The sequence below is a fragment of the Symphalangus syndactylus genome, chromosome 18, assembly GCF_028878055.3.
Source record: "Symphalangus syndactylus isolate Jambi chromosome 18, NHGRI_mSymSyn1-v2.1_pri, whole genome shotgun sequence".
Taxonomy (NCBI): domain Eukaryota; kingdom Metazoa; phylum Chordata; class Mammalia; order Primates; family Hylobatidae; genus Symphalangus; species Symphalangus syndactylus.
In genome coordinates, this window is record NC_072440.2 from 81,484,349 (window position 1) to 81,772,706 (window position 288,358).

Here is a 288,358-nt window from a genome sequence, read left to right on the forward strand (position 1 = left end):
ACTGATCTGTGTGGAGGCAATGACTGAATAATTCAGATGGACCAATTGTTGATGAGATTGTCCAGACACAGCTATGGAGAACCCTTAGGTTCCCAAATAACCCCTGATGTGGATGGGCAAGGCTGCTCAGCCTCTTGATGCCTCTCACTGCACAGGAAATCACAGTCATTTGCTCCAGCCTCCCTCCACTGGGAGGTTGGGAAATTTGATAGTTGTGGTGGACATTTGTGGTAATTTGGCCATCCAGCGTCAGTTCATCCTGTTCTTGATAACAACTGTTTGATTTTTGTCTTAAAATTCATCCCTCCTCCATCCATGCTGTCCAGGTTACTCAACAGGCTCCGCAAGTAACCCAGGGCTGTAACACACGTCATGTATCTGGGCAATTGACTGGTTCAGGAATGGGTACTGAAACCCAATACTGGGTTGCTGTTGCGCCACAGGGACAGCAGTCTCTCTTGTTCTTTCCCCCTGGACTTGAACCTGAGAGGATGCAGGGCTGAAGTGGCTGCAGGCACCATGCCACCCCACATGGATCCTGCAAGCCAAGGACAGCACAGTTGTCTCTTTAGTAATTTAGTTTAAAAATATTTCAGTATGAAGAGTGCACTGTATATGTGTGGATTAGTATCTTATGTCCCTCTCAGGACATACTAGCTGGAATTTGAAGCTCTCACTAGAAATCCACCCTCCAGAGAGGGTTGCTTAAGCCTTTTATATAATTTATCAGTGAAATGAATAATGCTGAAGGTAAGTAGGTGGTGAGAAACAAAGCCCTCCTATTCCTTTTGCTTAGATGGAGGACAGAAGTCCCACAAGCCCAATGTCCCAGTCTGTGGGACTGGCGCTCTTGGGGCTGGGTCTGGCGCTCTTGGGGCTGGGTCTGTGCTCTTCTGGTCCTGCATTCCCCTTTCCCAGGGAACAACATTGTGGACTCCCCTCCACATGACTCTTATCACACAAAATGCTCACTTGAGAAGACAGAGGGGGGCATTGCAGAAGGCCCCATTACAAGAGGCTCCATGATTCTCATGTGTTGTCTGTTTGCTAAGCACATTTTTATACATTTGTCAGATTTTGGTCCAAGATTTGCTTTTATATACTCCCCAACGTGAGGTCAGGGACCGGGGCACAGAGTCCCACTTATCTTAACTAAGAGGTGGTCATGCTCATATTTATATAAGATCCCACATTTGTGGAACAACCAAATTGTTCTCAATAGCAAGGCTGTGCTAAGAGATGGAGGAAAATCAAGTTCTGATGACATTCGTTGAGTCCGTAATTCAATAGTGGCGCCTGGACTTTTTCAATTATGGAGGCAGTACATTGTTTTCTTGATTAGGCCACTTTTCTTAACATCTGTGGAAAAAAGAGACCTAACTGGCCAGCTTTTTCCTTAACACTAGACACTGCAACGCAAGGCATTGTGGGGGAAAAAGTAGCACCTTAACCTGCAGTTACTTGTCATTCCTGCAAAAACAGAACGTAACACACATGTAAACTATTTAATTCACTCCTTTATTCTGGGATGTATATTACAGATAACACAACTCACAAATATACCATTAGACATTGAAAACTGAGGCCATTTTGTGAGTTATTTTTAAAACTTGTTGTTTTGCACATAATGATCTTAAAAAAAACATGAATTACCAAAACCAAGATTCTCTTCTGAAATGAAAATTTAATGTAGGTACAGGATAACTTTAGGGCTATATCTAATCTGAAGCTTATCAGGTAGCAAAACCATTTTCGTTTTCTACAGCATAAATAACAGCTCTAAGGCAACCACTACCTCAGCATGAAGCTCACTTTTCCACGTTAGAGTAGTGTTTACCTGCTACAGTGACCAGTGTTTAGAGACCATTTCCCTTTCGGTAGCAAAAAGAGACTTTACCTAAGAACACACTACATACTACAGAATCCTTGGAACAAGAAAAAGAAAGGGAGCTGTAACTAAGGCACTGAAAGCACATTATTTGTATAAAGAAATGTAAACAATTTAACACCAACAGGCTCCCTCCGTTGGAGTCTTTATTGTAAATGCACACCGGGGCATCATAGTCAGGGCTAGAGTTTGAAGTCTGGGTGAAACAAATGTTTCTGCAGAGTTCAGAGTCTTGCTGCCAATATATGATTTTTAACATGGTGCTGTTGAATTAACTAATTTCAAAGTGACTCAAGTGGAAGCTGGTATTTCCCTTGAATCTGAGTTTTAATAGCATTAACAAACAAGGAAGAATTTTATAGAAGTCCTAAAATTACGGGCTCTTTCTAACATTTATGAGTCTTTTATCAAGTTCTTCTAATGAATTTTAGGATTATTTTGGCTTATTTCATCAAGGAAGTTTGGTGTAAGAACTTGTTACCTAATGGGTGCCCCTCCTTGTAAGTTCATATTTCAAGTTGCATGGTTCATGTCATAAATAAACCACACTTGCTTTAACATCGTTCAGAATGGTACATTTAACAATTGGACATATAGCACTGTAAACAATTCAAAGTCCATTGAGCTTACCATGAAAGAACTGAAAGTGCGTATGTGTCCTGCTGCAGACGAACAGCTGCTCTGGCTCTGGTGCGGTGCGGTGCAGTGAGGTGAGGTGAGGTGAGGTGGGCAGGTGTGGAAGGGAGAATTCCTGAGGCCAGTCACAATTATTGAAGCTAAATTAATTTCTTCCTGACACTTTAGTATTAATTCTAAGTAGTTCTAAGTTCTAAACCATTAACTGTATAGTTCTTTAATTTTTTTAAATCAAAGAAGAAAAAGGCTTTCACACAGATGAATGTATAGGAAAACACAAATAATGACAATTTTCAAGAGGCTTATTGCAAAAAAAAAAAGAAAAAAGGACAATTATTTTTGGAGTTACTGTCTCTAATTCTTAAAAAGCAAGTACAGTGTCTATATCTCTAAGTTTTAGTGCTATACAGCACTAAATGTACTTTATGAATTTGGGGTAGCTAAAGTTTGTATTTTATCTTAAACGTTTTCTATGATGAAAAGGAACAAAAGTGTAAAAAACGAGGATTTTCCCTTCTAAAGGTTTCAAAGCGTTAGAGGACATGCAATTAAATGTTGTTACACCTTGAACAATGAGCCTCTTGAGTCTGTAGGAAGGGCAGACAGGCTCCATTACCAACTTTGGGGTAGAAAGCACAGCTCGCCTCTTTTACCCAGTACAAATGCAATCCTGATTATAAAACTATTTGTGTTTCTAAATACAACCAAAGGAAATCTTAGAGAAACATAAATTAGGAACCTCTTTTATTAAGGGGAAACAACAAAAAAAGGTGCTTTTTAAAAGAAAAAAGAAAATAAAGAAAAAAAACAAGCCATAAAACCATGAAGTTAAAGAGCTGGGTCTGGAGCAGATGTGCGTAACTAGTTAGTTGCTCCCAGCAGGATCAGAAACAGCTTTGGGGGAGCAGAGGAATATGGGTTGGTGTGTTTCAGAAGATGCACCAGTTAATACTCTTTCAATAAAAATGATGTGTCAACAGTGTTCAGCCTCCACCAGTGCTTTCTCACAGAATCTGCTTGGTAAGATCAGTTCACGATGTGTTTACCTTTCATGGCAATTTACAATGCAATTATTGGGTAGGTCACTGTCAAGCAAAAACGAGATATAATTACAGAGAAGGCATTCATGCCCAAAGAGTACATAAAGCAGTAAGTAGCTTCTGAGGCTGGTTCAATGCAGAAGTAAAACTGACAGGTTTGCTAACAGCTAGACTTTTAATTGCCTCATATTTTCTGCAGCTCTGACCAGCATCCCTCTTACATGACAAAAAAAAAAAAAAGTGTGCAGCTCCAACAGAGTGAAAATGACAACACTTTTCTTTTGCCTCAGAAGGAGACTGGTGCTTGGTGTGCTGGATTTTCCACTGACTCCAAATGACAAGAATATTTGGGCAAACAACTGGTCAAAAGTGGGTTTAAATATTACTATTGAAAAAGGAAGGCTAAAACTAAAAAGAAAGATCACTTGCTATCATTATTAAGGATTAATTTTTGTGTTTTATTTTGGTTTTAAGGTAAAATTTGTCAAGGCTACAAGGGGTTGAGTAATTTAGGATAAACCATTACCTCCCTGTCTGCAAGCCATTTGTTGGTTTAATGGTAGATGTTAGATACCCATGCACATGTAGAAAAAACAACCTTCCTTTTTTGGTAGGTTGTAAAGAAATATTTCAAAAGACAGTTTCTGACTGGAATAACAGAATGTTCTGAGTGTTCCTTTAAAAAAGTTTGTGACTTCATGTATACCATTTTTAACAGAAAAAGCTACACCTGCCAAAATGTTGTAAGGAAACCAGCACTATGCATGCAATACTGAGTGTGAGAAAGGAACTTAAACTGTATTACTTCCTATCTTTTAAAATTCAAACTACAGTTTCAAAGTGGAGAGCCTGTGGTTGCTCCCTGAGTCCAGGTTTTATCTTCCACGAGAGAAAAGGGCACAGGTGGTCTTTTGACATCTTGGTCAGCACACGATGTTACGAATAATGAAGGGCTTCCTGTCAAAATGCTTGATCGGTTTCACGACAAGGGGGTTCCGTTTTCTGATCTTAAGGATGAGATGGGTTTGGCGCAGGAAGAAGTATGCCAAGGGAGGGAGCCTGGGCACCACCTGCCTGAGTACCTGGAGGGACAGCGTTCACCTCAGTGAGGTGACCTAGGCAGTCCAGTAACAGCATGTGATCCGGGCCGTTGTTGACGTGTTACAGATCTGCCTCTGGTATGGGGAGTCTGTTAGGATTGGGCCTTTAAGAAAAATGTGTGTGTTCCTTGTCGCTAAAAGCCTGACGATTGTTGTTTAATAATATTCTGGCCCAAGTTATTTCACCCCGATCACTCCCTGCTATGTACACAGTATTGAAATTACATTCAGAGATTAAAAAAAAATTGTAGCAACATTTTTCCCACAAAATTAAGTGCAAAATATCTTTAACAAATAATGATGGCAGTAAGAAATATTTGACATAGTCATGCAAAAATGCATCTGAGCTTACAAAGGTTTAGAACATTTCCAAAATATGCCCTAGGTTTTCACATGGTAAACCTTATAATCTTACTCATTTTTCTTTGAATTTAAATGTGGCTGTTTGTGTAAAAGTCGGTAACATGCAAGTTCTATGATCTCCAGTCCACCAAATATTCTCTCTTGCAGCACAAAGATTACAATGGTGATTATAAAATACCACTTAACAAGACTGTACAAATATATGAGTAGGCACATTGCAGGGCTGAACAGGGTCCAGTACAGTATAGAGAGCAATCTGACCACAAGGACCCTGAGTTCAGACTTGCACGGTGGAATGACACTCTGTCCGGTAAAATAAAAATTCTTCTCCCCTTGATAGAAGGAACGCAGCCTCTCTTCTTTCTCTTCCCACCGTTTGTGGCACCAGAGTTGAAGGTCCTCCTTGGATGTGGGGAGGGTGTCTATTGGATACCGGTGGACATGGAAGTGGATTTCCCTGGGAAAGTCTCCTTGGAGGAGGTGCTTCTCTGATTGAGGAATGTTGTGAGGATACGCCACAGTGATATCATGGACAGCATCAAGGTTTTTACCTAGGTTTTGAAAAGATGAAAACACAGATGAAGCAGTGCTCAATTTGGGTGATAATGATGATTCACACTGCAGGGCAGCACCAGAAACCGAAAAATCAGGACAGTGTGAACCACAATGAACAAACAAGGGTTAGAGATACTGGTGTTCGTGGACACCTGGGTCAGTATTTACCAGTCATCTTTAGTTTTATTTCCTGCTTGCTAATTACCACAAAAATCTTTTAGAAAGAAAATATCTTCATTTGCAGAAACAGTAATCTGCCATTCTAAAACTATTAAGCACATTAACTCGAATTTGAGATGGGAATTAAACATTACAGGGCTAGCTCCTTAAACACCAACAGAATTCAGTTTTGATACCTCCTATTAATATAACCATCTCTCCAAATAAAAGTAGACTTTCTCACCTTTAACCCAATGTTACCACGATAGCTACTGAAAAGAAAAACTTAAAATCAGACTTAAGTGGTGAGAAACATGTGAAAACTACCATATACTTTTTTATTTTAAAAAACATCAACTTGAGCTACAGGGGCACACACCTGTAGCCCAGGTACTTGGGAGGCTGAGGTGGGAGAATCACTATTGCCCAGGAGTTCAGCCTGGACAATACAGTGAGACTCAGTCTTTAAAAATAAATAGATAAATAAACTTGAACTCCAATTAAGACCCTGATCCTGTATCCTGTCATCCTGAATTTAACTTAGGGGGTAAAGTGTTTTCACTGAAGTGTTTTCAGCAGTCACAGGCCAGATTGCTAGATGCTGGAGATAGACAGTCAAGTAAGACATGGTCCTAAACCTCACTCAAGATGTTCTCAACGTAACTGGCGAGGCAGGCATGCATAAAGGCCTAAATAGACCTTATGGGAACACATAAGGTGTTAGTAAAGGAGAGGAATGAGTTGGGGTAGTGGCAGAGCAAATGTTCCAGCAGAAAAGCACAGTGGGGATGGGAACACTAAAAGTGGGCAGGAGCCATGTGGTCCAAGACCTCATGTTATTCTTCAGAATTTAAACTCAATTCTGTAGGTGGCAGAGAAGCATTTTAAATGGTGAACTACTTAAGGATTTCAGACAGAAGGGACCCATATATTTCATTTTAGCAAAGATTACTCTCTGGGGGCAGTGACCAGAATGGTTTGGAGAGGACCAGGGGCAAAAGAGGTAGAGCAGTTTGATGGCTATTGCAATACAGCAGGCAAGAAATGGAGAGGAGGTAGGGGCCAAAAAAGACATGTCCAAAAAAGTTACAAGGAAGAACTGATGTGATACTGTACAGTGGTCAACTGGATGTGGCAGAATGGGGAGGAGGAGCAGGGAGGAGTGAATCCAGGTTTGTCTTTGGCTCAGGGTAGCGAGTAGATGGTGGGGCCATAGAGATTAGAAATGTAGGTGGAGTGTTGGACCTGTAAGGGACCTTGGGGATCACTTAATCCAATTCTTTATAAGAGGCCGAGAAGTTTGGAATTTTGCCCAAGGGCACACCGCTTGTTGGTGCCGAGTCTCTGAATGTTACTTTCTCCTGAACCATGTTACCTTCAGTGAGAAACTTTTGATGAGGACTTTGATTACTTACAGAACCATATGATGCAGACAAAACTAATGTATGCTGACAGAAATCAGAACAGTCGTTGCCTGTGGGGGTGGGAAACAATGAGAAGGGAGCATAAGGAAATTTTCTGGGTGACACATTTTTAGATTCGGGTGTGGATTACATGGTGCTTACATATGTCAGAATAATCAGATTGCACATTTAAGACATGCGCATTTCACTCTTTACATTTTACCTCAATAGCAGTAGTAAAGACAGGAAGCAATTCCCCCACCTTATCCCACATTTACCCTTACCACTGAACAGGTTAGGTTGTATTCACGTTTTAAAAAATGATTATTCAAGTTTTCTGCAAATGTTTGTTAGTCTCCATTACTCTGTGATTTACTTTAGGGTAAGAACCAGGCTTCAATTTGGTTTCATAACTGAATTATAAAATAATCAGCACTTAATGAGAGCTACTTTATAAATGAAAATACCTACATCAACAGGCTTAGATTCAAAGTTGAAAGGACAGCCCTTCAGGAGTGCTGTATATTGTTCGTAGCGGGTAGAGGAAGTGCAAATGAAAGGCTGACTGAAGAAAGCTTCAGTGGAGGCCAGGCGCGGTGGCTCACGCTTGTAATCCCAGCACTTTGGGAGGCCGAGGCGGGCGGATCACGAGGTCAGGAGATCGAGACCACGGTGAAACCCCGTCTCTACTAAAAATACAAAAAAATTAGCCGGGCGTGGTGGCGGGTGCCTGTAGTCCCAGCTACTCAGAGAGGCTGAGGCAGGAGAATGGCGTGAACCCGGGAGGCGGAGCTTGCAGTGAGCCGAGATCGCGCCACTGCACTCCAGCCTGGGTGACAGAGCAAGACTCCATCTCAAAAAAAAAAAAAAAAAAAAAGCTTCAGTGGAGCTGTATTTGAAGACAGACTAGGCCAGCCCTGCTTGGCTCCAAAGAAGAGAACTGGGGGCTGGGTGCGGTGGCTCACACCTGTAATCCCAGCACTTTGGGAGGCTGAGGCAGGCGGATCACCTGAGGTCAGGAGTTCGAGACCAGCCTGACCAACATGGTGAAACCCCATCTCTACTAAAAATAAAAAAATTAGCCGGGCATGGTGGCACACATTTGTAATCCCAGCTACTTGGGAGGCTGAGGCAGGAGAATTGCTTGAATCTGGGAGGCAGAGGTTGCAGTGAGCTGAGATCGTGCCAATGCACTCCAGCCTGGGCAACAAGAGTGAAACTCTGTCTCAAAAAAAAAAGAACTGGGCCAATAGTCAGAAGCCCATGGGAAAAGCTTTGTGACTGAGCTATCAAGAGGTGATCTATTTACCATTTGAGAAAGGGCTGGCGCTGACCACTTGCCTTGTATGCTATAGTGGGAATTTACATGCTGAAAGGTGGGCTGTCCGATCAAGCATCCAAAAAAGACCCTATTTCATCGCTGATAGACTGAGTATGATACATTCCTTAAGATGTTAATATGTTTACCTGTTAACTCACTTGCATTAAAAAAAAAACAACAGGCAATCTTTCATCTCTATTACTTCATGAGAGATGAAGCTTTTCCTTGACTAGACAGTACAAGCTAGTTTAATATTTTAGAGCATTCTCTATCTGCAGACCTCAGAGGCCATTCATTCTGCCCGCCAACCACAACCATAATCCTTGTTTTAGTTGCCTTTCCTCAATGCCACTCACCCTTTTCTTTCTCTCACATGGAGGTAAATAAGACATCTTTACCTCCTGTAACTTGTCATGCCAATTAGCCAGATTCAGGACTATGTTCACATTTCATTTACTTTCAAAACTCCTCTGCAATCAATACTTCTGCTTCTACCATCCGTGTAAATACTTCTCTCCTCAATCAGGATTACAGGTCTTCATCAATATCACCTTTCACAACAGCCTTGACCGATCTCCTTTCCCCATGTAGCTCCTTCTACCTCTCTACTCAGTCATTCTACATGACTGTCACAGTCAATCTTAAAATCTTAGGAACAGCTCATTCACATGGCCCAGCCTTTCTCATACAGGTGGTTCCTAATGCTTATGGATCAAATACAGTCATGTGTTTTTACAAATTGGTATCAAAATGGTGAGAAGAATGACTCTTTCTTCCTTCTTCTTGACGATCAATAGTAAAGGTGTGTGTGTACCACGTGTGTCTGTGGGATTATAATGTTCAGTATAGAAATGGCAAGTTTTGAGATGACAAGTTTGATGGCACCACTGAGAAATTTTCCTTGATGAAAGATTCTAGATTCATGGCAGCACCAAATGTGGAGGGCTGTGGACACAGACTGCCTAGGATCCTGGCTCTGCCTCTTGCTGAGTTACTCGATCTCTCTATGGCTTACTTAGTTCCTATATCTATAAATTACCTAAGAAGGTTGTTGTGAGGCTTAAATAGCAAATTCTCAATAAAGGCTGTTTACTAGGCTGTACCCTTTTTCTCTAACTTTACCTCCTGGAGTCCACTGATACCAACATAGTATGCAAGGTAAATCACATTTCAGTACTATCTCCATACCACTGTCAACAGCACTATTCACTTGGGCCCTGAGAATGCCAGTTAGAGACCTCTTAATTTAACTTTCCTACTCAACACAAATATTCTAACAAGTATTTCACAAAATTGCCAAAAATACTCCCTCTGCCTCAAATATTCAGCCTTTTTTCCTGAAGTATTTCATCTCAAATCCTTTCAATGTCTAGTTCAAATGCCAAGCGTTCTAAGAAGAAGCTTGTTCAAGTACCAAGGCCCAAAGTGGCCTTGCCTCCTGTGAATGCTTAAAGCACATACACTGATAACCTCATTTGGGTACCTGGTTGCCATCCTGTGCCCTTACTAGATGCTCAAGTACATTAAGGGCAAGGACCATGTCTTTGCTTTTTTAGACTTATTACCAGCACAATGCCCTCCACTAAAAAGGCTCTAGAAATGAGTAGTTGACCAATATTTGTATGGTCTGCTATCTTCTCATCTAAAAATATAGAAAATAATTATAATGCTCTCTCCATTGAGTTGTGTTAACAATTTGGTGAACTAATGTACAGTGAGCTCTTTGAACAGTACTTGGCATATAGTAAATTCTTGGATGTTAGCATCTACTACAATTTCTATGACTTGTTCCATGGTATGTTTTTTTTTTTTCAACTTGGGTTCTATGAAGTCTTGGTTCTGAAAGAATTATAACAATCTTGTGAAGGGGGAAAGGGTTCACTTTACAAAAAGGTAATATTCCAAAAGTTTTTTTAAAATTGCTTGTTTAAAATCTAGAACTTTAGAATGATATTATAATTTAATTAAAATGTCATCTATATTATAAGCAAGTAAAGAGTAACACTGTAATGTTAGAAACTAAAAAAGACAAAGTGATGAACGGAACTAGGTGTGGAGAGAAGAAAGATAGCTTATACTTTGACACTCATTTCCCTGAGCAGTGCTGGCAGCCTAGGCTTTCCTTAAGCATCATAGAGACTCGAAAATGTGTTAACTCCAAAAGCAAGAGAGGAGGAAATGGAGAATGGCTTTTATACATGGAGAGTTGACTATCTTGATACTTTTATTATATATATATATATATATATATATATATATATATATATATATATATAGAGAGAGAGAGAGAGAGAGAGAGAGATGGGTTTTACCATGTTGGCCAGGATGGTCTTGATCTCTTGACCTCGTGATCCGCCCACGTCGGCCTCCCAAAGTGCTGAGATTACGGGCGTGAGCCATTGTGCCCGGCCACATGTAACTTATTTAAGATTACATTTTAACACCTGCTTTAAAAAAATTAAAATAAAAATCTATTTTCTATTTTCCAGAACTAAATTCATAAATCTAACTGCATGGATTAGAGTTTTGAGTTAAGTAGCTTGTCATCTAAGATGCATTTGAGTTAAAAGGAAATGCTGAGGCTGCTGATTTTGTACATTGTTTTTCAAATTAAAAAGAAAAATTACTCCAAGAAGATAAAATTTGGATTTAGTAACTCAGCAATCATTCACTGTGCCACATTGACATGGACATGTAACAGTACATAGCTAGTAATAAAGCACGACAGATTGGCACTAGTCAGTACATTTTGAAGAACAGTCTTCAATGGACTGATTCAGATATATTTAGACTAAAAATACCAATAAATAATATACCTTTCAGCTTCAAAATAAAAGGGTATGCATGAAGCACTTAAAACCAACTGGTATTATGGTTCAAACAGTACCATTTTCTTTGAGTATTAAAATACTACTGTTTCCTACTAGGAACATTATTAATTCCTCCTTCTACATAAGTTGAATACTTAGGCAACAGAAGGTGCAGTCAGGCAGCTCTCAGCCCTGCCTTTTACCAGCTCTACGACTTTGGCATGCTCACTATAAGCCTTGGCTGTAAATGGACACAACAGTCCCTACCCTCATAGGGTTTTGTGAAGAGCAAATGGGATATGGACTTTACAGTGCTTAGAGAAGTGCCTGGCACATACTCTTCACAGGTTGTTCTTGGTGTATCATCATTATTCTTCCTCTAGGTGGGATAATCACCATTACCACTTGATGTGAATTTAGATTTAGGTTGCTATCCTTTACTTTCCTTTTTTCTCTAGATTTCCTTGTCCTTTGAGAGAGATGAAGTCTGTTATATGGCATGATGTGGTTTATTCTCAACATGCAGTCCACTCCTCTCCCATAGCATAGAGGGAGAAGCAAAGCTGTTTAGAGGACTGACTCTGGCTCCGAGCCCTATTATGTCTGGCATATATTCCTCTCCATCCCTACTAACTCACTCCTTAGACATTTTAAGTGAAGCATAGACATTAAATTGTCCCATGGCATTCAGAATTAGAAGCTGATGATCTGTGCTCTAGGATCACTGGCCATCTGTCCCATCTTTTGTTGTTGTTGTTTTTTATTAAGTCAAGGATAGTACTCAATCTTTTTCTAAATAAGAACCATCTTGAGCTTCAAAGTTAACCTTCAGCTGGAAAGTTAAAACTAAAAATGGTATACTTGTGAACAGTCTTGCTTATTCAACTTCAATTTGATTCTTTACAGATATTTTTAGAGACACCTATTTTCACATTTCTATCCTAAATCTGTTGTACTGTTTGTGTTTTGTATAAATGGTGAATCTTTTCAGTGCTGTTTATCTCTCCTAATGAATACTGGTTCTCTGGATCTTCAAAACAAGTTTAATTTTCCAGATGGAATAAAAATATGTCAACATGTTCCAAAATTTGACTTTAATACATTAATAGATCACTGAAAATCTGAATAACAGTATGCACTTGCTGAGGCTGGACTTAAAAAAGCAATGTGAAATTTAAATCACAGCTCTTGGAACTCTCATATATAAAAAAATGAATAGCCCCAAGTGCCTAGCTATTAACAGTACTTATCTACTATGTCTATATTTTACTGATAATTTCTACAACTTAAAACCGTGGAAAGTCAAGGCTGAGTACCTGTTAATTTCAAGCTTCTTCAGTGAAAACATCTGAAATTTGTAAGGAATATTTTTCACATAATGCATTAAAAATAAAAGGAAAAGTAACTTTGCTATTATATTGAGCTTCCTGGCAAGAGTGATAAACATTGACCTCTACTGGATCTGGCAACATCTTGATACTTCAAGGACATCATATAAATTATAATCACACTGGCCCTTCAGCACCCTGAATATTTCCTTTGTGAGAGATGCCAAGTGTGGTGTAGGGCATGCTGTGGTTTATTCTCTAACATTCAGTCTACTCCTCTCCCATAGCACAGAAACAGAGCCTTTAGGATACTGACCTGAGCTAATCATGGCAACCCTATATCCCTTACTGGGGACTGGTTCAGGAATAAGTTCACCACTCAATTCGGGACAATAAGATATGAGAGGAGTATGTCTAGGGCTTCTAGAGAAAGTTGTCTTGCTCCCAAGAGAAAGCCCTACGAAAACCACGTACAGAAAGCCACAAGAAAACCACATACAGCTGACACCATAGAAGTCAGAATGGAGATAGAAGGTACCAGGACCTAGCTCAGATGGCTGGGTGCCAAAATTTAACCTTTAAACATACCCTATTGCTAAAGTTGTGGCTGTGTCAATGCATTTCCTTACCTTTCAACCTGGTTTGAATCAGGTTTTTGGCTATAAGCAGTTAAAGTACTCTAACTGATACAGTATCAACTGGTGGGAGTTAATCATCAATTACAACTTACAGGAGAAACTGTTGCATTTTCTGTTTTTGAACAGGCTATTTCTTTTGAGTGTTCTATTTACCTTCTACTGTTACCCTAACAGCATGCAAATCTCTGACTGATATATATGTGGACCCTAAGGAAGCATTTCTCCAGTATCACCTTAAAGATTCATACTTTATTTCAAAGTACATTTTGGCTCATATGAGGTCAAGTCCCTTTTAGGTGACTCAATGCCATTCATCCTAAAAAGCCAATGCTGAGAAATGGACTTCTCTCAAGTGAAGAGTCAGGGTTCATAACAAACTACAGATAGTCCTACATGTGGGCCTTCAAGATAATTTGAAAAAAGTAGAAGGCTGTTTTCTCTGTGCTTCATATTTAGATATAAAAGTAATTTTATATTAGCATTATCACTTACTTTTTTCATGTGATACTTTATTTCTCTGAATTTGAAAAAATATTTCCCTTATTACAAAAGGTAATAGAAGTTACTATAGATAAATGAAGAAAACGCAAGTTAAGTCTATAGAAGAAAAAAACTGGAATCATACCAACTGATTTCCTTTAGGTATATATCCTTCCATTTGTTTTTTCCTCCCCAAAGTTCAGGTGATACTTATACACATAAAACACCTATGGAAATGGATTGTTATAGACAATTGTATCCTCAAAATTCATATGTTGATGCCCCAACCTCCAATGTGACTATACTTGGAGATAAGCCTTTAAAGAGGTAATTAAGATTAAATCAGGCAAAAAAGGTGAGGCCCTGATCCAGTATGACTGGAGTCCTCATAAGAAGAGGAGGGCACACCAGGAATTTCATGTCCAAAGAATATCACGTGAGGACATAGTGAGAAAGTGGCCATCTGCGAGCCATGAAGGAGAGTCTTCAGGAAAAACTGACCTTGCCAACACATGATCTTGGTCTTCTGGCCTCCAGAACAGTGAGGAAACAAATTACTTTTGTTTAAGTCACTCAGTCTCAGTCTGTGTTATCTTGTTATGGCCTCTCTAGCAGACAAATACATACATAACATATACCTTGAAAAAAAAAAAAAGATCTAGAAATGGAACCATACTGTAATACTGTTGTATAATTTATTTTTCGTGCATCTTTCCATCGATGCTGTTAAAGACTTTCTAAAACACGTTATAGATGCACAATATTTGATTATATAGATATCACATTTAAAAAAGTTTTCATATTTCTAAGTTGTTTCCACAAAAATCACGTTTAAATAGATATCTTCAGAACCTTAACTAAAAAGGATATGAACACCTTAATAGGCTTTAGCTACATATTGGAAACTGACCAGAAACATCAATTTAAATGTACACCAAAAATGTATAATAGTGCTTTCCTTTTCACACTTTTACTAATGCTTGGTATTGTAATTTTATGAAAATTGCCCAGGTATATAATTTTGTATATTTCTTTTTTTTTTTTTTGAGATGGAGTTTTGCTCTTGTTGCCCAGGCTGGAGTGCAATGGCGCAATCTCAGCTCACTGCAACCTCCACTTCCCGGGTTCAAGCAATTCTCCTGCCTCAGCCTCCCGAGTGGCTGGGATTACAGGCGTGTACCACCACGCCCGGCTAATTTTTGTATTTTTAGTAGAGACAGGGTTTCACCACGTTGGCCAGGCTGGTCTCGAACTCTGGACCTCAGGTGATCCACCTGCTTCAGCCTCCCAAGGTGCTGGGATTACAGGGGTGAGCCACCATGCTCAGCTTCATTTTGTATTTTTATGTCTTTGATGAGAAAAAATAAGTTTATTGGAAAAACACAGTGGTAATATAATTTATTTGTCATCTTCTTATGACTTTGCAAGAGTTCTTTACTCTCTACCATATACATAGTAAATGTTTTCTACATACTAATTTTGCCATATAGCCACTCTTGAGTTTACTTTGTTGGATTTGCTCCTCTGAAATGCAGCTTCATTTTCTTTATCCATTTTCTATAAGTTGTTTGTCTCTAGCCAATTTGCAAAGTCCCTTCTTTATCACAGATTATTAGTCCTCTGTACACCGTGTTGCAAGTATTTTTATAAATCCATTATCTATCTATTGACTTCATGGCATCTTTTCCAACCCGTGTGTGTGTCTAGTCAAGAAAATTTGTTATAGCTTCTGGATTCCTAGTTTTGTCTGTCAGTCCCTAATATACATGTATCCCATATTTCTCTGAAAGATGAAATACGTTTTTTTCTTTTAGCTTTATAATCCAGCTTTACTTTCTTTCAAATAGATATCAGTTTTTCAAGCAAAACAACTCCTGGTTTCACCTTGTATTGAAATACCAACTTGATATTTCAATTATGGCACCGATCTCCTTTCCTCTTGTATTAAAATACCAACTTGGTCATTTATTAAATTCTCACATATATAGATATCTAGTTTCCCTTCTCTTTTCTGCTCCACTGATCTGTGAGTATTCCTGCTTCAAGACCACACTGTTTTCCTTAGTGACTCAGTATCTGGTAAAGCAAGTGTGCCTCTGTATTCTTTTTTTTTTTTTTTTTTTTTTTTTTTTTTTTTTTTTTTTTTTGAGACGGAGTCTCGCTCTGTCACCCAGGCTGGAGTGCAGTGGCGCGATCTCGGCTCACTGCAAGCTCTGTCTCCCGGGTTCACGCCATTCTCCTGCCTCAGCCTCTCCGAGTAGCTGGGATTACAGGCGCCCGCCACCGCGCCTGGCTAATTTTTTGTATTTTTAGTAGAGACGGGGTTTCACTGTGGTCTCGATCTCCTGACCTCGTGATCCGCCCGCCTCGGCCTCCCAAAGTGCTGGGATTACAGGCGTGAGCCACCGCGCCCGGCGCCTCTGTATTCTTTTTCAAACTATACTTGGCTTCTCCTGGAACAACTATTTTGCAATACAAACTTGAAGAGCATTTAATTCAATGCCAAAACAAATACCTTATATCCCTCCCAAAAAACCTGTCCTGCAATTGCATTTGCATTATATTTACATAACAATTTTGGAAGAATTGGCAATTTTATATCCTCTTCTCATCCAAGAAAATGGTATGCTTTTTCTTTCCTTTTGCTCAAATCTTATTTTATGTCTTCTAATAAATTTCAGTTTTCTTCACATAGCTTGTGATGTTTTTAAAAAAATTTATTCCTAAACTATTTCATAGTTTTTATCACATAACTGTGAATAGAACATAATTGTGAATACAACATGTGTTTCTATTTCTGTTTCTAGGTAATCACTGCTAGAATAGGGACAATTCTTTTGTTGTATATTTATATATAGCCAACTTACAAATTTTTTTTTATTGTAATTGAACTTTTACTAGACTTTTTGACCTTATAGATTGCAGCAAAAACAGTTCTATGGTCAATTTTCCAGTCTTTTGGTAGTTTTATTGCTTTCATTAACATTTACTTAAAGTTTTGAATTTAAAATGTGAGTTTTAAAATGAGATCTTTAGCATATAAGATGCTGACTGCTGAGTTTTGGTAAAAATCATATTAAAGTAGTTAACTTCTATTTTATTTTCCTAGTGTTTATTAGGAATGGCTTGACTTTATCAAATATCTTTTCAGCATCTAAGAGTAGAATTTTTTTTTAAAGAAAATATTAGTCAAAGACCTGTATGAACCAAAGTCTTTGTAGTTAAAAGGAAAAAAGAAATCCAAAGAGAAATTGAAAAATAATAAAATTATAGTGTAGGCTTCACTACTTCTACCATAACTGAACAACTCCAGTAGATAAAAACTAGTTAAAGGAACTGAATAGCTATTGATAAATGTGGCTTAATAGATTTGTAAAGACCTGTGAAAAAACATTTTAAATGGGCCATTTTCAAGGCATAGTAAGTCTAAGTACTGGCAGCCAGCCTGCGAACATAACAAACTGCATGGCTCATGCACCTAGAAGGTCACAAAATAAGCAAACAGAATGTAGAAGAGGGGTCAGCCTATAAAAGGGAAGAAAGTTTTGTTATTGGGAAATCGAAACTTAAGTGGGGAAGGACCAGGGTATAACCTTATAAGGCGGATAATGAGACTTAGGTGACATCAGAGAAGATTCTAACCCCAGAGTACTCGACCAATAGGGAACTAGGGGAGGGACTTGTGTGCCAGGAGATAAATTATCTGTTGTAGCTGGCCTGGGTGTGCCTGCCCACCAGACACTCGATCTTGCAAGACCGCTATTAAAAAGTCTCACTTTTGCTGTTCTTTATGACTCTAAGTCCATTCTTTGGGTTTGGATGGGTGAGTGTGTTTCTCACAGACCCATTTGATACTCAAAAATATTTTAAAGGTATTAGTAACCATGAGCATTTATAAAAATCTGATTACTTACCTAGTGGCAAGACAAATTAAACACATTTTGTAAAAACTGAGACTTTATGATGCACATGCTCACATCAAGATTCCATAAAAACAAATAATAAAATATTCCTCTTTTTAAAAAAAGTTTAGCTAACCCATGGATAAAAGATAAAATCAAAAGGAAAATTATGAATTATCTAAAAAGGAATGAAAAAGAGAATCTATAGGATACAATGAAGACTGCAATAAAAAGAAAAATTTATGACCTTACTAGCTTCATTACTAAAGAGGAAAACTGAAAAAGAGAAACTACTCATATTGAAAATTAGAGGGAGAAAAAAAAGAATACAAATGGAAAGAGAAAGAGAAAATTACTAAAGATAAAAAGCAGTACTTAATATAATAAAACTAAAAAATACATGCAGAAGTTAGTTATTTGATAAGATGAATAAGATACTTAAACTCTATGGATCTGACTGAGGGGAAAAAGCATAAATATTTAAGATTATATACAGTAAACTAAAATCATAAATACAGAAGAGCTTAAAGGATTATGAAAACATGAATCTACACACGTGATAAAATCACAAAGACTTGTATACAACATATATACATCTGTAAATTCATGTACTCATAATCCTTTACATTCATATACCTTCTTTGTTTTCATTATCATTTTTGAGAAAGGGCATTCAAAATTCAATCTGAAAACAAGAGCAGTAACAAAGTATATTTTATCTTACTGTTGGGACCAACAGATTTGTTTACAAGTTGCCAAAACCCCTGCAAATGAAACAACAAAAGCCTAAAAGAAGCATGAGCATGTGCATAATCTACTAATTTGCTGGTCTTTGAAATAAATGAGACCAGAGACAGTATATTATTATAGTTTCTATGCTCTGATGTTAGGATTGAAGATGATTAATGATGCATGTGGCTATTACTATTTATTGAGTGCCTCTGATGTGTCAGGCATTATTCATGCCACAAATTATCTACAGAGCACTCACGGTGCAGTCATAGCTGTAGTCATCTGGGGTACATGGGCGAACAGAAAAAAAAATGCTTGCCCTTACAGTTTATCAGTGCACACAGTCACTTTTAAGTATCGTAAGAGCCCATGAGAGATTCTTTCTTTTATACTTGCAGAAACTGAGCCACAGACAAGTCACTTGTTGAAGATCAGTTAGTGGTCAGTTATGTATGACTCTAAAGCCTTTCCACTATGCTACTTTACTTTCTAAAAATGGCATATTAAGAACAGGAGCTACAGAGTCAGACTGACCTGGTTTTGTACCCATCAAAACTATAGCAGACTGTTTAAATTACATTCTTGTAAATCTACAAAATATATAACAATACAGATTAACCCTGTAAAACTATGCCCCAATATAAAGTCTAATGTTATTAATCTCCCTACCATCTTCTGTGTGATTTTGCATATAACACAGTTTACTACAATTTCTCTTTTCTCCATTGAGAGGAAAAGTAAATTTGGCTGAAGATGGGATATTATCAGTAAGGTAGGGGGCAAGCTGCTGTCTTCAGGAGTAAGACAACTAGAGAGTAGAAGGTGAATGTCTCTGGTAAGTTACAGATAGCAGTTTTGTCTTTTCCATGGCCCTGGTTGTAATAGCTCTCATTTCGTTTCTAACTGAGCTTATTTGGATCTTCTCTCTTCATTTTTTGGTTAATCTCACTAATGGTCTATCAATTTTATTTAACTTTGCAAATAGCCAGCTTTTTGTTTCATTTATCTTTTGTATTTGTTTCAATTTCATTTAGTTCTGCTCTGATCTCGGTTCTTTTCTTCTGCTGGGTTTGGGTTTGGTTCTTGTTTCTCTAGTTCTTGGAGGTGTGACCTTAGATTGTCTGTGCTCTTTCAGATTTTGTGATATAGGCATTCAATGCTATGAACTTTCCTCTTAGCACTGCTTTTGTTGTATCCCAGAGGTTTTGATAGATTCTATCACTGTTATCATTCAGTTCAAATAATTTTCTAATTTCCATCTTCATTTCATTATTGACCTGACGATCATTCTGGAGCAGGTTATTTAATGTCCATGTATTTGCATGGTTTTAAGGGTTCCTTTTGGAGTTGATTTCCAGTTTTATTCTGTTGTGGTCGGAGAGAGTACTTGATATAATTTCGATTTTCTCAAATGTATTGGGACTTGTTTTGTGGCCTATCATACGGTCTATCTTGGAGAATGTTCCAGGTACTGATGAATAGAATGTATATTCTGCAGTTATTGGGTAGAATGTTCTGTAAATATCTGTTAAGTCCATTTGTTCTAGGGTATAATTTAAGTCCACTGTTTCTTTGTTAACTTTCTGTCTTGATGACCTGTCTAGTGCGGTCAGTGGAGTACAGAAGTCCCCCACTATTACTGTGTTGCCATCTATCTCATTCTTAGGTCTAGTAGTAATTGTTTTACAAATTTGGGAGCTCCAGTGTTAGATGCATACCTATTTAGGATTGCGATAGTTTAATGTTGGACCAGTCCTTTTGTCATCATATAATGTCCCTCACTGTCTTTTTTAACTGCTATTGCTTTAAAGTTTCTTTTGTCTGATATAGGAATAGCTACTCCTGCTCATTTTTGGTGTCCATTTGCATGGAATATCTTTCCCACCCCTTTACCTTAAGTTTATGTGAGTCCTTATTTGTTAGGTGAGTCTCTTGAAGACAGCGGATACTTGGTTGGTGAATTGTTATCCATTCTGCCATTCTGTATTTTTTAAGTGGAGCATTTAGGTTATTTACATTCAATGTTAGTACTGAGATGTGAAGTACTATTCTATTGATGGTGCTAGTTGTTGCCTGAATACCTATTTTGTTTTCTTCATTGTGTTATTGTTTTATAGGTCCTGTGAGATTATGCTTTAAGGAGGTTCTATTTTGGTGTATTTTGAGGATTTTTTTCAAGATTTAGAGCTCCTTTTAGCAGTTCTTGTAGTGCTGGCTTGGTAATGGCAAATTCTCTCAGCATTTGTTTGTCTGAAAAAGACTGTATTTTTCCTTCAGTTATGAAGCTTCTTAGTTTTGCTGGATACAAAATTCTTGGCTGGTAATTGTTTTAAGAAGGCTAAAGATGGGACCCTAATCCCTTTTAGCTTGCTGGGTTTCTGGTGAGAAATCTGCTGTTAATCTGATAGGTTTTCTTTTACAGGTTGGTTTCCTGATGCATTTGCCTTACAGCTCTTAAGATTCTTTCCTTCATCTTGACTTTAGATAACCTGATGACTATGTGCCTAGGCGATGATCTTTTTGCAATGAATTTCCCGAGTGTTCTTTGAGCTTTTTGTATTTGGATGTCTGGATCTCTAGCAAGGCCAGGGAAATTTTCCTTGATTATTCCCTCAAATATGTTTTCCAAACTTTTAGATTTCCCTTCCTTGGGAACAGCAATTTTTCTTAGATTTTGTTGTTTAACATAATCCCAAACTTCTGGGATGCTTTTTTTCCCCCCATTCTTTTTCCTTTGTCTTTGTTGGACTGGGTTATTTCGAAAGCCTTGTCTGAGCTCTGAAGTTCTTTCTTCTACCTGTTTGATTCCATTGCTGAGACTTTCCAGTGTATTATGCATTTCTCTAAGCGTGTCCATTTTCAGAAGTTGATTGTTTTTTATCTATGCTATCTATTTCTGTGGATGGTTTTCTGTCCATATCCTGTAACATTTAAAAAGTTTCTTAGGGCCAGGCGTGGTGGCTCATGCCTGTAATCCCAGCACTTTGGGAGGCCAAGGCGGGTGGATCACAAGGTCAGGAGATCGAGACCATCCTGGCTAATATGGTGAAACCCCGTCTCTACTAAAAAATACAAAAAATTAGCTGGGTGTGGTGGGGGCGCGCCTGTAGTCCCAGCTACTTGGGAGGCTGAGGCAGGAGAATGGCGTGAACCCAGGAGGTGGAGCTTGCAGTGAGCAGACGGCGCGCCACTGCACTCTAGCCTGGGAGACAGAGTGAGACGTTGTCTCAAAAAAAAAAAAAAAAAAAAAAAAAATTCTTTGAATTGGTATTCACCTTTCTCTGGTGCCTCCTTGAATAGCTTAATAGTCGACCTTCTAATTATTTTACGGGTAATTCAGAGATTTTGCCTTGGTTCTGATCCATTACTGGTGAGCTAAAGTGATCTTTTGGGGCTCTTAAAGAACCTTCTTTTGTCATATTACCAGAATAGTTTTTCTGGCTCCTTCTCATTTGGATAGACTATGCCAGAGGAAAGATTGGGGGCTCAAGAGCTGCTGTTCAGATTCTTTTGTCCCATGGGGTGCTCCCTTGATGTGGTGCTCTCCCCCTTCCCCTAGAGATGAGGCTTCCTGAGAGCTGAACTGCAGTGACTGTTACTTCTTTTCTGGGTCTAGCCACCTAGCGGAGCTACCAGCCTTCTGGCTGGTTACTGGGGAGTGTTTGCAGAGACTTGTGTGATGTAATCCATTTTCAGGTGTCTCAGTCGTGGATACCAGCACCTGCTCTGGTGGAGGTATTGAGGGTGTGAAGTGGACTCTGCGAGGGTCCTTGGTTGTAGTTTTGTTTAGTGTGCTGTTTTTTGTGTTGGTTGACCTCCAGCCAGGAGGTGGCACTTTCCAGAAAGCATCAGCTGTGGTAGCATAGGGAGGATATAAGTTTGCCCTAGGGCTGTCTGGATAACCATTTGGGTTTCTCAGGTGGTAGGAGGGACAATAGAGCTCCCAAGAAATTTATGTCCTTTGTCTTCAGCTATCAGGGCAGGTCTCAGAGAAAGGCCATCAAGTGAAGCCAGGGTTAGGCTGGTCTAAGCTCAGGCTCTACTTGGGCTGGGCTTGCTGTGGCTGCTGTGGGGGATGAGGGTGTGGTTCTCAGGCCAATGGACTTATGTTCTCAGGTGGATTATGGCTGCCTCTGCTGTGTCACACAGGTCACCAGGGAACAGTGACAGGCCTCACCCAGTTCCCATGCAGCCTGAAAGGCTGGTCTCACTCTTGCTGTGTCCCCTCAATAGCTCCAAGTTTATTTCCAGGCAGCCGGTGAGCAGGGCTGAGAACCTGCCCCAGGCTACAACCCCCCTCACTGAGAAAGCAAGCAGGGCTTTCAGGTTTTGTACCTCCCAGCCTGCCACATCTTCTGTGATCATATCGACACTCCCTGTTCACCACCTTCACCAGATTCTGTCCAGGAAATTTGACATTCCATCAAAGTTTTTACAAAGTTCAGCTGGAAGATTCCTTCTCCCTGTGGTCTTTCCCCAATTCCACTGGCAGTCCTCCCCAAGGACCCCTGTGAGACAAAGTCAGAAATGGCTTCCCTGGGAACGAGAGTGCCCACAGGGCTCTCCCTACTGCTTCCTCTACCCCTGTATTTTGCTTGGCTCTCTTAAATTCATCTCAGCTCCAGGTAAGGTCAAATCCATCTCACAAGATCTGGACCTTCAGGTTCCTTCTCACACTTTGGTCACTCACAGTTTTTTGGCTGTCTCACGGAGCCTGCAGTGGCAAGCTGCTTCCATCAAAGGGTCTGTGGATTCTCTCAGCTTTTATGTTTCTGCAGTATTTCTTGGATCAAAAGCCCACGATGTGAGTCTCTACAGGCTGCTCTGTCCATCCAAGTTGGAGCTGTGAGTCAGTTCTGCCTCCTACCTGTCATTTTTTCCCCATCCCTTCTTATAAGGGCACTAATCTCTTTCATGAGGGGCTCCATTCTTATAAGCTAATTTCCTCCAAAGGCCCCACCTTCTAATAAATATGTCACATGGGAGATTAAGGCTTCAATATATGAATTTTGGGGGAACACAAACATTCACTCCACAGCAACATCAAAACATTCATTGTAGTAGTAACTTTTTGTTTAAATTCAATTAGAACATGAGAGTCAACATCTGGATGAGTAGTTACTGATCCTAAAATTTAAGCAGGGAGAATAACAATACATGAGGGGTAAATAAGGACTTTTGGTGGGTTGAATAGTGTCCTATCAAGATACCTGGCCACCGGGACTTCAGAATGTAACCTTACTTGGAAATAGGAACATAGCAGATTTAAGGTAAGGATTGAGATGAGATCATCATGGATTCAGGTGTCCTCTAAATCCAAAAAAACGTCTTTACATATAGAAATATAGTGAAGACAGAGGCAAAGGTTGGAGTTATGCAGTGACAAGCTAAGGTATCCCAGGAGTTGCTAGAAGCTGGAAAAGGCAAGGAAAGATTCTCCCCTAGAGCCATGGGAGGGGTTCATGGACCTGTCAGCATCTTAATTTTGAATTTCTAGTCTCCTGAACTATAAGAAAATGAATTTTTTATTGTTTTAAGCCACGAAGTTTGTGGTAATATTTTATGGCAGTCTAGAAAACTAATACAGTATTAAGAAATATCTAATGACAAGCATTGCTTTTCTCGTAGTCTTGATCTTGGGGAAGAAAATTTCTTCTGAAGTTTTATTGTAGTTTTGAGTTATAAAGTGGCATATTTTGAGAAGAAGGAAGCATGATCACCCAACTATTAGAAATAGCTATATGCAAAATGGAGACTTTTAATTTTCTAAATCTGTCTGAACAGGTGAACTGCAGGTTCCTATGGAAAATAGGTTCCTATGGAGCTGCCATTTTACAGCAGTTACTACAAACTATAGAGATCTGTTCCTTAGTTGAAGAAGAGAGGCTATATGACAGTAGTTCTCAAACTCTAGTGGCCTAAAAATACTTGGGGAATTGAAAATGAAGAGTTCTGGGCTTCATTCCCAAAGACTCTCCCTTAGTTTGTAAGGCTGGGATGAGGCAATCTGTATTTTAGCAAGCACTCCAAGAGATTATGATCACATACAGGGGCTGGAAAGGCCACACTGGGGAAATAAATACTGGGTTATGGGGATAGTTCTAAGCAGAGAGGACCATGGGAAGTTGTATTCAAGAGCCGGGTTCTGGAATCAGATAAAACCGTAGGTTTTTTTGCTTAATTCCACTCCTTGCTGATGTATGGCCCTGAGAAACACACATAACCTTGGGGAGGATTAATTAGGATTATCCTTAGTAAGTGATCAATGAATGTTGCCTATTAAAATTATTTTAAAATTTATTTAAGGCAACAACAATTTTAACTTACATGACAGTGAATTACTCAGTAATAACAGTTAACTACCATAATTTGTGCTCATATAGTAGGAGATTTGTTTAGGGCATTGAAAATAGTTTATTCCCACTTCGGAACCTGGGAGATAAATCTTGCTAGATATGATTCTGGATAACTCTGGGACACGAAATGACTAAGCATTGGGGGAAAAAATTAAAGGGAAGAAGGCAAAGATAAGCTCTGCCGATACTGCAATTTTGCCTGAAGATCCTGGTGGCTTCTAAATTTAGCACTCAAAATGAATTCTTGCTGCATTTGGCATGCTCAGCTTATTAACGACAAAGTTATATACCTGGGCTGGGTTGAATAGTGGCCTTCATGACCTCTAATTCAGCCCAGTTTTTCAGTTAATCCCAATCCTTTATTCACAAGGAAAACAACCAGAAATTCTTTTAAAAATAGGTGCATGAGTAAAGTATCTTTTTTATTAGCACTAGAATATCTTGTAAAGTTTCATATTTGTAAAAACCTTTATTGGTGGGATAAAATGGAAAGTGCAGGTGGCAAGGAATGCAGACACCTTATAGAGGTTTACGGACTAATGCCAAGGTGAGCTGGAAAGCAGATCTGGTGGTCTGGAGCCTGAATCCAAAAGAGAATGCTATGATTTTGGTGTTAGAGCCATGTGGGGAAGTAAGTTTCATATTACCATCTTTTCAACACCAGTATTCACTCAGCTAGGGCTGTAATTACTAGCGAAATTTCTGTCTAGTTCTAGTGTCTATAAGTAGTATATAAAGATACAAGGTTAATGTATAATCAAAACCAGTGGTTCTCAACCTTTTTCCTACTCCTAGCAGCTCACTAGGGCAGAGATGCTCAACCAGGGATTACACAGGAAGATGTGTTTGAAAAATTACCCAAGTCATTAGGTGGACTATTCTTGGTCTTCTAAATTCCTCATGTCTAAAATAACATTAAGAAGCCATATAGTTCTTTTTTTTTTAATTTTTTTTTTAATTTTTTTATTATTATACTTTAGGGTTTTAGGGTACATGTGCACAATGTGCAGGTTTGTTACATATGTATCCATGTGCCATGTTGATTTCCTGCACCCATTAACTCGTCATTTAGCATTAGGTGTATCTCCTAATGCTGTCCCTCCCCCCTACCCCCACCCCACAACAGTCCCCGGAGTGTGATGTTCCCCTTGCTGTGTCCATGAGTTCTCATTGTTCAATTCCCACCTATGAGCGAGAACATGCGGTGTTTGGTTTTTTGTCCTTGCGATAGTTTACTGAGAATGATGTTTTCCAGTTTCATCCATGTCCCTAAAAAGGACACGAACTCATCATTTTTTATGGCTGCATAGTATTCCATGGTGTATATGTGCCACATTTTCTTAATCCAGTCTATCATTGTTGGACATTTGGGTTGGTTCCAACTCTTTGCTATTGTGAATAGTGCCGCAATAAACATACGTGTGCATGTGTCTTTATAGCAGCATGATTTATAGTCCTTTGGGTATATACCCAGTAATGGGATGGCTGGGTCAAATGGTATCTCTAGTTCGAGATCCCTGAGGAATCGCCACACTGACTTCCACAATGGTTGAACTAGTTTACAGTCCCACCAACAGTGTAAAAGTGTTCCTATTTCTCCACATCCTCTCCAGCACCTTTGTTTCCTGATTTTTTAATGATGGCCATTCTAACTGGTGTGAGATGGTATCTCACTGTGGTTTTGATTTGCATTTCTCTGATGGCCAGTGATGAGGAGCATTTCTTCATGTGTTTTTTGGCTGCATAAATGTCTTCTTTTGAGAAGTGTCTGTTCATGTCCTCTGCCCACTTTTTGATGGGGTTGTTTGTTTTTTTCTTGTAAATTTGTTTGAGTTCATTGTAGATTCTGGATATTAGCCCTTTGTCAGATGAGTAGGTTGCAAAAATTTTCTCCCATTCTGTAGGTTGCCTGTTCACTCTGATGGTAGTTTCTTTTGCTGTGCAGAAGCTCTTTAGTTTAATGAGATCCCATTTGTTGATTTTGGCTTTTGTTGCCATTGCTTTTGGTGTTTTAGACATGAAGTCCTTGCCCACGCCTATGTCCTGAATGGTATTGCCTAGGTTTTCTTGTAGGATGTTAATGGTTTTAGGTCTAACATATAAGTCTTTAATCCATCTTGAATTAATTTTTGTATAAGGTGTAAGGAAGGGATCCAGTTGCAGCTTTCTACATATGGCTAGCCAATTTTCCCAGCACCATTTATTAAATAGGGAATCCTTTCCCCATTTCTTGTTTTTTGTCAGGTTTGTCAAAGATCAGATAGTTGTAGATATGTGGCATCATTTCTGAGGGCTCTGTTCTGTTCCATTGATCTATGTCTCTGTTGTGGTACCAGTACCATGCTGTTTTGGTTACTGTAGCCTTGTAGTATAGTTTAAAGTCAGGTAGCGTGATGCCTCCAGCTTTGTTCTTTTGGCTTAGGATTGACTTGGCAATGCGGGCTCTTTTTTGGTTCCATATGAACTTTAAAGTAGTTTTTTCCAATTCTGTGAAGAAACTCATTGGTAGCTTGATGGGGATGGCATTGAATCTATAAATTACCTTGGGCAGTATGGCCACTTTCACGATATTGATTCTTCCAACCCATGAGCACGGAATGTTCTTCCATTTGTTTGTATCCTCTTTTATTTCATTGAGCAGTGGCTTGTAGTTCTCCTTGAAGAGGTCCTTCACATCCCTTGTAAGTTGGATTCCTAGGTATTTTATTCTCTTTGAAGCAATTGTGAATGGGAGTTCACTCATGATTTGGCTCTCTGTTTGTCTGTGATTGGTGTACAAGAATGCTTGTGATTTTTGTACATTAATTTTGTATCCTGAGACTTTGCTGAAGTTGCTAATCAGCTTAAGGAGATTTTGGGCTGAGACAATGGGGTTTTCTAGATATACAATCATGTCATCTGCAAACAGGGACAATTTGACCTCCTCTTTTCCTAATTGAATACCCTTTATTTCCTTCTCCTGCCTGATTGCTCTGGCCAGAACTTCCAGCACTATGTTGAATAGGAGTGGTGAGAGAGGGCATCCCTGTCTTGTGCCAGTTTTCAGAGGGAATGCTTCCAGTTTTTGCCCATTCAGTATGATATTGGCTGTGGGTTTGTCGTAGATAGCTCTTATTATTTTGAGATACATCCCATCAATACCTAATTTATTGAGAGTTTTTAGCATGAAGGGTTGTTGAATTTTGTCAAAGGCCTTTTCTGCATCTATTGAGATAATCATGTGGTTTTTGTCTTTGGTTCTGTTTATATGCTGGATTACATTTATTGATTTGCGTATGTTGAACCAGCCTTGCATCCCAGGGATGAAGCCCACTTGATCATGGTGGATAAGCTTTTTGATGTGCTGCTGGATTCGGTTTGCCAGTATTTTATTGAGGATTTTTGCATCAATGTTCATCAAGGATATTGGTCTGAAATTCTCTTTTGTGGTTATGTCTCTGCCAGGCTTTGGTATCAGGACGATGCTGGCTTCATAAAATGTGTTAGGGAGGATTCCCTCTTTTTCTATCGATTGGAATAGTTTCAGAAGGAATGGTACCAGTTCCTCCTTGTACCTCTGGTAGAATTCAGCTGTGAATCCATCAGGTCCTGGACTCTTTTTGGTTGGTAGGCTATTGATTATTGCCACAATTTCAGAACCTGTTATTGGTCTATTCAGAGATTCAACTTCTTCCTGGTTTAGTCTTGGGAGGGTGTATTTGTCGAGGAATTTATCCATTTCTTCTAGATTTTCTAGTTTATTTGCATAGAGGTGTTTGTAGTATTCTCTGATGGTAGATTGTATTTCTGTGGGATTGGTGGTGATACCCCTTTTTCGTTTTTTATTGCATCTATTTGATTCTTCTCTCTTTTCTTCTTTATTAGTCTTGCTAGTGGTCCATCAATTTTGTTGATCTTTTCAAAAAACTAGCTCCTGGATTCATTAATTTTTTGAAGGGTTTTTTGTGTCTCTATTTCCTTCAGTTCTGCTCTGATTTTAGTTATTTCTAGCCTTCTGCTAGCTTTTGAATGTGTTTGCTCTTGCTTTTCTAGTTCTTTTAATTGTGATGTTAAGGTGTCAATTTTGGATCTTTCCTACTTTCTCTTGTGGGCATTTAGTGCTATAAATTTCCCTCTACACACTGCTTTGAAAGTGTCCCAGAGATTCTGGTATGTTGTGTCTTTGTTCTCGTTGGTTTCAAAGAACATCTTTATTTCTGCCTTCATTTCATTATGTACCCAATAGTCATTCAGGAGCAGGTTGTTCAGTTTCCATGTAGTTGAGCAGTTTTGAGTGAGTTTCTTAATCCTGAGTTCTAGTTTGATTGCACTGTGGTCTGAGAGACAGTTTGTTATAATTTCTGTTCTTTTACATTTGCTGAGGAGAGCTTTACTTCCAACTATGTGGTCAATTTTGGAATAGGTGTGGTGTGGTGCTGAAAAAAATGTATATTCTGTTGACTTGGGGTGGAGAGTTCTGTAGATGTCTATTAGGTCCATTTTACGTAGAGCTGAGTTCAATTCCTGGATATCCTTGTTAACTTTCTGTCTCGTTGATCTGTCTAATGCTGACCGTGGGGTGTTAAAATCTCCCATTATTATTGTGTGGGAGTTTAAGTCCCTTTGTAGGTCACTCAGGACTTGCTTTATGAATCTGGGTGCTCCTGTGTTGGGTGCATATATATTTAGGATAGTTAGCTCTTCTTGTTGAATTGATCCCTTTACCATTATGTAATGGCCTTCTTTGTCTCTTTTGATCTTTGTTAGTTTAAAGTCTATTTTATCAGAGACTAGGATTGCAACCCCTGCCTTTTTTTGTTTTCCAGTTGCTTGATAGATCTTCCTCCATCCCTTTATTTTGAGTCTATGTGTGTCTCTGCACGTGAGATGGGTTTCCTGAATACAGCACACTGATGGGTCCTGACTCCTTATCCAGTTTGCCAGTCTGTGTTTTTTGATTGGAGCATTTAGCCCATTTACATTTAACGTGAATATTGTTATGTGTGAATCTGATCCTGTCATTATGATGTTAGTTGGTTATTTTGCTCGTTAGTTGCTATAGTTTCTTCCTAGCCTCGATGGTCTTTACAATTTGGCATGTTTTTGCAGTGGCTGGTACCAGTTGTTCCTTTCCATGTTTAGTGCTTCCTTCAGGAGCTCTTTTAGGGCAGGCCTGGTGGTGACAAAATCACTCAGCGTTTGCTTGTCTGTAAAGTATTTTATTTCTCCTTCACTTATGAAGCTTAGTTTGGCGGGATAGGAAATTCTGGGTTGAAAATTCTTTTCTTTAAGAATGTTGAATATCGGCCCCCACTCTCTTCTGGCTTGTAGAGTTTCTGCTGAGAGATCAGCTGTTAGTCTGATGGGATTCCCTTTGTGGGTAACCCGACCTTTCTCTCTGGCTGCCCTTAACATTTTTTCCTTCATTTCAACTTTGGTGAATCTGACAATTATGTGTCTTGGAGTTGCCCTTCTCGAGGAGTATCTTTGTGGCGTTCTCTGTATTTCCTGAATCTGAATGCTGGCCTGCCTTGCTAGATTGGGGAAGTTCTCCTGGATAATATCTTGCAGAGTGTTTTCCAACTTGGTTCCATTCTCCCCATCATTTTCAGGTATACCAATCAGACGTAGGTTTGGTCTTTTCACATAGTCCCAAATTTCTTGGAGGCTTTGTTCATTTCTTTTTATTCTTTTTTCTCTAAACTTCCCTTCTCTCTTCATTTCATTCATTTCATCTTCCATCAGCGATACCCTTTCTTCCAGTTGATCACATCTGCTACTGAGGCTTCTGCAATCTTCGCGTAGTTCTCGAAACTTGGCTTTCAGCTCCATCAGCTCCTTTAAGCCCTTCTCTCCATTGGTTATTCTAGTTATCCATTCTTCTAATTTTTTTTCAAAGTTTTTAACTTCTTTGCTATTGTTTTGAATTTCCTCTCATAGCTCAGAGTAGTTTGATCGTCTGAAGCCTTCTTCTCTCAACTCATGAAAGTCATCCTCCATCCAGCTTTGTTCCGTTGCTGGTGAGGAACTGCGTTCCTTTGGAGGAGGAGAGGTGCTCTGTTTTTTGGAGTTTCCAGTTTTTTTGCTCTGTTTTTTCCCCATCTTTGTGGTTTTATCTACTTTTTGTCTTTGATGATGGTGATGTACAGATGGGTTTTTGGTGTGGATGTCCTTTCTGTTTGTTAGTTTTCCTTCTACCAGACAGGACCCTCAGCTGCAGGTCTGTTGGAGTTTACTAGAGGTCCACTCCAGACCCTGTTTGGCTGGGTGTCAGCAGTGGTGGCTGAAGAACAGCGGATTTTCGTGAGACCACAAATTCAGCTGTCTGATAGTTCCTCTGAAATTTTTGTCTCAGAGGAGTACCCGGTTGAATGAGGTGTCAGTCTGTCCCTACTGGGGGGGTGCCTCCCAGTTAGGCTGCTCAGGGGTGAGGGACCCACTTTAGGACGCAGTCTGTCCGTTCTCAGATCTCCAGCTGCGTGCTGGGAGAACCACTACTCTCTTCAAAGCTGTCAGTCAGACAGGGACATTTAAGTCTGTGGAGGTTCTTAGAAGCCATATAGTTCTACTATAGCACTTGTTACCAGACTTGTTACCATCTACATGATAGCAGTTGTTACCAGACACCTGGCACTAGAGATTCTAATCACTGCAATAAGGCAAAAACAAAAAAGGGCATACAGATCAAAAAGGAAAAGTAAAACTCTTTATTCACAAACTATGATGTAGAGAATTCTTAGGGGTCTACAAAACTACTAGAACTGGTAAGTAGATTTAGCAAGGTTACAGGATACAAGTTCATTATTAAATCTATTTCTGGATACTAGCAATGAATAACTGAACACTGAAATTTTATTTTTTTAACTTTTAGGTTTGGGTATACATGTGAAGGTTTGTTACATAGGTAAACACATGTCACGAGGGTTTGTTGTACATATTATTTCATCACCCAGGTATTAAGTCCAGTACCCAATAGTTATCTCTTCTGCTCTTCTCCCTCCTCCCACCCTCCCTTGTCAAGTAGACCCCAGTGTCTGCTGTTTCCTTCTTTGGAACACTGAAATTTTAAAACCACCATTTACAATATCAAATTTATGAAACACTTGTAGTAAATTTTATTAAAATATGTGCAAGAATGCAAACTATAAAACATGACTGAGAGAAAGACCCATATAAGACTGAGAGATATACTATGTTCATAGACTGGAAAATTCAATATTATTAAGATGAAATTTCTCTAAAATGCTCTACAGATTCAAAGCAATCCTAATAAAAACTAGTCTGCTTCTGTGTATAAATTAACAAACTGATTCTAACTTTTATATAGATGTGCAAAGGAACTAGAATAAGAAAACAATTTTGAAAAAGAAAAAGGTGGAGGCTTGGCATTAGCTGCTCATTTCAGGACTTACTATAAAGGTTCAGTAATCAAGACAATATTGTACTGGAGGAAAGTTAGACATACAGATCAACGAAATAGAACAGAGTCTAGAAACAGACGAACACAGAAAATCTTTGTGACCTGGACTAGGCAACAGTTTCTTACATAGGACACTGAAGAGCACAAAATCATAAAGAAAAACTGAAAAATTGTACTTTGTCAAAATTAAACAAATCTACTCTTCATAAGACAGTATTAAGGAAATGAAAATGCAAGCCACAGATTGGAAGATAATGTTTGCAAACCAAATATATTATAAATAACTTGTATCTAAGATATATAAAACATTCTTACAAGTCCATAGTAAAGCAACCCAATGTTTTAAATTGGATAAAAAATTGGAATTAACATATCACCAGTGAAGGTATATGAAAGACAAGCCCAGGAAAAGATGCTTAAATTAACACTTTAGTTACTTTAGTTACTATTAGGGAAACATAAACCAAAACCACAATAAGATACTAATATACATTTACTAGAATGGCTAGGTTAAAAAGGCTAACAATATCAGGTTTTGGTCAGGATGGTGAACAACTGGAACCCTCAAATACTACTAATGGAAATGTAAAACAGTCTACACACTCTGGAAAACCAGAGAATGACAGCATAGGTATGTGCCCAAGAAAATATATGCCCATACAAATTCTTGTATTAATACACAAATGTCTGTAGCAATTTTATACATAATATCCTAAAATTGTAAATAACCCAGGTGTCTATCAGTCCATGAATGGTTAAAGAAATTGTGGAATATTCCACACAATGCAATATCAGTCAGCAATAAAAAGGAATAAACTACAGATCATGCAGCAATATGGATGAAACTTAACAGCATTATTCTAACTTAAACCAGACACAGATGACCACATACTTATAATTCCATTTATATGGAAATCTAGAAAAGGCAAAACTATGGTGACAGAAAGCAGATCAGTGGGTAATAGGGACCAACGTTCAGGGAAGGGGCCTGACTGCAGAGGTACATAGAAAACCTTTGGGGGGTGATGGACATGTTTCATATTTTGACTGTGGGTAGATATGTGGCTCTATGCATTTAACAAAACACATCTAACTGTACACTTAAAATGATTACATTTTACAGCAAGTAAATTCTACCTCTAAAAGCTGTTTTTTTAAGGCGTCTCAAATATTCCCCCTAAAAAAATTTAAGTGATACAATATCACAAATCTGTAATATGTGCTATAGTCTAAACAGAGCTTTCTAAAAGGCTGCGTGGATTCTTGTCAAATCAAAATGTTAGAAAACATTATTTAGAGTTTGAAACAAATTTATTCACATGTATGATTTCAATTTTTTTTGGTATTAGCATTTTATTTGAAACAGGATGTTTTCCTATTCATTCAAATAAGCATTAACATATCCCAAAAGCTTTTCATTATTATTTTGCATCCTTTTTCCTTTCCTGGTTAATGCAAGATATAATTCCCTAATTAAGGGATCACTTTAAGTGCAAGCTGACATTTAAAAATTTCTAGGACGTTAATTTCCTTCAGGGTCACAAATAATAACTACCATATTTTCTTGCTACTATCTAGAAAAGAAAAAGGTTGCATCGACATATTTCTGAAGCAGTTACAAATAGTTCAATTAGAATTCACAGAGAAAAGAACAAAAATATTAGAAGAAAAGTGAGAGACAATGTGTCTTGCAATCAATATCTTAGAAGCACAAAGCTCTAATTTATTAGATTACTACAGTAGTAGCAGGGCTTAGGTGTATCAAACAAAACAAACACATACACACACTCTTGCACCCTTCAATTCCTCCTGTAAAACTCAGAGCAAATATTACAATGACAGTGTGGCATCTTATCTGTTTGGTTCAGATTTGAAGGATGTATTTTTGCTTTTAATCAATACTATGATTCAGAAACTCAACACATTTGGAAACTGGTTTAAACATCCATTTCAACTTTCTCCTGTTAAGTACTCCCTCCACCAGCAACCAAAATACAACAACAAAAAAACCCTTCACTTATCATTGCAATTCAACAGCAACATCAGCTGTGCACATGGTGTGACAACTTGTGTCAAAATCACCTTTGAGTAGCTTCTAATTACTCATGCACAGTTCTTATAGATGAAACTGGCCTGGGTAAACTGTGAAGACTAACTCAGTGGAGACCACAACTCTCCCTCTGTCTAGTGCCCTCTACCCATTTCCAAGGTAGGGAAGGGTCTCATTTCAATCCCTTACACAAGCTGATCAATTCACTGATTATACTCCAATGTGAATAGATGTCATAAGTCTTGATCATTCAATCAGTCTTAAGATGTAACCAGCAAGTAATCTGATTTAGTACTCTTGATGTATTTTTTGCAGTATATAATGTACCTTTCCTAGATAAATTCCTTACCACAGACTCAGAAAGTGGATAAGCCAAACTAGATTTGAATGCCCAGTTCCTAAGGTTTTATTTCCTTTCACTTTACATATTTACATAAGTCTTATGGCGAAAGACTTTTTGATGTGTGGTGTCTCTTTTCTCCCAGAAACTTATTTGAGCCTATTAGGCACATGTTTTGGTGGAAGTATTTAAGTTTTTTCGGCAGGGAATGAAGGCTAGTGGGAGTCCTTGGTAAATTCCTGATCACTGGCCAAAAGCAGCTCCTTAGTACTGCTCAACATACATATTTCCTTAGTCCATTCTGTGTCCCAATTGCTTGGATTTGAGGACTTCATGACTTTGCTTTTCTAAAAAAACTTCCAATAACTTCCTCACTATCCTTCATTCTCATCCTATTTCACTGAGAAAATCAATCAAAAGAAATCTGCACAAACTCGTATCACCCTATCTACTCTCCTCCTACTGTGTGAGTTCATACACTTTGCCTTCTTTTTTTTTTATAAGGAGGATCTGTCCACGCACGTATTTAGGGCCAATCCCTCCACCTATGTCCTCTATCTCACCTGCTCTTGCCTACTCAGGAACAGAGCCCCAGCAATTCCCCTTTAATCAGTCATTCTATGTTGACCATCAACATATTAAAACTTCTCCCATCATTCCCTCTTGGCTCACCTCTCCTTCTAGTGACCACTCATCTCTGTGCTCACTTACACAGCCAAACTTCCTGAGCTGTCTATATTCACTGTCTTCAATCCTCTTTCATTTCTCTCTTGAACCCATGCCAATTAAGCTTCTGCCCTCATCACTCCACCAGAACTGTCCTCGGTGACCTTTACGTACCAAATCCAATGCCTCCCTCCCTCTTGGCTTCCTGGTCACCTTACTCTCTTGGCTTTTCCCCAACTTCACAGGCCACTCTGAAGTCTTCTTTGTGGATGGCCTGGTTCTCCTATCCCTAATATTGCACTGCCTACTATTAACTAGGCTGGAATCTTACTCTTCTCCACCCACACTCGTTCCCTTGGTGATCTCTTTCAGTCTTGCAGCTTTAAATATCATATGTGGTCATGCCTACCAAATGTGTATCTCCTGCCTCTCTCCTTTCTAGACTCACATATTTACTAATTTCATAACTCCCTATGGATGTCTAATAAGTAGCTCAAACTTAAAATGGCTTAAATGGAACTGCTTTTTGGCCTTTCCCCCAAAACCTGTACTTACCACAGTCTCTGTTGCAGTTAAAAGGCAAAACTGCCTTTCCTTCAATTCAGGCCAAGAACGTTGCAGTCACACTAGTTCCCTCTCATTTTCTTATACTCCACACCCAACCCATCAAAAAATCCTATTGCTTCCACCTTAAAATATATCTAGAATCCAGCCATTTTTTACAACCTCACTAATTTTACCTCACTCTCCACTTCTCTTTCCTGGATTATTACAAATACCTTTCTAATTGGTTTCTCTGTTTGCCCACCTCCCCGACCTACAGATTTTTCTTAACATTATAGCCAGAGTAATCCTTTAATAATGTTAGTCACAATCTTATAACCCCTCCCCCTTCACCCCTTCTCCCCAGTGGCTGCCCATCTCAGAGAGAACACCAAATTCCCATGGTGGCCTATCTGGCAAACATTTACCTTTCTGCCCTCATTCTCTGCTACTGCTCATGTGACTTGATCTGGTCTAGCCACACTGCGTTTCTTGTTCTTCTTTGAACACACTAGGCATATTCTCATCTCAGGTACGTTATTTTTCCTTCTACTAGGGATCCTCTTCTCCCAAATTCCTCTTTTCAGGGGGGCCCTGACTACCCTACTTCAGTCTTCCCTCTTCCCTCTTCTTTATTTTCTCTGTAAGCCCCATCATCTGACATACTATAAATTTTACTTACTGTCTGAATTTTTGTTTATTTTATTCATTGGTATATTCCTGTGCTGCTTCAGTGAGCTCAGGAAATACATAAATTGAATAAGCAGAGAAGGGGAAACTGAGCTGAGCTTCTCTCTCTGGGGTACTTCTTGGCAGAGAGCCTAAGAATACAGCCTTCCCTAACAGCCTGCAGTAGAAAGGTGCATTATGAGAGACTGTCGCTGGAAAGTAATTGTGATTAATGATCCCTCAGACCATAGCAGAGAAGGCAGACAGGAATTTATGCTTCTGTTCTGGACATGAGACATTCTTTGCTAAGCCTTAGATACTCTGTAGTTCTGCTACTCGCTATCTGTGCAATCACTGTATTATTGTTAAAGCACTGGGGTTCTTCATGAGTTGTCAGGCAAGCTGAGATAATAATGTTTCAGAGGATATACTGGGAAGTCAAGGTCACATGTGTGTGGTGTTCACAGTAGGTCAAGGGCACTAACTGACCAACATCTGAATAGGCACAGGATGCCACAAGGACAGGAAGCTAGAGACCTCTTCAATGATAGGTGCCTTTCATAGGTTTAAAGAGCTTAAGTTAGTTTGATATGCTCCTCTCTCCCTCTCCCTTCAAACCCTGAGATAAATACTCTTTAGTTTATGGCATATTTGACGATGTTAAACATATAGTGTTTTTAAACTGAAATTCTTTCCTGACATTCTGGAATGCAATCCTCCGTGCTTGCTTCATTTTCTCTATGATAACAACAGAAACTTCATTAAGCATTCCCGAATATAGCCTCTTCATTAATTGAGGTATTACTGTAGAAGTATTTGTTTCCTAATCAACTCTCAAGACTATGTCTTTAAATAGAAACACCAATCTTCTCACAGAAAGTCTTCTCCTCACAGAAAAGAAAGCTTCATTTTCTACGGTGCTATTTTTTTTCTTTCTATCCATAGGACACATGGGAGTCCCACCAGCTTGAAAAAAATTTCACAGAGCTGGCATTTCCATCAGTGCAGACACGGCTCTGAAAACAGTAATTGCTGCCTTATGGGTATGATACTCCCATTTCTACTCTGACCTCCTCCCAGGAGAAACTCTTCTGCAAATGACCACAGTACTTCACTTGAGTTCTGCGTCATCCTCCTCCTATTAATTCAAGTGGTCTGCTAAGTGGTTCATGAACCACTTCCCTCAGCTGACCCAGATGAAGTAAGCTCTTCTTTGCTGCTATGCCCAGAGCTCAGACCAGTTAAGAATCTCAGCCTGACTTGGCCCGTTATCCCTCAGCTTCCAGTCCTGACTCCAAGGTACCTTCTTTCTGTAAGTCTTCACCCTACTGACTCAGGGTCCTACCATACACACCATGTCTTCTGAGAACAGCACACATGGGGCAGAGCAGAGTCAGGGGGAGAGAGAAAGAACAGTTAACAATTCTCAGAAACCTGAAAATAAAGAGGATATGGCTAGAAATGGGACCTCAGAAAGTTCCACATGCTAGAATGCCTTTCCTTTTGCTTTCATGGCACTCTCTTTCACCCTCAACTGAAAGTGTGAGTGTATACACACACACTCTCTGTTCTCTGGGATTTCCTAAAACTGGAGCTAAATTAGGACAAATTATATAGTTTATTTTCAGGAATTTTTGGTTGCAGCAAATTAGAATATATGCTTTGGTTTCATAGAATTAATTCATGTAGCTTTATCATGTTCACATACAGCAATGCAAACTTTCTCATGCACATATAATAAAGGAGGAAAGACTATAAAAGGACCAAAAAGAAAAAAAAATGGACAAAATGGTCAGAAGAAAAATGCTAATGAGTCTGTCGACTACTGATAGGAAAAAAAAAAAAAAAAGCTAAAAGTAGAAGAGCAGGTGGTGAAGCCAGAATTTAACAAATTAAGGGAGGAATATTGGGGGAAAGATGATCAAGAAGAAGTGAAAAAAAAAAACAAAATTAAACTCAGTATTTGGTATCTATTACATGGCCAGCATTAAAAGAATTGAAGAAAAGCACAAGGATGGTAACAGGTGAGGAAATAATAACAGTTAAGTCCAAGAAATTTTTTAAAAAGTTATATTCATGTCCGTGGAGGCCCTTAATTCAGAATATATATCTATGATTTACTTGTTTTTAATAACACTGAACTTCTGGTGAAACAGAAAAGACATTAAATGTGTTGGACCAACCAGTTGGAATGAAAATTGATTCCCAAACCCAAGTAACACAAGAATGTACTAACTCTAAGCTCCAACATTATAATATAAAACAGAATCCGTATTGTTTTTAATGACAGCCTGTTACAGCACTTGCGATACTCTTGAATTTAGCAGAGTGACATCAGACCTAGGCTTATGTAACTATTCAAACAACAAGTTCTTAAATACCTGAGAGATCTGTGAATATAAAGATGATCTTAATATTCATAATCCTCTAGTGTTAAAAACAATTTCCACCAGACCTTGATACACAAATGGATAAATCATATTAAATTAAATCAGTCTGTACTTATGGAGCTATCTTAATCAGAAGGAGATTTAATGAAAAGCGTTAGCTTAGATGAATACTTTAATTATTATAGGCTAATATTTGTCCACAAAAAGAATTTGTTTCAGGATTAGACAGAGACCATGAGAAGCCAGAGGCATCAATTCAATAATGGAATGCCTAATTAAATGATAATGAAATCCTAATTATAATGTATTGCTTTGCCCTGCATATAATTTATTTAGCACATTGCTTTTCACAGGGTTTATTAAGGAAACCTAAAAAAAAGAATGCAATTACTAAAGAAAGAAAGAAAAAATTAGTAAACGAAAACCTTTTAAGAAATAGAGGAAGTAATATGTGACAAAGTCTAGTTATTAAAAAAATGCAGGGGGTATGGCTATGTTCAATTTGTACATGTAGAAACTGCATATTTGTCCTATATCCTTCAAAAATCGGTCATTGCCCTTATGTGCTTAAAATTATGTTAAGACATGCATTCATCACATCAAAAGTATTGATAAAGCGTTTAGTAATTGCTCACTAAATCATGCTTATCATAATGATTTTAAGTCCTGTGCTAGCTACAGCTACCATGGGAGATTTAAAGACATGGAAGCAATCCTTGCCTTTTAGAAGTTTATAATCTAGTTGAAGTACAAGATATAAACATGTGAAAAGTTAAGTAATAACACAGGAAACGAAAACAAGTTAATATAAAATTTTAAGAGAAGTGAGGTGAGTGTAGTAGAGAATGAACACTATGAGTTCAAAGGAGGACAGGATCACTGTGGGCTGAAATGCCTAAACAGTTATGCACACAAAAAGGCTATCCTGGTATAACACATGCATAAACTAGGTCCTTGAGATTTAGAAGAAACTGGGTCTTCACTATGGAAAATACATTCTAAAAGAATCAAGTGGTTGTGGAAAAAGAAGTATCAGAATAGAGTTCAAAGTCATTCTCATGAATATATGGGGACTTAATATATGATAAAGGTAACATCACAAATCAATGGAGAATAACAGATTAAGTACACAGTGTTGGAGAAAAATAAAACCAGGTCCTCACACCAAACAACACATGTAAAGGACTCCAGATGGATAAAGCTGAAATGTAAAAAATAATTATACAATTAACAAAAGAAAATGAAGACGAAGTAACAAGGAAGGTTTTTAAAAACCAGACTTCAAGAGCATAGATCGTAAGACAAAAACTTTTAAATTTGATTATACCAGGAATTTCCGTTCAATGAATATGTAATAAAATAGAACATACCTGCAATGTCTAAAATTGAACAAGGGATTATATCTAAAACATAAGAACTAGTGCGAATTAACAAGTCACTATAGTAATCCCAACAGAAATACAGACGAGATATAAACAGGCAATGAATAGATGAGGAAACCCAGAAAATATCAGGCATGTGAAAATTCTTTGTAATCAGACAAAACCAAATTAAAATATACCTATTTGACTGGCAAAGAGTAGAAAGCTGGATAATACCAAGTGTTCATAGGAATGAGAGGAAACAGGCACCCTTGTGCATTGCCAGTGGGTGTTTAGAGGGGAGTATCTATTATGTAGTATAATTTGGAGCTGGTCAAATTAAGGTTACCAAACCCTATGACTCAGCAGTTCTACTCTTGGACATACAACTGTGTGTCACTTGACAGTGATATGTTCTGAGAGATGTGTCTTTAGGCAATTTTTTTGTCATGGGAACATCATCGAGCATACTCACACAAACCTAGACAGTATATAGTCTATGACACACCTAGGCTATATGGTATGGCCTATTGCTCCTAGGCTACAAACCTGTACAGCATGTTACTGTACTGAATATTGTTGGCAATTGTAACATAATGCTAAGTATTTGTGTGTCTAAACACAGAAAAGGTATGGTAAAAATACAGTATAAAAGATAAAAAATAGTATACCTCTAAAGGGCACTTACCATGAATGGAGTCTGCAGGACTGGAAGTTGCTCTGGGTGAGTCAGTGAGTGAGGGTGAGTGAATGTGAAGGCCTTGGACATCACTGTACACTACTGTAGACTTTATAAACACTGTACACTTAAGGCTACACTAAATTTATAAAAAAACTTTCATCAATAATAAATCAACCTTAGCTTACTATAACTTTTTTACTCTAAACTTCTAAATTTTTTTTTTTGAGATGGAGTCTCACTCTGTCACCCAGGCTGGAGTGCAACGGCGTGATCTCGGCTCACTGCAACATCCGCCTCCCAGGTTCAAGCTATTCTCCTGCCTCAGCCTCCCAAGTAGATGGGAATACAGGCGCCTGCCACCACGCCCAGCTGATTTTTGTATTTTTAGTAGAGACAAGGTTTCAACTTGTTGGCCAGGCTAGTCTTGAACTCCCGACCTCAGGTGAAACACCTGCCTCGGGCTCCCAAAGTGCTGGGATTACAGGTGTGAGTAAACTTCTAAATGTTTAAAACTTGACTCTTACAACACTTCGCTTAAAACACAAACCTATTGTACAGTTGTACAAAAAGATTTTCTTTCTATCCTGATTCCATAACCTTTAATTATAAAAACTTTTTAAAAAAAATTTTTGTTAAAAACTAAGACACACACACACACACACACACACACACAAGCCTAGGCCTACACAGGGTCAGGATCATCAATATCACTGTCTTCACCTCCACATCTTGTCCCACTGCAAGGTCTTCAGAGGTAATAACAAGCATGGAGCTGTCATGTCCTATGAGAGCAATGCCTTCTTCTGGAATACTTCCTGAAGGACCTGCCTGGGGCTGTTTCACTGCTTTTACTATAAGCAGAAGGAATACACTCAAATAACAATAAAAAGTATAGTACAGTAATTATGTAAATCAGTATCATAGTCATTTATTATCATTACGGTATATAATTTTATGTGCTACTGTTTTACACAACTGGCAGCATAGTGGTTTACATCAGCGTCATCACAAACATGTGATGATGTCACTAGGTGATAGGAATTTTCTAGCTCCATTATGATCTTATGAGACTGCCATCATATATGTGGTTTGCCACTAACTAGAACATCATTATGCATTGCATGACTGTATATCCGAAAGGAATTCTTACACAGGTACACAAGAAGACATCTATAAGGATATTTCCTTGACCGGGCGCAGTGGCTCATGCCTGTAATCCCAGCACTTTGGGGGGCTGAGACAGGTGGATCATGAGGTCAGGAGATCGAGACCATCCTGGCTAACATGGTGAAACCCCGTCTCTACTAAAAATACAAAAAAATTGGCCGGGTGTGGTAGCAGACGCCTGTAGTCCCAGCTACACAATGGTTGAACTAATTTACATTCCCACCAACAATGTAAAAGTATTCCTGTTGCTCCAGCCTTGCCAGCATCTGTTGTTTCATGATTTTTAAATAATTGCCATTTGGACTGGTGTGAGATGGTATCTCATTGTGGTTTTGATTTGCATTTCTCTGATGATCAGGGATGTTGCTTTTTTTCATAAGTTTGTTAGCCATATAAATGTCTTCTTTTGAGAAGTGTCTGTTCATATCCCTTGCCCACTTTTTTAATGTTTTTTTTTCTTGTAAATTTAAGTTTCTTGTCGACTCTGAATATTAGATCTTTGTCAGATGGATAGATTGCAAAAATTTTCTCCCATTCTGTAGATTGTCTGTTTGCTCTGATGATAGTTTCTTTTGCTGTGCAGAAGCCCTTTAGTTTAATCAGATCCCATTTGTCAATTTTTGCTTTTGTTGCAATTGCTTTTGTCATCTTCATCATGAAATCTTTGCCCATGCTTATGTCCTGAATGGTATTGCCTAGATTTTTTTCTAGGGTTTTTATAGTTTTGGGTTTTTCATTTGAGTCTTTAATCCATCTTGAGTTATTTTTTGTATAAGGTGTAAGGAAGGGGTCCAGTTTCAGTTTTCTGCATATGGCTAGCCAGTTCTCCCAGCACCATTTATTAAATAGGAAATCCTTTCCCCATTGCTTGTTTTTGTCAGGTTTGTCAAAGATCAGATGGCTGTAGTTGCGCGGACTTATTTCTGAGTTCTCTATTCTTTTCCATTGGTCTATATGTCTGTTTTTGTAACAGTACCATGCTATTTTGGTTACTGTAGCCCTGTAGTATAGTTTGAAGTCAGGCATTGTGATGCCTCCAGCTTTATTCTTTTTGCTTAAGATTGTCTTGGCTATATGGGCTCTTTGTTGGTTCCATATGAATTTTAAAAGAGTTTTTTCTAATTCTATGAAGAATGTCAATGGCAGTTTAATGGGAATAGCATTGAATCTGTAAATTGCTTTGGGCAGTATGGCCATTTTCATGATATTGATTCTTCCAATCCATGAGCATGGAATGTTTTTCCATTTGTTTGTATCCTCTCTGATTTCCTTGAGCAGTGATTTATAGTTCTCCTTGAAGTGGTCCTTTACTTCCCTCGCTCTGCCTCCTGCCTGATCAACAGAGTGGGGAGTGGGGAGCATTAGATTCTCATGGTAGCAAGAACCCTCTTGTGAACTGTGCAAGTGAGGGATCTAGGTTGCACGCTCCTTATGAGAATCTAACTAATGCCTGATGATCTGAGGTGGAACAGTTTCATTCCGAAACCATCCCCTCACTCCCTCCGTGATCCGTGGAAAAATGGTCTTCTGCAAAACCAGTCCCTGGTGCCAAAAAGTTGGGGACCACTGACATAAAAGATTTGCTCATCCATTTCTCTATTAGGTGCTAGATTCATTCTGATCATTTGCTAAAACTGCTATTATACCTTTCTTTCTTTAAAGGTTCAGCTTCAGAGTTGTAGGAGGGGAAATGTATATTTCACTCTTAGTGAGAATTATGTCACTGATGAAGAAATTAAGCTTTCTCAGAATTCTTTTAAAATTCATTTTAGGCTGAAATTGCCTTACATATCTAAATGTTTGAACACTTTCTTAAACACTAAAGCAGTTCTTAACAGCAATACAAAGAGAAAGTCTGAATAAACTAAAAACAATATGCAAATTGGTCTGCTTTAGAATAAATCTGCATACAGTGTCCTGCATTGGTACATTTTACAAAGGGAATTAAAGCCATGAAATTAACATTTTAATGAAGCAGACAGACTACTGACGTCAAGACTACTCACGATTGCAGCTTCCAGGTGGCCTAATGAGATGAAAATGAAGTTTATACCTTTAGCTGGTCTAAGCAAGGGCTGTTTGGATATTATGATTGAATTTAAATTAGAAAATACGGCTGTGTGCAAACACATTTAGGTTAGCAAGTAGTCTCTGTAAATCTCCGCGCTATAAATGCTTAATTTAAAATAGTTAAGGCAATACACACAAACATTTTGATCTTTTTTCTAAAGCACTGTCCTGAAACTGGTGGGAAGTTACTGTACTTTGGAAAACACTACAATGGTTTTATCAGAATGACCCATGTTAACTGTGTTACAGGTCCATGTAATGTAACCATTAAAAGGGAGCATAGAGGTCATCTAGTGCAACCTCCCACCTGTGTGTGAGGGCGGCAAGGACAGAGACGCCTTGAGGCAGGCTTTTTCCTGGCAGGCAGCTCTAATTTGTAGAAATGCTCTTATTACCCAAGGAAATTTGAGGCTGAAGTTTATCCCTCTGGGACTCCCACTCCTTAGTTTGTCCTCTAAAAACAAACAGTATGATGCTTTTAACTTTTGTGGATAACAATCCTTCAAATATTAAAGCACGGATCAGCAAAGTACAGCCCATGGACCAATTCCACCTGTGTTTGTACAACTTGAGAGCTATGAATGATTTTTACATTTTTTTTTTTTTTTTGAGACGGAGTCTCGCTCTTATTGCCCAGGCTGTAGTGCAGTGGCACGATCTCGGCTCACTGGATTTTTACATTTTTTAAATGGCCAGGGAAAAAAAGCAAAAGTTTAATTTTATTTTATACACCTGAAAGTCCTATGAAATTTAAATTTCAATGTCCATAAATAAAGTTTTATTGGAACACATACTCATTCATTCATTTCCAGTACAACAGAATTAAGTAGTTTGGAAAGTGACTATATGGCCTGCACAGCCTAAAATATTTACTACCTGGCCCTCTACAGAAAAAGCTTACCAATGCTGATTAAAAGACAGCTAGACAGCTGTCAAATCTTCTCTTAGTCGTCTTTTCTCTAAGAAGTCACAGTCCTAAAGAACATAGAAGAGATATCCAGACTACTGGATGCATTCCAATTATCTCTGTCCCTTGCAAGTTGCTGAGGCATGGGAAGAGGGGGCTGAAGGGTCACACTGTTGTAGCCCCAAAATGACACTCATTACATCTGCTCTCTGGCCAGAGTTAGTTGTGCCCTAATCTAAAGGGCACTTGGGGACATGTGCTTCTGCTGTCCCCAGCAAAGAGAGAAGAACTATGTTCTTCCACGGTCCAAATATAGTTACATCATAATTCTTGGTAAGTTCAATACTTAGTGTTTATATTATACAGCCAGGTAAATATTCACAGTATAATTATGTAGTAGCAATTACATTTCTTATTCCACAAATCATTTTTCCCTGGTTAATAACTACCTTATTTTTCTCTTTGCTTAATTTTCTAGAGACCTGTCACTAATTTATCCCCAAACTCTCTGCTAGAAGTACAAATCTCCTTCCCATACATTCAAATATGTCAGATGATCTATCACTTTCATCTTCTTGGGGCCATTCTTCCTGGAACCCTTCATGTCCCTACTCTGATCAGGACCACAATCTTACATGCATGTTGCACAGCTGTCATCCTTGGATCCTCCTTCAACATAATAATCCTGGAGATTCTATTCATATATTGTTTTCCTTGTTTCCTAAATTCTCTATCACCCTTTTTGCTTTACTCTTTTGTTACAATACATCCTTCAACAGTTCCCCAAGAAAGGTGCAAAGGACATCTTGAATGTTTGAAAATGCCTATTTTGTCCTCTCATTTGATTGAGAATTTGAGTATGCTCAGAATTCTCAGTTGGAAACCATTTTCCTTCCAAAAAAAAAAAAAAAAAAAGCAAAAATTGAAGGTTTCTTCCACTTTTTCTACCAGTGTTGCCTTGGACAATGTGACGTCATTCTAGGTTTTGATCTCTTTAGAAGCTTTTAGGATCCTTGCTTTGTTGCTGGTCTGAAATTTAATGATGATTATGATCTGTGATAGGCCTTTTTCTTTCACTGTATTGTATCTCTAGACACTCTAGGTTTTTTTTAAATTCTAAAATTATTCATTGAATAATTTCTTGCTAATTCTCTGTGGCAAAGAGAAAACAATTCTCTGAGTGTTTATTCTGTGCCAGATACTGTGCCACATATATTTTAAATTTCTTACATATGTTGCATTATGTATTAATGCTAAATTTCTTAGATATATTATTTCACTGAAGCAGCACAATAAGAATGTTAGGTAAAGCTTTATTATCCTCATTTACCAAGGGGATGTTAAATATACCACCCTAGGTCACACAGCTAATAAGATATAGAATTATGATTCTAACTCAGTTCTTTCCAGTTCTCAAATCCATGCTGTAAATTACTGTTCCACTGTTCCTGGAAGAAAGTTGTACAATCCCCATTTCTAGACATCTTATCTTTGTCTAAATGTATATGTATTCAATCAAAAGACAGGGATGGGAAGCCAGGGCTGAGCTAATACTGAGCTAGTGTGAAGAGCAGCACTCCAGGATCAACCTGCTGTCAAAGTAAATGGTCATGATGCTTAAACTTTCCACTATTAGAAACACTCCTTTATTTCACACCATTAAAATAAAAGCTGATATTAAATGTGCATAATATAGAGAGAGGAAGAAAAGAAGTCATTAGGAAGGAACTGATTAATCTGTTTGTGAAAAACTTTAAAGAAATGAGACAGAGAAGTGATGATTTTGGATGGGACAGAGTACAAAACAATTCCCAGTGCAGGTGTGTCTAGGCAGAAGTCTAAGACGGCCAAACAGCAGCAGGATCTCAGTCAATGATGGGAATTACTGAAAGGGTATGGTGGGGACCTCTGAAACAAAATTCACATTGTAGCCATTTTACCAAAGGCTGGCTTCCTGAAAATTTCTCAAAGTTCTCTATAACTCTTAGAGTTAAAATACTTTGGATATGGTATTCTGCTGCAGAAAGAATGAACTATAACTCCTCCTAGTGTGCTTCTTCCAATTTGCTGGAAAGATCTAGTAAGATACACAGTGCAGAAAATGTCTAGTTTTAAAAGCTCAGCAATCTATCTGCTACACTGTTAACACAGCTACAAGCAGCATCTTTCTCAAACACACTTATTACCCCATTATTTGCCAATGAAAGCCCTACAGGTCTTTCATCCATTTGTCTATTTGATTAAATCTAACTATTGCCTGCCACCTGAAATCCTATTGAGAAAGAAGCTGGGTTAAAAAAAAGCCAAGTCTCCTACCTAACAAAAGGAAAGACTGTCAAATGCCTCTTCCCCTCATCATATCTAGGCAGCCCACTGTTGGAGTTGGTCCCAAATGTGATTTGTTCTCAATTTTATACTATTTCTTTATTGGACTGTTTTGAAGTTTTTATAGTTTAACAATCTATATATATCTATGGATATCGATAGATATCCATAGATATATATCTATAGGATCCTTGCTTTGTTGTAGATATATATATCTATCTATAGATACATATGACATGCCAATTAAATTATACTATTTATGGAGAACTTATATACAACATTTATGTCACTTGGTTGGTATGTCTCTGGCATTGCATTAAAGAAAGTAAACCTGCCAAAAAAGTGCTTTCATTAAAACATATTGTTTTCTACATCTATTAATCTTGGGATATGAAGCTTGCACTGCTGACCATGAGTCTGTACTAAATTAGTCATATTCATGTGAATACTGGAAATATTTGTCGGTGGGATATTAACTGGCCCACATGGGATTAAACCCACAATCTTGGTCTTATTGGTCCTTAACCAAAATAAATAATACACCGAAGTGAAGTTAGTGTTCTGCTTCGTTGTTTTACCACTTTAACAATTATGTTCACTTACAAAGCAACGTAGTGTTGAAAAATGGCCTAGAAATATTACAACAGCTCTTGGCATGTAGAAAAGTAGTAACATACAGTATTCAAATTTAGAATCCCAAAATTCAGGAGCTCTTTTGCAAAACTATACAGATTATTTGAAACCCTTGTTATAAATATCACCTTGTTATATGGGTAATAATGAACTTCACTGAGTTAAAGGAGTATGTTCTAACCCAATGCAAAGAAGCTAAGAACCATGATAAAATATTACAGGAGCTGTTAACCAGAATAACCAGTTTAGAGATGAACATAAATGATCTGATGGAGCTGAAAAGCACAACACACAAACTTCACAATGCAACCACAAGTATCAATAGCTGAACAGACCAAACAGAGGAAAGGATCTCAGAGCTTGAAGACTATGTTGCTGAAATAAGACAGGCATTTAAGGTTAGAGAAAAAAGAATGAAAATAAATGAACAAAACCTCCAAGAACTATGGGATTATATAAAAAGACCAAACCTACGACTGACTAAGATATCTGAAAGACACAGGGAGAATGGAACCAAGTTGGAAAACATACTTCAAGATATAATCCAGGAGAACTTCCCCGACCTAGCAAGATGGAACATTCAAATCTCAGGAAATCCAGAGAACCCCAGTAAGATACTCCATGAGAAGTACATCACAGACCAAGACACATAATCATCAGATTCTCTAAGGTCAAAATGAAGGAAAAAGTGGTAAGGGCAGCCAGAGAGAAAGGCCAGGCCACCTACTAAGGGGAAGACCATCAGATTCTCAGTGGAAACCCTACAAGCCAGAAGAGACTTGGGGCCAGTATTCAACATTCTTAAAGAAAAGAATTTCCAACCCAGAATTTCATATCCGACCAAACTTAAGCTTCATAAGCAAAGGAGAAATAAAATCCTTTACAGACAAGCAGATGCTAAGGGAATCTGTCACAACCAGGCCTGCCTTGCAAGAACTCCTGAAGGAAGTACTAAACATGGAAAGGAAGAACCGTTATCGACCACTACAAAAACACACTGAAGTACACAGACCAACGACACTATGAAACAACTACATTAACAAGTCTGCAAAATAACCAGCCAGCATTATGATGACAGGGTCGAATTCAAACATATTACCTTAAATGTAAATGGGTTAAATGCCCCAATTAAAAGACACAAAATGGCAAGCTAGATAAAAAGACAAGACCCATCTCACATGCAAAGACATACATAGGCTCAAAATAAAGGGATGGAGGAAAATTTACCAAGCAAATAGAAAGCAGAAAAAAGCAGGGCTTGTAATACTAGTTGCTGCAAAACAGACTTTAAACCAACAAAGATCAAAAAAGACAAAGAAGGGCATTATATAATGATAAAGGGTTCAGTTTAACAAGAACAGCTAACTATCCTAAATATATATGCACCCAATACAGGAGCACCCAGTTTCATAAAACAAGGTTTTAGAGACCTACAAAGAGACTTAGACTCTCAACACAGTAATACTGGGAGACTTTAACACCCCTGACAGATCAAGACAGAAAATTAACAAAGATATTTAGGACTTGAACTCAGCTCTAGATCAAGTGGATCTGATAGATATCTACAGAACTCTCTACCACAAAACAACAGAATATACATTCTTCTCAGCGCCACATGGCACTTGCTCTAAAATAGACCACATAATTGGAAGTAAAACACTCCTCAGCAAGTGCAAAAGTACTGAAATCATAACAGTCTCACAGACCACAGCACAATCAAATTAGAACTCAGATTAAGAAACTCACTTAAAGGCCGGGTGCAGTGGCTCATGTCTGTAATCCCAGCGCTTTAGGAGGCTAAGGTGGGCAGATCACTTGAGGTCAGGAGTTTGAGACCAGCCTGGCCAACATGGTGAAACTCCATCTCTACTAAAAATACAAAAATTAGCCTGGCATGCTGATGCATGTCTGTAATCCCACCTACTTGGGAGGCTGAGGCAGGAGAATAGCTTGAATCGGGAGGCGGAGGTTGCAGTGAGCTGAGATCATGCCACTGCACTCTAGCCTGGGCCTCAGAGAGAGACTCTATCTCAAAAAAAGAAAAAAGAAAAAAAAAGAAACTCACTCAAAACCATATAACTACATGGAAACTGAACAACTTGCTCCTGAATGACTCCTGGGTAAATAATGAAATTAAGGCAGAAATCAAGAAGTTCTTTGAAATCAATAAGAACAAAGAGATAATGTACTAGAATCTCGAACACAGCTAAAGCAGTGTTAAGAGGGAAATTTATAGCACCAAATGCCCACATTAAGCTAGAAAGATCTCAAATCGACATCCTAACATCACAACTAAAGAACTAGAGAACCAACAGCAAACAAACTCCAAAGCTAGCAGAAGACAAGAAATAGCCAAGATCAGAGCAGAAGTGAAGGACACAGAGATATGAAAAACACTTCAAAAATAAAAACAAATCAATGAATCCACAAGCTGGTTTTTTAAAAAAGTCAATAAAATAGACTGCTAGCTAGACTAATCAAGAAGAAAAAAGAGAAGAATCAAATAGACACAATACAAAATGATAAGGGGATATTACCACTGACCCCACTGAAATACAAACAACCATCAGAGAATACTATTAACACCTCTGCAAATAAAAAAAGAAAATCTAGAAGAAATGGATAAATTCTTGGACACATACACCCTTCCAAGACTGAACCAAGAAGAAGCTGAATCCCTGAATAGACCAATAACGAGTTCTGAAATTGAGGCAGTAATAAATAACCTACCAACCAAAAAAAGCCCAGGACCAGACAGATTTACAGCCGAATTCTACCAGAGATACAAAGAGGAGCTGGTACCATTTCTTCCAAAACTATTCCAAACAATTGAAAAGGAGGGACCCCTCCCTAACTCATTTTATGAGGTCAGTATTATCCTGATACCAAAACCTGGCAGAGATATATCAAAAAAAGAAAACTTCAGGCCAATATCCCTGATGAACATCGATGCAGAAATCCTCAATAAAATACTGGCAAACTGAAACCAGCAGCCTATCAAAAAACTTATCCACCATGATCAAGTTGGCTTCATCCCCGGGATGCAAGGCTGGTTCAACATAATGCAAATCAACAAATGTAATTCATCACATAAACAGAACTAAGGACAAATAGTTATCTCAATAGATGCAGAAAAGGCCTTTGATAAAATTCAACATTCCTTCATGGTCAAAACTCTCAATAAACTAGATACTGAAGGAACATACCTCAAAATATTAATAATAGCTGTTTATGACAAACTCACAGCCAGTATTACACTGAATGGGCAAAAGCTGGAAGCATTCCCCTTGAAAAACCAGCATAAACAAGGATGCCCTCTCTCACCACTCCTATTCAATCTAGTAATGGAAGTTCTGGCCAAGGCAATCAGGCAAGAGAAAGAAACAACGGGTATCTACATAGGAAGAGAGGAAGTCAAATTGTCTTTGTTTGCAGATGACATGATCCTGTATCTAGAAAACCCCATCGCCTCAGCCCAAAAGCTTCTTAAGCTGATAAGCAACTTCAGCAAAGTCTCAGGATACAAAATCAATGTGCAAAAGTCACAAGCATTCCTATACACCAACAATAGACAAGCAGAGAGCCAAATCATAAATGAATTCCCATTCACAACTGATACAAAGAGAATAAAATATCTAGGAATACAGCTAGCGAGGGAAGTAAAGGATCACTTCAAGGAGAACTACAAATCACTGCTCAAGGAAATCAGAGAGGATACAAACAAATGGAAAAACATTCCAGGTTCATGGATTGGAAGAATCAATATCGTGAAAATGGCCATACTGCTCAAAGCAATTTACAGATTCAATGCTATTCCCATTAAACTGCCATTGACATTCTTCATAGAATTAGAAAAAACTCTTTTAAAATTCATATGGAACCAACAAAGAGCCCATATAGCCAAGACAATCTTAAGCAAAAAGAATAAAGCTGGAGGCATCACATTACCTGACTTCAAACTATACTACAGGGCTACAGTAACCAAAATAGCATGGTACTGTTACAAAAACAGACATATAGACCAATGGAAAAGAATAGAGAACTCAGAAATAAGTCCGCGCAACTACAGCCATCTGATCTTTGACAAACCTGACAAAAACAAGCAATGGGGAAAGGATTTCCTATTTAATAAATGGTGCTGGGAGAACTGGCTAGCCATATGCAGAAAACTGAAACTGGACGCCTTCCTTACACCTTATACAAAAATTAACTCAAGATGGATTAAAGACTCAAATGAAAAACCCAAAACTATAAAAACCCTAGAAAAAAATCTAGGCAATACCATTCAGGACATAAGCATGGGCAAAGATTTCATGATGAAGATGACAAAAGCAATTGCAACAAAAGCAAAAATTGACAAATAGGATCTGATTAAACTAAAGGGCTTCTGCACAGCAAAAGAAACTATCATCAGAGCAAACAGACAATCTACAGAATGGGAGAAAATTTTTGCAATCTATCCATCTGACAAAGGTCTAATATTCAGAGTCGACAAGAAACTTAAACAAATTTACAAGAAAAAAAAACAACCCCATTAAAAAAGTGGGCAAGGGATATGAACAGACACTTCTCAAAAGAAGACATTTATATGGCTAACAAACTTATGAAAAAAAGCTCAACATCCCTGATCATCAGAGAAATGCAAATCAAAACCACAATGAGATACCATCTCACACCAGTCCAAATGGCAATTATTTAAAAGTCATGAAACAACAGATGCTGGCAAGGCTGTGGAGCGACAGGAATGCTTTTACATTGTTGGTGGGAATGTAAATTAATTCAACCATCATGGAAGGCAGTGCGGCGATTCCTCAAAGACCTAGAACCAGAAATGCCATTTGACCCAGCAATCCCACTACTCGGTATATACCCAACGGAACATAAATCATTCTATTATAAAGATACATGCATGCATATATTTACTGCAGCACTAGTCACAATAGCAAAGACACAGAATCAACCTAAATTCCCATCAATGACAGACTAAAGAAAATGTGGTACATATACACCATGGAATACTATGTTGTCATAAATAGGAGTGAGATCATGTCCTTTGCAAGGACATGGATACAGCTGGAAGCCATTATCCTCAGCAAACTAACACAGGAACAGAAAATACTACATGTTCTCACTTATAAGTGGGAGCTGAACAACAAGAATGTATGGATACAGTTAGGGGAACAACACACAACACACACTGGGGCCTGTCGTGGGTGGGAGTGGGGAAAGCATCAGGAAAAACAGCTAATGCATGCTGGGCTTAATACGTAGGTGATGGGTTGATAGGTGCAGCAAACCACCATGGCACACATTTTCCTATGTAACAAACCTGCACACCCTGCACATGTACCCTGGAACTTAAAATAAAATTACCTTGATATATAGAAACCTCACATTTTCAATGTACCTATTAAGTTCAGCAAAAGCTCAAAGCAGCTAGGTGCTGAAGGATACTGGTTAAGAATGAAATAGGAAGGAATGGGTGAGAAAGGCATTGCAAACCAGGGCACAGGTTCTGGTTGGGAATGGCCATAATGTGTTCAGGAGGCACTAGGAATCCAAGTTGAGCAGAACAGGAATAAGGTGGAGGCGTCTTGATAGCTCAATAATGCTTGGCACATAATTACACTCAAGACATTAGTGATTTGAATGAATTACTGAAGCCTAAGAGAAGAAAACGTCTGGGTCCACTATAAAAATCAAAAAGAGGGGAGACCTAAGAGAAAGACATGGAATGGGGAAAAAAAAAAAAACCCACAAAGGATAGTGGTCAGGAGGGCTGCTGTAACCCAGTAATAACATATTACAGAGCAGTCCCTAGAAAGAAAAGAGGTAAGAGACTGGAGTTTCAGTGATAAAAAAAAGGGGAATGTACCAGACAACACAGAGAAAACTGATTCAAGTTTCAACGAATAAAGGATACATAATAAATCTCTTATTCACAAAAAGGCTATGATTAAAATTAATGTTTAAAAAACATAAATGAGAAGGAAAAGAGGTAAAGACAAAACCAATAAAGTCAATAGGCAATTATTTCTGGAGACCAGCATAACTGAATGGGATAGGCTTTAGGCATATGATTTATTGGGAAAATATAGGTATATATTAAAATAATGCTTATTTTATACTTGAGTAAAATATTTAAGGGTTATATAGCAAGATTCAAATGTAGCATAAACTTTGTAGATGCCTTTAAAAACATCCAATAAAATCTGCTTGGTTGTTTCCTAGAGAAGTATTAATTATGCATTGTTTCATTTAAATTAATGTGGAACTCCTGAGAGGAGAAGAGAAAAAAAGATTACAATTTTATACATTGCGCTGAGATATAAGAGTCCCTCCCACATAATAGTTAATCCAATAGTGGTAACTGGTCACTTTGGTGTAAACACCTGGAAACTCTGGTTGTGAAGATGTGTGTATACACATGTACACATGCACATACACACAATTAAAGGAATCTTAGTCACACAGAACTAAATGAAACAGCAATAAAACTTAATGCAAATTAAGAAAACAAGCTAAAAAAGAAGGAATTCATAAAAGACCTCTAATCAAGGCTCACACTCATCTAATCAATTCTCTAACAGAAACAGATACTTGATAAAGGAAGTAGAATAAATGCTTGGAGGAGACTCTAGGTGGCGGGTGTATGGGTGTTCGCTGTAAGCCTCTTTGAACTTTGCTGTATGTTTGAAAATTTTGCCATTAAAGTATCGGAAAAAACTATATGAATCGGTAGGATTGAATACGGAGAAAAACACGTATTCTGGCAGGAACAAGTTTATGAAACTTGATTTTTTAAAAATTTTTATTAGAATAAGATATAGACTAAAAATAACATAGATTAAAAGGTCAAATAGCACAAGAAAGCTTATAATGAAAAAAAAAAGGCTCCTAGCACATCTCTGAGTTTCCAGGCCCTAAAAACAAGTGTGAAACTATGAAAACTTTATTAAAACATAAAACCTGTATTACATTTCTTATGTAATTTTCTTAGTGTATAGGTGGAATAAAATGAATTGGGGAGTCAGTGGAATGATAAAATTTTAGAATTAGAATTTTACATGTCTTTATTTATTTCTTTTTTTTTGAGACAGGATCTCCCTCTCTGTTGCTCAAGGTGGAGCGCAGTGGCGCAATCACAGCTCACTGCAGCCTCCACCTCCTGGGCTCAAGCAATCCTCCTGCTTCAGCCTCCCAAGTAGTAGGGACTACTAATTAAACCTTTAATCTATGGCCATTCAATACTAAGAATAGAAGATTTAAAAGCTCTTTAAATGGATTAATTAGAAAGAAGAGAAACTATCTTCCAGTTCATACTTTTACAAGAATCTTTGTTACTTCAAGTATAGTTTATTAAAGAAAAGTGCTAGTAGTATTACCCAAAGCAATTTGCAGGTTAATATAATCCCTATCAAAATACAAATAACATTCCTCACAGAAATAGAAAACACAATACTAAAATTTGTATGGAACACAAAAGACCCTGCAAAGCTAAAGCAATCCTAAGCAAAAAGAACAAAGCTGGAGGCACCACACTGCTTGATTTCAAATTATGCTGCAAAGCTAGAGTAACCCAAACAACACGGTACTGGTAGAAAAACAGATGCATAGATCAATCAGTATGTCAAAGAGATGACTGCACTCTCATGTTTATTGCAGCACTATTCGCAACAGCCAAGATATGGACTCAACCTGTCTATCAACAGATGAATGGGTAAAGAAAATGTATTCCATATATATAATGAAATATTATTCAGCCATAGAATTCTGTCATTTGCAGCAACATAGATGGAACTGGAAGTAATCATATTAAAATAAGTCAAGCACAGATAGACAAAATATCTCACATTCTTACTTGTATGTGGGTGCTAAAAAAGTGGATCTCATGGAGGCAGAGAGCAGAATTATGGTTACCAGAGGCTGGCAAGGGAATGGGAAGGTCGGGAGGGATGTAGAGAAGTTGGTTAAGAAGTACAAAAAAAGTTAGAAGGAGTAAGTTCTAGTATGGTAGGGAAATTATAGTTAATAATGTATTGCACATATTTAAAATAGCTAGAAGGCAAGAATTATTAATAAATGTTTCTAATGTGAAAAGATGTTTGAGGTGACAGTCCAATTATTCTGAGTTGATTGTTACACACTGTATACAGTTATCAAAATATCACATACACCCCCAAAAATACATACAACTGTTACATATCAATAACAATTTTTAAAAAGTGTTAGTAGCAGATTGGTAAATAATAGGTCCTATTGGACCTACTTTAATAAGTAGATGATTATTTGTAAACAATGTATAACTAAATATATTTAAATAGATGCTACTAAAATGTATGTAATGGATTAAACAATCTTCAGCAGTTTTAATCAAATTGTTACTCTGCTTAGCAACTCTGTCTTTGAAATAATGATATGATATCTCAGTTCAGTTTTACAAACAACATAATTCATTTTCAATCGAGAAACTGACATTAATAGGACTTTACTATACATTAATATATCTCTTTTTTTTCTTTAGACAGGGTCTTGCTCTGCCACCCAGGCTGGAGTATGGTGGTGCAATTGCGGCTCACTGCAGCCTCGACCTCCTGAGCAAGCTCAAGCTATCCTCTCACCTCAACCTCCCATGTAGCTGGGATTACAGGCATGTGCCACCATGCCTGGCTAATATTTAATTATTTGTAGAGACCGGGTCTCCCTATGTTGCCCGGTTTGGTCTATGAATATAAGTTAGGAAAGAAAAATAATGCTTTCCTATCAATTGAATTGATTTTTCAATTTTCCTTTCCATGCTCGAGTTTTGGTTCATTTCTTTGATGTTCTGTCAGTGTCTTTCAAAGGTGCATGTTGGAATATGGAAAACAGATTGAAGAGGGCAAAAAGGTTGACAGTATCCATTAATCCACATTTATGGAGTGCTTAGTAAGTACCAAGTCCTGCGCTAGGGCTGGGATCACAAAGATGAACGATACCTCTCATGACATTAACAGTCTGGTAGGGGAGGTAAGCTTGTAAATAAACAAATTATTATACTATGTCATGAGGACAACAATGTAAAAATGTAGAAGATATAGGAATATTCAAAGGAAGGAGTGACTAACTATGGTAGAAGGGGTGAGGCAAGAAAGTTTCTAAGAAGGGCAATAACCAAGCCAGTTTTCAAGGTGTATAGGTATTCAGGTCTGGACTAGATAGTATTTGAGGCAAAGGGATAAGCAAAGAAAGCTGAAATAGTGTGCAGGGTGTTATTCACTGTTCACATGTCTGTCTCCCTTAATAGACTATGGGCTCTAGTCTATTAGGGAAGACATGTCTATGTTTTATTAACTTTGGTTTTTTCAGAGCCTAGTTACAGCAGGTGGTCAACAAAACTTTGTAGGAATGATTATTCTATCAGTAATGTAACACACATAACATGAATGTATAGAACAGTTGTTTCTAAGAGTTGGAAACAATAATTTAAAAATTAAACGTACTACTTTATTTAAAGTTAAAAAAAAAATTCTAAAAGCACTCTTTGATTTGTTGACCTTAAAGGACGCAACATAAATACTGTACTTAAGGCCAATGCTAAACTCAAAGCTCAGCAGCTGAAAATTATCCTTAAACAGTTCATTAGTAATAATTTTGGTGATGTATGGAACACTACTAGGGTGGTCTCGGTACTGAGCTAAGCTCTTTACACAGAAGTCATTTGTTCCTGACAGTAATCCCGAAGCAGGTATTTTCATGTGACAGATGTGATGGGGTAGTTTAGCAAGTTGATCACTATACTCTAGTTTGGAAAGTAACATTATTTTCCTCAATAGCTATAATATTTAGTTCCAATTTCAGTTGTACAAACTGTTTTTCTAATGCCCTAAACTGCAAAAGTCACAATACATGTATCAGCTCTCCAATTTTACCTCAAAGTTGAAGGACTGAAAAGAGGGAACATTTAGGACATCAGAGCAGCTTTGATGTTACAAGTCATGCAGTGTATTTCATTTGTGGTATCTAGTCTTGGCTAGGCATTTCTTTGCTGGTTATTAGTACTTAGTATTTATTTTAATGATATTTAGCACCTTTGAACTTTGTTTTATTTGTGGAAAAATAAAGTAACCTGGCCCTTTTCCATGCTCAAGTATCAGAGTTTTCTATGTATATTTAATATATTTCCATGCCACTACCTGCTGCTAAATAATTAGTTTCTGAAACTCTTACTGAGTTTCAAACAGTGAAACATAAGATGAACTGTTGTAATGTCAAGTTTCCATTCCAAAGTAAACATGTAAATGCTTCTTCATTTCCGTCCTCCCTGTAAAAGCCATGCCTCATCACTCCCAGAATATAATAATATATTAGGTCCACCTTCACATAAGAATGGGTAATAAATAGGTTTACTGCCTTTTGGTAGGGTAAATAAAATCTTTTATTCCTTCTAATTAATTCTTCACTTCTTTTTATAAATCAAGTGATTTCCCTGCCATCTATGAAGTTGTTTCAGCTAGGGAATAACTAATCAGCTATTGTTTCCTATTTCAAAAAAAAAATCTATCAAAAGCCCTAGTTAGAGTATTTTAATAAAGTCAATGATGGAAGTTTAAATAGCTGGCAAAAATTATTTTTAAGTGATATTTCAAGACACATCTTCACTCACAAATGTTCTCAAATCACTAGGCGTTTATTTAAATGAAGGCCTTTCCTAAGCAGAAGGATCCAGAATTCTTATGGACATAACAGATTCTAAAAAACTTCTCTAGATAAAGTCTGAGTAGAATGATTATGTAAATGAAATGAAATGAAAATGAAATGTACCAGAAAGGCAACACTGAAGGCAGACAGATGTCCTTGAGTAAGGAGACATGATTATCACTACTCTCTTTCAAAACAAAATTCCATAAAATAGAATTTAAAATGCCATACAGAAGGAAGAAAAACTTGGTCTAAATCACCTGTTGGATGCTTTGATTTACCCTTTTCAAATACTGGATGAATGGAAAAAGAATCCTGGCCTATTACTAACCACTGGTCAAAGACATGAGTAGGAGCAGCAGCAGACCCAAAGAAAACGAACTAAAAGATTAGTAGGTAAAAGTTCACCACTCATAATTGGATACTTTAATATGCTTTGAATATCAAAGATAAAATAGACACCATTATAAATAAAAGCTATCTGTGTGTATACACATTTGTGTTTTTCATTTGCTTTTCAAGAAGATACCCCATGTACTAAGTACATTCAATTCACTCCAATAACACTAGTGCTTAAAGACACCTCATCAACAGTTTTACAACTTAGGAATTAGATGAACAGGAGAAAGACATTCTTAATCTGTTGTACGTCTAATTACATTTTCAGTAGGCAAGTGTCCCTCTGGATGACAGCAATACACTGTCCTGTTTCTCTCCTTTTTTTTTCCCCCTCAACATGACATCCTTCAGTCACTCTCCTGATTTAGGATAAACATACTCGTTATCCACCTTTTTCTCAATTCATCCAACTGAAAATAAAGTCAGCATCCAGCTATGTTGGACAGTACTCTAACACAACATCCTAGAGGAACTATTGTAATTGTGTTGTATACAGCTCCCCTACCAAAGAGGACACATTTTGTTCTCAATAAAACTAAACATGGAACAATATTTCAATTGGAAGACATTATTTAATATTTAAAAAAATGTTTTTGTGAAGTTTACTGTCATGAAAGAACTATGGCTGTAGGAAGTCCCAAGTGAACCTAACTGGAATTTAATATCTGATGAACTGGAAAGCAGGCCAATTTGCTAATGGGTCAATGCCAAATAACCAATTTGCAGAATTTACAAAATGTAGTCTTTACCAAAATCTTGTCTATCAAGTTTATAGCAATTCATAATGTTAAGGTTTTTTTCAATAACCTTTGAAGATTTCTGCAATTTTATTTGACTGGATTTCATTGTGTCTTTTATTAATTCATTACAGCTGAACAAAACTAGGGCAGAAAGTGGCCAGGCGCTGTTGCTCACACCTGTAATCCCAGCACTCTAGGAGGCCGAGATGTGTGGATGACCTGAAGTAAGGAGTTCAAGATCAGCCTGACCAACATGAAGAAACCCTGTCTTGACTAAAAATACAAAATTAGCCAGGTGTGGTGGCACATGCCTGTAATCCCAGCTACTCAGGAGGCTGAGGTAGGAGAATTGTTCGAACCCGGGAGACGGAGATTGCAGTGAGCTGAGATCGTGCCATTGTACTCCAGCCTGGGCAACAATACTGAAATTCTGTCTCAAAAAAACAAAAAAAAACAAAACAACAACAACAAAAAATAACAAAAACAAAACTAAGGCACAAAGAGAAGAGGAGAGTTTGAGGCCTCAGAGTCTGGTTAGGAGTTCTGGCTCCTAACTGCTCTAACGATATCTGCCGTATAAATTTTCATCCACTCTCCTCATTCCCATGTATGTGCATGAATGATACGGCAGTGAGGAAGAGGCCTCTGAAGAGGATGTTTGGGGGCACAGCCACATGAGCAGAAACTGGCAAAAAGGACAGGAGAGGAGAGCAAAGTGTTTATCCCCAAAGATATGGTCTGAGTCCTAGAGAAAGAAGATTTGAATTAAAAGCTGAAGGAGATGAAGAAGTGCTTCCCAGGAGGGATCTCCTTCAGGACAGAGAGAGGCCAGAACCACTTGGCCCTTGGAGAGTTGAAAATGTCAGGAGCACAGAGTCATGCCCTAAGCAGCAAAGCAATGTTTCTGGCCTATACAGCCAGCTATGAGGTGACCTGATCAAGGTGGCTTCCTCACATGGATTTTGCAAGGAAGGCTTCTACCACAGGGCCAGAGCTCAGGAGACAGAAATACTTGGAAATTATTGTTGGACATTTGGGGAGAGATGCTGAAGTTTGGCAGCTAGGCTGAAGAAGGCTTCCAGACAGGACTTTTTGGTATTATTATAATCTCATCTGTATCTTTAGGCTAGGAAGACTTGGGGACATTTGGAATTACTACAACACTTAAAGACTGGTCAATTATCTTTTAATCATTGATCTTGGATAAAAATCAAATTGTTCTACTTCCAATAAAGTTCAATTATATGTCTAAGAGGAGAACTCTTAAAAAAAAGTTACCATAAACAAATGAGTTATTCATACTAAAGATATTGTTAGGAAAGAGGAAATTATAAACAATTCAAGTTTTGCTTAACTTTTACAATGTTCAGTTTCTTCTTTCTCTTGTATTACAACTTCACCATCCTGTTGTCTTTGAAAAATCAAATTAGATAATAAGCCTATTTTTATAAATATAAAAACGTTATAATGTTACAAGAGGACTTCTCAGACTTCAGAACTTCAAAAGACTAATTTAATGCATCAAAGTCTGTATCTTCAGATCTTAGGATTTTAAATTCAGTAGAGCCCATGTCTATTTAAAGTTTCCCTAGAGTGCTTTTCTATTTCTGAGAAATTTAACAATAACAAATAGTTACCAAAAATAATCCCTTTGAAATTACAGTAACTGCATGAGAAAGATGTTGCATCCCTTAGTTTCAACATCATAAAAAAAATTACCATGTTTAAATAACCACAAATTGCCTAGAAGTTCTATTAAAAAAGAGAACAGAAGATTCTTGAAATCTCAGAAAATGATTAAATATTAGAATTAAAAGAGATCTCAGAAGTCTTCTAGTTCTGTCCTCTTCACTAGTTCTCCCTAAGCTGGTCTCAAGGCAGAGAATGTTTCTAGAGGAAGGGGGTGTCCATTAGGATCAAGTGTTAGTGACAGAGCAAGAAAGGACAAGGTCTGGGATTTACCACAAGGTGGTCACTTGAGAGTGTTCGGGTTTAGTGGAATCTAAGAGGTAGAAGACTGATCACAAAAAGTTTTGAAGTTATTAGGGAATAAAGGTGTGGTGACAGTTCATCAACAGCTCTTCCAAGAAGCTTATATCTGAAGCAAAGAAAGATGTAGTGTAGAAGCTTGGAGTAGGGATGCATGGTGAGGGGGTTATAAAAAGTGTCCGTGTAGTTGCATAGGTTTTTTTTTTTTTTAAGTCTTTTTTTTCCTTTTTAAAGACTAAAGACATTTGAACAACATTAAATGCTGACGATAAGAAAGGATTGGTAAGTTAGAGCTTAAAGACAAGAGACGCAGGGGCAAGAATGTTGAGGATGGGCAGAGGAGGCTTGAAATTGCTACTGCAGAGAATGGAATGGTTGGCTAGGGAAACAGAAAAATGGTCAGCCAGCATTGAAGTCAGCAACCGTACTGTGATGAAGAGTGTCCCCCAATTTAATGTTTACTGGAACCCCAGAATGTGACTTTACATCTGCAAAGAACCTATTTCTAAATAATTAGTTAAGTCACAATGATGTTATAGTGGATTATGGTGGGTATGATGAGTGGTATCCTTAAAAGAAGTGGGAAGTCACAGAGCAGAGGGCCATACAAAGATGGAGGCCATATAAAGACTGGAATCATGCTGCCATAAATCAAGGAATGCCAAAGACTGATGGCAACCAAGAAGAGGCAAGGAAGGACTCTTCCCCAAAGCCTTCAGAGGGAGCGTGGCTCTGCCAATACCTTGATTTCAGGTTTCTAGCTTACAGACTGTGAGAGAATAAATTCCTACTGGTTTTTTTTTGTTTTGTTTTGTTTTGAGACGGAGTCTTGCTCTGTCACCCAGGCTGCAGTGCAGTGGCGCGATCTCGGCTCACTGCAAGCTCCGCCTCCCGGGTTGATGCCATTCCCCTGCCTCAGCCTCCCGAGTAGCTGGGACTACAGGCGCACACCATCACGTCTGGCTAATTTTTTTGTATTTTTTTTAGTAGAGATGGGGTTTCACCGTGTTAGCCAGGATGGTCTTGATCTCCTGACCTCGTGATCCGCCTGCCTCAGCCTCCCAAACTACAGGCGTGAGCCACCACGCCCGGCCATTCCTACTGTTTTAAGCAACCTAGTTTGTGATAATTTGTTACAGCAGCCCTAGAAAATTAATACAGCAACCAAGAGTTTATTTTGGCAGTAATCTGCATGGTTTAGGGGATTTTCTCCAGCAGAGCTAAAAGCCAGTACAGGTATAGAGAAGGCAAGCAGCAGGCAAGACCCAGGAATGCACTTCTGCCGACTGTGTGCCACCCAAGAGCAACAGGGCTAAGGTGTTCAAATACTAGCAAGAGTTTTGTTTAAACAATGGACCACAGAGTATAACCGAGAAGAGAGAAAAGCATGAACACAGAAGGATGATTATGGATAAGGAAAAAGCATAAGGGCATTAAGGGAAGAGAGATCTTAATGAGAGTAAAAACAGCCTAGAGAGAGGTTGCAACTTAATGTTTAACAGGTGGAGCAATTCCTGAAGACAAGATCCAAAGTATGAAGTAGTGTGAATAATGAGGAGATCATGGAACTGGCATGAGTTATCATGCAGATGGTGAACTTACCTAAGAGTGTGGCTAGACTAGGGAGGGAATGGAAGACTGAGCCAGGTGCTAAGTCTCCCCTCTCCAGTGAAATGAAGGCTGAGGCAGAGGATGTAGTGAACGGTTGACTGATATCTGAGAAAGGTAAAAGTTGCTATATTTAGATGACAAAAGGCTCAAAAAAATGTTTTTTGACTCAGGGTATTTTTTTTTTTAATTCCAGGATGGATAATCAGAGGTAAATTAAGCATATTATATGGTAGTGAGATATGAGAAAATGAACAGCTCTTACTTGAGAGGGAAACAAGGAAGAGGCACGGAGTCAGGAGACAGCCATGTTTTAATGAAGGCAATAAGGCAGATAGCATGGTCAACGAAGAGGTAGTTTGAAAAATGAGCCCATCATCCTGATGATCAAGATTATTTCTCATTTACCCCATAGAGACTGTAATTTGGCTACAACATCACTCTGATATATAAAATCTTACCTCTACTCATGTCCTTTAAGTAAGCCTAGAGGGTTTTTTTTTTTTTTTTTTTTGAAATATAGTAATATTGGTTCCTTATCAGGGCAGCAAGTGGTTCTTCCACTGGCAAACTTTTCTGATCACCCAAATCACCGGCACAAAGGAACATTGTTGGAAAGATCACTGATGCTTTATGGTGTGCTTGAGACATCACTGAAGAACATAAAACTTTTATATTAGTCTAGAATATAGCCAGTTTTTATGGATTCTAATTATTACAGAGGCCTGATGGTCCTGAAGAAGATAAAAGTTGGACTAACTGCCATCATAGAACATTTTTTGCTAAGCTGCATCAGTATCTACAACCAAGTTTTGCTACTTAGAAAGCACTGTCTAATTATACACAGACAATAAACTAGAAAGAATTACAGCAAGAAATCCAGAGAACCTTCCAGGATATTGTCAGAGTGTGGCCATAAACCATATACAAAGCAGTGATATTCTTTAACCCTCTTTAAGACTGTGACATCTATACCTACCATACACATTATATCTTGAATGAATTCATTAGAGTCAACAAGAAGCCTTCCTTATTATTAAAGCCATTCTAAATGTGATTCAGCCAGCCAGAACAGTTAATAACAAGAACAACTGCAACAACAACAAAGCTATTTTTGGCTAGATGCATTGAGTGAGGGTAAAAAAAGGAAGCAAGAACAGGGTAGTCAACAGGCTAACAGGGTAGAGAAGAGAGGTTCATGCATGTAACTACAACACTGAGGAATCTTAATAGATGTACAGTTAAACTGCTACAGGGATTCAGAAAAAGAAAAGACCAGTTTGGCTGACAGGATCCAAGAAAGTTTCACGGAGTAGATGGCCACAAATAGAAATAAAAACAAACACTGCATGTTCTCACTCATAGGTGGGAGTTGAACAATGAAAACACATGGACACAGGGAGGGGAACAACACACACCAAGGCCTGCTGAGAGGTGGGGGGCGAGGGGAGGGAACTTAAGAGGAAGGGTCAACAGGTGCAGCAAACCACCTTGGCACACGTATCCCTAAGTAACAAACCTGCACGTTCTGCATATGTATCCTGGAACTTGAAAGAAAAGAGCCCTTCCCTATCTTCTTGTTTATTTCAAACATTCCCACCTAATTCAACAGGAAAAAAACCAAACCAAAGCAAATTTAAAATCCTGAGTGGCTATACAAACACCACATATAATATACATACCAATAATTAGGAGCCTGAAAAATCCAATGGGTAGAAATTTAACAGTACTGGTAAAGACTGCCACAGAAATGATGGCAGCTCACTCGTCAAGATTCATTTTCTTCTTTTCTCTCCATTTGCTATCACTTGATATAATACACTGGCCAAATTCGGACAATTTCAGCAGATGGACCTGGAAGCTAAGGGTTTTATCTTTTACAACCACCCTTCCCCAAGGTGAGAGTATAATGTTTCAGCATTATCTTGCCAGACAGAAACTGCATTGGGGGTTGTGGTGGGAAATCTGTTTACAAGTGGATGGACTAAAATACTGAAACAGAAAAAAAGATCAAGTATGTGCTTTTTAGGCCTTGGGTAAGGACAATGGCAGCCAGAGGACAACACTGCTATTGTGGTGATGCAGAACACTATTTTTGGATGGCACTTTAATGAAACAATGAAACCCATGATCTTAAAGTTTACAGAAATGAAATTTGAGTTGTAATTGCTATCTATCTCTATTCCCAAGATAGCAAAAGAGGCAATAGATGCATCTGAGAAACTTCTGGTTTAGCTCCTCAAATTGCAAATTAAGATCTAAATACTGAGTTTTATTTTAACAATAAGCCATACTATCATCCTTTAGATTAATACTCAATAGCTAGTTATATCTGTTGGCTAATTTAGCTTATCTTAAACTTGTGTGCCAACACTTTAAATAAAAACACTTTAAATAAAGAGCTAATTAGAGTATAAAATAAAATGAACTGCTTTATAGTGCAGAAGAATGGTCAGCAGAATACAAAGATCTGAATTATTAAAAGTTCTGAAGTCATAAAAAAGGATGACCTTTATAAAAGAATAGCAATCTGCTTCAATTTATGTAAATGTTACAAGCTATTATCCAATGGAACTTAAGACTGCATAAAAGGTGAGAATTCTCAGGCATATTCCATCATACTCTGTGACATCTAACATTCCCATTTTCTGTAATTGCTGCCTCTTTGATGTTTTCATCCTGAGTTTTCCTCTCCTAGCCAAACCTTGTAGGGCCAATAGACTATGATGTTGCATTTGGTACGCAAAGTTCCTTCAACATAGCACAGTGAGTCAGTGAGTGAGAAATAAACTAAAATAAAATTTAAAAGGAAGGCTATGAGGATGAAATTTTTAAAAGGAATCTGAGCTTATGATATACATTATGGCATTTACATCCAAACTATTAGAAAAGTTGCTGTAAAAGCTGCATAATAAGCAAAGTTGGACAACAGAGATTGTGCTTGGCATAAGCTCCTTACAGCTAGGAGAGAGCAAATAAGCCAAATACAAAATATCCTGAGCCACCAAGTTAGGATAATCACCTACAAATACAATATCTTTCACTGCCATTGTGAAGAGGAGTTATATATCCTCATCAAATAATATTCTTCAAGGTGGTGCCTGTGGGTTATTAGCCTCATAAAGAATTCTGACAAACATATTCCTATAGAAGTTCACTGATCTCATATACAATTTGATTGTAGTATATCTGTCACATTCATTAATGTATTCATTCAATATTTATTGAACGATTTAGCACCACTGCCCTGGGAGGGGGGCAGGGGCAGGGGTGAGGAGAGGGGGAAAGGGGGAAAAGGAGAAACAGAGGCTGACTGATTCAATGCTTTTACTTTGGTTTTAGAAGCTCCTTGACCCAAAGGAGCTTACACTCTAGTAAAGAGGAAAAAACATATTTTCTAATTACGTGATTATTCTTGCTTTTTAGTATTTTTAATTGACAAATAATTGTACTTATTTATGAGGTAGTGTGCTATTTTAAGATATGTATGCAATGTGTAATGATCAGATCAGTAACTGGCATATCCATTACCTCAAACACTTAATTCCTGTGTTGAGAACACTGAAAAGCTGCTCTTTTGGCTATTTACAAGTATACAATCAATTACTGTTAATTATAGTCACCCCACAGTGTCATAGAACACTATAATTTATTCTTCCTATCTAGCTGTGCTGTTGTATCCATTAACCAACCTTTGGCTATTTCCCTTCACTTTTCCAGCCTCTAGTAACCACTATTCTACTCACTACTCCTATGAGATCAACTTTTAAAGCTTCCACATATAAGTGAGACCATGCAGAATTTATCTTTCTATGCCTGGTTTATTTTACTCAACATTATGTGCTCCTGGGTCATCCATGTTGCTGGGAATGATGAGATTTCATTCTTTTTTATGGCTGAATAGAACACCATTGTATATATTTACACACCACATTTTCTTTATCCATTCATCTGATTAAGAACACTTAGGTGGATTGCATATCCTGGCTATTATTAATAGGGCTGCAATTAACATGGAAGTGCAGATGTCTCTTCAACATACTAATTTCCTAATCACCCAGAAACTGTGTGAGTCTTAAGATGGGTTCAACTGTTGTAGAAGACTGGAGGGGGACTGATAGGACTTCCAGCTGAAGAGATCAAGAAATGATCTTCTTGAGATAGGCATAAACGAACAGGGGTATCTGATCAAAGGCAGAAGAGATGGGAGTACTGCAGGTGGTGGGAAAGAGTGGGCCACTGTGAGGCATGTGAAGTCACCACTTTGGATGGAACTTAAGTAGAGGCAAGAGCCCAGACTGGCTCTGTAGCCTGAGGTCTGAGAGCTCAGCAATGCTCTTAACTTGGGTTTTGGTCAGCTTCCTTTTCTCATTTACCACAACAACTATTCCAAACTCTCATTAATCACCTCCATCCCCTTGTACCCCACCATCATCAGATTACCTAACCTCTGATCTGACAGAGAGCACACGGCCTTCCAGCAAAGCATCCCTCACCTTCTCACCACCTGCTCCCAACCATAAGATACGATTTTGGAGTAACTATGATGATGCTGCTAAAGCCAACAGGTCTTATTTTGTCTTAGAACAAGCAGTAAACTGCTTAGGAAGATAATGAACTCTCTTAGAATACTAAGAAGGGAACAATTTACTCAACAGGCTTGGAGTATTTATAAAGTCAAACAAAAATATATATTCATGCTGAACCTTGCCTCCTGCCTTACAAAATGAGGAGTCCCTCTTAACCTGATTTCTGCTCCTATCCTCTCCTGATTTCTCAGAAAACTGCTCCATTGTTAACCCTTTCACATTCAGCTGTTCTTCTACATAATCTTCTCAGCATTTAAAAATGCTAAACTCTTCTATTCATCCTTGATGCAGCTTCCCCTTTCTGTTGTCTACACCCCAGCCCTCTCCGCTTCATCAGGAAACTCCCTGTAGCAGTCATCTAAACTAGCTATCTCCACTTACATCACTCTTCACTTACATCTGGCTCCTGTTGCCTCCATTCCTGTGAAACTATCCCCTCTTTAAGGTCACCAAATACATTATAGTTGCTGCACCCAAAGGATACTTCTCAGATTTTACGTTCAAAGATGTTACTAGTACCTAAAATCCAGATAAATCGCTGATATCTTAGACAGCATATATCCATTTCAGCCTGTGGATATCCAACCTTACAAATAGGCCAACTACGCTGGAAAAGTTTGATTCAGATCAAATTGATATTTGCAAGTATAAAATTATGACCATTTATAACCATACACAGACAAGACAAGATTTATTTGTTTAAGTCTCAAACCCATTAGTAAAGACAGACATTTCTCCAGAGTTTCTTTCCTAGGAAACATCTTTGTAATTGAGATGAATCATAGTCTTTTCTTACTATATGCCATCATATAGTCTGTAAATACCTCACTCATGGATCAAAGGAGATGTCAAAAACATGAGGTATAATTACTTTTATTGAGTCTCTTTTAACTGAACATAATTCATGCAGAAGTCTCAAAATAAGATACTATTTTGGGATAGCTATGATGATGCTAAAGCCTTATTCTAAAGGTCTTATTTTATCTTAGAACAAGTAGTAAACTGCTTAGGAAGATAATAAACTGTCTTAGAAAACTAAGAAGGGAACAATGTACTCACCAGGTTTGGAGTATTTATAAAGTCATAAATACTAGAACTTTCACAGTTCCCACTCTAATTCCCTTTCTTTTCTATACAGTTTGTTAGAAGTGAGACTTCATGACAACTAAGACTACTTCTCTAACTTAGTTCTTGACACATAAAAAGGCTGGTCTCCACTGCTGAGTATCTAACCCTGACTATACTCTCCCAATTTCTTTACCAATTCAAATCCTGCCATTCCTCCAGATCAAATTCAAAGTCCTATTCCCTAAATTCTCTTACTCTGCCAGCCACCACAACTGTTTTCTACTCTGCACTTGTATGCTGTTTCTGTGGCACTGGATCATATACTAACCTCCTAAATTTATGCATAAGGATGTGTTCATTATACATTTTTATTCTGATACTGTCACTAGTATGCCTTAATCACATGATATTAACTACAACACATAGGACTTACCTAAGATTCAGATTATATGCATTTACAACAAAGACATTTTCTTTAAAATACTTAAATATAAACAACTTTAATGTATACAGCTTTAAAGATAATAGGTACAGGGCAAGCTTCTTGTAACATGTTTCTCCTTTGCCTAAACTCTATTCATCTATCAAGTCTAAACAAAAGTCACAGTATTTCCTGTCAAGTCTTTCTTAATTTCAGTTCTTACCAATGTCCATCCCTAAAGTTTCAAAATATAAGCCTTCATTAAAACTAATCTAGGCACATAAGAATGGCTACTGTCTCCTTGAATTACAAAAGGAACAGGCCAGGTGCCGTGGCAACAGAGACCCTTTCTAATGAATTTAAATAAATAAAAAATAAATATGAATGAATGAATAATGGAACCAACATGGTAAAGATGCTTTTTACTGATCCAAAAGGTTATTAATAATTTCCATAACTGAAATTAATTGGTAAATTATCTGGTAACTTCATTTGGATTTAACATTATGAACCTGTTGTAGTCATTAAGACACTAATGTGAATGAAAACAAGTAAATCTTATGAGCTAGAAAAAAAGTGTTCAATTCTTTTTAGGCACTATGGATTACAGATTATGAGTAATTTCCATGTACTCACATAAGGAACAGTATGAAGTTCCTCTCCTGAAACATATCATGGTCAAGTTGATAGATCTTCTATAATAATGACATCTAAGATCAGTCCGCAAAAATAGAAATGTTTGTTTTTTAGCTTTGAGAGGTGCTGGTTAACTGAACATAGATCTGCTACCAATGAGTGATAACTGTGCCTAGAAAAGGCACTAACACTTCTTCTACTGTAAGTTAGCTCATTACCACTGTAAGTCACCAAGAACTTAATGCAAGAAGAAAAATACAGGAAAGACCATTTTGCCTTGACATCTAAGGAGATCAGTGCTAAGGCTCATGTTTGACTAGGAGCAGCTTTCCTTAGCTTGGATAACATGCCTTTCCTTTGAGCCCTATGCACACACATACTTTATTACCTGACTTTGGCACACTGGGCCACATTTCACTTATTTATCTTCTGCTAAAGGCCATTTAAAATTCTATGATGAAACAAGGAAGATCTAAGTCATAAATAAACTATGAATATACAATAGGAATTTAAAACTTTGGTACTGCAGTCTCACAAGTTATCAGAATTTCTACATGGAACCCCAAATTACTTTCAGACTACATTTATACAATGCAAAATTAATCCAAAGCATTCAAAGTTTTTGGAGAGGAAATCTGTCACTTCAAAGAAAGTGGCTGTGAACCTAGAGATAAGACAAACGACTATCAACATAAATTTCTCACATTTAATGTCTAAGAAATTGTGTGGCAGCCTCACACTTTCAAAGGCAAAGTGTTTAAAAGTTTACAAATACCCATGTAGTGTATGTAGATTATTTAAAAATGTTATATATAGTAAATAATAAGGAATCAGAGACAGATGTTTACTTAACAATACTCAGATATTTCTTAGTGAAAAATATTTCGGCCATCAAAATCAGGCAGGTAGCATGAACGACAGAGATAATGGCCATGGTCAAAGACAAAGAAGAAGAAGAAGAATAGCACAAATATGAAGCTAGCTGTCAAGAGAGTAAAGACAGTGATTTTTTCCCCAAGGAAAAATATTAAAATGAAAAGATGCAACATATTGTAGATTACTGTCTGTTAGTGTATTATAATCAAATGAGACTATCACTGGAAAAGGTACTTCATAAAACAAAAATTGAGAAACAAATGTAAATCAGTGGTTTCATTTTAATTTCCCTTTCAAGTACCACTTCCTATGAAAAAGAGATGAGTGAACCACAATGAAATTATGTGGATTAAGTTATTAATTATCACAAAATAAAACACTTAAAAATATGCATTTTGTGTACATATGCACTTCTGATAGATTCTCAACATCAGTAATCTTACCAAGTAGGATAATCCTTGGAATTTACCCCATGTGGCCAAATGCAATACTCTTGTGTGGAGGGAGTGAAAGCCACTGAGAACACTTAAGCTTTACTCTCCTACATAACTTCATTAGCGGAAGGCTGCTGATTTAGAAGTTACTGACGTTCTTTCAACGTCTTACACTTTATGCAGTGCCGAGTAGCCAACTTATGATAAATGAACCTGGACTAGTTTTGCTCAGCCCAGATTCTATGACAAGGTGAGTTTGCGTGCTTTTTAGCAATCAGATATGTATAGGGGGCCTATGTGACAAAATATATATAATAAGATATTGTTACATGATATATTAATATCATTTTATATAACATATAAAAATATAATCTATGCAAAATAAAATGGAGAAACTACTTTTATTTAGAGAGCTGTGCAAATAATTTTCAACATTAATAAGTAAACAATTTCTGTATTTAGTTTCATATTTTTACAAGTGAGGTATATGAATTTGGTTTTGCATGTGTACACCCATATATTCCAGCAGGTGAGTATTGTTTTAATATTACTTTGCAATACTCAACACAAATATCAACTATGAAAAAATGCAACAAAAGGTTCTAATAATTAGAAAAATGCAAACAGAATATTTTGAATAAGGAAGAAAAAATCTATAAAGCTAAAAGAAAAGGCACAGACTTTATCAATAATGAAATGGACATATGTGAACAATAAAGAAGAAATAAGGTAAATCTTTTTTGGACAAACCCAAAAAAGCAGCATATACATTCACAAGGAAACTGCATACTACATAAAACCAAAAGGCAGGCATAAGCTCCTGTTAAGATGAATTTCTGGATTCAAAGGTCCACAGGGTTTAGACTCAGGTCAAAATCTCACCTTTGCTGAGAATTTTGATTTTCATATGAACAGGAAGCTAAAGTATATTGTTACATACATTTTGCATACTCACTGAAACTTCTCTATTTTACTGCAAACGAGATTCTAAGTACATAAACATGTAGTGCCCATCTGCCACACAGTGAGTAAATAGTATTGACACAGCTACTCACACCTTTAGAAGTTGTTTTCTATCTCTCACTTTTGCCCTCCAATGGGAAACCGACAAACATATTTCAATGTATGTAACAATATTCTTTATGGTCAGTGTAAAGTCTACAGAAAGTCATCACTCAAAGGCAATTCCACAAATTTTACTCACAAAAGTTGCTTCCAAAATTCTGAATTTTGAAATAAACACATTTTGTAAAGGTCACAGTTATCAGCATTTTTCAGTGTGTCATTCTTAAAAAATATATTAAACATTATACAGGACACCAATATTTAGGCACAGACATGCCTTATGAATGAGTAAAATACAACTGTATATCATTTTCACTCATCTATGAAAATGATAATCATCTAATAAAGTATATTTTCAAAATTTTTTATTAATGGTGCCATAAGACACACAGTAATTATAACCCGGACCTACCTTTCACAATAGTAGGCATTTTTATAGCTGGCTAATGCTTTAGAGAAATAGTATATAATAAACCCAGGGCAAAATTTTTCTCCTATTGAAGTCAAGTGGTACAGAGAGACACAAGGTTGCAATAACTATCTGTTTAACACCATATTAGAATCTGAAACTCATTGAGATACAAATAAAAGAAGCAATTAAGACCCGCATTTCCGGCCGGGCGCGGTGGCTCACGCTTGTAATCCCAGCACTTTGGGAGGCCGAGGCGGGCGGATCACGAGGTCAGGAGATGGAGCCCACGGTGAAACCCTGTCTTCACTAAAAATACAAAAAATTAGCTGGGCGTGGTGGCGGGCACCTGTAGTCCCAGCTACTCAGAGAGGCTGAGGCAGGAGAATGGCATGAACCCGGGAGGCAGAGCTTGCAGTGAGCCGAGATCGTGCCACTGCACTCCAGCCTGGGTGACAGAGAGAGACTCCGTCTCAAAAAAAAAAAAAAAAGAACCGCATTTCCATATTGAATTTTACATGATCACATGCCAAGACCTTATTCATTTAAGTTACCAATAACGTGTTTCTGTAATTCTCTTCTAACAGTATACATAATCTAGAAAAAAAATGTACTCTTTTATCCTCTGGTAGTTAAAAAAAGAAGAGAGTGTCTTAAGATAGTTATTATCTGCTGTGCATCTGCCTCAGGTGGCCCTCTGGCACTGCCATAAATCTCATCTCTGTTGCAATGAAAGGACTCCATATAAATTAAAATCTGTAAGTGTCTGATCACTAGACTGAAGGGGGTGGGAAGAATTGCTAATCAGATGTGCATATGTGTATATGACAGAGATGCTAAAATTAGGTCATCTTTAAAAATTTGTACCAAACTATAAATTTATAGAGTACCTATAATATTCCTGGCATGGTATTAGGACCTCAGATATAAAAACAAATAGGGCACAGTATCTCTATCCTAAAGGAGCTCAAGTCCAATGAGAGAGATGGACAAAAAAAAAAAAAGGCCACCAAAAAACTATTGGTTATTAACAGAAATGTATAGAGTATGATGAGAGTAAGAAGAGGGAACTCCAATAACCTGGAGAGGTCAGAAAACTGTTTAAAGTGGAAAAGACACTTAAGCTGTCTGGAGGAACCAATGGGAGCTAGCCAGATGAATGGGAACAGTTTGGGAGAAGACACAGTCATGTGTCCCACATGACTGGAGTGAAGAGAGGGCATGTCACAGCAATAAACAAGACCAAAACAGCCACACAGACCAGGACCTGAGCTTTCAACAATGGTCCACTTACTATGTGCAAGCACTGCAAAGGACACGAAAAACACATACTCCTCATTGTTTTCTAAGGACATGCTGGCAGACCTCAGTTTGGAAGGAGGCCTTCAATTCATGTGTGAAATCTCAGTAAGCTCTTTAATTTCCCTTAGTCCAACTCCTAGATCCACTTACTACTATAGCTCTTGACTCTGCAGTGCTTCATGACACAAAGTATCCGTAGAACAGATGCCTTACAAAGAATAATCAAACTCAGTGTGAACTAATTGTCATCCAATCCTCAGTGAGTGACAGACTTTTTATGGAGAATCGTCTGAAGGACATGCAGTCTATCCATACCTTTAGAGTTGAGACACTCTAAATCCATATAGTCTGAGTGTTTTGAGCTTCTATGAGACTGCTCTTTCTCATGTAATGGAATGTGTTTATTCCATTAGCCAACATGGACAACCATGATAAGGCTATGTGGAGCAGTTCTAAAAATTTCATTGTATTTCCCATAAGGATGCTGTTCAGGATCTTGGTCATGAAATGTACAATGTGCTCTTTGTGAAGAGCCATGGGAGATATTTCAAGTCTTTCAAAAATGCTTCTTCTAATCATCTGGCTTGTTTTGATCTTATAAACATTGTCAATGATACTTCGGTTTCCTTGTATGAAAGGTATAGAAAGCTCGGGGCCAATGTTTGGACTCATATTATACAGGAATGTAGAAACTTATAACATGTTTTGTAATGTAACTTCACATCTAGTTTTTAAAAAATTTACCCCTATTTTCCCTTACCTTGATTTCTTCTCTTACTTTTGGTGCTGCTATTATTTTTTTTTTTTTTTTGAGACAGAGTCTTGGCTCTGTCACCCATACTGGAGTATAGTGGTGCAATCTCAGCTCACTGCAACCTCCACCTCCCAGGTTCAAGCGATTCCCATGCCTCAGCCTCCTGAATATCTGGGATTAAGAGGTGTGTGCCACAATGCTTGGCTAATTTTTGTATTTTTAGTAGAGATGGGGTTTTGCCATTTTGACCAGGCTGGGGCACTGCTATTATTATATGATACAAATTTATGTTAGCCATTTTTAATCTTTATTGGAACACAGGGTATAAAATTACATTGACCAATTAGTTGATTGGCTCAAAAAATGTGAAGGGTATCTATTATATGCCAGGCCCTGTGCTGAAGGCTTGAGAAAAAACAGTGAAGAAGATAAACGACTAAACAAGTGATACTATAGTAAGAAAAATTTACATATAGCTAGTAGAAAAAGCATTCATATAGGGAATATAAAGCAAGGTACCTGACCAAGCCAAAGAAAATCAGGAAGGCTTCCTGGATGAACTGTTATCTCAGGTGACATCTTAAGAGGATACCGTGGGGAAGGCTCAGCACACTGTGCACTCTGGGAAAGAAGTGTGGTTCAGTACGGCTAGAACAAATGGTACAACTAGGGAGACAGGAGACAGGAGATACAAGTCATAGAAGGCCTGGGTAAATCATGTTAGAGTAGATTTAACCTTGGAATTCTGTGAGACCTGACTCCAGTGCCTGGACACCTACCTCAGTGTGCTGCCACCCTCATTTAGAAAAAGGCTTGACTCTCTGGCTACAAAGTGGAGAAAGGACTGGTTAAGTCAAGACCAGAGCTAGAAAGACCAGCTGAGCAGCTGTATGATAATTCAGGGAACATACAATGAAGGCCCAGATCAGTATGGCACTGCGAATGAAAAGAATTAATTTGAGAGATCCTTAAGGGGTAGAATCAAAAGGCCTTGTTTGGGATTTCACAGCATGTGAAAAGCAGAGGGGGGCGAGCCAAGAATGACTCCCAGGTTTCTGGCTTGTGCAACAGTTTCTTCTTTATTAATTTTCCAATTTTTAACAGTAAGTACGTTCTGTTTTTACAATTAAAAAACTATTATCTATTTTTAATAAAAAATGAACCAGTGTTGAGAAAATCAAGTCATCAAGCTATTTCTGCAACTTGATGGCAAAAAGAAAGAAAATGACTGAACCACAATTTTTTTTCTCCTCTTTCAACCCAGGCTTTGCCAGAGAATGAAATCACAATTTGAAAGGACAGATAGTTTGAATGTCATTTTTTTTTTTTTTTTTTTTTTTAAAGATTAGAGAAATGGAGGAGGAACTGGTAAAGGCAGGAATCAGAAAAATAAAAGAGGCTTACAAAAAGAAAATCTTTTATATATATTTTTTCATTTAAACAGAACTCACAGTAGAGCCAAGGATATCAGGGAGAAATCTTGGAAATAGAAAAAGAAACCTACAAAGAATAATTTCTTTTAGCATTTGAAAAACTGTAAGCTTATTATACAGTGGAAAGAACATGAGCACTGGAATCAAAAAGACTTGAGTTTAAAGTTCCTCTGCTCAGCAGCAGTATGACCCTGTGAAAGTTGCTCAACGGAGCCAGGCTCCACAGGTGCAGCACAAAGCAAACTACCACCTAGCTTAGGTAGGGGAATTAGGGGATACGTACGAACGGTGAAAGAAGTAGCTATAAGTCTAGGTCCCCATCACCAGATTGATTCAATAGGTCTGAGCTTGGACCTCAGTATCTGTATTTTTAAAAAGCTCTATGGTTGATTCTACTGCATGGGCAAGGTAAAGAAACGTGCACAACTCAATACCTGGCACATAGGAAGAACTTGATAAGTGTTAGATGGTTGTTTTTAAGTATATAGTTAGGGCTTCTATCCTTTTTCATTAAGGCTATCATGACTTTTTTCACTAAACATAAGAAGATCTGTCCTAAATGAGCAGCTCAGATTTTTCGCTGGAGGGAAAGGGGGCGAGGTGGGCAGTGACTAAAAGGAACAAAGAAACAATATGAATTCCCTTTATGGTCTAAAGCGATACCATGGCATTTGAAAATTCAACATGAAGAGACATCAAAGGTCTCTGACATGCGGTCATGTATACTTCTCCTGAGGCAAATTTGAATAATTTCTGCTTCATGATGTGCAGGTCACCAGGTCACTTAGGTGATCCAGGTGCTTATCCACTCATCAGTGTACAAATCTCATTTAGGTTTTGTTGCACTCTATCACGTTCCTTATAAAACGGCCTCAAAAGAAAGTCAGCTACTAATCTACAAAAATATTTCCAAAATTGAGGAAATGGAAATTGTCTCAGAAAATATTCTAGCAAATGTCAAAAGTCTACTGTACAACCACATCTTATTTAACATAACGGAAGGTCTTATCCAATTTCATAGTTTCCAGCAATAAAAGGCTGTATGAAAAGGTCAGAGTGCATGATATATAATGTGCCCAATATTTCAATAATTTGTCTTTCTTCCTTGCCTCCTAAAACATGCTGGCTGTTCAAAAGGGTAACTGAAATGCCATCCTGGGAGAGGCTTGCTGACTATTATAAATGCAATGTGAGCCAGAGATGGGTTTCTGTTGGTCACCTTTAGTCCTCCAATGTAGGCAAGAGATAGACTGGACTGTTAGCTAGTTGTGCATTAAGCAAAAATCTAAGAAATTAAAATAGTCAAACAATGCTACTGAAGACTGAGCTGTCTATGATTGGTATACTGCTTTTATTTCCTAGGTAGCTATCAACTTTCTCAGAGCACATGAGAACTGTTGTAGACAACATGAGAGTCCCACAAACAGGACTATTGACACTATATATGTAACCTGCATGTTAAGTCAGCAATTCTCTCTCCCTGAATACAAACTGAAGAATTTGGTTCAGGTGTGCTGATCCAAATTACCTAGTGGGAATTTAATTTCTATTTTGTGGTTAACCCTGTATCCCCCTAGAGTAATAGTGGAAAGATTACATCCTTCATTCCTTTATATTTAGAATTTAAGCATATAAGCTAAGTATGGATTGAAATATAAACTGCTTTCTTTGAATTCAAAAACAAGTATTTCAAACCTAAAACTCAAATAAATCTATATGATGATCTCAAGTCTTAATAACACATGAGCTTAAAAATCAGAAAGCCAGGCTGGGTCTTAGATTCCCATTCTAAAAGGAACTCTGGACTAGATGACCTCTAAGATCCTCCTCACCTCTGATCACTAATGAAACTTTTTCTCTCTTTATTCACTTGAACCCCCAGAAATGAGAGTTGCCCTCAACTCCCCACCTGATGCTTCCTTAGCCTCTGCCTGCTCTGCTCCCCCCGTTATCTCAGGCAGCATCACAACCACCTGCCTGGTGACTACCATCTCTCCGTGTTCTGGCCATTTAGCCTCTTTTTAAATTCTTTTCCTATTTAACTCTTTCTTAAAGAAAATATTCCAGCTCTCTAGTGTTAGAAAGGTGCTTAATGATCTGGAGATTTTGTTAACTAAAATCATACTACAAATACAAGCAGCAACTAGTTACAGTAGAAAGAACATGAGCTATTCAGTTAGACAAACTGTATTCTAATAATTTTGATGAGGTTCTTTACCTCAATTTCTGCTTCAGTTTTGCACAATGAGATAAATATTTATAAGGATAACTACCATGTACAGTTGTTGTGAAGATGAATTGATCATGGGCACATAAAACACATAGCATAATGCCAGGTACCTAGTAAATGCTCAGTTAACGTTAGCTGCTATACTATTACAGTTATCCTCATCATATTTTTTATTTTTATTATTATAGTATACAAGTCCCATTTTATGTTTCTAACAAATAAATAAAATCATCTAACTGTTGTTTTCTAACTGAAATAAATGGAATCATCTATGTTTCTTTTTACTGACACAGGAGGGATGTTGGGGAGACCAGCTGTCACAACTGGCAGGAAAAATTACATATTGTGGTTGTTGACTAGTGCTTGGAGTGATGACTAATACACATTCACCAAAGTTATAAATCAGTTTGATACTAAAATATTTTCCAGATTTCAAAAGAGAGCTCTATAGATTGTTCTATGATGTCAGAAATATCTTTAAAGAAATCATTAAATACTGTAAAATAGAAAAACACTGTTGAATGAGAAGGGTGAGTCTAAGTTACATGCCATAGTAAATGGTATCAAATTAAAAAAAAAAAAAAAAGCATCACTGCTTGAATGTCTTTGTGCCTCTCCACCCCATTCCACAGGCATGAAGAACTGTATTCTCCATGAACTTCTATGGGTAAATGGGCACTCACTAATCACATACAACATGAATGTCAAGTCCACAAGTCCATGTTATATTAGTTGTAATCACAGAATTGCAAAAGCAAACCAAAGAAATATGAATAACATTTTTGGTTTACCATACCATGTGATTTTGAATTGATTGTGAACCTTTCTTTAAATCATGGGTACTTGGTTATAAATATGCTTCATCTTGGCAGGTTATACTTTTTATCTTAAAGTATATTAAATCCGAAATCAATGATGCCATTTAGGGAAGAAGAACTTCATACCTTTTCTTACATAACGGTGCAAGACTTTTCATGTTATGCACAGCAGTTTTATGAAAATACATCAGTTACCAGATGAAGGTGATAGTTTGTCACAGAGATCAACATTACACAATATGGCTTACTGGAAACCAGAGTGAAGAGCAGAAATGTGCAAACACACTTCTGTTAGGTGACTGTGGGCTTTGAACTGTTATAAAATTAACACTTCAGTATGTTTCTGAATAGTTACCTTTTCTTCATATGTGTGTTATTTGTATGTACAAATCTGTATAAATATATAAACTTGCAAATATGCAGAACTATAATTAAAAAGTACAATTGGTTTTTATTTACATCAAAACTTAAGCATTTAAATGGGTGTGATATCATCAACGGAATCACTTTCTGCTCATATATGCCCCTGAATAGACACAGTTTGAAAGAAGTGTGATATGAGCCACAAATTAGGAAGCAGAAGAAGAAGATTCTATCCCTGACTCAAGTAACCTGTGAAAATGTACTTACCGCACCGGATGCCAGTTCTACTTAACTATACAATAGTAGAGGTAGTGGCACTTGCCTTCCTACCAACCAGTTACTTGGTGGACTGAGTGAAATAATTAAAGTAAAATTATTTTTCAGATTGTTATATTTCTCTATAGCTTAAAATAGTAAGAGAATGATATATTCTCAAACCCTAAGAGCCAAACATATGGTTAGTTTAAGTGATAAGATTTTCTTTCTCTTTTTTTTTTTGCTTTTCATGAGTACTGGAGAAATGGATTAAGTGATAAGATACTCTTAAGACATTTTTGGCTGGGTGCAGTGGCTCACGCCTGTAATTCCAGCAGTTTGGGAGGCCGAGGCTGGTGGATCACGAGGTCAGGAGATCGAGACCATCCTGGCTAACATGTTGAAACCCCGTCTCTACTGAAAATACAAAAAATTAGCCGGGCGTGGTGGTGGGCACATGTAGTCCCAGCTACTCGGGAGGCTGAGGCAGGGGAATGGCAGGAACCTGGGAGGCGGAGCTTGCAGTGAGCCGAGATAGCACCACTGCACTCCAGCCTGGGCGACAGAGCAAGACTCCATCTCAAAAAAAAAAAAAAAAAGACATTTTTGCCACTTGGAGAAATATCCTAAAATGGAATTATAGCCTAACTCTATATATACAAAAATATATATATGTAATATAGAGTTATGTCTGTTCCAAAAAAAGGGAAAGAATTTTTTACAGAGATCTCTTCTGTATCTCTAACGAATACACGGCAAAACATTTTAGTACATAGGTCAACTTGGAATAAAAATACAGTATCTCATTTCTTGAGATAAAGTAGTAAAAAAATCCTTTATAAACTCTAAAGGGCTATATATAAAGCTTAGCAATTTTTGCCACTTTTATTAAAAAGTACATTTTGAAATGGGTGCTTACCTTCTCTTAGACGGTCTACCACAAAAGTAAAGCCTGTAGTTCTTGGATGTAAAACATATTCATATTTCTGAAGTCCATTTTTTTCAGCAAATGCATTACTTCGAGACTTGCTGTTTTCTAAACAAAACAATGGACCATTATAAATCATAAACTAAAGGGAAATAAACGAGGTAAGAAAAGAAGTGCACAATTTTTTTGATAAAAATAGCAGTTAATTATTCTATAATTACTGAATACTGAGTCAAATGAGAAGATACAAACATTGCAGATGGTCCGTTATCAAGATCCCAGACCTACTTATGTAACCAGACCCAGGTTTGGCTATTTGCTGCTCAAAAGCCAAACACAAGAGGCCAAGTTTGGTGGGAGGGAAAGCAGGTTTTAAACAGAGAGCTAGCAAACTGAGAAGATAGTGAACTAGTGTTCTAAAGTCCCATCTTAAGTTTTAAAATTTATCATAGTGTTTTTAAAAGGAAACTTGCTATGGGAGATGTGTGAATGGCACGGGGTCTGTGTGTCTTGTTCTAATGGCTATCTTGGGTAACTGGCCATCCGGAGGTCCACTTGGCATTACTTTGACTTCAGCCTGATGGTAGTGGACTAATTGTTCACGACTCCCCCAAGTGGGAGGATTCGACAGGGCCTCCATGCCTGGTTTGTCTCAAAATTAGCCCCTGGAATTTCTAAGCAAGCATATAGTAGATAAGCATACATGGTGCAAGGAAGTGTCTAGTGGAAACAGAAGGAAAACAGAGTTTCAAAGTACATTTCGAGGCTATATTCTAAGACTAAAGAAAAAAAGTGTTAAAATGCATTTCAAAGCTGAGATGCTCGGTTATACTTACTGGAATTAAAAAAAATTATAACAAAGGCATAAATAGATTTTTATACATTTTCTGAAATTCATATTCAAATCTTTTAATTTCTTTAAAAGATTTCATAAAAGTCAACATTCAATGAAAATTAAAATGCTAATAACTAATTTTTTTATAAAACAATCCCTATATAACAAAATTGAAATATTAAAATATAAAATGCTAATAAAACAAAACTAAGACACTAACAAAATATAATGACCTAGATATCCAGAAGAAATAACTAGCAATCAAATATATCAGATCAACATTCTTTAAAACCCAATAATTTAGGCCTTCAATGTAAACTGAAATATCTGCCTTGCTCAGGCATAGAGTATGCTAATATTACTAACCCAAACCGCTCCATAACAAAATGGGCACATGATTAGCACATCATGTACAAATATCTGAACATGGTTTGGCTGAATATAGTTACGGAGTCAAGTACATGTTCCAGTTGTTGGCAAAACCTTCTTTTTCCATTCCATGAAGTAACTTTACAAGTTCCAAGAAGAACCAAACCCATTATTCAGCAAATACATTTGGAAAAAGTAAAGTGTTCAGAAATTTGGCCTCAACTGCTGGGAGAGATCATGAAATACTTTCTGATGACAGCAGATGTTAGAACCCGCAATCCTCAGCTGCATTCCGAAATTTATAAACTATTATTCCAAGTCACAAGAAAAATACCTATGTTGACACAACTTTACTAGGAGTAAATTTAAGATCACTGAGTCCTCAAAGTCTCCAAAAACTATAGACGCCTTCCACAACACTGAAATATTCAAAGAACACTCCTATAGAAGGTGTTACATCATTTTATGATAGAGGAATTGAGCCAGGCAAGTCAAAAGTAAAGGCCCTACACATGAAGAGTAGTAAGTTCCTCTCATATTCATTTGAAGATACCCTGGGCATGGGGCTACAAAACAGTATTTATATTATAGACAGCTGACAGGACCTTAAATGGGATTAGGAATCCCAGAGACACCACAAAGATGAGTAGTAACTACCCTTTAGTTTGGTCTTTCAGTTTATAAAACTCTGGGGATTCTGAAAGCAAAACTGAACTGTTGTAGAATGTGAGTACAAATATAAACAGCTCTAAAACAAACAGTCACAGACTGGGACGGTAAAAATGATCAGAAATACAGAGATTAGAGATGCAGACTTTTCCATCTACCCCCTACTTCATCTACCCATCCCCAGACTCTGTTATTGCACTAGCATCCCACTTTCTGACCACAGCCTCCTGTCTTGTCACGTTACTCCCTGTAACTCTCCCACTCCTGCACTCCTTCCACCCATGGGACTACTAGCAGCTATTCTCAAACCAGCTGGGCATGTTCCCACCTCAGGATCCGTGCAGTTGCTGCTCCTCCCTTCACCCAGAATGCCTTTCACCCATACAGCTGCATGGTTTTCTGCTTTGTTCATTTAGTCCCTACTTAAATAGAAACTTAACAGAGAGGCTTTCCCTGACCACCTTAAACAAAACAGCACCCTACACCCCTCTATGACTCTCTATCTCCTTATCCTGCCTTATTTTTCTGCATAGCACTTATGACTGACATATTTTTATTAACTTATTAGTTTATCATCTGTCTTTCCTCATAGAACATAAACTTCATGAAAGTAGGGATAAAGATCCAGGCACTCATATACGTATTAAAAAGAATAAGTTTTATGTATATAGGTGTTATGTTATATGCAATAATATAATTGTTAGAATCTTTCCAAATCAGGGAAATGGAACTCAAAATTATCATATACTAATTGTGATGGCTAATTTTATATGTCAACTTGAATAGGCCATGATACTCAGGTATCTTGTCAAATATTATTCTAGATGTTTCTGGGAAGGTATTTTTTAGAAGAGACTAATATTTAAATTAGTAGACTGAGTACAGCAGATGACCCTCCACAGTGGGAGTGGGCCCCATCAAATCAGGTGAATGAAGGCCTTAACAGAAAAAGACAGAGGTGCCCTCCTCTCCCCAACAAGGAAGAAAGAATTCTGCCTCTAGACTGCCTTTGGCCTTGAACTTCAACTACTTCCTGGGATCTCCACTCTGCCACCCTACCCTACAGATCGTGGACTTACCAAGCCTCCACAACTATAAGAGCCAATTCCTTAAAATAAATCTCAACCTCTTTCTACATATACACATCCTACTGGTTCTCTTTCTCTAGAGAACCCTAATATGCCAATACAATACAGAACTCCCTAACCCAAGAATAAAGAATACATACGTATGGGTGCACATATGTCTGTGTGTGACCAAATGACTCAAAAGAAATGGACCAAAATTAAAATAGTGTTTACTTATGGGCAGTGGGATTATAGCAAGTTTTGTGCATACTTCTATGTTTCCAAATTTTCCCAAATTAACATATATTTCTTCCATTAAAAAGTTATAACAATAAAATATGAAGATAGAATATATCTAATATGTAAAGTTAGATTTAAATGCACTAATTTAAATGTACACGCAAGCTAGATTCAGAACTTAAATTATAAAACAGTCTCACTGGGCTGAAAAACCCAGTTTAAGGTTAAGTATGGTAGTAACTAAACACCTTTTAATTAACAGATACTTTTTCCAAACTGGAGATATTTTGTTAGCCTATTTTTAAAAATGATTTTTTACCAACTCAATAAAATTATCTGTATTATACTGTTAAAAAAATGTTTAAAAGCTTCAGGATCAGTCTGTTTTTTCTCCTTGGCAAAGTCTAGCTTCAAAGGTAAGTATCATTTGCATTTAAAATATATATGCAACTACATCATGTAATGGTGAGCACTATGGACTCCAAAATTATGCAACTAGATGTAGAGTTCATCACCTATAAAAAGAAACCCGAGAATATAGAATGAAAAAAGTTTTACATATACATTTTATGACTCTGAAGGTCTAATGTATGAACATATTAACACTAATGTAGCAGTAACATACGACCTTTCATTAGTTTTTATTTACCAAATAACTTTCAAAGTTGCCATTCTTTGGAGTACATTTTCGCATTCATAAATGTAAATCTATCATTTCAGTGAATGGCTTTCTATACTCTATATTTATTAAATAAAGCTGATATTTCAATATCAAAATTTAGGTATTATACATTCTAAATATTATAAAATTTAAATATGGCCACCTGTCCCTTATAATTTCCTAATGATAATTTAGTTCTGGAAATCAACTTACAACTTCCAATAATATATTTTCAAGCTTCAACAAGCAGCCATTATTATCCTCAGTATTATCCTCTGTGATCCAACCACTTTTAGAATCTCAACTGTAAAAAATCAAAAATATACTACACAGTTGGCATACATTTTAGAGATCTGACTAGTACAAAAAAAGTGCCACCGTTCATTTAGCTCAGTTCCATCTGCAATAGATGTGTCAAAGATCTCTTCATTGCTACCTATAGTAAATCCCAAAATACCTTAATTTCCCTTAACAACCTATTATGGCTCAGTCACCTATTCACTTGCTTAAATATTATATAATGTCTATTTTTCATCTTGAACTCTCTTTTGTAATAATGAGTTCCATAAATTATTATGTGCACAGTGTGAATAGTATGTTCATTTACCTGTTCTCCTCTCTTAAATTCTAAGGGTTGCCCTTTTTAATCTATTACCAAAAATTTGAAAGTTAAGTTCATGTTCAACCTCCCCATACTACTTCAGATTTTAGACTTCAGTTCTCTCCTGCTTCATCCTGTCTTCCCTTATACAGCAGAGCTGTTAAGATCCACTGAATCCTTCTCAAATTCTGCTGTATTTCTCTTGAAGTTATCGGGACAATCAAAGGTAAATTTTAGTCTTTTGAGTCCAAAGATTCTACAGAAGTACTTTCTGTCTAAGCTATGCCCCCACCGTCACCCCTCCCAGTATCAACCAGAGCAGTTCTGCTTTTATCCATCTTATCATCTAACATCCTTGATAGAAGGCTTCATCTGCAAAAATAATCCATGGTTTAAAAAGTGTGAAAACTACTGATTTAGTAAGGATGACAGACTGTTGAGTATTTTGTTTACAGTCTTTGTAAGACTTTCTTGAAATCCATTGGCAATTCCTGGCCTATATGGTTTAAAATCTGGTAGCCAAGTGTGGTGGTAGTATCTGGTGTAGTCCCAGATACTATAAGCTTGAGCCCAGGAGTTCAAGGCTGTAGTGAACCATGATCATGCCACTGCACTCCAGCCTAGGCAACAGGCTCAAAAAAGAAAAAAAAAAAAGTTTAATATTTAGGAAGGCTGAAAAGTTATACATATGTCTTCCTGTGTCCTCGCTACAACTCAATGATGGCTGAGTTTTCTTGAAGAAGGGCAAAGCTATTCCTGCTTGTAGCAAGGATAGGGCTTAAATATCAGGAGAAAGGTAACCTATTAACGTAAATCAACAATAACTGAAATTAGTTACTATCAGATCTTTTTCTTATGAGGAAGATGCTGAGGAGTAGGAAGGGTCTAATGGATAAACAAATACCTTAGAAGAGGATAAGTGAATATAAACAACAGGTAGGGGAGGATGAACATTACCTAAAACATGATTTTAAAATTACACTTACATAAAGATAAAAGCCTGATATTTTAAAATATATTCTGAGGCTTAAAATATAAAGTTCAAAGATGGCAAGTATGAATAATATGACCTCTTGGAGTTGCCTACTATAAATTCAGTGGGCTAGAAACCAAGAGTTCTGAGTCCTGACATGCTATTGATTAACTGAGTGACCTTACGGATGAGCCATTAATTCTTTTGTTTTGTTTTGTTGAGATGAAGTCTCGCTATGTAGCTCAGGCTGGTCTCAAACTCCTGGACTCAATCCATCTTCCAGTCTCAGCCTCCTGAGTAGCTAGGATTCCAGGCATGGACCACCACACCTGGAAGAGCCCTTATTCTTGTTGGTGTTCAGTTACTTCATCTGAGAAATGAGAAGTTTAGACTACATGATTTCTAACTTTCCCAAACCCAGGCTACCTTACCTGTGAGATCAGTCCCTTCTGGGAATATGAGGAGTTGAAGTGGTTCGTGAATATCACAAAAGTAATCAATCATGTCTTCAAAATGGCTCTTGTCATCCTTCCATTTCCTATGAATGAAGATATAGGCAGCAGCCTGCATGGCCCAACCTAGAATCAATTTAACAATAAAATTTACCTATAATTTTATGGCCAATATCCACATATTATTGAATACAATATTTCAGTTTTCTGGTTTTACTATAAATTATTTATTATCATAAACATTTCATGATATACCATAAATTCAGCACTGATATGGGTTAAATAACTAACATATATGTAAGAGAATATCCTAAAAGAGATTTGGTAATCCTGAGGTTTGCAAAATTCTCAAAATTATCTTTTCAAGCAAAAACTAGCTATTAAAATATTAAGGAAAGAATTTTTCCTTAGTATTTATCACTAACTTATCCAAAATTTTAACAATCCTAACTAAACAGATTTTTTAACCAAGATATCTACAGGAGATAAAAGAATGTGTGCTGACAGCTTACAGAGCAGTAAACAAAAGACTGTCGTCAAGTATATAAGCATTCTCTTTAATATTTCCCTTCTGATACTACTCAAGTCTCTAAATCCAACTGCTATTTTCAATGTTAGCCACTTTCTATGTCATTGAAAAGGGAAATTGTGCAATGGTACTAAACACATTAATCAGAGTGTACACTGTGACTACATTCCTCTTCTCTAGGGCAAATCACCTTTGCTCTTTGAAGATGGAGCCCTAGATGTGCCATGTTTTAGATGACCAGCCATCTCCCCCGGCCACAATGACCAGTACTACTACAGTAGATACCTGAGGCAGTCAATCCAATAGTCTGTCCAATAGCCCACAAAGTATGAAGAGCTTGGACAAACACAGTAAATACCTAGGCCAACCAAATGTTCCCCCTCAGAAATTTCACCTAGGACCACAGAGAAACCAGACAAGTTGGTAGGATACATCAAATGGACAGACCAAAGAGCAGAGAGGCTGAGGCAGGATAAAAATAGCATACAAGAGGCCGTGTGCGGTGGCTCATGCCTGTAATCCCAGCACTTTGGAGGCTGAGGCGGGTGAATCACCTGAGGTCAGGAGTTTGAGACCAGCCTGGCCAACATGGTGAAACTCTATCTCTACAAAAATACAAAAATTAGGCAGGCATGATGGCGGCTGCCTATAATCCCAGCTACTCGGGAGGCTGAGCGGGGAGAACTGCTTGAACCTGGGAGGCAGAGGTTGCAGTGAGCTGAGATCGTACCATTGCACTCCAGCCACACAACAACATAGTTTGGCAATGGAGCAAGACTCCATGTCAAAATAAATAATACACACACACACACACACACACACACACACACACACACCCCACACTTTATTTGGCCTGGGTAAGTCCAAACTAGAATACTGTATTTTGCATATATAAATAAGCACGTACAAAAAAATTCACTTCAATGTATAGGTCTTGCTGATAAGCATCCCGTTACTAGTCACTATAATGTCAGTCTCATCCACCAATATTGGACATGACCCCACACTGCCCACTCCTACACATCTGTCCTTCATCTGAGGACACATAGGCCCACAGAGCAGTGTGTGTAAGTAGTATAGCTCTGGAGTGAAACCACTACAAGCCAGCTGTTCACCCTTCAGACCCAAATATAAAATGAGCACAATGCAACAGTATTTACCTGAGGGGGATTGATGAGAGAAGCAAATAAAATTATTTAGCACAGAGTATTCAACGGGTAGCTATTATTGTTATAATTAACAGGTTACAATAATATCAAGAATATTACATCAAGGATTGTAAAATGTAACAAAAGAGTTCCTATTCACAACAGCAAAACCAAAATGTGCAGAAATAAACCTAATTAACTTGCAAGAGCCACATGAAAACAATTACTTAACTAGAAAGAGATGGAGAGATTATATAACGTTTTTGAACTCAACCAGTGATGCCAATGATCTCCAGCGAAAATTGCAATAGCATGAGGGTGTGTGAGAATTTGGCTGACAAAGCCAAAAATTAAATAAAGCTATAGATTATCTATAATAATAAAAAGGTGAGAATATTCAAGATAACTTTGCAATAGAATAAGCAGGAAAGACATGAACCATTAAACAAGTGTATTATGAAGCAACAACGATTAAATCAAAAGTACACCTGCAAAAATAGGTGAATAGAAATGAATGCAAGACTTAGATAAAAGTCCTTGAATATGTTAAGGATTTGGTATATAATAATGACAGAATTTCAGATAAGTGGGTAATGACTGAGTTGGTGTTTTTTAAACATTTTTATAGAGGTATAACTTACAGTGAAGTGTGCAGACAGTAAGTATATATAGGTATAGAGCTTAATAAATTGTCACATATGCACATATGCCTGGCTATCACCCAATTAAGATATTGAACATTTCTAAAATACTCAAATGCTTCCATATGTCCCATTCCCAGTCAATACTTCACCTCCCAAAAGAAAACCAACACTCCAACTTCTAACACCACAAATCATATAAGTAGAATCACACAGTATATATTCTTATGTATTTTGCTTCTTATGCTCAATATTTTGTCTATTAGATTCATCCATGTTGTGTGGCAGTATTTTCTTCTTTGCAATGCCAGTGTCGATACAATTGCTGGTGTCAATTACATAAATATACCACTGTAGACCAATATACAGTTTATTTATACTTCTTATGAAGATTCCTTGTCTATTAGGAATAAAGTTAATACAGATAATCTTGTACCTGTCTTTCATTGAACATGAGCACCCAATTCTGTAGAGTAGATAACCAGCAGTGAAACTGCTGCCTCATAGGGTTTATGTCTGTTCAGCTTCAGTAGATAGCACCAGTTCTTCAAAGTGATTATACCAACTGACGCTCCCACTGGAAATGTATGATCGTTCCGATTGCTCTATCTATATTTTCCCCAGCACTTAATCTTAGAAGTTCTTTTCATTTTAGCCATTAGAATTCATGTGTAGTAGTTCTGATTCACATTTCCTATACTATAACGCTGAACACTTTTTTTTTTTTTTTTTTTTGAGACGAAGTCTCGCTCTGTCACCCAAGCTGGAGTGCAGTGGCGTGATCTCGGCTCACTGCAACCTCCGTCTCCTGGGTTCAAGCAATTCTCCAGCCTCAGCCTCCCGAGTAACTGGGACTGCAGGCATGTGCCACCATGCCCGGCTAATTTTTGTATTTTTAGTAGAGACGGGGTTTTGCCATGTTGGACAGGCTGGTCTCAAACTCCTGACTCCAGGTAATCCACCTGCTTAGGCCTCCCAAAGTGTTGGGATAACAGGCATGAGCCACCACGCCTGGCCAAATGAGCACCTTTTCATATTCAAATTAATCATTCAGATTTCTTCATTGTAAAGTACCTCTTCAAACCTTTTGTTTATTTTTTTAATTGATTTGTCTTTTTCTTAGTTTTTAGGATATAAAGTCCATCAGGTGTAAACACAGACACACACACACATATACAGAATATAAATATATAATCTTCTCCACGTACTTGCTGTTTTCTGTGTCCCCCTTAAGGAATCTCTGCCTATCCCAAACTCAATAGGACATTATTCCATGTGTTCTTCTATTAGCTTTACTGTTTTAACTTTCACTAGTTTATGACTGATCCATTTCAAATGAATTTTTGTGGATTATGTGAAGCAGAGGTTAAAATTGTTTGTTTTCTGAATGGATATTCAATTGACCAGTGGCAATTATTTAAAACGCCAAGAGATTATTAATTTAAATAAAACATTTTAAAAGCATTATAAAAGAAATACATGTACTGTAAAAAAAAAAACAAAGTCAAATAATACAAATTTAAGTAGACTAAAACATAAAAATACTCCTTTATCACCACTTCCCTCAATCCTACTCTACCAGTCATAATCTCTTATTTGTAATCATGATTAAAAATTTGATGTGGGCAGGGCACAGTGGCTCATGCCTGTAATCCCAGCACTTTGGGAGGCCGAGGTAGGGGGATCACCTGAGATCAGGAGTTCGAGACCAGCCTGGCCAACATGGTGAAACCCCATCTCTACTAAAAATATAAAAATTAGCTAGGCATGGTGGTGCACGCCTGTAATCCCAGCTTCTCAGGAGGCTGAGGCAGGAGAATCGCTTGAACCTGGGAGGCAGAGGTTGCAGTGAGCCGAGATTGTGCCATTGCACTCCAGGCTGGGCGACAAAAGTGAAACTTCGCCTCAAAAAAAAAAAAAAATTGATGTGAATTTTTCCACTCCTTGAAAATTTGTTACATATATGATTGGTGCTTTTAAAAAACATGTTAGTTCCAGTTAAGACTGGTCATACATACACACACACACACACACACACACACACACACAGATCATACCTTCTACACTGTCCTACAATGTGTTTATTTCACTGACCATGTCTATACATAGGGAATTACTTCATTTTATAAATAACTGCATTGTATTCTCTAATAGCAATTCTCAAACCAGTTTTCTCTTTTTAATTTTCCAAACTTGTATGAACTGAGTTTTGTGAAATACAGTGAGTTAGTAGAAAAATAATCTCACACATGGATGTTGTAACAATGTCACATTATTATAAGAGTTTCTAGGCCAGGCATGGTGGCTCACGCCTGTAATCCCAGCACTTTGCGAGGCCGAGGCAGGCAGATCACGTGAGGTTGGGAGTTCGAGACCAGCCTGACCAATATGGAGAAACCCCGTCTCTACTAAAAATACAAAATTAGCCAGGCGTGGTGGGGCATGCCTGTAATCCCAGCTATTTGGGAGGCTGAGGCAGGAGATCACTTGAACCCAGGAGGCGGAGGTTGCAGTGAGCCGAGATCGCGCCACTGCACTCCAGCCTGGGCAACAAGAGCGAAACTGCGTCTCAAAAAAAAAAAAAAGACTTACTAAATACTTACTCTATTTCTGTTCTTATCTTATTGTGGAATATTAACAGTTTGCTGACTGGTATTGTTATACAAATCATACTTTAATAGCACTGCTCTATAGTAGAGATACACCCTGATTATCTAATACCCTGTTATCATTTAGGCTACACCCTGAGAATTTCTTGTCTTTATGATAAAAGTTTATGCTGTTCACATTTATTGGTTTTTTTTTTTTCTTTTCGTGATATCTCATTTTATGTTTCCTGTTTGTTATACTCCCTTGTGGTTTTTTTGCTCCCCCTACCCTGGTCCATTTTTCTCCCATTTTCTGTCTTAATTGAAATTAATTTCCTTTGTTCCCTCCCTTTGTTCTCTAATGTGGAAAGGAGCAAGCTATGGCCTATGGACCAAATCCACTCTGCTGAATGTCTCTGTATATATGGCCCACAAGAAGAATGTTTTATGATATGAAAAAATTACATGAAATTAAAATTTCAGTGTTTATTTATAAATAAGGTTTTACTGGCACTCAGCCATACTCATTTGTTTATGTATATTGCCTATGGCTGCTTCACTGTTACAATGACAGAGGAAATAGGTACAACAGAGATAGTATGGACCACAACCTAAAATATTTATTACCTAGTTCCTTACAGAAATAGTTTGTTGCCGGTCACAGTGGCTCACGCCTATAATCCCAGCACTTTGGGAGGCTGAGATGGGCGGATCACAAGGTCAGGAGATGGAGACCATCCTGGCTAACACCGTGAAACCCCGTCTCTATCGCCCCAGCTATTCAGGAGGCTGAGGCAGGAGAATGGCGTGAAACCAGGAGGCGGAGCTTGCCATGAGCCCAGATCGCGCCACTGCACTCCAGCAAGGGCAACAGAGCGAGACTCCATCTCAAAAGAAAAAAAAAAGAAATAGTTTGTTGACCCCTATTGTAGTGGTTTGGAAATTGTATACCCCATTTTCTTCTTTTAGAATTCGCCCTTAAAATTTTTTCACCCTTCCATTTTTGACAAATGTATTTAAACATCTAATTCTATCAACATTGGGTTAATAAATAATAACCCCCAAACAAAAAAGCATGCCCTCAATTCTATCACTAATTAAATAAAAAGAGTTTAGTTTACATTTAAACTCTTAAAATAGTAATAGATTAAAAAGGATATGCTTTCCTCTTGCCTTTCTTACAAGATCTGTAGAAATCACCCAACAGTTGCAAAAAATACTATTTTACTGCAACAGCAATTATATAATAATTACTGTAAGTATTATTATAACCAACACATTCCTTAAACTTGATGGAAACATTTATTATTATTTAGATTTGACCATAAGTTTGCGGGCTTCTTTGCTCATCATTTCTTCTTGTTGCCTATGTCTTTCTGTTAGTTCTCCTCAAAATAATTTCTTTTAAAAAATGTTTGAGTCTTTGCATTCCTGAAATGTATTTGTTTTGTTCTCAATTTTAGAGGCTAGTTTGGCTAAAAACAGCATTTTGCGGTTCCAAATCGCTTTCCACTGAGAATATCAAAGCTATTTTCTGTAGTTTTCTATCATTGAATATGGCTAGTAAGAAATCTAGCTATACAAATTTGTACAGATAACTAAGTTTTCCTAATCAGATAATTTATTTCTTTCCTCTGGAAGCTTTTACTTCTCTTCACCCATAGTTTTATAGAAATTCATCAGTGTTAGTCTAGGTATGGAACTTTTTTCATTAATTCTGCTCAGCAGTTGATAAACTCTTCCAATATTTGAATCTTTCTTTAATATAAAAAACATTCCTTCCATTTAAGAAAATATATATATTTTTTCTCTTCATTCATATTTTCAGCTGGAAGTTCTGTTAGATGTTAAAACTTCTGGATCTCTCTTCTCATACTTTTCATTTCTTTGCCATTTGACAACTTTAAGGATAATCCCTTGGCTTGATCATCTAACTGATCTGTCATCTACACCTGTTCTACTAATTTAGTTTATTTCAAAAATCATCTTTTTTTTTTTTTTGAGACGTAGTCTCGCTCTGTCGCCCAGGCTGGAGTGCAGTGGCGCAATCTCAGCTCACTGCAAGCTCCGCCTCCCGGGTTCAGGCCATTCTCCTGCCTCAGCCTCTCAGAGTAGCTGGGACTACAGGCGCCTGCCACCACGCCCGGCTAATTTTTTGTATTTTTAGTAGAGACAGGGTTTCACCGTGGTCTCGATCTCCTGACCTCGGGATCCGCCCGCCTCGGCCTCCCAAAGTGCTGGGATTACAAGCGTGAGCCACCGCGCCTGGCCAAAAATCATATTCTTAATCTTCAAGATTTGCAAATGGTCTTTTTCATAGCAGCCATTTTTAGGAACAAATTGTGTAATTATAATAAAAAGGTTTACTGTGTGCTTACTATATGTCCAATATTGTTCCAAGCGTTTTTCATTAATTCAATTAATTCTCAAGACAACCTTATGAATTAAGTAAAATTATTATCCCTATTTTATGGATGAGGAAACTGAGAGACATGAGGGCTAAAGACATGGTAAATGGTAAAACCAGATTTTAAACACAGGCAGTCTAACACCAGACTTGATATTTTTAAATCACTATACTAAACAGCCTCTCTGCATAGATACTTGAATTTTTCCACAGGTATTAATTACAAACAGTTTATATTCTCCTCAGAGAATTATTTATTCGTCAAAGATTAGATTTTCCATTTTTTAGTACTAGATACTGTTTAACATTTTCCTTAAATGTTTACTAATTCTGCAGAGTCTCATATTTGTAAAGGATGTTCTAGACTGAACAATACTGACAGGTCGAATGTATTTCTGCATTGCAAGTGAGAATACCTCTTGCTCCCCATGTGGGATGGAAGTGGTAGCAATATTCATGAGGTTTTGCTATAAAACTTTTCTAATATATTGTCATATATCTTCTAGAAACTCCAAGCCAATGTTTCTAAATCTTTTTTACTTCCTTTAGCTTCAATGTTTTTCTTTTTTTCCCCATAAAAAAAATCACAGGAATACTTGGCAAGGGTTTTGGGTTTTTTTCCATTTCGTTGTCATCAATGCAAATTGTATCCATGTTTAAAGTGTTACTCAGATTTTTCTTAATGTTAAGATCCTCAAAAAACACATTTTTACGACATTTCATATTTCTATGAGCTAATGATAGTGCAACCTGTATCTTTAAAATTAGTGTATATAATTTGTCTTTTTCATACTTTTCCACTGCAGGATATTCTGTCTTTAACCTGAATTTCTCAGACAATGGCTGGGAGTCTGGCAGGTTTATAAAGACAGAATCTATATATACTGGCATAGCTCCACTACCACTATCTTCTTTCTAAAACCTCATTTACGTTATCAGCATTGCCTTCTCAAAGCAGTTGTAAGTAATCCCTCGGCATACTCTATTGTCCAAACCTATATCATCATTTTAGAACCTAGTTTTGACTTACATTCCGTTTTACCAAGTTTTAGAGTTGCCTAGGGGGAGAAAAAAATAACCATTTACTTGAATGTGTATTTTGGCACTATGCATTCTTAATAAAAAGTAAGCCTTTTCACAACTTTTTTTTTCATTTCAGTGTAGATGAATATAGTTAACGGAGTAATGAAAACATCAGCACTACTCACCTAATGCCCTAATAATTGAATCTCAACAATAGGGTAAAATTTATCACTGTTGTCCTCGTAGTAACTCAATATGGCATCTACTATGGCACTATGGATATGACACCAGAAGCAAAAAGCAAGGCGGAAGAAAGATAGACAACTGCTCCTTCGACATTATTTTCAATCCTGAATAAAGGATGTGGATGCAACCACGGAAATGCTACCCATAGGCTTCTATTAAATGAGAATGAACAATAGGAACAGATGCAAATTTTATATAAACTTTTATCACAAAGATCATAAGAAAACACTGTATTTACTGAGTGTGGATCTGTCCATAATTAATAGTAGTTATACAAATAAATCAGGGAGTTAAGTAACAAGTAGTTATATTTTTCAGAATTTCAACTTTTATTAGGGTGCTAAATGCTGGATAGATAAAGTTAAGGAAGATCTATCTTTTCTGAACTCACATTACAAACTGGGTAATGCTCTCCACATCCCTCTTCTAAGATGATTAATTTCCACGAAGGCTTTTAAAAACTCTGATGACAGGTAATTTTATGACATTTTTGCAGCAACAATCCTGTTGTAGTGTGCCTGTATCATTAGGTTTCAAATGTGACTGTGCTGAAAATACAAGATAGAAATCAAAGTATAAAATATCAGCAAGTAATAACTACATAATATTCTAACAAACTTAATTCTAAATATAATTTCAAACTTGAAATACCAAAAAGTGGAGAAAAATGGAGAAACCACTTGTACTACAAATTTCACTAGACTCCACAAACATAATCATATATACATGCAGACAGTAAAAATTCTTGCTTCACACTGAGGCTTCTTGGTCGTGTTACAATTTTGGGGTTCATGTTAACAGAGAGAGACCAAACTCATCTTTCATATTATATGAGATTGGAAATTTCACCAATTTTCTAACTGAGCTACTATCTGAGATATTTCTTCCTGTTGCAAAACTGATTCCTAAGTACATTCCTAGCTTTGCACACTGAGAGGACCTATAATCAAAGACATCCCAGTAGCAATTAACATATGGTAGGCAGAATAATCATCCCCCAAAAGATGTCCACATCTTAATTCCTGAAACTGTGAATGCACCGTGTTACATAGCTAAGGGGAATTAAGATTGCTAAGCAGACGAATTTAAGGTAGTGAGATTAGCCTAGATTATTCTGGTGGGCCCAATGTAATCATAAGTGTCATTAAAAGTGGGAGAGAAACCCCATAAATATATACCTACTATGTACCTATGAAAATTAAAAATAAATTTTTTTTAAGTGGAAGAGGGAGGCACAAGATGACTTAGTACTGATGTGAGAAGGACTCAACCAGGCAATACTGGCTTTGAAGATGTAAGAAGGGGCCACAAGCCAAGGAATGCAGGCATCCATTAGAAGCTAGAAAAGGCTAGGAAACAGATCCCATACCAATCCTACAGAAAGAAACCAGTCCTGCCAATGCCTTGATTTCAGCCCAGTAGAACCCACATCAAACCTCTAAAACTGTTATATAATAAATTTGTGTCCTTTAAACCACTCTATATTTGTAGTATAAGCAGCAATAGGAAACTCATAAAGAGCATAGTAAGTGCCTAGATTTTAGTTTCTCACATCATTCTTCAAAAAAAAGGGGGGGTCTAGGGCTCCTCAGAGAAATGCTGAGTCTAGGGATGGGGCAAGGAAAAATACAAGATGAACCTGGAGAATTTAAAGTGCCAAAAAAATAAGTGGTTAAAAGAAAAAAGATGGTAGTATGTCAAAAGGACATAAGAGCCAACCTTCAGGAACTCCCAGGCTGGGCACAGTGGTTCATGCCTATAATCTCAGCACTTTGGGAAGCCAAGGCAGGAGGATGGCTTGAGCCCAGGAGTTCAAGACCAACCTGGGCAACATAGCAAGACCCCCCACTTCTCTACAAAAAAAAAAGTTGTTGTTTTTTTAAATTTATTTTAAATTAGCCAGGCAAGGTGGCATGTACCTATAGTCCCAGCTATTAAGGAGACTGAGGCGGAAGGATTGCTTGAGCCCAGGAGGTCAAGGATGCAGTGAGCTGTGAACGCACCACCGCATACCAACCTGGATGACAGAGCAAGACCCTGTCTGAAGAAAAGAAAACTCCCAATGGCCAAAGCTGGCCATTACTTTCAGCAGCAAAATAATGATAGTACCAGATTATAATCTAAAAAATAAAATAAATATCAGTGAGTCCATATTGATATAATTAAATTACTAATTAAATAAATGGGGAGTAGGGGCAAATTTTTTCCACAGAAGTATGAATAATATATATAAATACTCTGCACTCCAGGAGGTGGAGCTTCATTCCTTTCCCCCAACAGCTAGCCTTTGAATGTGGGCCGTGCTTAGTGGATTGAGTATGTAAATGTAAAGGGGAAAATAGCATCTTTGCAGTAAAGAAACCTGACAGATACCACCTTAACTAAGTGATTAAGATTAACATCACTAGTGATAAGTCATGCTGATATCATGAACCTCTGATATGAGAAGGGTACTCCACCTCTGCAGTATTCTTCCCCCAAGCCTACATACAGCTCTAGTCTAATCACGAGAAAACATCAGACAAACTGAAACTGAGGAACATTCTACAAAATGTCCAACCAGTACTTTTCAAAGGCACCATGAAAAGCAAGAAAAGACTATCACAAAATGAAGGAAGACTACGAAGATACAATGACTAAAAAGCAAGGTGGTATTCTCAATTGGATCCTAGAACCACAAAAGGACATTAGTAGAAAAACTGGTGAAGTCTGAATAAAGTCCATTGTTAATAGTATTGTACCAAAATTAACCTCTTGTTTTGACAGATATACCATATAAGATGTTAACATCAGAGAAGCTGGGTGAAAAAGATAGGAAAATTCTCTGTACTGTTATTACAAATTTTCAATAAATCTAAAATGATTCCATATAAAAAGTTTACTTTAGAACATCTATTTGTTGATGTAAACTTCTGTTTGACTAAAAAAATACACAAATAATGGCCATTTTCCATTCAAAATCAAGATCTAAATAATCTTACTTGGAATTCGCTTACTATACCATATTACTTGGTTGCAATAATTGAAGATTATCAGTAACAGCATTTCCAAAGATACAGTTTTGACATTATTTTCATTGTGGAAGAACATTTTTAATTCTTGGCTACATAATATGTCCCTGCCTGGTATTCATTACACAACAGTGTAACACTCAGAAACATCTGACTTCAAGCATAAGGAAAATATTTTCTGTAAGATTTGTTATAAGAAATAAATGGGGAAAAGCCATATTTTTTTAAATGACATATATAATAAATACAGCAGCTAATTCACTCTTCCCCCAGGTCTTACAATGTTGCCTTTCTCTTTTAAAACACCTGCACAATTTACAGATACTTAGCCCCAAGACAAAGAACAACTGAAGGCACGGAAGTCAAATTATCTATTAAAGTTACCAACTATGAGATACAGAGGGTTCATCTTGCATATCTTTTCTATTATTACTGCAAAGTACCATTTCAAAGTTGGTTCAAAACTGATTATTATATGATTTATTTCATTTGTGCTTTTCCACCAAATACAAAGCAGATTCAAAACCCTAAAGCTCCCTCCAAATTCTGTATTTCTTTCTACTGAAGTTACCGTTATAAAAGCATATCTTTTAGATAATTTTAGAATGTAATTATTAATTTAAGCAAAGGAATTCCTCAATTTTCAGCAGACCTGAGAGTACTAAAAGTACTAGAGGTGAAATTCGCTTCCTAGCTCACATCTGGGGTATCTAGCAGCCTAACGCAATGTAAATTTGCTGAGGTATTAGAAATAGTACACATCAACAGGATATCCAATCTAGGTAACCAATTGCATTAATGTCAGTAAGTGATTGATTAGATAAACTTAAAGCTCCCAGCCATTTCTCCTGGCTAAAGAAACTGTCAACTTCACACAGCTCAGGGCTTGAGCTCTGTTCAGAAGTCAGCTAACACATTCAAAACAAAAGCTTCATTTAAGTTACTTAGATTTCAATGCCATCCTAAAAAATTACTTAGTTCTCAATGTCATTCTAGAAAGAAGGGTAATCTTGGTAAACTGCCTGGCAGATGATTTAAATGAATTGAACCTTTCTTTTCTTCCCAATGGAAGAAAGTGAAGACTAAGTTCTAATTTTTTATCTTGCCCAAATTCCTTTCTAAGGGATCTAGGGAGTCATGCCCTACAAACCATAAATTCTCATCACATGAGCTTTGTTTAACCCTGTATATTGTAACTTACTTTCCAGTCCTACTCAGGCATAACAAGGGAAAAAATCAAAATGTTTTACGCCAAAATATATTACCTTGCCATACTTTGAAATTGCCTTGCAAAGTCTTCTGTGGGAAAAATCCACATTCTATAGAGAATCCCCTTCTCCCGTTGTTTTCCTTCTTTTTTTTTTTTTGGTTTTTTTTGTTTGTTTGTTTTCCTTCCTTTCTTTCCAGATCTAGGAGACAATCAACTAAGAGCCAGGCACCCTTTTAAATCCGATAAGAAACATTTTACAACCTGCTCTCTCTCTCTGAAGTTTGCTATCTGAGAGATTCCTCTACACAAAAAAACTTGGTCTCCGCAATCCTTTACCTTAACTAACCTAAACAATCCTTTCCATTAATCCCAGGTCTTCACATAAACTCGGCCAATTGTAAACCAGTAAATGTTTAAATTTACCTACAGCCTGGAAGCCCCTGCTTTAAGTTGTCCCGCCTTTCTGAACCAAACCAATGTATTTCTTAAATGTATTTGATTGATGTCCCGTGGCTCCCTAAAATATATAAACCCAAGCTGTACCCCGACCACTTTGCGCACATGTTCCCAGGATTTCTTGAGGGCTGTGTTACGGGCCACGGTCAATCACATTTGGCTCAGAATAAATCTCTTCAAATATTTTATAGAGTTGGACTCTTTTCGTCAACAAAAGTATATCCCCACTACTTACCACCCTCCCAGCCATGCATCAAAACTCAGCTCGACCAAGCAATGCTTCCAACCAAAACTACAAAATCAACAATTACCAAAACTTATGTTTCAAATACCAGTAGAATTGCTAAAATGAAATAATTTGTTATATATCTACAAATAAGCAGAGATGTATGTGTGTCTTCCAGGCAACAGAACTAAAATATGCTTAATATATTCTACTTTCTTTGATGGTTTTCATAAAAATTTTCATTCATGACTAGCATTAATAAATTTACTGAATGAGTAAATCAAACAATGGATACATTTCTTACGGCCTGGTGAAATAGGGGAAAGCAAGTTACATCAGTATGCTTTTGGCTATAAATAACAGAATACCAATCTAAAAGTCATATAAACAATTTGTGTTTATGCTTCTCATATAAAATAAAGTCTGGCCCCAATGCTAGTTCAGGAGCCAGGATCTCTCACTCTAGTATGCCATCTTCCTGATGTCTGAGGACCTCCCCCTCTTTGAGGGAATGTCTGCAAAAGTTCCAAGCCTCATGTGCTAACACAAAACTGTCCACAAGCAGAAAAGAGTGGCACTGGACCTTCATTGACTTCTTTCATCTTATTAAGGAGGAGTATCTTTCCCAGAGACTCCAACAGACTCCCATAAGACCCTTTGGTTAGACTGGCTCAAACAACCATCCCTGCTGACAGGAGAGTGAGAAAGCCAATATCTGGTATTTTCATTCTCTGTCATAGGATGTGTGCATCACAGTGGTTCACTGTTAAGATTAGTAAAATACTACTTCTGGCCTTTAGTTATTAAGTAATGTGGTATAACACAGGGGAAGAAGGCTGTTGTGAAGCTTTATATGATTAGTTAATAGGATACCATAATCTAATCAATGTAATAAAGAAGGCCAGGACATCAGAAAGTCTGCTGTGACAGTAATAGCTATAGCATAGTTAATAAGTAGCCAGGAATCCTTGACTAGAAGCCCTCTTTGAAGAAAGAGTCACAGGTGGAGCTTCAAACACACTAGCTGCGGAGATTCATTCCAGGAAGGCTCGAGCTGTTCTTACTTTTGGGTAATAAGGCACCTTTACCTAATGTAGGTAGCATAACTAATGCCTATGATTGTACTAAAGGAACTGGCAGGAGTGGAATGTTACTGAGTCCTGTGGGGCGTCTTCTACAGTTTAGGAAGGGACAACTAGCATGTGAGTTTCTTGGCACAAAATCACCAATAAGATGAATCTATTCATCTTAATAGATTCATCAATAAGATGAATCCATTCATCTTATTCTTGTTATGAACAGGAGGGCAGCATGAAATTGTATTGAATTAAAAAAAGAACCCACCAAACTGGATAGAGTCAAAAATATTCATGACTTTGTTCTTTTTTTTTTATACCAAAAAGCATTTTATTATTTTTATTATATATTTAAGGGGTACATGTGTAGATTTGTAAAACAGGTATACTACATGATGTTGAGGTTTGGATACTTAATAATTCCATTGCCTAAGTAGTGTACATCATACCTAAGCAGATTTTCAATGCTTGACTTTGTTCTAATTTTAGTGAATGTCTGTTTTAAGTAGGAGGAAGCTGAGTAAGAAAGGGGGAGTTTTCCTTCTCACAGGAGGTAAAGTTAGGCATTATAAATTCTAAATATGTCAAATAGACATCTATTCTTTGTGGTTAACATGCAATAGTAAATAAAATTAAGGTGACTTCAATAAATGTAGTAATTTTTAAAACTGTGTTAGCAATGGCACATTTATTTACACAAATTTATTGTAATGTTTATAAATACATCAATAAACTACAGATCAAACTGACAATCTGACCACATGAGTCTTTCCAATTCCCATATCACTGTACTGAACCACTTTCATGTTAACAGCGGCATGCATTATCATCATGTTCCTATAGTGTACTAAAAAGGTAAACAACACATTGTAACTGAGTTGTTTTTCTTCATGATCTTTAAAAAGAAAAATTCATATGTAAAAATACCAACAGCATGTAAAATAAAATTCTAATCATTTCATCAGATTTGACTAAAAAAATTATTTAATATTTTGGCAGTTTATATTCTGGGAGGCTGAACTTCTGAACAGCTTCCTATCCAGTTTCCATTATCCTCTGAAAGCAGACCACTACAGGAATTTCTACGTATCCAATAACAGTCTTCGTATGTCTTGAAAAACTGAGAATGGCTGAAAGCATTCATCAGCGGCCATGCTGTTCCTGCTGGCTTCTCTCTGATCTCACTCTGAATTATCTAGATATATCACAATGTGTGCCTTTCCTAGTTTTCACCACTACACTACATTGCAGAATGTAATGCTTTAGAATTCCAGAATTATATAACAATTTAATATGAAATCATGAGGTCATATCAGGAAAATTTCTGGCTTAATCCATGACTTGGCCAGGTTTTAAATCACTATCTCTTTAATATTACTCTCCTTTTCATGCTTTCTAAAAGGCTCAAACTCTTTTCTCACACTAGAGTGATTAATAATCCAGAGAAACCAAGAAGCCATGAGTTGGGTATGTACAATTGGCACATGCATTTCCTGGCACAAAATCACTAGGCAAATGGACTTTTTATGACAGTTTTAAGTTTAATATTTCATTTCACTAGTTAAGTGGTCATAAAACTGGCTAGAAGTAAAAATCTACATATGTACCACCATCAGAGACAGCTGAACTCTACGAAACATTTTTTCTTAAAATCTATTCTGTACATCTTAATAAATTCTAAACAGTTTAGTTAATTTAACAAAACTCTTTATAACTTGACCTGAAATCTAAATACTTATAATGATTTATTTCCTACCCTGTTACATAGGTCTGTTGCTTTTATACTTTAAGAAAAGAACTTTCTATTCTAAACTCTCATCCGTTTCCCAACCTGGCATTACAGATACAGTGTTTTCCTTTAGTCATTTGCACAAGAATTAAATAGACCAGATAATTATATTCTAAACATCTGGTAAGCAAACATTTATTTGAAAAAAAAAATGTGCATAGCAATCTTAAATACTCCCTAAAATTACACCAAATTGTCAACAAGCTAAAACTGGTATAGTCTCAAACAGTATATAGTTGACCACTACCAAGCATCCATTCTTTTCCCTATCATTTCCTCCAGCAAACTCCAACTTTAATTCCCTTTTTAACTCTCATTGGCAAACATGCTGTTTTGTTTGCTGCTTACACTTACACCTGGCTTAAATTACTCTGTATTTGTTTGCTTTCGAGGTTCTAAAATCTTTTTTTCTCCAATCCAAAATATGTTCCCATTAGTAGTTCGCATTTTCATGAAATCCTATCAAGCTTACAAATAGTTAAGAGCCTACAATGGGTAAGATACTCTGTAAACAGCTTATAACTCAGGAAGCAAAAGAAAATAAACAAATGGAAAAGTTAAGAATGAAATACTTAAATAGGGGCTCAAGATGAATTTTCCTCTTGTCTTGCAGAAGGACAGGTTTGGAATGATAAAAATGACTATACCAGTACAGACTAGGAGAAATAAACACTCAGTGGTGAAGGAAAAAGATTATGGACCATAAGTCTAATGGATTTCTGTAAGGTAAGGGGTAGGAGGGTGTATCCACCTTCATAAACCAATATCTAAAGTGGGCCTCAGGATAAACAAGAATAATCCCTTAGGAATACCCACACATCGGGTATTCAAAGCTGATGGAAGTAACACACAGAGGGGAAGTTGAGAAGGACTCTAGCCCTACTGGGTATTTAAGGGTGGGACTAAAGGAAGGGAAGGATAATCCAAAGGACCAAGCGATCAGGAGCTCAGCTACAACCTGCAAGCTACTAACAGCATAATTGGACACAGAATATTTTTATATTTTGAGAAAAACTAGGATTTGGTAACTAATTGAAGAAAGAATGAGTCAGGGATGATTCCTGTATTGCATAAAGAGAAACTAAGTAATCTCTCAATTCTATGCCAATTCTAAAATTCTATGCTTCAGGAATCTTTCTCCTAATAGTTAAAAAGGAAAAAAAGTCCTTAAGCAGTTTCCATTTTCTAGCATGATGGAGTTAAGACCCTATCGGTCAAATCATCCCTGTAGAAAACAATGACAAAATCTGGACATAAGATAAAGGTAATCATCAGAAGGTACTAGAGAGGGAGCAGAAGCTGACAGACTGGTGGGAGCTCATGTTCACTTGCGGGAAGGGAGATGGAAAGCTCTAAGAGTATGTTCCCTTCTCCAAAGCTTTCAGCCTCGGGCTAAAGGCAGTCCACAGAAAAATATGTGAATACAACACACAACTACAGCAGTGCTGAAAGAAAATGTGTAGTCCTAAACACCTGTGTTAAAAAAGGAACATGGTATTAGATCAATGGCTTAAGCTTCTATGTTAAGAAACTAAAAAATTTTTTAAAAAGCAAATTAAGCCCAAAGAACATAAAAGTTAGGAAATAATAAAGATTAGAAATCAGTAAAACTAAAAACACAGATTGATGAGGGGAGGGGAAGAAATCAATGAAACCAAAAGCTGATTCTTTAAGGGGAGAGGGGCAAATCAATAAAACTGACAAAACTCCAGCCAGACTGAACAAGAAAAGTGAGAAATAAAAGAAGGGATTAACTACAGACTCTTTAAGCATTAAAAAATTAACAAAATATTATTAACAACTTGATTCCTTAGTTTGACACTTTAGTTTGAAAACTTAGATAACAATTTCTTGAAAAATTACAAGAAACAGATGAACTAAAGAATTCAATATCAACTCAAAAAATTGAGTTTGTAATTAAAAAGACACCTACTAAAGAAAACTCCATGCTTAGCTGGCTTCACTGGTGAATTCCTTTAATCATTTAAAGAGGAAATAACATCAGTCCTATACAAACTCTTAACAGAAAACATGCAAGGAGAGAACACTGACCATCTCATTTTATGAGGTCACAAACAGATAAATATCTCACAAGAAAAAAGAACAAAATCCCTAATGAACACAGATGTGAAAACCCTTTAAAGCTATTAGCATACTGAATCCAAAAATATATAAAAAGGTTAAGTGGAAATAATCCTAGAAATGTAAGGTTAGTTTACCATCAGAGATTAACCAATGCAATTTAACATATTAACAGAATAAGGGAGAAAATTCATCTTATCATTTTAATAGGTACAGAAAAAGCATTAAAACCAAATTTGACACCATTTTATGATAAAAGTCACAGCAAATCAGGAATAGAAGGGAACTCCTCAACCTATTTAAGAGCATCTGTGAAAAATCTACAGTTAGCATTATACTCAACAGTGAAAGGCTCAAGGCTTTCTACCTAACATCAGGAACACGGCAAGGATGTCTGCCCTCAACACTTCTACTTAACATTATACTAAAAGAATAGCCACTGCAATAAGACAAAAAAAAAAAAGGCATAAAAGTTTAATATTAAAATTAAAATAATATTTACATACAAGCAATGTGATTATGTATATAGAAATCCTAAGGAACCCACAAAGCATGTAGAATAGTTGAATTTAGAAAAGCTGCAAGATACAAATATCAACTGCATTTCTATAAACTGGCAGCAAACAATTGGAAAGTAAAAATTTAAAACAACTCCACAATAGCGTCAATCAAAAATACTCAGAAACAAATCAAATCCAAGTTGTGAAAGACCTTTATAGGAAAAACTACAAGTACTGCAAAGGGAAATTAGATTCAATGAAATCACAATAAAAATCTTGAGGATTTTTTGAAGAAATTACCAAGCTTATTTTAAAATTTTAATGGAGAGGAAAAATACTCAAATAGTTGAAAAAAATTTAAAAGAACTGCTGATTTCAATTCTCGCTATAAAATTACAGTATCATGACAGAGTGACATTGATGAAATAACACTTACCGGACAAATAATTTTCAAAAATGCGTTAAGTTAGTTGAGTGGATAGTGGGTAGACTTTTTAATAAAAGCTGCTGGAAAACTGGAAAGCTGTATAGTAAAAAAATAATCACTGACCCTGCCTCACAATAAAAATTGAATCAAAATGGGTCATACATAAAGTTAAGAAGTAAGACCATTAAACTTCTTGGGAGGGGAAAATATTTGTGACACAAGGTTAGACAAAGAAAGAACAATAAGAAGAAATGGTTTAAAAAGACCTAATGAAGATAAAGTTTGCTCTTTGAAAGACAGGTTTAAAAAAAGTAGAAAGGTAAACCACAGTCTGGGGTAAAAAACTGCAAAAATCTTATCTATCAAGAGCCTATATCCAGAATTTTTGAAGAACTCTTATACAGCAATAGAGAAGAAACAACCCATAAATAAAGGAGAAAAGATATGACTAGAAACATCACAAAACAAGCTATATGAATGGCCAATGAGCACAGGAGAAGAGGATCAAAATCCCTAATCTTAAGAGAAATGAAAATTGAAATCACACTAAGTTGCCACAACAAAGCCACAAAAATAGCTGAAGTCAGAAAGACTGATAATACCTAATGCTAAGAAGGATATGGGACACCTGGAATTCTCTCTTACATTACTGGTAAAAATGTAAAAGGAGAAAAATTGTATGGAACTAAGTTATAAAGTTAAACACACATTTACCATATTATCCAGGGGTTTGGGTGCAAAAGGGCACAAGGATACAATTAACTTGACTGTTGTGAGTTACATGACAGTATGCAATTTAAAACTGGTTAATTTTATTGAATGTAAGTAATATATTAAAAGTAATATAAAGGTATGGTAAATAAAACAGCATGGTACTTATGCATAATTAGATCAACAGAAGAGAACAGAAAGTCTGGAAACAGACCCTATAACAAATGGAAATTCAGAATAAAATAAATCCTGATAAAATGCGACATTTCAAACTAATCAAGAAAAGATTAATTATTCAGAAAAGAGTACTGGGCTTAGTAGCTATTTGGGGGGATAAACAAGAAGTCCCTTTCTCCTAGGTTTTTTATTTAATAACTTTTTTTTTTTCTTTTTTAAGAGACAGGGTCTCACTCTGCCACCCAGGCTGGAGTGCAGTGGTGCAGTCATAGCTCAATGTAGTCTTAAACTCCTGGGCTCAACTCCTCAGCCAACCAAAAAGCTGGAATTACCATGCCCAGCTCTCCTAGCTTAGACCAGAATAAGCATGACAAGCGAAACCATAAAAGCATGATGGAAAAGCTAAGTTTGCTACAAAATTCAGATGACATAAAAGATTAATCAGTTTGACTGCATAAAAACAGTAGTTCCACTAGAAAAAAAAATAACCTAAACAAAGAAAATGGACAAAAGACAGAGAAAATATTAGCAACTCACCCCAGACAAAATGTTAATATTTCTACTAAGAATTTGTATAGCCCAAAAGGATAAAAACTAACATTCCAACAGAAAAATGTCCAGCCTCATCACCTTTAAGAAAAATAAATATGGCCAGGCGTGGTGGCTCACACCTGTAATCTCAGCACTTTGGGAGGCTAAGGTGGGTGAATCACGAGGTCAGGAGTTCAAGACCAGCTTGGCCAACACAGTGAAACCCCGTCTCTACTTAAAATACAAAAATTAGCCAGGCATGGTGGCAGGCGCCTGTAATCCCAGCTACTCGGGAGGCTAAAGCAGGAGAATTGCTTGAACCTGGGAGGCGGATGTTGCAGTGAGCCGAGATTGCACTACTGCACTCTAGCCTGGGGGACAAGAGGGAGACTTCGTCTCAAAAAAAAAAAAAAAAAAGAAAGGAAAATAAAGAAAAATAAATATAAACCTACATTGAAATATCTTCTTTATCTAAGTTTGACAAAGACCAGGTATTTCATAGCACCATATTTTTGAGAGTGTAATGAAACAGCATATATACTGTTGTTTGAAATATAAATTGATTTAATTCCTATGGATGGATATGGACAATATCTCTCAAACTCTGATCTAGGTTTCAACTCTTACTGATAAATTCAATTTTATGTGAAATACGGCACAGACAAAGAAAATCACTGCAACATTATTAGTAAGTGCTGAAGACTGGAAAAATTTAAACAGTGGATGAGTTAAAAATATGTATCCTTAAATACTGTGATATCATTTAAAAATAATGCAGCAATAGATACACTGACATGGAATAATCTCCAACATATATTGCTAAATACTTTTTTAAAAATATGAAGAACAGTGTATATATTTTGTTACACCCATTTCTATTTAACAAAATTGAGTGTAAGAAAACAATCTGCTTATACATGCATGGAATAGCTCTGAAAACAACTGTTAATGACTGTTTTGGGGAAACCAAGTGACTACAGAGCCAGGATGAGACAAAAATGTATTTTCAGTATACAACTCTTTGTAGCTTTTGATTTTGTACAATGTACCTGTTAGTTATAATACATAAAAATTTAAGTAATTAAACATTTTATTTAAAATTAAATATTTTTATGCCTTGACTCTAGAACTAAACAGACCCGGTTTCATAATTTATTGCTACCCCATAGTATCTATGTGGAACAAGGCAAATTATTTAACATTCTTAAACTCCATTTTCTTTAAGAGGATTATGTTATGATATGCAGTTGTGACCTTTAAATAAGATAATGTATATAAAGTCCCTTACACAGTATTCTGTACACAGCACATAATAACAAATTATTAGAGATTCTTTTACCTTTTCCTCCTCCTGAAATTATACCCAAATTGAAAATTTTTTTGACATCTAATTTAAGATGGACCATGATTAAGAAGTACAAACCATTTATCCAAGAGAAGATTCTTTAAAATGATTAGCGGACAGTTTACTTTAGCATGATCCATACATGGTAATCTAAGGTTTTTGTTTATATAGTTTTGTAATACATGTTATTAAATAAATTGAAGGTAGACCAGCCAAGCCTGTTTTTTTTTTTTTTTTTTGAGACGGAGTCTTGCTTTTTTCACCCAGGCTGGAGTGCAGTGACTCCAAGCCTGTTAAAACAGTATATATAACATTAAAAGAGAACATTTAGTGGTGTCTAGATCCTGACTAAACATGCTTGGCTCTAAAGTTTTATTTTTAAAAAAATTAGCCAGGCATCATTGTGTGAGCTTGGATTAATAGTTTTAGCTACTCATGAGGAGGGTGAGGTGGAAGGACCATTTGAGCCCAGTTCAAGATTACAGTGAGTTATGATCATGCCACTGTACTCTAGCATGTGTGAGAGTGAGACCCTGTTAAAAAAAAAAAAAAAAAAAAAGGCTGGGCACGGTGGCTCAAGCTTGTAATCCCAGCACTCTGGGAGGCCAAGGTGGGCAGATCATGAGGTCAAGAGATCCTGGCCAAAATGGTGAAACCCCATCTCCACTAAAAATACAAAAATTAGCTGGGCGTGGTGGCGTGCGCCTGTAGTCCCAGCTACTCAGGAGGCTGAGGCAGGAGAATCGCTTGAACCAGGTAGGTGGAGGTTGGAGTGAGCCAAGATCACACCACTGCACTCCAGCCTGGGTGACAGAGCCAGATTCCATCTCAAAAAAAAAAAAATGTTGGGGGAGGTTGGTAGAATTCAGTAGTGAAGCCATCTGGTCCTGAGCTTTTCTTTGCTGGGAGATTTTTTAAATTATTGATTTAATCTAATTACTTGTTACTGGTCTGTTCGGGTTTTCTATTTTTCCCTATTTCAATCTTGACAGTTTATATGTTCAGGAATTTATCAATTTCTGCTATGTTTTCCAATTGGCTGGCATATAGTAATTCATAATATTCTCTAATAATCTTCTGTATTTCTGTGGTATCAGCTGTAATATCTCATATTACATTTCTAATTTTTTTATTACAGTTCTAATTTTTTTTTTATTTTTTTTTTGAGATGGAGTCTGGCTGTGTCACCCACGCTGCAGTGCAGTGGTGCAATCTCGGCTCACTGCAACCTCCACCTCCTGGGTTCAAACGATCCTCCTGTCTCAGCCTCCCAAGGAGCTGGGATTACAGGTGCCCACCACCACACCCGCCTAATTTTTGTATTTTAGTAGAGATGGGGTTTCATCTTGTTGGCCAGGCTGGTCTCCAACTCCTGACTCAGGTGATCGACCCCCCTTGGCCTCCCAAAGTGCTAAAGCCATGAGCTACTGCATGTGGCCTAATATTTTTTTTTTCATCTTCTCTCTTTGTTACTTAGTCTAACTAATGGTTTATCAGTTTTATCTATCTTTCCAAAAAAAATCAACATTCCATTTCATTGACTCTTTGTATTTTTTAGTCTCTATTTTGTTTAGTTCTGCTCTAATCTTTCTTATATCTTTCCTTTTGCTAATTTTCAGTTTGGTTTGTTCTTGCTTTCCTAGTTCATAGAGGTGCATTAGGTTATTTATTTGAAATCTTTTTACTTTTTTGATGTAGGCATTTACTGCTGTAAGCTGCACTCTTACTACTGCTTTTGCTGTATCCTATAGGTTTCAGTATGTTATGTTTCTATTTTCATTTGCTTCAAATTTTTTTTTATTTCCTTCTTAATTTCTTTACTGACCCACTGGTCATTCAGAAATATGTTTAATTTCCAAGTATTGGTACAGTTTCCAAATTTCCTCTTGTTATTAATTTCTAACTTTATTTCATTGTGGTCTGACAGGATACTTAACATGATTTCGATTTTTTAAAATTTGCTGAAACTTGTTTTGTGGCCTAACACATGATCTGTCCTGGAGAATGTTCCATGAACTGATGAAAATAATGTATATTCTGTGGCTGTTAAATGAAATATTATTTAAATATCTGTTAGGTCCACTTGGTTTATAATGCAGTTTAAATCCAGTATATGTCTTGGTTGATTTTCTGTCTGGATCATCTATCTGTTGCTGAGAGTGAGGTGCTGAAGTCCTCAACTATTACTATATTGGGGTCTAGTCTAACGCTCCCTTTAGATCTAACAGTATTTGCTTTATATATCTGGGTGTTCCGGTGTTTGGTGTGCGTGTGTGTGTGTGTATATATAGATATATTTATAATTGTTATATCCTCTTGCTGAATTGATCCCTTTATCACTATATATTAATAATTGCCTTCCTTGTCACTTTTTATGTTGTGGGTTTTTTTCTTTTTTTAACTTGAAGTCTATTTTATCTGATACACCATACCTACTCCTGCTCATGTTTGGTTTCCACGTGCATAGACTTTCTTTCTCAATTCCTTCATTTTCAGTCTATGTGTATCTTCACGGGTGAAGTCAGCTTCTTGCAGACAACATATAGTTGGGTCCTGCTTTGTCTTTTTTAAAAAATTCATTCAGCCAGTCTATATTTTTTAATAGGGGAATTTAAATGCTTTACATTCAACGTTATTAATAGGTGAGGACTTATACCCACTACTTTTAAACTGATTTCCAGTTATTTTGTATATCTTTTGTATCTTTCTTCCTGTCTTATTGTTTATCTATGCAATTTGGTGATTTTTCTGTAGTGTTAATGTTTGACTCCCTTCTCTTTTTCATCTATATATCTGTTCTATTAGTGTGTTTTATCTGCATGTTTTTATAATGCTTGGATATCAGTTTTTTACTGCAGATACAGAAGTAATTAATCATTTCTTTTAGGGCCAGTCTAGTGATGATGAATTCCCTCATTTTCACTTGTCTGGGAAAGACTATTTCTCCTTTATTTCTAAAGAATAGCATTGCCAGTTATAGTACCCTCGGCTGACAGTTTTTTCTTTCAGCACGTTGAATATATTATCCCATTCTCTCCTGGCCTGTAAAGTTTCTGCTAAGAAATCTGCCATTAGTCTGATGGGGATTCTCTTTTATGTGATTTGACACCTTTCTCTAGCTGTTTATAGAATTCTCTCTTGACTTTTGAGAGTTTGACCATAAAGTGCCTTGGAGAAGGCCTTTTCAGGTTCAACCTATTTGAAGATCATTGGGCTTGCTGTGTCTGGATGTCCATATTACTCCCAAGACTTGGAAAGTTTTCAGCTATTATTTCATTAAGTAGGTTTCAATGCCTTTGTTCACCTCTTCTTCTCCAACTCCCATAATGCAAAAATTGATCACCTGATGATGTTCCACATGTTCTGTAAGCTTTCTTCATTCTTTCTTTTGATTTGGCTGGGTTATTTGAAAACATGTGTTTTCAGGTTCAGAAATTCTTTCTTCTGCTTGATCTAGTTTATTGTTGAAGCTCTTGATTTTATTTTTATTTCATTTACTGTATTTTTGTTTTGAGATTTGATTCTTTTTTATGATATCTACCATTTTCCTGAATTTCTCATTGAGATCATGAATTGTTTCCTGATGGTGTTGAATCCTTTATCTGTGTTCTCTTGTATTTTGCTGAGTTTCCTTAAGACCTTTATTTTGAATTCCTTTTCAGGCATTTGATAGGTTTCCTTTACTTTGGGGTATATTAACTAGAGAATTCTTGTGTTCCTTTGGAGGCATCAAGTTTCCTTGCCTTTTCACTTTTCCTGTGTCCCTAACACTGGTATCTGTGCATACAATGGAACAGCCACTTTTTCCAATTTTATGATATAGCTTTCATAGGGAAAAACTTTTTCCTGTAGATATGTCGTATAGTCTCAGTTGGGTAGGGTGCCTTGACTTTGGTTCCGTGTAAGAACAGTAATATAGACTCCATATGATTTCTTCAGCTTTCATCAACATCAGTGGTGTCTACTGAGTGCCTCACTGGCCTAGGCTGCAGCTGTTTGTGGATGCTGTGGTGTGGCTTTACTGGAAGCAAGAATGCTGGGAAGGCAAGTCTTTTTTGACCCTGGGGGTGAACACACACATGCACACAATGCTCTACCACTAGAAGGGACAGAACTGCTGCCAAGCCTCAGGTGCATGTCATTCTACTCTTATTCTTCTTCTCCCCACTCTTAGTACTCTTAAATTTGTAAGGACGAGAGGGCAGAAGGAAATGTTATGGAATTTATTTCTCTTCATAAATCAATTGAACGCTTATCGCATTATTTGTCTTCTCATACTAAAAGAGATGGGTGATACATGGTTTTCTTTCCTCTCCTGCTTGATTTCATAATTTTTTTTTAAATTAGGGTGAAGAAAAATACACAGCTGCCATTGTCCTACAAAAACCTCTGTAAGAAGACTTTTAACTATGGATTCAATCTCTATTAGACACATAACTGTGGCTTTTTCATTTTCTGTTAATGAAAGATTTTGTCCGTTGTATTTTTCTGTATTTTTTAAATCTCATATACACTTTTAAAGTCATTGGTATAATGTTATTCTTAATATCCTGTTAGTATATCTCATGTAGAATCAATCTTGCTACTGGTAATATGTGCCTTCTCTTTTATTTATCAGTCCTCTTAGGGATGTGGCAGTTTTTTAAATACTGAGATCTTAGACGCATCTTCAATCTGTGGGGTCTATGCTCCCTCCTCTAGAATCTTTGAGGATGGTAACTGCTTCCACCAATAACATATGGTAGGAGTGATCCTGTTTGAATTGTAAGGCTAGGTCATAAAATACCTTGCAGCTTCTTGCTGGTTCTCAAGTGAAAGTGTTCTCTAAGGAAAGCCAGCTGCCATGTAAGAAATGTGACTACCCTGAGATCACTATATTGGAAAAGTGGCAAAGACCTCTAAGTACAAAGGCAATTAAAACACAAACAGTTGGCCGGGCGCAGTGGCTCACACCTGTTCCAGCACTTTGGGAGGTCAAGGCAGGCGGCTTACGAGCTCAGGAGATGGAGACCATCCTGGCTAACATGGTGAAACCCCGTCTTTACTAAAAATATAAAAAAAATAGCCGGGTGTGGTGGCTGGTGCCTGTGGTCCCAGCTACTTGGGAGGCTAAGCCAGGAGAATAGCGTGAACCTGCGAGGTGGAGCTTGCAGAGAGCCGGAGCTTGCAGTGAGCCCAGACTGCGCCACTGCACTCCAGGCTGGGGAACAGAGCGAGACTCCGTCTCCCAAATAAAAAAAAAAAAAACCACACACACAAACAGTAAATCAACTACAAACACCCTTGCTAGTCTATCCTTACTAGTCTATCCTGTGAAGGCCTGCCCTTTGCCCTCAGAAATCATAAACCATGTCAGTACACTAATAGAGGAATGGTTTAAGAGGGTACACAGTTTAAGTAAGAAATGTTACCTACGTAAACCATAGAAGTATAAATGTAATTAATGAGGCTGTCAGGAGGATATAGTGGGTACTTCATATACCCATGTGAATAAGTGGTTTGAATATATTTATAATCTTTCCCCTCCCTTATTTCACATTAAGTAGCAAGTTGAGAAAGGAGGCCATTTATTTTTAACATGCAGTGCTGAAATATCCCTACTTCTCCAACACACAATGAACATACTGTATTCCTAGCCATTTAAAATAAACATTTCCAGGAACTTTAATATTATATTATACAAGCACGATAAAAAGATTTTTTTAAAAAATTTATAGATTGGGGAAGTTCAGAAAGTACCAGCACCTAGCATAATGAATGCTTCGAACCTAGGTATTCAATTAATATTTACTACATGAATATGAATGAATCAGTCAATGTCAAGTACTTTATCAGCACGGACCAGTTTCTGGCTGAAATCACAAGTGCTACCTGCAATAAAAAGTTACTAAACTATTAATTCATATCCTTCAATGTTGTGGTCCTCAGATACTATATATCCATTTCCTTGAGAACAGTTTATTTTCTCTTTCAGAGTAATATTTTTTAAAAAGAGATTAAAACAAAGTCATCTGCCATAGCAGATCCACTAAAGACAGAAGAACCAGAGATTGTTTTTAGCCCAATGAGGAAAAAAATGTAATCGCTTTAATGCTTAAGTCAGTTTTACAGTGGGTGCATTACATCAAAAAGGAATGAACCATTTAAAATAATGTGTGAATAACCTACCAAATCCAGGAACACTTTTGAGACTGGCTTTGAGGCAAATTTTCTCCAATCTGAGGTAGCTATATCGCATCAGACAATTCCACAGGAACATCCAGTCCATTCTTGTCCGATGGTTCATGATAATGACACTTCTTTCTCCAGGAACAAATGCATCCCCAGTTATAATCACTTTTACACCAAACATGGTCTCCAATAATGCCTAAGAAAACAATACAGATATAGAGCAAATTAAAGTTATGATTTTCCATAGGTAAATTTTATCATGCCCTATAAATAAATCTTATGATTTCTAACATGTAAAAGTTAGTATTTCCCATGATCTTTGCTTCTATAGTAAAAAATTGGGTGATGAGGTTATCTAGAAGAATGAGAATATCAAGCACTATTTCTATTTTAAGCTTCTGTGATTTCCTAATTAAAAAATGCTAATTGTCGTTGAAATCAAGATATCTTATTAAGTAAAAAGTATAAAAGGTGAATATCAATATTCTACTGTGTAATATTTTAAGGATATAGATATGTAACATTATTACCTTTTTTTCTAGAAAGAACAGTCAAAGAATTAGCACTGGGTACAGGGGAAAAAAAAAATCCCATAAAGTTAAACTGTTCACTTTATAGCTTCCTGTACTATGATGTTTTAAAAACAAAAACATAGATCTTATTTATTTTGACACTATGTAAAGAATAAATTAACTATACATCTACTAAAATACTACAAGCCTTACTACCTAGAACATAGTAATGTTCAAATATTTGCTGAATTTCCTTAATTCACTTTTCTGATGGGCCAGGTATACAATACATATGAAGTATTTAGAAAAACAATATATTATAGACTTATGAGTTCTTGAAAGTAAAATAACAGATTATAATAAAAGCTGATTATTGATTTCAAACTCTTCTTTGAATTCTCAATTTACATGTAACAAATTTACTAGTTAATATTTGACTTATTACTAAAGAGAGAAATTGATCTAAAGGCAAATATACGATACAGAATCAAAAGTTCTCTTGGCAAATATCATGATAATCTTGAACAAGGTATAGCCAACAAACTGTGGTACACTCATATAATGGAAAAATGATACAGCAATGAAAGTAGATGAACTACAAGTACCTACAGCAACATGAAAGATACACAGAAGCATACTTTTGAGAGACAGCAAAACAAAAATATATACAATAAATGTCAATATACGACTTTCTAAAAGATTAAGATATTTTCAAGATGATTATATAGATGCTAAAATTATAAAGAACAAGAAGAAAATAACTATCTTAAAAGTCAGATTAATGACTACTTCTACCAAAAGGAGGGTGTTTGATTGGAAGTCTAGGTAGCCTGCCGGAGAACTAACAATGCTGTATTTCTTGACCTGGTTGACAGTTACACTCAAAATTTTTCATTAAATTGTACATTTGTGTTTTAGTAACTTTTTGGTACGTTTGCTATACTTCACAACAAAAAAGCATTTTTTAAAAAATGCAATACGAAACAGTAAGACTTTGAAAAACATAACAGGATCAATAAAACATAGGTTCAAAATAATATTAGCTAAAGAAATATACTAGAAAGTAAAAACAAGTTAGAAAAGTTATATGTCCAAATTGTTACAGAGTCAAAGTGTTAACATCCTGATACAAAATCATTTGGGCTAAGTAGCTACAGATATCCCATAGGTCCTCATTAAGCTACTTTCCCACAGCTGAGGTTCACTTTCAGCATGGGTATTTAATCCAGTACCTATTACGTCCTAGAACGATGGCCTCCAAGAGGTCAGTAAAAATGTATTCCTCTTAAGCTGTATATAAAGATATGTCAATGTGTACACATACTTTGCTAGGTAAAATGCTTGCAGTTTTCGTTAAATTTTCAAAAGGGTCTATAACTGCTCAACTAATTATAACTCCTACTCCAAAAAGTCCCTTGAAAGTGAAATACCTACATGGAAGACCTCCTGGTAAAAAGGATCATGGCAGAGTCCTACAGGCTTGGATCCACAGCAAAAAATGTCCCTTTTTCTTTTGAGACGGAGTCTCACTCTGTCACCCAGGCTGGAGTGTAGTGGCACGATCTCAGCTCACTGCAACCTCCACCTCCTGGGTTCAAGTGATTCTCTTGCCTCAGCCTCCCGAGTAGCTGGAATTACAGGTGCCCGCCACCACACCCAGCTAATATTTTGTATTTTTAGTAGAGACAGGATTTCACCACGTTGGCCAGGCTGGTCTTGAACTCCTGAACTTGTGACTCGCCTGCCTCGGCCTCCCAAAGTGCTGGGATTACAGGCATGAGCCACCGTGCCCAGCCAAGAGTCAAAAATCTTAAGCCTATAAATCCCAAACCTCAAATCTAACCCTATATATGCAGTCTCTAATATATGATACCTATGGATCCCAAACAATCCTTTGCTTTTCATTATGAAAAATAGCAAAATAAAAAATCCAAGACTGGGATGGGTGTGGTGGCTCACATATGTAATCCCAGCACTTTGGGAGGCTAAGGCAGGAAGATCGCTTGAGGCCAGGAGTTCAAAACTAGCCTAGGCAACATAGCAAGACTTCAGCTCTACAAAAAATTTTTAAAAGCTGGGCATTGTGGCACATGCCCAGAGCCTTAGCTATGCAGAAGGATTGCTTGAGTCCAGGAATTTCAGGTTACAGTGAGATCTGACTGCACCACTGCACTCCAGCTGGGCAAGAGAGTGTCGTCTCCAAAACAACAACAACAACAACAACAACAAAGACCATGTGTCCAGGAACATCTCATGTAACATGACATCCTCTCCCTTGACATCCAGCATTCTACCAGAATATGCCTGAAAGTTATAAATAACCTTTGGGCAGCCAAGATCTCAAGTCCACATTAATCGGCTGTAATACCAGATGAGACATATCCAGTCAACCTTATTTACAGCTTCTGCAAAGGCAGAAAAACAAATATACTACACAGAAATAAAGCTATAATATCTATACAGAACTCCAGAATTCAATTAATCCAGACTAAAAGACTGGGAAAAAAGACGCTATTCTCACATTTCTCATGTTTATTCCATTTCTAGTATAGTAGATAATCGTGTCAACAGTAATAAATCTTACAAAATTTTATAATGCATTGTTTCTTATATTGAAGAGTAACAATTCTGATAATTTTTACCTAATTGGTCAAAGATTTCTCTATGTATTATTTAACAGAAATATGGAAGCATTTTCCAAGGATCTTTTATATACCACTACTTACTATGTCCAAGTGTTCCATCGTGTATAAAAACACAAAGATGAGAGAGGTTCCTCTCAAGATCACAGAGAAAGTTTTACCATCATGCCCGCTGCTCTCACTCTCATTTATCATTCTGATGGATCTTTATTTAGTCTGAGGTAGTAACAACTCATCTCCAGGTCTGCTTTTGCTTTTCAGGCTCAGATTAGGTCTGGTTCTCCAAATCCCTAGCTACTTGAGGCTTTGCAATCCCAACTCATTCTTCAAAACCCTGAGCACCCACTTTGTTAAGAGCAACAGTGTAGACAAAAATCACATTCAGCAATCTATGTTTATTCAACACCTGTTTTGTGCTAGGACTGGAATGGTATCAGAAGGCTGTGGAAGAAACTTGTGCCCTGGGTAGACAGTTAGAAAATGACCTCTAAATTCCTAAGGCATGATTTATGGTGAAAGGACAGAACTCCAAGTAATTTTCATAATCCTAGGTAGTAATCAGACTGTTGGTTAGAGTTCGAATTTTGAGAAGCAAAAACTGCTCTGAGCACATACTGAGTTTGACCCTTACAATATTGATTATGTTAAACAGAATGGTCCAAAAATAAAAGGCACAAAGACATGCACTCCAAATTATAGAAACATTCAAAGAAAGACTGAATGGTCACCCTGCAGATTGTTCTAGAATGGATTCTTGCCCACAGACTTAGGTTAGACAAAGTGACCTCTAAGTCTCATCTAAGATTCTAAAACATTTCACTGCTATGCCTCTTTTAGCATAGAAAATGCGCCCCTTAAAAATAGTAAGACAAGAAAAATCTTGCCAACAAAATCATTTTAATCCACAAGAGAAACTTAATGAAAGAGAAGATCATTTTGTGACTATTTCTGTGAAGCAATAATTAGTTTAAGTGCATTTATCCTAATTTATTTTTAGTGGAAAATTATTTTTAACTGTTTGGGATTGCTTAAAATAAAATACATCAATAAGGGATAGAAGAATAAATTTTAGATTAAATTCACTCTGAATTTAAAAGGAATATATTTTATTATTGCTTAAAACTAAAAACTCCTTTAGCTCCTTGTAAAAGTATGAGATAAAAGGCAATTAAAGACACCCTTGAGAGTTCTTCTCTGTTTCTTTCAACAGAGATGTCCACTGTCTCAAAACTGGAATATCAATTTTTCTGTAACCTAGCTATAAGGAATTCAACATCCATACATTTTTTAACTAAAAAAACCTTCTCTGCCTGATATGCTGTAACTAGTAAACTAAACAGCTGAGTGACAGCAGTTTTCCAAATACTAATTTTTTACTAGTACTGTGGTAGTTAAATCTCACCTATGTGTTAAACTGTCCAAACAGCTAATAAGACAAAAGTTAGGAATAGGTGAAATTATCTTTGAAAATCTCATAGGATGGTGCATCTCAAAAGATCACACTATCAGTAAGTCCAGCTCGGCCAATCTTCTCCCAAAATTGTACTATATTGATATTACCCTACCTGACCATCAGACAAAGTGATTGGTTTGTATATTGTTTAAAAATATCTATCTTTAAACACAAGAATCACACTCAGCAGAGAACCACTCATATTTCCCATTTCATCTCACATGAAGCAGAAAAAAATTCATTCTCTTCTCTGCCCACTCTTCCCTTACCTATCCTAGTGCATGTAATTGAAACTATACAAATACTGTAGGTATATAATGTAATTCTGCAGTAACAGTAATGCTACTAGCAGTAATAATACCAGAAATAGCTATTGCAGAATTTGTTTGATAACTTGTCCTATAAATATCAGCATTTCTTCCAGAGTAAGAATTTTAACTGTGCACATGGCTGCCCAGAAAAAAAGACATTTCCCAGGTTCTGTTACAGCTTTTAGCTGCTCTTACCAAAAGAGTAAGCAAAAGTGATATGTGCAACTTGCTATATACTAGACATGTGAGTCACTGGTATAGAAAGAAAGCATTTGCTCTGGACTTCCTCCAGAGTGGGGCAAAGAAGTGGCAGTGACCCAGTCTTGGCCAAATCCAAGAGGACATTATACCAGGCTGGAGGCCAAGCTAGGTGGATTAACAGGATAGAAGACATCTGAACCCTTTGATGACATCAGAGACCATAGGGACCTTGCCAGACTGGACCTGTAAGTCAGTATAGTTCTACCGTATTTGAGCTACTATATTTTGAATTTTCTTCAAAACACCAGTTTAGCCTAAAATTAATATAAAAGCAAAACTAAAACTAAAACTAAAATTAATATAATACCAAATATTTACTGTGTACTTACCAAATGGCAAGCCTTATACTAAAAAGGCTATATATTTATTATCTCATTTAGTCACTACAATGACTCTCTGATGTAGGTAGGTAGTATTAAGACTCCTTTTTATAGAGATGAAGAAACAAAAGCTTACAGAGAGGCTAAGGAGCTTAGCCAAGTTCAAATGACTAGAAAGTGGGAAGGCCAATAGTGAAACCAAATATCTGTCTGCAATGTCTGTGAAAATAAGCACTCTGCTTATGCTCGCTCTCCAAAAATTAGAGTGACCGGACACTGTAAAGCATTACAATTGTGGTAATTTTTACCTATTCTCAGAACTCTCAAGGTTTTGGCAGAAAGATTCAGCAAAAATATGTGGTTCATAATTAAAAGATTATATACTATAGAAAACTGATGACATTTAGAAAATGAAGTACAGTAACAATACATGACTGTTACAAAAAATCATTTACCTCTGAATGTTTGCTTTGCAATCAGATATACAATTCTGAATCCAGAATAGATCTCAAAGATCATTTACTCCAATTTCTTTTTTACAGATGATGAAACAAACACTAAAAATAGTTATATAAATGACATGAAAACAGTCAAATGTTTCAATAGGAAATGTCTCTGTATGATGACAGTAAAATTACTTAACATACAGTTTGTAGATGACGTTTTAGAAGTATCTACTTGTGATGATTAATATTATGTAAACTGAACAGTATTCTTATTTTACTTATGTATATACAGAAATACTCACCTTGTAAATAGAGAGTGATAGTGGTTAAGCAACAACAAAAAATGAGTATTTTATGGTAAATGGTATGTTTAAGGTTGCAATGAAACACTGGGCTTCATATCTTTAAAGCTAATTTAAAAATGTAACTCTAAAAATTAATGGTCTGGGAAGTCAACTTCTGTCCTCTAAAAAAAGAAAAAGACTTTCAGTCAAATGAAAGCCAGAAAAGAAATTAGTCAAGCTCTGTAAATCTACAATTAGGATAAGATATTTTAGGTAGAGGACTATTATCTCCTCAAGGACAGAGATCATTATCTGTCCTGTTCATCACTGCATCCAGCAAAATGCTAGGTAAATAGCAGACAATAAAAAATTGCTAGATGAACATTAAGAGATCCTGCCAACTACTCTTGCAATCCAATCACAAAACGAAGCATAAAAGCAAGAAATTTTGCCTAAAAGACTGGCCCTGACAGAGTAAAAGGTACTAGACATCATCCAGCTGACTTAAAGGAAAATATGGCTATAATTAATAAATAGATGAGAAATCTCAAGAAAGTAACAGAACCAATAAAGAACCCAAAATAAATTCCAGAACTTACAGTATTTTAAATAAAAATTCACTAGATGAACAAAACAGCAGATTAAAGATGATAGAAGAAAGGGTCATTGAGCTTGAAAACAGATAGATAGAAATCATTCAATATGAAAAATACAGGGAAAAAAATACAGGGGAAGAAAAAAGGAAGAGAGCCTTTGTGACATACGTGAAAAGATAATCAATCTAACATACATATAATTGTAGTCCCAAAATGAGGAGAGAGAGAATAAGGCAGAAAAAAAATGTGAAAAAAATAATGGTCTAAAATATCCCAGTTAAAACAATACAAAAACCAATCAACCTATATATCTAAGAAGCCCAATGGAACACAGCAAAATACATTCAACCCTCCACATTCCTGTGTTTTGCATTTGTGAATTCAACCAATCATGGATCAAATATATATTCATGGGAAAAAAGGATGGTTGAGCCTGTACTGAGGATGCACAGACTTTTTTTTCTTGTCATTATTCCCTAAGCAATACGATTCTCTAACAATAACAACTATTTACATAGCATTTACGTTGTATTCAGTATTATAAGCAATCTAGAGATTATTTAAAGCATATAGAAGGATGTGCATAGGATATGTGCAAATACTGTAGGGACTTGAACATCCATGGATTTAGGTATCTATCAGGGGTGGGGGGCACTCTAGTACAAGCAGACAGTCTCCTCTGGTGTGTAACTTACCACAGGTAGGGTGAGCCATGTTGCCACAAGGCGGTTGTTGATCCAGCGATACCAAGATGGGTTTACAAACATCAAAGGTAAAAAGGGACCCAGCATGAAAATGCTTCCAAAAAAGCTTCCCCAAAACAGAGTCAGTATAAAGTAAATCCCTTTCCATGACACCATGATTCTGAAAGATATAAAAAAGGATATATTTTGTTACTATACATTTAACTGCTCGAATTCAATTTCAGGATGATGGAGCATAAAATGATCACTAATTTTAGGGCTACAGAAAGGCTGTAATAAACAATATAAGAGCCTGAATTTCAAAAAGGTGACCCTCCTACATGCTCTACTGGTCTAACAAGTTGCCAGTACATTAGAAATTGATACTCTCTAGTCGGGTGCGGCGACTCACGCCTGTAATCCCAGCACTTTAGGAGGCTGAGAGGGGCAGATCACTTGAGGCCAGGAGTTCGAGACCAGCCTGGCCAACATGGTGAAACCCCATCTCTACTAAAAATACAAAATTAGCCAGCTGTGGTACTGTGCCTGTAATCCCAGCTACGTGGGAGGCTGAGGTAGATGTTACAGTGAGCCAAGATCGCACCACTGCACTCTAGCTGGGATGACAGAGTGAGACTGTTTCAAAAAAAAGAAACGGATACTCTCAACACAGCAAATATCTGACCACCAAAAAGAGTTATCTAGTTTAAGAAACTTTTTTTTTTAACATAAAACCATGTATTTTCTTTTCTAAGGTGTTATCTAACACAAACTCACAAAATATTGCAGAGTTTTTCCTACCCAGAAGTAGAAGCAATTGACTAAAAACTACAGATGAGTTTCCTAAGTTGAGTACAACGGTCCCCACTTTGGATCCATTCCAAGACCCCCAGTAGATGCCTGAATCACAGATAGTACTAAACCCTACATATACATTACATACACATCATGACGAAGTTTAATGTACAAATTAGGCGTGGTGAGAGATTAATAATAACTATTATTAATAAAGTATTATTAAGTAAAATAAAGGTTCCTTGAACACAAGCACTGCTATACCTCGACAGTCAATCTGATCACCAAAACGGCTATTAAGGGACTAACAGGCAGGTAGCATAGCATATATTGCATCAACGCACTGGAAAAAGGGATAATTCACGTCCTGGTTGCGATGAGAGAGGCATGGCATCAGATTTCATCCCGCTACTCAGAATGGCACACAAATTTAAAACCCATCGGTTGTTTATTTCTGGAATTTTCCATATAACATTCAGACCACAGTTGACTTTGGGTAACTCAAACCGCGGAAAGCAAAACTGTGGGTAAGGAGGGGACTACTATATACCTAAAAACAATGGCAAGTTAGCAAAGTACACTGAAATTTTTTAAAATCCAGAAATATTAATTATTTATATTAGAATCTGAAAATAACATCTTGGGTACTTGGTCTTTAATTGACTCTTTATGAGTTGAAGGGTTAAGTAGAACTTAGACTCTTCACTGGCTATTTCCAAAGGATTACTGTAGGGGGTCCTCATAACCAGAACATCATACTGATGTTTTAAAATAAATGCTTGTTGGAAACACAGTCTAAAATGAATAAACATTTGATTTTACAACCTAAACTATGTTAGAGAAAAACTGTGTTTTGCCTCAGAATAAAATTGTTAGAAACATTAAAACGATGAAAAAAATAGCCTTAAAATCTATACAGCAAAAGGGTATCCGAGAGATCAAGACCTCTGAATATTTTAAAAGAATCACAACAGGAAACAGAATACATTTTCAAATGTCATGGTGCTTTTGAAAAATGTCAGACAAACAACAAAACAGGTCAAATCCCTTAAAACACACAATCAAGATTGACTACTAAGTTTTTGTTTGTTTGTTTTGAGATGGCGTCTCACTCTGTCGCCAGGCTGAAGTACAGTGGTGTGATCTCGGCTCACTGCAAGCTCTGCCTCCCAGGTTCAAGCAATTCTCCTGCCTCAGCCTCCAGAGTAGCCAGGATTATAGACACGCGCCACCACGCTCATCTGATTTTTGTATTTTTAGTAGAAACAGGGTTTCACCATGTTGGCCAGGGTGGTCTGGATCTCTTGACCTCATGATCCGCTCGCCTCAGCCTCCCAAAATGCTGGGATTACAGGCGTGAGCCACTGTGCCCAGCCGACTACTATTTTTAAATTTCTACTGATACTTGACAGTATGTGTACAAAATCCTTCAAAGTACAAACTGAATAAATATCAACTAAGAGCTGGCTTTTTGCTAAACTCTAGATCTAAACTTTTAAGAAGTGGGCTAACGGAGTAATAATGGTAGAGAAAAAGGCTACTGGAAAGCAGCAGGCTGAACAATTCCCAGAGCTCACACATGGGGCCTGGAGTGGTCTGTGTTACCACCTATCCTCAACTTTGCTTTCTCTGAGGCTCAGGTCCTCCTCTTTGTGTTGATGACACTATACCTAGATTCTCCCCAGAAAAAAATAAAAATAAAAATAACCTACAAACATCTAAATTTGGTATTCTCAATGCCTACTTCCATTTATACACCCACCCCGCCCCCGCGTCCTGCAATGCTGCTGCTCTATTTGAAACCCTGTAACTACCTTTTTCTATCTAGTGTTTTTTCTGCCAGCTAGGGATTAGCTAGCTCTATGTTTAACACTCACCCCTCAACTCCCTGCAGAGCTACACTTCACGTTGTATCCATATATAATGCTTCCCCTATCAGGGCTTTGGCATGCTTCTTCCTCACCAATTTCTGATTTGATGTGATTAATAGAAAAAAAAATAAAGTAACTTAGCTATCATATAATAAAATATTTTCATTATGCAGTGATGAAGCTGAGGCTCAGGAGAGTTAAGAAGACTTTCCTAAATCCACACAACAAATTAGTAGCATCAAATCTTTTCTGCTTACTGCTTCTTCTGCTATATCATGCTCTCTTTCTCCTGCAAAGGGGCCAGAAATTAGCCCTGAAATATGTCTCTAAACTCAGACTTAAAACAGGTAGAAAGGTGTGTGTCACATGAATATACTGGGATTACTCAGACCAAATCTAATCTAAAATTACTTCCATCCTACTTCTATTCCTTCCCTTTCAATCATTGGTTGATTTTCAATGATTCAATAAACATACAAAGATATCCCAATTACTGTGTGCCAGACACTATGTTAATCATCTGGGGATTACAACAGTGAATGTGACAGAAATTGCAAAGCTCTCACAAATTTAATGGTCTCTCCATCTCTTCCTTATGAGCTCCTATGTGGCTCTGCATTTAATCTAGCCCTATTCTGTATCTTCTTTCAAGTCTCAAGAGTTTGATGGACAAACTTGGTTCCAAATTATGCTAGCTATATACTTACTTGGAATACCTAAAAAAAATTTTTAAAAACAATAAAACCACTGACAATACCAGGAGCTGACAAGGATATGCAGCAACCAGAACTTGCAAACATTGCTGGTGGGAATGCAAAATGGGATGGCCACTTTGGAAAAGTTTGGTAGTTTCTTAAAATGCTAAATATACACTTACAATAAAACCCAGAAATTCTACTGAATATCCAAGACAAATGAAAATGCATGTTCACACAAAAACCTGTACATAATTATTTACAGCAGCATTATTCATAATTACCAAAAACTGGAAACCACCCAAATGTCAGTTGGGGAGAATGGATAAACAAAATCGTAGTACATCCACACAATGACATACTACTCAGAATAACGACAAACTATTGATCCATGCAACATGTTGAGTTAATCTCAAATGCATTATGCTGAATGAAAGAGGCCAGACTCAAAAGATACGATTTTAAAATCTTTTACTGGATTATTTCATTTATATGACATTCCAGACAAGGCAAACCCAAAGGCTAGGGAAACAGATCAGTGGTTGGCAAAGATTAGAAGTAGGGAGATGGTTTGACTGCAAAGAAACAACACAATGTAAGTTTAGGGGGTTGGTCGGGCGTGGTGGCTCATGCCTGTAATCCCAGCACTTTGGGAGGCCAAGGGGAGCAGATCACGAGGTCAGGAGATCAAGACCATCCTGGCCAACATGATGAAACCCCGTCTACTAAAAATACAAAAATTAGCTGGGCGTGGTGGCGCGTGCCTGTAATTCCAGCTACTAGGGAGGGTGAGGTAGGAGAATCACTCGAACCTGGAGTCGGAGGTTGCAGTGAGCCAAGATCATGCCACTGCACTCCAGCCTGGTGACAGAGTGAGACTCCCTCTCAAAAAAAAAAGAAGAAGAAGTTGTTTAGGGGGTTGAGGAAACTGTTCTATTTGCTAGTTAGGTCACGTTACAGGAAAGCTGTCCTGATCCAGACCCCAAGAGAGTTCTTGGATCTCGCCCAAGAAAGAATTCAGGGTGAGTCCACGGTGCAAACTGAAACCAAGCTTATTAAGAAAGTAAAGGAATAAAAGAATGGCTACTCCACAGACAGAGTAGCCCTGAGGGCTGCTGGTTGCCCATTTTTATGGTTGTTTCTTGATGATATGCTAAACAAAGGATGGATTATTCATGCATTCCCTTTTTAGACCTTATAGGGTAACTTCTTGACGTTGCCCTGGCATTTGTAAACTATCATGGTGCTGGTGGGAGTGTAGCAGTGAGGACCACCAAAGGTCACTCTTGTTGCCATCTTGGTTTTGGTGGGTTTTGGCCAGCTCCTTAACTGCAACCTGTTTTATCAGCAAGGTCTTTATGACCTGTATTTTGTGGTGACCTCCTATCTCATCCTGTGACTTAGAATGCCTTAACTGTCTGAAAATGCAGTTTTGTCTGCATTAACTGCATTTTGTCTGCATTAACTGTCTGAAAAAGCCCAGTAGGTTTCAGCCTCATTTTACCCAGCTCCTATTTAAGATGGATTTGTTCCAGTTCACACATCTGACAGTCACAAGACTATACACATTTGTGAAAATCCAGAGTATATTTTTTAAAAAGTGAAATTTACTGTTTGTAGATTTTTAAATAAATTTTTAAAAAATTATGTTATGTGATACAAAAATCTGACAATATTTCCTATTCTCTTATAATATGGGGAATTCTAATTTTCTGGATTATTTCAATTATAGTAACACCTAAAATGTATCTAGCTTTTAAAATATGCCAGGCACTGTTTCATATATTTTACATGCCGACCTGTTCACCAGTCACAGCAATCTCATAATGTAGGCATTTTCATTACCTTAATTTTACATATAACGATACTGAGGCAGCAAGGGGTTAAGGAACTTACTTAAGGCTACACAGCTAGTAAATAACAAAACTGGAACTTTAAGCCAGGTAACTTGGTGTCAGAGTCCACACTCAGTCTAAAACGTTACACTATGCTTCCTTTTCAAGAATGTATTACATCTGTAGTTAAATATACACCTATTTTTAAATAGGCTATAAAATAAATATGTTATAATTATAAGCCAAATTTTTAATACTTCATATAAAACTTATTGTGAATTTTAGAATTTATACAAACTTAGTGAGAAAGCCTTATGTCTTTCTTATCTTACTGTTAACGGCAGGTCTTTGTTCTTAGAGCTCCCAAGATGGTGGTGGGCCACTCCCAAGATGGCAGCAAGCCTTTTGCTCTCTGACCTGGGGGGTTCTTGGCCTCACGGATTCCAAGGAATGGAACTTTGGGCCATGCGGTGAGTGTTACAACACCATTAGAAACCATGGGTCCTGGAAGAGAACTGTGGAACCTAGAGACAAGTGTTCAGCTTGATTAGGACCAACTCGCGCACTTAGCCACACAGAAACAATGGCGAGCCTCTACCTGATCGGGAGCGGCAATGGGCACCTCCCTGGATCAGAAGCACAGCGGACACCGTGCCAGATCCAGAGGGGTGAAAGTCAATGGTGGGTCTGCGAAGGTGGCATTCAGCAGTGGTAGATGGTGAGCAAAAGCTCAGCTCGAGCAGTAACAAACATGGACCAGAAGAGTGTGTGGTTGCAAGATATAACAGAGTGAAAACAAAGCTCCCACACAATGGGAGGGGACCCAAAGGGGGTTGCCACTGCTGGTTCGAATGCCTGCGTTTATATCCTGATCATTGTCCCTCCCCGGGTGCTCTCAGGTGATAGATGATTGACTATTTCTTTACCTCCTGCTTTTAGCCTAATGGGTATTTCAGTGAGCTCTCTTTACTACCTGACTGGTCAGGTATGAGCTGAGTTACAAGCCCCGTGTTTAAAGGTGGGTGAGGTCACCTTCCCCAGCTAGGCTTAGGAATTCTTAGTCAGCCAAGGAAATCCAGCTAGTCCTGTCTCTCAGTGCCCCCTCTCAACAGGAAAACCCAAGTGCTGTTGCGGAGGTTGGCTGACAACCGCTCTAACTGCTTCCTGCTGAACTGGGGCATAGTAGGGGTTGTGCAGTTGAGATTTCCTTGGTAGGGGAGCCTTTGATGCCATCAACATCAGAGCATGGGCTAGCAGGCTGGTCCAGGGGTCCACGGTAGATCTTAGTCATGGACTGCATCTGGGGCTCCATTTAAAGAACGATTTGTAGTTTTACACCATCAATTCTGGAAGAGACAAACTTAAAAAGGAGGTTAAAGATACAGGGATTGAAATGTATGGCCTGAAGTGCAGGGTGAGGCACATCCAACAGTTAGTAGGGTTTTGGGATGAGCATAAGCCAGTATAAGCTGGATGTGTTCCTCGCTGAGGGCCCAGGTGCCTTTGGATCATTTTAGCCCTAAGTATTTAACCTGTTGTGAGTAGAGGTGAGCCTTTGGTTTGGAAACCTTGCAGCCACAGGTGGCGAGGAACTTTAAGAGTGTTTGGGTGGCTTAATGGCACAAGGTTTCTGAATGGGCAGCTAAAAGTAAATCATCCACATACCAAAGGACAAGAGTGTCCAAGTATGAGAACTGGCTCAAGTCTTGGGCTAATGCCTGGCCAAATAGATGGGGGCTAGCCCTGAACCCTTGGGGTAAAACAGTCCAGGTGAGTTGAGACGTTGGTTCGAAGGATCATCAAAGGCAAACAGGAATTGAGAGTCAAGATGTACAGGGATACAGAAAAAGGCATCCTTAAGGTCCAGGACTATAAACCACTCCGCTTCCTCTAGTATTTGGGAAAGTAGAGTATAAGGGTTAGGTACAGCTGAGTATAGAGGGACAACGGCCTCATTGATAATCCTGAGATCTTGCACTAACCTCCACTGTCCGCTGGGCTTCTGTACTCCTAAAATTGGAGTACTGCAGGGGCTACTGCATGGCCTTGGGCTTTTAGGTCCTTAATAATCTTCTGGAGTCTTTGTTGGGCCTCAGGTCTAAGGGCGTACTGCCTTTGGTAGGCAAAGGAGGCAGAATCCTTTAGTTTAATTTGAACGGGATGGGCATTCTTCACTCGTCCATATTGTCCTTCTGTTGCCCAGACTTCAGGATTAATTCCTTCCTCAAGTAGGAGAACAAAGGGGTGTTCCTTCTCCTATGTTCAGGTGTATAATGGCCCCTGCTTTTGCTAGGATGTTTCTCCCTCACAAGGAAGTGGGGCTTTCAGGCATAATTAGAAAGGCATGTGAAAAGGGTAAGGTTACCCAGTCCCAACTCAGTGGCTGGGAGAAGTATCTAGTGACTGTCTGTCCTAGGACCCCTCAGATAGTGACAGGTCTGGAGGACAGTTGTCCGGGACAAGAGAGTAAGAATGAGAAGGCCGCGCCAGTGTCAGGAGACAGTTAACCTCCTGGCCCTCAACGGTCAAGCATACCTGGGGCTGTGTGAGGGTGATGGCATAGGCTGGCGCTTGCCCAGGCACCCTCAGTCCTGCTGCTGGATCATCTGGTTAGTGGCTTCTGACTCAGAGGACCTTCGTCCCCTGGGGTAGGGGGCCTTCCAGTGATTCCCTTGACATAAGGGGCATGGACAAGGAGGCAGCTTATTTCTATTCAGACAATCTTTTTTAAAGTGTCCTTGTAGACCACACTGGAAGCAAGCCCTGTTAGGCATTCCATTTGCCCAGGCTTTCCCTTTTCCAGAGCCTCCAAAGTCCACTTGCCTGAGGGCCATGACTAAACCGGTGGCCTTTTTTAATCCCGTTTGCCCCGTTCTGCCTGCTCTTCCTCATCACTATTATAAAAAAACTGAGGTCGCAAAATTCAATAGGGTTTCTAAGTTTTGCTCCGGGCCTAAGGCAGACTTTTGAAGTTTTTTTCTAATGTCTGCAGCTAACTGAGTGATAAACTTATCCTTTAAGATTAGTTGGCCTTCAACAGAGTCAGGTGACAGAGAGGTATGCTACTTCAATGCCTCCCTTAGTCTCTCCAGAAAGGGAGCAGGATTTTCTTCCTTTCCCTGTGTTATAGTGGACATCATTGAATAATTTGTAGGCTTCTTCCTAGTTTTCCTTGCTAACGCAAGTTAGCAAATGTCTGTGGCACCAATCTCCATGTTCTGATTCCGTGTCCCAGTGAGGGTCTACACTGGAAACTGCCTGCTGGCCTGTGGGGAATTGTTCTTTCCTCTGTTGTCATCCTATCATTGACCTGACTGAGATACCAAAGATTGCCAAACTCCCGGGCTGCAGTTATGGCAGCACTTCTCTCATTTGGGGTTAGTGTCTGATCTAGCAGTAACATTGTATCTCTCCATGTCAGATCAAAGGATTGTCCTAACCCTTGTAAAATGTCAATATAGCCATCAGGGTTATCTGAGAATTTACCTAGGTCTATTTTAATTTGCTTCAAGTCTGAGAGGGAAAAAGGTACATGCATGCTGGCTGGGCTGAATTCTCCTCCTCCCACTGCTTGGAGGGGGCGTAATCAGGGAATACTGGCACTCTTTGGTTCATTGTTTACCCCTTTGTCTATCTCCTTTTGGACCGTTTGGGTTGAAGGGAGGTCCTTATTAGTTGAGGAAGGAGCCAGGGGGACACCGGAGTAGAGAGGTAGACTCTGGGGGCTTCCTGTAGGGCATAAATTACACTTTTTACATAACTGCGAGTTGTCTCTTAATGAAAAGAAAGTTTGCACATATGGCACTTCACTCCATTTGCTCTCTTTTCTACAAAAGAGGTCTAGCTGTAAGATGGTGTTATAATTTATGCTTCCCTGAGGAGGCCAGGTTTCTCCCCCTTCAAGAGGATATTGTGGCCAGGCAATGCAGAAGAATATAAGTCATTTCTCTCTTAGTATTTAAGGGTCAAATTGGTCCCAATTCTCCAGAATACATCTTAGGGACGTTTTTGCATTGGGGGGAACGTTTCCCATCTGGAAAAAGAACACAGGGATGCCAGCACCCCTAGTCATTTTCCGATAAGCATTAGTGTTACAGTGTCCTCTATGGTCCTAATGCATAACCACCCATGGACCTCTGCTTATTGGATTAGTTACGCTCACAGATGTAGCAGTCCTGCACCTGTTTTCCCACCTTTCTTGACCACAAAGACAGGGGTCCGGGCTGCTGGATTCCAATGGTCCTTTACCAGCTTGCCCAACATTGCCTTTGTGCTCAGGGGCGAGTTCTAGAGCTGGGGTGGGTTCCTGAGTATTTCATAACAAACCAGTTGCCCCATTAAAGTGCATTCCCATAAACAACAGTTCCTATGCAAATTTCATTTCAGAGAGGGTGTAGATAACCTTTTGAGTCAGCATTGAGATAGAGTTTTTTTTTTTATGGTGATAACCATTTTTCTCCAAAGCAAACTTCCCTCATGTCTGTGGACTAGACTGTCTAAGGCCACAAGATTAGAAGTTAGGATAATATGTGTTACACTGTTAACTTTTAGCAACTTTACTTTTGTTGAAAACCTTGTAAGTCTGGAATTTCAATTATCCTTTGCTATTAATAAGACTTTGTTTAGTCTAAATTAACTTAGAATTGGTACAGATGGTTCCTTCCTGGTTCTGTAAGTACTTTAAGGCTTGGCTGAGTGCAAACAGCTCGTGCGTTTGAGCAGACCAATTATTAGACAATTTTTCTAACTCTGCTTCTACATGAGTTTCCCTATCAATTACTGAATACCCATTGTGTTTTTTTCCCTCAATCACCCAGGAGGAACCATTTATCATCCTCAAGGAAGTTCCTCCTACGTCTGGTTGGAACTTTGTATAGTAATTAAGATTTAAATCCCGTTAGGAAATCTGCTGGGTTAAGGGAATTTTCAGTGGTTAATGTTAAATCATCTTTTTCTAAAGAATAGCCCCATACTTTAAGATTTTTGAGTTAGTAAGCTACCTTTTTGCCTTTTTTACTTAGGATATTTCGGAACTGGTGAGGTATGCTCATAATGAGGTTTCCTCTAAAGTTATTCTTCCACTTTCTTCTGCTAGCAAAGCAGTTGCTGCTACAGATTGAATGCATTTGAGCCATCTGCAGGTTATTGGGTTAAGGATTTTTGATAGGAAGGCTACGGGTTGTCAGTGGCCTCAGCACTTTTGGCTACGCCCTTGTTTACACAAACAACAAGGTGGTAATGGAGTATTATGGGGTCACGGAGAAGATCTTCAATTATCAATTATAGGTTTTAAATTTACCCTGGCTTTTAAAGGAATAGGGTACACATTTTTCCTTACTACTTCTCTTTCTCTCTCTTTGACTTTCTGTCTCTCTCTCTCTGACTCCCTTTGTCTCTCTGCCTCTTTCTCTCTTTTTCCCCTCTCTTTCTCCCTCCCCTTTGGTAGATGAATTTTGGGAACACAGCGGAAGGACATTCATTCGTTGCCCCCATTTGCCACTATAGGAATATGCTCCTCCCTTTAATTTATTCAATTCGCTTTCATCCTGATCTATTATGTTGTCGTAGACCCAGTTCCAGTTGTTAAAGTACTGGATTATCAGTTCTAAGGCCCTGGCCAAGGAGCCGAGGCTTGGAGATTGTATTGTAGGCAGGTGTAAGCTGGGTGGAAACTGGGGGAGGAGAGCATCTTACACAATGGGAGAGCAATCCTCCTAGCCATTTACAAATTTGGGGCCCTGGCAAGGGTGGTGGGGAACAGGTCCCACATAACTGCCCATGTCGAGGGCTGTATACCTAAATTGGGAGAGACACCAGGGGCAAGACTCCCTGGGTTCATAGCCTAGGTGCCTAAGGACACAGTGTAGAGCTTCCCTAGATCCCTTTGGAGATACAACTTGCTCTAATACTTGGGACAGGGAGTGAAAGTCTGAAGCATTAGTACCTAGGAGGCAGGGACTGGAGGAAGTAGATTCAGAGGTAAGGAGAATTTTGGGGCTACACTTTCAAGAAAGTGGTGGTCAGGACCCAGGAGGTATGGGTCAGAAGGAGAGGTAGGGGTGCATGCATGGGCGACTGTGGATTACAGACTTCTGGCTGCACCATGATCTCGACTGGCCAGTGTCGGGAGTTCAGGATGACAGCTTTCTGCCTCTAGTCGGCCCTCAGCTTCCCCAGGAAAATTGTAAAAGCGGAAGCTGGTTCCAGGCAGACCAATGCTCCCAATCAAGATAGGGGCTGTTAGCTTTTTCCCAGAAAGCCTCACACCTGAGTCTTAAGTCCAGCAGCCACGCTAATCATTTTTAAATGGCCAACAGATGCCCAGTATTTTCTTCGATTCTAAGGAAGGATAGGATAGAATAGCAAGTGAAAGTGGTCCAATATGACTCAGGGCTTTGGAGAATCCCTGTACATGCCACCAGATGTTACCAGTGGGTCTTTGTTCTTAGAGCTCCCATGATGATGGCGGGCTGCTCCCAAGATGGCAGCAAGCCTTTTGCTCTCTTACCTGGGGTTCTTGGCCTCATGGATTCCAAGGAATGGAACCTTGGGCCATGAGGTGAGTGTTATAGCTCTGTTAGAAGCTGTGGGTCACAGAAGAGAACCGTGGAACCCAGCGACTAGTGTTCACCTCAGTTAGGATGAATGTGTGCACTTAGCCACGCAGAAACAATGGCGAGCCTCTAGCCTGATCAGGAGCAGCAATGGGCTCCTTGCTGGATCAGAAGCACAGCGGACACCCTGCCGGATCCAGAGGGGTGAAAGTCAATGGCGGGTCTGCGATGGCGACGTTCAGCAGTGATGGATGGAGAGTGAAAGCTCAGCTTGAGCCCTAACACACATGGACCAGAAGAGTGTGCAGTTGCAAGATTTAACAGAGTGAAAACAAAGCTCCCATACAACAGGAGGGGACCCAAAGGGGGTTGCCACTGCCGGTTCGAATACCTAGGTTTATATCCTGATCGTTGTCCCTCCCCCCCTGTACTCCCAGGCGATAGATGACTATTTCTTTACCTCCTGCTTGAGCCCTCTTAGTTAACTGATTGGTCAGGTGTAAGCTGAGTTACAAACCCCATATTTAAAGGTGGATGCAGTCACCTTCCCCAGCTAGGGTTAGGAATTCTTTTTTTTTTTTTTTTTTTTTTTTGAGATGGAGTCTCGCTCTGTCGCCCAGGCTGGAGTGCTGGAGTGCAGTGGCGCAATCTCAGCTCACTGCAAGCTCCACCTCCCGGGTTCACGCCATTCTCCTGCCTCAGCCTCTCCGAGTAGCTGGGACTACAGGCGCCCGCCACCATGCCCGGCTAATTTTTTTTTTTGTATTTTTAGTAGAGACGGGGTTTCACCATAGTCTCGATCTCCTGACCTCGTGATCCGCCCGCCTCGGCCTCCCAAAGTGCTGGGATTACAAGCGTGAGCCACCGCGCCAGGCAGGGTTAGGAATTCTTAGTCGGCCTAGGAAATCCAGCTAGTCCTGTCTCTCATTACTATCCCTCAATACCTAACGTAATGTAAAGCACATCAAAACTTGGGGAGGGGCAAGGAATGGGAGTTGCCAGCTTCTGCTGGAATAAAATTGGGTTAAATAACTGACAAATTAAATATTTAATCTTTAAAAACCCTTTAAAATAAAAAAGGCCACATGATTGAAAAGTAATTAAAAACACTGCAATTTAGTATCATGTTTTGTGCATTCCTTGTATAATACCAATATCATTTTTAAATAAAAAGACATTTGAAAACTAAGTGCAGTTTTAAAAGGGCATATGACATTTTATTGACAAATAACAGAGATAGATATAACAGAGATAGAGAAGTGAACTGTAGATAATCCTGAAAAACTATGCCTACTTCAAGTGTAACCTAACAAGTTTTCCCAAATGACCACTTTCCTTTCAGTGAATTAACAACAATCTTAATAACCTCACTAATTTCCTACCTCATAATGTGATTATGATGCTTGCCCATGGTATCTAACCACCTATGCTTCAAACCATTGCATCACCAAACAAAAGATAAAACAGAACACATGAACCAAAACACAGCCCACCTAGACTTCTTACTCAGTTGCGTATGTTATTCCTAGAGCATGACAATGTGGGAGGACACTCCCTGACAAAGATTAATGGACTCCATTAATGATACCTATAGTTCCTTGCTCAGGAAGGAAACATTTTCATAGAATCTCCTTAGTTATTTTATTCACATAACAAGTCAAGTTTTAGCAACTAGCATTACTCTCAGAGTCTAATGGGGAAGCTAAGTACGAAAATAAATTATTGCAATTCACTGTGATACATGCTGTAATAGAGGGATAGGAGGTCTGCAACAGGTGTTAAGGGTAGATCAAAGTAGACAAGATGAACACTGCTAACAGGGATTAAAGAAGGCTTTAGACTCTTGGAGGAAAAGTGGTTGTGGGAGGGGAGAGAATACTCCAGGCAATAACCTACAGAGTCACAGAAGTTTGAAACAGCATGGCTTAATCAGAAAACTTTTTAAACTCATATTACTGAGGTACAGGGTACACAATGGGAGTGGGGGGAGCGGGGGTTACAAGAACATAGGCCTGAGGGAGAAAGTGCACACACCCAGGCCAGGATAGCCAGGAAAACCACATTTGCCAGGTCACTAGGGGTGGAGGAAAAATATCTAAGGCATATGAGTCATGTTTTAGGATAAATGTTAAAAGTGAAATGTATATAAACATTTCAAAAGTGAAATGCATATAAACATGAACTCAATCAGTATACAGATTGATTTTGTTAAGAGCCTTCTCTGGATCTAAACAGAGAGTGCATGGGACTTGTTGGCAAAAATCCCAGGACTGACAGACGCTGGTATCACAGAGGTCTGTGATGCAGCTCCAACACTCAACAGCCAGAGGATCACAACCACATTACTTAACCTGGACACCTCACTTATAAAGTTAGGAGGTTAGGGAAAAACCTCTCTGGGGCCTCTACTAACACAGAAATTCTAAATATAGGCTACGTTTTGACCACCGAATACTTATCAGGAACTTTACAGAGGGCTCTTGGTATTTACATATTTAACATCTAGAGATTCAACTATTCATGAATAATCCAAGGATCATAATAACATGGAAGTAATCTGCTGAAACTCAAAGCTGAATTGTGAACACTGCAAGGCTAATGTCAAAAAACAAACCATTTAGGTAGTAATTAATGACTCTGGCCAACTGTCTAGTATCCTAATCTCAAAAAGCCTTTATTCTGTTCTACTTACTTCATATGCACTTCTTGGGGGAAGTGATACGCTACAATAGATTTGTAAATGTGAAGGTTCAAAAGGACCTTGTTATATCCCTTGACAATGTCAAGTATGTCCTAAAAGGCACTTTACATTCTCACCTCATCCAAACAGAAGCCTCAAAAGCAAGTTGTAGATTTATCAGTAGTATTTACAGGTAAAGGAATGAAAGATTTAGTCCCATTAATGAGTCCCTGACACTGTTTATATTGAGAGAGGTAAGAGAACCTATAACCAAGGAGATTCTCAGAAAATGCAGTTGTGAGCCCCCAAAATTTGAGACAGGTCTCAGTTAATTTAGAAAGTTTATTTTACCAAGGTTGAGAACAGGCACCTGTGACACAGCCTCAGGAGGTCCTGATGGCATGTGCCCAAAATGGTCAGACCACAGTTTGGTTTTATACATTTTAGAGAGACACGAGACATCAATCAACATACGTAAGATGAACATTTGGTTCTATCTGGAAAGGCGGGACAACTCTAAGCAGGGAGGGGGCTTCCAGGTCATAGGTAGACAAGAGACAAATGGTTGCATTCTTTTGAGTTTCTGATTAGCCCCTCCACAGGAGGCAATCAGATATTTATTTATCTCAGTTAGCAGAGGGGCGACTATGAACAGAATGGGAAGCAGGTTTGCTCTAAGCAGTTCCCAGCTTGACTTCTTCCTTTAGCTTAGTGATTTGGGGGGCCCAAGATATTTTCCTTTCACAGAGAAAAGAATCCAAAACTGCAGAGAGTTTAAAGGCCAAAAAGTAAATAATGAATAATAAAAGCATATAACGAATTAAGCATATTGTTTAAGCAAATGCAAACTCATTTATTCATGAGACTAGGGGTCAATAAAGTACACACAAAACCACCCAACTACATTATACTAAAGTTGCACTTCTTGCATTTTCCTCTAGTAACTAGGGAACCCTAGAAATTCCCCATTTTTTCCAAAAATGTAGGAAAATGAAAATTAACTTGTGCTGACTTACATATACATATATTTATTGATATTTATGTATTTAAATACATATAGTTAAATGTAGCAAACTGTATATTTATATATAACTACATATTAATAATTAATTTAAACTCAGTTTAGATTCAACAAATTTTCCAATGAAAAACCCTAACACATCTTTTGTGAAATATGTTCATTAGTAATCAGTAAAATGTAAAGTACCATTTTCCTTCTATCTCTTTAGAAAAACTGAAAACATTCACAATATTTAACATTAGCAGGGCTATAGATAGAAATGTATTTTTCTATCCTGCTACTAAGACTGTAAATTAAGTACCACCCTTTAAGTTAGTAATAAGGCAGTACTTGTCAAGACAGAAATGTGCATGTTTAATTCATAATTATATTTCAAGAACTCTATCATGCAGAAATATTTATAGGAGTACACAAAGAAATGGGTACAACATTGTTCATGTAAGTATAATTTGTAATAATAAACAGTGGGCAATAATAAAGCCTACCAATAAGAGAAGGGGGAACATTTATTTTAACATTTATTATGAAATACTAAGCAGGCATTCAAGAGAATAAAGAAACTCACATAATCTGATATGACAGGGTATCCTTGACATTCAGTAAATAAAACCGATTGCAAAATATAATAGATGGCATGATCCCATTTTTGCCTTAACAAGCCAAATTTTTTAAAAATGTGTGCATCTATGTATATTTGTGTATGTGAGTACATGTATTTCTAGGTGTATTAATAGGTCTGATTTCAACAGAGGGGCATAGTAAACTCAAGATTATGCCACAAAGAGGCTAACTGGAGATAAATATCCTCTCCTTAATCTCCAACCACCCTTTTATCTCCAGCGAGGGCTTTCTTCCCCTTGACCTCACCCAACTGGAAATAAGGGAAAAGTGTGCCCCCTGGGTCTCTTGAGGCAGACAAAAGAAAAGAATGGAGAGCGTGTCCAGAGGGCAAAGAGAAGACATCCAGCAGAACAATATGAACATAAGGAAAATGAGGAGTTACAAAGCATTATCTAGAATATGATAACCTTTTATACATACATTATACAGTGGTTAATTTTTTATATTTTTGCTTACATGAATTTGTTAATTTTGATAAAAACAAATGTGTCATGAAATAATAATTCCAAAAAACTAAAAACAAAACTAAAAAGGTCTGAAGAGTTTCACATTAAGATGAAATATCTAATTGTGCTCTCTCAAAAAACACACTAAAAATCCCACACCTACAAAGAATAACCAAAAAAGAATAACATTTTAAAAGCTGGAAAGCAGAAAGCCAAATGTTGACTATCCTGGCAGACCTGAAAAGACAAAGTGTAAGCCAGCAGAGGAAAAAGTTGAAAACAAACCCACAGAATCCTCCTAAGGCCTAGGAAGTGGAAGCATCAGGTACTGCTGGATACAAATGGAGATGAATGGCAGTTTGCCAAAATAAAGAGGATTAAGTAATGAGTGAGGGGCAGGTGGATTCCTAGATTCCCTTCTCTCTCTGCACCTCTGGGTAACTGTCCCTCTCCTACCCCAGCATAAACTTGCAGGTCTATTCTCTAGAGAAGGTAAAACAGAGTTTCCCAATTAGGAAATGCACAGTTTAGGGCATGGTCACCACTCTAAGAACAGTGGGATTAAGTGACCATATACACGCTGAATCCTGAATGCTAAAACCTCAGACCATCTTCCCTGGATGAGCTCTCAGATGGCTGGGAACAAGATCTTTGGTCCTATGCCAGTTGTCCTATAGAATATTCTGCAATGATGGAAATGTTCCCTAGTTATGCTGTCCAAAACTGCAGCCATTAGCTACATGTAGCTACTGAGCATCTGAAATGTGGCTAGTGACATTGAAGAAATGAATTTTTAACTTAATCTTATTTCAATTTAAATAGCTACATGTGGGTAGTGAACACAGTATTGAACAGCACAGTCCTAGGCAGAAGACAGGAGTGTACTCTCTGGGAAGTCTCACCAGGCTATGAGGAAAGACGAAAATACAGAAACAGGCCAGGCGCGGCGACTCATGACTGTAACCCTAGCACTTTGGGAGGCCGAAGCGGTCAGATCACCTGAGGTCAGGAGTTCGAAAATACAGAAACATTGAGGGATTCCCTAATAAACAGCCCACATAAATCACCCCTCAGTAAAGCCCAAAGTTCACAAGCCTCACCTACGTGCAAGCCTCTACTGGCTTTCTAAATCACCCATTTTTTATTAGCAACAGATAATGAGACTTCTGAGCAAATACTGTAACATGACATTAGAGACTAAATTAAACAGAAAAAAAAAGTATACTCGAAGGAAATAAACTATTCGGGGGAAAAGAAAACTTCAAGGAAAACTATCTTTAACATTTTCAAAAAGACAATAAATACTGCAATCAGGAAACAATAACATGTTCTTGTGGGAAAATAAAATGAAGAAAGGAAATATCCAGAGAATAAAAGAGCTACTGCAAGTTTAAAACAGCAAAAATGATTAGCAAAAATTATATACGACCAAAGAGTTAGAAAATAAAGTTGAGAAAAAATCTCCCAAAAAGCCGAGCACAAGATAAACAGATGGAAAGTAGAAAGAATATATGAAAGGGCCAAGACACGAGGTCCCATATGCCAGTAATACAAGGGCCAAAAAGAGTTGTGAGAAATTGGAGAGGGGGAAATCAGCAACAACAATCTCAAAAAAATTCCCCGGAACCGGAGAAAATGACATTCCACATTAACAGAGCCTACTAAAAGCAAAGATAATGGATGAAAACAGATGTTCACCAAGGAACACCACTGTAACTTACAGAACAGTGGAGACAAAGAACGTTCCACAAACCTAGAGAGGAAAAAACAGGTCACATACAAAGGATTAAAAATTAGACCAGCTTTGAACGTCTCAGCAGCCAATACCAGGAGAAGGACAAAAACAGAACAAAGACTTTAAGATTCTAAAAAAAATTATTTCCAACCCGTCCCTGTAGCAAGTGTTAGAGTAGTTAGTAGAAAAACACTATCAGACATGCCAGGTATAAAAGTGACTTCCCATACAGTCTTTTAAAAAGAAGCTACTGGGAAATGGGCTCTACTAAAAGAAGTAAACAAAGACTAAGGGAGATTTGAAATACAGCAAGTAAGAGATCATCATAGATGAGAGGTCAAGAAAGATGATCCTGAAAGGGAGATTTCAGGGTGACAACTACACATTAGATAGAGAAGGCATTCAGTCCAAATTCTGAGAGGATGGCACAAGAGGAAAACTCTCTGAAAGTTGTATCACCAAAATCCTTGCTACTAAACAAACCATCTGTTTGAGTCAAGAATAGAGTGTCCAGGTGAACCTAGCACAAATTCTAATCTGTATTTGGCTTCTTGACCATGTGCTAATAAAATTCCTGCTCTCCCTGCCACATTTGGCTTCCACATCAGCTGATGACAACTATTTTATCTGTCATACAGCACTCTGCTTTGTTGGGTGTGGTGGCTTATGCCTGGAATCCCAGCACTTTGAAAGGCCGAGGTGGGTGGATCATTCGAGGTCAGGAGTTTGAGACCAGCCTAACATGCAAAACCCTGCTCTACTAAAAATACAAAAATTAGCCGGGCATGGTGGCACACATCTGTAGTCCCAGCTACTCGAGGAGCTGAGGCAGGAGAATCATTTGAACCCAGGAGGCGGTGGTTGCAGTGATCAGGCCACTGCACTCCAGCCTGGGGGACACAATGAGACTCTGCCTTAAAAAGAAAAAAAAAAAAAAAAAAACAGTATTCTGCTTTGACCTAATCCTGAAATATGGAGACAACACATGGTGAATTTAGAAACAGAAAATATATTCCCACTGGACAGCTATACTATTCAACACCCCATTCATGTTGAAAACTCTCAATAACTGCGCTTTGAAAGAACATACCTCAAAATAGTAAGAACCATCTATGACAAAAACCACAGCCAATATCATACTGAATGGACAAAAGTGAAGGCATTCCCCTTGATAACTGGCACAAAACAAAGATGCTCTCTCACTACTCCTATTCAAGATAGAATTGGAAATCCTGGCTGAACAATCAGGCAAGAGAAAGAAATAAACAGCATCCAAATAGGAAGAGAGGAAATCAAACTATCCCTGTTTGCAAATGACATGAACCTATATCTAGAAAACTCAGTCTTGGCCCAAAAACTCCTTAAGCTGATAAACAACTTTAGCAAAGTCTCAGGATACAAAATCAGTGTATAAAAATCACTAATATTCCTATACACCAACAATAGTCAAGCCGAAAGCCAAATCAAAAACGAAATCCCATTCACAATTGCCACAAAAAGAATAAAATAACTAGGAATACAGTTAACCATTAAGGTGAAAAGATTTCTACAAGAACTACAAAACACTGCTCAAAGAAATCAGAGATGACACAAACAAATGGAAAAACATTTCATGCTCATGGATAGAAAGAATCAATATCATTAAAATGGCCATACTACACAAAGTAATTTATAGATTCAATGCTATTCCTATTAAACAATCAATGACATTCTTCACAGAACTAGAAAAAAACTATTTTAAAAATCATATGGAACCAAAAAAGAGCCCAAAGAGCTCTTTGCTTTTTGCTTAGGCAATCCTAAGCAAAAAGAACAAAGTTGGAAACATCATGCTACCCAACTTAAAACTGTATTACAGGGCTACAGTAACCAAAACAGCATGGTACGGGTACAAAAATAGACACATAGACCAATGGAACGGAATAGAGAACCCAGAAATAAGGCATCACACCTACAACTATCTGATCTTCAACAAAGCTGACAAAAACAAGCAATGGGGAAAGGACTCCCTATTCAATAAATGGTTCTGGAAGAAGATTGAAACTGGACCCCTTCCTTACACTATATACAAAAATCATCTCAAGATGGATTAGAGACTTAAATGTGAAACTCAAAACTATAAAAACCTGGAAGGCAATACTATTCTGGACATAGGAACTGGCAAAGATTTCATGACAAAGATACCAAAAGTAACTGCAACAAAAGCAAGAATTGACAAATGGGATTTCAGAAAACTAAAAACTTTTGCACAGCAAAAGAAATTATCAACAGAGTGAACAGACAACTAATGGAAAGGGAAAAAATTTTTTCAAACTATGCATCTAACAAAGGTCTAATATCCAGCATCTATAAAAAAAAAACTTAAACTTACAAGCAAAAAAACCCATTAAAAAGTGGGCAAAAGACATGAACAGACACTTTTCAAAAGAAGACATACATGTGGCCAACGAGCACATGAGGAAAAGGCTGAACATCACTGATCATTACAGAAATGCAAATCAAAACCACAATTAGATACCACTTCACAGCAGTCAGAATGGCTATTACTAAAAAGAAAAAATAACAGGTGCTGGCGAGGTTGCAGAGAAAAATGAACGCTTATATGCTACTGGTGGGAGTGTAAATTAGTTCAACCATTGTGTGAAACAGTGTGGCAATTCTGCAAAGACCTAAAAACCCACAAATCCCCTTAATGGATATATACCCAAAGAAATATAAATTGTTCTATCATAAAGACACATGCATGTGTATGTTCACTGCAGCTATTCACAATAGCAAACACATGGAATCAACCTAAATGCCCATCAATGGTAGACTGGATAAAGAAAATGTGGTACAAATACACCAGGGAATACTATGCAGCCATAAAAAAATAATGAGACCATGTCCTTTGCAGGAACATGGATGGAACTGGAGGCCATTATCCTAAGCAAACTAATGCAGGAACAGAAATCCAAATACCACATGGTCTCACTTACAAGTGGGAGCTAAAGGCCAAGAACATTGACACACAGAGGGGACACTGGGGCCTATTGAAGGGTAGAAGGTGCGAGTGGATCAGGAAAAATAACTAACAGGTACTAGGCTTAATATCTGGGTGGCAAAATAATCTGTTTAACAAACCCCCATGACACAAGTTTACCTACATAACAACTTGCACATGTAAACCTGAACTTAAATAAAAATATTTAATAAAAAATTTGAAAAGACATCAGTTAATCCCTGTTAGAATTATTTTTTGTTATAATCTCTAATCAAATACTCTACTAGAAAAGCAATCCTTGGGAGTCAGTTAAAACAAATATATCAGACAACTTTATAATTTTTCCAAGACAACTATAAGTAACACATTGATTTTGATTCAAATGACAAAATCAAATACATAAAGTGAACACTAACGTCAATTATTGCATATACAGTATATGCACATACAGTATATGCATATACAATAACAGTCATTATTACAATTATCATTAGCAGTAAAAATAGAAATATTTTAAAAGACAGCTAAAATAATCAGAACCTGATTACTGAGATTATTCTGCAATCTGAAGGAATTGAAATATGTTCATTATTTATGTACCACTCTTCTTGTAAGCTTCACAACCAGACACAGTCAAACTGATTGTTTTTTTCCATAAACATTAGTGAAATATTTATGAGCTAATTAATTTCTTTTAAATCTATGGATAGATGCTAATTTGCACAGCCTCATTCTGATGAACATGTCTGCATTTTCTAACTGCTGTTAAAGAGTGTATGCAAGTCTTTCTGTGCAATCTACAAGGATCCATGTAATTTTCTTTCAGAACTTAGTAACATAAACTGTCCTGCCTGAAGAAATGGTATGCTTCTTTATTCCCCCAATGAGAAATGTATTTGTTTTCCTTTTGAGTCTCAAAGGCTCATAGCTAAATTTAACATTCAATTCCAGGAAGAAAGATTATGGCTATTACTATCTCTTTCTCCTCTTTCAATCTTTTATTTGTATTCTTAATAGCATTATCACGTGTCTTTTATTATAAAAAACTTTAAATTCCTTTAGGAAGCGACTATTAATTAAAAATAAATAGAATGTCACCATTAGTGACCTTACTCATCTTTACTTATTAATTTTAAAACATTGTCTCTATTATAGTATGGTTTTGAGAAACCATTAGAAATATTTAAAAATTTATGTTAAAAATATTCCAAAGACAGAAAAGTATATTCCTTTAATAAACAAATCATCAAAAGAAAAAACCTTTATCTGTTTGGAAAAAACAAACAGACAACAGGAAAGGAACAAACTACACAGTTTCATTCTTCCGGAAACAGTACAAAAGAATAATACTTTCTTAGGAACAAAAAGAAGTTACAAGACAACAAGCTTTTTAGTTAGGGAGAACTTAGGAGAAATAAAAGCCCAGTTCAAGAATTCTGAGCAAACACAACAGGACAGTTAAAGAGCAGAATGGGGCCAAACTTCAGTTATATGTACCCAAAATGAAGCAAGGAAAGACTGAACCATTAATGGATTTAATAAACAAGCCGGGTAATTCCCTGGGGGGAGTCTATTCTGAGAGTTCTTAAACCAGAATAAAGGTGGTTTAGGATTATCTCAAAATGACATAACTTATCTCTTATTACTTACCTCTTGAGGTTTACTGAAAGGTTTAGTGTGAATTAAATATTCACAGTTCTCTAAACCCTGATATAATTATCTTGCTTAAAATTCAAGATAATACATATAAGCCGAGTATATGCTGTACGGTTCTACTTATCTGAAGTTCAAAAACAGATAAGCTACATTATAATGTTACGAGTATTGGTTATCCTTGGGAGGTGTGGAGCAGGTATAGGAACTGAAAGCACCAGGGAGCTTTTAAGATTTTGGTAATACTCTGTTTCTTTAATTGGTTGCTGGTTACACAGGGTGCATTCACTATTAAAACTGAAATTTGTGATTTATGTACTTCTCTATATGTATGTTATGACAATATTCACCCAAAAATGTTACATGTATAAAATAATTTAACCTGAATATTTTACAAATCATCTAATTAGACATATGCAGTTTATAGGAAGAAAATACAAATGGTCAATAAATATACAAAGAAATGTTCAACTTCACTATTTTAAAGAAAATGCAAATTAAAACAATAAAACTCCATTCCCCTCTTCTGTAGATTGTTAAAAAAAAAAAAAAAAAAAAGTTTTACACCTGATATTCTAAAAATCATTGTTGGTGTCCTTGCCTTCACAGCTGGAGGGAGTATCAAGTGGTATACCCAATTTAGACGGCAAACTGATAAGTAGCTATTGCTATTCTGAATATTATTAATTCCCTCTTAGTATTTACCCTAGAGAAATATTCAACTGAATGTACAAAGATGTTTCCTTGCAGCATTGTCTGTAACAGAAAAAGGAGAAACATTAATGTCCACTGATGGGGAGAGAGCTAAATTAACTATGGTACATCCAAATACTATGATACAATATGCAGCAGCTGGAAAGAATGCAGTCAAGCTGTATTTTCTAAATTGTTCTGCTCTCCAAGATGTACTGCTAAGAGAAAATGCAATACCATTTTTGGAAGGAAGGAAACCACACCCTCCCCCAAAAGGCTTAATGCCATATGGTTTATATAAATAATTACAAATGCATAGAGATCCGTCTAGAAGAATACCTGCCAATGACACATGCGGTTGCCTCTATGGGATGGGACAGCTGTGACTGAGGATGGTGGTCAAAGGGAATTAAACCTTTTTCTAGTGTTTTATAGAGAACATTTCCATTTGTTACTTATAGGGTAAAAAGGAAAGAAGGGAGAGAGAAAAGGAAGGGGAGAGGAAAAAGAAGTAGCTTAGCCGTAGCCAAAGTAAGTTGCCTGTCAGTAACTGCTATTTTTCCATGATCCCATAATCAAAGCAAAAATGATTAATATTAAGGTAGAAACAACCCATACCTCTTAGGCAGATGATTGCTTGCCATACATAAAGCCCAAAGTAAATTTTCAAAAACAAGTTAGAAAGACTGAAAACATAAATTGAGATAGGAATGATAAAAGTATTTAGTAAACTAAAACTACATTGGCACCACCAAAGATCCTGAGCCTAAAAAAACCATCATTTGGTTTACTGAGTAGCATTTATCTCTGCCCACTTAAAGTTTAAGCTCACGTTTTGTTTTTCCCTTCATGAGACACAGCCAGAAAAATATATAATGAACTAAGTGATGAAGGCATATAGACTGTCAGAAAGCAGGTTTACTGAAATTAAATCCATCTACACAAAATATGAGCCCATAAATATGTTACATGTAATATATGTTATATATGTTACGTAATATGTTATATATGTAATGCATATTATGTGTAATATATGTTGTACATGTTTATGTTCTGTATATATATGTGTTATATGTGTTTATATATACACACACATATATAAACACACACACACACACATAAGTAAGTCCTTTAAGCATGAAGAAAGTTCTAGCAGAAATTTTCTCTGCTCACAACTCACAGAGGCCAGTTGTGACAGTCAGGCTAAGACCTCACATCTCCTGTGACCGGCTAAGCGTTCTTTCCATTAGAAGGAGATCTTAGAAGGCTAAGGAAAATCAACTAAAACACAGAAAAGAAATTAAGATACAACCAAGGCCTGAGTCTTGAGGGAGAACAGTGCTCAGTCAAGCTAGGACAAAATGCAAAGACATAAAGAAGCGGACTTCTTGACATTATTTTTTATGGTACACACTGCACAGTGATTGGTTTAGTCACAAGGAAGTTTTTCCATGGTTTCAGATTTCTGTTTGGTTTTGTTTCCTCCAAACTGTTTCAAACAATCTGAATTATTAGCAGCAAACTTTTTAAAATATCACGATTTTTTCCTGCATGAACAGCAAGTACACTATATTTCAACAATTTCCTGTTATTACACAAAGTTTCCTTTCAAGATGTAAAAGTTAAAACCACATACACCCACACTAAGTGGAACTCTACTATGTGAAATCATTTCAGAATGATTAGGGTAACTCTAGCATACTCCACCTAGCTGTAATTTAAGGGACTACTTTTCAAATTACTTATAGTCCTCAAAACGTTAAACATAGAGTTACAATATGATCCAACAAGCCCAGTCCTAGATATATAAATCCAAGTGAAATGAAAACATATGTCCACACAAAAACAGGCACATAAATGTTCATAGTGAGATAGGAGACCCGCAGGACTTGTTTTCTGGTCACAACCCTACTGGCCAAAACAGGATCTGGCCCAGACAGAATAAAGTGAAAAAACAGGCAGGCATCTAAAGATGGAAAGGAAAGCAATTCCTAGCTGCCCTCATTGTCCATTAGCATAAGATACTCCCACCAGCGCCACGATAGTTTATAAATGCCATGGCAATGACCTGGAAGTTACTGCCCCTTTCCTAGAAAGTTCTAAATAACCTGCTCCTCAATTTGTATTAACCTGCCCCTTAATTTGCATGTAATTGAAAGTAGGTATAAGTAAGTATAAATGCAACTGCCAAGAGACCATACGTTGCCTACTCTGGGCCCACTGCCTATGAGTTAGCCCTGTTCCGCAAGGAACAGTACTGCTCAATAAATGATTGCTGTCACTGGCCACCCTTAAATTCTTTCCTGGGTAAAGCCAAGAATCCTCCTGGGTTAAGCCCCAATTTGGAGGCTCACCTGTCCTGCATCAATAGCAGCACTATTCATAATAAAGGAAGAAACAACCCAAATAGCCTTCACTTGATAAACAAAAGTGGTATATCTATCAGTAGATATCATACTAAAAAAAAAAAAAAGGAGAGATGAGGTACTGACACATGCTACAACATAGATGGACTTTGAAAACACTATGCTAAGTGAAAAAAGCCAATCACTAATGGCCACATAGTATATGATTTCATTCACATGAAATGCCCAGACCAGACAAAGCTACAGAGACAGAGAGCAGACCAGTGGTTTCCTAGGGCTGGGGCTGGGGACAGTGGGAATGTGAGGTGACTACTAATTAGTACAAAGCTTATGAAGGGGGGGTTCTAAAATTAGACAGTGGTGATGGTTGCACAGCTCTGTGAACAGTCTAAAAACAATTGACTTGTACAGTTTAAATGAGTGAATTATATATGTGAATTATATTTCAAAACAAAAAAAATAATACGTTACTTAGCCGAGAGATTATCAAGACATGAATAACTAACCACTTCTGCCCTGGAAGTCATGAATGCCGAAGGAAAAAGAGAAATTGTAAGGATACCTATCACCTTACACATTAGAAACAAGAACAAACACAAGCAAAGCAAGAGAACAAAAGGGGACCAAAAACTAAAGAGGGAAATCACTGAACAAAAAAAGCACTAGACAGAAATACATCAAAATGTTACCAACGGCTGTCCCTGCATAGTGAGACTATGGTTTTTCCCTCCTTCCCTTACTTTTATTTTCCAAATTGTGTGCAACTAGTACAATTTTTACATATTAACAAAAAATATCCCAGCAACATCTGTTCCGAAAAGAAAAATCAGAAGCCGGGATTTCTTACGTTAAACAACTGGACAAAAGTCCATCAGTAATATACATATCACTGAGGGTAGCATTAGCCACTAACAAAGTATAAAATTTGAATTATACAATGTTAAACTGGTCCAATGTTTTTCATACATATAAAAGTTGATATTCAGACATTAATCTTTTTTTCTAATATAAAATTATTGATATTCATTGGAAGGCATAAAATACCATTGTTTCAAGGGAGGGCATCCAACAAGTGATTTGACTGGACAAGGAATAAAATGCTTTCATTCATGTTTCATATTGTATCAATTATTTTTTTCTTTTCTTGAGACAGAGTCTCACTCTGTCACCCAACTTGGAGGGCAGTGGTATGATCTCAGCTCACTGCAACCTCCACCTCCTGGGTTCAACTGATCCTCCCATCTGAGCCTCCCAAGTAGCTGGGACCACAGGCGTGGGGCACCATGCCCAGCTAATTTTTTTTTTTTTTGTATTTTTGATAGAGACAGGGTTTCACCATGTTGACCACCACACTCAGCCTACAATCAGATCTTTAAAATACAAACTGCTCATATTCTTTACAATATCTATAGTTACATCATTATCTTTAATAAGACTTTTTTTAAGTTACAGATTAATGCAAACTGAATGAACCACCATTTTGTCAAATAAAACAGAGGCATTTGTTACCAAAGCACTGGGGGTTTGGTCTAGGACCCTGCTGCTTGCAGCACAGAAAGCCCATCAGAGATGAGTATTGCCAGAGAAAAAGGCTTTAACTGGGTGTCCAGCAAAGGAGATGGGAGATCAGTCTCAAATTCACCTTCTTGCCCAACTAGAATCAGAATTTTATAAGCAGGAAAGAAATGTAACTACACACACACACACACACACACACACACACACACCAAAACAAAACAAAACAAAACAAAAAATGGAATTAGGGAATGGTAAGGAAGAGGAGTTGGTCAACAGGCAGCAGGTGGTTGGGTTGGGCAATCATGATGGGTGTACGGGCTGGTGTCTCATTGTCCAGATACGGTGATTTGGTAAGTTTCAGTTCTCTTGATACTATCTGTGAGGCCTGATGGTTGGTTTCCTGAAAAAGGAACTCAGATAAGACAACAGTAACTGTCTCAGGTTTTAAGCCTGGGAGGGTCAATTTCTATGTTTATTCAAAAGCAATTATAAAATCAGTTCCATGGGACAAGTGGGCTAGTTTCACATCTGTCATTCATATTATTTTTTCTTTTTATAGATACAAGCAAAATGATGAAAATATTTAAATCAGTTTCCCTCTTACAATCGGTTCTTCACACAGCAAAGGGTAGTTTACCCACAATGATTCATGAAATGTATTCAAGGGTTTGGCCCCCTAAATCTATCTGCTATGTATAAGTATTTTTCTGCAGAGAGGATCCCTAACATTTTTCAGAGGAGTTTGTAACTAGAAAGAGTTAAGGCACTATTGCTTTAGAAAAATAATTCAGCAGCAGCCAAAGATAGTCTTCTGCTGGAAACAAATTCTAGAGAAGTGCTTAACTCTCATAAAACCATATTGTGTAATTTTAATTCATGAAACAAGCTTATCTAGGCAATGAAGTAGAGCCACAGATAAAGCATATATAGTCACTATTCTACAAAATAACTCTAACCTGAGGGTCAAAAAACCATGAAGTACTGAAGAAAAGGTAGAAATAAGAGATCTATTTCTTATGTATATATTATAGGTAATATTATTTTGTTGCTACTTATTGGCATTAGGTTTTGTTTATTAAACACTTGAGATGTTTTCATGATTAACACCATAATATGAATGGAATCAAATAATTTTTTATTCAAAGCATTTCTGATTGAATTCTATTAACCATGGAATTCTGTGTAAATGTTACTAATGTTAATAAAATGGGTGTTTTTTTTTCATATTCTCAAAGACAACGGCTTTATATAAAAGTATATTTTGTACAAATAATAACAGAGTCAATTACTCAAACATCTGCTTGGCTATTAAAATACTGACCCTTTTATTCTCTAGATTTACAAAAATCAAAGTAACAGATGCAGAATGACCATAGAACTCTATTTATCTTAAAGTGTTTCATGTAGCACATTCTTACCATTAATAAATAAAAACATAGTTAATGTGACTGCCAAAAAAAGACTTTATTTGGTAATAAAATCTCATGAAGGCTTAAGAAAGGCAATTGGTACTCGCAGGATGTTTTTAAAATTATTTATAGGATATACAGATGGAACTCTTTTATGGAGAAAAAGAGACTATTTTCAGAACAGTATAATCATTAAAATATCACGGAAGATACCCTTGAAAATCTCATCAAAAAGCCACATTGCCTATACAATCACATATCATGGAAATTCAGAGTTCAAATAGGCTTTAGAGATAACTTACTCCACTGGCTTGCAAACTTCTGGACCACGAAACTCTTTATCCAAAAATCCCAAGAAGTCTCATATAAAACAAATAAAAACACAGCAGCAGGCTGGGCGCAGTGGCTCCTGTAATCCCAGCACTTTGGGAAGCCGAGGTGGGAGGATAACCTGAGGTCAGGAGTTCAAGACAAGCCTGGTCAACATGATGAAACCCTGTCTCTACTAAAAATACAAAAAATTAGCTGGGCATGATGGCGGGCACCTGTAATCCCCGCTACTCGGGAGGCTAAGGCAAGAGAATCGCTTAAACCCAGGAGGCGGAGGTTTGCAGTGGGCCGAGACTGCACCACTGCACTCCAGCCTGGGCGATAAGAGAGAAACTCCGTCTCCAAAAATAACAACAACAACAACAACAACAAAACACAGCTGCTCTATTTCAGAGCCCAACCCCACTCCTCACCTCTACCAGGACCTCTCCTTCTTAGAGGTGTTAAAGAATATCATCTGAAATCAGTGGCCCAGGTAAACTCTTTCTATTCTAGATGAGGTAACAGAGATCAGATTCACTTTTGACAGTTTATTTTCCTTACTGCTAAGAAAATTTTTATCTAGACTGCCTGGTAGTTGATTTACACCTTATATAATCTACATTTAAAGTTAGTCACAAACATATAACTTTAGAGATAGAAGGAGCCTAAGGGCAGGCTTCCCACTCTCAGTCTGGTCTCTCCAGTCTACTCTACCTGTACTTAAAATTGGTTGCATTAAAAATGAGTATTTTTTCAGAAATCATTAAACGACATGGAAAAAAGAGAAATACCATATAAAGAACTTTACAAACAATATTCCAATCCTCACAACTCTATAAGGTGGTTAACCATATATCCATTTTACAGCTGCAGAAAGTGAGCTCAGAAACATTCAAACATGCCCATGAGAGAGGATAAAGAAAGAAACCATTAAGAGAGGATAAAGTAAGACACCCATAAGGCAGGCAACTGGGGTAAGTCCTTGGTAAAACTCCTTCAAACAAAGAAGCCTGAAAATCAAACTGCAGGCCCCAGATTAGAAAGAGCCCATGTCCTTCAATGGAAATGCTTACTCTGTGAACCCAAAACCCTTTGGATACATTTCTCTCTCCTTGGCATGCCTTAGTCTCTTACTTTTCACCTATTTGACATATGTCTACTTTTCCGTAAGTAGCCCTGGGCTAAGTCTTCATTTATATAGGGTGAATCATCACTTCAGCCCCTGATTGGTCCCAGGCCAAGGTCCTGGGCCAAGCCTCCACCTCTGCCTCCAGTTCTTTACACTAACATACCTCCAAGTGGTGCTTTCTCCAAAACAGCCTGCAGACCAGTCAGCACATTCCTTGCCTTTCCAGTCCATAAAATCCCTGACTCAGCCTCATAGCTGGCAACCCTCTTTCAGGCCCCCTCTCAGTTGCAGAGAGTTTTTCTCTTTTGCTTATTAAACTTTTGCTCATTAAACTTTTGCTCCAACCTTACCCTTGGTGTCCATGCTCCTTAATTTTCTTGGTCGTGAGACAAAGAACTCTGGGTAACACCTCAAACAAGACTGCTTCATCTAGACCATATAACTGGCAAGCAGTAGAGACAAGATTTAAACCTACATCCATTTAACTCCAAATCCTGAACTGTTTCTGATAAACAACTTTACATTTGCGTAGCAAATTCCAGGCTATGTAAGAAAGGAGGACTCCATAGTGCAGGCAGAGAAAAATACCATATATTGTTCAAAATAGTATCAGAGTGACAGTTATCTACTAATATGAATACCCTAAGTTATTGGCATCACTGAAATGAGGTGATGAAGAGTATGGCTGACAATGCATTAAAAAATAAGAAGAAATAAAGTAACAAGAAGACCAACAAAGCAAAGCTCAGTTTAAATTAATGAGGCCTAGATTACGAATGTAATGAAAGTTTTAAAAATAACTATTCAGAGAATCAACAATGAGAAATTGAATCACTAAACTTCAGCAAAAGCATTAAGTCCAAAAGTGAATGAGAAAAAAATTTGTCAGAGGCTGCTACAAATGAGTAAATTACAATTTATTTAAAACAAAAATTATTTACAAAAGAGTCAAATGTTTTTCAGATATTTAACAAAATGGCACAAAAATAGTTATTAATGCAAAGTCTACCATTTTTAATAAAAACTCAAGTTTTTCTCTAAAAGATTTTTATCCTTGATTATACCTAGAATCCTGATAAAAAAGCAATTCAGTGTAAAGGCTAAAAAATATTTATAAAGTTAAGCTACTAAAATTCCACATAATTAATAATTACAAAAGCAACATTCTAAAAGTTATTGGGGATGGCACTTCTCCAAGAAATTAAATGAGTTAGTGGGATGAAAGTAAAAAGGAACTTGAACTGGTATTAGGATTGCCTTGTACTGTGTTTACTCCAAGCACTTCTGGTTTATATCAGAAAATGTTGAGCCTAGAGGGTATACACAGGGCATCTTCCCTAAGTATCAGTTTTACTATATTTTGGAAAGAATACTTTTACCTTCATACACAAGCACATAAAGTAGATCATAAAAGTCTCACGAAACTTGGCAGGGAATCTAATTCTGAAATAAGTAAATAGTGATATTGTAATAAAGGCTACGAAAGCTGTAACAAGAGTTGTATGCTCTTCTAGAAAGGCCAGAAATAATAACAGTAGCAGAGCTAAAGTAGAGAAGTTTTGTTTTGGTTTTGGGCTTTTGTTTGTGGGTTTGCTGGGAGCTGCCTAGGTGGAGACAGGGCTGAAGAAAGCAGAGTGTGTATGGTATCCCGCATCCCCGGGCAGGTAGGTGTTTGTTAGGTTCAAGGAACTGAAATGAGATTCAGATAAGCATTTTTAATAATAAAAAATAGGACCATAATATCTTTATAACTCTAGAGAGGGAGGATGCTAGGCTTAACACTAATCCATTGCATTTGCATATGACACATTACACAGAGTTTACAAATCACTTTCCATTATATTCTCATTTGACCTTTGTGGCAACCTATAAGAAAAGGTAGGAATTTTACAGATGAAAAAATGGGTTTGTGCCCAAGGCCATAAAGCCAGATAATGGAAGCACTGGAGACATCTCTGATCCTACTGAATGTCCTCTAGTTATCATACGCGTGTCCACATGTCCACCAGCTATACAGTACCCGGAAGAAAGACCCCAAGAAACTCCACTAACTGAGAGGCTACTGTGTGCCAAGGGCAGAATCAGAGGCGAAAGGTACAGTGAGCTGGCACTACCCTACAGGATTCCCCCAACCAACTAATTCAGAAAGAGGGATTCTGATATGGTTTGGGTCTGTGTCCCCACCCAAATCTCATGTCGAATTGCAATCCCCAATGTTGGAAGAGGGGCCTGGTGGGAGGTGACTGGATCATGGAGGCAGATTTCCCCATTGCTGTTCTCATAATAGTGAGTAAGTTCTCATGAGATCTCGTTGTTTATAAAAATGTGTAGCACTTCCCCCTTTCTCTCTCTTCCTCCTGCTCTAGCCATGTAAGACAATCCAGCTTACCCTTTGCCTTCTGCCACAATTTTAAGTTTCCTGAGGCCTCCCCAGCCAAGCTTCCTGTACAGCCTGTGGCACCATAAGCCAATTAAACCTCTTTTCTTTATAAATTACCCAGTCTCAGATAGTTCTTTATAGCAATGCAAGAACAGACTAATACAGACCCCAATATATTATCTGTACCTCCACAGCAAAGAAGTCAAGAATAATACATAACCACCTACCTCATCAAAAAACAAAAAATGTTTTCATGTAAATCTTTAGAAAAACCATGAGGCAAAGAAGTTTGATACCTACTGACTGCTTAGACTTATACTCCAGGACTCACACTCTACTAACCACCACACCTGTGTAATCCATTCAACACCCTCTCCTCTGCCCTTTCACCCCCACCCTTACTTTCTTTACCTATGAAATGAGAAGACTGGGGCTCCGTTGGTGGTTCTCAACAAAATGGCACTACCCCTCTAAGAGCATTTTGGAAATCTGTTGGTGCTTTTTCTTTCTTCTTCTTCTTTTTTTAATCTTCTAGCATAATCATATCTTATACTGTATTTTAAATTATATTCCTTTTATTTTTCCTTCATATTGCAATTAGAGAATTATTACTATATTGATTCATTTTACTTATGGGGTAAAAATTTTCATTAGGAATTTCATTTCAGGACACTAAGGAGAGTATTAGAAATATTTATTATGAAAGGGGGCTTTGGATTAGAGAGAATTAAACATTAATAGACTAGATGATCTTGAAGGTTCTTTCCAGTTCCATAATTTACTGATTCTATGAGTATTTTGAACACAAATAATGAGACAAAGAACACTGATAAACAGAATGTACATAATGATTTGTGGGCAAGAACAAAAAATCCTAAATCTGTTTCTGCACTTGATTAAATAATTAAATTTGTAGGAAAGCAATTACATCTTACTGCCTAAAATGTTATATATCAGAACACTGTGTACTTTACTTTTAAGAAAAGATTAAAATGTCAAAAGCAAAATCGATCTTATAACAGGAAATGACAAACACAAGTTCAAAAGGAAGCTCTGGGATTGGCAAAGATTCAGCCCATATGTCCCAATGATCAATTTCAAAAATTAAAAAAAAAAAATCACACTTCATGAAATAGTTATATCGTGAAACGAACCTGGAATCATTAAGATAAATATATAGATTTACTATACTTCCCTCCACCCCCTAAACAGAGAAATCGGTGATACATTTCAAAAAAAAAAAATCAAAAATGATCAAAACAGAAAGATGAAGCTTTGAGGATCAACTGATCAATTTTTCCGTGAGCAGGGGAGAAAATACAGAAATTAAGAAGACATGGCATCCCTTGAGCAAGCCAACATTCCAAAGCTACGGCAGATATTAAAAAAAAAAAAGTAATAGAATGCCTACTATAGGTTAGGCACCCCCATACACACACTTACATGCATGTATGTACACATACATGTATGCATACGTACGTGTATACATACATGCATGTACATGTGTATACATGTGCATGCGTACATGTATGCACGTATGCATACGTGTATACATGCATGTATGTATGCAAAAATATAGGTGTATATTTTTGTATATCATAGCATTTAATAATCATAACCTTTCAAGGTAGATATTATTGTCCACTTTCACTTACGAAGAACATGAAGTTAAAAGACAACACAGGGATTTCTAGCTATTGGGACCATGTGAAACAAGTCTTTCAAAAATAAGCCTAAAAGCCTCTGAAGAAAAAAGCTGTTGAAGTTTACACAAACTTGACTTTGTAGAAGAGTTCTGCTAAACTTCACCCACTGACTTAATATTATATATGAAACTATTTTGTTTTGGTCTTTTTGTTTTTTGGTTTTAAGACAGGGTCTCACTCTGTTGCCAAGGCTGGAGTGCAGTGGTGCAATCATAGCTTACTGCAACCTCAAACTCCTGGACTCAAGTGATCCTCCTGCCTCATCATCCTGAACAGCTGTGACAACAGGCACACACCACCATAACCTGGCCAATTATTTTTTTATTCTTCTATTTTATTATTTATTTTTAATTACTTAGTTGGTTATTTAGTTATTGGACTGACTGACTGTAGAGATTGGAGGATCTCACTATGTTGACCAAGCTGGTCTTGAACGCCTGACCTCAAGAGATCCTACCACCTCGGCCTCTCAAAGTGTTGGGTTATAGGCGTGAGCCACTTCGCCCAGTCAAAACTATTTTTTAAATAACTAATGCCTCTATGTACTAAGAACTTTCATGACCACTACCTTATTTGACATTTCAATATTTTATCTTTATATTGGTATATTTAAGATATTCATCTGATTTGATAGCCCCCATTATTCTAGTCCATAAAGGAAGAAATAGAAAAAAGATCAGTGGTTGCCAGGGGTTAGGGAGAGAATATGACAGTAAAGGGATAGCACAAGGAGTTTTCTAGAGTGACAGAGCTGTTCTGTATCTTGACTACAGTTGGGGGTTACACAACTACACATATATTAACATTTACTGAGGTACGCCAAAAGAAAAAAAAGTCAGTTAAAAAAATTTAACTGCACTTCTTTAACAGCATGATCTAGAACACGCTTGGTGTAACAATATTCCTCCTGGACTTCATTTGCTTTCAATGCCACAGTTTTTAGCTCATGAAATAAAATGACTTTGTAGAAATACTTCAGTCCTTTGTTCAGTTTTTTACGTACATTCTCATGAAACAGTTGCCAATTTATTTTTAAAAGCATCACTAAGTTATATTAATATTATCAACATTTTAAAAATCCAAGTTAAAACATAGTCAGACTTTACAAAGGTTACTGCCTTACAAATTTCCTTCAGTTCCACTATAGGAAAGTCTATATTAAATAATAAGAAAGTCTATTTTAAGTCTCTGCTCACAACCATTTCAATCTTAGGAGGGAAGGAGACAAAATTTACTGAGTATCTACCTCCACATGTGTGGCAGACATTACTGCAACTGTCTTGCTTCACTAGACAATCTCACCACCCCTGGGAGGGAGGTGCCTTTCCAATTTTACAAAGAAAAAACATGGGGTTCAGCAGGTTAAATAATGTAGCCCACAGGTCTGGGCTAATAAGGTAGTGGTGCCAAAATAAGCCAGAGCTTTTTTAAAAAGAGCTAATTTTAGTGTGCCCCAAAAATAAGGGTATAAATTTACAGTATGTGGAAACGTATAAATGAAATTCACAGAGTCAGTGCAAAATACTGATTTGTCATCTCTAAAAATAAACAACTGTCAAGTTATTTGCTATGTGATAAAAATTCTTCCAACCAAGAAATGAGATTATGCTAACAAGCTAATTTCATGCACTAGATTTTACTAGTAACAAAGAAAGCAAGTTCTTTCATATTGCTTATTACCAAGAACTAAAAATATCTAGCATTTTAGGTCAAGAACATAACTTATTAGTGATGTCCATCACATAAGCAGTAACTCAAGGATAAAGTATCATATACCCAAAGGTTTTTTTTTTTGTTTTTGTTTTTGTTTTCCTGCCCCAACTCTTAACTTTACTTAGAGTCCAAACTCCTACTGTTAAAATTCAAGGTCTTCTACAGTCTGGCCCCAAGTTAATTTCTGAAATTTCCTCTATTCAGCTTCCTAACACTCTACTCAAGCCACAGCTGAATTCTTTCTATTGCCCAAGCTCAATTTATACCTCATGTCTAAGCATTTGCTCATATACCCCCTTTACTCCTCTCAAGGAAATTCAACCCCATCCTACAAGTCCAGCTCAATTCTCTCCTCCTACAGTAACCCTACCCAAACTATCAGTTCAAAAAAGTCTGCTTCCTTCCCTAGAAGTATAAGACTTATCTATTCATAATGTACATAGTGTTACTGTGTTAAACTGATATTTACTCACTTTTTTTCATGTATGTCTTATTTCTACATGTCAGAGACCTGTTACATCTATTCTTGTATCATCCTCACCTACTGGGTAGCCAGAAAATGTGTATTTTTTAAAATTTTAGGCTACAAGTTAAATAAGATGGTACTTAAATATATGTATGGATACATATGACAAGATATATAAATGCCTAATGTATGCTCAACCTAGACACAGTATTACAGTTTCCCTTTAGGAATAAAAACATTTAAAACACACAATTTATCTTTTTTGCAATTAAAGCTTCTAAACAGAGTAAATCCAACAGCAAATTCCTATATTCCCTTTTCTTATCACTAATTTAAATTATAATTAGTTTATCGGTTATTATTTGGCCATGTACATTTGTCCTTGAAAGTCCAGTTACACCATCTACATATAACTTACAAAAGTTGTGGAGTACTACCACAAATGCAATTAATAGGCTAAAATTAAGGCATAAACAACCAGCCTTAGAAGTGGTAGCTATAAATAAATATTCACTCTTGGGAAATTAAAAATAAATCTACAAGTAAAATAAAAATACAAGCTGGTACTAAGGCCACCTGCTTTAAGCTTTTAAATTCTAGTGGGTTATCTATGCACATACTACCATACAAAATCATGAGAGTCAGAAATACAGCAAATCATAAGGCCACCTAGTTTAATGAGGCAATACAACACAATGGTTAACAGCACAGGCTCTGGAGGCAAACTATACAGACCCTGTCTAACTCCATTACTCACTCTACTAACAATGTAGCCTTAAAAGCAAGTTAACAACCTCACTGTGCCTCCATGAGTAACAACAGTACCTACCTTAGGATAAGTATTGAGTTAATATATGTAAAGTGCTTAGAAGAGTGGCTGGTATATGGTAAGTGCTCAATAAATATACTACTGAATTACACATGGCACTAATATATCTATTGTTTCAATTAATATATTTTATCAAACATATACTTTATCCATGGCCAATGTATTTACAGATGTACTTGGGTTTACCAGATACATAGTGTCTTCTGTCTATTTCACCAGATGAGTTTCCTACCCATATAAACTATATCTTCTTTCTCATTTAGGACTTTCTACAATAGCAATATCCAACAGAAATATAATGTAAGCCACAACTGTAATTTTAATTCTTCTAGTACCCACATTTTTTAAAAGTAAATAATGTATTTAACCTAGTATGTCTAAAATGTTATCATTTCAACATGTAATCAATCCAAAATAAATTATTAACAAGATACTGTACATTTATTTTTTCATACTAAGTCTTTGAAATCTGTTGTGTATTTTACACTTACAACACATCTCAATTTAACTAGCCACATCACAAATAGTCTGTGCTATGTATTAGTCTAGTAGATGCCATGTTGGACAGTGCTGCTTAATATACTTCCGCGCATAGGTGTGTATACTGCATACTGATGACTACAAAATTAAATCTTTAAAACTTCCATACCATATTAAATTTGTTGAAAACAAGTAACAATTTGGTATTATAATTTGTGAGTTCAAAATCTTAGACTTCTCCAACAGGAAGCATTTAAAGTGCCTAGTTTCTCAAAACTCTGCTTTACAGATGAAGAAACCCAGAGAAGTAAAGTAATTTAGCGTATTGTAAGAGTTACCAGGAAAATTTCCTTTTTTGAGTCCTAGGCCTTCCTACAATCAAACTCCTCTTTAAAATCAGGGTAGCCCCGGGCCGGGCGTGGTGGCTCACGCCTATAATCCCAGCACGAGGTCATCCTGGCTAACACAGTGAAACCCAGTCTCTACTAAAAAAATACAAAAAATTAGCCAGGCATGGTGACACGCACCTCTAGTCACAGCTGCTCGGGAGGCTGAGGCAGGACAATCACTTGAACCTGGGAGGCGGAGCTTGCAGTGAGCCGAGATTGCGCCACTGCACTCCAGCCTAGGCAACAGAGTGAGACTGTCTCAAAAAAAAAAAAAAAAAAAAAAAAAAATCAGAGTAGCCCCTAAATTAGCTGAGACTGTGATCAGACTATCCGGGTTTGAATTCTAGCTTGGCCACTTAATAACCGTGAAATTTCCAACCTGTTACTTCCTCAGTTGTAAAAAACATAGGGGTGATAATAGCAGTACCTACACATCAAGGGGTTGTGAAAATCAGATGAGTTAATACATATAAGGTATTTGGAACAGCAACTGGTGCAGAGTACACATAATGAGTAAATGCTGGTTATTATTAGTTATTAAAAGGAAGCTGATATAGCTAGATTAAGACACATCAGTTTGGATTTAGACACAAATGCCTCACGTGAAGTTTAAGAGTGTGACCAGTTTTTTGCATGTTTTAAGTGTAATGGTGGGTTGCTTGTACAGAAGCAACTAGAGTCTTGACTGGCTCTCTTCAGGACGGGGTAGGGCCACAGGGCACTCCCTGATCCCTGCCTTACACAGACCTCTTAGCAGAACTACTCTTTCTTCCTTGACCAGATGGGACAGAAAAGGCTCTTTCCCCACCTTATCTTGTCTATGTAGTAAGAAACTGTGGGCCGGATGCGGTGACTCACCCCTGTAATCCCAGCACTTTGGGAGGCTGAGGCGGGTGGATCACGAGGTCAGGAGATCAAGACCATCCTGGCTAACATGGTGAAACCCCGTCTCTACTAAAAATACAAAAAATTAGCCGGGCGTGGCAGCAGGCACCTGTCGTCCCAGCTACTCGGGAGGCTGAGGCAGGAGAATGGCGTGAACCCGGGAGGCGGAGCTTGCAGTGAGCCAAGATCGCGCCACTGCACTCCAGCCTGGGCGACAGAGCGAGACTCCGTCTCAAAAAAAAAAAAAAAAAGAAACTGTGAAGAAGTTGCACTTCTTGGAGTGGAAATTCCTCCCTTTCTTCCCCACTGAGTCTAGGAAGGTAAAGAAGATAACATTAAATATGCTTTCATTGTACTCACATCTTGAGAATTGTATTCCCCAAGCCCACTCACTTGTATGGTACAAAGGTGGAGAGGGGAATGTTGCTATCGGAACTACATCTGAAATATAAAATGTCTGTAATAAGATTCAGATACTTGCCAGGGTCACATTGTAGCAGATCTAGGGCTAGATCTATAGTCTAAGTCGCATACTCTCAACTCTAAACCAGGATGAGGTCATATGCTAACCTATCAGTACAATGGAAAACTGATCCTGGGCCAAAAAATGATTACAGATTGAGAGGAAATGACTTGATGGTTTAAGATTATACAAATTTAGAGTCCATAATTTTAACATTGTAATAGAATCTGAAGAATCTCCTTATGGGCAAGGTAACTGCCTTTAGTGAGCATCATTTGTTAATTCCTAATGGAAATACAGTAATGATATTGGAAACAGACATTGAGGACAGAAGTCAGGATTGCTGAGAACCTAATACGAGCTTTGCACTGACTTGTTACACAACTCTGCACTCCAAGACCCTCTCTAGCTCTACAATTCTCAGTGTCTAGGGAAAGGGGTCTAAATCAATGCAGCCTAGGTGGTTGGAATCCGGAATGTGGGAGTTATTGAGTGCTAAAACTTATTTCCAGAGGAAAAAACGAAAGACAGTATCTAAGAGTCAGAATCTGAAAAAGCAAGAGCTAGGGACAACCAACCTGTTTTGAATATAAACCATTAAAAGAAAAGAGAAAGTAAGGACAGTTCCAAGGTCAATGCCATCAGGCAATTGCCATGTTGGTGAGGGATGTGGCTGCAAAGTCAGCACAATCTCAATCTCAAATCAGTCATTACTGAGCATGAAGCCAACATTACCTTTTTTCTCCAAGTTATAAATGGATAATAATCTACTGTTACTTTAGCAGCAAGCTATGAAGATTGCACATACATGACCAAGTTTTAGTGTTGGAAATTTTAGAACCTTACAAAGTAATCTGATACAAATTTACTAATATTCCTAACGATTGCTGTGATTCATAGTCTCTAGACCTAACTGGAAAAAAATTCATGTGATTTACTGTAGTAACTACAACTACTACAAAGCCAAACATTCTAAAAAGAGCAGTAAGGAAAACAGGGTTTTTCCCTGGGTTGATGCTGAAGACCTCTAAAGCTTTGACGGTTTTTCTTTTTAACAGCTTTATTAAGATATAATTCACATACCATAAAATCCACACATTTAAAGTGTACAACTCCATGGTTTTTGGTATATTCAAAGGAATGCAATAGTCACCACAATTTTAGAACACTGCATCACTCTCACCTTGGGTTGAGGAGTGCCTGTGGTCTGCTCTCCTTACCTGGTTCACCTGGGTTCAGCACTCAGCCCAAGAGTCACTCTCTCAGACAGAACTGTGCTGACTGTACAACTTAAATTGTAACACCAGCATCATGTAACACACTTCAACTCCTGGTTCAGCACTTAGCCCAAGAGTCACTCTCTCAGACAGGACTTTGCTGGCTGTACAACTTAAATTATAACACCAGCATCATGTAACACACTTCAACTCCACCTAACACATCTCATCCCCGTTTAACACACTTCAAGCACCACTCACATTGCTGCCCACCCACCCTTAAACCTCTATTTTTCTCAGGACTGGTTGTATTTAGCATTTCAAATGTTTTACTTATTTTCTGTTAACTCTGAAAGGCAGATTTTTAGTTTGTTTTATTAACTGCTATACCCTCCAGGGCCCAGAACATGACACACTGTAAAAGTTTAATGTTTATAGAAGGGAAAAAGGGAAAGAGAGAAAAGAAGAAATGGCTGCCCTACTACAAATGTCACTACTTTATGTTTGTTTCAATTTATTAAATTATGGATTTTCTATACCATTTTTCTCCTTTATAATGAAGGACGTCTAACCAGAGAAAACTAAAATAAATGAAGTTAACTAAACTTACCACCATTGCAGACTCCAGTATCTATGCTTTAAAGATTGGTTCCCAACTTTGCATTCTTTCAAGTCTTTACTGAGTGCCTTAGCTGGGTACCATGGGAAATACAAAAGAATTATAAGGCAAAGTCACTTTCTTCCAAAGGCCTACCATCTATGTGAGCAAGACATGTATAAATTAAATGCATACCATCTTTTTTTCTGCCTTTGTTTTTGGTTCTTAAAAATGTGAATTAACAATACCTAGTAAATATCATAGAATTTTAGGAGAAAAAATGATAATCTAGGTGAACTAGCATAGTCAGGAACTACCTCCTAGAAAAAGTAGTGTTATTATAGTAGGTGGAACTGAAGTAACAAACAGTACCAAACACATAATGGCTTAACACAGTAATTTACTTCTTGCATATGTAATAATCATAGGGTGGAGGAGGAAGGCTCACATTGGTGGGGCAATTCTCTTACATAGTCATTCAGGGACCTAGGCTGCTTGCACTGTGGCTCTGCATTTCCCTGGTTTCACATCATGGTACACATCCACCCAGCAAAAAAGGAAAGAATGTGGAGGAACACTACATATCATTTTCCACTCACATCCCATTGGCTAGAACTCAGTCACAAGAGCTAGCTAGCTCCAGGTTCAGGATGAAAAGGACAAATTCTCGTAGGAATTTGGTAGTCTCTGCCACTACAGGATTTGAAATGAACAATGGAGGATGGGTGGCACGTAACTGGGAAGGAGGGAACCACATGAACAAAAACAAGTAAATCAAAGCTAACTAACAGTACACTGGAAGAGTGAGAGGACAAATTGGTTGTATTCTGGGGAGCAGCAAGAGAAGAGTAAGGGTGGTTAGGTCAGTGGTTCTCAAACACTAAACTTAAAACCAATCCCCAATATATGTCAAATTTTCCACCTTTCTACAATGAAATGAGAATAAATACAAGTTCATATCTTGTTAATAATGCTAAATGTTATAATTCAACTTCTGTAACTTACATATAATGTGATAACATAAAAATTTAATGCTTTAATTTTTATATTAAAAAATTTTTTTAACAGGTCAGTTAAGGCTGTCAAAAGTTCTTTCTAAGGTAATGCTCTTTCCTGACTATAACAAAGTCAGTCTTTATCCCATAGGCAATGAGGACTTACCATCACTTTCCAGTTTATCATGTATTTTTAGTGGTTTAATATTTTCTAACAAGCCTGTATTGCTTTGGAAATTAGAAAAGATTTAGTCCTAAAAGCCATAAGGGTTTAAATATACAAAACAAGAGTTACCAGGGAGTAAGCAGAAAGGCTTACCAGACCACATATATAAACTATACTCAAAATATATGCTGAAGTAGAAAGGTATCTGACTCTTCTGAACCCAATTTCAAACTATTCTATAAACATATAACATATATGACAAATACAAAGCCCAAAAGGGAGTTTAAGAAAGTAGTAAATTAGCATGCTAAAAACAATCTGCTATAGCATTAATCCCAATGTTCCTGTAGCATTAATCCAAAGTTCCATTCCTAAAGGAACTACTTTTCACCTAAAAATGGCATAATCTACTATTTTCCTCTTTACTATAGGTTACAGAGGAAAATGTTGAGTTACCATTAAATATAGCAATGAAGAAAGTAAAGTGCTCTTTTTAATAGAGAAATTCAAATGTCATCATTCAACTATGAGATAAAAATAAATTTTATTAAATTTATTAAATTTATTAAATTTTTATTAAATTTTATTAAATTTAAATCTTAAAAACATGAACTCTTAAGAGCAACTATTTATGACAATGGAAACGTGAATTTATTTAAGACAAATTCCTAACCTCTAATAAAATCACAGTTCTATAAAAAAATCACTTCTTCAACCTTTCTTCCTTACATACCACTTATGGCAAGTATTGAAAAAGATGACACTGCACAACACTGCCTTAAAAATAGAGAAAAAAGCTGTCCAAAAAATTAAAACGGTACAAATTCCATTAACTGGAAGCCTAGTGTAGTGCTTCATTAAGTTCCAAACATGTCATGTAAATGTTAGCTATATATCTTTCTAGTCAGGTTAAAACTATTCAGCTAAAGCCAACCATGCATGGAAAACATCTGCTGATAATTTCTAAAGTTAATGGTTTCTAATAGTAGTATGTATCTCTTATCACAATGTTTTCCATGGAAAATATGCAATTATTCACTGGTGAAAGATCACACTAAGTGACTTAATAATATTACAAAAACCAGTATTAGTACCATATAGCAGTCTGTTAATGTTTGGATAATTTAATTAGTCAGGGTTTAATAAACCTTCTGCTTAAGTGAGTTACTGTTTTTAAAAAATTTAACACACATATACCATACCATACCATACCATAGTAAAAGACGTGCAAAGTTATTTCTACAAACAGAATTTTAGGTCACTGAAATTCAATTTAAAACACATACGGAAAATGAAATATTTGATAAATAGTTCAACTTACTTTAAAATGAAATCACTTTTTTAAAACTGTCAAATATCTTACTAAATGTTACACTGTCAAATGTACATACAGTTAAACCCTCTGATAATAGTTCTAGTCATATTAAAATTTGATGGCTAACATTTATAGAATGTGTGGCCAAGCTTTCCTCTAAGCTCTGGACAAAGAAACAGAAACTAGATCTGCATTAGAGATTTTATTCTGCACAACATAGCTCTTGCCCACAGTACTTTTCTAGTGCTATTATCTTAAAATTACAATAAAATAATATTGGTTAATGGCAAAGCCAGGAAGTTATAATGAAACTGAGAAAACCCTAAAAATTTAAAATAAAAGTCTCAAAACTAGAATCACATGGTACAATGAGTAAATACACTAAAAAATAATATAATACCAGAATTATTTCCAAAAGAGCCCTGTGGCTTTCAAAATGACTGAGTTGGGAAGGCCACAATACTTATTCCCACAATGCTGTCAATACTTATAATATTTTTAGAACTCCTTTATGGAAAATCCCTGCAGAACCTTTAGCACATTCTATTTTCCTCAATGAATGGTAACAAATCTCCAAACTCTGAAAGCGAATCTGAGTTTTTGAAGCAATTAAAGAGTCTCATGGGGCCTAATACAGAGAATATGATGGATCAGCAAGCAGGGCCATCTATATTTGGTCCAAAATGAGATGTAAACATGGGTAATAGACTAATTTTCCTGGGAGGCCACCTGGGAAGACAAAACCTCTAAGGTGACTGCTCTGAAGCACATTTCTCACTTAGATATCAATGTAACTCAATTTCACAAATAAATAGCATCCAGTTCAACATTCTCATTTTACTAACGAGAAAATGAAGTTTCTAAAAGGTAAAAAAAAAAAATGCCCCAAATCATTGAACTATTTAGTGGCAAACTGGGGCCTAAAAGTCAGGTCTCCTAATTCCTGTTCAATACTCGTTCCCATTCACTATGCTGCCCATAAAATTTAAGGCTTAAGAATAAAGTAGAATTGCCTTTAAAATCCATTAGGAGTTTTAGTTTTAAATTCAAGTTAAGACAACTGGAAATGGATATGGTAGGTCTAGGCCCTAAACTGGGTCTGGTTTGCAATGCCAGATCTCTTATACTCAACCAAAATGTATGAATGTGGGTTGCTTATGCAGACATTAAAAAAAAAATTACAGATGAGTTTTCATCATCACTAGCAGCATTTGTTGAGCATTCACTATGCCAGACACTTTGCCAGGCCCTTTTGCTTGCAGTGCTTCATTAAATCCTCAGAACAACCCTATGGAGGTAGACACACTATATCCTCACTTTAAAGATAAAGAGTGAGATCTACTAAGGTTGAATCATATAATCAGAGTTACAAAGCGTGACAGGTTGTATTTTCTAAAGATGGTTATAAAAATACGTTCTTTTTCTTAATAAACTTTTTTACTTTGGAGTAGTTTTAATTTTATTTATTTTATTTTTATAGAGACAGGGTATCCCTGTGTTGCCTAAGCTGGTCTCGAACTCCTGGGCTCAAGTGATCCCCCCAACCTCAGCCTCCTGAAGTGCTGGGATTAGAGGTGTGAGCCACTGTGCTTGGCCTAGAGTAGTTTTAAAATTGTGATGACAGGACAGAATTTCCATATACTCTATACTCAGTTTCCCCTAATATTAATGTCTTATGTTAGTAGATACATTTGTCACAACTAATGAAGCAATATTACATTTGTATTAACTAAAGTCCAAATTTATTTAAATTTGCTTAGTTTTTATCTCATGTTCTTCTGTACCAGGGTTCCATTAGAATACCACATTACATTTAGCCATCATGTCTCCCTTGGCTCCTCTTGGCTACGACAGTTTCTCCGACTTTCCTTGTTTTTGATGATCTAAGATTCTAAAAAGCTGAGACTGGACCCCAACTGTATCTTACCAGAGAGGGTACTTCTTAACCATACTATTAAATAATTTCCCGTAATCCAAACTGCTTGTCCTTAGGTTTGTTTGGGTTTTGTTTTTTATTTTTTAATAGGGACAGGGTTTCACAATGTTGACCAGGCTGCTCTTAATGGAACTCCTAGCCTCAAGCGATACTCCTGCCTCAGGCTCCTAAAGCAGTGGGCCTAAATTGGCAGACATATCACATTTGGAAAGTAGATCCTACAGCAATGCTTTTTCTTCCAGTAACTACATTACTACATAGTATATTCAAAAGAATATATGAATGAGCTGTCATGGCATATAAGACCATGTGGCTGCAAAATATAAGTAACATCATTCTCAGTGACAAGACCAAGCAAGTTATATATTAACTTTTTTTTTTTAAATAGCCATACATTCTTTCCACACAGTTTTGGAAAGATATATACTAGAGATTTTTTAAAAATATTCAAATAATTCCTATCTGCTTTCATTTAACGGCAGGAGTGCTTATAAAATATTATTAGATTTATTATACACATTTTAGGATTAAGTTGTAGCCAGTGCTAATTATAACATGCCTGGAAAAAAATCTAACCTACACTGATTAAAATTCTATTTATAAAGGAAAAATCTAAACCACAGAAACAGTGCTTAGTTTAGAACAAGAACATGTACATAACTGCCAAATGCAATCCCTATTTAGATGTCTGTCTTACTGAACACTGTAATCACAAAAACCAAAATGAATTTCTAAGTGTTTCAAGATGAAATAGTTTTTGCATAACTTTCAAGGCTTATAATTACTTCCTTGAAAAGGTAAATAATCCAAGTTTCAATTTATTTATAATACTAGTTCTCTAGAAGTTAACAGATTGAATACTCAGCTTTGCTATACATGGAAGCCTCCTACAAAATTCAGAATCTCTCAAATTAACAATTAAATGCTAATCAAAGAAAAATTATTGGAAGTCAAAGGCCAATACTAAGTTCCTACAGCCATTTATGGATAATGCAAACCCCTAGGCTTTACTGAATGGGTTTTTAAGACTCCTCGAATACTCCTCGAATAGATCTATAGCAAAGTATAGATCTAAACTGATTGCCCAGAGAAATGAATCATTAACTACACACACAGTCTCTGCTTCCTCACTTCCCATTCCCTCTTCAGTCAACTTCCCTCTTCAGTCAGCTTTCGGCCTCTACCATTCCACTGAAACCACTTTGGCAAAAAAGTCCACTTTCATGTAGCCACATCCAGTAGCTACTTCTCTGTCCTCATTTTACTCTATCCTCTTGGCAGCATTCCACACGCATGGCCACTTCCTCCTTGAAATGCTAGCCTCTCTTGGCTTTTGTGACACCACTCTCCAGGTTTTCTTCTGACATCGGTGATCCTTCTCTCCTGGTTGGCTTGGTTGGCTCCCCCTCCTCTACCAGACCTCTAAATGCTGAGGCTTCCTATCACTCAGACATTAGTTGTCTTCTCTCTATCCTTTTCCTCGTCCCTCTTCCTTTGTGCTATCTTTATGCTGATATTACCAAAACATCTCCAACACATTATCTTACCTGCAGACCCACAGGTTCATCTACTTACCCAACACTTGCGTGTAATCTTACAATGTAAATCCAGTTACATAATTTCCCAGTTTAAAAGCCTTTAACGGCTTTCCATTGAGCCTAGAGTAAAAATCGAATTACCACTCCCCTTCTACCTCCGTGCTAACTAACCTCTTCTGCCAGGTTCTCCAACAGCCCACGTCCCACCTCAGGGCTTAGTGCAAATTGTCCAGGCTACCTTCTCCGACTTTGTTTCACTACCTCTGTTTCTTCCTTTAGGTTTTAGGTGTCAGCTTAATGTCAACTCCTTAAACAAGCTCTCACTAAGGCTGACCACCACTTAAAGCAAGTTCCCCTCAATAGTGATTCTGTCTCAGTCCTGAGTGCTTCGTTTATGGCTCTCATTACAGCCGGCAGTTGTTTATTCATTTTCCTTGTTTTCCACCTGTCATTTTCCTGTTTCCTTGTTTTCCACTTGTCATTCCCTCTAGAATCCTCGTTCTATAGTTCTGTAGTTGTAAGGACCATATTGATATTGGTCCATACAATAAGGACCATATTGATATTATATCCTCAGCAAAAAATCCCAGCACACTTTGAAAGAGCTCGAATTTTCCCCGACCCCAGAAACAGGGTCTCACTCTATTGCCCAGGCTAAAACTGCAGTGATGGGATCACAGCTCACTGCAGCCTTGAACTCCAGGCCTCAACTGATCCCCTCACCTAGGCCTCCCAAAGAGGTGGAATTACAAGCATGAAGCATCATATCCTGCATGAAAGAGCTCAATTTCTACTTGATGGAGGGCTTCATATAAAAAAGAGAAAAAGTCAGATAAATTGATACCGTCATTTTATATTTTTTCCAGGAATTCAAAAGCTAGTATAGGCCAGGCGCAGTGGCTCAAACCCGTAATCCCAGCACTTTGGGAAGCCAAGGCAGGTAAGATTACTTGAACTCAGAAGTTGGAGACCAGCCTGGGTAACATGGCAAAACTCCATCTCTACAAAGAAAAAATATAAAAATTAGCCGAGCATGGTGGTGTACACCTGTAGTCCCAGCTACTCAGGAGGCTGAGGTAGGAGGATAGCTTGAGCTATCCAATATCAAGCCACTGCACTCCACCCTGGACAACATGCAAGAAAGACCCTGTCTGGAAAAAAAAACAAAAGGTAAGTGTAACAAATGTAGTTCAGCTGATCAGTCTTTGGCCCTTTTGCTACTTTTATATGGGGTCCTTTTTATCAAACAGAATACTAATACAACAAATATAAAAGTATTAACAGGAAAATAATGTCATTTTACATCCAAAATATTTTTAGTAGCCTCCAATGTGCTTTCAAAGGTTTATCTCTATGATGTAATGAGATACAGTATAAAAGGATGAAAGTGTTTAACCTGATTGAAATACAGAAGGCAAGGATTATTTCCATTTTAGAGATACAATCACTAAGGCAAAGAGGTCAATGAGTTACCTAAAATCACAGATGTTCAGTGGTGGAGCTGAGGTCTGAACTCAGTTTTCCTGGCTCCCAATCCAGTCAATCTTTTGTTTCTTTTACTTTTTTTGTGTGTGTTTCATTTTGGTACATACTTTCAGCCTTCTTAAAACTGTAGTGTTCAGTAAAATACACAAATCCTAAGTATATGACTTAATAAACTTTTTAGAAAGTATCCAGTTCGAGACAGAGTATTGCCTGTAACCCAGAAGCCTCCTTCATGCATGTCCCTTCCCCATAACTAACTACTCCACTGGTAACCACAATTCTGAATTCTATGACCATCAGTAGTCTTACCTGTCTTTTAACTTTATCTAAATGGAATTAACAAACATATACACAGACAGGTGTGGTGGCTCACACCTATAATCTCAGCACTTTGGGAGGGTGAGGCAGAAGGACTGCTTGAGCCCAGCAGTTCTAGACCAGCCCGGGTAACATGGTGAGATCCCATCTCTACAAAAATGGGAGGATAGCTTGAGCGATCCTCCATAGATGGGGATGGTGACATGCGCCTGTGGTCCCAATTACTTGGGAGGCTGAGGCAGGAGGATCACTTGAACCCCAGAGTTGGAAGCTGCAGAGAGCTATGATCACACCACTGTAGTCCAGCCTGGATGACTGAATGAGACCCTGTCCCAAAAAAAAAACAAAGCAAATAAAAAACAAAAAACAAGTATATACTCTACTGCATCTGGCTGCTTTTATTCAACATGTCTGTGAGATTCACCCCAACAAGTAAGTGTCACAATCGTTTCTTCTTGTTCATTGCTGTACAGTATTTCACTGTATAAATATCCCAAAATGTATTTATCTGTTCTGTTTGACATCTGTGTATTTTTCAAGTTTGAGCTATATGAATAATGCCATTATGAACATTCTTATTTTGTAGATGAAGAAACAAAGGCCCTAAAAAGGGAAAAAAAATACTTAAAGAAACACATCAATTGGGCAACCCAAGTATATCCCAGGAGGCTTGATTCCCCTTTTACAATGTAACACAAGTCAGCAAGTCCATCTGAATCTTAACCCAAAGATTTTTAAAAATCTTGCACAATACAAAACCAAGTCTTAAGTTACAAATACTATGCCAAAGATTACTGTAGTTTCTGGTTAAGAAAGTTACTTCATTTGTGTATGTGTGTCTATGTTTGGTTTTTTAAATCTACCTACCTACCTACCTATCTATTTATTGACAGGTTCTCATTCTGTCATCCAGGCTGGAGTGCAGTGGCACAATCACGGCTTACTGCTCCTGGGCTCAAGTGATCCTCCCGTCTCAGCCTCCCAAGTACTAGGACTATAGGCACACATCACTACACTCAGCTAAGAAGTAACTTATTTTTAGACATATAACTATTCTATAGAGATTTACCTCATCTACAGTCAAATAAAATTTTGTTTCCCAGATTAGAAATGTACCAAATTGGGAATTCTATCAGAATATGAACAGAGAAAACAGTCCCAACTTATGAGCAGGTAGCATTCTAAAACTCTGCATTTAAATCAGCTGTTGGGAATTCAGAATGCATTTTCCCATAAAAATTATATTATACAAAGTGATCAGTTTTCAGGTCAGCCTACAAAAGCCAACTTCACAAAAATGTACCTGAAAATAGCACTAATAACAATACAGTCTTTAACCACTATGAATAAATGCTTAACTTCAAATAATTATTTATAAAACTATCTCCTAACACCCCAATCTCGTGTTAACTCATAAACTGTGGGAGGCCCAGTTCCAAATGCTTCTGTAACTGGCTTATGCTTTTTTTTTTTTTTAAAATCCCTCACTAACACTTTTGACTTTACGTTCCCAAATCCTGGGCCACAGAATTCAGACCACAAAATTCCTTAATTCCTATCCCTTAAATAAACCTTTGAGATTTTTCACTGCTAGAAAAACTTTCAGGGGGGAGAAAGAGATATTAGAAAAATAGAAGGAAAATCGTAAAATTCAAGAAGTCTTAAAAAGTTGTTCTGTTTTTACCAAAACGGGCACGGAGTCAGGTAGGATTTTCCTAACCTCCTACTTTCATTAAAATATTCTTCTCGAGAGCCCTGCTCAATCTTTCCAGACTTCTTAAAATCCTAGGCTGGCCACCTCTGAGTGTCTCTCCTTTCACTAGGAAAGCCTCCAATTTAATTTCTTCTCACATTCCTTCTCATTACTCAGGGATAGCCTAAATGGAAAGATAAGTGATATGCTGATAACATCAAGTCTTTAGGTATGCGCAGAAGTGAAATCAGGGAGAGATGAAGCCTAAGGGGTGCTCAGGCCATTAGGGTCACAATCTGTGACTTAGTTGTATGCCAGTTAGAGGCTATATACAGATACTTTGGAGCAAACAAACCATTTCATAAATGGACACCAAACAAGTTTCCAGAAATGAGAATGATCTACCTTATATATCACAATATAATATTCCTTTCTTCTTTAAGGCTCACATTATCTTTCCAGTAATTAGACTGAAGATGTATTCTATATTTTCTCCATACAACAAGCACTAACCTGAATACACCACAAACAGGTACAATCTAAGGCATCAAAAGGCTAGCTCGAATTTGATGAAATTAATTTACCTACAAATGGAGAAATCGATTTCTATTTAGTCTAGGTGATAAAAACGAAAAGGACAACAGCTATCCTAGCCTTAAAATCCAATAAAGAGGGTGGTAAATGTCTCTGAAAATCAAAAGAAACCTACAAGTCATAAATGCCCTCCAAGGATTCTTAGGCACAGGAATGAGCAGTTGATTCACTAAACATCAAAGAATGGATGTTTTAAAGAAAAAAGAAGGTAAGATTGTGTCATTCTATCAAGTAAGTCTTTAGAGTAAGTAAAATACCTTATGGGCCAAAAATTAAAATGAACTGCAAAACTTACGTACAAATTATTAACTATCACTTCTGTGACTGAAGCTAATAACAGAATCACACACTTAAGTATGACAATGTAAAGAAGTATCCAAAAGTAATTTGAGCTAGCTTAATATAGACAACTAAATACACCCTCAGGGAGCTGACAGCCTGTAAGCCAGCAGTCCCCAGCCTCTTTGGCACCAGGAACTGGTTTCATAGAAGACAATTTTTCCATGGATGGCAGGGGCAGGGGAAGGGGTGGTTTCAGGATGATTCAAGCACATTACATTTGTGTACTTTATTTCTACTATTACTACTACACTGTAATATATAATGAAATAATTATACAACTCACCATAATGGTAGAATCGGCGGGCGTCCTGAGCTTGTTTTCCTGCAACTAGATGGTCCTATCTGGGGGTGATAGGAGACAGTGACAGATCATTAGGCATTAGATTCTCCTAAGGAACACGCAACCTAGATCCCCTGCATGCACAGTAATAGGGCCCGCGTTCCTGTAAGAATCGAATGCAGTGGCGGATCTGAGCAGAGATGGAAATCAGGTGATAATTCAAGTGATGTGGAGTGGCTGTAAAGACAGATGAAACTTTGATCGCTGGCCTGCCATTCACCTCCTACCCACTATTATTTTACATAAACTGGTCCTGGTTCCAACACTTACTGTGTGACCCTGGGCAAATTATTTAACCTCTCTGGGTCCCAATATTTACACAAATAAATTGGACTAAAAGTGGTAGCTACTTAAAGACTATTGTGAGGATTAAATGACAAAGTAAACTGTCTTCAGCAGCTCCAGGAACAGAGTAAATCTTCAATAAAGGTTAGCTACTATTATTTCATCCTCTTGATGCATTAGTTACTTGAAATCACATCTATGACCTATACTACCTTTGGAACCTTCACGACCCCCCAGGACAGTGCTTAAGGTCCAGTGAATGTTCAATATTTATTGGCTGAAGACTACTGGTTTATATGGAAGCTAGAACTATGAAGATGAAGAAGACTTTAGAAGTCATCTGGAAAAGTTTCACTCTATTCAACAATAAGACTCATAGGGGATTATCAAATCTTCGCTTGAACACATAGAGAGAGAAACTTGCATCTCAACAAAGCATAAAGGAATAGTTCTAATTATTAGAATGTTCCTTGAGATTTCATTATACTGAAATCTTCTCAAAATCTTGCTTCTCAAAATATTTCTGAAAGGCTGAATTCACTAGAGGGCATCACATATTAGGAGAAACTGTATCAGAAAGAATCACTAAAAGGAAGGAATCATTCGACATTTATTCTGGCTAAAAGAAAAATACTGGGCTGAGTTGCATAAAATAGGCATGCCAATTTAAAAATTATTCTATTTAAACATGCATTAAAATATTCAGAATGAATTAAAATGAAGATTCTGACAAATTAGGTCAAAAATCATAGTAATTGCAAATGTTGTTGTATAGGTCAGTAATCCAGATTATCATAGAGCTGGGACTCTTTCCAACCAGATTATATAGCCTCCAATAATTGTATGCAATTTTAATGGTCACATGTTTATTAAAAAAAAGCATACAATACCAGATTACATTTAATACTGCCCCTTGCAGCCAGCCTTCAAGTCACCACCAGCTATCCAAAAAAGACCCAGTGCCAAAAAGAAAATTATAAGTTTCCGTAAGACTAGTAAGGGACCATGACTCGATTTTGTAATCCCAGAACTGTGGGAGTCTGAGACAGAAGTATCACTTGAGCCCAGGAGGTCTAGACCAGCCTGGGTAACACAGTGAGACCCTGACTCTACAAAAAAAAAAATTTTATTAACCAGTGGTGGTGGCGGCACACGCTTGTAATCCCAGCTGCTTGGAAGGCTGAGGCAGAATAATCACTTGAGCCCAGGAGTTCAAGGATACAATGAGCTATGATTGTGCCACTGCACTCCAGCCTGGGCAACAGTGAGACCCTGTCTCACACACACAAAAAAAGACTAGCAAGGTAAATATGAACCTAGATCTGTGTATAACTAACAAATTTAAGACCAGGTGTGGTGGCTCATGCCTGTAATCCCAGCACTTTGAGAGACCAAGGTGGGAGAATTGCTTGAGCTTAGGAGTTCCAGACCAGCCTAGGCAACAAAATGAGACCTCATCTCTACAAAAAATTTTTAAAAACTTAGCCATGTGTGGTGGCGCACACCTGCGGTCCCAACTACACAGGAGGCTGTGCCAGGAGGATCACTTGAGCCCAGGAGGTCAAGGCTACCGTGAGCCGAGATTGTGCCACTGCACTCCAGCCTGGGTGACAGAGTGAGGTCCTATTTAAAAAAAAAAAAAAAAAAAAAGTTAAATTATTTAAAACCAAATCATTAAAACTGTTCATTCATTAACCAGGTAATGGTACAATTTTAAAAGCTCATCATGCTCAAAGAGGATCCAGAACTGTACTCAAATATCTGTGGCACACGCTTGTATTCCCAGCTACTCAGAAGGCTAAGGCAAGAGGGTCAAGGAGTTCAAGCCCAGCTTGGACAACATAGCAAGTCCTTGTCTCTTAAATTTAAAAAAAATCTTTTAACCCCCATTCACTGCAATTCACAGTAATATGTAGAGAAAAATCTGATGGAAAGCTAGGCATGATTTATAGCACACCTCTACACTTTATCAGATTCTGTTTGATGGGAGCTATTTACAACACTGTAGACTATGGGTTAACTGAGGGACATGTAAATTCTATCCTGTCAGGGAGCAGGTTCAGTTGTCCTCCTGAGCCTCTCCCCAGCTCCCTCTCCCCAACAAACCAGTTTTGTCTCCACTTGGGTCCATTTCAACATTTCTTTACTCCATATAAATTTGTGGGTTATTTTACTTTTCCATTGAACCAGGTATAACATTTGCCTTCTTCCCTGATTATAAGTTTTTCTTTAACACATGTATTTTCATAGCTGCATAAGTCATTATATTATCTTTAACACATTACACAGTTTTCTTATTATTGGTAAGATGTTGTCTGATACTCAGATACCAACACAAAAACAATCCAAACAGCGAATTGGACTGGAAAGGTCCACTGCCCATGTAAACTAATAAACAAGCCTTTGGGTTTTGAAAATCAATCCCTTATCAATTTCACTGGTATAAATTAGCACTGCATAAAACTAGGAAACCAGGTTTCAGAACCTTCAGAGCCAATATTCAGACTGCGGATAATGATGAAGACATGACTCTAGCAACCACAACCTGTTGCCCACTCATCTTCATTCCCTGTAAACAGTTAAAACAATTGAGCAAAATGGTCAATCCAATAACACAATTTGTTTCAGATGATTTAAAAATATAATTTTGGTAGACTCTGCTCCATAGAATGCATCCATGTTCATCTATCCATCCACAGAAGTAGGTTAATTTTTATGTCACTGAAAAAATCAACACAAAAAGTCTTTGTTTAGGTTCATAAATTATCAAGATTATAAGGAATTATAGAAGAAATAAAGGGATGAAAAAACATGTTGATAACCAAATTAAAGAGGATGTTCCAGATGCGGGTGACCCAAATCAGGAGAATCAGATGGCTTTTAAGCCTACCAGGTTCTCTTCCGTCTACCTGCTCTCCTTATCCCAAGGACACTAACTTAAAAGAAAGATCGTAATAGATTCAGATTCCTTTTACTATAAGAAGCACACAACCTGCCTTTCTTGTTCAGAACTTTATATATATATGTATACACACACATATATATGTCTGCATATATAGCATATGCAACTGTAACATGGTAGTTATATATGTAGTATAGTTAGACACATATAATTGTCTAACATATGTAATTGTCATACATATATAATTTTCGTATACACATAATGAATTAATCAGAAACATTCACTCCAGACAAACTATTTTCCAAGATGGAAATCTCTCCCCTGACTGGTGAGGCCATGGACACACGATACACAAATATCAACTATATTCAGAGACAACAAATCATTTTTTTTCAACTCCAGAGAAAATAGAAAGGCATAATTATGATTTAATGCAAAAATAGTTGCAACACACTATCCACAGCCAATCTTTTTTCTTCCTCATCACTGTGACTTAAAAGTTTCAACTAATGCATTAGCTAGACATGGCACAAAATGTTCCATTACAACGTATGGTGGGGGGCAGGTAGGAGGGACTGGCAAGACCTGTGGAGACAAAATATTGTAGTAGAACCTGGGTTTCTTCCTAAAAATATTTAGGAAAACTGAAAATTCCTGAAATTACCTGGAAAGGTAATCACCTCCTGACTCCCTGCAAAAAGTATTTTTAAGATCTGGCCTACCATAAATATTTTGCATAAAACCTATCTGAATGTCATTAAAATGACTACAAAAAGACAATAGAACACTTTACCAAATGCAAGAATAATGTGCATTCTGACACTAGGGGCACTTCCACTTTTATAAGAAAAGAAAAAGTTTCCACTTGTCTGAGCAATTTCTGATGCAACATTAGTAATTACAGTCCTTTCCTCCAGTGTAGGCCTCAGAAACAAAAACTGGTTGATGTTTATAAACATTTATCTCAAATCAAGAAAGAAATTAACACAAAATAAAACATTAAAAGGCTTAATCTGGGCAAATTTTCCAGTTTTACAAGCCAGTGACAAAAAGTAAAGCCTTAGAAGGGGCTTAATTGTCAACTCCAACAGTTTAGAGAGTAAAACCAAATAAACAAGTGGAACCTTCTATTCAGTGAGTTCTGAAAGTCTTGTCTCCTTTTAACTCCTTTTCCATAAATGCTTTCTGTGTTTTCTTGCCCATGTAAGCCCTAACGACAAAAATTACAACCATGTGGATGTTTCTTCTGTTCTCAATTTTGAGACTATGTCCCATAAACTAGCAAAAAATTTAAATTAGCTTCTTTAAAGTTTTCCAGTTAACTCCACTCAGAAGAATGTTAAAGATTTAAAAGAAAAGGGCACTATGAAAAACCCACAGCAATGGTTCATGACAATGATGTTCATACTTCATACTCAGGGATAAAGTGACTACAAGCTTTCCCCCTAAAATCAGGAGTAAGACAAGGATGATTGCTTTCACCATTGTTATTCAACATTGTACTAGAATTTCTAGTGAGAACAATTAGGCAAGAAAAAGCAATAAAATTCATCCAAATCAGAAGGAAGAATCTGCACATGACATGATCCTATGTATACAAAATCCCTAGGAACCCACAAAACTACTACTAGAGCTAATAAATTCAGCAAAGTTGAAGGGTACGAGATCAACACACAAAAATCAATTGTTTCTATACACCAGCAATAAACAAACCAAAAGGAAAATTAGTAATTCCATTTACAATAACATCGAAAGAATAAACCTAGGAATAAATTTAACCAAGGAGGTAAAAGACACTTTGAAAACCACAAAACATTAACAAATTAAGGAAAATCTAATATATGGAAGGATATACCAAGTTTAGGGATTAAAAGACAATACTGGCCAGGCACGGTGGCTCACACCTGTGATCCTAGCACTTTGGGAGGCTGAGGCGGGTGGGTCACTTGAGGTCAGGAGTTCAAGACCAGCCTGGGCAACATGGCGAAACCCTGTCTCTACTAAAAATACAAAAACTAGTCAGGCGTGGTGGCACACACCTGTAGTTCCAGCTACTCAGGAGGCTGAGGCAGAAGAATCGCTTGAACCCGGGAGGCAGAGGTTGCAGTGAGCTGAGATCACACCACTGCACTCCAGCCTGGGCAACATAGTGAGACTCTGTCTTAGAAAATAAATAAATAGGCCGGGTGCAGTGGCTCACGCCAGTAATCCCAGCACTTTGGGAGGCCAACACAGGTGGATCACAAGGTCAGGAGTTCAAGATCAGCCTGGCCAAGATGGTGAAACTCTGTCTCTACTAAAAATACAAAAAATTAGCCAGGTGTGGTGGTGGGCGCCTGTAAGCCCAGCTACTCGGGAGGCTGAGGCAGAGAATTGCTTGAACCCGGGAGGCGGAGGTTGCAGTGAGCCAAGATTGCACCATTGCACTCCAGCCTGGGCAACAGGGCAAAACTCTGTCTCGAAAAAAAAAAAAAGAATAAATAAATAAAATGAAAATAAATAAATAAAAGACAATACTGTTAACATGGCAATACTACTCAAAGCAATCTACAGTTTCAATTCAATCTCTATCAAAATTCCAATAACTTTTGCAGAAATGGAAAAGCCAGTCACCAAGTATGAATGGAATTGCAAGTGGTTCCAAGTAGCCAAAACAACACTGAAAAAGAACAAAGTTGGAGGACTCATGCTTCCCAATTTCAAAACTTACTAAGAGGCTACAGTAATCAAAACAGTGTGGTACTGAAACTGCCTTTGCAAAATTATAACAGTGAGAAAATCCTAACGTAGCTGACTCCATCTTGCTTCTAATCTCATAAGCTAACTGTCTTTGTTCATTCCTGCACATAGGCCAAGCCAACTATGGGAGGAATTTAGTTTATATTTTAACTTTAAAGCAAGTATAATAATAGTCCTTTCCCAAAACTAACCCCCTCCTTGTTTAGAGACCAAAACCATCTTTGTAAAAAAATAATAAAAGGACACAAGGTCAGGATTACAGTAGGAGCCTGAATTCTGCTAAGACTTAAGCATGGTTAAATAATAAGACACTATTTTCTAACTTGTCTTTTTTGTAATTACTTACTAGACAAGAGTCACTAGCCACTGGTCATAAGACTCGTAACTTCCCCGATTACCCCAATAGATTACCTTATTATTGTAAAACCCAAGGTTGATTCTTGAGGTATTTTTCAGACCTCATGTTCTGGTGGACCAACTGATGCCACCTGGGTTACTCATACCATGAAATTGACTCAACTGGCCCTGTAACCCCCACCTGAAACTGACTCAACACACAGGACCATTTTGACACTCGTGTGATTTCATTGCTGACCCAACCAATCAGATGCAGATTCTTGCTGGGCGTGGTGGCTCATGCCTGTAATCCCAGCACTTTGGGAGGCTGAGGCAGGTGGATCACTTGAGGCCAGAAGTCTGAGACTAGCTTGGCCAACATAGCAAAACGCCGTCTCTACTAAAAAATACAAAAATTAGGGCCAGGTGCGGTGGCTCACACATGTAATCTCAGCACTTTGGGAGGCCGAAGCAGGTGGATCATGAGGTCAGGAGATTGAGACCATCCTGGCTCTCTACTAAAAATACAAAAAATTAGCTGGGCACAGGTGGCATGTGCCTGTAGTCCCAGCCAGGTGTGGTGGCAGGCACCTGTAGTCCCAGCTACTCGGCAGACTGAGGCAGAAGAATCGCTTGAACCCCAGAGGCGGAGGTTGTAGTGAGTCCAGATCACACCACTGCACTGCACCCTGGTGACAGAGCTAGACTCCATCTCAAAAAAAAAAAAAGAAGAGACCTGTAGCCCAATTAACTGAGAGTCCAGAATTATGACCATACATCTATGGCCAACTGATTTTCAACAAGGGTGCAAAGACCGTTCAACGGAGAGAGAACAATATCTGTAACAAATGATACTACTGGATACCAACATGCAAAAGAATGAAGGTGTCCTCAAACTCATTCAAAATCTATCAACAACCTAAACACAGAAGATAAAACTATAAAATTCTTATACAAAAACAAACGTAAATCTTCACAACCTTGGATTTGGCAAGGGATTGTTACATATGACACCAGAAACAGGAGCAACGAAAGAAAAAAAAATCAATTGGACTGCATCCAGATTAAAAACTTTTGCACATGAAAGACCACCATCAAGAAAATGAAAAGACAACCCACAGAATGGAAGAAAAATTCACAAGTCAAGGGTCTGGTATCCAGAATATATAAAGAACTCTTACAACTCAACAACAAAAAGACAAATAACTTTTTTAAATGAGCAAAGGACTTGGATATTTCTCCAAAGAAAACATACAAATGGTTGATAAGCATATGAAAAGCTACTCAACATCATACATCATTGGGGAAATGCAAGTCAAAACCACAATGAGATATCACTATATACCCACTAGCATGGGCACAATTTTACAAATGGAAAGTAACAAGCATTGGTAAGGACGTAGAAAATTTGCAACCCTCATATATTGCTGGTGGGAATGTAAAATAGCAGTTTCTCAAAGACTTAAATAAACCTTGAAAACATTATGCTAAGTGAAGAAGACAAAAGGTCACACACTGCATAATTTCATTTATATGAAATATTCAGAATAGGCAAATCCATAGAAATGAAAGCAGACTGGTGGTTGCCAGAGGCTGGGGAGAAGGGAGCAACTGCTTAATGGTACACAGTTTCCTTTGAGGTGATAAAAATGTTTTGAAACTAGACAGCAGTGGTGGTGGCACAACACATGAATGTACTCAATGTCACTGATTTGTCCACTTTAAAATGCTTAATTTCTTGTAAAGTAAATTTCACCTCAATAAAAAAAAAACAGATATATATCAAATGGCTATTTTTTTTTTCCAACTATCCACAGTGGAGGTCATTTACAAATGACCATAATGGAAATTTCAATTAATTTTGCAGGGCAATTGCCAAGTCAATCCTAAGCCAAAAGAAGAAAGCTGGAGGCATCATGCTACCTGACTACAAGGCTACAGTAAGCAAAACAGCACGGTGCTGGTACCAAAACAGAGAGAGAGACCAACGGAACAGAACAGAGCCCTCAGAAATAATACCACACATCTACAACCATCTGATCTTTGACAAACCTGACAAAAACAGGAAATGGGGAAAGGATTCCCTATTTAATAAATGGTGCTGGTGCTGGGAAAACTGGCTAGCCATATGTAGAAAGCTGAAACTGGATCCCTTCCTTACACCTTATATAAAAATTAATTCAAGATGGATTAAAGACTTAAATGTTAGACCTAAAACCATAAAAACCCTAGAAGAAAACCTAGGCAATACCATTCAGGACATAGGCATGGGCAAGGACTTCACGTCTAAAACATCAAAAGCAATGGCAACAAAAGCCAAAATTGACAAATGGGATCTAATTAAACTAAAGAGCTTCTGCACAGCAAAAGAAACTACCATCAGAGTGAACAGGGAGACCTACAGAATGGGAGAAAATTTTTGCAATCTACTCATCTGACAAAGGGCTAATATCCAGAATCTACAAAGAACTTAAACAAATTTACAAGAAAAAATCAAACAATCCCATCAAAAAGTGGGCGAAGGACATGAACAGACACTTCTCAAAAGAAGACATTTATGCAGCCAACAGACACATGAAAAAATGCTCATCATCACTGGCCATCAAAGAAATGCAAATCAAAACGACAATGAGATACCATCTCACACCTGTTAGAATGGCGATCATTAGGCCGGGCGCGGTGGCTCACGCTTGTAATCCCAGCACTTTGGGAGGCCGAGGCGGGCGGATCACGAGGTCAGGAGATCGAGACCACGGTGAAACCCCGTCTCTACTAAAAATACAAAAAATTAGCCGGGCGTGGTGGCGGGCGCCTGTAGTCCCAGCTACTCGGAGAGGCTGAGGCAGGAGAATGGCGTGAACCCGGGAGGCGGAGCTTGCAGTGAGCCGAGATTGTGCCACTGCACTCTAGCCTGGGCGACAGAGCGAGACTCCGTCTCAAAAAAAAAAAAAAAAAAAAAGAATGGCGATCATTAAAAAGTCAGGAAACAACAGGTGCTGGAGAGGATGTGGAGAAATAGGAACACTTTTACACTGCTGGTGGGACTGTAAACTAGTTCAACCATTGTGGAAGACAGTGTGGCGATTCCTCAAGGATCTAGAACTAGAAATACCATTTGATCCAGCCATCCCATTACTGGGTATATACCCAAAGGATTATAAATCATGCTGCTATAAAGACACACGCACACATTATGTTTATTGCGGCACTATTCACAACAGCAAAGACTTGGAACCAACCCAAATGTCCATCAATGATAAACTGGATTAAGAAAATGTGGCACATATACAGCATGGAATACTATGCAGCCATAAAAAAGGATGAGTTCATGTCCTTTGTAGGGACATGGATGAAGCTGGAAACCTTCATTCTTAGCAAACTATCGCAAGGACAAAAAACCAAACACCACGTGTTCTCACTCATAGGTGGGAATTGAACAATGAGAACACTTGGACACAGGAAGGGGAACATCACACATCGGGGCCTGTTGTGGGGTCGCGGGAGAGGGGAGGGATAGCATTAGGAGATATACCTAATGTAAATGACGAGTTAACGGGTGCAGCACACCAACATGGCACATGAATACATACGTAACAAACCTGCACGTTGTGCACATGTACCCTAGAACTTAAAAGTATAATTAAAAAAAAAAAAATTTGCAGGGCAAGCTTCTGACTACAACACAATAAAACTAAGAGTAATTCAGAAGAAACAACCCTAATGATTTGAAATTCTTAAGCCTTCCTAAATAATTGTTGAATTAATGAAAAAATTAAAAATATACAAGACTTGTAGTTCCCATATGCTGATGTTAATCCAGATTACTGGGCGGTGGGGAGCTTGTTAAAAATGCAGAAGCTCAGGCCCTATACCCAGAGTGTTAAGTAGAGTTGGAATATCTGCATTTTTAATAAGCCTGCCAGCTGAGACTGATATTCATCAATGTTTAGAACGAATGCAACAGAATATTTAGAAAAAATATAAGGACATCGCATACCAAAAGTTACAGGATTCAAAGCTGTACTGAAATACTTTCTAAAATAATATTTAAATAAACAGAACATAAACTAAGCAATCCAAATTTTAAAATCAAGCAGTCAAAATTTTAAAATAAAAGGTGTGATTAAAAAACAAAAATAGAAATATGGATGACAGTAAAAATGATTGATTAGATAACAACACACAGAAAGGGTCAGGCACACTGACTCATGCTTACAATCCCAGCACTTTGGGAAGCCAAGGTGGGAGGATCACCTGAGTCCAGGAGCTGGAGCCCAGCCTAGGTGGCAGTGAGACCTTGTCTCAAAAAAAAAAAAAAAAAAAGAAAACACAGAAAAAACAGCAGAACTTTAAAATGAGCTTGGTTCTTTATGAAAAAATTTACAAAGTCCTAACAATTCTAATACAATAAAGAATTATCAAATAGGTAAAAGCAGAATTAGGAAATTAATCATTTTTAATAAAGCAAGAAAAATAGTTTGTCAGCAAACTGAAAAAAATACAACTTATCTAGACAACTTTAAAGTTACTTTATCAAAAATATAAGAAATTATATGTTAGAAAAAAATTAATTGTAACATTAGTTATATAATCTACCACATGGTTGAAAAAAATAAAATTTGTACAGTAGGGGGAAAGTTTTAACAAAATGCAATGGACTTGAAATTCTTTCTGTTAAAGAAGACTTTTGTTCTTTCATGCTACTTCACTAATAAGAGAAATAAATAGACTTTATTGTCCTCAATTCAAAAGCAAATCTCAAAATAATATAAATGATTCTAAATTACTCACTTTCCAGGCTTAAAGTCAAAATATTTCCCTATTTTCATTTTAACGTCATTTTGGTAGAGTGTTTAGTCTGTTATTCAACACTGAGAACCAATAAATAACGGTGATTAGCAAAGAGTAGATAAGAATTAAGTGCCATTCACAATAATTAACATAGTAAATATAATGAATGAATCTTTCTTGGTTTAATAACAGGGACACAGCCCTTTTGTCTTTAGGGTGTACAGTAGTTTCCTATGGCTGCAATAACAAATTACTTGGTGGCTTAAAACAGAAAGTTACTCTCTTCCACTCCTAGAGGCCAAAAAAAGTCTGAAAGCAGTATCATTAGAACAAAAGCAAGGTCACACTCCCTCCAAAGGCTCCTGGGGAGAATCTGTTCCTTACTTATTCCAGCTGTTGATGGCTGCGAGAATGCCTTGACTTGTGGCCAAATCTCTGCCTCCTGGTCCAACTGCCTCCTGCTCCTCTGTGTATGTATAATCGCCCTCTGCCTCACTTTGATAAAGATACACAGGATTGCTTTTAGGGACCACTCACATAATCCAGGATAAGTGCCCTAGACATCAAGATCCTCAATTTAATTACAAAAACCATTGTTTTAACATGTAAGGTAACATTTCACAGGTTCCAGGATTAGGACTTGAATATTTTAGAGAACCATTTTCAGCCTACCACAGAGGATCTCTTTAAAAACGTAACAGGCCTGGCCAGGCATGGTGGATCATGCCTGCAATCCCAGCTCTTTGGGAGACCAAAGTGGGCAGACTGCTTGAGCTCAGGAGTTCGAAACCAGCCTGGGAAACATGGCAAAATCCTATCTCTATGTAAAAAATAAAACAAAAAGTAAATAAAAATTTAAAAAGAACAACAACAACAAAAAAAAATCCTAATAGGCCAAGCCTTTTCGTCAGCAATTAGATACTATCCTAGTCTCCAGATTTACAATGACAAGGTCATAGGCCTTCTGACCCTAGACACGGCAAACAAACACCACTGAAATTAACTCGGGAATTTCATCAGGTGCACAGGAAACTATCACAGGGTATATCCATTTGCCCCAAGAATACAAGAGAAGTTTTGTCTGTTTTACTGTATGAGTTAAATTCTGCTCAAATTTTGTAGTCTCAAACTACCTATCCGCACGTATCTGACATGCAAATAAAAACAGAGCGTTCTTTCTCTTCTATATTGGTCAGAAGAGGTCTTTTTGTTGGCAAGATTTTCTTATTGCCCCAACATACTTTATAGAGTTGGGTAATAATAAACTAAGTTTTTAAATAAATTTGAGACAAACTACTTTCCAAAGGCAGCAAAATTTATTTTTATCCTCTAAATTTTTCCAGACACACAATTTCAAGACCCACTAGCCCTTGAATCTCCTCCATAATCAAGCAGTTTCATTCCATAAAATCAAAATAAATTCCAGATGAATTAAAGAGTTACATGTAAAATATGAAAACATTATAGAATTACAATAGGAAAATGGGCCAAGAATCAAGAGTCACATACAAAAAGGAACACTAAAAAAAAGGCAAAGAAATCAGTCTAACGTAACGTGACACGTTTCCAATTACTTTTTCATATTTGACAATAATAATACCCAGCAAAGTGAGGGTATAGGAAAATAAGGCCTCAAACATACAGTTGCTAAGAGAATCAACTGATAGAGCCCTTTTAAAAGGCAAATTCAGCATGGCTGGCAAATTATAAAACACATATACATTTTTACACAATAATTTCATTCTAACCTACAAAAGTACTCATAAAAGTAAGAAAATACAAGATAAAAATGCTCATGGAGGCACTATTTGTATGTGAAAATTAGAAATAGTATAAATGCCCATCAACAGAGAAATGGTTAAATTATGGCATAGCCACATAACTGGAATATTATGCAACCAGTTTTTTTTTTTTTTTTTTTTTTTTTTTCTTTGAGACGGAGTCTTGCCCTGTCCCCCAGGCTGGAGTGCAGTGGCACAGTATCTGCTCACTTCAAGCTCCGCTTCCCGGGTTCACGCCATTCTCCTGCTTCAGCCTCCCTAGTAGCTGGGACTACAGGCGCCCGCCACTACGCCCGGCTAATTTTTTGTATTTTTTAGTAGAGACGGGGTTTCACCACGTTAGCCAGGATGGTCTCGATCTCCTGACCTTGTGATCTGCCCGCTTCGGCCTCCCAAAGTGCTGGGATTACAGGCGTGAGCCACCGCGCCCGGCGCAACCAGTTTTTAAAACGTGAAGCACAGTCATCTCAGTATCCATGGGGGATCTCTTCCAGGGCCTCTTGAGGACATCAAAATCAACATATGCACAAGTTCCTAACATAAAATGACAACATATTTGCATATAGCCTGCTCACATCCTCCAACATAGTTTATTTCTAAATTACTCATAATATCTAATACAATATAACTGCTATATAAACAGTTATATTGTTTAGGAACAATGACAAGAAAAAAGTCTGTACATGGTCAGTACAGAGGCAATTCTTTTTCAAATATTTTTGATCCATGGTTAGTTGAATCTATGAATGCAAAACCTGTGGATACAGAGGGCTGACTATACATTAACATAAGCAGTCATTCAGAAAGGTAGACATGACCCGTGAAGTGAAGAAAGCAACTTACAAAATAATGAATGACTCTGTTTTTAAAGGAGAAAACAAAAAAGAAATCTCTATGTATGATAACATGTTTATATATTGTATGATAGCATGTTTATATATTAATAGAAACCATGTTTTCAAAAAATCTTATGACATGGGAAAATCCTAATAATATAAAGTGAAAAAAGTAGGCTACAAAATTGTATAGGTAATGACATAAATAAAAGTAGCATAAAAATAAACACGGTTATCAACTATCTCTGAGTAATGTAATTCTGATCTGTTCTTTACATATTTTTTATTTTCCGAAATGTATAAATATTACTTATATAGCATTCAAGTTGACTTTTTTTATTAAGAGAGAGGATCTTGCTATGTTGCCCAAACTGGTGTTGAACTCCTGAGCAACTACAGCAATCCTCCTGCCTCAGCCTCCCAAGTAGCTGGCACTCCCAAGTAGCTGGTCAGGAGAGATTCTAACCCTAAAAAATACCAAGAGATTGGGTATAATGATGTGAGTTTATGAACAAAGAAGACTTTTTAAAGCTATCTATTTACCAAAACTTATCTATGCTGAAGAATGCTCCCTATTCAGACTGGTTACTTTGAATATGTTTATTCTCATGTTATATTACCAAAAATATTTTTGAACTTTTATTGTTTAAAATTTCCTTTGATAAGCTCAGGTAACACAAAAAAAGGTAATTCTTATAACATTATCACCCAACCTTATCATGTAGGCTAGCCCTGAAATAGACTTTGGTTCATTCTAAACAATTCTAGCTTCAAAGGACAAAGCTTTAGCACAAGCTCTGTCAGTTAAAACACTATGCTGCAACTTTCAACTTGTCTGGGGACAAGGAATAGACCCTGGTTTCAGAAGTTTCCCCCAGATAAACTTAAGTATTCATTGTCATCAACACTGCCTTTCCGGTTCATTCATGGTCTTCCTGAGCAGAAAGGTCCTCCCCTCAGTCACAATTCTCAAAATCCTACCATCTCTTCAATGCTAAGCTCAAGATACACCTGCTTAGTGAAGCTGTGCCTCTTTTGAACTCTAGAAGCATCTTATCACCTGTACTACTGACTTGGTCAGCATGTGTTATTTTTATACGGACATTCTTTTCATATACTCTAACTTTCCAGTTATACACAGTTTCATCCCCAGTGCAACTTACTAGAGATACAAACTGAGTGCCCCATCCAAGAAACACAATAGGTGTTTGTTTTCTTTTGTTGTATATAAAGACTGGGACAGCATTAATTTGAGCCTATTGGACCCCAGTGGGCCTTGAATGGCTGCCTGCAAATAATGGGTTTTATCCTACAGTAATGGAGAGTAACCGAAAGTTCTGAGTTCAAAAATGATGTGATAAAAGTTTAATTTAGAAAAAGTGGTCCACAGCAGCCAGATTAGAGGAGGGTAATAATGTCTACAGCAAGGAAGATAATTGGCCCAACATAAAGGGTTAAGTAAAGGGCTTTAAAGTCAGAAAGCACTGACTTCTCCAACATTTCCTTGCTCTGTGACACTGGGCAAGTTATGGCTTTCCTTACCAGTAAAACAAAGGTGGTAAAATCAGACCTGGGCCAGGCCTGGTGGCACACACCTGTAGTCTCAGCCACTCAGGAGGCTGAGGCAGGAGGGCCGCTTCAGCCTAGGAGTTCAAGACAAGTGGAGGCAACATAGTGAGACCCCATTTCAAAAAACAAACAAACAAAACAGCAACAACAACAAAAACACCAAAAACTAACTAGAAACAAATTTAAAAAAAAAAAAAAACCTAGGTCTTACCATGGTGGGCATTACATGAAATAATGCATGCAGCACACATACCACAATGCCTGTCAAAGGGTAAGCACACTGCACTCTGAGACCAATTCTCTGACACCAACTAGGTGTCCTACAATTCAACTCAATTCTGACACTACCAGGAGTTCATATCAGCACCCACAAGTTAAAGAGCAAGGTTTCCAACAAGACTGCCCTCACTTCAGTTATCCCCAGGCTATCCACACTAATGTCCAACTTGGCTACAAATTCAGAGATTCCCAAAACCTCCCTTCAGTTTCAACGATTCTCACAGAAATCACTGAAAGCACTATACTTAAACAATCACAGTTTCATTATAAAGGCTACAACTCAGGAACAGCCCAATGGAAGAGGTGCACAGAGCAAGGGCAAGGTCTAGGAAAGAGGGCAGAGGGACACAAAGCTTCCCTGCTCTCTCCTGAAGAAATCCAGGTGTCATCCTCCTAGCAAACCAGTATGTTCACTGCTATTACAGGGTTTTTATATGGGGCTTCATGACCTAGGCATGAGTGATTAAATCACTAGCCAGATGACTGGGCTTTGCTATCCAGTCACTGTCCCCTCCCCAGAGACCAGGGGACGGGGCTAAAAGTTCCAAGGTCTCTCTGATGTGGACAGCTCCTTTCCTGAACTATCTAAGGGTCCACCCAGAGTCACCTTATTAGGATAAACTCAGGTGTGGTCAAAAGAGACTCTTGTTATGAATAACAAAAGACACATCTATAAGGAAATCCCAAGATTTTTTGAAGCTCATCGTCAGGAACCAAAGACAAAGGCCAGATATAATAGATTCTTCATCATATCACATACACAAGAAATGGAGACTATTATTTCAGAAACCAACTAGTAGACTACTGAAGTAATGCAAGCATAAAGATCAGGAGAAAAAACATCAAAAGCATTACAAAAGCAGCAGCAATAGAAAAAGGCTGAGGGGGAGGGTGTCGAAATTATCTAAGAAGGTTCAAGCCTGGACAATTAAATAAACAGAGACAGACATATCCTGGCAGGAAACTGAATATGGGATTGAGAATGAATTTAGTTTTAATCAAATTGAGACTGAGGTGGCAGCCAGAGATTGCAGATGAACACTGGGCAGATGGAGATCATGAGCCTAGAGATGAGCGAGGACATGGCCAGAACCAGTTGTCAGTTATCCACACAGATGAACCCACGCTGGACTCCCCAAACCCTCACTGTTTCAAAAGGAGGATACTAGCTAATGGTGTCACATAAGCTCCTATGTCAAACAAAAGCAAGTTACTGCATGCAGCAGAAAGTGTAAGGGATAACCTCCAAAAAATTTAATATTTTCGACTCTAAAGAAAATGGTACCTAATCTTTAAAATAAAGATCCAAAAGGAATCACACAACTAAATGCCAAACAGAAATGCTGGGTTTGTTCTTTCACAGAAATGTATTATTTTATTTTCTAAAAAAGGACATTTATCTCCCTCCAATAGAAATGAATGCTTATTTTTCAATGAAAAGGTTACAGAATAAGCATACAACATGTCAACAATACTACATAAACAGGAACAAACTATGATCAATTCAAAAAGCTTTGTGTTCAGATATACGAAGCAAGACAAAAACCTCAAGCATCTAAGACTTACCCAAAGCTTTTAGAGTCCTGCTTTATAAAGTACGTGCAGTAGCTAGAAACTGCCTCGTTAACTGACCATGGGTTCAGAAGCATCACAATTTACCTTCCCCTGGAATGCGTATATCACATCATCCATTTGTTGCCAGCTTCCCAGAAGAGAGTACCCACTCTGTTTTTCAGCCTGTGAACATGACAAATGGGAGAAAAAAGAGAAAGCAGAGTTTGGGAACAGTGCACTGGGCTAATCAGATGGTTCACAGGGTAAACAGATTATGGGCCCAGGGACCTGAAACACCTGAGTATTGAATGGATTAATGCACAGGGCAACTCAGGAAGCTGGGTCATAGTGCTTAGGAAAGGAATGCCAAAAGACTGAGGTGAGAGCCCAATATGCATGCCACCTCTGTTCCAGAGAGAGAGGGCAGCTGAAATGTTAACGCTGGCCAGGTCCTTGGAGCTTCTGCTTCTCCCTGAGCCAGAATGTGAACGGCAAGGGCAAAATCACAGCCTAGATCCCAACCCAGGAAGAAACAGGTAAGGGGCAGCTCCTTTCCCCCATACTTTGTAACACATAGGGTATTCAAGTTTCAAAGATGGCTAGAGGAACCCAAAGACCTTCCTAAAGAAGGAAAGCAAGCATGACCACACGCTGCTCATTTCCTGGATCCTGATTCTACTGCCAAATTACAAAAACCACTTTATTTTGCATAAAACTTTAAAATATATTTGCAGTAGAGAAACACTTGCTTTTGTTTACAGTAATTTCCTTATATCAGAATGAATGTTACTCAGTTATAAATATAAGTATATACATACCTACATTTATAGGTATATAGGTAAGCTTCTTACATTCACATAGTAGACTTTGCATTGAGGCTTACTTTCATTATCCTAATGTCATAGTAGCTGGGAATGCCCCTGTCTTGAAGGACCCACTAACCAAATCCAATTACACTATTCACAGTAGACCAAGGTCTTCCCTTGGACCAGCACTGATTTTGGGAGATTTAAATTCTCAGTTTCTGAGTATCCTCTCTTCAGACTCAACCAGTTCACCAGGTATATTCCACTCCCACCCACCATCACTCTCCACTCCCAATAAAACACTTAAGTAAAACAATAAATACTGCGGGTCAGAGGGAAAAGTCAATTTAAATAACATCCTTGAGACATCATTCCAGTTCCTCCCTCTTCCTCAATCACCCTACCTCCCTACTCATCCAAAAATTGCTCTTGAAACTCCCAACAGCTATTCCAAAATTAGGCAAAATCCAACCCTTCCCAATTCCTACTCCCTGAGGAGCATGCCCAAATCTACCAAGGTCCTTGGCAGCACTAAAGCCTTCTGTCTATCAAGATCCACCCTCCAAATTGTTTTAAAGCAAAAAGATCATAGCACACTTCCAGCCCCAATGCTTCTTCCTAGTACAAAGCCAGACAGAGCAGGGTCTTCTCAACAACTGTTTACTGAATTAAATTACCAGGATGCTGTTCTAACTAACTGCTCACCAGATCAAACTTCTACATTTCCCTTTCTCAGAGCAGCAAGGTCACTGCATATTAGAAATGTCTACCTCTCCAAAAGCAACTATTGTCAGCTACTACACTCTATTCTTTCCAATTATTGTCAGTGAAACTTACAACCTAACAACCAAGTGAAAAGTTGCCTCTTTTTTTTTTTTTTAACAGAATATGAAACGAAGTCTCAGGAAGGTAAAATTAGTTGCCCACAGTCTTCTAATAAAGAGTTTTTAAAAAAGAATTCCTATGATATACAAGATACTATGAGAAGTGTGTAACTTACAACATCTCTTTTAATCCTCACACTAACCATGGAAAGAAAATAATACTATAAATTCCTTTTTATAGGAAGTAACACACGCTTAGGTTAAAAAATAAAATTCCCTGACCCAAATCACAACAGTAAATGGGATTCAAACTCAGGCTAAATTTGGAGTTCAAGCTGTTAAATGATAACTAAAAGAAACAAACAAAAAGGTGGCATGTGTCTCTCAAAAAAATATAAAATCAACACCTCTATGACTCTAATCAGGGAACAAATAAGATGTTCCAATTGGTTCAAATAAGAATCCAAAGAGCAGACACATACTTAGGCAATGGGGAATACTGAAATGAATTTGCTTAACAGATAAAAAACTGGCTTCTTCCGGCTGGGCACGGTGGCTCACGCTTGTAATCCCAGCATTTTGGGAGGCCGAGGCGGGTGGATCACGAGGTCAGGAGATCGAGACCATGGTGAAACCCCGTCTCTACTAAAAAAAAAATACAAAAAATTAGCCGGGCGTGGTGGCGGGCGCCTGTAGTCCCAGCTACTCGGAGAGGCTGAGGCAGGAGAATGGCGTGAACCCGGGAGGCGGAGCTTGCAGTGAGCTGAGATTGCGCCACTGCACTCTGCACTCCAGCCTGGGCGACAGAGCGAGACTCCGTCTCAAAAAAAAAAAAAAAAAAAAAAAACTGGCTTCTTCCACAAAAGAGAAAAAGAAATCCATTGTACTTCCAACAAATATCCTTTGCATGTAAAAGGGCAAGAATAATTTGTATTATTGTTATTCACAACTTACAAGGTTGTAAAATACATCAAAAACAATGAAAGCTACAGACCCCAGAGTAGTAACCAAGAAAATTGCTCTAGCCAGTACCTGGGTTCCACTGAAGACATTCAGTAATCCTTTTGGTAGGTTTCAGACTTTCACTAATTTTCCTTACATAGATCTGAACTGCTACACTTTTTTTTCTTCTTTTAGATAAGGATCCACAGCTCCAAGATCTCTGACAACCACTACAGAAAACTGGAGTTAATCCCCTCCATAAAACTAATCTTTCACAAAGATAAATTTTTCTCTACCAGGTACTAAGCCAGAAATTATATTATTAATTTATATCTCAATGCAGAAATAAAGTAATTCACTATATTGTCAAACCTCTTAAGAGATCTAAAACTAAAGAGAGTTTGGTTTTACTGAGCAATGACCCACAGAATTCTCTCTGGAGAAATAACGACATAGTTAAGCTGTCACTTCCAAGTAACTAACCCAAAACTAGCTCCTTCAGTGTCTTACTGGCTAATTCATGCATCTCAATTTCCACCCTGTATTTTCTTCCATAAAGAAGTAATCCCTGTCCAACTTTCACTTCCAGCAAGATCAAGTAGATGTAGTTTTTCCTACTGCTTTAGCTAAGTACAACCAAAAATCTTGGCCATTATACGTAAACAAATACGGGAAGACTCTGGACTCTGAAGATACAGGTAAGGCAAACCAGGTAGGGACCTTGGGACCCATGGAAAATACGGTGGTGAGTCCCCTAGGTTTTCTTTTTAAAACAAACAAACAAAAAAACAAAAAACAAACCCCTGCTCTCCTAAGCCAAAGAACTGAGCAACAAACAACATGCCCTCCAGCCAATATCACAGAAAAAAACCTTGGCCCACCCCCACCCACAACAGCAAAAGCCATGTAGGGAGCCTAAGTTTCCACCCTTACAAGGCTGCAATGTTGTTCAGGCTCCCAGGTGTCTCTACCCCTTATCCTTTCAGGGGTGATACTGGAGAAGTCTAGAGTTCCTTCCCTGCCAGGTGGTAATAAGACCCCCTTCCCCTGCCAGGGAGTATCTGTGGAGACCACCTGGAGAGCCTGGATTCCTCCTCCCACCTAGCAGTAATGAGACACTCCTTCTCATCCCCACTAGTGTGGTATCAGAGGAGGCCTAGCAGAGTCAGAACTTTCACCTCAGCCCAGGGGTAAGAAGGCCATCCCCTCCCAGTGGTATCAGTAGAGTCCTAAAGAGGGGCTGACACTCCCACGCTTGCCCAGCAGTAATAAGGACACCCACTTTGTGTGTCAATGGATCAGTTCCTCAAAAGCACAAACTACCACAACTCACCCAAAATTAAATGGATTATCTGAATAGCCCTAGTAACTGTTAAAGAAATTGAATAAAGCCTTCGAAAAAGAAATCTGGCCCAGAACATTTCATTAAAGAATTCTACCAGTGTTTAAAGAATTAAGATCAATTCTACACAATCTCTTCCAGAAAACAGAAGCATAGGGAGCACTTCCAATTTTTTTTTTTTTTTTTTTTTTGATACAGGGTCTCACTCTGTCACCCAGGCTGGAGTTCAGTGGCATGATCACAGCTCACTGCAGCCTCAACCTCCCAGGCTCAAGTGATCCTCCTGCCGCAGCCTCCCAAGTAGCTAGGACTACAGGCGCATGCCACCACATCTGGCTAACTTTTTAATTTTTTTTTATAGAGTCAGGGCCTCCCTATGTTGCCCAGGCTGGTCTTCAACTTCTGAGCTGAAGCAATCCTCCCAGAGGATGGTTTCAGGCTCCCAGAGTCCTGGGATTATAGGCGTGAGCCACCACACCCAGCCTAAGACAGAGATCTAACTGCAGACAGACGTGGAGAAGGCCATAATGTGACCACAGAGGGAGAGATTAATGACGCAGCCATAAACCAAGGAATGCCATCAGCCACCAGAAGCTAGAAGAGGCAAGGAGCAGATTCTCCCCTAGATCTTCCAGAGGTGGCGTGGCCCTCTGACACTGTGATCTTGGCTGACTGATACTGATTTCAGAATTCTGGCCTCCAGAAAGCTGAGAAATAAATGCCTGTCGTTTTAAGCCACCATGTCTGCAGTAATTTGTTATGGCAGCCACAGGAAACTAGTATAAATATCTCCCCATCTCCAAGTAAATATGTATGCAAGAGGCATACATATTTGACTAGTCTGAAGTACAAATGCAAAAGAGAAAATCAGATACAATTTCAGAGTTCCTCATTCAAAATGAGAATATAACACTCCTAATTTTTTTTATAAAGAAAGTATAGATAAAAAGAGAAATAAATACAGCTTCAGAAATTATATCCAATTATATCCACTGGATCCAATTATATCCAATGTATACTCAGTTCCCTGAAGATTAGCCTACTCAATAGACAAGAACTGTTTATCAAGTAGCCTAGCAAAAGAAGACTCAATCTTGATTAACTCCGACTTCCAGTATATTCTTCTCGGAAGGAAAGAGAAGCTAAATTATATAGGTTTCATTACTACCATAAATAAATTCAACAAAATAAGGTCACTCTGGCACTCCTTGGAGTCCTCTAGATTATTTCCATCCTGCTTCTCCACTGCCTTCCCATTCTTAGTGAACAAAACAAACATAATCTTCCTTTAATTTAATCAATTGGTCTTAATGAATCACCACGTTAAAAATGTAAACAACCTAGGGCCAGGTGCAACGGCTCATGCCTGTAATCACAGCACTTTGGGAGGCCGAAGAGGGAGAATCACCTGAGCTCAGGAGTTCGGGACCAGCCCAGGCAACACAACAACATCTCTACAAAAAAAAAAAAAAAAAACAGAAAAATTAGCCAGATGCGGTGGCACATGCCTACAGTACCAGCTACTCTGGGAAGCTTGAAATGGGAGGATCACTTGAGTCCATGCATTCAAGGTTACAGTGAGCTGTGATCAAGCTACTGCAATCCAGTCTGGGCAACAGAGTGAGACCCTGTCTCTATTAAAAAATAAAAATAAAAAATAAAAAAACCTAAGTTTAAATCTGCAGTTACTCTCATTAAGAAGTATGTTAACCCGGTAATTCACAAACTCTCCAGCTTGAGCACTACATCATAAAATTTCATTATGTGTATGATTATAACACAAACAATAAACCTGGTAATATATTTTACTGAATTTTGAAATGATACAATGGAACATGAAAGACTACCAAAACAATCATTATAACACATAAAAGAGGAAAAGGCAAAAAGGATGTCTCATTTAAATCTCCCACATTATAGACAGACTCACCCTAAGTAGATACAGTAAGTTACATTCAGCATGGATATTCAGAAACTTTGGACATAACTTGTAATACAAGGCATACTCATTGAAATAATCTCTTACACTTAAAGCCACACAAGTACAGTATATTTTAAATTTACAGTACATTAAAACAGGCATTATAGCATAGTAATTAAGAGTACAGACTCTGAAACTAGACTGCGTAGGTTCAAATCCATGCCCTGTACTTGCTTTGGGCTTCTGTTTCCTCATAAGTAAAATGAGGATAGTAACAGTATTTCTATTTACTTCACAGTGGAAGCTGGGAGGGTTAAAGGAGTTAAAAACTTAAAGCACTTAGAATAGAATTCAGTACACATCTGGCACTCACACGTTATTAAAAGAGAGGGTCACCATTACTACCTACGGTCTTCATAATAGTTTCATCGCTGTCATGTTTACTTTTAATCAAAGAAAACCTACAGATGATGAAATCTCAATGACCTCTGTACTGAGGGCATTGATTTGTGTTTATCTTCCTCTCTACACAGTAAGCTCAAAGACAGAAACCGTGTCTTATTTAACTCTGTCCCCATCACCAAGTTCATGGTGCGTCCAAAAATGAGAGTTTAGTCAAGAAACATTTTGGTGTTCACGCCACTCCAACTTTCAATCAGTTTCCTCCCTAACTGTACACAGGTAAATTTTTATATAAAGGCTACACAAACAGAAAAAAATAATTCTAAGACAGTATTTATATTATGAAAGCAGAAATGGTAAAAGCCACAGCCAAGGCTGCCTTTTGCAAGATACCTAAACATTCCACTGGGGGAAGAGTCCCTTTCAAGAGTTAAAAACAATCCCCTCAGTCCACACTCCCAGTCACGTGGAGCTGGAAGAGCTGGAAGAACCACCGCCACCACTCATTCCTCTTTCTTCATCATTTATTCTTATCTTCATCCAGCATTTCCTTTCTTTTTGACACCACCAGTAGATACCAGCTCACCAACTGCTATCCCCCTGCTCCATGAGTTCTCCCAAGGGAATTAACTATATACGCTTACATAAAACAGATGTGATCTCTTATTTGAGATGAAAAACTAAGGGTACCATAACTCTTCCCTTTATCTTTGTCCCTAGAACGGTAATCCATTTTCTCTGAGGAAGTGAACAACTGAAGTCTTCAGAACTCAACTGTGAAAGGCTGCAGACAAGGCGGCTAATCCTCTGTTGTCAGCTTTCACTGATGGCACCCCCTCATATGTCTCTTCCATTTGCCTCCCGAGTTTTTACAATAGGATCCCTATGGCCCTACTGCCACAAGGAGAGGACAAGGTAAAGGCGTGAATAAAACTCATAAGACTTTTTTGGGGCATTACCTCACAGCCACAGGGAACACACCGAAGGCTTTTCTTAGCTCGTTGCATTAAAAATCTTGCAGCCAAAGGAATTACAGCCGTCCTCATTAGCCAATAGCAATTAGTGCCTCACAGGGAGAAGACCACACAGCCATTTCTCTTTAACAAGGACCATATTTCATAATGACGAAAAAGAGACCTGCTTAGAATTTTCCCAAAAAATAAAACAAAAAAATCTATTATGTTCATAAAATATCATGTATTGTATTGATCAAAATTTAGATTACACTTTGCAACTATGCATTAATTCTTAGGACAAAAACTAATGAATAGGTGGAGTGCTTGGGGCATAATTTTGTGACCAAATTGTAAAACAGCATGGTGTGACAGCCTTAATTTCACATTTGCCTTTTGCAAAACAATTATATAAAAGTCATTTTAGCAAAAAAAGAAAAATTATACTTTTCATCATTTGTCTCCTGGAGCCTCTCACACTCCTTTTAAATTCTTTTAAAGTACCTCTTTCATAATTATCCCTGCTGTTTTTTCTCATTTAAAGTTAAGTGATCTTGCATTGCCATATTCTTACTAGAGCTTCTTTTTTTATTATTAATGTATATACAATAAAGTGCACAAATCATATTTTTACATATTCTGAATTTTTACATATACATACGCCCATGTAACCACCACACATCTCAACATATAAAATGTTGCCAGAAGGTTCCCTCATGCCCTTTCCCAGTCATTACCACCACCACCACCAACCCAGAGTGATCACTATTCTGACTTCTGTCACCAGGGAAGTATTGTACTTCTTTGTGAACTTCATTTAAATGGAATCATGCAGTGTACAATCTTATGTCTGACTTATGTCTGTAAGATACATCCATGTTGATACATATATCCATAATTCATTGTCTTTTACTGGTTCTGCAGTGTTTCATCTTATAAATATATCACAATTTACTCATCCATTCTACTGCTGATGTACAATTGGTTCTGCAGTGTTTCATCTTATAAATATATCACAATTTACTCATCCATTCTACTGCTAATGTACGATTGGTTCTGCAGTGTTTCATCTTATAAATATATCACAATTTACTCATCCATTCTACTCCTGATGTACAATTGAGTTATATCCAATTTTTGATTATGAATAAAGGCACTATAAACATTCTTTAACATGTTTTTTAGTAGACACATGCATTAGTTTCTCTTGAGTATACCTAGGAATGCAAGCATTTGATCATGGGTAGGAGTAGACAAAGCCACAGTCTTCCAGAGTGACTATATCATTTGACATCCCCACCAACAATATGTAAGAGATCCAGTTGGTCTACACCCTTGCCAACACTGGCCCCCACCAACAATATGTAAGAGATCCAGTAGGTCTACACCCTTGCCAACACTGGCACTGTCCATCTTTTTTAGTTATTCTGGAAGGAGTACAGCAGTATCTCATTATTGTTTTAATTTATATTTCCCACTGACAAATAATGTTAAGTACCTTTTTATATGCATACTGGCCATTCTGAGACCCTCTAATAGACAGTGCCTGTTCAAGACATCGATGCATTTTTAAAATGATTTTTCTCATTAATTTTTTTTATGCTACACACAAATACACACACACACACACACACACACACACACACAGTATGAGTCCTTGGTCAGACATATAAATTACAAATTTCTTCTTCCGGTCCATATTTTGCTCTTCATTTTCTTAGTGGTGTCTTCAGATGAAGAGAAGTTTCCAATTTTAATGAAGTCTGAAGACAAATTTATCAATCATTTTCATGATCATTGCTTTCTGAGTCCTTTTTAAGAATCTCTGCCTATTCCAGGCACTAGTTCTTTATTTGCGCTTACGGTTTCAGCAGTTCTCCCCCTTGCTTTGACTTCATGAAATCCTGCATCTTTTGCAAGATTTGCACCCCCCACCTTGTAGTCGATTTGCACTGCATTCATGTTATGTTGTTAGGTGCTGGACAACTTTAGAGTTACACACGTTTAAGTGGAGATCAGCTTTAAAACTAGAGAAATCATCAGTGATTACTTCCATATTACAGTGATTTCTGTAAAAATATATTCAAAACCTAATGTAAAAAGAAAAAAATTCTAATACCCATTATCCTAGCATTTTTCCCCCAAACATACTTTAGATGATTCTTTCTACGCCTTTTAAACAAAGAACTCCCAGCTCTACCCTTTTTCCTAAATTAGTTAAGAAGATCTCCAATTTCCAAACACATAGTTCCAAAGAAATAAACCTTACTCTTCTCATAGCGAGCACGTGCTCCCCTCCACAACCCTGTTATCTTCACATCCAATCACTCTCACAATATGCTTTCAAAATGTGAACTCTGGAATGTGAACTCTGCTCTGCCACAGCCAACGCCTGGTTCCCTCCCTCACCATCTCTTGTCTGGAGTATGGAAACTGTCCTTAACTGGTCTCCTCCTTACAGTCTGTCTTTCACCCTGTCACCAAAGTCACCTTTCAAGAACATAAAGTTGAGGCTATGCATCTAATCGAGATCCTTCGACAGTTCCCACTGCCCGCAGGATAAAGTCACTCTCTTAGCTAAGAGTTCACAGTCTGGCTCTAACCTTTCCTGGCTTCTCTCCCAGCAACACCTACAATACTCTGGTCTGACCCCTGGACACCATGAGCTCTCACTTGTCCTGGCTTTGCTCTGTTTCTCCCTATGCCTTTATCCTCCAGTTAGCTCCCTTCCTCTTCCCGCCAGGCCCATCCCAGAAGAAGTAACTGTTTCCTTTTATGTGCTCTCACAGCTCTCTGTACCCACAATTATATTTGAGTCTTTATCACACTTTATTAATCATTTATTTATTTGTCTCAACTGTCTACAAACTTCTGGACCTGGGACTTCTCCCTGAACTCAAGGGTAGGGTCAGGAGTTAATGTTTACATCCTAAAGACTTGGCAGGGCTATTCCATAAAGGTTCAATGAAAGAATAAATGTCCTAGCCACTTTTACTCATCCTATTTTTTTAATAAATAAAGACAGGAAAAATTAGCACAAGTATATCAAAACAACAAGCTTAACTAAAATCAGTTTTCTTTTAAAATCCCCCCAGCAAATTATTCTTTTAAAAAATGTAATAAAAACAAAAATCTCAATTATTGATTTGTGCTTCCTCATAGAAATTAGTCATAACCAGCCAGGCACGGTGGCTCACACCTGTAATCCCAACACTTTGGGAGGCTGAGGCAGGTGGATCACCTGAGGTCGGGAGCTCAAGACCAGCCTGATCAACACAGAGAAACCCTATCTCTACTAACAATACAAAATTAGCCAGGTGTAGTGGCATATGTCTGTAATCCTAGCTACTCAGGAGGCTGAGGCAGGAGAATCACTTGAACCCTGGAGGCAGAGGCTGTGGTGAGCCGAGATCGTGCCATTGCACTCCAGCCCTGGCAACAAGAGCGAAATTCCCTCTCAAAAAAAAAAAAAAATTAGTCATAACTCTGTGTCAAAATAACTTTTTAACTAATGGGCAACAAAAGTAAGAAGAATATACCACTTAACCAAGGTAAATGTAATTGTTACCACACAAATCACTATTGGACGCCAATGGAATAAATCATGATTATTATTTACACAACTAAAAGATCACAAACAAAACTACCGGCTTGAAATATGTGTTCATTCTAGGACATTGCTGGAGCCTTTGAAAAAGAAAAATATATATATTAAAAATGAAAAATCTATACATAAATTAATGTTTCCCCTTAATACATAACACATCTCTATGTCATAGGAAGATAGTATGCATGGTGGTAGTAAGACAGTAAGAACACAGGCTGGAAACACAATGCTAATTGTGTGATATGGACAAATTACTTAAACTTCAATGTGCTTCAGTTTCCTCATCTGCAAAATAAAGATAATAAATGTATCCACCTCACAGTGATACTAGATGACTGAGTTGGCACATATAAGTCCCCTGATTCAGTGCCTGGCAGAGTACACGAATGCAGAGGAATAAATTTCAAATATTTTCACCGTTTTTTTAACTTTTTAAAGCCCTTTTACACATACTGTCTTTTCCTTTTTCCTCCCAACAGTGCAATGAGATTGTTTGAATATGAAATACTCACTTTAGAGATAAGACACCAATAATGAAGTTGTATGATTACCCTAAGATATTTTTAAGTGTCAGAGTTTGGACTAGAATCTACACATAACCTCAACCCCAGGCCAAACTGACCAAATCTCCACGGATCCAGTTTGGAAGAATCTTTTGGGTTTTCCCCATTGCTCCCTCCTGGTAGTCAGCAACAGCCAGCCTAAAGACCTGGTGGGGGCAGATGCAGACGACCATGTGTTCAAATTAAAAAGTAGGAGAAGCCTAGCTTTCACAGAAACTGACACATAGTTGGCACTCCAGAGATGGCAGCTATTGATGACTGAAACACAAGGGCTATTATGTTTTTCTCAGTTACAGAACAAGGTACTACTCCATAAAATCAAGCCTACTACCAAAAACAAAAGTCACTTAACATTATGCTTATCTGTCATATCAAGCGTATCAAAGTACAATGTGCAACAGAAACCTAAACGAAAAAGTGATAAGATTTATTTTTACTTACTCTCAAAAAATATGTTTTACAAAAAGGGCTTTCACCTCAAGTCAGTTTTTTGAAAACTAACCCAAGTAGTCATATTTCATGACATGACGTTTCTTTGAACAAATAAGTTAATGATATGAATAAATATTTCATCTTGGTAATGCCTTCAACACATATTTTCAATACTTTTCTTGGACTTAAAGTGACTCTCAATTCCTAATCTCATCTACTGCCATGTACACAAGAAACACAGTTAATGAACTTTAAAGGCAGATGCAATATTTCCAGGAAAGCCACCTGAACCAGGGAAGTACAAGAAAGCAAAACATCTCCACAACCACATCTAAGTGCCTTATCTTTCAACTTCTTTTCTTCAAATGGGCAATTAGAAGCTAAGATACACCTTAAAGACCAGGTTTGGCATCCGCCCTGGCTAGGGCCTACCTTCCTTTTCGCGGCACTGCCACTCTGGCACCTACAGGCAGGCCTTTGGCGCCTGCAGGACTCGCAGGGAAGACAGCCCCAGCCCCTGCTCTCCACCGCTCTCGTCGAAGCCCTGCACGTGGCGGCCACTTGAGACGTTTTAGTGCATGGGATTTAACAGGGTCAGACCTCAGGTTGCGTTCCGGGACGGTGCAGCTCCCAGAGCCGCTGAGGTCGCAGGAGGAAGGTTTTGACGCTCCTAGCGTAAACACCAACGGGACCCTCTTCGACCCGGGGATACCTCGCCCTCGCCGCTCGCGCGGCCCCTCAGCACCCGACGCCTCAGCCAGCCTCCGGGAGTCGCTTCCCCGCGCCTCCTTCCAGCTGAGCCAGCGACGCTACCGCCACCTGCCTCGGAACCCCAACTGGCCAGGCCACTGGCCGTTACCCGAGGTCGCGGCCCGGGGGAGGTCCACGGCTCAGGAGGAAAAGCCCGGGCTGCAGCTCCCTTTCCTGCACCTCTGAGATCCCCCGGCCGCCGCCATTTTCCTCGCGCCGTAACCACACCTGACAGTTCCAGCCTTCCACCTGTGACAAGCAGGGCACGCCGCGCGACGACGAGTGGGGTGCGTGGGCAAGCTGGGACTCCGTAGGGGTCACAACCTCCGTGCGGAACCCGCCGTTAATTCATCCCGTAACGCGGAGGCGTCCGGCCGTCGCCCTAGTAATGCGTCCCGGAAGGCTACGTCCTGATTGGCTGCAGGCGCCGTGACGCAACGGCGTCCCCGGCTGCGTGGGAAGCCCGGGTCCTCGGCGCCCCGCGCTTGCTCCACAGCACGGGGTACCCCCGATCCCTTTCTTTAAGAGCTCCTTTAAAGAGGCTGCGCTTATTTCCGCGTTTGGCCTCCTGGAGAGGAGGGACCCACGGAACGGTGGGGAGTAGGGGTAAGAAAACAACGAAATAGGAAATTAGCGGAGGTCATTTGTCCGAGGGAACCTAATGGTTCATTCAACCCCTAGAGCTGCAAAATGGAAAACAGAGATCTGGGAGTTTAATTTACAAGCCTAAATTTGGTGCGCGAAGTCACAGGACAAATCAGTAATAGAAGCAATTATAGACCCCAGGTTCCCTGCTCAGGAGCACAAAGTTTTTCTAGCATACTCAGTGTTTCCCCAGTCCTAGAAAATGTTTCCTCCCAGTTCCCATAGCAGTTTCATCACACTGCTCTTAAAAGGTCTCCATCACCTACCATAGTGTGTCTGTCTCCTAACCTACTAGATTGCATGCCCCTGAATAGTGGAGACTGTGATTAAATCCCTTTTCATTTCCCTTAAGCAATGCCCTCCTCAACTTGGCCTTCAGCAAATACAATAAGAATCTTAAAAATAATAAACATAGCTACACATCACACACAGCCACTCATCAGTAGTTCATGTATGTCTATACGTTTTATCCGTTTATTCAACAAAGCACAGAGGAGTGAATATTTCTAAAATTACAAGGTTCCTGACCTCACAAAATTTATGGTGTAATAATAATGACCGTCTACATGTTGGCTGCATAGCTTCAATATAGCTAAATTATATCCCCAAATTGCCTGTAAATCAAAGATTCCTGTGCTCTTTTCCTAAATTAGCTTCATAATTTCTCTAAGTTTGTTCCAAAACATTTTGGTATTTAAGATGTGCTAAAATTGCATCAGAAAGTGAAGAATGACTACAGAGAGAAACACCAGAACAAAAGTCAATTCTGCCAATTATGCCTATGACTTTAGGCCTCCTTTTTACCTTTAAAATAAGATTACTGGAATAAAAGATCTCCCAATTCTTTTTTGTTGTTGTTAAGAGTTGGCCTGGCTTTGCTCCAGAACCTTCAAGGGCTCTACTGTGGTTCTTATGGGCTTGCCAGAGGCTCTTCATAGCCTTTGCAGCTCCATTGCAGAGAGCTCTAGCATTGTGAGGTGTGTCCGGTGATACAGCCCAAGAGGCAAGGTTGCCCTAACCGCCCTAACCACAGAGGACAGTGCTGGGCCCTTTCTTTTTTCTTTTCTTTTCTTTTTTTTTTTTTTTTTTTTGAGACAGGGTCTCACTCTGTCACCTAGGCTGGAGTGCAGTGGCGTGATTGTGGCCCACTGCAACCCCTGCCTCCTGGGCTCAAGCAATCCTCCCACCTCGGCCTCCAGACTAGCTGGAACTACAGGCACCTGCCACCATGCCCAGCTAATTTTTGTGTTTTTTGTAGAGACAGGATATCACCATGTTGCCAGGCTGGTCTCGAACTCCTGAGCTCAAGCTATCCACCCACCTTGACCTCTCAAAGTGCTGGGATTAGAAGCTTGAGCCACTGCGCCTGGTCCTGAGCCCTTTCTTGATCTGAGCTACTCATCAGTAGCCACCTTCCACATCAGCTGCTAAAGGGATAAGAACAGAATTCCCAAGGGCAAAATATGCTGATTTCTAAACTCTGAGAGATCTGCTAAGTGTCATGCTTCTTTCTTTTTGGCAGAAGTGCAAGGTGTAGTAACATGTTTTTCATTCTGGGGAAAATGTCTTGACATGCCCAAGATCATTGGACCACTTCAGCATCCAAAATGATGTGTAGTTTACATAATGCTGTTGTACCAGGATCATTCTTTGTTTTGATACATGTTCTATGCTTACACAAGATGTTGACATAAGGGGAAGCTAGGTAAAGAATATATGGAAAAATCCCTGTACTCTCTTTACATCTCTCCTAAGTCCAAAACTATCCCCCCAGTTTTTTAAATAATTATTTTAAAATACCACCAATGTAGCAAGCTCCTGAATTTTTATGGGGTTTATCCACGTCTGAAATGTATGTATTTCATCAAGACATCCAGAGAAGTAGTCCCCAACCTTTTTGGCACCAGGGACTGCTTTCATGGAAGACAGTTTTTCCATGAACAGGGTGAAGGGTGAAGGGGGTGATTTCGGGATGATTCAACCACATTACATTTATTGTGCACTTTATTTCTATTATTATTACATTGTAGTATATAACACTTAAAAAGTGGTGTTAATCTGTGCTCTACTGTCCCGAAGGGACAAGTTTCTGAATCTTTCCTGACCCCAGTAACAGAGCATCACAGCTGATGAATTGCTGAACCTCATGAGCCATCAACTTAATAGTCACATTTAATAGGGCACTCTCTGTAATGCTCAGGGACACACTATGACATACAGGAAATCTCAAGTCCTAGTTCTTATTGTACTTTTGTCATTATTGGGGTACTCTCTATGCCCATGTAATTGCTCCCTCCTCTTCAAAATGTGAGAGTAATAAGGGAAAATCTGTGCTCAATAACAGACCTCAGAAAAGAGCCAAGTACATTGCCGCCAATAAAATCGGAGCAAGTCTCTCCTAAGGTAATGAATACAAGGAACATGCAGCCCAGTGCCAGCAGAGGCCACAGATACTTAACTGGAGGCCCAGAGTGGCCCACTTATTATAGCCTACAGTTTATTGCTTGCAAGCAAGAATTGCAAAATTTCTTTTGCAATTCCCTCTTTGCAAAAATTTCTATGAATGAGACTTAGCATTACCTAATATTGTCAGTCATCCAATGAGATTCTGAAATTCAAAAGGCATTTGAAATGAAATGTTTTAATTTCTTGAGACATGGAGTAAGCCATGTCTTTGGTAGCTGAGCAGTTTTGGTGCTAGAATGTACAGCTTGGAAGTAGTGACAAATTTACATTAGCACAAAACAGCTGTGGAGTCTAATTATTAATAGTTCTGATTATTCTCTTTTTGCTCCATCTCTCCCCTTCCCCGTTCCCCACTCCCATCTTTTTTGTTGTTCTTGTTGAGACAGAGTTTCACTGTTGTTGCCCAGGCTGGAGTGCGATGGCACCATCCTGGCTCACCACAACCTCCGCCTCCCGGATTCAAGCGATTCTCCTGCCTCATTCTCCCAAGCAACTGGGATTACAGGCATGTGCCAACCACACCCGGCTAGTTTTGTATTTTTAGTAGAGATGGGGTATCTCCATGTTGGTCAGGCTGGTCTCGAACTCCTGACCTCCGGTGATCCGCCCCCCTCAGCTTCCCAAACTGGTGGGATTACAGGCATGAGCCACCGCGCCCGGCCCCACCCCCATCTTTATGCTGACTTGTCCTGCTTTCCTCTCCTGACCCCTGGTCTTTTGCCTCTGGCAGGGTTTAGCCAATGGGAGGCCCTGGCTGGACTCTGCAGGGTGGGCTGAGAGACAGCTCAAGGCTGCATTCCCCTGGCTCCCTCCCTGTGGGGCTGCAGGGTGGCAGTGGCTTCAACACTTCACCTAAGGCCACAGCTCCTTGTCTAGAACCCAGTTCTCACTGGGTTCTGAGACCCACTCCCCGCCTTGTCCCTTCAGGCGGGGCCTAACTTATTGTATCTAGCCTCAGGGTGCTTCATTGTCCTCTGTTAATTTCCCTTAATCCTGATTGTACCTTTGTAGTCAGCCTTCAACTCTCTTTAATCATCCCTTCTGTGCCAAGGGTGTCACTTGTTTCTTGCGAAAACCTAACTGATATATTGATGGACCAAAATTTCACTTAGGCTAAAAAGATACAACTACCAGAAAATATGTTTAGAACCCTGGTGATGAGTGACTCATCCAACGTAGAAAAAAACAATTTTATCCTATTGCTACTACTCAATACAAACCCTCTGTATCAGTAAGGAACACCTTCCTCTGTAAGTTATCACAAACTCAACTAACAGTGCAACTAACAGTGGCTTAAACCACAAGAACATTTATTGTTACTTAAAGTGTAGAGATAGGTAGTCTCAGAATTAACTCTAACTTAAAGATGACATCCAGGACTCAGGTTCTTTTATTTCTTTTTTTTTCCTTTTTGTTTTTGTTGTTTTTGTTGTTGTTTGTTTTTGAGACCAGGCTAGAGTACAGTGGCATGATTTCATCATAGCTCACTGCAGCCTGGGCCCCAGGGATCCTCCTGGCTAAGCTTTTTTAATTTCTTAGAGACAGGGTATTGCTATGCTGCCCAGACTGGTCTTGAACTCCCAGCCCCAAGCAATCCTCTCGCTTCCTGAGTATTTGGGATTACAGGCGTGAACCACAGCACCCAGCCAACTCAGGTTCTTTCTCTCCTTCTGCCCTGCCTTCCTTAGCATATTGGCCTTACATTTTTATGTTTATTGCCTCATGGCTGCAAGATGGTTGTCAACAACTCCAGGCATCACAGTCATATCCAAAGGCAAGAAACAATGGGTCAGGCGCAGTGGCTCACACCTATAATCCCAACACGTTAGGAGGCTGAGATGGGCATATCACCTGAGGCCAGGAGTTTGAAACCAGTCTGGCCAACATGGTGAAACCCTGTCTCTACTAAAAATACCAAACTTAGCTGGTTGTAATGGTTCATGCCTGGAATCCCAGCTACTCAGAAAGCTGAGGCAGGAGACTTGCTTGAATCTGGGAGGCGGAGGTTGCAGTGATCTGAGATCATGCCACTGCACTGCAGCCTAGGCAACAGAGCAAGACTCCCTCTCAAAAAAATAAAATAAAAAAGAAATGTTCGTTACCTTTTCTCTGTTGTTACTCTAAATAGTAACGACCTTTAAGGCCCAATTCCAATCTCTTCAACATCTATTTTCGACCCCCACTGAATTATCTCTGATGACCACATAATCACTGTGAGATGGCCATCCCGAAACCTATATTGACTGTATTTTCTTTTTTTTTTTTTTAGGTGGAGTTTGGCTCTTGTTGCCGAGGCTGGAGTGCAATGGCACGATCTCAGCTCACCACAACCCCCGCCTCCCAGGTTCAAACGATTCTTCTGCCTCAGCCTCCCAAGTAGCTGGGATTTCAGGCATGCGCCACCACCCCCGCTAATTTTGTATTTTTAGTAGAGACGGGATTTCTCCATGTTGGTCAGGCTGGTCTTGAATTCTCGACCTCAGGTGGTCTGCCCACCTCGGCCTCCCAAAGTGCTGGGATTACAGGCGTAAGCCACCGCGCCCGGCTGTATTTTTTTTATTTTCTGTGTTCTTGATGCTTTGTCATCTGAGGCCTCCTTGAAGAACTACCTATACCAGGCTTAGCTAAGTTCTTGAGATCGCAAATAGCTCTCCCAGGAGTGTGCCTTTCATAGACAAACCAATTAATCCAGACACACAAACCCCCACCTTCTCTAACTGGTTCTTACACTCCAGGCCAATATTCCTCTGCCCATGCACCAGACAACTTGGGATAGCTTCTACACCTCAGAGCCTGCTGAGATCAAACTAGCCTATCCTAAGCCTGCGTACCCTGCCTTGCCCATTCCTTCCCATAGAAACCATAATAAAGACCTTTCCCATGATTTACTCCTGCTTTGTATTTTTAGTTTTTATTTTTATTTTTAGATATGAGACCTCGCTATGTTGCCCAGGCTTGTCTCAAACTCCTGGACCGAAGTGATCCTTCTTGCCTTGGCCTCTAGAAGCACTGGGATTACAGGCATGAGCCACTGCACTTGGCCTGCTTGTGCATTCTGACCAACCTTGGTGCTCCCCGCTGTGGGCCCACGTGGAGTGACATGTGCCGTCCTCTTGACTGTAACAAATTATCTTTTCAATGGAAGTTATCTCCCCATCTCTTGGCCACACCATACCTGAATAACAAGAAAACTTTTTAAAAACAAGCCCCTTCTTTTTCTTGGTGGTTTTCTAACCATTTGCCGTCTTTACCCAGGGACCAGCTCTGTGGAGATCTTGGTCCTAGCCTACGATTGGTTGTATAATACTATCCTTCCCTAGAGTGGGCCCATATATCCCAAAGTCTTCCCACCAGAGCTTCTACAGCACAAACAAATCTTTCCCTGCTAATATTCACCATCTCTAGAAGTATAACTTAAGTTATGCCAAATACCACACTCTTTCAGGGTTGAGGAGAAAGAAATAAGTGGGACTGTAGGAAAATAACTCCATATGCTATAAACTAAGTTATTTAATTTTACTATGACCCCAGAAATAATATATTATCCTTATTCTACAGATGTAAAACCAAGGCTCAGTGTATTTTTTTCCTGTTGCTACTGTAACAAATTACCATAAATTTAGTGGCTCAAAACAACAGAAATTCATCATCTTCCAGGTCTAAAGGTCAAAAGTCCAAAATCAATTTTATTGAGTAACGTCAAGGTGTTGGCAGCATTCGTCCCTTCTGGAGATTCAAAGGGAGAATCCATTTCCTTTCCTTTTTCAGCTTCTAGTACAAGTGCTACTTGTTTTGTGGCCTTTTCCACCATCTGTAAAGCACATCACTCAGTCTGTGTTTCCAACATCACTTCACCTTCTCCTCTTCCATAGTAAAATCTCTCTCTGCCTCTCTCTTAGAAGGACATTTGTGATTACATTTACGGTCCACCAGATAATCCAGGATAATCTTCCCATCTCAAAATCCTTAATTTAATCACAATTGCACAGTTCCTTTTGCCATATATGGTAACATTCATAGGTTCCAGGAATTAGGATCTGGATATATTTGAGAGCTATTCTTCAGCCACCCGCACTGGGATTCACAGGGCTAAAATCAAGGTGTCTGCAGGGCTGCATTTCTTCTGAAGATTCTAGGGGTGATTCCATTTCCTGGCCTTTCTCAGCTTCTAGAGGCCACCTGAGTTCCTTGCCTTGTGGCCCCTTCCTCCACCTTCGAAGTCAGCTGTGTCGCATCTTCATATCTTGCACTGAAAACTCTGCTTCCGTCATCACTGAGCCTTCACTAATTCTGACTCTCCTGCCTCTCTCTTTCCTTTATAAGGTTGGGCCTAGAATAACCCCGGAAAATCTCACCTGCAAAGTCCCTTTTGCCATGTAAGGTAACATATTTACAGATTTAGAGGATTAGGACATGGACATCTTTGGGAGCCATTGTTACTGTCTACCACATACAGACCAAAAGCAGTCCTGCGGTTGCTGGGGAACAGGGTGGGAAGGAGGAAAATGGAGGGGCTACAAAGGAGCAGTAGAACACTGTTGGGGAGAAGGTTAGGATTATCTTGACTGGTTGATGGTTCCGTGGGTGTACACATAGGTCAAAACTTAAATTGTACCTTGATATGGTTTGGCTGTGTCCCCACCCAAATCTCATCTTGAATTGTATTAATAGTTCCCATTATCCCCATGTGTCATGAGGGGGACCCTGTGGGAGGTAATTTAATCATGGGGGCAGTTACTCTCATACTATTCTTGTGATAGTGAGTGAGTTCTCACAAGATCTGATGGTTTTATAAGGGACTTCCCTCCCCACCCACTTCACTGTCATGCTTCTCCTTCCTGGCACTGTGTGAAGAAGGGTGTGTTTGCTTCCCCTTCCACCATGATTGTAAATTTCCTGAGGTCCCCCCAGCCATGGAGAGCTGTGAGCCAATTAAACCTCTTTCCTTTATAAATTACCCAGTCTCAGCCAGGCATGGTGGCTCAAGCCTGTAATCCCAGCTCTTTGGGAGGCCGAGGCGGGCGGATCACGAGGTCAGGAGATCGAGACCATCCTGGCTAATATGGTGAAACCCCGTCTCTACGAAAAATGCAAAAAAATTAGCCAGGCGTGGTAGTGGGCGCCTGTAGTCCCAGCTACTCTGGAGGCTGAGGCAGGAGAATGGCGTGAACCTGGGAGGCGGAGCTTGCAGTGAGCCGAGATCGCGTCACTGCACTCCAGCCTGGGAAGCAGAGCGAGACTCCGTCTAAAAAATTAATAAATAAATAAATTACCCAGTCTCAGGTATGCCTTTATTAGCAGCATGAGAACAAACTAACACAGACCTTTAAATATGTGCAGTGTGCTGCATGTCAATTATACCTCAATAAAGCTGTTAAGATTAAACTAAATGAGAAAACAAACAAAAAAACTGAGGCTCAGAAATCTTGACTAAGTCTGCAGAAGTAGGTGGTGGTGTAGCCAAAATGCACACCCAGATGAGTCCATGTCATGCCGAAGGCCATATCTCTGATGGTGCCTCACTTCTTTATTCTCTCTTCTGTATAATTGAGATGATAACACTTGTTCCTTAGGAATTGGGCATCCTTAGATGCCCAATATGTGGTCATTTCCTTCCCTTTACCCTTTTAGGCCTACCGACTAGCCTGTTTCTAAGTATGCTGGAGCATATTCTGTTTTACAGAACCTGAGAATTATTACTTTCTTCATGAAAGAGAGAAAGGCATCCAAGAAAAATACCATATGAAGCCAAAAGAGTAGTAAATAGGCCTTACCTTCAGATATTCTCAGCTATAAATGTTCCAGGCTATAAAGTGCAAAGCAACACCCAGGATCAGATATACATGCTTTATTCTCAGAAATCTAGGCTGGTTCATTTTGGTGCCTCGTGATGAGAGATAGTTTCCAGGAACATATAGGGGGAGGCAAGCATGTGGAAGCTGCCCCATAGTTAGAAACAATGATATGAAAAATGATTGCTGTATCCAAGGTCACAAAGCTCTTTTGACTGATATGCCATGCTTGGGTCATAGTGGTGAAATGAAACAGAACAGTACTCCTGGCCGGTCAAGAAACCCATCTGTTTCCAGGATTTCCTCAAAAGAAGACAATGTCATTTATGTGTTTTTATCCTTTGTCATCAATGTATTCATGTGTTTAGAAAACAGTATCTTCTATTCCTGGATAAATTGAAAATAGCTTTAAAAAAGAGTCCTCATTTCCAGTTTCCCCTGGAATTCTTCCCAGGACACTATATACCATGGCTTCCCTATCTTGGATGGGGCTGCCCTAGGCCCTGATTCAAGTTCACTTTGGATTTACTTCCTGTTTCTTGACCTCTGTGTTCGTTTCTTCCACCAAAGTTGTGCATGTTTCATGATCACATCAGCTTATGTTGGTCACATCAATTGACTTAGGGAAATAGGAATAAATAACTCAAGCAAAAAATAAAAATAAATAAATAAACAACAACAAGAGGTGGGAGAATAGTAGATGTCTCAATCCTCCGTTTGTCACTATAAAACACCATCCAGTTCATCAACCTGCAGGCAAACTACCAGTAAGAAGTGAATTTAAGATTTATAGTCACAGTTTCATAAATGCTAAGCATAGCAAAGACAGCCAGATGCAATCCAGTTCCACTGCCATGTACCAACTCTATATTTGAGGCAAAGTAGTTTGACTTCCCTGAGCCTCAGTTTTCTCATTTGCAAAATGAGAATAATAAATAGTTCCTGTCTTGTGGAGCTGTGATGAGGTGCTAGTACATGTAGTAGAAGCTTAGCAAATGAGAGTTGCCTTCTTCTTACTTCTTCCTTCTGTCCATCTTTATCTAATTTGGCTTATGAATTTGCTCCAGTTAAATGCTTCAGGGGAGATGAAAATGTGAATGTCAATCAACCTAGAAAGAAAGTGCTTATGCACTATGACCCATGGAGAACAATTAGTCCTCAAAAGCACTGAGCGAGTAGGCAGTTGTGGCCTGCAGCCACATTTTCACACTGAATCATGTCCTGTTTAGCATTGTTCACTAATTGTTTCAAGTTATTTCCCCTCTCTGAGATTCAGTTTCCTAGCTAGTTGTAGCTTGGATGAGATCCTCTTTAAGCCCTGTCTAATTCTTCTCAGTTCTCTTTTCTGCTCCTGTACCCCCATTTACATATAAAAACTCAGAAAATAGAAACAACTATGGAAAGCTAAGCAAATCCCTTATACAGAGCTCAGATTCTCTCCAGTATAATATCCAGGCACAGTTTGGGGCCTCTGGCTGCTGCCCAGAACTCTCACCATTGGGACCATCCTATTATAATACAAAGTCAATGTCTGTGACACTCAATCTCCACCCCTCAGCAAGCATCTGATGACAAGAGGAACTTCTGAGCTCAGGGGTTCAAGACCATCATTCAGAACAGTTCCACTAGAATAAGTTGGTTCAGAGAGTCGCTGAAATGGTCACACTTTGTGCTTACTCTCAAGAACCATGCTTCTAAACTTTAGCTATGCATCAGAATCAGCTGGGGAGCTTTCAAAACAGCAGAGATCATAATTATATTTGGTTTAGGATGGGGCCTGGGCAGTGGTATTTTTTAAAAGATCCCCAGGCAATTGTAAGTGCGTTCAAAATGGAGAATTATTGATTTAGGTCGGATACGGGAGTGTAATTATTGGGGCCCACCTCTGAGTTTCTGGACACACCTGCAATAACCCTGACAGGCTCTAAGTAGGACTGATGTTGGATGAATCAATGGATGAATGAACAAATAACTGTGAGATAGTATAGTGGAAAGAGTGTTGGACTAAAGGCCAGAAAACCATATTCCCATTCCTGGCCCAATCACTGTGTGAGTACTGTACCAGCAATTATTTTCCCTGAGCCTCAATTTACTCTCTTATGAAAAGGGGCTTATAATATCTGCTTTATGTGAAGATAGTGCATGTCAAAGTGCTTTGCATATGTGTACATTATATTGAGAAATTGTTAAAAAATAAATCATAACAGCCATCCTAGCCTACTGTTTTTTTTAAATAAAACCTGGAAATGTGAACTAATGCAGAAATTGACTGTAGGGTTGGAGTGGGAAGCAGACTCCACACTGCAGTCATGTGGTTCATGTTCTCCTAGTTCAAGCCCAGTGTGATTACTGTTTTTGGGGATTGCTATGTTTGTGCCCGCCACCAAATTCATATGTGGTAGCCTAATCCCCAATGTGATGGTATTTGGAGGTGGAGATTTTGGGGGGTATTAATGCCCTTATAAAGAAGAGCTCCCTGTCCCCTTCCATCATATGAGGATACAGCAGAAGGCATCATCTGTGAACCAGGAAGCAGGTCATCATCAGACACGGAATCTGCCAGCACTTTGATCTTGGACTTCTCAGCTACTAGAACTATGAGCAATATATTTTTGCTGTCTGTAAGCCACCCAGTTTATGATCTTCTTTTTTCTTTTTCTTTCTTTTTTATTACTTTTTTTTTTGACATGGAATCTTGCTCTGTTGCCCAGGCTAGAGTGCAATGGCACGATCTCGACTCACTGCAACTCTGCCTCCCAAGTTCAAGCCATTCTCCTGCCTCAGCCTCCTGAGTAGTTAGGATTACAGGCAAGCACCACCACGCCTGGCTAATTTTTTGTATTTTTACTAGAGACAGGGTTTTGCCATGCTGGCCAGGCTGGTCTCAATCTCCTGACCTCAGGTGATCTACCTGCCTTGGCATCCCAAAGTGCTGGGATTACAGGTGTGAGCCACCACGCCTGGCCTTTAAAAACATTTTTTGAGATGGGATCTTGCTTTGTTACCCAGGCTGCGGTACAGTGGTACAATCTCAGCTCACTGCAACCTCCCTGTCCTGTGCCCAAACAATCCTCCAGCCTCAGCCTCCCAAGTAGCTGGGACCACAGGAGCTGCCACCAGGCCTGGCTATTTTTTATGTTTTTTGTAGAGACGAGGATTTCACCATGTTGCCCAGGCTGGTCTCCAACTCCTGGGCTCAAGTGATCCCCCAACCTTGGCCTCCCAAAATGCTGAGATTACAGGCATGAGCCACCACACCTGGCCTGGTTTATGTTATTCTATTGTAGCAGCCCTGATGAACCAAGACAGGGATCATGAAGCCATGGTGACTGACCAATGTCCCAACCCCTGCCAACAAACCTTGCACCTCAGGTCCCACTAGGGCCCCTCCCCGGCTGCCTTGTTGCCATGTCCCTGTTTCTCAGCATAGTGCTGGCTCAGAGTAGGCAATCAGTGGATGCATGAATGATTGTCCTTGGATTTCTAACTCTGAGTGCAGCTTTAATACATGCCTCTCTGTCTTTTCTGTTGTGGCAACTTTCTGGACCACCCATCTGATGACTTTGGAGTGGTTTCTGCTGACTCCTCAGTTTGGATGTCCCCTACTGCCACCTGTGAGAAGCTCCCACTCTCCTGCCCCCAGCAATTTGGGTCCCCCACTAGTCAGACCAGTCTTGGCTCTTCATGAAGGGGTATGTGGAACTCAGACAAAACACATGGTGTTTGCCCAGGATCTTGCTGTTTTCATTTATGTTTTTAAATAACTTGTTTTTCTTATTACTACAAAGTAACACATGTTTGAAAAAATTTGGGAAAACCAGGCAAGCAAACATTAAGAAAGTACAAATCTTTCACAAATCCCTCAGTCTAAGAGAATCACTGCTTAATGTTCTGAATTTTGTGTATCCACCACACATGCACACATGTATACATACATATTTAGAAAAATTGGGTCATCCTGTACTTAGCGATTTGTAACCTGCTTTTTCACTTAATAATGTTTCACTGCCTTGAAGAGTCATCTTGCCCTATTATTTACCTCGAGCCCCAGGTGTCCACTTCTACTGCCATGAGTTGCTTACAGTTATTTACAAACTGAGCAACATAAATTAGAACAGGACAAATCAATCAGGTGTGCAGGGCTTTTCTAGCTAACTGGTGCCTGGTAATGGGTGCTTTGACCAGTGGTGTCTGCTGAGCGACAAACTCTACATGTTATAAAATATTTGTTTCATCAAGAGCTCCAGGGCTCAGGCTGTAACAGAAACAACAAGTTTACGGAGCAGCCGTATCCTTAAAACTGCTATGGTTTCTATGAAACTGGAAAATTCCATTGCCATAGCCAATGTCAACAGGCAAGAAAGGAATGCAGGCATTCAAAGGAAGGGAAGAATTTGATGAACAGACTATGGGTAACTGGCAACAATTCTGTGAAAATGACCAGAAGGCACCGGCTTCTGTCATTGGGGTCAGAAATGAGAGTCCAGGCATTGGCCCTCCCTGAAGCAGATAAGGTAGTAAGCCTGTAATATATGTTTGTGTAAAGAAGAAACCTAGGCTAGGGTTCTGGCAGTGATGGAACTAGCTAACAGCATCCCAGGAGCCCCCAGCCCTCCCCTGGGGCCTTGTCCCCCAATCTTACAATGCTACTTGGCCAAGTGCCCACGTGCCCACACCACAGGCCACCTGGAGATTCTTGCAGATGCTGTGCCTCAGAATGGGAAGCTTGATGGCTGCTGAAGGGAGGAGGTAGGGGCTTGCAGGGAGAGAGCTGGGATTCGGACTGAGAGAGAGTGAGTGGGTGTCACATGCATCACATGTCACACAAGGAGAGAGTACATTCAGATCCCTTCTAAGTTCATACTTCCCACCAAAATTATTGCAGAAGTCTCTGAACTGGGCCCCCTTGTTTCTTGATGCCTTTCTTCACTATCCATTAACCAAAATGCCACCCACAGTGATTTTCAATTACCTATCTAATTAGATATTTCTTATTTAAAATATTCTTTTCTTCTATTTATGGAAAGCAAGTAGTACCTGCACATTGTTTAAAAATCAAACACAACCAAAAGGTCCATAATGAAAAACATTAGTCTCCTGTCTCTGCTCCCCACCCACTCCCTACTGACTTGCCCCAATTCTGGCTACCAAAGGCGACTACTCCTAAACATTTTCTTTTTTTTTTTTTTTTTTTTTTGGCAGTTCTGGTGCTTAGCTTCATATTTCTAAATATCATACTTATATTATTATTTCCTGACCCCTCAATTTTAAACTTTAAAATGTCTCCTTTTTATGTAGATGAGGATTTTAAAAAATATATAAACAGCTTTATTGAGGTATAAGGGACATAGAATAAACTGCATGTATTTAAAGTGTACAGTTTGGCCAGGAGTGGTGTCTTGCACGTGTAATCCCAGCAGTTTTGGAGGCTGAGGTGGGAGGATCACTTGAGCCCAGAAGTTCAAGACCAGCCTGGGCAACATAACGTGACCCCATCTCTACAAAAAAAGAAAAAATCAGCCGGGTATTTTGACACCCTGTCAGAAAGAAAGAAAGAAAGAAAGAAAGAAAGAAAGAAAGAAAGAAAGAAAGAAGACTGATTAAGAAAGAAATAAAGATTTTGTGCTAGAAAAAAAAAAGAACAATGAATAAGCACATGAAAAGATACTAGCACTAGAGAAATGCAAACTAAAACCACATTAGAATAGCCAAAATTTAAAAACCTGACCATACCGGATGTTGGCAAAGATATAGAGGAACTAGAACTCTCACACTGCTAGTGGAAATACAAAATGATAGAGCTAATTTGGAAAACAGCTTGGCAGTTTCTTAAAAAGGTAAACATGCACTTATCATATGGTAGTGTATGATTCAGCTACTCTACTACTAGGTATTTACTCACTAGAAAAGAAAGCAGATGTCCATACAAAGACTTGTATAGGAATATTCATAACAGCTTTATTTGTAATAGCCCAAAACTGGAAACAACCTAAATGCCCATTAATGCTGAATGGATATACAAGCTGTAGTATTAGGTTGGGGCAAAAGTCATCGCAGTTTTTGCCATTGAAAGTAATGGCATAAACCGCTATGACTTTTGCACCAACCTAATATATCCATACAGTGGGCTGCTATTCAACAATATAAAAGAATGAACTATTGATATATGAAACAACCTGGATGAATCTCAAAGTCATTATGTTGAGTGAAATAAGCTAGGCCGAAAGAGTACATACCATGTGATTCCATTACATAAAACTCTTAAAAATGCAAGCTAACCAATAGTGACAAAGAACAGATCAGAGGTTGCCTGGGAATGGTGGCAAGAAAGAAGTCAGAGGAGGGGGTGGCTAAGGGATGAGAAAACTTCTAGAGGTGATAGATATGTTCATGTTTTTGATTGTCGTGATGGTTTTGTGGGTGTACCTAAGACCAAATGTATCAAATCATACACTTTATTTATTTATATTTATTTTTACTGTTTTTAGAAACAGGTTCTTGCCCTGTAGCCCGGGCTGGAGTGCAGTGGTGTGATCATGGCTCACTGCAGTCTCAGACTCCTGGGTTCAAGTGATCCTCCTGCCTCAGCCTCCCAAGTAGCTGGGACTCCAGGCATGTGCCAACATGCCCGGCTAATTTTTTTTACTCTAATTTTTTTGTAGAGATGGGGTTTCACCATGTTGCCCAGGCTGGTCTCAAACTCCTGGGCTCAAGCAGTTTACCCACCTTGGCCTCCCAAGTATTGGGATTACAGGTGTGAGCCATGGTGCCCAGCTCATTCTGCCCTTATATTATGTTGTTACATGATTATATTTATATTATATTGTTATATTTTATGACTATATATATTATTATTCAACCAAGGGGTCAAAATTAACATAACCAAAAATATTAATTATTGGTTAATCATATCAGTGTTAATGATATCAGATGCTGCCTGATGTGATACATTCAGAAAGATACTACATTACAGTTGAAGTAATCTTGCCTAAAATGCATAATTTAAATCGCATCATAAGACAAAATCAGACAAACACACAAGGGAAATTCTAAAACACAGCAAGCTTGTACTCTCCAAGAGAAGCCAATATCCAGAAAGACAAAGGAAAGCTGAAGAACTGTGACATTGGATTGTCTCCAAGACAAGATGTTTCCCTGTTGAAAGGCCATATCTAGCTCTAGACTTTTCTGGACTGGGTAAGCCTTAGCGTCCAAGAGGTTTGGGGAAGAACATGGCGGCAGAAGTTTTTAGGCAGCAGTGGGTGGGAAATTCAATGAATTCTGGAATCACAGATCAGGAGGTAAACGACGTGGTGCCTAGGGTGAGGTATAGGGACAGGGGCATGGAGCTTTCGTGCCCTCTCTCGGCAGGCAATGCTCTGGGAGCCTCCACGTGTTCAGCTAGCCAGAAGTTCCTTATTCTTCTATCTTCTTTGGTGAAGTGTCTATTCAAATATTTTGCCCATTTAAAAAATTGTGTTTTTTTCTTTTCTTTTTTTTTTGAGACAGAGTCTCTCTCTGTCCCCCAGGCTGGAGCGCAGTGGCGTGATCTCTCGGCTCTCTGCAAGCTCTGCCTCCCAAGTTCACGCCATTCTCCTGCCTCAGCCTCCCGAGTAGCTGGGACTAAAGGCACCCGCCACCACGCCCGGCTACTTTTTTGTATTTTTAGTAGAGATGGGGTTTCACTGTGTTAGCCAGGATGGTCTCCATCTCCTGACCTCGTGATCCATCCACCTCGGCCTCCCAAAGTGCTGGGATTACAAGCGTGAGCCACCGTGCCCGGCCTGTTTTTTTTTACTATTGAGTTTGGAGAGTTTGTCATACATTCTGTATACAAGCCCTTTATCAGATATGTAGTTTGCCAAGATTTTCTATGGGGCTTGTCGTTTCATTCTCTTAACAGTGTTTTTAGAAGAGCGGAAGCTTAAAAATTTATAAAGTGCAATTTACCAATTTGTGCTTTTTGTGCTGCCTAAGAAAATGTTTGCCTAACCCAACTTCATGAAGTTTTTCTTCTATGTTTTTTTCTCAAAGTTTTATAATTTTAGCTTTTACATTTAGGTCTGAAATACATTTTGAATTAATTTTTATACACGGTGTGAGATATGGATCAGTTATTATATTTTTTTGCATGTGGATATCAAGTTGTTCCAGCTCTATTTGTTGAACAAACTGTCTTTCCTATATTAAATTGCCTTTGTATCTTTCTTGAAAATCTATGGTCTCTATATGTGTGGGACTATTTTTGGACTCTGTAATTCTGTATTCTGTTTCATTGATCTATTCATCTATCTTTACATCAATGCTAAACATATTTTATTACTGTCGCTTTATAGTAAGTCCCCAAATCAGGTAATATTAGTTCTCTAACTTTGTCTTTTTTGTTTTTCAAAGTTGTTTTGGCTCTTCTAAGTCCTTTGCATTTTCATTAAAATCAACATCAATTTCTACAAAGACTCCTGCTATGATTTTAATTGGGATTTCATTGAATCTTTATATTAATTTGGGAAGAATTGACACATTAAAAAATATTAAGTCTTCTGATCCTGGAAAATCAAATCTGAAATACGACCAAGCATGGTGGATCATGCCTGTAATCCCAGCACTTTGGGAGGCTGAGGTGGGAGGATCACTTTAGCCCAAGAGTTCAAGACCAGCCTGGGCAACATAGTGACACCTTGCCTCTATTTAAAAAAAAAAAAAAAGGCTGAGATGCTGAAATACTCAGTTACAGAACCGCTTTTTTCTCTTATTTTCTAATATTTTTATAACATAGTTACATCAATAGATAGTATTTTCTAAGAATTTGCCATGTGCCAAGAACTGTGGAATATTTAGTTTAAATCTTACAAAATTCTACCAAGTTAATACTATTATTAGTTCTATGTCACAGATGATGAAACTGAGAATCAAAGAGATTAACAGACTTGCTTCAGAACACATAGCTAGTAAATGGTGCAGCCAGACTTACTTTATATTACTTTTATAGTTTTAAGACCAGACTCTGTAAATTGCCTTCATCTAAACCCTCAAAGCTAAGCTTTATTTGAACAAAATCCCACCAATTATACCTGTCCCTCCAGCTAGCTCCAGCTTTTACTAAATGAGATAACCAGTGGGAGAGAAGTTCATGGAATTGAGAAGAAAAAAAAAACAAAAAAACAGCTTCAAGTGAACCTGTAGCTCAGTCCCTGGACTGGCATTGCCTGCAGGGGTGGCCCTTTGGCCTGGACATGGGACCTGAAATGTGGGAAGCTGGTTTCTTTTTCTTTTTTTCTCCTTTTTTTTTTTTTTTTTTTTTGTACTTCAGAGACACCAGAATTAACATTATTTTTGATTTTGGGAAAAAGGAAAAAAGAAAAGAAGCTGTAGAGCAATGCTCTTTCCTCACTAATGACGTCTATGTGAACTTCTATGGTTCACACTATCCTTGAGGTTTATCACATCTGAACCTGAATATCACTTCCTAGTTTGACTTTAACTCCATGAATCACCCCTTGTGCTCCACGGTCACCCCTCCAAACAAGACAGGGAGGCTGAAACTAAGAGGAAAATGACTTCCAGGGAGTCTCAGAAACAGAAACTTTTCATATTGAGAATGATTTCTCTAAAAAGTAGATCTGAATTAGAGAGTACAATGTTGTTCCTTAAGGTTACTGGTAAACAGGAAGTGCAGCCTGAGGCCCAGCACGCAGAGATTCAGGAAAAAGAAAGGGTATTTGGCGGCTGTCAAAATTTTACATTACTTCAATTTTGATTTAGGGAGGTGGAAAGTTTCAATCTGCATCAAAACACCCCTAAGGGGACAACAGGAAGATAGAATGGGAACTTTGGGTTCTGATGTAATACAATTACTCCACCAATACTGTCTGGTACTTAGCTCTTGAGACCCAAGAGGTGTCTTCAGATTGAAAGGACTACACACCAAAAGGCAAGTTGGAACTGTTGCGTATTTCAGGGGTAAAGAACAAAAGCATCACGCATTGCTTCTGAAAATCAAATTAGAGAGGAAGGTGAGAGTGAGCTATGGAATTTCGTCATCATTTCTTCTCTTCTCTGTTGAGAAGTAAATAACCAGATCTTTCCTGATTCATCAGACTTTGAAGCACACACACACATAAACCCTAAAAATCCTATCAGAGAGAATCTGAACGTGAGATAGGATGCAGCACATAAATAAAAGCAATTCTACAAGTGATGAAGAGATGGAATACTCAGCAGGCACAGGAGTGTTTACTACGTAAGACAGACAGCTTTGGACCTAGATAAAGAAGACAAAGTAGTTATTGCCTGGGGTACCCTGGGAAATTGCAAGCAAAATATTACAGCTCATGGAAGGTCTCCGCCCAAGAGCAGATAGGAACTCAGTAAAGCAATAACCTTGAGACTGTCACGTATCAGAGCCTGAGATGAAAATGGCCTGCCTCTAATGTCGGGTCTGAGCGGTGGGAGGAAAACTGGTACCAGCAGAACGTGGATTGGCCTATGGGCAAAATACAAGAGGGAGCAATAAAACAAAACGTTTCAAGGTAGGAAGAGATTGTTGGTGATGGACTGCTGGAAAGAGATTTGGGAAAACATTTTATTACTTTTGGATGCTGACAGCCAATGTATCATATCAAAGTTTCCTGATGGTGTAGTAATAACAAAGGCAAAGCAATAATAAAGGACAAGGCAATGAAATAAAAAAAGTTTTATTTTATTTAGTTACTAGGGTTGGCAAAGGCACATGTGGTGCAATGCAAATAAATGGTGAAGTCCAGTGTGACAGGAAGAGAGGGGAAAGTGTGAGAACCAAAAAGGAATGAGGAAAAACTAGGGGTTAGAATTTATCGTTTAGGCAAAGAATGAGAAAATTTTGTGAGACATTGGAAAATTGGACGCATTCAGGGATCTTGATCCTTTTCTAGAGAAGAACCCTATTGTCCTTTATTATTATGTCAGTGAACACGTGTAGGGGGTCTCTAAAGTCAAGGGGTCATCCCCACAATGAGAGAACCCAATAATAGCTCTGCCAAATACCACAGAGACTCCCAGCTTCTGAGATCCCCAAGCTTTGTGGTTCCTGGGTAAGGAGACACAGGAACAGCAGTGTAGGATTTGGTATTGGCCTTTTTAATCCCTGGACATTGAACATGTGAGATTTTGCACAGACTTGAAGCCTGCATAGATCTGACTTGGTGTTTTTCAGACTCTGCTCCTCACCTTCTCTGTATCTAGGTCTTTGCTGGAGCCCTGTGTATGATGAACCATGGCTTTCCTACCTAGGCTCCAAACCCAGTGCTTCTAATCCTGCCTTCCAGATTTTACTCTCAGTTGATCCATTGGCATCCTATCCCAGGATCATCAATTCAGAATCTCCATCATGGTTGGGTGCAGTGGCTCATGTTTATAATCCCAGCACATTGGGAGGCCACAGCAAGATCCCTTGAATCCAGGAGTTTGAGACCAGCCTGGGGAATGTGGTGGCTGTCTCTACAAAAAATAAGAAAAAGAAATTAGCCTGGCATGGTGGCACGTGCCCATGGTGCCAGCTACTTAGGAGGCTGAGGTAGGAGGTTCTCTTGAGCCTAGGAAGTTGATGCTGCAGTGAGCCAAGATCCTGCCACTGCACTCCAGCCTGGGTGACAGAGCAAGATCCTGTCTCAAAATAAATAAAGAATCTCCATCACCAATGAGTATTTACTGGGTGACCACAAGGTACAATAACTCCCCACATACACTCTGAGGTGGAAGAAAAAAAGACCAGTTTGGAAAAAGGATACATTTACAAACAGATAACTTCTCTCATACCCCACAGAAAAGTCAATGACTTTCTCCTTTTATCTTAATCACCACAACCACCATTGTTATCGTCATCATCACCATCATCATGATACAAATAGGTATTCCACTTGTGGCTCAACTAGGCTGAGAGCTTTATGTGTAATATGTTATTTAATCTTTCTCCCAATATTGCAAAGAAAGCACTATTTATCATCCCCTTTGTACAGATGAGGAAACTGTGGGTTAGTTTGCTCAAGGCTAAGCATCTGGGGAGTGCCACACCCGGCAGTCAAGTCCTACACTCTTGCTTAAATCTTCTACTTCTCCTTATCGTCTTATTTTTCCTAGCTCAAACATGAGTTCCCCTACAGTTTCGGGTGAGGTACATAGTAGGTATTCAATAAATAATATTTGTTCAGTTTATTTGAAATGGACTCACTGATGCTCACAGCTGCATCATGAATCCACTGGCTTTATGGAGTCTGCTATGGAGGGTTTTATCTTCATCACTTCATCCTTTCTTTCTTTTTGAGATAGAGTCTTGCTGTGTCACCCAGGCTGGATTGCAGTGGTGTGTGGATCCCTTCTTTTTTTTTTTTTTTTTTTTGAGACGGAGTCTCGCTCTGTTGCCAGGCTGGAGTGCAGTGGCGCAATCTCGGCTCACTGCAACCTCCACCTCCCGGGTTCAAGCAATTCTCCTGCCGCAGTCTCCCGAGTAGCTGAGACTACAGGCGCACACCACCATGCCCAGCTAATTTTTGTATTTTTAGTAGAGACGGGATTTCACCATGTTGGCCAGGATGGTCTCGATCTCTTGACCTTGTGATCTGCCCCCCCTCGGCCTCCCAAAGTGCTGGGATTACAGGTGTGAGCCACCGCGCTGGGCCTGTGGATCCCTTCTTTCATCAGTTGAGGTCCTCCAATCAGCTGGCCAGCTTTGAACTATGTGAAGTAACACATTTTCAAGCTTCAAGCCCTGGGCCACTGTGACCCAGTGTGGGGAGAAGCACAGAGCAAATTCTCATTATTGGCAGCTCAATATTTTATCCACAGTAGATGGGGACATACAAGACTCCGAGGCACTGGTGGCTGCCAGCCTGACTCAGTATCTTGGCACTCTTTATGATTGTCACGGAAAAGCTGAATCCAGAATGAACATCTGCCCAGGCTAGTCAGAGAGGAAACAGCTCTTGGTTAGCTAATTAATTGCTTTTTCATCTGCATCAGATGATTCCGTTTTAGTGCAGTGGCTTGAACACAAGGGCCTGGGAGCCTGGATTCACTCTTTTCACATTTCCCAGGTGGCAATAGTAGGTCCTTGTACCTCCCAGCCCAGGTCCTATTCTGTCTGGATGGCGCCTTGAAGAAGAAAAGGACCTCACGTTTGTCTAAGCGGACTTGTTCTTTCTTGAAAGAGTGAGCATCTGAGCTGGAGGCCTTTATAGCCTACAGTTTTTGAGAGTGGGGCCCACATGTGCCTCTCACTTTAGTTCAGATGACTTCACCCATGATGTACCCAGCACCCACTGCATGTAATGATAGAACACGGGTTCTTCCAACCTAGTCTGATGTGTGTGTGTGTGTGTGTGTGTGTGTGCATGCGTGATGTGAAAGGGGAGGGCAACGGATAGGATTTATACATAGATGCAATAATGGAACAATTCAAAATAATGTATGTTCAAGGGCTAAATTGCTTAGTAGTTGTGCAGCTGCAGGGAGAGACCAGTTACAGCCACAAAGTCCTTTGAGGATAAAAGAAATTTAGAGAAATGAAGAGGACCTTCCTGGAAGGACAACATACACCGACTGGTGGAGGTGGCACTAAGAATCCTGAGTGTGAGGAGGGCTAGGCTTTGTATAGTATAGTCTGGGCAGTAAGAAGACTCACTGTAATAGAGCCCAGGGTTCATGGTGGGGAACCCCATGTTTCCTCCTCCTAGCATTTTTCCAGAGCCTTCAAGGCATCACCGGCCGGTGTTCCAACTGTCCCCTGCATACAGTTCTCTCAAGCTGCTTAGCCCTTTATAACTGTGTTTCCCATTTTTAGACAGTAATCTCCTTGAAGCTGAGGACCATGACTTATTTGTCTTTGCCTGGCACAGAAAACATGATCCATAAATGCGTGTTGAATAAATGAATGAATAAACACTTTATTGGAGGGGAATTGAATGAATAGGCTGGTTCTAGAATGAAATATGCAGTTTGTGCCAGGCATTCTGACTCATTCTGCCTTCAGATGAACAGGGGTGGCATTTTGGGCTTACATTAATTTATTCAATCATTTATGTACTCAGAAATTGTGTATTGAAAGCCTACTATGTTCTCGACACTAATATAGGAGCTGTTTTATCAACAGTGGTAAAACAGATAAACTCTTACTCAGGTGGAGCTGACATTCTTATAAGAAGGATAGATAGGCAGGGCACATTGGCTCACGCCTATAATCCCAGCACTTTGGGAGGCCAAGATAGGCAGATCAGGAGGTCAGGAGATCGAGACCATCCTGGCTAACATGGTGAAACCCCCTGGCTAACATGGTGAAACCCCGTCTCTACTAAAAATACAAAAAAATTAGCTGAGCGTGGTGGCGGGAGTCTGTAGTCCCAGCTACTCGGGAGGCTGAGGCAGGAGAATGGCGTGAACCCGGGAGGCGGAGCTTGCAGTGAGCCCAGATGGCACCACTGCACTCCAGCCTGGGCGACAGAGCAAGACTCTGTCTTAAAAAAAAAAAAAAAGGATAGATATTCAGGCCTGCTGGAGAATTAGTGAGGCTCCATGCAAGACGGAAATTTGGGGTCTTTTGTTCAAATAGCGGTAGAAGAGTGTTGTTAAAGGTATTAAAATATAAAGCTTTTTTTGTTTGTTTGTTTTCTGCAGTTTCCCTCTCAACTTGTCATGGCATTTTAAAATTTGCTATATAAGATCCTTCTAAGAAAAATGATCATTTAAAAATTGTCACCATAAATTTTATCATTTATGTTTATGTTGTATAATGCCGGTTTTAAATATAAGCATAAGAATGTTTAATGAAATTACAAAATTCATATTTTATAGCTCATACTTGTGTATGGACTTAGTTTTTAGCAGAACAGTGAAAACTCTGCATAAAACTAATCCAATGATTTTTATTTCATTTCCTAATATATGACATCCTACCAACACCGCTTGCCTTTGGCATGCTGATGAGGGAAGAAGGTCTAAAAAGACTATGGGTTGCCCAATCTTTCCCTTTCCTTCTATGCCATTATTTTCGGTGTATGTGTATAACTGAGGCACTGACAGTCCCCCGAGGCAACATGAGAACTTGCTTCAAATGTAGAAAGAAAGTAATGGAGTTCTAAGAAACACAAATGACCACAGAACCCTATCATAGCTTCTTATTTTTTTTTTGAGACGGAGTCTTGCTCTGTCCCCCAGGGCTGGAGTGCAGTGGTGTGATCTTGGCTCACTGCAACTCCCACCTCCACGGTTCAAGCAATTCTTGTGCCTCAGCCTCTGGAGTAGCTGGGACTACAGGCACGCGCCACCAAGCCCGGCTACTTTTTTGTATTATTAGTGGGGACAGAGTTTTGCCATGTTGCCCAAGCTGGTCTTGAACTCCTGAGCTCTGACAATCCACCCGCCTCGGCCTCCCAAAGTGCTAGGATTACAGGCGTGAGCTACCACGCCCGGCCTCTATCATATCTTTTCTTACTCCCTGCACTATATTAGGATTGGCTTAGAATGTGCCTTTCTAGAACCACTGTATATTTAAAAAGAACCACAAAACCTTTGACCCTCTTTCCACTATGTCTTTTTCCAGTATGTGTCTTCATAAAAGGGAGCTCTGAAAAACCCACAACAGTCTTGTAGATGTTCATTAGAAAAGCTTAGACCCAGAATATATGCTCACCTGCATGGATCAGTGATATAGGAATTAAAGGATTCTTGAGTAAAAAGAATGAGTGTTTTTGTCTTTGTGGCAAGGGTGTTGGGGTGATGCTAGAGGATATGCGACAATGTGTGTGGGTGGTGAGTGCATGTCATGCCTGGGCGAGGCTTAGAAGGGGTGTGGTATGTGTTCCTGTGTGTATGCTCTGTGTGTGGGGGGGGTGGTATTTGTGGCACATGTTTTGTGTGTCTGTGTGATTGGTAGATATGGTTTGTGGTGTGTTTGTGTATGTGTGCAATATGAAATGAGTATTAGTTTTAGTTTTTTCAGCACACTTTTCCTCTGGGCTGTGTAGCCCACATCTTTTGTTTCCCCTGAAATGCCAGTCTGTTCTCATGTTCTTCTAAGTAAAATAACATGCAGCTTTTAGACATTCACAAACAAAACCCAGTGGTTTTCATCTGAGTCAAGTGCTCCCTGGGGGTTTGCTTTTTTTTTTTTCTCCTCTCCTTCCTGTAAATCCATTTTATGCGTTGGAGCTAGAAGATGACATCTTGTTACATCATGTTAGACAGCACCATAATTTTTTCCAGCAAACCATTTCCAATCTGGCTAAGCAGACAGAACTGAACAATGACAACCGAGCAGAAATAAAGGATCGGCTCACAGCCCTGCAGGGTGGACTCGGAGGAGCCTTGTCCCCAGATCTGAAGTTGACTTACCGTGTTTTAAGTTTTAACTGCTTAGATTGGGGAGGAAGAAATCTGTCCAGGTTCACAGCTCTTCCAGTGATAATGCACAGTCTTTCTCTGCTGGAGCTGAGGATGGCTGTTGCGGGGAGGGACCTCTGCAAGGGGAGGGAGCAATAGGGTGCGACTGATGGCTTTGCCCGAGGTCCTTTCCATACTATGCACAGGTCAGGCCTGTCTTTTGCTTTCCAGCTGCAGCTGCTATTTATAGTCCTATCTCTGTTTGCTATTCTGCCTGTGACCCCTGTAGTCAGCTCAAGGCCTGTGTTTAAAAAGAGCTCTTCTATGCTCATGTTGAAGCCCATCACGGAGACTTTCCTTTAGCAGTCTGCGTGCCAAAACTCAGTGAAAGGGCTCTGCAGGTCCCCTCCCCACCTCCTGGTGTGTGGTGCATCAGATTGGGTGTCTGGGTTCCCTCAATGCTGCCATGCATCTCCACCCGCAGCCTGTGTTGTGGTGAGAATTAGTTCTAGGTGGGAGTTGTGCTAGATCTCTTACATCTTATTGTGGGTGATCTGCCAGAATGCCCCTTCCAAACAAATCTCATTATGTCAGCCTTTGGCCTAAAAATATTCACTAACTTACTAGCTGTACTGCCTAGATAACTAAGACAAAAAACTTTAAGATCTATGAAGTCAGGGATGTGTATGAATACCGAACTCAGAACCAGGAGATCCAAGTTTGAACCATCATTCCAAGCTGTATGACTCTGAGCAAGTCAGTGACATTCTCTGAGCTTCCCCATTCTGCTTGCAAAGAGATTGCCTGCTTCGCGGGATTGGGGATGCTGCAAGGACTAGGATGAGAAAGTAACCTGGAAGCCTCCCTACTTGCACATTCTGCTATCTCAACTTCTCAGACTTCCCAAAAGAATGTGGCAACAAATGAAGGTGGGGAGGAATTGAGATGCTCTGGAGATCACAGAGAAAAAGATTTCTAGGTGTGACTCAATCAGCCAGTAACGAATTTTTTTTAAATTGAAAAATACTCAAGATTGAAACTTAGAAGGTATGTGTATATATTGTAAATTTAGTATAGGTCAATAAAAATCAGTTGAACACATATTGCATGCCAGTCAATGTAGTCAACACCAGAGATATCAAGAAAAACACACAGAAATAATTAAAACAAAAAGTTTTTGTGATTCTTACCACAAAAAAGGGAAATTATATCAAAACAACCACAAAAAGGATCCAGAACTCAATCTCACCATATAAATTTAAAATGTGATAAATATGAGAGTAAGAAAAGATTATTTAATAAGAACTATTTGTATCACTGGTCATAAATTTGGAAAATGTTTTGTTTAGATCAATTCTTTATATCATATCATATAGAAAATGGCAATTGGGCTAAGAATTATATATAAATAGACAAATTATATGACAAAACTACAAAAATTCAGCATAAAACAGCCAGATCAATAGAGAAATAGGTTCTCAATTTTGGAGCAATAGAATAAATCATGAAGATTGACAGGCCCAAATAAATATTTTAAGAGCTTCCAAGTAATGAAAGCTGGTAACTCTAACATAAAATGCCAACAGAGGCTGCAGAAATATTTTTATCAATCATAGTAAAGAGTACTGATACTTTAAAAATTACTCATTAAAAAATATAAAATAAAACATTAAGATTTCAATAGGTGAATAAAAAAAGAACAAGTAATTTACAAACAAGAAATATAGATTGCCCATAAACCCCAGAAAAAATTGGTCTTTATAATTAAATAAAGGTAGAGTACAGCAACATTGAAACATCAATTTACATTGTTAAATTAAGACAAGTTAAAATGTGACGGTCAATGATGGTCTGGTTGTGGGTGACACTGGAGAGTCATACATTACTGATGCCAGTGTGAATTCTTACAACCTGTTTGAAAAATAAAATGACGATGCATATCAAAACCCATAAAAATGTTCACACCCTTTGAGCTTAATTTTCCTCTCCAAAGAGTTTATACTAAGGAAGAAATCAAAAACAGAAAAGCTTCATGATTGACATTGTTTAAATTTTGTTTAATAGTCAAAATTGATAATAAACTAAATGCTGAACAAAAGGGGCACAGCAAGGAAAGTTATGATGACTATGAACCTTAAGAACACTGTGTAGGTATTAAAATAATGATAATAAAAAGGTTAAAATATAGAAATGTTTATGATAAAATAACTAAAATGAGGCTGGGCATGGTGGCCCATGGATCACACCTGTAATCCCAGCACTTTTGGAGGCTGGGGCAGGAGCACTGCCTGAGGCTAGGAGTTTGAAACCAGCCTGAGCAACACAGTAGTACCTTGTCTCTACAAAATTATTTTTTAAAAATTAGCTGGGCATGGTGGTGTGAGCCTGTGGTCCCAGCTACTTGGGAGGCTGAGGCCAGAGGATCACTTGAACCAAGGACTTTTGAGGCTGTAATGGGCTATGACTGTGCCACTGCATTTCAGCCTGAGCAGCAGAGGGAGACCCTATCTCTTAAAAAAAAAAAAGATAAAAGATAAAGTAAAAAGAAGTAAAAAAAAAAGTAAAAAAAGCTAAAGTAAAAAAGTGTTATATTATATAATATCATTATAATATATTATATTATAATAATTATATATAATAATTATAATTATGTAGAATGAGTTATACATTTTAACACAACCAAAAGAAAATACGCAATAGTGTAAAAATAGTTGTATTACATTATGCGATTATGATTGTTTTTTAATTAAAAAGAAAGATTCCTTAATTGTGCTGTACTGACTTTTGATTTGGCAAAAAAAAAATAATTTTTTAATTAGCAAGTAAAAATTGTATATATTTATGATGTACAACATGACACTTTAATATATGTGTACATTGTGGAATGGCTAAATCAAGCTGTTTAACATGTGCATTACTTCACATACCTTTTTCTGTGGTGAAAACACTTAAAATCTATACTCTTCGCAACTTTCAAGGATACAGTATATTGTCATTAACTGTAGTCACCATGATATACAATAGATCTCTTGAATTTATTCCTCCTAACTGAAATTTTGTGTCCTTTGGTCAACATCCCCCCATTTCCCCCACCCCACCCCCAGTATCTGATAATCATCATTTTACTCTCTATTTCTGTAAGTTTGACTTTTTTTATACTCCATGTAAAAGTAGGATCATGTGATATTTGTTGCCCTGTGCCTGGCTTATTTCACTTGACATAATGTCCTCTGGGTTCATCCATGTTGCCACAAGTGACAGGATTTTCTTCTTTTTCAAAGTGGTTTAGTATTTCATTGTGAAGGTATAATGCATTTCTTTATTCCTGTGTTGATGGATACTTACATTGATTCCATATCTTGGCGACTGTGAATAGTGCTGCAGCGAATATGGGAATGCAGAGAGCTCTTTGACATACTAATTTCTTTTTCTTTTTTGAGACAGAGTCTTGCTCTGTCACCCCAGTTGCAGTGCAGTGGCACGATCTTGGCTCACTGCAACCTCTGCCTCCCGGGTTCAAGCAATTCTCCTGTCTCAGCCTCCCAAGTATCTGGGATTACAGGCACCCACCACCACGCCGGGCTAAGTTTTGTATTTTTAGTAGAGAAGGGCTTTCGCCATGTTGGCCGGGCTGGTCTCAAACTCCTGATCTCAGGTGATCCGCCCACCTCGGCCTCCTAAAGTGCTGGGATTACAGGCATGAGCCGCCATGCCTGGCCTGACATACTAATTTCTTGCCTTTGAATAAATATCCAGTAGTGGGATTGCTGGATGCTATGGCGAGTCTATTTTTGATTTTTTAAGGAACCTCCCTATGGTTTCTCATAATGGCTGTGCTAACTTACATTCCTACTAACAGAGAACAGGGCTCCCTTTTCTCCATATTGTCACCAAAACTTACCTATCACTTTTTGGGTGATAGCCATGCTAACAGTTGTAAGTGACATTTTGTTGCGGTTCTAATGTGCATTTCCCTGATGATTAGTGAGTGATGTTGAGCAACCTGTTTGCCATTTGTATGTCTTCCTCTTTTTTATTAAAATTTTTTCTCTTAAATTTTATTTAATTGGTTTTTAAAATTTTTCTTGTAAAGACAGGGTCTCACTATGTTGCCCAGACTGGCCTCAAACTCCTGGCCTGAAGCAATCTTCCTGCCCTGCCTCAACTTCCCAACATGCTGGGATTACAAGCATGAGCCACAGCACCTGGCCCTTGGCCCATTTTTTAATCAAGTTGTTTGGTTTTTTTTAAGTATTGAGTTATTTGAGTTTCTTATACAATTTGGATAGGAAAAAAATATTAAAAAGAAGAGAAAAAATCCTCCTCAATTGGCCTGAACTTAAATTCTGGGTATATTTTTATTTTAGTTCTTACTACTTCTATTTTGACCTGCTGTTTGTAAACAGAGCCTCCCAACCTCATCCCCAGCTCCACCACAGGGCAAATTCCAATGATCTGGCTGCCACTGGCTTCCTGATAGAGCCCTTTGTGTTACCACGACCCTGGCAGCAAACAAGAAAGGAAATGCTTTATTCTGATCACTTCAGGATTTCCAGCTTCCCTTTCTCCATTCTTTAGCAGCATCCCTCTTGGCCCCACAGGGCCTGCTTGAGAAGGGCGCATGCAGCCAGCCCTGGTCACGTGCTCAGCTGTGTCACAATAGTGAGAGGAAAGATCAGGTTAGCTGTTTACCAGTACGTAGTCTCAGCATAGGCAAGTGGCATGGAGATGGTTGAAAAAGAATTCCTGAAGGAATTAAGGGTTGTCTCTTATTCCTCTTCCTTTATATTTTCTAGTTTCTTTCTTAGTGCCAATCCTTGAGTCACTCTTCTTTTCTGTAAGTTGACCCTATGTGCACCTACACATCTGTTCAGCAGTCTTTTAGTGCTCCACTCCATTCCATGCCCACGGCTTACAAAGATGAACAAGATACAGTCCCTGATTTCAAGGAGCTTGCTCTCCAGCAGGAAAATAGATATGAAATCAAAATTCTTCCCTATAGAAATTTGCTGAGTCCCAAGACTGAAATCTGGCATCACACTCTGGGAAACATCAAGAAGGTTCTGGCCCACCCTGAACATTCAGAGATGGCATGAGGTGGGGAGTTAGCAAGACAGAGATGGGTGAAGTGGGGTTGGAGAGGATGGGGTGCGATGAGATGGGATAAAGGATGCTTGAGACAGGGGAAAGAGTGTTAGCCAAGACCAGCCGGAAAGGAAACAAGCAGAGTGAGTTTAAGAAAAACCATCTTTCAGCTCCCTGGTGCTTTTAAAAACGAAAACTATTTTAGTGTCTGACACCAGGATCCACTCTTTTCAGTCCATTTATTTATTTATTTATTTATTTATTTATTTATTTATTTATAGAGACAGTGGCTTGCTCTGTCATCCAGATGGAGTGCAGTGGTTCCACAATAGCTCACTGCAGCCCGGAACTCCTGAGCTTGAGGGATCCTTCTACCTCAGTCTTCTGAGTGCTAGGATGATGGGTGCATACCACCATGCCTAGCTACCCTTTCAGTCCTTTTAATTATCCAGCTCTGCTAGAGAAGCCTCTCTCTCTGACAGCATAGTTGGAGTAGAATGCAGCGGAGCCATCATAGCTCACTGTAACCTTGAACTCCTGGGCTCAAGCAATCCGCTTGCCTCAGCCTCCTGAGTAGCTGAAACTACAGGCAAATGCCTGTATTTTTATTTATTTATTACTTATTTATTTGTAGAGACTGGGTCTTGCTTTGTTGCCCAAGTTGGTCTCAAACTCCTGGCCTCAAGCCAAACTCCCACTTCTTCTCGTGAAGCACAGGGATTACAGGTCTAAGCCACCACGTCCAGTTCCAGGCAATTTCTATTTGTGAAAATGCCTGGATGTTGTTAACTTTTCCTGGATGAATTCTGAGATGTGCCTGAAGAACACAGGTTAATGTAATTGCTATATTTAAGAAAAAACTTAGTATTATCAAGTTTTCTGTATCTGAGGAATGAACCAATCAGTTTATTTCAAGAGACACATACAAGAAGGTAACAGTTTAAAAATAATAAATAATTGATTTTTAACAAGAGTGCCACGATCATTCAATAGAAAAAGATGGGTCTTTTCACCAAATGATGCTGAGACCACTGGATATCCACATACAGCAGAATAAATTTGAACCCCTTGTCTCACTTCATATACGATAATTAATTCAAAATAAATCGAAGAGTTAAATAGCAGAGCTAAAACTGTAAAACTATTAGAAGGAAACAGAGCTATACATCTTCATGACCTTGTATTAGGCAACGGTTTCTTAGATATGGCACTAGAGCACGTGGAAAAACAAAAAAAAAATGAATAAAAATAAAACCGAGAAAGTAGAGAAATTGGACTTTATCAAAATTAAAGACTTTTGTGAATCAAACGCCACTACCAAAAAGGTGAAAAGGCAACCCACAGAGTTGGAGAAAATACTTGTAAGTCTGATACGAGTATAGTATGTTGAATATATAAATAACTTTTACAACTCAACAACAATAAGACATAAAACACAATTTAGATATAGGAAAATGACTTGACTAGGCATTTCTCCAACAAGATATACAAATGGCCAATATACAAATGGCCAATAAACACATGAAAATACTCTTAACATCATTAGTCATTAGTGAAAAATGCAATAAAAAATCAAAACAAGATACTACTTTACACCCATTGCGATAACTATAATAAAAATAAAAAATAAACAGAAAGTCACAAGAATTGGTGATGATGTGAAGAAATTAGAACCCTCATATACTGCTAGTGGAATGTAAAATGGCACAGCTGCTATGGAAAATATTTTTGCAGTTCCTCAAAAAGCTAAACATAGAATTACCAATAACCCAACACTTCCACTCCTAAGTATATACACAGGAGAATTGAAAACATATGTCTGCACATAAACCTGTACACGAGTGTTCACAGCAGCACTATTCATAACAGCCAACAAGTGGAAACAATCTAAAAGTTCATCAACTGATGAAGGAATATGCAAAATGCAGTCTAGCCATACAACGGGATATTATTTGATCATAAAAAGAAATGAAGTACCGATACCTGCTGCAACATAAATGACACTTAAAAACATCATGCTAAGTGAAGAAGCCAGATGCAAAAGGCCACATATTGTGTAATTACATTTATATGAAATGCCCGGAATAGGCAAATCTGTAGACAGAAAGTAGGTTCGTGATTCCCTAGGTGTGAGGGCTGGGGAGAAAGGGATGAGGAGCTAATGAGGGGAAGGGGGATGAAGAACTTTCATTTTGATGTGATGAAAATCTTCTGGAATTAGATAGTAATGATGGCTGCACAACTCTGTGAATATACTAAAAACCACGGGGCCGGGCGCGGTGGCTCACGCCTGTAATCCCAGCACTTTGGGAGGCCGAGGTGGGTGGATCACGAGGTCAGGAGATCGAGACCATCCTGGCTAACACAGTGAAACCCCGTCTCTACTAAAAATACAAAAAAATTAGCCGGGCGAGATGGCGGGCGCCTGTAGTCCCAGCTACTCGGGAGGCTGAGGCAGGAGAATGGCGTGAACCCCGGGGGGCGGAGCCTGCAGTGAGCCGAGATCGCGCCACTGCCCTCCAGCCTGGGCGACAGCGAGACTGTGTCAAAAAAAAAAAAAAAAAAAAAAAAAAAAAAAAAACCACGGAACTGTACACTTCAAAATAGTCAAATGTTATGTGAATATTATCTCAAAAAAATTTTTTAAAAAGGAATGCGGAGAGACCTTTCAACTTCACTGCACCGAACTTAAGCTAGCATTTGGGACTCTACTGTGACCCTAAGTGAGATGTTACAATTTGAGAAGCACTTTTAACGCTAAGGTTTCAGCTGGGAATGGTGGGAAAACACCAGTAAGACATTGGCTCTGTCCTCAAGGTGCTCATTCCCTGTTGGAAGACACAGGCCCATTGCACTAACTAGAACACAAGCCAGAAGACAGTAAATGCCACCGTGGAGAGAGGTGGTTCTGCTGGAACGCAAGGGCAGGAGTGGTTTATTCTGACTGAAAGAAGACGGGAAGGCCTTACAGAAGAGGAGACATTGGAATTGGGCTTCTAAGGATGAGTAGGAGTTTGACAGGTGGAGAAGGTGGGGGAAGAGCCACCTAGTCAGTGGGGCCAACTTGAGCAGAGGTCTGGAGGTATATAAGGCATTCAAAGATATTCACGTTAACTGGATGCTATGATTCAAGCTATGGTTTCTCTCTTCTTCTAGCTAGCACTCAGTCATTGCTTTTTATTAAACATGATAACCATTATCCACATTGATCCTTGGCTCTTGTCTCACAGAACATGAGCCTTCGACGTAAAAGTAGAGAAACAGAAATGTTGTTAAGCCTCGGTAGGGCTTGGCAAGGTCTCTTAAGTTCTCTTGCTGTGTCCACATCCTTTTTTTTTTTTGTGAGATTGTGTCTCACTCTGTTGCCCAAGCTGGAGTGCAATGGTGCGATCTCAGCTCACTGCAACCTCCGCCTCCCGGGTTCAAGCGATTCTCCTGCCTCAGCCACCGGAGTAGCTGGGATTACAAGCACCCACCACCATGCCCAGCTAATTATTGTATTTTTAGTAGAGATGGGGTTTTGCCATGTTGGCCAGGCTGGTCTCGAACTCCTGACCTCAGATGATCTGCCCCCTTCGGCCTCCAAAGTGCTGGGATTACAGGTGTGAGCCACTGTGCCCGGCCTCCACGTCCTTCTTAGGGTTGTCTGCACACTGGGACATTTTCAGCCCATGGCTCTGCTCCTGTATGCTGTCTCTCCATTCTGAGAAGCCCTCTTTGCTGCAGTGACTGGCTCCATCCACCTGCCAGACAGACAAGCTTTCGTTCCCTCTTGAAAAGGCTTTTGCTGATGGAGGAGGAAACCAGGGAGGAGGGAAAGAGACGCATCTTATTCTCCTGAGAAGAGTCATCCTGTCTGTCTCCATTGGCAGCTGGTTTATTTGGCTTCTATTTGGATGGTGAACCCATTGCCTTGAGGGGCTTGGGGAGACAAGTGCTTCTGTAGGAGGAGTTTGATGCCTAATGAATTGTTCAGTGAGGAATGCTAAGCAGAAAGCATTCTGGAAGGAAAGACATATTTTCAGTATTGAACCCTGAGGCCCCTAATACCTCCCAGATGAAAAACCAATGGAGTGATCCTCCCAAGTGTGCATGACTGACATTTGCTCCCCAATGCACTAAGCATAAGCCTGTTTTATTGTGTTTACAATTTTGTATCTTCAGACCGTAACTGATGTATTGCAAACATGAATGTCCTAGACAGTAGAGATGTCCAGGCTTTTCTCTAAAGCCAGAGCTAATCCTGCACCAGAGATCCAGTTTGATGAACTCTTCAGTGTTCCCAAACCTCATGTGCTTATGAGAGATCAGGACAGGGAGACATCTGGTCTCAGGCAGCTCTACCTGGGGTAGAATACTGTCCTACCCAGGAGAGGATCTTGGCAAATGAAGCCTGTGTGCCTGCCTGAGATTGAGCCTCCTGTCCTGTGACCCCTGAGTATAGAGCAGAGGACCAGGCAGTGTTGTAATATGCTCCCCACAAATACAAATACAAACAGGAGATGTGGATTTAACACTATCTTCTCCTTGAACCACTTGATAATTTTTTTTTCAATCCCAAGAAAACTTAATTCCTGTTCCACTGTCTCTAGCTCTCTGAGGGATAAATGCTCTGACAATGTAGACAAGGACCAGATGTGCAGTGGACGGGTCAGTCTGTACTGAGAGGGAGGAGGAGGGAGAAGGGAGGAGGGAGAAGCAGGCCTGAATGTCATGACTTGCAAGGGTCAGGGGGGTCAGTGACAGTGGCAAGAAACAGATTTTTCCAGCTGCTTTCAGGCTGAGATTTGTAATGCATAATCTGAATGCTTTTATCTGTTTCTGAAAATAGACAGGAATTTTTTCCACAGGCTGCTCCAATCTGGCTGTGGAGACGTGAGGGAGGATTGCAGGGAGACAGTTGTATGTAGTCCAGTAAGGATGTTTTGTGACCCACCCCCCCACCTCCCAACCAAAATGAGCCTTTCTCCACATTGGCCCTGTGGAGCCACATTATCTTAAAGCCTCTCAAAGTCAGGAGTCAAAAGTGCTGGACATACTTTCCATTCTGAATTTTGCGTAGCTTCTGACATCTTGAGCTATCGTTTATTTTTGCTTAAATAGTCACGATAAAAGGCCTTTGTGAATTCCTAAGTACCTGTCCAGATACTGGTTTCTTGAGTCTGCACAGAAGGGTATATGTGGGAAACACAAACAAGACAAAAGAAAACGATTCAATCAGAAATTATAGTTTATAGTGATTACCAATTCCACAAATCATATTCTCCTCCTTTATCCTGAATTTAGACTACAAAGAAACATCACAAATTATTGACAAAGATATTCTGGAAGGTTAACTCTGGATTAAATCAGACTTCATCTCTCTCAGCAGCTGGTCCCTCTCATCTAAGATCAAAAGGATCTTGAACCTTCCAAGTGAACTGCTGTCTAGCAAACAGCAGGAGAACCTCTAATATTATTTACATAGCATTTTCTTTTTCCAATTATGTATTGGTTTCTTCTTGGTACAAGCCTAGCTTATAAATGTGGAAACCAAGACACAGGAAAAGAAAACAATGTTAAAGTTCAGGTAGAGAGTCAGAGAGGGAACTGAGAATAAGACAAGCTCTTTTTAACCCACAGATAAATGTGTCTAGATATCACCTCTACGTATTGCAACAATCCTTTCCTTTTTTTTTTTCCTCTTTTTTTTGAGATGGAGTCTTGCTCTGTCGCCCCGGCTGGAGTGCAGTGGCGCAATCTCTGCTCACTGCAAGCTCCGCCTCCCGAGTTCACGCCATTCTCCTGCCTCAGCCTCCCGAGCAGCTGGGACTACAGGCGCCCGCCACTATACCCGGCTAATTTTTTGTATTTTTTTAGTAGAGACGGGGTTTCACTGCATTAGCCAGGATGGTCTCGATCTCCTGACCTCGTGATCCGCCCACCTCAGCCTCGCAAAGTGCTGGGATTACAGGCGTGAGCCACCACACCCGGCAACAATCTTTTTCAATTGCTATTCACCCATCTACCAAGAATATGAAGTCATTTGTGCTGAGGGTGCAGCAAAGCATGCCAACTTCATTTTCCAACCTGGAGTTTCTTGGGTCTATAGGAAACGGATTAGAGTCTTTGAGGCTGGTACATTTGGGCACCTTGTTTGCAACGTTCTTCTAAAGTAGACCTTGTAATGAATGGAAGCAAGAGAAGAGTGCCAGATTATTCTGGAATGCTGTCAATATCCTGTGTCTCTGAGACTCTGTTGTTGCCCTTATGTCCAAAGCCCCATGATTAACTCGGGTACCAGTGAGGAGGAAAAAGCAGAAATGTGAACTCTCATAGTCACCTACTGCAGGCCAAGGTCTCTGTCTAGGAACCGCTATTTGTGAGTCAATTTCTTGATGATGCAGTTTTTTTCTGCTCCATACCACGCTGAGTGGAATGTCTTGTTTATCAGCCCTCCAGGCTGATACTTGTCTACCAGTACCCCCACACCTGGTACTGTGGAATCATGACGATTGTCATAGTCTATGGGAAGATGACTTCAATCTGCTGTGTGTATAATGCTGTGTGACTCCCAGTTGTCAGCCACTCAGTCATTAAGGTCATTAAGCAGAAGAAAGAATGGGAAGGCATAGAGATCAGAGGGAGAAGGACAAAGAGATACAAGGAGAGTGACAGGAAAGAAGAAAAAATGACTGAGAAACTCATAATGCAAAGTGGGTAATGGGTTTTGAAAATAACAGGGTGAGCCAAAGAGAAAAGGACAAATGATTTAGCAGAGAGACTGGAACATATACTGGTACCTCCACCTACTGTACCCCAAGACTTGTGTTGAACCTGGACAAACAGTCTGGCCCTTCCAGGGACTCCCAAGCACAACCAAACACAGAGCTTCAAAGGAAAGAAGAGCAGGAAGTTGGTGGGTTTCAGGTGCTTGGAAAAGAAGTAGGCTGACATCTGACTCATCCTATTTAACTGCAAGTACCCAACACACACAGAAGCTTTCAGATGAGATCATCTGGTCGTGACTTGCAAAAGACTCTGATTTGGTGGCATATGGGGCTAGGCACTTTATCAACATTTTTCCTTACTCTTCCCAGCACAGCAAAAGGTGAGTAGAATTGCAGCTCTTTTATAATAATAAATAATGTTATGGAAAGGAAAAATGAAGTATAGAGAAGGGACAGACCTTAAAAAGGATGCTCAATAATAAGAAACACACAGACACACACACACACACACACACACACACACACACACACAGACAAACAGACATTGTTCTCCATCCATTGAGCGGTAATATGGTAGGACAGAAAACACATGGGCTTAAACATCAGAAAGATGTAGGCCTAAGCCTGCTTTTGCCACTTACTGACCTTGAGCAGTTGGTTTAACCTCTTTGATCCTCAGTTCTTTCATCTGTACAATGGGAAAATAATACCTATCATTCAGGGTTCTTGTGAGGGCTGACGATGAGATGTGCATTTGGTTAGGAGATCAGTAACTGTCAGCCAGGATTATTCTACTATCTGTTAGCTTTAAGCAGCAGTGTGAGGACTAATTTCTCCAGGCAGCACCTCCACCTCCCCAGTTATTGTTGTTTTATGGTACTTTGGAAAGGAGCTTCACATTCATTTGGTTCAAGTCATTCCTTTTGTGGTCCAGAAAGGTGGGTGGCTGATTCGACATCACAGTTGGGATGTAGATTAGTGGCAAAGCTGGGCTGGCGCACCTGGCTTCCCAGGCAATACTGCTTCCTCCTTACCTGTCTGCTTCTGCTAAAATGATGACTGGATCATCTTTGTAATAAGTCTTCAGAAGAAAAAATATTGGTAAAAATAAATGAACCAGATGCCTCCCCTTTCATTACTTTGCGATCCCTTTACTCACTTGTGTTGTTGTGCAAAGCAGATAAGCTCTCCATCTTGTGGGTGCTAACACAGGGATCAGGGAGATTTCTTATCAATGTACTGGCAGCCCCATCAAACCTTCACATGAGCTTTTTTTGCTTTCCTGGTGGAGGCAGTAGCAGTGACTTGCTGCTATGGGATGCTCTGTCCACTAGCCTTGGCTTATGGGAATCCATCCAATGACTGTGCAGGAAGTCATCTGTCTAAACCCTCTTTGCCAGTAAGAATGTTTAAAACTGGCCAGAACCTCAGGGACAGTTCAGCTATTAATGGAAAGTAAATCAAATCTGAGGCCCTTAAAGACCCATGTAGTATAAACTGCATTTCCATAGACCTTGAAGTGCATCTAGAAAGCCTTGTGGAAAGAAAGAGGGCCTTAGCTTCATCCTAAGCTGTGACTGCTTATGTTAGTTAGGGTCAGGCCAGATAGTTGATTCATCTTTTATAGAGCCAAGAACTCTCCAGAGGTAGAAAACAGGAGGTCAGGGTATTTAAGATGAAAGGAGAAGGAAGAATCCAGCCTAGGAAGAAAGGCACCTTGGGACCACATCCTTACCCCAATCTTGTCTCAGGGCTGGGTTCAACCTCAGGTCTTCCTTTTCCTTTAATTGGTTGAGAGAGGAGAGAAGACCAGAAATGGGTGAAAAAGAAGGGAAGCCTTTCATCTGTCCCTTGCAAAAAGGGACTCTCTTACTATGTCCAGTTAAGACTCTCCTAGAAAATGGGCATGGAGGTGCTGATTGGAGCAGAATCCATTTCTCAGATGCCAGCTCACCATCAGCATCTGGGTGGAGGGAGGCGTTCATGCTGGCCAGATGTTTGTAAGGCTGTGATAGTGAAGCCAAGAACCCCTGCAGTCAGCCAATGTCCTACCCAGTCTAGGACGAGGCTGCTTTGCCCTTAGCCTGGGGAGTGCCTAGGAAAAGGCAGGTCAGATCAGAGTGGGGATGCGAGGTGACCCTTTCTAAGCCAAAGGCCCACTTCAGTTCCAGGCAAAGAGGGTCTCTCCCTTTCTTCTCCCCCAACAATTCCTCAGATGATTACTTCCACACCCAATTTCCTTCATGCTCACATAAGGAGCCAGGCTCAGGGTCTGCAGTTTGGGAGGAAAGCTGCCTGCTCACCCCTCCTCTTTATCCTACACACACACACACACACGCACACACACACACGCCTGCAAGATTTCCACTCTTCACTGACTCTATCAGCCCAGCCTCATTTCCTTCCACAGCAGGGCCCTTGGAGCCCAGCGCTGAGCTGGTGCTGCTCTAAAAATAGCTGTGTCCAATGTGATGAATGGGAAGGCATTTGCACTCCTTTTCCTGCCTCCGCGTCGGGGCCTGAATCATGTTGGGAAATGACATTCTGTTAACACAAGCAATTTTGCTTCCTCCTGTGCTCTCGCCATCCGGTGGGGGCCCTGGCCCGGACTGGCTTTCAATTTTTAAAGCCTCCCTGAGGGTCCATCCAGTACCCCCATCCCCTGACATTAAGGAAAGTTTTAGACAAAGAGAAATGGAGAGAAGCATCCTGTGCTTCCCTGGGGGCATGCTAAGGACGTGAGGAGGCACAGGTGGCACAGATACGACCCCACCCCTACTTCACTAGGAAAAGCTGAGCTGACTGGACATCCAAACCAGGAATGTCTCTCGAGGCCAGGAACCAGTCTCATCTTGGCACTAGGCTCTGGGCAGCCACTAGACGAATGACTGCAGAGTGGGAAATGGGAGGGACCCAGCCAGATAACGACTCCCTGCTTCCATCTGAGAGCGGTTCTGATACCATCTGGAATCAGACTTGTAGGGGAGTGGGCCTCAGCATTTTGGGTAACATATTTTGAGGCTTCTCCTTCCAGAGAAGCAGCTGGGCTTCTCTTGACTTTGTTCTAAGTTCTGTGAAGCCAAGCATCAAACCAAATTACCTTCCCATACCCCTAGGTCCCAGTCATTGTGCCTGGCTTGGAAGAAGATCTTAATAGGTGCTTTTTGGTTTGAACAGAAATAAGTAGCACCTAGACAGTCTTGGAGGGAGAACTAGAATCACTCAGCTTTTTAAAGAACAAAGGATGGAGTCTGTGGAATCTAGAGATTTAGGCAAGGACCTCATGCTGGGAATGGAGAAAGATCATTTCTTCTTTTTTTTTTTTTTAATTTTTTTTTTTAGAGACAGGGTCTCACCATGTTGCCCAGGCTAGTTTCAAGCTCCTGGGCTCAAGCTATCCTCCTGCCACAAACTCTCAAAGTGCTGGAATTACAGGTGTGAACCACCACATCTGGCTGTAAGATCATTTCTTAAAGCCCTTCCTCCTGCCTTGACTCTATCCCAACTCACAGGCCACTTGGGAACCCATGACTGTCTTCTCTGCAGCAAAGATTTGGCAGCTTATCACCCCTCAGACAGAAACCAGCTCCTCCTGTGAAGCCTCGCGAGCTTCTTGTCCCTAAGACTCATTTCTGGTTTTTGTCTTCGATTTGTATGGGATTTTGGTTTAATGGAACCTGTTTTAAACGTCCTTTTGGGCCTCCTATTGATCCTCTTAACCTTTAACCTATTCTCAAAGTGACAGAAACTTTTGGCTTAAGTGGTAAACCCATAATAAATCAGAACTCTAGGGAATCCATGTTTCACAGTTTCAAAAGAGTTTCACTGTTGGACTGGGGCAGAATATAACCAGCACCCATGCATGATCATCACTCCCACCTGTGTGTCTTCAAATGTGTAGGGACCCCAGGCCAGGTCTTAGGGGCTGCTTGCAGGCTATATTATCCAGCTCTCCAACATGTCTCCCCACTCCTTTGGCACCCAATCACACACATGCCTACCCTGAGAGGAGATAGGGAGCATGTGGGCCTGAGAACAAAAGTCTACCCTCTCAAGGTGGCCAGGACAGGCTTCTCAGCCGTCAGTGAGTGATGGCAGCAGACAGGCCCACTATAGCTGGCGAAGGCCAATGCATACTCATGAACCTAGGGGACACAGATATGCTACAACTGGAGAAGACACAGGTTCATGTAAGTAAGAGGCTGAGATTGGGAATCTCTAAGGGCACAAACTCAGGCAGATGCCACAGGAGACTCAGATTCCAAAAATGGGGGCACAAAGATGCATCAGCCCAGTGACTCATACCCTGTAGTTGCCGGTCATTGATGAAGAAGTGGAAGGAATTTGGAAAGGAGGCATTGGCTCCGCCAGATCTTGTCGTGACCATAGGCATCTTCATTGGTAAAATGAGGAGGCAGAGGTCGATCTCTGAATCTGTGATGCTGGCATACTTTTGTGCTTAAAATTGGAGGAATCAGGAAATAGAAAGAAGAGAACGGCCTCTGTGGTGAGATGGCCAAATGGTTCCTAAAGAGAAGGTTTCCTTCTGCCCTTTCAATTTCTTGAATCTTTCACCGTAATCCCTTGTAACAAATCAAAATGCCCTTTCTTAGAAGGCCTGGACTCTATCTTGGTGGTTAGTACTTCCTTTAATTTCTGCCGCACACCTTGTCAGCTCTCCCTCCTTCCCTCTCATCCTCTCCTAGTTGCCCTTAGGTGTGGCTTTTTCCTTCCCAGCATCTCTGACTGCTGAGCAAGTGGGACCCTTCTCTCTGGGTTCCCCAGGCTTCAACAGAGGTCAGATTGGACTTGACCTCAGCAGGTCCTTTGACCACCTGAGCAGTGTCCTTTCCCATTCTCCCACTCACAGACATTTCTTCAGAGGTATGTCCCTAGTTTTAGGTATCCCTTCTCCCAAGGCAGCTCCCCTGAAGATCTCTGTGTTCTTGCCTGCTCCCCAAATGTCTTTTGTGGCCACTCCCTGAAGGCCTATCCTGAATCAGCTCGTGCTCATTTTGTCTTTCCCAATATTTGTTGTTTGGACACACTACTCTGCATCTCTGCTTTCTTGGTCTTGCCCCTTCTCCAAGACTTTCATTTTCTGTTTTCACTCTAGCTCTCAGAGTGATCACCAGGGCAAAGCCTAGACAGATGCCACTGAAGAGAAAAAGATCTTGCAGACTGGAACTTCCCTGCCTCTACCCCCACCCCCAGTTATCTCTATTGAGAAATGGCTACCAGGCAATCTCCAAGAGTCTGGGGAACTTTACGGCTGGTAGATTTCAGGGGACTATTCTGGATGTTTCCAGAGTGGAGCCAAAGCTCATCTTCAGGATATTTATATGGCGACCAGACCTCTCCAGTGCTGGCTGATGCCGGGCCTTTGCATGAAGTGCTTACTTCTGCTAAATTCTGTTTGTAGGAGCCTCCTCCTTGCAGAGGATGTCACTCCCTTGCTGAGGGTTAACTGCTCAGGAAGCTTTTTATCTGCATGTGAAAGAGCAACCAAAGTCGATCCAGCAGGCAGCCCAGTTTGCTAGCTTTCTCCTTTTCTTCTCTGTCTCTAGATAACATCCAAATAGCCTGTTCTGATGAGTGCCAGAGAGTAGCTATTCTAAAATTAAAGGGCAAGGATGTTTTTTGAAAAAAACATTTTTTAAAAAAACTTGGGCTCTGCAATTTAGCCTTTCCCTCAGTAAGGTAGGCTTCCAGGGTGGCTGGTTTCACTGCTGTAAAGATAAATGGGAGGCTAAGTGGGGGTGCACACACCTCCTAGGGCCATGGCTGGAGACTTGACAAGTCATTTACTCCAGGGCATAGCCTGGCTTCTCACCAGCCTCCAGTGTAATCTCAGCCAAAGAGAAACCTGAAGTGGACGACCCCCAGCGTGGGTCCTCTGCTTCCCAGCCAGCACCTCCCAGCATCTGGTGGATGTGCACAATTTGTAATACTTTTGAGGATAATGACTTGGTCTCATGGAAAAAGGAGAATTGGTCCAAGATAATGTCTGGTAAGCTTTGACATTCCACCCTGAAGCGATCCTACACTCATGTAGAATCACCGAACAGCTGCACGATCATATTACAGAATCTTCCTCAACAGCCAGCTTGTTATTGAATTCATCCCAAATTCCAGCTTTTCTCAAACAAAAGGAGCCCTGATGTGGGAGGAGCTGGAGTCAGCCAGATGGAAGAGAAGTGCAGATTGCCAAGGCTGGGAGCACCCTTTGAATGTTTTGGTCCAATCCCTCTCATTTTGTATGTGAAAAAACTGAGATCCAAAGAAAAGGGGAGAGAATTTCCCAAGGTAACCCAGTGGAAGAGCTGGGTCAAGAGGATGGGACTCTTGAACCACAGGACCCCAGGCCAAGGTGCCCACTCATCTCTTGGGGTTGCACAGCCCTCCCTGACCCCATTCTCAGAGAAGCCCGGGGAGTGAGGTTCTTGGCCAGAGGAAAAGTGATGGAATCGCTTTAGTGAAAAGAAACAAAGCTGTATTGTCAGGAGGATCCTGAGTCTCCCGGGTCTGCCAGGAGGAGGAATCTTGCTGTTTTAGAGGGAAAATGAGGAGGAGGTGGTGGCAAGGTCCAGCTTTTACGAAGCCATAAATACAGAGTTAAACAATATGAAGCAAGTTGCCTGGATCTGTAACACAGGTAAACTTGTATCATTGGAATCTTTTTGGAGGACCAAACAGAAAAGAGCAAATAATAGTAGCCATTTGATAGCAAGCCTTAAGCACCTACTTAGGGTAAGATATTGTACTATTGTGCTAGGTGCTATTGGGGATAGAGGACAAAGTGTGGGCAGAGAGTACTGTTCCAAGAGCCAGTCTGGTGCCTGTCAGTGGCAATATTTTTAGAGGCACACACACACACACACACACATACACGTGTGTCAAGGAATGAAGTATTTTATAGAGCTGAATTCATTCTTTATTCCTAAATCATTTTCTATCTTTTTGGGCTGTTATTAATACAACTTTCTCAATTTTTAACAGTATCCTCTGAATAAAATGTTGGCAACTCTCTTGAGTGTTTTTGAAACTGTATTGGTTGATGAAATCCAAAAGTCTGGCAACTACAGATGTGGTTGAAAGGACCTAGACTCTAGGGATAGAGAGAGATGGGTTCAGATCTAGAGTCGGTCAATTAACTATCTGCCTTGGGAACATTTCTTAACACTCTGAGTTCAAGTTTCCTACCTGTGATGCAAAAGTCCCCAGAACAGTGAGGCCTTCCTGTGGAAGTACTCACAACTATTATTCCCCATCTCTTAGAAATGTTTTGTGTGTGTTTGTGTGTGTACATGTGTGCACCTGTATTGTACTAGGAGCTGTGTGGGAAACAGGCAGGCTTTAATAGCCTTACTCTCACGGAGCTGAAAATGTTGCCGGCAAGACAGTCCACCTCACCAGAAATCATGAGAGAGAGGCAGAAAGTCTAGCTTATCTTTCTTCTCCCCCAGAACAATTTCTTTGGTTTGGTAATGGTGACAGGAATTTTCAGAGATTGCTTTCCACAGTTCACATTATATTGTTTTTCCATGGCTGGTTTCAGTTTATACTAAGGCTCCCTCAAAGCTCATAAAGTTCCCTGTAAAACCTCATAAAATTTCACCTGCGGATATTTATTGCCCACAGGATGTGAGCTATGTCCGTTTGGTTTTGATAGATTTACCATTATTAAACCTGGACTCCTACTTCCCACCAGCCTTATGAAGATGGCTGCCTCCTCACTTAGCGTAGTGGGCAATCCTCTCTGTCCTCCCGTGAGGAAATATTTCAGTTCCCTGGAAATAAGATCAGCCAGTGGGTAATGATTCTTCTTCCCAGGCTCCTGAGGTTCAGGAGTTTGCTCCAGCTCAGGGCGATTGATATGATCCATAAAAGTCACTCCAATGGCCGGGCGCGGTGGCTCACGCTTGTAATCCCAGCACTTTGGGAGGCTGAGGCGGGGGGATTACGAGGTCAGGAGATCGAGACCACGGTGAAACCCCGCCTCTACTAAAAAAATACAAAAAATTAGCCGGGCGTGGTGGCGGGCGCCTGTAGTCCCAGCTACTCTGAGAGGCTGAGGCAGGAGAATGGCGGGAACCCGGGAGGCGGAGCTTGCAGTGAGCTGAGATTGCACCACTGCACTCCAGCCTGGGCGACAGAACGAGACTCCGTCTCAAAAAAAAAAAAAAAAAAAAAAAAGTCACTCCAACTCACTCTGCCTCCCAGACTCCTCCTAGATGCCATTCCCAGGAATCCATCCACGAATATTTGTTGACCTCCACAGTCAGAGGTATCTGAGACATTACAAGGATGTTAAAGATGTTCCTGCCACAGTCAAGGGAAATTCTCAAGTGCATAAAAACAATTCAAAGTAATTTCTTCTATTGACCCCAAACTCATCTCCCAGGGACATTTGCCACTGGCCCTAGTCCTATATGATGATCCTGCAAATATTTGCAGAAAGGCATCATGTTTCTCCTTTAACCTTCTCTATTCCAGGCCAAATATTAATACCACCACTCCATTGAATCTGCTTTAAGGCTCTGGTTTCCAGACTCCTTCCTGTCCTGGTTGGTACCCTCTGGGGTTCCTATTAGAGCATGTGTCTGAATCACACTGGGGTCAAGAAGAATCTGTAGGGATGGATCTCAGTGTGCTGGCTGAAGATCCTTGTTCCCAGGATAAAGAATGAACCTGGCTGTGCAGAGCACTTCAGAGGATGTCAGCAAGTGCCCAAATTTCACAGCAAGTTCAGACCCTGGTCAATTAAAGAACAGCTCTGGGAAGTCCAAACAGGCAGATAGAGTGCCTTTATCAGAGAATCCACAGCAATTTAGGAGTGTAGGCTGCAGAGTCAGAATAAAGGAAAAGTACAGAGATAGAAGCTGGGATAATGTAGAAAGAGGAAGAAGTCACCTGCAACTAGATGTAACCCAAGTGCCTAAGCCTCACGCCTAGACAGAGTCCTGGGTCTGAATGACACATGGGAGGCTCTGGGAGGAAGCTGGAGGAGCAGTCTAGGTGAAGAATTGTTGTTTAACCCCAAGGTTTAACAGAAGGTGAAGCCAAAGCTGCTGGCCTACTCCTTGTCTGTATTACCAGGATTCCTTTGCATGAAAGTGCAGACATCAAACTCATACTGTCTTATGCACAAAGGAAATCTATTTGTTCATACAACTCCAAGGTACTGGTACTGAGGGTAGGTCCTGCTTCAGGAACTGTTGGACTCAGGTGATTCTCTATCTGTCAGCTCCAAGTTGATGTTCCTTTCAGGCGGGTGTTTCCGAGTGGTAGATTCTGCAGCTTGTGTTAGCTTATTCTCAGCTTCAAACTCAACTGAAAATGAGCCTCTGTTTCCTAAAAATTCCAAAATAAAGTCCCAGAATTGGAATTGGATCATGTGCACATTTCTGGAGCTTGGAGGTGGGGATCTAACCTTGTAATGCAGAGAATGATGGAGAAGAAATTTCCCTGAGGGAAATGGGGCTGGATCCTGGTGAAACACAGATGATAGATGTCCACACGATGCCTCAGTCCGGATTAGCTCTGGAGCTGGGATACTTGGCTTCAGGCTGGGGCAGTGGAAAGAGCTGGCAGTTGCAATGAGCTGAGGGTGTCTGCCAGCTGGAAGGCCTCTTTTTTGGTCAACATTTAGCTTAGCACTTCAGACATGGTCCAAGCAGCAAGGGGCACAAAGGGACCTCATCTCCACATTGCAGGCCCTGGGCTTTAAGGAAAGCCCAAGCGTGGATTGTAGATGCCCCTCTGCATTCTCAACACTCCTCCTGGGGGTGTGCTACACTCAGGAACTTGCTTTAGCTCTGTCCCTTTTCAATATCAGGTACATTTTGCGGGGTGAAAAAAGAACATTTAAAGCAGTCTTGCTTCTCCTCTTCTTGATCTTCCTCTGGAAGTAATCATAACAAAGCCTCATCATAATTCTAAAATTCAAGGTTTGGCTCAGCTTGGTTAAGCCTGGGTTTGACACAATGTCATCCCCAAACTCAGCTCAGCCGTGGATCCCCACCGAGTTGTTCTTCCCCTCCTCTTAATCTCAGCACTCTCTTGTGAAGGCTTTGTGGGAGAGGGGCACCTCTCTGAGTAGGGGCTTCTTGGAGAGCTGGAGTGACTCCATTTTTTCCTGGGGCGTTCTTGTATCTTCTGTTTGGACAAGAAGAATCTGTCCTTCACTGTCCTCCCTTTCAACCCTTCCATTCTTTGAGCTGGAAACTTTCCTGACAAAGTAAAGATGGAGGTGACAAATCGTATTTGGGTTACATTCCTAGGTCTCCTCCTCTTGGCTACCCCTAGGCTAAGGAGTCTGGAAACCGTCAAATGATTCAGAATGAGCTGAATGGGTTCTTCATGCTTCACATTTGGTGCCAGGGAGCAGAGCAGTGGCTGATGCAAGAATTGAACACAGCAGGAGTTGAACTTAAAAAAAATAAAATAAAAAAGATAAGAAGAAACCGGCCATAGCTAAGGACTCCTACAAAAGGTATTTACAAAAAGCACTCAGTGAGGACCCATGCATGGCTGTAGATCTTTGGTTGCTGCTGGAGGCCAGGTAGAGCCGGAGTCTGCCTACAGCATGTGCTCATTTGATACTTACAGGATTCCCTCTCTGTTCCTAGGACCTATTCCTGTCCAGGGTCATTGAACAGGAGTAATGAGGTTGGGCAATTGGGGAAGCTATGATAGGCTCAGCAAAATCTTGGTAGGATGAACAAATGTCACTTATCACATCCACAGGTGACAAGCAGGCAGCCATGGGAAAAAGGCACTCATAGAATAGTGACTTGTACCATGCTGTTCTTCAGCATCTTCTGCTGGCTGTGTGTGCAGGATGATGATGGCAGCCTACAGGTATGCCTTCGGGAGCAGGCAGCCTCCTGTCAATGAAGAAGTCTCGCTGAGTCACTGTTGACTCCATTTCTCTTCATGAATCCTCCAGGCCTTGCCCCGCTACCCCCTACCTAACACCCCTTCAGTCCACTGACCTTCTCCAGGATCCTGCCTTATTCCACTCCCACCCAGTTTTAAACCTGGGGGACCATTATCTGGTTTCTCTGGGGGTGGGAGCTAAAGTGGGTTGGCCTGGTCTTCCCCTGCGCTCCTCCCAGTCAATCTTGAGCATGAACTCTCTGTCTTGTTTTCTTCAGGGTGCCTCCTTTGGATTGTTGAGAGCCTTTTCTTCTTTCAACAAAACCCTCCTTGCATAAATTTTAAAAAAAAATGGTCTTCAAAATTTTTGAATTTGGAATTTGGAAATGAAGAAAAAAATTGACTTTTTTCTCTTTGAAGTACCCTTTGAACAGTTTTTAAATTTTGTGTAAGTAAAATAATTTGTGGGGGTGCAGTGCGGTTTTGAGACATGGAGATGTTGTGTAGTGGTGAAGCCTCAGCTTTTAGGATAGCCATCACCCAAATTACATATAAGTAATTTCTCATCCCTCACCCCACTCTAATACTTCCACCTTTCTGAGTGTCCAATGTCTATTGTTTGAACAATCTTAATTCCCCCCACCCCTGCAAATGACACAGATGTTTTGAAGGCAATAATTAAGACTGAAGAATTGTAAAAAAGAAAAACACAAACATTGATTTCTCAATATGTGATTATATTTCATTCTCATTGATTCTTTGTGTGGCCAAATAATTTGGGAGCAGAAAACTGATATCTACAAATAATCTTTCTTTTTTATATATATTTTTATACATATTATATTATTTATAATATACATCATATATCTGTGTGAATCTGAGGCCATTACATCCAAAGCTCTTTCTCCTGCCTTAGACTGCCTCTGAGGACAAAAGATAGCATGGGAGTGTTTTAGAAAACTTTCTCTGCTTTCATGGGCTTGAACTTCTCTACTATTCTGAGAGCCCCGCAGTAGAAATCTATGCCAGCTGGGTGTTTTCAAAATGTAGTTTGAAATGACTGGTTTGTCTGAGATGGCCATCGGTTGAGACTCCAGAGATATGGAGAAGGCTTTTGTCATGGGCCTCCTCCAAAAGGAGCAGATGACGTGGCCTAGTGTCTTGAGCCCAGATCATGAGACTCTGGAGCATGAATTCCTCTAGAGTCATCCTGGTACTGCCTCAGTCCTGGTGACCCAGTAACCTGAGCAGAGGGGCAGTCTCCCAGGATTGGACCCTGGGACATCCTCATCCTGCATGGACCAGAGCCAGGTGGAGACAGGCCTTCCCCCCAGTTAGCCCTCTACCCTTGACCTCTCTTCTTCTTCTGACTTCTTGAACCCTTTAATGTATTTTCTTATGTCTTCCTACCTCCTTCTTTGGACTTGCTCTTTTTTTTTTTTTTCCTGTTCCAATAAAACCCTCACGGCAAAGGTTTAAGTGACTGACAATACCTAGTGTTGGTAAGTGGATGGGAAAACAGTCTCATTTACCATTGGTGGGAATTTAAAATGGTGCACCCTACTTGGAAGGCAATTAGTAGTATCCGTGAAAAGCTTTTGGATTCAGCTGTTTCAGTTCATGAAATTAATACTATGGAAATACTTGCACAAAGATACATGCACAAAGAGATTTTTTTGAGACAGGGTCTCGTCTGTTGCCCAGGCTGGAGCTCAGTGGTGCAACCACAACTCACTACAGCCTCAACCTCCTGGGCTTAAGCAATCCTTGCATGTCAGCCTCCTGAAAGGCTGAGAATACAGGTGTGTGCCATCATTCCTGGCTAATTTTTTATTCTTTGTAGTGATGAGGTCTCACTATATTGCCCAGACTGGTCTCAAACAATCCTGTCCTCAAGTGATACTGCTGCCTCAGCCTCAAGCAATCCTCCCACCTCTGCCTCCCAGAGTGCTGAGATTACAGGCAGGAGCCATCGCACCCAGCCTGTTAGAGCTTTCTTTGTAAATCAGAAACCACCTAAACATCCACAGTAAGGAACTAGTTATGTAAACTGGTACATTGATATAAAGATACTTCGCAGCCATTAAAATGGTAGTGTTCTGTATATTTTCATAGAGACAGCCAAAGTTATTTATACATAAATGGTTGAGAACAGTATGCACGTTATAATAGTTAATATTTATTAGCAACTTACTATGCATCAGGCATTTGTACTTTCATTTATTGTTTTATTTAATTATCAAAGCAACCATATGAATATTATTATTGTTCCCATTTTCAGACAAGTCTTCACAAAAAATTTACAGATCTTCTCCCAATGCTGCACAGTTAATTAGTAGCCAAGCCAATATGAGAACATGGATCTGTCTTGCTTCTAAGCTTTCCAGTGTAATCACATTTTTGTAGACAATATGATGATAATATGCATGGATGTTAGCACAAGTGTTAATAAAACAAAAATTTCCTTGGCGAACTGCCGTTTATCCTCCTAGATTCCTTGGGTGTTTACTTTCTCTCTTTCCATTTCAGGCAGAGTCAGTCACCCCCTCTGAGGTGCTTCCAGAGCCACTTGTGAATATCCCAAATACCCCTCACCAACCTCCATCTTAAACATTAGCTTACGTGTTTGTCACCACTATTATCATGCTCTGTCCTCACCAGCTGGGTCTGGCTTATTTGGTTTTATAACCCCAGTGCCTGGCACAAAATAGATAGATGGCCTCAGAACACTCATTGAAATCCTTAAAGGAGTTTAATACTCATTGAGCCAAGGGTCAGGGGGTCAGTTTCAAGGTCAAGATATCAGGGCAGATGGCCACTGCTGCTATTCTGGGGAAAGGGCCTGCTGGGCAGACCAGGGAGCTAATCTCAGTTGCTTTTAGGATCACTGGAGTAGAGTTCTGAGCCCCAAAAGGAAGCCTTCCACAGGGCCAGAAAAGATAGATTGGGTAGCTAGTGAATCTAAAGCTTTAGGACCCATGAATGTCCTAAATTAATACCCATGAAGGTATTAATTTTGCGTTTGTAATTTTGCAAACTTTATGTGTGAGAGGGCTTCCCCAGGCCTGATATGGTGGCTCATTCCTGTAATCTCAGCGCTTTAGGAGGCCGAGGCGGGAAGATCACTTGAGCCCAGGAGTTTGAGACCAGACTGGGCAACATGGCAAAACTCTGTCTCCACAAAAAATTCGAAAATAGCTGGATGTGGTGGTGTGCACCTATAATCCCAACTACTTGGGAGGCTGAGGTGGGAGGACCACCTAAGTCTGGGAGGTCAAGGCTCCAGTAAGCTGTGATCGCGCCACTGTACTCCAGCCTGGGTGACAGAGTAAGACCCTATCTCAAAAACTGAAAAATAAAAAAGAAGAGAGGGCTCTCCCACAGGTGACATAGGGTTCAAACTCCACAAAACCTGTGTCAATGTCCCATCCAGAACTTCTCTATCTCAGACATGACTTCTCCCTCCTTGTTTCCTAAGGTGACCTTTTCTTAAATGTCCGCTTAAATGTCACGTGTCAGGATTCTGAGCGTCCCTGTCATCAACCACCTTAATTGTCATCACTTGCACTTCAATGCAAATCAATTGCAAATCAATTGCATTGAACATTGCAAATCAATGTTCCCCAGGAAGGTAGCTTGGGTGTCTTGGGTCTCCATGGTGTTGAAATATTTTGGGAAGCCTAGGAGAAGCAGCATATTTATCTGTTACCAGACCTCAAGGGTCAACTGAAATGTCGACTGGTGTTGCGCCAGGCTGCAATTGAACCTTCTCATGTGGCAACACTAGGCGCTTCGAGCTCATCAGAAGCTGATTGGCAAATGCATTCATCTGTGATTAATTAGAACATGAAGAAACAATGTCATCTTAATAGGGTCATTAAAAATAAGTCATTTAATTGCTTGGAGACCAAATCTTTCAAAAGCAAATGTAGGGGGCCTTGGAAATAAAAATATTGGGAATTCCTCCTGTAAACCTTTGCTCTGTAGATTGATTAGCCTCTCCAAAAGCAGAGCAGATCCCAAGGCCACAAGGGAGTGGCTCTGAGCACATGAGGTGAGATTGAGTAGAAAACATGCCTACTCACAGCGGCTCTGTCCCCCGCCCCCTACCCTGCCCCCCACACCGGTTCAGGGCTCCTGGAAGCCTCTCTTGGAGGGAGACAAATGGTTTTCATTTAAGAAGTGATCATTGGCTGGGCGTGGTGGCTCATGCCTGTAATCCCAGCACTTTGGGAGGCCGAGGCAGGCGGATCACCTGAGTTTGGGAGTTCAAGACCAGCCTGACCAACATGGCTAAACCCCATCTCTACTAAAAATACAAAATTAGCCAGGCATGGTGGCAGGCACCTATAATCCCAGCTACTTGGGAGGCTGAGGCAGGAGAATCACTTGAACCTGGGAGGTGGAGTCAGCCAAGATTATGCCATTGCACTCCAGCCTGGGCAGTAAGAGCAAAACTCCGTCTCAAAAAACAAAACAGATAATGTGATTATTTAGCGACTCCTGCACAACCTCTTTCTACAGCCCCTGGACTCCGATTACACAGCCTGCCCCATGAGGTGGGAGGAGAAGCTGTCATGTGGCATTTGGCTTAAGAGTAGTTGACCTTTTTGAAAAATCTCACATCTTAGCCTATCTCTCAGCTCCACATGATCAATTCTCAGAAAATGCTAACAGGCCAGAAGGAAAGAGCAAGAGAAGAAAAGGAGGGAGGCAAAGAGTAAAAGAGGACAAAGGAAAGAGTGACAATGAAAAGCAAGTAAGAAAAGTGAAGGGAGGAAAGAGAAAGATGGAAGAAGAGCGAGTTTGATGGCAAAAGGGAGAGAGGGTGAGTAGCGACCCTGAAAAACAACAGTCTGTGATGAGATATGGCCACAGTACAAATGGTGTATTTTAGAAACCTTCAGGAAAAAAAACAGGTACTTTTCCCACAAATGTAATGAAGACTCCTCCTTAGCGCAGGTGTCCCACACTCCTCCCCGAGCCCCAGCACAGTATCCCTTCCTTCCCAGAACCCACTTCACCAACATATGCTGTTAGTTTCTGCCACTTAATCTGGGGAGTCCTATGAGGTAATGGGTCTTTCAGGATCGTGATGGGATCTTGCAAACCCAAAACAACACATAGTGGGACAATGGCTCAAGTGACTCCTGACATAGCACCACCTGGGGTAATCACAGGCCAGCTGCTTAACCGCTGTGCCCAAGCACTCAGTGCCAGAGGTGGAGTGGAGCTGTGATTCAAGATAAGGGGGAGTCTCCCAGGCAATGAGAGCGGCAGCAAAGCCCAGCACAGCTTCAGCCCAGGCTCTTGAGCTGGCTTTCCTTTGTCTTTCTGGTTTTACTATAAATATACTCATATAAAAATAAGTACCACTCCACTTTTGTATAACACTTTATAATTTAAGCATTTCCCGTGCATTCTCTCGTTTGATCTCTTTGCATTTAAAATTGTTTAAAAGTTAGCTAAATGTTCAATGTTTTTATAATTTTCGTCACTCAATCCACATATTTTCCACAAACATTACTGGTCTATCGCTTCCCTGTACCTGCAACACATGCAACAACAACAAAAAATCTTTTCACCTTTTTTCTCTGTCTTTTCTAAAGCAGGCTTTCCTCCTCTGGCCAGTTCTCGTGACACTGTAATTGCAGGTTTTTGCAATTTCGCTTTCCTGTCTACATCTCCAGGATTGTAATCTTTTGTTCCCTTTTCCACTTACCTCTGACAAAAGGTTTGATCTTTGCACCTGTGGCTTGACTCTTTACCTCCTCCTTCCACATTAGCTTAGCCAACTGTCACCAGGTTCTTTCAGGACCAAAGGACAATTAGAGGCACAAAGATAAAGTGTTGGCTAATCACCTCTGCCTTATGTCCCACTCACTGCAGCTGCTTTTCTGCTCCTCGATATTATTATTATTCTTACTTTGGAGAAAGAGTCTCACTCTGTTGCCCAGGCTGGAGTGCGATGCATGATTCAGCTCACTGCAACCCCCACCTCCTGGGTTCAAGGGATTCTCCTGCCTCAGCCTCCCCAGTAGCTGGCATTACAGGCATGTACCATCACACTTGGCTAATTTTTGTATTTTTAGTAGAGACAGGGTTTCACCGTGTTGGCCAGATTGGTCTTGAACTCCTGACCTCAGGTGATCCATCTTCCTAAGCCTCCCAAACTGCTGGGATTACAGGCGTGAGCCACCGTGCCCAGCCTATTATTATTATTATTTGAGATGGAGTCTCGCTCGGTTACCCAGGCTGGAATGCAGTGACTTGGTCTCGGCTCACTGCGACCTCTGCCTTCTGGGTTCAGGTGATTCTCTCACCTCAGCCTCCTGAGTAGCTGGGATTACAGGCATGCACCACCATGCTCGCCCAGCTAATTCTTTTGTATTTTTAGTAGAGTTTCACCATGTTGGCCAGGATGGTCTCAAACTTCTGACCTCAAGTCATCCACCTGCCTCGGCCTCCCAAAGTGCTAGGATTACAGGTGTGAGCCACCACGTCTGGCTCAATATTATGTTGTCTTGAATTCAGCTCTTTAATTATTAGCTGGGAAACCTTGGGGAAGTTATTTAATCTCTTTGAGCTTCAGTTCCCTGATTCCCAGTAAAATCAGGATACTAGTAGAACTGAAAGTAGGCTTGTGGTAAGACTTAAAGAGATAGTGGTACATAGAGCCTCGTGCCTGGTATGGGGTGGGTGCCTATCAATGTCAGTTCCTAATCTCTTCATTGCACTTTCACATCTTTCTAACTAACTAGGAACACAGCATTATTGGAAAATCACTTGGCTGTGAAATCACTAGACCTATGTTTAATTCCAGCTTTTGCCTCTTTGGACTAGAACTTCATTCTAGTCTCAAGTAGCACATGCATAAAATGGGGATAATAAACATCTTCTGTATTCACCCACCAAGATGGTTGTAAGGATGAAATGGAAGGTGTGTAAAAATGCCTGTGAAATTCAAAGGTGACATTCCGACACAATTCTTAGTGATAAGACATTCTCTGGGACGGTACTGGGTTGACCCACTTCCTTTTTATTTTCCTTTCACTTCGTAAGGAGCCTTTTAAGATTTTTGGTAACATTAAAATAAACATATTATAAAATGTATTATCTTAACCTTGTAAGTGTACAGTTCAGTAGTATTAAGTATATCCACATTGTTGTGCAATCTTTGGAACTTTTTCCATCTTGAAAAACTTCAGAGGATTTAAAAACCTCCTTCTCTCTAGAACACCAGCATCTACTGTGTAAGACTTCACAGTATTTTCCTTTTGAGATTTCCTTCTTAAGCCCTCTGAGGCAAAGGTGGGTCATTGAGCCTCTATTGAGGCAGCCAGCCCAGGAATATTTTAAAGTTAAATCCTGGAGATGGGCCCATGGGTTGCCCCTGTGCCATCTGGAACCTGCTTCTTCCCTCAGTGAAACTCTCCCTTCCTGATACCTTTGCAATGGTAGAGTCAGAATTTGGCTTCCAGTGGTAGCTACTTTTCTTTCCACTATACAAACAAGTCATCACAACCCTAAGATGGCTTAAATGGCTCATGCTGGCCCTCTTCCTGTTCCTTCTTTAGCAGGAAAAAGGGCATCCTCCTGGGGAACAGCCTGTCTCTCAGGCCGAACTCATCCTCCTCTTTGGGGCCATAGCACCACTAGAAGGACCTTGACTATGTTCTATAAAAGAAAACCTCTGCCAGCAAATGTTGCTTCAAATGTCTTGTTTTCTCAGATTAATTCTAAATGACCCTTTAAAAATATTTCCTTTATTTTTAGCTTTTTACTTCTTTCTACCTCTTTTTCAAAATGAACTCCTGGGCTCTTAGAATACAACTCCTGTTTTGTTAGAGAAAATTTATCACAGGAAATAAAGGCAGATGCTGAGCAGTCGAATGATCTGAGCTTGGATTCAGTATGACCTTGGGTAAAGTTACTCTCTAGGCCTCAATTTTCTAATCTTTAGAATAGGTATAAGAGTATCAACCGTTTTTGCCACTGAGAATTTTTGTGAGGATATAGCAACAAAGAATAATGGGCAAGGAATTTCCTCCCAGAAAGCAGACCTTGAACCTGCCTGCCAGATTGGTTGGCTAGGAATTTTACTTTACTGCCAGGGCAGAAGGTTCTCTTTTTTTGTTACCAGTAGGATTTGATAGGTCTGTGGTCCAATGTGCATTTCCCATTTTTTCTTTTTTTTTGAGTTGAGTTGGAGTTTTTGTGTGGTTTTCTGGTTTCTCTCTCACCTTTGTGTATCAGAGGCATTAGGGCAGATAAGCTGTCTTTTCAGCTTATGGACCATGGTCATGAGAAGCACATGCAGACCTGACAGGGAGTTCGCACAGTAGCCAGAGATCCTGGACTTCCAACAGGACAAGACTTTGGTTTTCTTCATCGGCGATGACGGCTGAGAATACACACAGGAATAGGAATGCCCATGGATGCCTAGGAGTCAGAAGAACAACGGTGGCAGATACCATTCAATAGCCTATCAATATCCATTCTCCTCTTGTGCCTTTCCAATGCAGTTGTGAAAGTACAGTTTTGTTTTCTTTTGTTTTGAGACGGAGTTTTACTCTTGTTGCCCAAGCTGTAGTGCAATGGCACAATCTCGGCTCACTGCAACTTCTGCCTCCTGGATTCAAGCGATTCTCCTGCCTCAGCCTCTCAAGTAGCTGGGATTACAGGCAGGCATCACCACGCCTGGCTAATTTTTTGTATTTTTAGTAGAGACAGAGTTTCACCATGTGAGCCAGGCTGGTCTCGAACTCCTGACCTCAGGTGATCCACCCGCCTTGGCCTCCCAAAGTGCTGGGATTACAGGCAGGAGCCACCACGCCTGGCCTGTGAAAGTACAGTTCTCGATCTCCCAGCTTCCTGGCTGCTGGGTGTGACTGTGTCATGCAGTTCTGACCAATGAAATGCAGGTGCAAGTACTCTGGGGAGTCTTAGCTTCCTGAGTAAAAGCCCAAAGCCTTGTAAGGAGACAGTCCTTCACCTCTTCACCTTTTCCCTTCTTCCTGCATTGAACATGGATGAAAGCTAGAAGTAGAGCAGCCACCTTGCAACCACGAGGCAACAAGCAAGAAGATGAAAGCCAGTAGGCCACACCTCCAGGGAGGGAGAGAAAGTCCTGAGTCCCCAGTAGGAAGACTGGGCCATGGTCCCCACTGACTGGCTACATCTCTTCCTGAAATGTGAACCCCCTGTTAATTTAAGCCATAGTTGGGCTTTCTTTTATTTTGTGGTTGATTGCAATCCTAGCTTGTACAAGAGCAGGCATATTAAAATTTAAAAAATTAGTAAATTCCATCCCCTGAGAATGGGGTCCCCCAAAAGCACTTAGGTGGGTGTGCGAGAGGCGTTGGCTACTTGAGGAGTGAAACTTAAGTGATTCTGGGACTGAAATAGAGAGCAATCTTTTCAACCTGGTGCTGTGAGGTTTAGAAGAGGCTGAGAAGTTTGTCTCTTGTGCAAGAGTTCATTTGAAGAGCAGACGCTCCTTGGAAGATGGTTGATGGGACTCTTTGGAGACTCAGCCCAAGACATGAGTGCAGAACAATGGATCTGCAGAGCAGCCCTGAGGCTGAACCAAACCCTGAATGTACTTCAGGCAAGTTTAACAAGGTGGGGTTGAAATGTACATAATGCCAGCATACTGCCTTCTCACTAGGCTCTGACAGCCACACCCGTTTAAGCTTTCGTTACCAGTTGAAACTTGAAGAGTTTTACAAGCTCTCTCTCTCTGTCTTTATTTTAGGTTCTATTTGAAAAGGGTCAACAGTCTTCCTCTGCACAAATAGGAAAATTATACTCATATTTTGATAATTATTGCATTTTGAGTGTTTGAGAATGGGGTTGGGTTTATTTTTCCCAGTTGTTGCTAACCTTTGTTTTAGGTTTCATTTGAAAAGCGTCTATTGTTTTTCTCTGCATAAATAGGAAAATTCATGCTCTGAGGAGGAGCATGGTGCTGCTAATGGCCCTCCCAGGTGAGGAAGTATGGAGAGTTTCACTGAGCTGGAGCAGAGATGTGAAAACTCAAAAGATGGGAAAGCTGCAGAGATTCTGTGTCCACCTAAGTTTTCACAAACTCTCCCTCCTTGAGTGATTGATTTCCTTCCCAGCATCCCTGCATTGTTTTAAATTAACACCACTTCACTGTACCAGTTGATCATTGAATCTTTTTTTTTCATACTTTGTTACATTTGTAGAAAATCATGTGGTCCAGTGGGGTCTGGAGGTCCACTGTGAGGTCTCAGCAGTAAAGTTACAGGACTCAAGAGCATGGCCTCTTTCATCAGCCTTGTGGCACTGCTCTCTTGAGCAGCGATGTCTGTTGTGACCACCTGCGGAGTGGCTCTCTAGGAGGAAGACTACCTTTTGGACTTCTCTCTGCTATGTCCCATACTCTGTCTTTCTTTTTGTCTTCTATGTTATTTTTATTTATTTATTTATTTTGAGACGGAGTCTCGCTCTTTCACCCAGGCTGGAGTGCAGTGGCACTATCTTGGCTCACTGCAAGCTCTGCCTCCCAGGTTCACACCATTCTCCTGCCTCAGCCTCCCGAGTAGCTGGGACTACAGGCGCCTGCCACCACGCCCAGCTAATTTTTTGTATTTTTAGTAGAGACAGGGTTTCACCGTGTTAGCCAGGGTGGTCTCAATCTCCTGACCTTGTGATCCACCTGCCTCGGCCTCCCAAAGTGCTGGGATTACAGGCGTGAGCCACCGCGCCTGGCCTGCAGAAAGACATTTGATTATTGAAATTGTTTTGAATTCTTCCAAAATTTATTTTACATATTTGATATTTTAGCTTGTTTCAGATTTTATCCATAAATTTACATAAAATAATCAGCTTTTGGGGGGAAGTCATGAATATTTGCAAACTCATTCTTTTACTTTTTCCTATTTCTCTTTCACCTTTGTTCATCTTCCCACCAACCTCCCACTGCTTTTGAAAATTCACATTCCTTTCTGGACTTTATTGCTGTTTATGAGATGTTGGGCTCTGACATACCTTTGGACGATCAGCCCTGTCTCCTGACCCTGCAGAGTTCTATGGAACCCTTTTATTCACTTGTTAGGAAGTGAATTTTAACAAGTTTACATATTTAGCTAGGGCTTTGCAGTTTAAAAGTGCTTTCACATGCATAATCTTATTTGATTTCCCCAAATTTTCCTTTACAGGAAGCAGGGTGAACCTTATTAACCCCATTTTATAGAGGAGAAAACAGAGCTTTACTAAGTTTCCCTTCACCAAGGCTACACAGCTAGCAAGTGCAATGCTGAGAGCAAAACCCAGACCTCTGCATTCCAAATCCAGTAGTCCTTCCTTCCATTCTCTCATACCACCTCTGAACAGTTATCAAAGGCCACCAGATAGAGAGCAACTATTCCCCAGATCCAAAGACTTCTATCTTAAATGGGTGAGCAGATCCTTTTACTATCCAAAATGGGACCCAGGCAGTGAAACCAATCAAGGTAGCATTGGGTTAGAAGGCCAGCCTTTTCCCAGACATGGAGCCAGGCACAGAGCTATCCATGGTCCTGAGATCGCCTGCCCTGAGCCCGTGGTGACCACTGCAGCCACCGCCCATCTGACTTGTTCTTTACTTGTCCACTACTGCATAACTTACTCTTTTGAATCTCACTGACTGTTCTGTCTCGTATGACTTCTTTTTTCCTTGGTTATTATTTCAGTGGGTTTCAGGATCAGTGGTGCCTGTTGGTCCAAAGTTAGACATATGCTCTATAAAACCTTTTCCCTGCATGACTGCAATCCTTAAAGCAAACAGTAAACTCAGCTCCTTGAGAAATAATGACTTTCTCTATTCATCCTCAGCCTTGAAAAATGAAAATCAACCAATGTCTAGTTTTTCTTTCTAGCCTTCTGCATACTTATGCACTTGTTCCCTGTGTATCTGGCTTAAGTCCTGCTTTACCAGTATTTTGTTAACATCTTTTTTCCTTCAAGTCTTTTTTTCCCCCTCTTACCTTTGCCTTCTCTGTCTGTTTCCTGTTTCTTGGGCTATATGCAATACATTATTTCTATTGCCACTTACCTATTTCTGAGGTTTTTTTATTCCAGAAATATTTAACAAATATGTTTCTTAGCTTTGATTTGTCTTAATTTCTCTGGCTCAGGGTTTCTCAAAGAATGTCTCAGAGTATATATGAATCAAAATCCCCCATGGCATTTAAATTTCTGGATTCCATCTCTGAGCAGTTCTTCTGGCTTTGACTGGGGCCCTTTTCCATCTGATTTCCCTTCTTATGGACTTGGAGACTGAAGCATTGGCCAGCACATGAGAAAGTGGATCCGAGCTGTGCCTCTCCAAATCCTCACGTTATCATTTCTATCAGCGTCTATTCCTGCTCCATAGCCCTCTGCTTCCCACTGGACTACGTGTGGTTTGGGACTGTAGTATGGTCTCCTATTTAGGCCTTCCAGCTCCTCCTGCCCTCCTCTTCATCTTCCACCTCAACCCTACTTTTTCTTGATTTCACTTTTTGGATAGCCTGCTTGAATTTCTCCAGTATTTCCTACAGCTCTAGTATCTAGCTTGAATAGCCCCGGTAGTCCTATAGTATTTTCTTACTCTTCTCTTTTTTCTCATTTATTGGGGGAAACATATGCTTTCATCTCAGGAGGTGCCATTTATAAGGTAAAGCTGGTCTAGCTCTTATGATAAAATTGTGGGGAAAGCAAAATATGTGTCATAATTTCTTTTTACATTTAAGGAAACTGAGATGTGGAAAACTTAAAGTTCAAGGTCACTGACAGAGGTGGTACTAGAATCCTGGTCTGAAGACTTTTATATAGCAATTTAGTTCCACAAATACTTCTTGAGTTTGTACTGTATGCAAGGCACTGAATCAGGCAGTAGAGAAGCAATATGGAGAAAAACTTCCCTCTGTGGTTTTATGAAGCTTCCAGGAGTCATCAGGAAGTTAAGAGATGCCCAAATAACACAGCACCAGGAGTTGTGTTCAATGCTTCAAGCTCTAATACATTTATATATGAAATATAATGAGATCCAAGAGGAAGGAGGGAATGCCTGAATGCTTTTAACTAAGGGATAGAGAGAGATGGCACAAAGATGAATTACTGGGCTTGTGAAGTTTGAGATGGGCATCAGAAAATGGGTAAAATTTCCAATGGAAATACACTGCATGTTTGGAGAAAACCCTAGGGATTTCAGGCTTCAGGGCTGATATATTTGAAAAGTAAGTAGGTTTAGGAAGATAACTTGGGGCCGCATCATACAAAGACTTTAATGTCAAGCTAATTTGGAGGTGGGTGATGTCTAAAACTCTTATCATTACACACTATTGCCTTCACACATGCGAGGGATAAATGCAGAGTCCTAAGTATCACTTTATAAATAATAGCACAAATTCAGGCACAATGGAGAATGCACCAAAATGACAAGACCAGCACAGGAACTCCAGAGCAAGGTGGTGGCAGCACTTCTGAACATCAAATGGGGAACCAACCCTCAGAGTTGCTCTGGAGAGGACAATCCTTTCTCTCATAAAGCTGACATCTGCTACTCAGGGCTTGTATTGGCTCCCCCTGAGTGTTCTACACCTGAAATATAGCATTTACAGCTGCATCTTGAGGTCTTTGTTGTGTCTTTCACATTGTGGTAACAGTGAATAAAAATTCCCATAAATACTTTAAGCCACTTGGGCAACCAAATGGGGGAGTATGGAGTAAGGCAACATTTAAATACAAAGTGAAGAACTGACTTTTCTAAAGGATATATTGGGCAGTGTGTGGCTAAAAATAGCCACCTGTTCCAGGTCAGATCCCAAATTGAAGAGCTCTTCACATACCAGATTCAAAAAGCATCTGTCACCAGTAGCCATGGCAACAGCCATCCCTGAACAAACGTGGAGAGATGTTTTTGGAATAAGCTGGGAAAGGAAGTGGCCATGACAGTCTCTGCAGAAGGGGTGAGCCCTTCTGCTCCCTTTCTGGTTGAAGGCTCATCTTTCTTTCCTTTGTCCCAGCTCTTCTAATTTTCTATAATCATTGGTTCTTGTTTTCTTCAAAGAAGCAGTTTGTAGAGTTGGTTAGTGCCTATTTAATGGGCTGGACAGGGAGAGGAGATGGGAGGTAGGATCGGACATCCCACTGGCACTACAGAGATGGGATGGGAGGCCAGGCTGCTTGAGAGGGTAGGGGAAGGATGGGAACTTCTGAAGAAGGGGGTGGTGTGTGCTGTATTATTTTGCTGTTCTCATGTTTTCCTTGTTAATGATCCTCTTAAAATGTATTTGTCACTTCATGTTGGCAATATTAAATCCTGTACATCTGGGTTTTTTGTTTTGTTTTGTTTTAATTGTTTTTTATTCTTTGTAAACTCCTTGAGGGCAGGGAGTCCTCTTCCTGATTTTCCCCATAGCACTGAGAAACTCCTCCAATCTGTCATAGTGTTGCTTGCATGACACAGCACCATGGAATCTTCTTAGGGCTCGGAATGCCTACCCGAAAGCTGTATTTAGCCTCCCACCTGTCAACTCCTGGAGTCCCCAGTTTCGATAAGTGGTTGAAATGTGTTAAGTAGTTGTGTTGTCCTTGAAGACATTTGTAATCTATGAATGAGATGACTCCAAATTAATGTGCACAATAAGCTCTCTTCAGTGTATGAATAAATGTAAATGAATAAAGATGTTTGTGATGAACTTGGTGATGAGGGCGGTTATGTGATGATTAAAGAAAAGCCAGAATCTTCTGAGTGTGTTCTCCATATGGTTTAATAAGGAAGACATCTGGCCACTGGAGAAAGAAGACTGAGAGCAGACTTCTTGTCCAGAGAGGGGTCAGCTAGATTTTCTAAAGACAAAGTCAAGAGTTCTTGGGCATTCATGAGATCTTCACTAGATGAAATCTGAACATTATCTGGGTTTCTTTAGGAAGAGCTCTTCTTAAGCACATTGTTCTAGATCTTGGCTATTTCCATGGTAGTCTCCTCATTTTTCTTGCTTACCTGATGAAGAAAATAATCTATTTATTAAGCACCTACACCCATGTGTCTTTCACGGTGCATAAAGTCCTAGGCTTACCAGGGGCACGAGACCATTCGCTCATTCATTCATTCATTCATTCATTCAACAAATCTGTCCTGAAGGCTACTGTGTGCCAGGCATTGTGCTGGGTGCTACATAGTCTCTGTCCCATGGACCTTACATTTGGATAAGAACAGGAAATTTTTATTGTTATAATGGTCCTTGATGATGATGATTATGATGATGATAACCATCCCAGCTACAGCACAGGCAGTTCTGGTTAGTGCATAAGTGTATTAACTATGTTCTTTATTTTCTGTATTCTTGATGCTTTGGCATGTGGAGCCTTGCTGATCCTGGAGAGACTGTTCCTCCAGAGCTAGCTAATTCCTAGATATAGTACAGCTTTTATATGCAAACCAACCAATCCAGACCCATTCCTGCCAACGCCTCCTTTGTGGAGCTCTCAGTTTGAGCTACTATCCCCCTGCGATAATCACCCCAGTCTTAGGAATCAGGCAACTGGGGGCAGTCCCTCCATCCTGGGACCCCACGGAAACTATTTCAACTAGCCAATCCTAAACTTGCCTAGCTTGCTTACCCTGCCTCACCCGTTCCTTCATGCAAAACTACAATAAAGCAGGCCAGGCACAGTGGCTCATGCCTGTAATCCCAGCACTTTGGGAGTCCAAGACGGGCAAATCACAAGGTCAGGAGTTTGAGACCAGCTTGACCAACATGGTGAAACCCAGTCTCTACTAAAAAAAAAAAAAAAAAAAAAAAAAAAAAAAAAAAAAAAAAAAAAAAAAACTAGTCAAGCGTGGTGGTGTGCACCTGTAATCCCAGTTACTCAGGAGGCTGGGGCAAGAGAATCACTTGAACCTGGGAGGTGGAGGTTGCAGTAAGCCGAGATCGTGCCACTGCACTCCAGCCTGGTCAACAAAGCAAGACTCTTTCTCTCTTGTCCATGCTTTCCCCTCATTTCCTTTGCATTCTGACCAATGCTGCTCCTTCCTCATGTGACTCTGCAAGGCCTCACATGCCCCTTCCTCTTGGGAACTGTGAGTAACTACGTATCTTTTCAATAGCAGCCATCTTCTGATCTGTTTGCCTAATAATAATAATAATAATAATAATACAGATGCTTCTCAACTTATGATGTGGTTATGTCCCAATAGACCCATTGTAATTTGAAAATACCATAAATAGAAAATGCATTTAATGCACTTAACCTACTGAACCTCATAGCCTAGCCTAGCCTACCTGAAATGTGCTCAGAACACTTACATCCACCTACAGTAGGGCAATAACACCAAACCTATTTTATAATAAAGTGGTGAATATCTCATGTAATTTATTGAATACTGTATTGAAAGGGAAAACCAGAATGGTTGGATGGATACTCGAAGTACAGTTTCTACTGAAAGTGAATCGCTTTTGTACCACTGTAAAGTAAAAAAGTTAAGTCAAGTCATTGTAAGTTGGGGAGCATCGGTAATAATAATAACTACATTTTAAAACAATAGGAGCTCAAGCTCTAGAGTCAGATCTCCTGGATTCAAGCTTATCTCCACCATTTACTGGTTATGGAGCATAGCCTTAGTTTTTCATCTCTAAAATAGAAACCATAGTATCTAACTCATTGGGCTATTAGGAGGATTGAATAATATAATTCACATAAAGCACTTAACTCAAAGTAACTGCCATAGGTAAATGCTAAATAAATGTGAGATCTCTCTCTTTCTCTCTCTAGGAAACAGAATGTGAGGCCCATGCCTTTTAAAAATTATTTATTTATTTTTGGAAACAGGGTCTTGCTCTGTCGCTCAGGCTGGAGTGCAGTGGTGTGATCACAGCCCATTGCAGCCTTGACCTCCCGGGCTCAAGTGATCCTCTCATTTCAGCCTCCTAAGTAGATGTAACCACAGGTGCTCACCACCATGCCAAGCTAATTTTTTAAAAATTTTAAATTTTTCATAGAGATAGGGTCCTGCTTTCTTGCCCAGGCTGGTCTCAAATTCATGGCCTCAAGTGATCCTCCTGAGTTGGCCCCGCAAAGTGCTGGGATTATAGGCATGAGCCACCACATCTGGCTGGCTTATGCCTTTTTGAAGGCTATAAACAAGTGGAATTTTCTAGAATTTTCTAAGAGTCCTCATACTCATGATCTTATTTGGTACTTATAGCTTTTTGTAGGGTGGTGGCGGGTGGTAACTGTGTTTTATAGACAAGGAAATTGGGACTAAAAGAGTACTAGCTAGACAATGGAAAATGCTGGATTGGGATGCAGCTCTCCTGACAACTCATTCTTTCTACCCAGCCTTTCTACTGAGAGACCAGATGTGGAGAGGATAAGGATTTGGCAATCAGATAGACCAGGCTTAAAAGCCAGCTCTGCCACTTACTAACCTTGCACACGCTAAGAAAAGTTGGAGGTCTCTGAGCTTTCATTTTCTCAACTGCTGAAAAGGAAAATAATTTTTCATACATTACTTGAGGCTTTTAAAAAAGGACTTTAATCAAAGCTGGTTACAGTATGGTAAAATAAGCACTCATATACGGTGACTACTCTCATTTTCTTGTGAGGAATATCTCAAATACAGAAAAAGCTTTATGCACAGGGTTGTTCATCACAATACTATCTAAAAAACACAACGTGTTTTTTGTGTTGGAAAAAATGACGTGTTCAATAGCAGGAACATAGAAAAATAAATTGTAGTATAGCCACACAATCGGGTAATATATAGCCATTAAAAATGACATTTACAAAGTTTATAACACACTGCGTTTACTGTTAGATCAATAAATCATGCTTGTCTTCCTCTTTGAGGTTGTTTCATTTTAATCAAAGTTACACATGGATTAAAAAGACAAATAGTTCAACAACACTTGTTAAGAAAAACAGCAGTTCCCCTAGTCACCTGTCTCCAGACGCAACGATAGTCTTTAACTCCTTCTGCCGAATATTTGGTTTTTTCTTTTATCTATCTAAAATAATAAGATTTTATTGTTACTTCTTGATTTTTTTGACACCCAGAAAAAGGGACCAGAAAGAGAGCAGGTCTCTGCCTCTGTCCTTTTCTTGATTTTCGTAATGGAGTGAATTGATCAGCAATGCTGGAAGAATCTCTCCCACAGTGTCTGTCCCTAGGAGTGGAACACATATTCTCTCTCCACCATATAAAATGTACAAGGAAGAGACAAGCATTTTTCTCCTAAGCTTTGAAGCATATGAAGTAGCATAGGAGAGATGTTTCTGGACTAATATTGAGTGGAAAAGGTAGCCAATGTGATTTCAATGAGGGTCACATGGATAAAGGGCCAGGAGGAAACCAGCAACTGCTGTATTAGCAGTGATTCCTAGGGGGTAGAATTATAGGTAATCTTTTACTCCCCACCACCACTCCATATTTCTATAATAATCATTCCGTTCTTTTATCATAGGTAAAATACTTAGTTCTAAAAAGCTGATGAAAATCCTATTTACTTCCACAGTTGTTGTAAGGCCATACCCACGAAGAGCCTACTACATATCAATTAGTTACCCCAGAGGTGGCAGCTTCCTTTCCTCCTTCAGCCCTGACCATCCCTGTGGCTTCTGCTCCTTGTAGAATGATGACGAGGTGGACATGTGCAGTTGGATCCAGGAGTGAATCATCAGGGTGCTATTGAACTGACATTGGTATTTGATTCTTCAGCAGTGTCCCATTAGAGAACCTGCAAAGACATTAGGATCCATGATGAAGGTGGCCAGACCAGGGCTAGGTGCAGCTAACAGGAAATCTCAGCCTCCCACACCCAGGGCCACTCCTATCTACTGATGAGCCAGTCCTACACCGACCCAGCTGGGAAGAAAAAAACGGGTCCTGGGCAGGCGCGGTGGTTCATGCCTATAATCCCAGCACTTTGGGAGGCCGAAGTGGGTGGATTACCTGAGGTCAGGAGTTCAAGACCATCCTGGCCAACATTGTGAAACCCTGTCTAACAATACAAAAATTAGCCGGGCGTGGTGGTGCGTGCCTGTAGTCTCAGCTACTCAGGAGGCTGAGGCAGGAGAATTCCTTGAACCTGGGAGGTGGAAGCTGCAGTGAGCCGAGATCGCACCACTGCACTCCAGCCTGGGTGACAGAGTGAGACTCCGTCTCAAACAAACAAACAAAACAAACCAACGAACAAACAAAACTGGTCCTGGCAGGAGAACTGTGGAGGCAGGTGAAGGGCTGAGTCTTGTGGGGACAGGGATGGCTGGGAGTGGGTTGCACCAGAAGGGGTATGAAAGAAGATAATACTAAAGAAGCTAAGTCTCCCAGTTTAGGCTCCCCCAGAAGCAAACTCTGAAGCAAGGATTCAAGAGCAAGTAGTTGATCTGGCAAGTGCAGGGCCATGGGGAAGTGGAACAGGGACAGGAAAACCAATAAAGAATTTGTACCTATTGGCCCAGTATAACTTAGCAGCGCCCTAGGTTATCAAGCAGTTACTCCTGTGTGCAACCGGAGTGTAATCATATGAGGAAATTCTGAGAAATGACATAAAACACATACCTCACAGCCATCCCATCTTAGGGGCGCAGTTGCCAGGCTATTTGTATACATATCCCTTTCATCGATGGGTGAAGGCTGCTCCCAGGAGATGTCAGTTCCCTGCCATTACAGCCTGGTGTGCACTTGGATAGAACAGCTTTCTGTGGTTTCTCAAACACTCCTCAAGTGAATGGAGGCAGCTCCTGGCAGTTGGAAAACTGGAGGAACACACTGAATTGGCAAGGCCTGAGGGTGGGGCCCTACTACCTACCCCTGGGTTGACGGTATGGTATCATTTCCCAGCTGGTGGGTCAGTAAAAGTTAGTTATCTTTGTAGAGAGGCCATGTAATTTATTACCAGAACTATGACACTTTTAAAAGTGAAGGGGACACTATTAACAATTATGCTGGGACAACAGGTATGAATGGGGATGGTTCCAGGCACGCCATGTGGACGGTCACTCCACCTCTCTGGATACCCTTCCTATCTAGGCCTGTAAACTTCCTCCCTCTTGCTTTTTTGTGTTAACAAGTTCTATAGTGATTAAAATAACTGAGGAAAAGGGCAGCCAGAGTCCTATTTGTGTGGTTGGATATATAACAAAGACTATGGAAGATGTAAGGGATTCATTCATTCATTCATTTGCCCACTCGTCAAACACTAAATAACTACTCTGTTCCAGGCACTGTCCTAGACTTGCAGGCCACAGAGATGCCTAGGGCGGCATCCCTCAAAAGGTTCTAGTCAAGCAGATGAGACAGATGTGGAATCCAATAAATTACAATACAGAACATAACCGCAATGCAAATGTTTTCCTAAATTATATATGGAACACAATGATAGCACTGAGAAAAGGGAGAGAAAGAAAATGTGTGGTGGGGCACTGTCAGGAAAGACTTTCTGGAGAAGGTGAAATGTGTACTTAGAAGGATTAAAAACAGTTTCTCCAAGAGCAAGAAGCGGAAGAGTTTCTAGGCAGAGGTAATGGTACATATATATAGGGAAGGATGAACAAAATGAATATTTAATTGAACATCTACTATGCACCAGCATTGTTCCAGACCATGGGGAATTACTGATGACAAGACTCCTATTTTCAAATAACTGAACACCAATGATCATTGAATGGATAAACAAAATGTAGTATATACATGCTACAAAATATTACTTAATATAAAAAACAATAAAATTTTGATACATGCAACAACATGGATGAACCTTGAAAACATTATGCCAAATGAAATAAGCCAGTTACAAAAGAACAATATTGTAAGATTTTATTTGTATGAATTACTGAGAATAGGCAAATTCATAAAGACAGAAGGTAAAAGAGGGGTTACCAGGGGCTGAGGGGAGAAGGTACTGGGGAGTTATTATTTAATGGGTACACAGTTTCTGTTGGGATAATGAAAACGTTCTAGAAATGGATAGTGGTGATGATTGCACAACAATGTGAATGCACTTAATGCCACTGAATTGTACATTTAAAAATGGTTAAAATGGTCAATTTCATGTCACGTATATTTTACCACAATTTAAAAAAATTTGTATTTTCATAGAGCCTACAATTTGGAAGAGGAGACAGACGATAAATAAATGAACAGATAATAGACCAAGATAATTCTAGATTATGATATTTATAAAAGACGAGGGATAAGATGGAGGGACTAGGGGAGTTTATTTTGGGGTCCTCGACATGTGTTTACCAACAGCAGCTTGGTACCCCTAGAGAATTAGGACTAAGAGAAGAATCTTGGGAGACAGGGCTAGAAAAGTAGTTGGAGGCCAGGATCCACATTATGGAGAATCTTGTATATTAAGATGCTTTGTCTTTATCCTGAGAATCAACGAAGAAAGGCAGTCAGGTGGTTAGTTTTGGCCACAGTGCACGGGAAGCATTGGTGGGTGAAGCCAGATGCAGAAACACGTGTAGGAGGCTGTTTCTGCTATTCTGCTCTGTGGAGGAAGGCCTCAACTTGGATGGTGGCAGAGGACAAGAGAGGTGGAGAAGTATTCCATGTGTTGAATCAGCAAGGCCTGAGAACTGGTCAAATGTGGAAGTCGAGGGGCAGGAAGGGATCCAGGTTTCTGGCTTGGGTGACTGGGTGGATAGTGATACATCAGCTAAGCTAAGGATCAGAGTTGAAGGAAAAGACGGAGAGTTTAAGATTTAACATGTTGAGTTTGAAGGGTTTGGGGAAGCTGTTTATAGAGGGCTCTGGAAAGTAGGAATGACCGGCATCAGAAATATAGATTGTAAAGCCAGTGCAGTGGCTCACGCCTGCAATCCCAGTACTTTGGGAAGCCAAGTTGGGAGGATTGCTTGAACTCAGGAATTTAAGATCACCCTGGGCAACATAGGAAGCCCCCATATCTACCAAAAAAAACATTAGCCAAGCATGGTGGTGTGCACCTGCAGTCCCAGTTACTTGGGAGGTTGAGGCAGGAGGATCGCTTGAGCCTGGGAGACAGAGGTTGCAATGAGCCAAGATTGTACCACTGCACTCCAGCCTGGGTGACAGAGTGAGACCCTGCTTCTTTCTCTATATATAACTGAATCACATACACTGAAGAAGGGTTGAAAACTACAAGGATAGCTGACAATTTCTCAGATGTGAGTACAGAGTGAGAAGAGGCCAGAATTAGGACCCTGGGATACACCTAGTAGAAAACAACAGAGACACAGGGGAAAAGAGAAAAATGATCAGCAAGGCAGGTCATCAGGAGGCAGAAGTAGTCAACAGGCAGTCGCCATCCTGTTGAGCAGTCAGGAGGTCGTCCGAGATCTTAGCCAGTGCAGATTCCACAAGGTTTCAGCTTAAGCATTCTTTGCTCCAGAAATTCTTTCCTGGTCCATGAAAGGATAGGCTAAGCCTACTAAGTGCTTCCATGTTGCCAGAACTCCTGGTCCTGGCAATGATCAATCTCCATTGTAATAATAATCATGAGGCTAGAACTGTCTTCCCCACTAGGCTGGAGGCTCTGTGAGGACATCCCAGGCTAGTTGCTCTCACCATTGCTTCCCTGGCGCTCCACACAGTACCTGACATGCCACAGAGGCTCAGTGCTCTGGTAGATGAGTGCATACGTGAAGGAATGATTTAGTTAATTATTTTGGGGTGTGTGTGTGTGTGTGTGGTATGTAAGGAGGATTTAGGGTATGAGTTACTGGAATTTGCAGGGACAGGTAGCAGAGCTCTGTCAGCTGACAGTTCCTCTTGTCCCAGCTTTAACTTTTCTCCCTAGCTTGGGAAATGGCAAAGCTAGCAATATGTCTGTCCCTGTGCTGCTCTGAAGATACTGCGCAGCAACCTGTGGTGTCCCTTGTGGCAGCACCAGCAGCTTCATGCAGGACACGAAGGGGGCCATTAGCCTGTTTTTTTTCCTGGCCCCGCAGAAGTTTTGGACAGCCTGCCAGGGGCTGAGCCTGTGCAGCTCCAGTGCTGAGACACAGAGAGGCTGTGACAGGAGGTTTTGGGGTGAGCTCATGCTGCCAAACCTGGAGTGGGGCCTCCAGCTCCCCTCTGGCACCATTTGTGTCTTTCTGCCTCCTCCCAAACCACTCATCCCAGCTGGGTCATAAAGAAAAGAACAATATAGCCACATATTTATAGTCTCTGTGAATCATTGGTGACTAATTTTTCCCGTTTTGTCACCCCAAATAGTTTTCTCTTTAGGTTTCCAGTGAAGGCACAACACCAACCAATCATTTCCATGAAAATGTACATTTTTATTTTAAAAAATTCCTCTCTTAACACAGAACAGAATGTTCACAAATGCAAACATTTAACTGAACAATGACCAGCTTTCTTTCTTTAAAAGTGACATTTTTATCTGCACCCAGCTCAGGAGTGGCAGAGAACTTTCTCCACTGAATCCCTGGACTAGGAGGACATTCCGAGGCTCTGTAGTCTATCTTCTTCCACCCAGGGAAGATTTAAAAATGAAAAAAAAAAAAAAAAAAAAAAAAAAAAAGGCTGTGTGCAGTAGCTCACACCTGTAATCCTAGCATTTTGGGAGGCAAAGGTGGGCAGATCACCTGAGGTCAGGAGTTCAAGACCAGCCTGGCCAATATGGTGAAAACCCATCCCTACTAAAAAGACAAAAATTAGCCAGGCTTGCTGGTGGGTGCCTGTAATCCCAGCTACTTGGGAGGCTGAGGCAGGAGAATGGCTTAAACCCGGGAGGCGGAGGCTGCAGTGAGCCGAGATCGCGCCACTGCACTCTAGCCTGGGCGACAGAGCAAGACTGTATCTAAAAAAAAAAAAAAAATTCCCAGGGTGAAAAGTATCACTGCTATTTTCCTATTTTCCACTGTGTTTGTTGGCTGGATCTCCTTAGCAAAGAAATGGTCTTTCAGTATTTTGGTTACATATCATTATGTTCCATTTAGTAAACCCAGCTTACAAAAAGGAGGCTGGGGCAGCCAGTTTCCAATGCCCCAGTGCCTGTGACATGTTCTTATTTAATAGTAATTGCTCCCTGTAAAATTTGGCCTCTTGAATTTTGTTTTTCCATGATCAGCATTCTTTATGTCTCCAACCAAAAGGCTCCATCACTCATGCATAACTCGGATAATTTATTGCATTGCCTCTGAGGAATTTCTTTCTGTGGCATGTTTCTAGAAAATTCATTCAACTCCTAAATAAAACAATGGAAGGAAGGATGGATGGGATGGGGTCAAGAGAAGGATCTGGAGAGAAGATGTGGGGTAAAAGGAGAAAATATCTAAGGATGGTGTTTAATCAGAAAACAAGATTTTCAGTTAGCATTTCTAAATTGCTGAGAAGCCGGGTGTGGTGGCTCACACCTGTAATCCCAGCACTTTGGGAGGCCAAGTCAGGCAGATCACGAGGTCAAGAGATTGAGACCATCCTAGCCAACATGGTGAAACTCTGTCTCTACTAAAAATACAAAAATTAGCTGGGCATGGTGGCGGGCGCCTGTAACCCCAGCTATAGCTGAGGCAGAAGAATCGCTTGATCCCAGGAGGTGGAAGTTGCACTGAGCTGAGATCTTACCACTCCACTGCAGTCTGGGTGACAGAGTGAGACTCTGTCTCAAAAAAAAAAAAAAAAAAAAATTGCTGAGAAATGAATTGACAAAGCTGTTTAGTATAGAAGAGAGTGTTCGGCTTAGAGATGGCCCATGTGTGTGTAAGGAGGTGACAGAAAGTGTGCTGAGAAGGTGCAGCCAGCTAAGTGGTGGGCCCAGGCAGGAAGAGGTGGGAGAGAGAGTGGCTGGAAGGAATGAGAGTCAGGAGGCCATTGAGCATCTGAAGAGCAGACAGGATGGGTTCTGGCAAGCCCTGGTTTCCCGTGATGTGGCTGTGGCCCAATCAAGCTCAAGGCTCACATCCTACACCTTTCCCCGAATTACTCCAGCTAGGACTGGCTGCCTCTCTCAACTCCCATTGTGTGAATGTGTTTGTGCAATAATTTAAGCTGGCAACCCACAGCCATTTGAGGCATGCAATGTCATTTTGCCCTTGAGAGCTCAAACCTGCTACTTTGGGTTTGATTCAGTTTCTTGTTCCCAGAAGCAAATGACTTTTCACCTCTGGATCTCCACCCAAAGCATATTTGGACCATGGACCCAGGCAGGCTTTGAGGAGCCAGATTTTCCTGCCTGCCAACTGAGGTTTGCCATTGCTGATTTTACACATTCCTATTAGTTTTTAATGAGTATTTTGTTTTAGTTATAAAATAGCAACTGCAGAGCCATAAACTTACAGATCACGTGGTTGGAAGTACATGCTTTAGTTTTCAAAGGGTCTCTACGTAGAACCAGGTTCCTAACCCTTTATTAACTCCTATCTTTGGTCAACTACTACATAATATTAACTGAGTGCTTACATTATGCAAAGCCCCAAGCTGGATACTGTATTAGTCTGTTTTCACACTGCTGATAAAGACATACCCAAGACTGGGTAATTTATAAAGAAAAACAGGTTTAATGGACTCACAGTTCCACGTGGCTGGGGAAGCCTCACAATCATAGTGGAAGCCAAAAGGCATATCTTACATGGTGGCGGGGAAGAGAGAATGAGTACCGAACGAAAGGGGTTTCCCCTAATAAAACCATCAGATCTCGTGAGACTTATTCACTACCAGGGAACAATATGGGGAAAACCACCCCCATGATTCAATAATCTCTCACCAGGTCCCTCCCACAACACGTGGGAATTATGGGACCTATAATTCCAGATGAGATTTGGGTGGGGACACAGGCAAACCATATCAGATGCCATAGAAGGCATGAAAAAAATCCAACCCTCCTCTCAGAATTCGAGACAGGAAAGGATTGAAGAAGTGAGTACCAACCAGTTGACTGCATCAAACCAAATGTACTCTCCCACCTATCGCTGGTACTCTATTGCATCCCCAGTCTCATTTTTCTTCACCCTGTTGCCCTCTGTGCTCCAACTATCAGAAACTGAGAAGTTTCTAAAGAAAGCTGGGATGGGCCACGAAGAATAAGACCTTCAAGTCCAGGTGAAGGATTTGTGCTTTATACTTACTATAGAGCCTTTGGCTTATTTGATTTTGTGAGGTTTGTTTGTTTTTTTTTGGACACTAGCAATTCCACATTATTGTCAAAGGCATTTCAGAACCTAGGACTAGCTCTGACCCTTGACCAGCACTTTCCAGAGGCTTTGATACTGGAAGTGTTAACAGATGTGTGATTTTTTTTCCCCAGTCAGGCAAAAAAGGGTCATAGTCTCAAAGGAACCACAAAACGAAGACACCAAATACTTGACTATTGAGGCCCAAGGCCTCAATCCAGGTGTGAGACAGGAGTGATGGGTATCTAGTGGGTACTGTGCTCACTACCTGGGTGACAGATCATTTGTACCCCTAACCTCAGCATCATACAATAAACCCATGTAACAAACCTACACATGGAGCCTGAATCTAAAATAAAAGTTGATTTTTTTTTTTTTTTGAGATGGAGTTTTGCTCTTGTTGCCCGGGCTGCAGTACAATGGAGTGATCTTGGCTCACTGCAACCTCCACCACCCGGGTTCAAGCGATTCTCCTGCCTCAGCCTCCCGAGTAGCTGGGATTACAGGCATGCACCACCACGCCTGGCTAATTTTGTATTTTTTTTTAAGTAGAGACGGGGTTTTACCATGTTGTCAGGCTGGTCTCGAACTCCTGAACTCAGGTGATCCGCCCGCCTCGGCCTCCCAAAGTGCTGGGATTACAGGAGTGAGCCGCCATGCCCGGCCAAAGGTTGAAATTGTTTTGAAAAGATGTGATATGTAAAATCTTTATTTAATAGTTGTCCCTGTACCCTGCCCCACCCCAGACCAATACCCTCTAAGCTGGAGAAAAGGAAGAGTTTAGGGAGTTAGACGCATCTTGGGAGGCCTGAGCTCTGTTTCCTTTTGGGTCCTGGCGTGGAGGAGATGACAGAACACTCCTACAAGGATGGGGTTCAGGCAGGTGAGGACCATGTGTCATGTCCCTGGGAAAGCTTTGAGTGGTGCTGAGCCTCAGAGGGTCCTCTGGCACCATGGTGAGGCAGCTGCAGAGCAGAAGTAGAATGTGGCATGTCTAGACAGAGAACCCCTGACCCCCATCCTACCCCTCCCCCTCCTTCTCACCCCAAACATCCAGGTTTACATGGCTCTTCCAGGGGGTGGAAGTAAGCACAGAGAGTGACCTCCAGGAAGCTGCCAGCCTGCAAAGGGGCTTTCAGCAGGAATGGGCGCATGGAGCAGAGAGGATGCTGCCACAGGGAGCATCTGCCAGGGATCGAACAAGGGCAGCCCCTGTAACGGCTTGGAAAGGGGACGTGTTTAAGGACCAGACAGGAACATGCTACATCTCAAAAAAAGAACTTGGGGCAGATTGAGCAGAGACATAGCCTCCCTTTTCCATGGATGCTCCAGATCCTGCCCTTGGCATCAACTCCGGGGAGTGAGTAAGAATGAAAATCTTAAATTTAATAGAATTGAATACCGAAATGATTGAGAAAATGACTTAGGGACTGTTTTACTTGGAAGTAACTATACTAGTTTTTCTGCATCAGCCAAAATAAGAGCTTGAAATGAAAAATAAGACCAATTACAGAAAAGTAAAGAAAATGACCTTGTACCTAGAGGCCTTCTGACTAGGGAAATGAAACCCTTGCATTGATCAGGGGTTCAGGGGTTCTCTGCCTACACATGCCACACTCCACTTCTGCTGCCACACCATGGTGGCCAAGAGGACCCTCTTCCAGCCTGTACCCCATCCCATCCACTGAAACATGCTAAACTGTGCTCCTATTTACAGAACTGTGAGCCTTGTAAGAAAGCCAGGAACTGGCCAGGCACAGTGGCTCATGCCTGTAGTCTCAGCACTTTGGGAGGCCAAGGTAGGTGGATCACGAGGTCAGGAGTTCAAGACCAGCCTGGGCAACATGGTGAAACCCTGTCTCTACTAAAAATACAAAAATTAGCAGGATGTGGTGGCATGCGCCTGTAATCCCAGCTACTCGAGAGGCTGAGGCAAGAGAATTGCTTGAACCCTGGAGGTAGAGGTTGCAGTGAGCCGAGTTCGCACCACTGCCCTCCAGTCTGGGCGACAAAGCAAGACTCCACCTCGGATTAAAAAAAAAAAAAAAGAAAGCCAGGAATTTGTAGCCTAAAAATAATAAAGCTAAAAGGGACTCGAATGATTGTTTGATCCAACCTCTTCATTTTAACAATGAAGAAACCAGGGCCTGAGAAGGAACGTGACATGCTCAGGGTCCCAACACAATTGAGTGATGGAGCTGAGAGAATCTGGTTCCTCAGGTGTTCTCACCACAACTCTTTTCCCATACGAGCTCCGGTCCCTCCTGGTCCCCTAAGTGCACAAATCTCTCCATGGACCAAGGACTTGGTCTTGCCCCATAGCCATCAGTCATTGACAGCCCTCTCTGAGCTCAGACATAAGCCCAGGCCTCCAGCGGGAAGGCAGCTGTCCAGTCTCCCGGGCTGGACCTGTGATCCAGAGCAGATGGCGCCAAGGACAGGGAGCAGAGGAGCAAGGGACATAACTGGGGAGCTGCCCAGCATGTAGACTTATGGGTGACCCTCCTACAGCGTGACCTCTTGGCCCCGGAACAAAGCACTTCTCCAACACGCTATGGATCATGGCTTGTGGGGGACGACATGACACATGCCAAAGATTCTTTCCAAGCCATAATTGCTTTGGAGTCATGGCAGAAAGTCTCTGTCTGCTGGGGCCTGAGAGCTCCCCACAGGCCGTGCTGAAAGGAAGGAAAGTCTCAGACCTCACTGAGTTGGGACCACTGGCTGCCAGGAGACCACCCCAAACATCAGAACTCAAGGGAACAAGAGGTCAAGCCTCCCTGCTCTAAAGGCCAACACCAAATTAATGAGCAACTTTACAAAGCAGGCAAACACCAGTGTTGAGTTTACTGTGTCAGCCCTGTGCCAAGAGTTTCGCTCACTGTTCTCATTTAATCCTCACAATCTAGTAGGCAAGTATTATTATCTTTTTAAAAAGAGAGGATACAAATAAAGTTCAGAAAGGTTAAGTGACTTGCTAGGGCTACACGGTCTTTAAGGAGAAGACCTAGGATTAGAACCCAAGTGTGTCTCACTCATTGGACACTGTGGCCTTTCAAGAGGGCTCCTTGTGTGTCTTCAGCTGCAGAGTAGCCCTTGGTCAGGCTTCAGAGCCTCCGTGAGTCTTTCTCCCAGGAATCTCTCTCTTAGTCCTTCCCACCGGAATCTGGGGTGCAGACAGGGAATAGAAACAGCCCCGCCCATTCCCTTGCAGGTTAGGGGTTGAGAGCCAGGACACCTGGGCACTTGCCTTCCCCTCTACTGACCACATCTCGAGCAGCCACTTCTTTCTCGAGAAGACTGTTTTCTGGACAGTAATTGGAACTGGTTCTGAGGATCTCCCACATTCCGTTAGGGCTGTTTTAAGTTATAAGCACAACAGCCCTATATTAGGAACGACACTCACCGAAGGCTGATCTATGAGCAGAGCTTAAAGCAACAAATAAAACCTACAATGGGACAGGCTCAGTGACTCATGCCTGTAATCTCAGCACTTTGGAAGGCTGAGGCAGGAGGATCCCTTGAGCACAGGACGTGGAGGCTGCAGTGAGCCGTGATTGTGCCACTGAAGCCTGAGTGACAGAGGGACACCCTGCCTCAAAACAACAACAGCAACAGAATCTACAGTAAGGTTAATCTCACATAGGGTTCAATGACAAGCACAATCATGGAGCTATATAGAAATTAGACTTAAATGATGAATAGTCCCTGAACGTGAGTATATCATTACTTTTGCATAACTCGGACAAAATGTTAGCTTCTCTATTCTGATTTGGTGGATTCCTTAGCTACAATCTGTCATCAGGGCTGAAAGTTTTCTTGGGTCATTATGAAGAGTTTTATCCTCATTCTACTCCCCAACCCATATACCCACATGCACACTGATTCCCACACATATTAAAGATGGAGATTTGCACTTCTGCTTACAGCAGGGACCCTACCAACCCCTACTGTGGTCTAGGCACAAGGTTCCTGGTGTTTTCTCATATGTTTGTTGATGGTTCTAGTTTCTTCTGCACCTACTTACTCTCGCCACTCGCTCTCTCTCTCTCAGACACACACACATGCACACATACACACGTGCATGCATGCACACATGCACATATGCACACGGGCCCAAGCATGCCTTCTTACATGATCAGAATCCTTGAGACACCCTCTGTTTTCCACTCAAGATTCGTGTGCTGGGTAGGCCCCAGGTGCAGGAACTGGAACCCTGGGGCTGTAGAGGGCCTGTTTCCAGGGTCTTCCTCCATGCCCCCTTTGGGCCCTCAGCTATGTCTCCTCCTGCTCCTGGCAGGGTTAAGCTGTCCTGCAGTGACTAAGTGGGGCTCAGAGGCCACCAGCCCTTGCTCAGCACTGGCGGTCTGACTCAGAGCAGTGTGTGGTCCCTGCTGCATCCTGTTGTGAGGGATGCTGTTCCCTGTTTCAGAGGCTCCTGCTCTAATCCCAGGGCAGGCAAAGGAAGTCAGTAAAGTGAAACAGCCATGGGGTTTATAGAAAAGCCCGCCCTGGCCTCCTTCCTGCCTGACGGCTTTCCTGGGCCTCTGTCAGCCCCCAGGAGCTGCGCGTGCTGTTGAGGAGCCATTCTGGTCAATACCAGAGATCAAAGGAAAGGTAATTTCAGCAGCACTAAAAATAGGCCCTGCAGTTATTTCAGAGCTGTTTTGCTAGCAGCGCAGGAGCAAATCTTGGATTTTGCTCAAACTTCCTGTCCATCCCACGGCCTCTTCCTCCGCTATGCTTATTCCTCAGTCTAGTAGTGTTCAGAGGTTTTTGACTATGGCCCACGGTCATTTTCCGTTCCTACTTTGTCCACACATAGAAGCACACACACACACACTGAGAAGTGCCATCAACCATGACTGGCTAGAACGATGTGCAATGCACTCTCTTTTCTGTTCTTTTTCTTTCTTTCTTTTCTTTTTTTTTTTTTTTGTAAACTCCTTGTTATGATCCGCTAAGTGAATTCAATGACCCACTGCTGAGTAGCACCCACAGTTTGAAAAAACATTAATCAATTTATTCTTCCTTTTTTCTTTTCTTTGATGCCATCACTAAACAGTTATGTGGCTTTGAGCCTTTATAGAGCCTTTATGTTTTTCATCCAAAGAGAGAGGGTTGATCAATAGTCTCTGTGTTAGGCTGTTCTCATATTGTTATAAAGGAATACCTGAGACTGGGTTATTTATAAAGAAAAGAGGTTTAATCGGTTCATGGTTCTGCAAGCTTTATAGGAAGCATGGTGCTGGCATCGGCTTGGCTTCCAGAAGCTTACAATCATGGTGGCAGGCAAAGGGGGAGTCAGCACATCACATGGCCAGAGCAAGAGCAAGAGAGAGAGCGGGAGGCACCATACACTTTTAAACAGCCCCATCTCTAGAGAACTCACTCACTCTGGTGCGAGGACAGCAGCAAGGGGATGGTGCTAAACCATTCATGAGAAATCCCGCCCCATGATCCAACCACCTTCCACCAGGCCCCACCTCCGATACTGGGGATCACAATTCACCATGAAATTTGGGCGGGGACGCACGTACAAGCTAGATCAATCTCTTTGACTCTCAGAAGTTGTGTGGTTCTGTCTCCTTCCTTTTAAAAGAATCACCTGTGGCATTTCCCAGGCCAGCCCAATCTGGGATTGAGAACAAAGGGGAGATAGTTGTCTTCCCTCTACTGGTCTGGCTTTAACATTGTGGTAGAAAGATGAGCTTTGGAGGTGCACGTATAAAATCCCAGCTCCCCACAGATTGGCTGTGTGAGTTCCTTCACTTCTCAGTGCCTCGGTTTCCTTATCTGTATGGAGGATGACGCTATCTCATAGGGCTGCTGTGGGGGTTAAATATGACAAAGGCAGTGAAATCCTAACCATGATGTTTGTCATGCAGCAAGCGCTTAAATTATAGTGGCTGTTGCCGTTGCTGTAATTATTTAAACGAAAAGAAAAGTCATTCAAAGATTTGTCCAGTTTGAAAAGTCCTTGGTGGTCAAGATACCTGCCTAGTTGCCAACTCTTTCCTTCTTTTACCTCTTCAAAAAGCCATCTTTGCCAAGTGTGACAACCTCCAGTGCCGCAGAAAGGCCAGGTAGGATCTCCTGGACCAGCCGTCTCCACCTGGCTGGCCTGTTCCAGCTAAACCTCTTTGGAACTCACTGGTATTTTCCACCTGTACAACCTCTGGAGGCAGTGAATGGCACTTATTATAGAGCACTATGTAGCTTCTCCAACACGATACCTCTTCCTGCACCATTTCATTCTCTCATATTGGCTGCCAAGTCAGGAAAAATCTACCATTCCAGCTTTTTCTTCTCCTCTCTTCCTCTCCCCTGCCCTCTCCTCCCCTCTTCTCTTCCCCCGACTACTACTCTCCTCTCCTCCAGCTTCCCTCCCTTTCCTGCCCCTCTCCTCTTTTCCCCTCCTCTTTCCTCCCTATTTCCTCTCCTCTCCTCTCTTCCCATTTCTCCTCCTCTTCTCCTCTCCCATTCATTTGAGAGGATGTCCCCTTCTCTCTCAGACTTGCTAAACTTCTTTCCGGAGAAACTTTATCAACAGCATCTCCTTCATTTGGAGTGTTACTTTTTGCAGAGAATTTCCGCTTTGGTTTTCCTTGGTTCCCACGGAGACCCTGTGGTTTGGTAGGGTAGGTAGGATGCTAATTTTACAGATGAGGAAAATGATTTGCTCGGGGTCACTCAGCTATCAGACGCCATAGGCTCGGGGCTTCTCCTGCTGGAGTCGATGATTTTCCCTGCACACCTGATCTTAGCTCACTGCAACCTCCACCTCCTGGGTTCAAGCAATTCTCCTGCCTCAGCCTCCCGAGTAGCTGGGACTACAGGCATGTGCCACCATGCCTGGCTAACTTTTTTTTTTTTTGTATTTTTAGTAGAGATGACATTTCACCTTGTTGGCCAGGCCGGTCTTGAAGTCCTGACCTTGAGTGACCCACCCACCTTGACCTCCCAAAGTGCTGGGATTACAGGTGTGAGCCACTGCACCCACCCTACACCTGTTTATTTAATAAAGTCTTGAGGACAGCCCTAGACCTGAGATAGGGCTTGTGGCAGCAATTAGACAAGGAACCAGGTAGCTGGGAGAGGGGACAATTGCAGATGATCAAACTTCACTCACAGGTGTAAATTATTTTTGTGGGCTATTACCGAAAATTACGTACAATAAGCATAGAAAAATCGTGACTCATTCTGATCTGCATTATAATTTCTAATCATTGCATTTGTTCGTTTACTTATTTTTGTCTTTTTTCCTTACCAAAATATATGTTCCATCTGGGCAAGGGCTATGTTCGCTTTAGTCATCATTGTGTCCCCAACATCTAGCACAGTGTCTGGCACCGTAAACATTTGCTGATTGAAAAAAATACTTGTTGGTTACATGACTCAATGTGCCACCTGTGGAGAGACTGGGCTGGTGACCTCTATCTCTATTTATGTGGCTTACTTAATGTATATGTTCTTTGACCTGGATGATGTGGATGCCATGTCTTATGCACCAAAGTGAATGGGAAAAGTGAAATAATTGTATGGGTAATTCAAGCAGGATGGACCACCCACTCCAACCTCAATTATCTTATTTTAGGTGGAAGTAGTTTAAAACCCAAAGAACAGGAATAATTACCTACTTTCTCCATTGCACTTTATTCTTGCAGTCCTAGCTACAGACGGATGTGGAAATCCTACCCTATTAAGAAAGCGAGACCTACAGCAGACACACAACAGCCAGGCATGTGCTGTACATGTAAACACACACACACACGTGTGCACACATGCAAATATACACATGCAAGAGTGCGAAGGGGAGCAGGAGTTTAAGAGAGTGACAGAAAGCGACATTGACGAGGCTCATTTTCCATGAGGAGGAATCGTCCATGCCTGACTTTCTGTAGCACCCAATTTCTTTTCCCTAAGTGTGCATTGCTGGAGCCAGGGAAATTGCTCCTCGACCTTGGCAAACCTGGTTCAGCTCTGAGCTGGACTGTCATGGGCAGAAAGGACTGGGCTGGCAGACATAGTTCTAAAGAAGGTACATTCTTCAAATCTGGATTTTAAAAAAGAACAGAAAAAGTTGCAACCTAAGCCAAGAACTTTGGCTTTGTCACGTCAATAGTATTTAAAGATGTTATTTGGCCGAGCTGTGAGCTCTGCAAACGAAAAACAACTTAGCCCTCTCTTCTGTCCCTTCTCTCCTCTCCCTGTTAGCTTCAGCTCTATCCCTGGCTCTCCACTGAAGCTTCACTCTTGCACAGAGCCTAAAGGCACCTTGTCTTGGAAAAATCACATGTTTTTTTTTCTCATCAAATCACGTCTCATCAAATCACGTGTCATCAAATCACTACATTTGATACCAACTTAGTCCGCAGTCTGTTTTTCTTTCTGCTGTTTGCATCTGAGGAATTCGGAATGTCTCAGTCATCCACTGGTCTCCAGAGCAAAATGGCATTGGGGTGGGGGCAGAGTAGCTTCCTGTCATTTCAAGGAAGAGGAAATGGAGGCCCAAAGAAGGAAGGAAGGAAGAGAAGGAGACACCCAGTATTCCTGAGTGTCTCCCATGTGCTAAGCAGCCACTAGCTAGTTGCTTATGTGATGATATATTTGCAGTTCAGACAGCCCTGTGAGATGGGTACAATTGGTAGAAATATTTTCACTTTACAGATAAGAAAATTGAAGTAGAGAGGGGTTAAGTGTTTTACTTAAGGCCACATGTTTAGTAAGTGGCTAGATCTTTTGGATTCCAAACCTCATGTCCCTTCAACCATGTAAAGGGAAGTGTTTTGTTCCGAGTTGGTGAGTCACTTGAGGTACATAGCGACCTGTCTTCCGCCTTCATTTGTTCTTGCTTCTGAGCTTTTGCTGACAATGTTCCCTCAGTCTTCTGTCAACATTCCAACCAGCTCTCAGGCCTGGTTCATCTCTTCCTCCTTTGTGAAGCTTTCCTCGAATCCCCAGGCCAGAATCAGTCGCTTCCCTCTGTCCTCACGGCATGTCTGTTGGTTAACACCTGCACGTTTGTCAGGAGCTGACCTGTGGTACGGTGGCTAGGGGGTGTGGTTGACAATTACTAACGTGGGGGCATTTGGTTCAGCCTGCCACCAGCTTGAGAAGGCACAGAGTGGAGATGAGGCACCCGGGGCACATGGTAAAGGAGAATCTTCTTTACTCTGATGCTTGCCAGGACATGCCAAACCCAGAGGCTTCAAACCCTGCCTTCCCCTGGATTTGGCTAACCTGAATCCAGCCCACATTACACTCAGATTCCAGGAGAAGGCTTCCTTTATCCTGTTGGGAAGTCAGTGGTGCAGGAAGCATTGGGGGTGGGGGGTGTGGAACAGGAAATAAGCTTTGAGCTCCCCCAAAGCAGGGTGTAGGTCTGCATCAGAAGTAGTTGTGGGGTGAATGAATAAATAACTCAATGATTCAGTGTTGCTACTCTCAGGAAGCCACCATGCTTGGTCCTGGATTGAGAGAGCCACGGGGAGAAGACCTTGTAAATGTCACTCCCTGACTCCCCCTGGTTTCAGCCCAGGCATCACTGTGTGACTCAGGCACTGGCAGGTCTTCCAGGACCTTCCTGGGCTGAGTCCAGCTTTTTGTTCACTCTGGGCTGTATCTGGGGGTGCAGTAAAGCTAAGGCCCTTGTACCCCTGCCTCTTGGCTTGCCCTAGGATGATTCCATATCCTCCTCTTTTTTGTTGCATTCTCCCTGGTGCAATTCTTTAACTTGCTACTAGGATAATATAGAGAGACCAGACCAGCAAGTAGACCTGAGTCTTAGTACTTCTCTCAACCGGGGTGAGGCCTAACAGCCACAGCAAAGATGTCCCTAAGCTTGGAACCCATGGCTATCCTCAACTATCAGCTAGTCTAATTTGAACCCAGGTAACAAAATGTGAGTGTATGTGATCGTGCATATGTGTGAGTGTATGCCTGTGTGCATCTACATTGGGTGATTTCTCAGGC

The 288,358-nt window shown here is 39.4% G+C and overlaps 1 protein-coding gene across 12 annotated transcripts; it reads right to left on the reverse strand.

The window, feature by feature from the left end:
• Window positions 1-1,497: 1,497 nt before the first annotated feature.
• LCLAT1 (lysocardiolipin acyltransferase 1) lies at window positions 1,498-204,773 on the reverse strand. 12 transcript variants are annotated; one of them, XM_063622748.1, is made up of 9 exons: window positions 204,586-204,745; window positions 199,012-199,189; window positions 191,921-191,998; window positions 174,687-174,745; window positions 122,592-122,760; window positions 115,069-115,267; window positions 86,757-86,903; window positions 80,902-81,018; window positions 1,498-5,578 (listed from the first exon to the last, which is right to left on the reverse strand). In XM_063622748.1, exons 5-9 carry the CDS (start codon window positions 122,754-122,756, stop codon window positions 5,076-5,078), a joined length of 1,131 nt encoding a protein of 376 aa, XP_063478818.1. In that variant the 5' UTR covers window positions 122,757-122,760; window positions 174,687-174,745; window positions 191,921-191,998; window positions 199,012-199,189; window positions 204,586-204,745; the 3' UTR covers window positions 1,498-5,075. The 12 variants fall into 12 exon arrangements, with proteins under 12 accessions (XP_063478818.1, XP_063478815.1, XP_055107806.1 ...); XM_063622745.1 differs by lacking the exon at window positions 174,687-174,745 and having other exon boundaries at window positions 191,828-191,998; XM_055251831.2 differs by lacking the exons at window positions 191,921-191,998; window positions 199,012-199,189; window positions 204,586-204,745 and adding exons at window positions 173,981-174,051; window positions 204,040-204,447.
• Between the last annotated feature and the right edge of the window lie 83,585 nt (window positions 204,774-288,358).

Excerpts from the sequence above, each read along its gene's own strand:
- LCLAT1 (XM_063622746.1), bottom strand. The coding sequence starts at position 191,910 with ATGCTTCTGAACCCATGGTCAGTTAACGAGGCAGTTTCTAGCTACTGC. Across the intron at positions 86,904-115,068 it reads CAAAAGTGTTCCTGGATTTG|GTTGGGCCATGCAGGCTGCT; the intron begins GTAGGTTATTCA and ends AATTGATTCTAG. Across the intron at positions 5,579-80,901 it reads GGTAGACCGTCTAAGAGAAG|GTAAAAACCTTGATGCTGTC; the intron begins GTAAGCACCCAT and ends TTCAAAACCTAG.